The sequence below is a fragment of the Capra hircus genome, chromosome 8 (assembly GCF_001704415.2).
Source record: "Capra hircus breed San Clemente chromosome 8, ASM170441v1, whole genome shotgun sequence".
In the NCBI taxonomy this organism is placed as follows: domain Eukaryota; kingdom Metazoa; phylum Chordata; class Mammalia; order Artiodactyla; family Bovidae; genus Capra; species Capra hircus.
Window position 1 is genome coordinate 75011836 of NC_030815.1, and position 227559 is coordinate 75239394.

General features: G+C 39.3%; 2 protein-coding genes across 4 annotated transcripts; one reads left to right on the forward strand and one right to left on the reverse strand.

Annotated features, from left to right (window-relative positions):
- Positions 11327-111733, forward strand: UBE2R2 (ubiquitin conjugating enzyme E2 R2). The gene is made up of 5 exons (XM_018052369.1): positions 11327-12035; positions 85818-85904; positions 95880-95977; positions 105524-105658; positions 108532-111733. The coding sequence occupies exons 1-5, from the start codon at positions 11859-11861 to the stop codon at positions 108749-108751; spliced, it is 717 nt and encodes a 238-aa protein (XP_017907858.1). The 5' UTR covers positions 11327-11858; the 3' UTR covers positions 108752-111733.
- Positions 112937-227050, reverse strand: UBAP2 (ubiquitin associated protein 2). 3 transcript variants are annotated; one of them, XM_013966140.2, is made up of 28 exons: positions 226959-227050; positions 195533-195672; positions 178635-178712; positions 176250-176360; positions 171848-172001; positions 170259-170336; positions 162332-162386; positions 160417-160520; positions 152037-152089; positions 148580-148647; positions 144170-144359; positions 141096-141309; positions 133552-133832; positions 132787-132956; positions 130591-130804; positions 126392-126431; positions 124115-124298; positions 123162-123231; positions 118688-118883; positions 118075-118166; positions 117780-117827; positions 115383-115461; positions 114958-115163; positions 114596-114695; positions 114405-114512; positions 114182-114249; positions 113908-114099; positions 112937-113812 (listed from the first exon to the last, which is right to left on the reverse strand). In XM_013966140.2, the coding sequence occupies exons 2-28, from the start codon at positions 195629-195631 to the stop codon at positions 113717-113719; spliced, it is 3348 nt and encodes a 1115-aa protein (XP_013821594.2). In that variant the 5' UTR covers positions 195632-195672; positions 226959-227050; the 3' UTR covers positions 112937-113716. The 3 variants fall into 3 exon arrangements, with proteins under 3 accessions (XP_013821594.2, XP_017907859.1, XP_017907860.1); XM_018052370.1 differs by lacking the exons at positions 195533-195672; positions 226959-227050 and adding an exon at positions 179151-179268; XM_018052371.1 differs by lacking the exons at positions 124115-124298; positions 130591-130804; positions 132787-132956; ... (11 more) ...; positions 195533-195672; positions 226959-227050 and having other exon boundaries at positions 126392-126432.

Below are 227559 nucleotides of genomic sequence, written 5' to 3' on the forward strand. Positions count from 1 at the left end.
CCCCATCTTTTTTCTCAGCATTCTACCCCTTCATCACTGAGCTCCAGCAATATCCACCTTCTTTCAATTCTTTGGTTGTATCAAGTTCTCTCTTATCTCAGAGACTTGAGCCACGCTGTTTGCTCTGCCTGGAATGCTGCTCTGAAAATTTTTCCCTTTCATCCCCCCAGCTTTCAGTGTAAATAACATGTCTATAGTTAGGCCTTCACTGATCACCCAACCTGAAATATGTTTTCCCTTATCTCTTCACCCCACTGATTCCTTTTTTTAGCAGTTTTAAAAATGATTTTTTGTTGTTTATCAATTGTCTATCACTCCATCCTTGACTGTGAGTCTGTGAAAACAAGGATCAGGTGTACATGTCCAATACCCAGTACACTGTACATCCTCAGTAAGTGTTTACTGACTGAATGATGTGACCACTGTCAACCTTCCAACCTTGTCTGTCATCATTGTCTCCTTCAAATATTAAGGCCCAGCCATACTGAACTACTTGGGAGTTTCCCTACTCTATCTTGCTTTCTTGTCCTGGGATTTTGAGCTTACCACCTTCTTTGCTACCAATGTTTTGATATTTTTTTCACAGCCTTATTGAGATAAAATTGACATATAACTGTTTAAGTTGTACAACGTGATGACTTGTTGCACACATATTGCAAAATGGTTACCTCAGTAAGATTAGTTAACACATTTAACATATCCTTCACCTCACCTAATTACCATTTGTTGTTTTGATGAGAACATTTAAGATCTACTCTTAGAGCTATTTTCAAGTATTCAGTTCAGTTCAGTTGCTCAGTCATGTCCGACTCTTTGCAACCCCATGGACTGCAGCACGCCAGCCTTCCCTGTCCATCACCAACTCCCAAAGTTTACTCAAACTCATGTCCATTGAGTCAGTGATGCCATCCAACCATCTCATCCTCTGTCGTCCCCTTCTCCTCCCACCCTCAATCTTTCCCAGCATCAGGGTCTTTTCAAATGAGTCAGTTCTTTGCATCAGGTGGCCAAAGTATTGGAGTTTCAGCTTCAGCATCAGTCCTTCCAATGAATATTCAGGACTGACTTCCTTTAAGATGGACTGGTTGGATCTCCTTGCAGTTCAAGGGACTCTCAAGAGTCTTCTCTAACACCACAGTTCAAAAGCATCAGTGCTTCGGTGCTGAGCTTTCTTTATAGTCCAACTCTCACATCCATACATGACTACTAGAAAAACCACAGTTTTGACTAGATGGACCTTTGTTGGCAAAGTAATGTCTCTGCTTTTTAATATGCTGTCTACAATACAATATTTTAAACTATAGTCATCATGCTGTACACTAGATCCCTAGAACTTATTCCTCTATAACTGGAAGCTGGTACCCTTTAACCAATATCTCATTTCCCCTACCCCCCAGGGCCTGGCAAACACCAATCTACTTTCTGTTTCTGAGTCTGACTTTTCTGGATTCTGCATGTCAGTGAGATACTACAGTGTTTGTTTCTTTTTGACCAGGCCACACAGCTTACAGGATCTCAGTTCCCTGATCAGAGATTGAGCCCAGGCCATGGCAGTGAAAGTTTGGATCCTAACCGTTAAGCCATCAGGGACTACCAGACACTGCAGTATTTGTCTTTCTCTGATTTATTTCACTCAGCATAATTCCCTCAGTGTTCATCCATGTTGTCCCAAATGGCAACATTTCCTTCTTTATAGTTGAAGAGTATTTTGATTGTTAAGTAAGGTTTCCTGGAGGAGATGGGACTGGTGCTGAGTCCAGAAGTATGATTTGAGTTTGAACTGATCAAGGGAGGATATGCCATCCTGGAAGTCTGAGGAAGACCAAAAGGGCCAGAGATTAGTCAACTTTTCATTCCATAACATCAAGGCCTGTGCTATGTCAAGGATAAAGATAAATAAGACATAATGATCACAAGCCAGAAATCTGGAATAATGCTCTTGCCTTTACATTTCACAGGTTGATGATCCCTGTATTCATTTGAACATAACCTCAGAGAGGTTTCTTCTGACTCTGTCTCCATTTAAAATTGCATCCACCCTGGTGGTTTCAGTCTTGGCTGTCCACTTTAATCACCTTCATTAGTACTCACCAAAACTTGCAATAATCTTATTTGTCTACTAATTACTTGCTTTTTTCTGTTTCTGTCTCAACCACTAGAATATAAACTCCTTGAGGGCAGAACCCAGTCTTTTCTGTCTCATTCACTACTGTATCCTTGGCATTAAGCAGGGGCCTGCCATATAGCAGGCACTCAGTAAATATTTGTTGAATGAGTGAATGACTTTTTAAAAACATAAATACAAATTTTATTATTTGTTCAATGTGGGAAATATCTAAATCACAGAATTGAGGAAAATCAAATTTGTTTTACATCAAAGATCAACCAAAGTCATGTTTATAAAATGAGCAATTTTAAAGTAGAAGGCAATGTATAATGTTTGTCTTTCAGAGAAGCCCTGGATATATAATAATTTTTAGCTACTTATATTAACAATGTTTGGGCAAAATAATTTTATTTTTAATGCTATTTTTAAAGAAATGACAGAAGTAAGAAAATATCCTATACTCTTGAAAATATTGTTAGCATGGTCTTATTTAGTTGCTAAGTCATATCTGACTCTTTTGCAACCCCATGGCCTATATCCCACCAGGCTCCTCTGTCCATGGGATTTCCCAAAGCAAGAATACTGGAGTGGATTGCCATTTCCTCCTCCATGAATGTCTCTTTCCTAGAAGCACTTTGGAGGCTGAGAGAAAGAGGTAAACAAATAGTTGCAGTAGAGCATATATGTACAGATTGCTGTGGGCACATTAGACTAGGAAGAGCACGGTGCTTACAAGCAGTCACACCACGGTGGGATGGCCAGGGTTCAACTTTAGGTTCTACCAGTCACTCACTGGGTAACCTTTAAAACTGTTCACCTCACATTAGGCCTTGAACCCATGTACCAGAGCTCAAACATGGCCAGACCCCACAGTCTTCCTACCGATATCACACACCTGATTTCAGGACTTAATGAAGCTCATCGCAGAAAGAATTATGAGCGAAAAAGTGATAGGTAAGAAGTGGATTTATTTAGAGAGAGAAACATACTCTACAAACAGAGGGTAGACCATTTCAAAATGTGAGACTGGCCTCAAAATATGATGTGGTTAGCTTTTACAGGCTGGGTAATTTCATAGGCTAATGAGCAGGAGGATTGTCCCAACTATTTTAGGGAAGGGGCAAAGATTTCCAGGAATTGGTCCACCACACACTTTTTGGTCTTTAATGCTCGGCCTTAAAAGTTTCATGGCACCCATGGGAGTGTCATTTAGCTTGCAGATATGTTACAGTGAGTGTATACTGAGGCTCAATGTCTAGTGCAACTTGTCTCATCCACTATGTTGGACCCATTTTGTTCTAGTCAGTTTATATCATGTCCTTGGGCTACATCATTGTTTTAAAGTTTGTGCCTTGCCCCCCTCTCTCCTGTTTCATCTTGAGTAATTTTCTTAACCTCCCTGTGATGGTGATGGTGAAGTCACTCAGTCGTATCCGACTCTTTGCGACCCCATGGACTGTAGCCTACCAGGCTCCTCTGTGCATTAGTTGCTCCCTCAGTCAGATCTGACTCACTGTGATCCCACAGACGGTAGCCTGCCAGGCTCCTCTGTCCATGGGATTCTCCAGGCAAGAATACTGGAATGGGTTGCCATTCCCTTCTCCAGAGGATCTTCCCAACCCAGGAATCAAATCCAGGTCTCCTGCATTGCAGGAAGATTCTTTACTGTCTGAGCCACCAGGGAAACCCTAGATATTTCTAGTAATGATCATGTCATGGATTTTTGTCAGAATTAAGTGAGATTTACCACATGTGGAGAGGCTGTCACATACTGATGCATAGCAAATCTTAGCTGTTGTTTTTAAAGGAAGATTGTGCCTCCTTAGAAGCACCGTTTAAGACTTACATGTGTTAACATATGCAAAATGAAACCAAATAGTGGGCTTTTAAAAAAAGTCATTCTAGGGAATTCCTTGGTGGCCTAATTATTAAGATTCTGGGGTTTCACTGAATGGTCCAGGATCAATCCCTGACCAGGGAAACAATTTCCCAAAAGCCATGCAGTTCAGTTCAGTCACTCAGTCATGTCTGACTTTGCAACCCCATGGACTGCAGCAGGCCAGGCTTCCCTGTCCATCACCAACTCCCAGAGGTTACTCAAACTCATTTGTCTATAGCATCACCTAGTACTCTCTAGCCAGGATCCATTACCTTTCTTACAAAGAGAAAAGATGTGGAAATAAATGATAGGGAGGGTTTTTGCTTTAGAAAAGTTAATTCTGACTTTACAGAATAACTTTTTTTTTTTTTTTGCACACTGCATGGCACTGCAGCCATGAAAGTCAGTGATGCTGACTTTGAATCAGTGATGCCATCCAATCATCTCATCCTCTGTTGTCCCCTTCTCCTCCCACCCTCAATCTTTCCCAGCATCACAGTCTTTTCCAATGAGTCAGGTCTTCACATCAGGTGGCCAAAGTATTGGAGTTTCAGCTTCAGCATCAGCCCTTCTAATGAATATTCAGGACTGATATCCTTTAGGATTGACTGTTTTGATCTCCTTGCAGTCCAAGGGACTCTCAAGAGTCTTCTCTAACACCACAGTTCAAAAGCATCAATTCTTTGGCACTCAGCTTCTTTAGAGTACAACTCTCACATCCATACATGACTACTGGAAAAACCATAGCCTTGACTAGACGGACCTTTGTTGGCAAAGTAATGTTTCTGATTTTAAATATGCTACCTAAGTTGGTCATAGCTTTTCTTCCAAGGAGCAAGCATCTTTTAATTTCATGGCTGCAGTGCCATGCAGTGTGTAAAAAAAAAGTTATTCTGTAAAGTCAGAATTAACTTTTCTAAAGCAAAGACCCTCCCTCTCATTTATTTCCACATCTTTTCTCTTTGTAAGAAAGGTAATAGATTTTTTAGAGGAGCCCTGGCTAGAGCACTAGGTGATGCCATAGACACTAGGGATAAACGTCTTGTTTTCTTTGCCACCAGAGGGCACCGGTCAGTCAAGTCAATCTCTACCTGTCATGAAACTAAGAAAGCTCTAGGACGCTGTTTCTGCCATTCATTACTTGTGCTGTAAAGTAGCCAAACATTATAGTAGCTTGAATACAGTTATGTATAGCTGACAAAAGAAGAGAATCTAAAGACAAAGGAGAAAAGGAAAGATATACCCATTTGAATGCAGAGTTCCAAAGAATAGCAAGGAGAGATAAGAAAGCCTTCCTCAGTGATCTATGCAAAGAAATAGAGGAAAACAGTAGAATGGGAAAGACTAGAGATCTCTTCAAGAAAATTAGAATGTTTTATGCAAAGGTAACATAATGAAAAAAGGGAACATTTCATGCAAAGATGGGCACAATAAAGGATAGAAATGCTATAGACCTAACAGAAGCAGAAGATATTAAGAAGAGGTGGGAAGAATGCACAGAATAACTAAACAAAAGAAGATCTTCATGACCCAGATAACCATGATGGTGTGATCATTCATTTAGAGCCGGACATCCTGGAATACGAAGTCAAGTGGGCCTTAGGAAGCATCACTGTGAAGAAAGCTAGTGGAGGTGATGGAATTCCAATAGAGCTATTTCAAATCCTGAAAGATGATGCTGTTAAAGTGCTGCACTTAATATTCTAGCAAATTTGGAAAACTCAGCAGTGGCAACAGGACTGGAAAAGGCCAGTTTTCATTCCAATCCCAAAGAAAAGCAATGACAAAGAATGTTTAAACTACCGCACAATTGCACTCATCTCATACACTAGCTGAAGTGACTTAGCAGCAGCAGCAGCAGCATACGCTAGCAAAATAATGCTCAAAATTCTCCAAGCTAGGCTTCAACAGTATGTGAGCCGTGAACTTCCAGATGTTCAAGCTGGATTTGGAAAAGGCAGAGGAACCAGAGATCAAATTGCCAACATCCGTTGGATCATCGAAAAAACAAGAGGCTTTATTGACTATGCCAAAGCCTTTGACTGTGTGGATCACAACAAACTGTGGAAAATTCTTCAAGAGATGGGAATACCAGACCTCCTTACCTGACTCCTGGGAAATCTGTATGCAGGTCAATAAGCAACAGTTAGAACCGGACAAGGCACAACAGACTGGTTCCAAATTGGGAAAGGAGTACATCAAGGCTGTATATGTCACCCTACTTATTTGACTTCTATGCAGAGTACATCATGTGAAATGCTGGGCTGGATGAAGCACAAGGTGGAATCAAGGTTGCCAGGAGAAATATCAATAACCTCAGATACACAGATGACACCACTCTTATGGCAGAAAGCAAAGAAAAACTAAAGAACCTCTTGATGAAAGTGAAAGAGGAGAGTGGAAAAGCTGGCTTAAAACTCAACATTCAGAAAACTAAGATCACAGCATCTGGTCCCATCACTTCATGGTAAATAGATGGGGAAACAATGGGAACAGTGACACACTTTTATTTTCTTGGGCTCCAAAATCACTGCAGATGCTGACTGAAGTCATGAAATTAAAAGATGCTTGCTCCTTGGAAGAAAAATGATGGCAAACCTGAATAGCATATTAAAAAGCAGAGACATTGCTTTGCCAACAAAGGTCCGTCTAGTCAAAGCCATGGTTTTTCCAGTAGTCATGTATGGATGTGAGAGTTTGACAATAAAGAAGGCTGGGTGCCAAAAAAATTGATATTTTTGAACTGTGGTGTTGAAAAAGACTCTTAACAGTCCCTTGGACTGCAAGGAGATCAAAACAGTCAATCCTAAGGGAAATCACTACTTTAATTTAGGAAGGACTGATGCTGAAGCTGAAACTCCAATACTTTGGCCACGTGATAAGAACTGACTCATTGGAAAAGACCCTGATGCTGGGAAAGATTGAGGGTGGAAAGAGAAGGGATGACAGAGGATGAGATGGTTGGATGGCATCACTGACTCGATGAACATGAGTTTGAGCAAGCTCCGGGAGTTGGTAAGAGACAGGGAAGCCTGGCATGCTGCAGTCCATGGGGTTGCAAAGAGTCAGACACAACTGAGGGACTGAACTGATATGGATATGAGCAAGACCTGTTGTCCTTACAGAACAGGGCACCTACTATGTGTCTTTGAGACCCTATTAGACTACAGAGGTCGAGGGTGAGGCTTAATTTGTGATTCATTGTTGTTATTGTTGTTGTTACTGATTATCTTCCTGCCTTTGGCTGTGGGCCCTTGAGAACAACTACTTAGTATCTATTTTGTGTCAGAGAGTGTCCTAGTTGCTGAGGATCCAGGGATGAATAAGACACAGTTGTAACCTACTAATAAACAATGTCTCACCTGCTAAGATAAAAAGGCATGATAGAAGTCCTGTGGAATTTGACTTCCTCTGACCTAAGGATGGAGTCTTTAAACAGCTCATTAAGACACTAGGCTGTGAGCTTCCTTGATAGGTATATGTTTGTTAGTCACCCATCTTAGGGTCATGGCATTGTGAATACTTGGTATGGGTTTGAGAGTTGATTTGAGTCCAGGCAGTGGCATTTGGTCTGGGTGCCAGGTGTATATTTCAGTGACTTAAGACTAGGGATCTGCCATCTTCTGGGTAAGGGTGGGGCTGTGATGAGTTTATGTGGGTGAAATGCTTTGAAGATGAACTTTCTGCCTATTCGTCTACTCATAGCCTTGCTATTAAAAGTGTCAACATCATCACTTACCTTTCCAGGTCAGCAATCTTCTGGTCCTTAAATTGAATGGGGGGGAGGGTAGGAGAAGTCAGAATCAGTCATACTCCATCCTTTGGGAAGGAGGGGCTACACTGATTAAGATGTGCTCTAATGCCAGTGAAGTTTGGTCTCAAGATCAAGAGAATAGAGTTGGGAGCTAAGGAATGATTATTTAAAATATTGAGGCTTTGTGTCTGAGAAAAAAATTAATACCAACAACAAAATGAAGGGGCTCTTTCCATGTGGATAGTGCATAGTAACTTCCTTCTTAGGACAGAAACGAGGTAAAAAGAGTAACTTTACAGTGGAGACCAGACTTTACCAGACCACCTAACCTGCCTCTTGAGAAATCTGTATGCAGGTCAGGAAGCAACAGTTAGAACTGGACATGGAACAACAGACTGGTTCCAAACAGGAAAAGGAGTACATCAAGGCTGTATATTGTCACCCTGCTTATTTAACTTATATGCAGAGTACATCATGAGAAACGCTGGACTGGAAGAAACACAAGCTGGAATCAAGATTGCCGGGAGAAATATCAATAACCTCAGATATGCAGATGACACCACCCTTATGGCAGAAAGTGAAGAGGAACTAAAAAGCCTCTTGATGAAAGTGAAAGAGGAGAGTGAAAAAGTTGGCTTAAAGCGCAACATTCAGAAAACGAAGATCATGGCATCTGGTCCCATCACTTCACGGGAAATAGATGGGGAAACAGTGGAAACAGTGTCAGACTTTATTTTGGGGGGCTCCAAAATCACTGTAGATGGTGACTGCAGCCATGAAATTAAAAGACGCTTACTCCTTGGAAGAAAAGTTATGACCAACCTAGATAGCATATTTAAAAGCAGAGACATTACTTTGCCGACTAAGATCCGTCTAGTCAAGGCTATGGTTTTTCCAGTGGTCATGTATGGATGTGAGAGTTGGACTGTGAAGAAAGCTGAGCGCCGAAGAATTGATGCTTTTGAACTGTGGTGTTGGAGAAGACTCTCGAGGGTCCCTTGGACTGTAAGGAGATCCAACCAGTCCGTTCTGAAGGAGATCAACCCTGGGATTTCTTTGGAAGGAATGATGCTGAAGCTGAAGCTCCAGTACTTTGGACACCTCATGCGAAGAGTTGACTCATTGGAAGGGACTCTGATGCTGGGAGAGATTGGGGGCGGGAGGAGAAGGGGACGACCAAGGATGAGATGGCTGGATGGCATCACGGACTTGATGGACGTGAGTCTGAGTGAACTCCAGGAGATGGTGATGGACAGGGAGGCCTGGTGTGCTGCAATTCATGGGGTGGCAAAGAGTCGGACACGACTGAGTGACTGAACTGAACTTACAGTGGAGAAACCTGACACACTAGGTCAGCCAGGTGATTGAGGTCAATATCAGCATATCAATACATCATTGTTGATATTATGTGCTCTTGATATGATGTGATGAAAATATTTTTCTCCTGGGATCTCTTCCCCTGTGGGCATGCTCAGTTGCTCAGTCATGTCAGACTCTTTGCCATCCCACAGACTGTAGCCAGCTAAGCTCCTCTGTCTACAGAATTTTCCAGGCAAGAATACTGGGGTAGGCTGCCATTTCCTCCTCCAGGTGATCTTCCTGACCCGGGGATTGAACCAGCATCTGGTTCAATGCATTCACAGGCAGATTAGGATTCTTTACCACTGAGCCACCTGGGAAGCCCAAACTCCAGTTTAATCATGAGAAAAACATCACAAATTCTAGCTGAGGGATATTCTAAAGTATACTTGACCAGTACTGTTCAAAACTTCCAAAGTCATCAAAAACAAGGAAAGTCTGAGAAATTTTCATAGTTAAGAGGAGCCTTAATAAAATATGAAAACTAAATATAGAAAAAAAAAATATAGTATCTAGGATGGGATCCTGGAAGAGAATAGGAACATTAGGTAAAATCTAAGGAAATGTGAGTAACTAAAATTTTAGTTAATAATATATCAACATTGGTTCATTAATTGTAATAAATGTACTACACTAATGTAAGATGTTAATAAGGGGAAATTGGATGCCAAGTATATGGAAATTATCTGTACTATTTTCTCTGCTTTTTTAAGTCTATTAAAAAATGGAGGGGATGGTATCCAGAATATAACTATGCCTTAACATTTTTTTATTTTTTTAATTTTAATTTTATTTTACTTTACAATACTGTATTGGTTTTGCCATACATTGACATGAATCCACCACAGGTGTACATGAGTTCCCAACCCTGAATCCCCCTCCCATTTTTCTTAAAGTTCCTATTTATGGAGTGTTTACCATATGCTGGTCATTGTGCTAAACTCTGTACATGGATGATTTAATTTTTATAATTGTTTATATGTTAGGCATAATTAACCTCTTCTACAGAAGCTGATGAAAAAGGAAGTGGTAATATAATATAAATGGTGGAGCCAGGATTGGAACCAGGGATGTTTCTGATCCCAGAATTCTAAATGTGTGGAACTCACAGTATCCTGCCTTTTCTAGAAAATGTTCAGTTTTCATAGGACAGGCCTTCCAAAGAGAAACCGGGCCTAAATTATGGGATTGTAGACAATTTCCACATCTCACTTCACTCATGATTATTTTAAAAGAACCCCAGTTCTAAGATCTGCAGGGGGTCAAAGTTCAACCAAGTACCTCATTTTACAAATGGGTAAATGGAGGATAGCCACAGCATTTGTCCCAAATCACACAGAAAAGGGCCAAGAACCCAGGTTCAGTCTGTGTGATTATTTCTCTTTTTATTTCCCACAGCTTCCTCTTTGTAGTTAAGGGAAGTAGAAACTGACCTATCTGCTTTCCCCATTTCTCGGATGGGAAACTGCACTTCAACCCCCTAAGCTGGCAACACGCTGCTCTCCAAAGACACAATGGCATGAGGACTGGACCCGTAGAAATGTCAGGACGCTTGTTCCCAACGACAAAACCCGCACTGTCAGCACATCCTTGTCAAGCACCTACTGAGTGCTGGGACGACAGACCGTGTGTTACGGCGGGGTGGGGAGGGGACGTTAGGCCTGTAGAGGATCAGGGCTCTTAGGAAGACAACTGCGGGAGGCCTGAGGATACAAGTAGGGGGAGGAGGGCGATGACAGCTCTAGGACAGAGGTCCCTTCCCGGGCGCGCCTTTGGAAACGTAACGTCAAGCCGCACAACCGTCATTTTGGGGACAAGGGCACCCCCAGGGGCCACCCTCAAACCCCGGCCTCACCGTCACCCCCCACTGCCGCTTGGCCCTTTAAGGGTGGGGGACGCGCGCCGGCGTCACAAAGCGCCGCCACCTGGCGGGGTGGTGGAGAGGAGGCGGGGAAGTGGGAGGAGTAGGAGGGGGAGGAGGGAGAGGAGGGCGGCAGGGGCAGAGGAGGTGGGGAGGGAGAGAAGGGAGGGAGGGGCGCGCGCACGCGCGTCGCGTCGGGTCGCTCGCCGCCTAGAGCCGCTCTCGGCCAAGAGCCGCCCTCCCTCCCGACGCGCGCCCCTCCTCCCTCCCGACGCGCGCCCCTCCTCCCTCCCTTCTTCTTCTCAGCTTCGTCGCTCCCGCGGCGCGAGGCGCTCTCGCTCTTCTCCTCCTCCTCCTCCGTCGTCGCCCCTCCCCCCGCGCAGCCGCCGCCGCCGCCGCCGCAGCCGCGAGACCCCCGCGTGTCGCGCTTCCCCCGCCCTTCGGCCCCGCGCGCCCTTCGGCCCCGGCGGCCCCCGAGGAGAACAAGAGAGCGAGCGAGCGCGGCGCTCCCGGGCCATCCCGGCCCGGTCTCCTCACCGTCGCCGGCCTTTCGCCGCCTTCCTCCGCTTCCACCTCTTCTCCCCCCCCCACCGCCAACCAAGTTGAGGCCCCCTCCGGGGGGGGGAGGCCCGAGACCCGGAGCGAATTTCTTTAACTCTCTCCACCCCTCCCCCCACCCCGGCCCGAGTGTGAGGAGAAGGGCCCGGCCCGGCCCGCGTCGTGTGTGAGGAGGAACCGGGCCGGCCCACGGGCCGTGTGGGGCCTGGTCCGGGCCGCCGGGTGTGTGAAGACAGGGGCCCGGAGCGGCCCGGCAGAGGGCGAGCGGAGGGGAGGGGCCTGGTCCGGCCCGGCTGGTGCGTGAGGACTGGGGCCCCGGCCCGGCGCCGCCGCCGCCGCGATGGCCCAGCAGCAGATGACCAGTTCGCAGAAGGCCCTGATGCTCGAGCTGAAATCCCTGCAGGAGGAACCGGTGGAGGGCTTCCGGATCACCCTGGTGGATGAATCCGACCTCTACAACTGGGAGGTTGCCATCTTCGGACCCCCTAACACGCTCTACGAAGGCGGCTACTTCAAGGTACCCGCACCCCCGCTCAGGCTTCCCCGGGCGGAGGCCGCAGTTTTCGGCTGTTTTCCCGGCCGAGAGTGGGAGCGCGGGGGAGCGGAGGGGGCTCCTCACCTCGGCAGCCCCCTCCCCCCATCCGTGGAGGCAGGAAGGCCTCGCTTGCTCACCCGGTGCCTTTTCTTTGTCATGGGGGCGGGGGCGGGAGGCCAGCCTGCACCGGGAAATAGGAAAGCCTCTATGGCTAGGGTAGTGGCTACCGGAGGAGGAGGGGGGAGGTCTTTGTTTTGTTTCCCCCGCCGAGGGTGTACGGAAAGAAAGGGGTCCCCCACGGCCTCCCATCAGAACCATCTCTGCGCCGGCTGGAACTACCCCAGAGGGCAGAGTGACCTGCACTTACGGGATTGGACCTTTTTTTTGGGGGTGGGGGGGTGGGGTAGGAGCGTGGGGGAGGGGTATCGGCCTGTCATTCCAGAGGCTGCCTACTGACCTGACATTTTGGGGATTTGAGGGCTTCTTGCATATAGTGGTGGTTCCAACTTCGCATTCCAGTGGATGGTAATGGAGAATAGGACCCTAGGGGTGGTAAACAAGGGCGCCTGCGTTTTCTTGCCATCAGCCACTTGAGGGAACTCGAATTTAGCCCTCTTTCTGTCCTCATTTTCTATTTACTTCAATGCTGTTTCAAAATGCCCTTTGTCCTCACCCTGCCACCAACTTTACTGCACTCACCCCCGCCTTCCCCGGCCTCCCGTGTAGAAATATCCACTGAGGGTGGAACATGTTGTATAGGGAGATTGATGATTTCCCACTTCAGGGAGACAAAATTGAAACCTTTTACTTAGATGGCTAACTCTAGCAAACGGGGAGGGGGGGGTGGTCTCACAGGTGAAGAGTGACATCTGCGGTGGGATGGTTTCACAAAGTAGGACCGCTCCTTAGCGACGGTAGTTATACTTTCTATTGTTTTCCAAGATGTTAGAACAGTGGTTTTTATCATTCCTGAGTCCAGTAGTTTTTTCAGTTTCCAAATAGATAGTTGGAAATATTGAGGGTCTTTTGTTTTTGTTTTTATTTAACCATTTTTTAAGGGGAAAATCACAGATTGAAGGTCGAAGTTTTAAATGATGGGGGACAGAGAGGAAATGAGTACTTAAGAATTCTTTTAAGTTAATTTTTTTTTAATTTCCAAAATTAAGTGAAATAGGTCTGTGAGTCAGTCTTAGTTTGTTTTGAAGGGAGGGGCTATCTTGGCATAAGTTTTAAATGAGTATCTTAGTCATGTAGTTACGTGTATTTTTAAGGACTGCCCAGTCAGTTTAGTTTCTACTCTTCTAAAGGTAGAAGCCTCAGTTTCAGGCTTGAGATTGGGTCTGTTTTGTAGAAATGTGAAGAATTGATTGTGGAATGTTTACTATACATGTCTGTGATAGTCACTTAATAGCTGGTTAGAAGCATGCGTTTAGTATTTAGAATATTGTATATACCAACCATACACTGTACTCTTCAGAGGAAAATACTTGCAAAATCTACTGGCTAACTTTAGTGAAATGAAGTTTAATTTCTAAAAAGTATCATTATTTGGGACAATCACTTGTCAGGATAAATGGTTACTAGTTAGAATTATCTTACTCCTAGGCAATGCATTAAAAACAAATAACAAACAAAGGAAATAATGGGTTTAAAATGGTAATAGTTTTGCTTAGGTAATTGAGAATGGAGTGTGGTGAACCCTCTGTTTGGCATAGGTAATATGGAAGGAGGATTCCTTGAAGCATGCACTGATTTAAATTAACTGCTTTTTAAATTCAGTCTTATTTAAAAAGAATCTCGTTTTGTTGTATGTTTAGATGTATATTTTTTTACTTTTGTGACATGTAAAAAATGTATGAAAATTCTTAAACAGATTTAGTGTTTTAGTGTTATGTGAGAATTTTGTTCAATTTTGTTCTCGTCTTCATTTTTTTTTCTTTTTTAAATGGCTTTTTATTCCAAAGTCTTTCATTGGAAAAGGCAAATTTATGGTCATGAGCAGTTAACACTGGTGACAGGTTTAAAACCATTGTTTTTTATTTCAGTGCTTTTGTGAAACAAGGCTTTTAGTGTGTCTACTACAGCTGCAGTTAAAAGTTGGCACAAATCTTTCTCTACTATTATTCTCCCTGATCAAATGGTGGTTCTTGAACATTTAATGTAATTTATTTCCAAGTGAAACTATTTTCTTGATGGTGTATTATAGTTTCCAAAGGCAGTGGGCTGCCAGTCATTTTAAATTTTTCATAATTTAACTCCTTTACCTTTTACATATTAATAGACTTCTAACTGATCTTATTCACCATGAAATAGTTGACCCTAGTCTGTTTTAACTGTGGCATCTGTTGTAGTAGAGACTTGTGAGACCTGTATTTCAAAATTTGTTTTTTCAACTTATTTTTCAAATATCTTGAATCTGTATGATTCTTAGCTTGGGTTGGGGATCGAGAGGAATATAGATGTATGGTGGGCAAAAGTAGTTTCTTGTGTCTGACTTTCTGCATGTTATAAACTCTTCTTTGGCCTCATTATCTTTTTGTCCAGTTTCTTTAATTTAAAAATTTTTTATTTTTATTTATTTTTTTGGCTCCCCTGCGTGGCATGTAGGATCTTAGTTCTCCCACCAGGGATCAAACCCTGGTAACCCTGCTTTGGAATCCAGGAGCTTTAACCGCTGGACCTCCAGGGGAGTCGTTTGTCCAGTTTCTTGATCTCATTGATTCACAGAGTGAATTTCTTTGCTGCTTCAAATTTTTTCTCTGGGGTCAATCTTGTAGAACACAAAGTAGGAGATGACTTAGAATACCCAGAACACTTCTGATCTTAATTTTGCTAATGTGGAGCGAGTTGGAATTCTGTTATGTTACTGGCAGAGGAACTTGTTGATCACGTGAGCAGTAGTAATGACTTTTAACAAGTTTACCCCTATTCTTTTAGAAACAACTGTATTTTCAAATAACTCCTGATAGTGATCATAACTTAGTGTGGCTGCTTTTGTATAGAACCTCCTTGTAACTCCTGCATTATTTATATAATAGCAATGAGTCTGGAGATCAGAAAGAGTGACTCTTTCATGATAGGCATAACATTTAAGTGTTACAGAATGCTTAAAGTATTGCAGGTTTTGTAGTTGTGATTTTATTCAGTAATGTATGGGAATGAAATACAGGTGTGTTCCATTTTTGGATAACTCCCAACAGATAAAATTTAGGAAGTCTTTGTTATATTTTCAGAGTTTTCCTTAGTAGGATATTCTTTATCGAATGTAACACTTCATTTTATATTAAAGAAACTCTTCAATAGTAATTGTTTAAGATAAAGGACATACATTATTTTCATTTGTTCTGGAATCTATTCTTCACGTGCCACCCCTCCCTGCCCCATAAAAACTATTTTATGACTCTGAAATTTTTAATATATAGTTGAAACAATCTTTCTAAGTAGCTTTGTCTTTTTGGCGTAGGGATCCTTTTGAGAACTTTATAAATATTCTTCAGAAGACAATGAGAACACACAAACTAGCTTATATGTAGGAGGGTTAACTGAATCCTTGTTTTAAGGGATTTGGATCGTCAGCTTTAAAAACAAAATTAACCTCCTTTGACGTCGTAAAAAAAATACTGCTTTAAAAAAAACAATATATGATAAGTCTTTCAGTCAGTTAAAATTTTCTTAGTTTAAAATTTTTTCTCAGTCAGTTTAAGAACACCTCTTAGGACTTTTAGCTGTACCCTTTTCTTGAAGCTGAACTTGTCTTGAGTGCTGGGTAAACTAAAGAAACATTTTAGGTGGAAACATGGTTAATGTCCATTGATTTGGGACACTGAGTGTAATTTTAGTCCCCAGCCTGCATCCCTGGCAAATGCAGCATTCCAGTATTTCATAGATTATACTTTTACCATATTAAGTTGATTCTAAGATGCATATTTTTCTAGTTTCACATCTCAAATTTGGGATGAGTCCAGGAATTCTTAGAATTGGCATCAGCTAGGTGGCACTTGTGACCTAGCTGTGAGAGAGACCCTTGCATTGAAATCATCTGATAAAATTTTTTTAAATGCCAGCATCAGTGTCTTAAATTTGATCAATAAGAATTATTTCTTTTTGAATGATTTGTTTCCTTAGTACTTTTTTGCTGATGTTGATTCCTCTTTTTCAGAGATTTGTGTTAGTAAACAATAATTACTGAACACACACCAAAGGCAAAGCACTATAGGAAGTGTCACTGCCTTTCAGATAGTGAGGAAAAGTATTAGGACATTGATAACCTTAGAATTTTTATGAATAATCTTCATAAAAGTCTTTGTGCAGAAATGTGAGGGGTAGGTGTTACTGACAGAACTGTAATGGTAATTAAAATCAAAGTTTTAAGGCCAGTTAGTGCATTGGCCAACATAACCACAGTCTGTCGTGATTAAATATTCTGCTCCATTTTTAAAACAGTTTTAGTGGTCCTAGACTAAGTAAGGTTCCAGAAGAATCTGTCTGTTGGAGACAGGTGAAATAAAAGAAATTATCTAAGAAATTGGCCCACCTCTGCTAATATAGTTTGGGAAAACAAAGAGTTATAAATTCAGGATTTAAGACAATAGAACTCCTATCTTGCTGAAAGGTCATATTTAAACTTTTTAATTCTTTCATGTTCCTGAAATTCTTTTGGATGTTTCATCATATACAGCTACATATATATCTGAATAAGACTAAGCTGAACCTCTTTGAAAGTGTTTTGTCAGCACAGAATTAATTCATTTCAGCTTCGTTCAGTGAGAAATTACTATTGAGTTTATGCTTAAGTATCTTTAAATGAATTGATTCTGAAATTATGGGATGATAAATACTTAACTGAAGAGAAAATTTTAGTTTGGATTGCTAAGGTTTGATTTTACATAAATTTTCCTCCATATAGGAACTAGAATATTAGGGGGAAAAAAAAGAATTGGAATATTCAAATTTGGGGATATGTATTTAACATAGAAAGTGAATATCCACTTTAAGCACCTTTAGTTGATTTGTTTTAATAACAAATTAAATATGTTTTTGTTACAACACAGTAAATTACTGTTGTAAACTTGTTGGCAGGGTAATTGAAAACATGCAAAACTCTGAATGTCATGTCTAATTGCAAATACACGCTACCATCCTTATTACAGTAATGTAGATGTTAGTAGCTAATGTTTATTGAGTACTTACTATGTGCCATGTACTTTATATAGAATATTTCATACAATTCTCCTGTGAGGTGTGCTGCTATTACTCTCACGTTTATATAGAGAAACAATCACAGAACTTATTTAACTTGCCTGGGGTCCTCAGCTAGGAAGTTGTAATATCAAGATGGATTATCAGACTGCTTGGTTCTAAAGCCTGTGTATTCTCTTGGTGAGATCTTTTATCATTTTTGATGATGTTTGAAGGTACAGAAATGGAGCTTTAAGAAAATAAAATTTATGAATGGGACTTTTAGTGGTCCAGTGATTAAGACTCTACTTTCTCTGCAGGAGGTTGCGGATTTGATCCCAAGTTGGGGATCTAAGATCCTACATGCTACATGGTGTAGTCAAAAAGTAAATAAATAAATGAAATTTTTCGAACATTTGAAAAGGAACTTTTTATTTTAAATTGTACAAGTTTCAAGGTCACGAGGGTAATTTGTTCCTTCAAATTTCAGGGAGATTATTACGACTTCTGCTTATAAATCTTAAATTGACTGAAGAATTGGATTTTGATGTTGTTCTTGGACCACTTGGATTAGAGAGGGACAAGTCATATTACAGAAGGATTTTTTTTTTTTTTTTTTTAGCAAATTAACTCCTTTGATAGCAACTTTTTCATTATGGGAAGAGTGGGATGGTGCTAGAGCTAGAGTTCAGAAGTATAAATCTAAAAAGCTACTTTTGGGATTAAAGATGATAGTAAACATCTTTGAAGTCATACTGGATCATAGAGGAAGTTAAATTTCTTAATACAGTGTTGCTTTATGCTTTTAAAATAATGTCAATACTTTTCCAAGTATATTTAAACGTCATAAGAAACTTGAGCAGTGTAAAGTTGAGAATTTATTGTTTTTTTCAGTTGAGTTTTACCTTGTATTCCTTATCTCTATTACAGCATCTTTTTTTTAAAAATTATTGATATATGTAATAATTTGAATGAAGATTACACTGAGTGAAAAAGTCAATCTCAAAGGTTACATGGTCCCACTTGTTTAACATTCTTAAAATGTCAAAAGTATAAAGATTAAAACAAACCAGTGAGTGCAGAGGGGTGGGGGGGGGTGAGGGAGGAGGGTTTAGAGATGTTTGGGTTATGGGAATGAGGTGGATGTGACTATGAAGGAGGAGCATAAGATCTTTGTGGATGAAATAGTTTTATATCTTAATTGTGTTGGTAGTTACGCAGATCTACGCAGGCCATAAAATGATGCAGAACTGCACTTATATATTGTACCAGTGTCAAATTCCTAGTTCTAATATGGGACTGTAATTATGTAAGATGCAGCCTCTTGGGGGAAATTCAGTGAAAAATAGATTTCTGTGTACTATTCAAATATATGTTGTGAATCTTTTCAAATATATGTTGTGAATCTGTAACTATTCCAAAATAAGATGTTAAAAAATTAATCATCAGAGGAAGCCATATATTCATGCATTTTATAGCATCTTGAGATCATTGCCATAGTTTCAGTCTATGTGTATTTGGATTTTCAGATTTCACAAAGAAAGTGAAGGTGAAGTCCCTCAGTCCTGTCTGACTCTTTGAGACCCCATGGACTGTAGCCAACCAGTCTCCTCAGTCCAGGGGATTTTCCAGGCCAGAATACTGGAGTGGGTTGCCATTTCCTTCTCCAGAGGATCTTCTTGATCCAGGGGATTGAACCTGGGTCTCCTGCATTGTGGGCAGACGCTTTACCGTCTAAGCCACCAGGGAAGTCAGATTTCACAGTTATTTAGTTATCTGGTTTGCTATATTTGCTGCATGGACAGCTGATGGTTAATTTGAGGGATAAATCCCTTGAAATAATTTGGATTATGTGACTCACTTAGTAGCATACATAGTAATTCAGATTGTAAACATTGATGTTTATTATCTCATTGAAAATAACCATTTATAAGATACTATTGGCAAAGTCACAAAAAATTGGACAATATTTAATGATTCTTTATAGAAGAGTGATTTAAAGCTTAGAATACAGACTTTTAAGTTTACTGGAAATCATACTTCATACTATATGTGGTGAAACAAAAAAGTTTCGTTATTCAAAAAAATATCCTTCATATGATTTGAAACTTTTGAAATTGTTGGTAGAGGCACAGGTAAAATTTCTGTAATACTTCACATTCATATTTGATTTTTTAAAAAATTTATTTTATTTGTGACTGTACTGGCTCTTCATAGCTGTGTGGGCTTTTCTCTAGTTGTGGTGCACAAACTTCTCACTGTGGTGGTGTCTCTTGTTGAGCACATGCTCTAGGGCGCTCAGTCTTCAGGATTTGTGGTACATAGGCCCAGTAGTTGTGGATTCCACACCCTAGAGCGTAACACTCAACAGTTGTGGTACACAGGCTTAGTTGCCCTGTGGCATGCAGGATCTTCCTGGATTGGCTATCGACTGACCCCATGTGCTGCATTGGCAAGCAGATTTTTTACTACTGAGCAACGAGGGAAGCCACACATTTGTTTTTGGCTAAAATATAGTATTACTCAGATTATTTTCCTCCTTTACCAAGTTGAATCTGAATCACCTTTGGATATTAAAAACAAGGTCCACAAGAAGCAAAGGTTTGCCGCTAATAAGGACATTAAGAAGTTGTACAATAGATTCTGAGGGCAGTTCTCAAAAAAGAGTTTTGAACAGTGGCAGTCTAGCACTGTTGGAGTGGATATATAGCCAACCTTCTGAGGTGTTTGCTTTGAAGGGGACAAAGCTCATTTGAGTTCTGTGGTAGTTGAGTTTAAAACAAACAAAAAACCTTATTACCTAAGGCTCATCTTGGTTTTGTCACATAACTGCTCTTTCTCCCATTGGCTAAATAGGGAAAGGAACAATATAAGCTAATCCTTGTGGAAAACTTCCACAACTTCCCTAAAATTAAAAGAACGGAAAAAACCCCAAGAAGGTTCTACTGGATAATATAGGGAACTATTGAATGTACTGTAATAAGCCATAATGGAAAAGAATATGAAAAAATATATATGCATATAACTGAGTCACTTTGCTGTACAGCAGAAATTAATGCAACATTGTAAATCAACTGTACTTCAATAAAACTTAAAGGGAAAAAATATACAGTAACTGTCCTCAGGATTTTTACCCTGAGTTCTTTCACTTTGTTAATCATGTTTCAACATTTACTCTAAGAATGAAGGAAAAATAGCTAGACAAAAAAAAAAGACGTCTTAAACTGAAGATATGGAAATTCTGTAGAATTTAGATTGTATCTAAGGAATCTTATGTTAAAAGGGTTTTAAGGGGAGTGCACTTCCTGAGTTTGGATTTGATGAGTTACTATGTTTTTTATATAACCATTTTTTAAAAGTTTTTTTTTCAGTGATAAATTGTTGAATAAGTAATGTACAGAGAGTTTCTTTAAATAAAAATGATGTAAAACTGAAAGTGTAAGTGGTAAAACTGAAAAAGTTACTTGAGGTCATGTATTATACTAAGAAGATATTTTTAGCTTAAAATTTTTTTTTCTATTGTGTCCAAACCTAGTAGTGTGAGAGTCTACATAAATCATTAGATTATGGGCTTCTTAAGAAATGACTAGATCTTACTCCAGTCTTTGACATTCCCTAGCATCGGGCACAGGAGTTGAAAGAGTAATACAAGATCTCTTGGCGAGGCCACGTCTTTGAAGGATGACAGTTGTCCCCCTGCCCAGTTCTCTGGGCAGTTTCAAGAAATAACTGCTACCTGAGTTTCTTCATAGATCTTAGGTGATTAATCCCTTGTCTTGAATATAGTGGTAAGACTAGTGGCTCAGTATTTGGACTGCTTAGTTCCTCTAGTTGTGCTTTCCCCTTTTGGAGAACTTTGATTTTATTTGGATTTTTCCATCAATGACATTTTTCTGTAGTTGCTGGGTTGCCTCAGTTAAATCTAATTTTCTTAGTGACTGAAGGTTAGCTAAAAATTAATTAAGATTGAAATCTTGGTTATAGTAATATAGGAAATTAGGATCTTTGTAAAGGGCTCCTCTTATAATTTAAGTGTTAGAAAACTTATTTAGGAGAGGTTAAGAATTTTGGAGCGGTAATAACGAGAGGCATTGGGAAAACTGGCTAGAAATAGCAACTTTGACTTTTGTAGTCCCATGAAGATAAAGATTGCTTAACTTCATTTGGAAATCTACTGAATAAAACAAAATAATTAAATCCAGTTGTTTTAGCCTTTTTAAAGAATATCTGAAGACATAAGATCTTTTATTATTTTTTTGAATCATTAAAAAGTTTTATTTATTATTTACTTACTATTTTTTATATTTGGCTGTGCTGGGTCTTTGTTGCTTTGCATGGGCTTTCTGTAATAGCAGTATGATTGGGGACTACTCTTCATTGTGGTGCTTGGGCTTCTCATTGTGGAGCACAGGCTCTAGGCACTCGGGCTTCGTTAGCTGCAGGACATGGGCTCGGTAGCTGTGGCGCATGGGCTTAGTTGCCCCATGGCATGTGGAATTTTCCCAGACCAGGGGTTGAACCCATGTCCCCTGTATTGGCAGGCAGATAGATTCTCCACCAGGGAAGAATCTAGTCGCCACCAGGGAAGTTGGATAAGATCTGTTAAAAGCAGACTAGAAGTGCAGAATTTTTTATACAGTGGAGGATTTTTAAATATTGATTGTAAATGTTATGAATATTTTAAATGTTCTTGATACATTAAAGGAATCAGAATAATTAGAAAAGTACATTTTCATAGCTGTTCTTTGAAAATAATGCTGCATGTGTGCAATGTGTTAAAAGAATAATTTTGATGACTTTTAGCCAAATGCGTATATGTTCTTCTTTCTCCTATATCTGTATCTGTATAGTTCAGTTCAGTCACTCAGTCGTGTCTGACTCTTTGTGACCCCATGGACTGCAGCATGCCGGGCTTCCCTGTCTCTTACCAACTCCTGGAGCTTGCTCATCCATCAAGTCAGTGATGCCATCCAACCATCTCATCCTCTGTCGTCCTCTTCTCCTCCTGCCTTCAATATATAGTCTAAATATAAAATTAACACATCTTGATCATTCTGTTTACATAAACACTTTAAAATAATTAATTTTTAACAAGGTGGAGTAGGGAGTGTTGTTCAGTTGCCAAGTTATGTCTGACTCTTTGCGACCTTGTGAGCTGCAGCGTGCCAGGCCTCCTGTCCCTCACGATCTCTGGAGTTTGCCCAAATTAAATTTGCCCAGGTTAAATTTCTGTGTTGTGTCAGTTGTAACAAACAAGCTCTCCTTGGTTATTGTTCCAGCTACCAAATATGTCCTAAAGATTTTTATGTCTGTATTTTCTAATTAGCCTCTCTTGAGGTTTTGCCTGGCTATTAACACATTTCCACCAGTATGTCCTTTTACACTAAACACTAAGCTGAACTCTACCTTTTTTCTTAATCCTCTTCTATGTTCACTTTCCTGCATGTTGGACATTGTCTATCTAGTTGCACAAGCCTACATGCTAGAAATCAGTTCAGATGGTCTCTGCTTCCTCTTTCTGCATATGCAATTATTTTTAGTATCTCATGTCTGAGGTTTTAGCCTCTAATCTTTATTTCTGCTCCCACCGTATGAGTTCCCATTGAATTGTCACTCCCCTGGACTATGACAGTAGCCTCTTTACTCTGTTTTGTGCCCCTTCAATCTATAATGCCACCAGAGTAACCTGTCTAAACCTCTAATCTGACCTGTCCCCACCAAGGGCGGGGGGAGCAGTCCGTCTTGCATAAAATTAAATAAAAATTCCTTGTATGGCATATAAGACTCTTCATGATCTGGTTGTTCCTTACTTTTCTGTGTTTTCTGTTCTTGCCCCATAGGTGGTCTTTGACAGTGCCATTTCTTAAGCTGTTACCTGTCTTTTTCATTTCTTCTCATGCCCTCTTTAGTCCTTGAACTCTAATTTATATCTTTAAGACCCAATTCACTATGAATGACCTCTTGGGTTCTCTCCTGTTAATTCCTACTCTTTCCAATTAGATTATTTTAAAGTAAATTCCAGACATGTCCTTTCACCCCTAAATACTGGAGTCCCTAAAAGATAAGGAATCTTTTTTAAAAAATAATTATATTGTTCTTATACTTATTGAATAAATAATAATTCCTTAATGTTATCTGATATCCAGTGTTCATATTCTCCCAGTTGTGTCATAGATACACTTGTAAGTTCATTTGAATCAAGACCCCCTGTTGCTTTTGGTGATGTGCCTCTTAAGACTGTAATTGATTTCTCTTCTTACTTAAAAAAAAAAAACTTCATTGAGATATAACATATGCAATACAATTTACCCATTTAAATGTACAAAACCATTACCACAATTTTAGAACATTTTCACTCCAAAATGAAACCCCATACCCATCAGCAGTCACTTCTCATTTCACCCACACTCTAGGCAACTTGTCTACTTTCTGGGACTGTAAATTTGCCTCATCTCTAAATGTGTAGATTTGTATTTCATATAAATGTAATCATTTAATATATGGCCTTTCACTTACCATGTTTTCAAAGTTCATATATGTTGTGGCATGTATCAGTACTTCATTCCTTTTCATTATTAAATAATCTTCCATTGTATGGACCTTTTATTTATCCATTCATCTGTTGATGAGCATTTGGGTTGTTTTCCACTATTTGGCTATTATAAATAATGCTGATATGAACATTTGTGTACAAGTTTCACTGTGGACATATGTTTTCATTTCTCTTGAGTATTTACCTAGGAATAGAATTACTAGGTCATCTGATAACTCTGTGTGTAACTATTTGAGGAACTGCTAGACTGTTTTCCAAAATACATTCCCAGTAGTAGAAAGAAGATTCTAGTTTCTCTATATCTGCACAAACACTTGTTCTCTCTCCAAAAATTATTTGTTGGCAGTTGAATATATTTAACTGCTGAACTCCTGTCTTCAGTTTTAAGACTTTGAAACTGGACTGATGATTATATTTTATTCCAAACTAAAGATACTTTTATAGTACTAAAAGTAAAGGAAAGTTACTATGTTTCTAACTGGAGGTCACCATACATTTGTTATAAAGTAATTATGGTAAGCTCTGGCCCCAAATCTAGTTGTTGTTTAGTTGCTAAGTCCTGTTGGACTCCTTGTGACCACATGGATTGCAGCAGGCCAGGCTTCCCTGTCCTTCATTATCTCCTGGAGTTTGTTCAAACTCATGTCTGTGGATTCATGATACCATCCAACCAACTCATCCTCTGTTGCCCGCTTCTCCTGCTCTCAGTCTTTCTTAGTATCAGAGTCTTTTCCAATGAGTCAGCTCTTTGCATCAGGTGGCCAAAGTATTGGAGCTTCAGCTTGAGCATCGGTCCTTCCAATGGATATTCAGGATTGATTTCCTTTAGGATTGACTGACTGGATCTCCTTGCTGTCCAAGGGACTTTCAAGAGTCTTCTCCAGCACCAAATCCAGTTAGCTACCTAATTTTTCCACATTATTTCTTAACCTAGTTTAATTCATAAACCACCTCATGTAGGACCTTGTCATATCTCAGCTTCAACATGGAGCCACTTAAATTTAGTATAGTAGGTTTGCTAGGGGAAAATAATAAGTTCATAATGGATTAATCTATCATGTAGGTGTTATAGAGGAATATATATTTCCTAACATTAAAAGATGTAATGTGTTCGAGTTAGTTGTTCAGTTGTGTCTGACTGTTTGTGACCTCATGGACCGTAGTGCACCAGGTTCCTCTGTCCATGGGATATTCCGGGTAAGGATACTGGACTGGGTTGCCATTGCCTTCTCCAGGGAATCTTCCCAACCCAGGAATTGAACCAGGGTCTCCTGCATTGCAGGCAGATTGTTTACCAGCTGAACTACCAGGGAAGCCCAAAAGATGTAATGAGGGATATTACTGAGGGTGTTGATTTAATAATTTTTCTTAAAATCAGTCTAGAAAAACAAGCAGTAAGAAAGTCTTGCCCCTGAAAATTACTTAACTGTTTGAATGTAATCCTCCAGAAATATTCCATTTATCTACAGGCACATCTAAGCATTTTAAAACTATGAATGTAGTTAGACTACAAGTATTTTTCTGCATCTTTAAAAAAAAAACTTTATCTTGGAGATCTTTCCATTATTTATGAATTATCTTATAATTTGTAACTGCTGTACAATATTCCAGTTGTTAAGGAAGTACTTTTTTTATTCCCCTATTGATGAAAAATCAATTATTTTCAGCTTTTTACTCTTGATAAGTGAAGCTGAAAGGGGCATTTTTTCGTACGTCTACTTTTTTGAGTGCATTTGCTGAATTAAAGGGTTTGTGTATTTAAATTTTACATGATAGTCAAATTACCCTTCAAAAATATTAATTTATATTCTGTAGTGTAACATAGGGGTTGTCAAATATGAAGTTTACAGTCAAGATAAATCGGTCTTTATGATGGTTGTTTCTTTTAATCATGAGTGAAATCTAACTTACTTTCACATCACTGGCCATTTGTAATATTTATGCAAGTTACCTATATTTGTCCTTTGCCTATTTTTCTTTTTGTAATAGATAAAAGCTGTTTGTATAAAGGAAGTTAGTTACTGGTCAGATGTATTGTATGTTGCAAATATTTGTGTGTCATTTATTAATAATGTAATTAACATATTTAGAATTCTGTGCAAAGTTAAACATGGAGTCAAGCATAGAGAAAATTGTGTTGTAACTGTTGTGACAGCAGAGAAGAATTTATAGTTTAAACTCTCTTAACTTGTCATGTGGGTTATTCATACATTATGAACAAGCTTGATACTAATAATGTACAGGGTGATACAGAGGTGCTTGGATTTTTCTGTGTAAGTGGCAATAACCATTTTTTAAACTCAGTATTATCTCCAGTTATAAGTCAACATGTGTTCATGGTAGAAAGTTTTTAAAGTTCTTAAAACTGTGAAGAAAAAAGTCACTTATAATGATGCTATCCAAAAATACTTTAATATATATTTTTTCTGAAATATACTATATTTCATCTAAAAAGTTGGATACTGTGTATCCATTTTTTAAAAGCAACATGTTTTGACCATTTCCTCAGCTAGTTTTTATTTAACCTTTCCCCTTTTGTTGGAGCTGGAGATTTGGTTTCTAAACAAGACTATGATGAACACATTTTTATATCTATATTTGGGTTTTCCACATAAGTTTCCTAGTACTGGATATATTGGGTCGAAAGTTCTGGGTGCCTATATGTTATATTTTGAACTAGTTTTGACAAGATAAAAGGCAACAGTAAAAATTGCCAGTTTTCTAGGGGGCAGATAAACCATTTAAGAGGTAGCTATTATGGCTTTAGTTTTAAACAATTATGTATAGAAAGGTTAAAGGAACTAGAATAGCCAAAACAATTTTGAAAAAGAACTATATAGCCAAAACAGTTTTGAAAAAAGAATGAAATTGAAAGAGTCAGTGTCCAATTTTAAGATGTTATGTAAAGCTACACTTATCAAGACAGTGTGGTGTATTGACCAAAGGCACAGAATAGAGAGCCCAGAAATAGACTTACTTGGATATAGTCAAGTGATTTTTTGACAGAGGTGCAAACATATTTCCATGGAGAAAGGATAGTCTTTTCAAATAAATGATGTTGGAAAACTGAGTATCCATATGTATAGTGAGCCTCAATCTATCCAACATATCTTATACAAAAATTAACTCAAGATGGATCATAAACCTAAATGTAAAACATAAAGTAGTAAAACTCTTAGAAGAGAGCATTGGAAAGTCTTCTTGACCTTGGATTGGCAAGGAGCTCTTAGATACGGTACCAAAAGCATGATCCATGAAAGAAAAAATTGATGAAGTGAACTTCATCAAAATTTAAAACTTTTCTGTGAAGGACACTATGAACTGGGAGAATATATTTACAAACCACATGTCTGAGAAAGGACTTAACCATAATTTATGAAGAGCTTTCAAAACTCAACATAGTCGGGGAGAACCCCTAGAGAACCAGCATCCCAATTTTAAAAATGGATGAAAGATTTGAACAGATAGTTCAGAGATGTTTGGATGGCTTGTAAGCACATAAAGATGTTCATCTTAAGTTATTATGCCACAGTGAGGTACCATTTACATACCTTTAGTTCTTTGCTTTCTGCCATAGGAGTGGTGTCATCTGTGTATCTGAGGTTATTGATATTTCTCCCGGCAATCTTGATTCCAGCTTGTGCTTCATCCAGCCTGGCATTTCACATGATGTACTCTGCATAGAAGTTAAATAAGCAAGGTGAAAATATACGGCCTTGATGTACTCCTTTCCCAGTTTGGAACCAGTCTGTTGTTCCGTGTTCAGTTCTAACTGTTGCTTCTTGACCTGCATACAGATTTCTCAGGAGGCAGGTAAGGTAGTCTGGTATTCCTGTCTCTTGAAGAATTTTCTACAGTTTGTTGTGATCCACACAGTCAAAGGCTTTGGCCTAGTCAATAAAGCAGAAGTAGATGTTTTTTTGAATCTTGTTTTTTCAGTGATCCAACACATGTTGGCAATTTGATCTCTGGGAATCATGCATACCTTTTAGAATGGCTAAAATAATAGAAATATTATACTGACAATACTGAGTATTGCTGAGGATGAGGATTAACTGAAACTCTGGTGAGAATGCAAACTCTGGGTAAATCTGTCAGTTTGTTGCAAAGTATACAGTTAACATGGGTTTCAACAAGCCCACTTCTAGGGATAGGTCTTCAGTTCAGTTCAGTCTAGTCGCTCAGTCGTGTCCAACTCTTTGCGACCCCATGAATCGAAGCACTCCAGACCTCCCTGTCCATCACCAACTCCTGGAGTTCACTCAGACTCATGTCCATCAAGTCAGTGATGCCATCCAGCCATCTCATCCTCTGTCATCCCCTTCTCTTCCTGCCCCCAACCCGTAGGGCAATATAAACTTACTGTTTACACTAAAATATGTGTGTGTATGTTTGTAGCAGCACTATTCCTAATCACCCCAAACTGGAAACAACGTAAGTGTCCTTCAGTGGATAAATGGATAATGGATAAACAAACTGATACATCTATACTATGGAATGCTATTTAGCAATTAAAAGGGATCAACTGTTGACATACCAGTAATACAGATAAGTATCAATGGCATAATAGCAGTTCCATAAAATTATATTCTATATGGCCCTGTTTACATGATATTCTTAAAAAAACAAAGCTATAGGCATAGAGAACAGATCATTGGTTACCAGGGTTTAGGGATGGAGGTAAGAGGTTTAACTACAAAGAGGTAGAGGGAATTCTTTGTGAATATTGGAAGTGTTTTGTATTCTGTTTATGATGGTTTTTACAGGAATCTGTGTACATGCTAAAACTTATAATAGTGTGTGCTGAGAAAATGAATACTGCTAGATATAATTTAAAATATAAAAAATACATTTAATCATAATTTTATTTGCCTATTATACCTCAGTAAGGGTGAAAAAATAAGATACAGTAAAAATTTTAAAGAATTAAAAGTACCTTTGTTTAAAAAGGATGCAAAAATTACTTTGTTACAAATAAGAGTACCATATCTGAGTAGCTTATAAACAGCAGAAATATATTTCTCTCACTTCTGAAGGCTTGAACTCTGAGATCAGGTTGCCATCATGGTCAGGTTCTGGTGAGGTCTCTCTTCCAGGTTGTAGATTGACTGTATATGGTACAATAAGTATGGTAAGAAAAGGTCTAGAGAGCTCTCTGGGTTTCCTTATTTTAAGGGTGGTACCATTCACGAGGATTCTGCGCTCAAAGACCTTGCTTCCTAATATCACATTTAGGGTTAGGATTTCAGCATGGGTTTTGGGGCCAACATAAATTTAGTCCATTGCAACCAATATTCAGTTTTGGCACAAAATACTGTAAATACAGTTAGTTTAGTTGTATCTTTAGGATAAATTCCTAAGAATAGATTTTATGGATCAAATGTGTTCACATCTAAAGATATCTGTTACACATTTAATAGTCACAAAAATTAGTTTGATACAAGTTGCTGAAGTGTATTTAGATTGTAATTTTCTTTCCTGAGTGATAGCCAATGCCTGAGTAGTATTGGTAGTGAATACTAACAACTTTCACTTTAATAACCAATTACATAGAAACTGGAGGAGGAAAAAAAGTAAAGGGAGGCAGATGATATTTTACTGTAAGATTCCCCAAATTTAGTGCTTTCCATTAGAATTCAGTATTTGAGAAGGTAGTGAATTTTTTGTCTCTGGGGGTCGTCAAATGCATATTGGATGACTCTGAAGGACAGTGTTCTAAGAGGATGTTAATGATCTGGATGAATGATTAAGCTGCTTTAGAATCATGTTAGAAACTTTTAGAAATAAAGATGCCTGTCTCTATCCTCACACTGTTTGGTAGAATCAGAATCTTTTTTTATTTGGCTGTGTCTTCTGGCATGCAGAATCTCGACCAGAATTGAACCCATCCCCTGCGTGAAACCGTGGAATGTTAACCATTGAACCTTCAGGAAAGTCCCTAGAATCAGTCTTTTGAGAAGGGACCAGGGACGCTGGTGGGCATCTCCAGGTGATTCTAATGTAAAGCAAGGTTCCTGTCCTGTTCTGAGATTCAGTATGATTCTATGTTTTGCTTTAGTTTGTGGGTAGAATGCATTTCCAAAGGTACTGTATCTATAAACTCTTTATTAGCCAGAAAAAAAGAGAATACTTTAAAATTATTATTATGTGGCTTCTCTCTAATTGCCAAATACTATCTTCCCCTCCTACTGTGAAAGACACACCTGTGAAATTGTAAAGTTTTCTTAAGCTTTGGAATTACTGTTAATAGCTTGCATAATTTTATTCCAGTGATTCTTGTGTATGATTTTAAAAAATAGAAGTATAGTTAATTTACAATATTATGTATGTTTTTAATGAGTAGTTGACAGTTTTGATTTTTGTTCAGATACAGAAGTTGTTTCATAGCATATCTAATATATTTTTGAGTCAGTAATACATCTAGTTGGCTTAAAGCTCAACATTCAGAAAACTAAGATCATGGCATCTGGTCCCATCACTTCATGGGAAATAGATGAGGAAACAGTGGAAACAGTGTCAGACTATCTTTTGGGCTCCAAAATCACTGCAGATGGTGATTGCAGCCATGAAATTAAAAGATGCTTACTCCTTGGAAGGAAAGTTATGACCAACCTAGATAGCATATTCAAAAGCAGAGACATTACTTTGCCAACAAAGGTCTGTCTAGTCAAGGCTATGGTTTTTCCAGTGGTCGTGTATGGATGTGAGAGTTGGACTGTGAAGAAGGCTGAGCGCCGAAGAATTGATGCTTTTGAACTGTGGTGTTGGAGAAGACTCTTGACAGTCCCTTGGACTGCAAGGAGATCCAGCCAGTCCATTCTAAAGGAGATCAGTCCTGGGTGTTCTTTGGAAGAAATGATGCTAAAGCTGAAACTCCAGTACTTTGGCCACCTCATGCGAAGAGTTGACTCGTTGGAAAAGACGCTGATGCTGGGAGAGATTGGGGGCAGGAGGGAAAGGGGACGACCGAGGATGAGATGGCTGGATGGCCTCACTGACTTGATGGACATGAGTCTGAGTGAACTCTGGGAGTTGGTGATGGACAGGGAGGCCTGGCGTGCTGCAATTCATGGGGTTGCAAAGAGTTGGATACGACTGAGCGACTGAACTGAACTGAACTGAATACATCTCCTTAGTAAATGGGAACATGGGTAGAAAGTATTGCTAAACTGAATATTTTAGCTTCTTAGGTAATTCTTGATCACTTATGGAAGAATTTGGGGCCTAAGTAAACCGTCAATATGTTCTTTCTCATATATAATTAAAACTGTTAGTATTAGAAATATGGAGAACAGTTATTTTAAAGTTTGTTGTTTTTATTGGTAGTTTCATCATCAAAGATTTATTGAGCACTTACTCTGTGTCAGGCACTTTTGTTGATGCTGAGGATACAGTGAATCAAAACCAAAAATTTTCTACTTCATGGAGCATTCAATGGGAGAGACAGGCAATGAACAAAAAAAGTATGTGACATCTTAGAAGTGGTAAGTTCTCTAGTGAAAAAAAGGGTGAAGTGGCGAGGGAGAGTCTGAAGTTGGGAAGAGGTTATAAAAAAATCTTTGTGTGTCACATTTTAGACCTCTCTGAAGAAAGATGAAGGTGACTTGGAGTAAAATCATAAGGAAGGGATGGAGCTAACCATGAGGATCCATGGAAGAGCATCTTACTGGAGAGCTAAAGAGTGTTATTCTTTAGTGTATGTGTTCCTGGGGTTAATCAAGTAGAAGGCAGTGAGTAAAAGTTGATTTTTTTTTTTCTGTTGCAAAGGTTTGTGGTAAGATTTTTTAAAGTGCTGTTCATTGTAGCTAATTTGATGGTTGTTGTTTTTTTTTATGGGTTATGATTTTAGAGTCTGCAAGCAGCTTTAGTATAGCTTCAAGGTTGCCACTGGAAAAAAACTAATATTATTTCTCATTGGAGTAAAGAGAGTAGGCATTATGTATTTTAGTGATCCTTTGAGTTTTGTGCTAAATCTCATTCTTTTGTTTATTTAGGTTTGGTTTCCTTGGGTCTTTGTTGCTGTGGGAAGGCTTTCTCTAGTTGCAGCAGGCAGGGGCTACTCTTCCTTGTGGTGCTTCAGCTTCTTATCACGGTGGCTTCTCTTGTTGGGGAGCACAAGCTCTAGGCATATGGGCTTCAACAGTTGTGGTCCACAGGCTTAGTTGGTCCATGGCATATGGGATCTTCCCAGACCAGAGATTGAACCCGTTCCCTTGGCAGATGGATTCTTATCCACTGTACCACCAGGAAAGTCCTTAATCTCATTCTTAATGTTAAAGAACAGAGAGGCAGTATAGGATAGTGGTTAAAAATGTGAGCTCTGGAGTTGGAGAGCTAGGTTCCAGTTCAGGGTCTATGATTATGATATTGGGCAGATGATTTATCCTGTTTGTCTTTGTTTCATCTGTAAAATGGAGGAAAGTGTGGCATCTACTCTGTTAAGGATACTGTGAGAATTAAATGCTGTATGTTAGTACATGTAGAAGTACATAGAATGTGCCCACTGTATAAAAAGCACCCAGTGTTAGCTGCTACTAGTGTTAGCTACACTGTTTTGAATGTTACTTTTCACTTTATAAGTTAATATATGTGCAAGGTAAAAATATTATAATCTAGAGGTTTTTCTTTCTAATTTATTTTAAAAGTTGTGGTAAAGTATACATAACATGAAATTTTTCAGTTTTGACCATTTAACAAAAGTGTGTAGTTCATTGCTTAATACCATTGATTTTTGTGTTTTATTTATAAACACTATTTTTTGGCTGCATCACATGATTTATAGGATCTTAATTCATTGACCAGGGATCGACTTGGGCCCTTGGCAGTGAATATGTAGAGTCTTAACTGTTGTACCACCAGGGAATTGCCACTAGTTTTTGCTTTTTAAATTTTATTCATTATATATGATAGCTCCCCATGGAAGATAAGGATTTCATTATTTTCCCTCCACGTCCTTCTTTCTCCCTCCAGCATACATGTACATACTTTGACACATACATGCACATAGATATCTCCAGTCTCCCAGTAAAGTTATGTCATAATTATATGATTTTCAGTGCTTACAATCTTAAGGTATAATTATATATTTTTAATTTCTCATGTAATATTTTGTTTTCCATGTAGTTAATTTTTTTCTCCTTAGTTTTCTATCTACTTACTACTAAGAACTTTTAATAATAGCTTCATTGCAATATAATTCACATTATCATATAATTCACCAATTTGTATAATTTAGTGGTTTTAATATATTTAGACTTGTGTAGCCATTATTATCGGAGAAGGCAATGGCACCCCACTCCAGTACTCTTGCCTTGAAAATCCCATGGACGGAGGAGCCTGGTAGGCTGCAGTCCATGGGGTCGCGAAGAGTCAGGCACGACTGAGCAACTTCACTTTCACTTTTCACTTTCCTGCATTGGAGGAGGCAACCCACTGCAGTGTACTTGCCTGGAGAATCCCAGGGACGGGGGAGCCTGGTGGGCTGCCGTCTATGGGATTGCACAGAGTCGGACATGACTGAAGCGACTTAGCAGCAGCAGCCATTATTATAGTCATTTTTAAAATACATATTTTTATCTATATTCTAAAAATGATTATCCAAGAAAATCTTTTATCTATTAGCAGTCACATTCCATTTCCCCTCACCCTCTTCTAACTTAAGCAGTCATCAGTCTTCTTTCTGTTGGTATAGATATGTCTGTTCTGAACATTTCATGTAAATGGAATTATCCAGTATATAATATGTGATCTTTTGAGACTGACTGCTTTCACTTAACATAATTTTTCAAGGTTTATCCATGTTGTATCAGTATTTCATTCCTTTTTATTGCTGAATAATACTGCATTATATAGACATGGCATATTTTGTTTATCCATTCATATGTCGATGAACATTTGGATTGTTTCCACCTTTTGACTGTTATGAATAATGCTTCTGTGACTGTATACAAGTTTTGTGTGGACTTAAATTCATTTCTCTTGGATGTATACCTAGAAGTCAGATTACTAGATCATATGGTAACTATGTTTTACCTTTTGGAGCATTGCCAGACTGTCTTTCAAAGTGACTGCATCATTTTACCTTCCCTTGAGTCTCCTGGAGAACTCTGAACTTCATTCTGCACGGTTGCTTTTTCTATACCTAGTTCACAGCTGTTACCTGAGATCACCCCCTTGACAATTGTTCTAGGTACTTTATGGAGGCTCCTTCTACCTGTGTTGGTGTGGTTTCCTTTGTCTTCTGTCTTCTTTGGTTGATTCTCTTGTTTTGGTTTATCATATCCTTGAGTAGATTTTTGAGGAAATATGTATAGCAGGTAAATTTTTTTTGAACTCCTCTAACTTTACACTTATACTGCTTGACAGGGTAAAGAATTCTAGATTGAGAATCACATAGCTTTAGAATTTTGAAGCCATTATTTTCTTGGTTCTAGAAGTGCTGTTTGAAATTCAAAGCCATTCTAAGTCCTGTCTGTTGTATGTAAACTGTTTTCTTTGTGTTTCCAGTGTTCTGAAATTTCAGAATGTACTATAGGTACATTAAGTCTAGAAACTCATATTCTTCAGAGTTGGACATTTTTCTTGAATTATTTAAATGATATTTTCTACTATTAATTTTTGCTATTCTCTTTTGGAAGCACCAATTATCTGGATATTGGATTGCCTGGCTTACTTTTTTAATTTAAAAAGTCTTTTTCTCTGTTTTTTCAGTTTCTTTTTGTTTTTACTACTTTTTATCTCATCTTCATCTTTCATGCTTTCTATGGAACTTTTTATGTTTTGTCTGATATTTTTTTGAGTAAAATTTACATGCAGTAAAATGCGCCAATTTCAAGTGTGTGATTTGATTAGTTTTCAAAAACATATATATACGCCATTTAGCCACTAGGCGTCAGCAATACGTGAACCGTAAACTTCCAGATGTTCAAGCTGGCTTTAGAAAAGGCAGAGGAACCAGAGATCAAATTGCCAACATCCGCTGGATCATTGAAAAAGCAAGAGAGTTCCAGAAAAACATCTATTTCTGCTTTATTGACTATGCCAAAGCCTTTGACTGTGTGGATCACAATAAACTGTGGAAGATTCTGAAAGAGATGGGAATACCAGACCACCTGACCTGCCTCTTGAGAAACCTGTATGCAGCTCAGGAAGCAACAGTTAGAACTGGACATGGAACAACAGATTGGTTCCAATAGGAAAAGGAGTACGTCAAGGCTGCATATTGTCATCCTGCTTATTTAACTTTAACGCAGAGTACATCATGAGAAACACTCGGCTGGAAGAAGCACAAGCTGGAATCAAGATTGCTGGGGGAAAAAAAAAAAAGATTGCCGGGAGAAATATCAATAACCTCAGATATGCAGATGACACCACCCTTATGGCAGAAAGTGAAGAGGAACTAAAAACCCTCTTGATGAAGTGAAAGAGGAGAGTGAAAAAGTTGGCTTAAAGCTCAACATTCAGAAAACGAAGATCATGGCATCTGGTCCCATCACTTCATGGGAAATAGATGAGGAAACAGTGTCAGACTTTATGTTTTTGGGCTCCAAAATCACTGCAGATGGTGATTGCAGCCATGAAATTAAAAGATGCATACTCCTTGGAAAGTTATGACCAACCTAGATAGCATATTTAAAAGCAGAGACATTACTTTGCCAACAAAGGTCCGTCTAGCCAAGGCTATGGTTTTTCCAGTGGTCATGTATGGATGTGAGAGTTGGACTGTGAAGAAAGCTGAGCGCTAAAGAATTGATGCTTTTGAAGTGTGGTGTTGGAGAAGACTCTTGAGAGAGTCCCTTGGACTGCAAGGAGGTTCAACCAGTCCATCCTAAAGGAGATCAGTCCTGGGTGTTCATTGGAAGGACTGATGCTGAAGCTGAAACTCCAGTACTTTGGCCACCTCCTGCGAAGAGTTGACTCACTGGAAAAGACCCTGATGCTGGGAGGGATTGGGGGCAGGAGGAAAACGGGCCGGCAGAGATGGCTGGATGGCATCACTGACTTGATGGACATGGGTTTGGGTGGACTCCGGGAGTTGGTGATGGACAGGGAGGCCTGGTGTGCTGTGATTCATGTGATCGCAAAGAGCCGGACACAACTCAGCAACTGAACTGAACTAAACTGATAGTACACTTATAGAACGTTCCACTATTCCAGAAAGTTCCCTTTTCCAGTCATTTCTCCCAAGACATCCTAGACAACCACTGCTCTTTTCTGTCACCATTGCCCTTAATTTTTCCTGTTCCAGAGCTTTTTACAAATGAAATCATATGGTATGTATTCTTGGGTTTAGCTACTTTTTGCTCAACATAGTGTTTTTGAGATTAACATATGTACATGTATGTTCCTTTTGATGAGCGCTACTCCACTTTTATTACATCAATTTGTCCATTTCTCTTCTGGATACTTGAGTTGTTTGCAATTCTTGGCTGTTCTGAATAGAGCAGTTATTATGAACATTCATGTTAAGGTCTTTTAGTGAGCATTTATTTATTTCTCTTGGGTAAATGCCTAGGAGTAGTATTTGTTGTGTACATTTTAATTTCTAAGAGCTGTCTTGATATCTGATTTTTAAAAATAACATTATAAAATAAAAACATTCTGGTTTTGAGTTGAGTCATGGTTGCAGTGTCTCCTCGAACTCTCTGAGGACACTGTGTGTGTGTGTGTGTGTGTGTGTGTGTGTGTGTGTGGTGTGTGTGTAAAATGTAATGTATGGGCTTCCCAGGTAGTTCAGTGGTAAAAAATCTGCCTGACAATGTAGATCTTTTGGAGTAGGAAATGGCAAATCGGTCCAATATTCTTGCCTGGAATATTCCACGGACAGAGGAGCCTCAAAGGCTCCATTGGATTGCAAAGGCTCAACATGACTGAGCATGCACACAATGTAGTATATAATATGTATATTTTAAAAGTTTGCTTTCTCTTGTAGGCTGTTTTCTTCCAAGTTCTTATTTGTTTTTGATAGGTATATTTTGTGTTAAATACTTTGACCAAATGTCTTGTAATCTCTGGTTATCTGCTTAGTAGTTTTCAATTGAGACATAACATGTACAGTAAAAGGTATAATATATGTGTGTGTGTATGTATGTATATCTTAAGTGTACAGCTTAATGAACTTTCACTGTATACTCTCTCATATATTCACTGCCTAGAACAATAGAGAGAACATTTTTAGTTTCCCAGAAAGCATTGTTGTACCACTTTCAACTTAGTACCTTCATTCTCCTATAGCCAGTAATTGTTCTGATGATTTACATTACCGCGATTTAGCCTTGCCTGTTTTTCAACTTGATGTAAGTGAAATTGTTCTTTTTTTTTTTTTCCTTCTTTACTTGTTTGTTTAATTGTGCAGCTGGTAAAGAATCTGCTGCAGTGCGGGAGACCTGGGTACAGTCCCTGGGTTGGGAAGATCCCCTGGAAAAGGGAAAGGCTACCCACTGCAGTATTCTGGCCTGGAGAATTCCATGGACAGAGGAGTCTGGCAGGCTACAGTCCATGGGGTCGCAAAGAGTCGGACACAGCTGAGTGACTTTCACTTTCATTTTCAGTGGTTACCTTGGATCAGAAATTTTCATTCTTAGCATATTTGGGGCCAGGTGATTTTTTGTTTTGGGGTGGAGAGGGCTGTGCTGTGTATTATAGGGTGTTTAGCAGCATCCCTGGTCACAATCCACTAGCACAATCCACTAGCATCCCCCAATTTCCCAGTTTTGATGACCAAAAATGTCTTCAGATAGTACCAACTGTCCTCCTGGGGCCAAAAATACCCTCTAGTTAAGAACCATGGCCCTAGATATTTCAGTCTGCCTTGTTAATTTATTACAGTTTATAATGCTTTTCAAAGAATACAAGAAATCGTGTAACAATTTAACTCCATCCCACCCCCGCCTCTTGCCTTTTGTGCTATCAATGCTGTTGTATATTTTAGTTTCACATGTTTTATAAACCTCTAAGGCAATAGTGTTGTTGTTTTACATAGTTTATAATTTTAACCTTTGTATTGTAAAGTAAACAGAAAATCTCACTCACACACAAACTTATTTTAAAATAAATAAAGCAGACATCCTTGTAACCACACCACCTAGGTCAAGAAGTAGAACTTTTTGTAGATGGGAATAGAAATTGTCATACTGAGTGAAGTAGGTCAGACAGTTGAGGAGAATCATATGACATCCCTTATATGTGTGGAATCTAAAAGAAATGATACAGGACTTCTCCAGTGGTTAAGAATCTGCCTGCTGATGCAGGGAGACACAGGTTTGATCCTAGACCTGGAACAATTTCCACCTGCTGAGGGGCAGTTAAGCTCCGGTGCTGCAGTTACTGAGCCGGTGTGTTTAGAGCCTGTGCTCTGCAACAAGAGAAGCCACCTTGGTGAGAAGCCTGTACACCAGAACTAGAGAGTAGCCCTCACTTGCTTGCAACTAGAAAAAGCCTTCATGCAGCAACAAAAACCCAGCACAGACAAAAATAATTAATAAGATAGAAATGATATAAATGAATTTATTTACAAAACAGAAATAGACTCACAAACTTAGAGAAAAAACTTATGGTTGCCAGGGAAAGATAGGAGGAAGGGATAGTTAGGGAGTTTGGGATTGACGTATGTACACTGCTGTATTTAAAATGGATAACCAACAAGGGCCTATTGTATAGCACAGAGAACACTACTCAATGTTATGTGGTGGCCTGAATGGTAGGGGAGTTTGGGGAAGAATGAATACATGTATGTTATGGCTGAATCCTTTTGCTGTCCACCTGAAGCTGTTACCACATTGTTAATCAGCTATCAGTTCAGTTCAGTTGCTCAGTCATATCCGATTCTTTGTGACCTTGTGGACTGCAGCATGCCAGGCTTCCCTGTCCATCACTAATTCCTGGAGATTCCTCAAACTCATGTCCATCGAGTTGGTGATGCCATCCAACCATCTCATCCTCTGTCGTCCCCTTCTCCTCCTCCTTTCAGTCTTTGCCAGCATCAGGGTCTTTGACAGTGAGTCAGTTCTTTGCATCGGGTGGCCAAATTATTGGAGCTTCAGCTTTAGCATCAGTCCTACCAATGAATATTCAGGGTTGCTTTCCTTTGGGATTGATTAGTTGGATCTCCTTGCAGTCCAAGGGACTCTCAAGAGTCTTCTTCAACACCACAGTTCAAAAGCATCAATTCTTCAGCACTCAGCTTTATTTATAGTCCACCTCTCATATCCATACATGACTACTGGAAAAACCATAGCTTTTACTAGTTGGACCTTCGTCGACAGTGGGTCTCTGCTTTTTAATATGCTGTCTAGATTTGTCATAGCTTTTCTTCCAAGGAGCAAGCGTCTTTTAATTTCATGACTACAGTCACCATCTGCAGTAATTTTGGAGCACCCCGCCCCCCCCAAATAAAGTCTGTCGCTTTTGCCATTGTTTCCCCATCTATTTGCCATGAAGTGATGGGACTGGATGCCATGATCTTAGTTTTCTTAATGTTGAGTTTTAAGCCAACTTTTTCACTCTGCTCTTTCACTTTCATCAAGAGGCTCTTTAGTTCTTTGCTTTCTGTCATAAGGGTGGTGTCATCTGTGTATCTCAGGTTGTTGATACTTCTCCTGGCAATCTTGATTCCAGCTTATGCTTCATCTAGCCCGGCATTTCACATGATGTACTCTACATAGAAGTTAAATAAGCAAGGTGACAGTATACAGCCTTGATGTATACTCCCTTCCTGATTTGGCCTTGTCTGGTTCCAACTGTTGCTTCCTGACCTGCATACAGATTTCTCAAGAGGCAGGTAAGGTGGTCTGGCATTCACATCTCTTGAAGAATTTTCCACAGTTTGTTGTGATCCACACAGTCAAAGGCTTTGGCCTAGTCAATAAAGCAGAAGTAGATGTTTTTCTGGAACTCTTGCTTTTTCAATGATCCAACGGATGTTGGCAATTTGATCTCTGGTTCTTCTGCCTTTTCCAAATTCAGCTTGAACATCTGGAAGTTCATGGTTCACACACTGCTGAAGCCTGGCTTGGAGAATTTTGAGCATTACTTTGCTAGTGTGTGAGATGAGTGCAATTGTGCGGTAGTTTGAGCTTTCTTTGGCATTGCTCTTCTTTGGGATTGGAATTAAAACTGACCTTTTCCAGTCCTGTGGCCTCTGCTGAGTTTTCCAAATTCGCTAGCATATTGAGTGCAGCACTTTAACAGCATCGTCTTTTAGGATTTGAAATAGCTCTATTGGAATTCCATCACCTCCACTAGCTTTGTTCACAGTGATGCTTCTGAAGGTCCACTTGGCTTCGTATTCCAGGGTCTCTGGCTCTACGTGGGTGATTATACCATCGTGGTTATCTGGGTCACGAAGATCTTTTTTGTATAGTTCTTCTATGTATTCTTGCCACCTCTTAATATCTTCTGCTTCTGTTAGGTCCATAGCATTTCTGTCCTTTATCAAGCCCATCTTTGCATGAAATGTTCCCTTGGTATCTCTAATTTTCTTGAAGAGATCTCTAGTCTTTCCCATTCTGTTGTTTTCCTTTATTTCTTTGCACTGATCACTGAGGAAGGCTTTCTTCTCTCCTTGCTATTCTTTGGAACTCTGCATTCAAATGGGTATATCTTTCCTTTTTTCCGTTGCCTTTAGCTTCTCTTCTTTTTCAGCTATTTGTAATGCGCTATACTCGAATACAAAATAAAAAAGTTAACCCCTTTCAGTTATAACTCCCTCCCTCCCTGCTCCCATAGTAACGGTTCTAACTCTTACAGTAATTCATTTCCTTTTCTTTTTAAGTTTTATCACAAGTGTGCATTCCTAGACACTGTAATGTTACTCAGTTTTTAAAATTTGATTTCTTATAAATACCTTTTAGTGTACAATTTATCTCTCTGTCCCTTTCTTTTCCTTAGTTTTTTTGTTGAAGAACTCTTGCCAAAATTTGAATTTTACTGACTACTTATCTACTACAGTTGATCCTTATACAACATAGATTTGAACTGTGTGGGTTACTCATTTGTGGGTTTTTTCCAATAGATATGTACTAGAGTGTTACCCAATCCACTGTTTGAATTCATGGATGCAAAATGACATATGTGGAGAGCTAACTGTAAAGTTGTATGCAAATTTTCAGCCGCATGTAGAGTCGGTACCGTAACCTGAATGTTGTTCAACTGTATTTAGTTACTCTGAAGTAGAGGTTATATAGGAAAGGTAGGATAGATGCTTGATTCTTTGGTTTTATTACTTTTCAGGATAGCAAAATAGTTCTTATTAATTCTCCTCTAAGAGAAAGTTGTGGTGTTTTTGTTTTTTTTTTTTGCTGTGCCGTAGCTTGTGGAATCTTAGTTCCTCAACCAAGGATTGAATCTGGGCCCTTGGCAGTGGAAGTGTGAAGTCCTTAACCACTGGACCACTAGGGAATTCTTGAATTTTGTAAGCTATTTTTTTAAATATCAGTGTGAATTCAGGGATTTAGACATATTTGATGGTTTTTAATCAATGTCAGTTATTATTATTTATGCTAAAATTGTCATATCTTTGGTCAGTTGGAGCCTGAAGTTCGTTTCTAAATAACTTGATCCACTCAGGTAGTCTTTGTAGCATCCTTGTTATCTGTTATGACTAAGTGTTCTAGGCTTATCTTTTATATTTACAGCTCCAAAGTTGTAACCAGCTAGTTTCTCCAAGTCCTGGTTTTAGTGGGAAATGGTGTTTGAGGATGTAATCTGGGTATTGAGTATGCTCATTGCTGTGAGTTACTGTGTCTTGGACAGAGTTAAGGGTGATACAGGTACATCTGTATATCTGTATATACATACCTTCACTCATAAAAGATTTTAAAAATTTACTCTCTTCTATGCTACATCTATAGCTCTTTTTTTCCATAACAAAAATTCTGGTTCTCAAGGATATAAGGGATAATGAATTAGACTTTTAATCATTATTGATTAGTCACTTGTTTTATTCCACACTATACAATAGTCTCAGAATAGCAATACTAATGTTACCATTTCCAATATGATCACTGAGAACAGTTAAAAAAATATTTTGCACGTTATCCTCATTTCCTTCTCATTTTGTATCCGTACTATTATCAGATTATGTTGCCATTACATAGTATATGGTGGGTTTCCCTTGTGGCTCAGTTGATAAAGAATCTGCCTACAGTGCAGGAGACCTGGGTTTGATTGCTGGATTGGGTAGATCCCCTGGGGAAGGAGAGGCTACCCACTCCAGTGTTCTTGCCTGGAGAATCTGTGGACAGAGGAGCCTGACAGGCTACAGTCCATGGGGTCACAACAGTCAGACACGACTTAGCAACTAAACCACCACCGCCACCACTGTATAGTAGTCACCCCTTTTCTGTGAGGGATATGTTCTAAGACCTTTAGTGGATGCCTGAAAATGTGGATAGTACTGAACCCTATGTATGGTTGTTGTTCGGTTGTTCAGTCATGTCCAACTCTTTGTGACCCCGTGGACTGCAGCACGCCAGGCTTCCCTGTCCTTCACCATCTACCAGAGTTTGCTCAAACTCTTGTCCATTGAATTGGTGATGCCATCCAACCATCTCAACCTCTGTTGACCTCTTTTCCTGCTCTCAGTCTTTGCCAGCATCAGGGTCTTCTCCAGTGAGTGGCCTCATCATATACATAAAATAAAGTTTAATTTATAAATTAGGTACAGTAAGAGAACATCTGAATTGCCAGCATCATTACTCTTGTGCTTTGGGGCCATTGTTTAGTAAAGTAAGTATTACTTGAATACAAGCCCTGTGGTACTGTGACAGTTGATCCTCATAACCCAGACAGCTACTAAGTGACTAATAGGTGGGTAGCATGTACAGCTGGAAAAGGTGGTGGCACCCCACTCCAGTATTCTTGCCTGGAAAATCCCACTGACAGAGAAGCCTGGTAGGCTGCAGTCCATAGCATCGCTAAGAGTTGGATACAACTGAGCGATTTCACTTTCACTTTTCACTTTCATGCACTGGAGAAGGAAATGGCAACCCACTCCAGTGTTCTTGCCTGGAGAATCCCAGGGATTGGGGAGCCTGGTCGGCTTCCATTTATGGGGTCACCCACAGTCAGACACAACTGAAGTGACTTAGCAGCATGTACAGCATGGATACACTGGACAAAGAGATTATTCATATTTAAGGCAAGATGGAGAGGATGGTGTGAGATTTCATATACTACTCAGAACAACAATTGAATTGCTTATTTCTGGAATTTTCCTTGTAATGTGTTTGGACTCCTTGCCCTCAGGAAAGTAAATCTGTGGATAAGGGGCCACTACTGTACTCTTTTAACCTTCATTTATTTTTAGCAAGTAATTAATATATAGTTTAGGGGAACTAGCTAGTTCAGAGATTGACATACTTTTTCTGTAAAAAGTTAGAGCATATATTTTGGGCTTCGTGGGCCAAAAGGCAAACTCAAAGATACTGTTTAGTTATATAAAGAGAAATTTCTATAAATCTTTATTGAAAAGTTTTAAAATACAAGTAATTGAATATAGTTTTTTTTTTAAATACAGGTTTGCTAATGAGAAGAATGGAATTAATTTGGGAGGGTTAGATAATACTTCACTTAGTTTGGGTTCAGTTGTTACTCATTATCATTAAACTTGATTGTAAATGTTCATCTGTGTTGATCTCTAATGAGGTTTCCTCTTTGAAATGTCTTTTCAGAGATTGGTGCTACCAAAAACAGGTATCAGTCCACCAGAATATGATTTTAATTGGGATATTGATTACTAGGAAGTCATTTGTAAAATTCTGTTAGATTTCGCCTCTTGATATTTGTCTTTTAGCATGTTGTTACAATGCAGATTAATCACTTTCAATCGAAGGGTTTCACCTTCAATTGACGGTCCAATCACTTCAGATTGCACGGTTGAATGAATTTAAGAATATGTAAATTTCTCTTATACTTTGCTCAGAGTTTAGAAACACTACTGAAACTATCCTTTGAGCTCAGAAAATGTATGTGTTGCACATTTTTAGGAATGGTGACCTCACTTGTTTTAAACTTTGACTGTTTAGGAAGTGAATAAAGCATTATTCACTTAACATTAAAAACGTTCAACATTACAGGTGTTTCCAACTGGCTTTAGTTGTCATCAGAATATTTTAAGCTTTACTACTGTGTAAGTTTTGCATATAAGTGGTATTTTACCTTATAATTTTATTAAGATACATTATCATGTTTGTAAGCAAAAATTCCAAAGCCATTTTAGTGTTTTGTAATAATGATTGAGGCTAGCTCTTTTCCTTTAGAAAAAATTTGTGCTCATACCCGCATTATCAACATGATCTGTGTAGTGGCAAGTCAGGATATTTGGCTTCTGTTTTGGAACAGAAGATGGCTAAATCCATGAAAGCAAATGAAATATATATCTTTTGGCACTATTGGTAAATAAGACATGATTAATTCAAATATTTTCCACAAAGTACCTGCTGATGAACAACTATAAGCTTGCAAGACAACTATAAGCTTACATATTTTACATTTTCACAGGTTTTGTTAATTTGTCCAATAAGCCCTTTTCTGTTCTATACATATTTTTTGCCACCATCGTTTGTAATATTCTTCAGCAGATTCTGCTTCAGGTTATACTAACTTGGTGTTTTCTCAAGTTTGAAAATACTGTTCCCTGTTGTGGTTTGACATAGACCTTAGAGGCTAATTCTGTAGTCACTTCGAACTCTGTATTGACTGCTCAAACAACTGGGCAGCGATCAGTAACATCTTTGACTCCTCTAGAGTCAAGGAAACCCAGTGAAAACCATTTGTCTTGTTTTTTAATTGAATTTTTTTTAATTAAAAAAATTTTTTGGCCATACCAAGCAGCATGTGGGATCTAACTTGCACCAAGGATCAAATCTGCACCCCTTGCATTGGAAGTGGGGAGTCTTAACCACTGGATCACCAGGAACATTCCCTTTGTTGACTGTTGATGTTGTTTCCAATAATCTCAACTTGGTTGAACGACCATTCTCACCAAAAAGCTCAGTCTTTTTTTTTTTCCCCCGGTATTCATTTATTTGGCTATACAAGGTCTTAGTTGTGGCATGTAGGATCTAGTTCCTGACCAGGGATTGAATCCCGGCCCTCTACATTGGGAGCACCGAGTCCTAGCCAGTGGACTACCAGGGAAGTCCCAAAGCTAATAAACAAGTTTATTTTCTCTGGATGCATTTCTTTGACTACTGTGTAATCCAACACTTTGACTACTTTCTGTGTAATCAAGCACAATTTAATTAACTTAGGAATAGTAAATGGGGTTTTTTGCTAGGCTGACCAATGAGCCGCTCACTCACCTACTTTATTTGCAGTTGCATATTTTGTTTTATGAAAAAATTCCACTACAGTATAAATTTTCTTATTTTTCTGACTGTAGCTTTCCTGTCAGTTTGGGAGTTGTTGTGGTGAGTGCCATCTAGTAATATCTATGTATATTGTATTCTTTAGCATAGTATAGTGTTATTGCATAGTAAAGACAAGGCTATGCCATTTAATTTGATGACAAAACACACTCCACTGTGCCTTAATGTGTGGCATTTGAAGTGCACTTTTCTTATTTTGACATGATGGGTTAGGTACTCATAAATAAAATTGTCATGGTGCAGCAGCATTTGTGACAGTCAAAATGCTGTTGGATATATCTGTATCACTGCAGCTTCTAGTGTACCATGACGCAGCAGTATGAAGCAGTAAGGGCACTGCACATAGTTTCTGTTGCAACTGCTCATTTTACCATTAGAGCATTAAAGCAACCACAGACAAGTCATGAATGAACATGACTGTTCCAGTAAAATTTTATCTTACAGATACTGAAATTTGAACTTCATATATATCTATATATTGTTTATTTATTTATTTGGCTGTGTCAGGTCTTAGTTTCAGGTCTTGGTTGCTTGGCAGCATGTGGGATCTTAGTTCCCCAACCAGGGATCAAACTCTTGTCCCCCTGAATTGTAGGGCAGATTTTTAACCACTGGACCACCAGGGAAGTAACTGAATTTTATATATTTTTTCATGTGTCACGAATGTTCTTTTGTATTTATGTATTTCTCTTTCCAGTTTTTCATTTTTCATTCCTTCCTGCAGTGGTACTTTCGTCTAAGATATTTTCTTCAGTCTACAGAATCTTTAATAAATTTTGTGCAGCACCCTCTTTCAGATTTTGTTTGCCTGAAAGCATCTACTTTTTGAAAGTCTTTTTGGCTAGGTGTAGATTTCTAAATTGGCTTTTTTTTTTCATTGTGTCTTTCCTTTCTGCACCTCCAAGTTGTCATTCCACTGTTTTCTGACTTAATTTATTTTTTCTAGCATTATTGAGTTATAATGGACAGTTCAGTCGCTCAGTCGTGTCCGACTCTTTGCAACCCTATGAATCGCAGCACTCCAGGCCTCCCTGTCCATCACCAACTCCCGGAGTTCACTCAAACTCACATCCATCTAGTCGGTGATGCCATTCAGCCTTCTTATCCTCTGTCATCCCCTTCTCCTCCTGCCCCCAATCCCTCCCAGCATCAGAGTCTTCTCCAATGAGTCAACTCTTCACATGAGGTGGCCAAAGTACTGGAATTTCAGCTTTAGCATCATTCCTTCCAAAGAAATCCCGGGGCTGATCTCCTTCAGAAGGGACTGGTTGGATCTCCTTGCGCTCCAAGGGACTCTCAAGAGTCTTCAACACCACAGTTCAAAAGCATCAATTCTTCGGTGCTCAGCTTTCTTGACAGTCCAACTGTCACATCCATACATGACCCCTGGAAAAACCATAGCCTTGACTAGACGGACCTTTGGACATGTAACCTTGTGTAAATGTAAGGTATATGATATGATAATTTTGATATGTGTATTGTAAACTGATTATCATAATAAAGTTTGTTAACTCATCCTTCATCTCACATAATAACCATATTGTGGTAGTAAGATTTAAAATTTACTTTCTTAGTAATTTTCGAGTATACAATACATTGCTGTTAACTGTAATCACTGTGCTGTACATTAGGTCCCCGTTTGTATTCCTCTTGTAACTGGAAGTTCATACCCTTTGACTACATCTCTTCTTTTCTCCCATCCTGCTTCCCCTCACTGCCAGTCCCTGGCAACCACCAGTCTATGCGCTAGTTTCTGTGATGTTTAGATTCCGTATATAAGTGAGATCATACAGTATTTGTGGTTCTCTAACTTATTTCACTTAGCATTATGGTCTTAGGGTTCATCCATACTGTCCCAGGTGGCAGGATTCCCCCCCGCCCCTTTTTTTAAATGGCTGAGTTATATTCCACTGTGTGTACTTAAACACACACTCTCTCTTCCTTATTTTCTTTTGACCAGTCAGCCATCAGTACTGTTACTGCTTACTGTTCGGTTAGCTAATTTGTGTCCTGTTCTTTGTGACCCCATGGGCTGTAGCATACCAGGCTTCCCTGTCCTTCACCATCTCCCAGAGTTTGCTCAAACTTAAGTACATTGAGTGGTGATGCTATCCAAGTATCTAATCCTCTTTCATCCCCTTCTCCTCTTACCCTCAATCTTTGCCAGCATCAGAGTCTTTTCCAGTGAATCGACTCTTCACATCAGATGGCCAGGGTGTTGGAGCTTGGGCTTCAGCATCAGTCCTTCCAATGAATATTGAAGGTTGATTTCCTTTAGGATTGACTAGTTTGAGCTCCTTGCTGATAGTTAGGGACTTTGGGAATGTCATGTACACACTGCTGTATTTAAAATGGATAACCAGTGTTCATGTCTTCTTAGTGTCTTGATATCTTGTGCCTATTTATCACTTGATAATACTCCATTGCTGGATGTATCAAAATTTGCTCATCCATCACCTATTGAAAGATCTTGGTTGCTTCCAAGTTTTGGCAGTTATGAATAAGGTTGTTATATAAATATTCATGTATAGTTTTTTATGTGGACATAAGTTTTGAACTGATTTGGGTTTTAAATACCAAGGAGCACAATTGCTGGATTATATGGGAAGAGTACGTTTAATTTTGTAAGAGACTGCCAACTGTCTTTCAGAGTGGCTGTATCATTTTGCATTCCCACCAGCAATAAATAAGAGTTCTGTTTGCACTATATCCTCATCAGCATTTGGTATTTGTCCTTGTTTTTTATCTAATAGATATGTAGTGAAATCTCATTGTTTTAATTTGAAATTTCTGTGATGTGGAATGTTGAAAATATTTTCATATGCTTATTTGCCATCTGTATATGTTCCTTAGTTGAGATATCTGTTCCTTAGTGAGATGACTGTTCAGATATTTTGCCCATTTTTAAATTAAGGTTATTTTCTTTATATTTTTGATAAGTCTTTTATCATATGTATCTTACACAAATATTTTCTCTACTCTGTGGCTTGTCTTTTCATTTTCTTGGCAGTGTCTTCCATAGAAGATGTGTTTAATATTAACAGAGTCCACCTGATCAATTCTTTTGTGCTTTTGGCATTGTATCTGAAAAGTTATCAGCAAATCCAAGGTCATTTGAAATTTTTCCTACATTACATTCTAGGAGTTTTGTGATCTTATGTTTTATTTTAGATCTGTGATACATTTTGAGTTAGTTTTTGTGAAGGATATAAGGCCTGTGTCTAGATTCCTTTTTCTGCACAGTTAATTTGCAGCACCCTTTTTTACACTTAATGCATACTTTCCATATTGTTAAAGAGTATCCTCTTTTTTCCTTTAGTTATTAGTTTTTGCACATTTCAGTTTTATTGCTAAGTAATTTTTATTGTTATTTCAAACACAGGTGTACTTGCTTTTATTTTCTAAATAGATATTTGTATGTGGAGGTAATGTTTAATTTATTGCTGTTAATTTGTACCAGCACCTAACTGGATTCTGTTACCATTGAAATAATCTTCCAGTTGATTCTTTATAGATTTCCAAGTAAATCATATCACTGAAAATCCTGATAGTTTTCTGATTTTTGCACTTTTATTTCTCCTATTTTAATTATATTGACTGGTACATGCAGAATAATGTAAACAACTTTTAATAGTAAAGAATATCCTTTTTTCTAACTTTTGCTGAGAATGCTTGTGAGCACTTAGCAAAGATTGTTGGATTTTGGGTTAGACATAATATGCTTTACTATGGTATTGAAGTATCTTGTTTTTTAAAAAAAATAGTCAAGAATGAATGTTGAATTCTCTTGCATGCCTTTTCAGGATCTTTGAGGATGATCATCTGATTTTTTACTCCCAGTTCTGTAATCATTAAATGATTTGATAAATAAACCTGGTGGTGTATGGTTATTAACTAGAACCAGGTAAGGAAGGTGGAGAAGGGTCTACACTTGCCCACTTGTTTGAACTAAGACTGCCTGGAATTGAACCAACTTCACACATGTAGAAAATAGTCCAGTCTGATGGACTGGGCAATTTTCAGGCCAAGATGAGTCTAATCTGAGATGAGTATATTATCTTAACAGAGAATTACAAAGTTAATACTAGGCACTGTTTATTGAGTGATTGACATGTGCCCTGCTCTGTGCTAAGTGCAAGTAAAAATTATATACAGTACTATATACTAATATATATTAGTATCTCCACTCCACTAGTTACTAGATATGTGACTTGATGGAAATTTCTAAAATTCTTTTTATTTATCTTCCTCTTTGCAATAGAGGTTTGATAATAATACCTACCTTGTAGGTGGTTTTAATAATTAAATGAGTTAAGGGGATTCCCTGGCAGTCCAGTGATTAGTACTCCATGCTTTCACTGACTTGAGGCCCCAGGTGGAATTCCTAGTTGGGCAACTAAAATCCTGCAAAGTTGCACGGTGTGGCCAATAAATAAGATTAAATGAGTTAATAGATGTAGAAAATGTAGAACAGTGCCTGGCACATAATAAGCAGTCGGTAAGTGAGAGCTGCTGCTCCTGTCTTTATTCCTTACAGCACCCCCATGAGGTAAGTTTTACTGAGCCAGTTTCTCTCTCTCATTTTATGTATGTATGTATCAGTTCAGTCGCTTAGTTGTCTCTTTGCAACACCCTGGACTGCCCCACACCAGGCTTCCCTGTCCATCACCAACTCCCGGAACTTGCTCAAACTCATGTCCATTGAGTTGGTGGTGCCATCCAACCATCTCATCCTCTGTCATCCTCTTCTCCTGCCTTCAGTCTTTCCCATCATCAAGGTCTTTTCAGATGAGTCAGTTCTTCGCATCAGGTGGCCAGAATATTGGAGTTTCAGCTTTAGTGTCCCTCCTTCCAATGAATATTCAGGACTGACTTCCTTTAGGATTGACTAGTTGGATCTCCTTGCAGTCCAAGGGGCCCTCAGAGTCTTCTGCAACACCGCTGTTCAAAAGCATCAATTCTTCGACACTCAGCTTTGTTTATAGTCCATCTCTCATATCCATACATGACTGCTGGAAAAACCGTAGCTTTGACTAGACAGACCTTTGTCGGCCAAGTGATGTCTCTGCTTTTTAATATGCTGTCTAGGTTTATTGTAGATTTCTTCCAAGGAGCAAGTGTCTTTTAATTTCATGGCTGCGGTCACCATCTGCAGTGATGTTGGAGCCCAAGAAAATAAAGTCTGTCACTGTTGCCATTGTTTCCCCATCTGTTTGCCCATGAAGTGATGGGACTGGATGCCATGATCTAGTTTTTTGAATGTTGAGTTTTAAGCCAACTTTTTCACACTCCTCTTTCACTTTCATCAAGAGGCTCTTTAGTTCTTCTTTGCTTTCTGCCATCTGCATATCGGAGGTTATTATTTCTCCTGGCAATCTTGATTCCATATATATATATATATATATATATCTATATATATATATACACACACACACACACACACACACACACTTTTTTTTTACTATGCTATTGAAGTATCTGACTTTTAAAAAAAAATGGTCAAGAATGGATGTTGAATTCTGGTGTATGCCTGTGTGTGTGTGTGTGTGTGTATGCTGGTGTGTGGTGTGTGTGTGTGTGTGTGTGTGTGTGTGTGTGTAAACTAAGGCTTGCAGGGAGTTTGAGTCTAGGGTTATACAGATTCCTGGTTCTTTAGCTTATTAAGTCTGTCTGCCTTAATTTTGCCCTGGCTCCAAAGCAGGATACTTGAATGTTCAGAAAGAGAGGTTTTCCAGGAAGTTGTTTGGTTAGAGGACCAGATAGATCCCTGCTACTGGAGTTTGGACAGATACAGCCTTCAGTAAGATATTGGCCATAACAGAAACTGAATATACTTTTAGAACAAGAACTTCATCATTAGAGTTCGCATACTTTGGCATTTGGGCTGGATGAAATAGGTTGGAGTCTAGACCATTCAGGATTCAACTGAGTCTGAGGATTGAGGTCTTTAAATAGTAATCAAGTCAGAGTTGTCCCTGGGAGTTAAGGATGCCCAGATTCTCTGGGTGTTGAAAGTGGCAGTAGCCAGCTATAGGTACGATTAAAGCAGAAACTGGGAACAAGGCCATCATTAGTTACTTCATTTCTAAGTTACCAGTATTTACTTTCTTCTCATGATACCAGATTGGCTGTGCCCTGATATCAACTGGATTTGTGAGCTGCTGAACTCGTGGTTTAGATCCCCTTTGCAATAACAAGTTTAACCTGTGTCCTGATGGCTGGCAACTTAACTGACCTGCCAATCTGGATTCCTGACTTCTGGCTTACTCTTGATCCTTTAAATCCTAATTTAGATTCTTTACTACCTTCTCATTACTGATTTGACGCTTGCTCCTTTTTTTAATTTCTCATTTATAAAAATAACTCACATATATAGTTTTAAAAGTCAAACATGCTATAAAACTTATAAAGGGACATTAGTCCCTTACTGCTAGTCCCCCGCTACTCAAAAGCAGTGTCTTGTAGCTGTTTTAGAAATGGAGAGAAAGTGAGTCTTAGGTTACTTCCTGTGCTATTTCTAGCATAAAGCCACACATTAGGTGAGCCCTACCCCAAGACTGAATCACATATTTATTTAAACCATTTTTTTTGGTTACTGTTCCTAGGATTGAAGTAATCATACTTCTCAGTTCAAAGCTCTTTATATTATTTTGCCTATACTAGACCTTTCTTTTGATGGTTGATATGTATTTATGTATCCATTTCTTTTTATTCTCATTCCCATTTTTCTCCCTCTCATTATCCCGTGGGCAACCATTCTAGCAACTTTATGAATATCCTTTGGTAGGTACTTTTTTTTTAATGGTTAAAAAATTTTTTTCAATAGTTACAGACATATAGCTTTCTTTTTGAACCATTTGAGAGCAAGTTGCCAATCTCTGATGTCCCACCATTCCTCTGAATATTTTAGAATTTATTTCCTACAAACTGGAACCTTCTACATAATCATAATTGTCAACAGTAACAAAATTAAGATTGAGACACTACTGGCATCTAATCCTCAAGTTCCATTCTATTTTGTGAATTATCTTGATGTTATTCTTTGTAGTGGAAGGATCCAGTTCATAATCATGTGTTGCTTTTAGTAGTTGCCCATCTCTTATAATCTCTTGCAGACTGTAATCATTCCTTCTTAGTCTTTTCTGGACTTGCATGCCCTTTATAGGTTTGACAGTATTCTGTTTGTAGAATATCCTTCAGTTTGAGTTAGGAAAATTTCCTCATGTTCACTTAGGGTGGCACATGGTTTTGATTTGTCTCATTACTGATGATGTCCACTTTGGTCACTTAAGAGAGATCTGGTGACTTAGAAGGGTTCTATAAAGTTTTACCCTTCCCCTTTTAATGAATAAGTATTTTGTTGGAAGCTATTATGAAACTGCATACATTCTCACTTTCTGTTGTTATTCAGTTGCTAAGCCGTGTCCAACTCTTTGAGACCCTAGAATACACCAGGCTTCCTTGTTTCTCCCAGGGTTTGCTCAAACTCATGGTCCTTGAGTCAGTGATGCCATTAACCCCGTCATCTTCTGTCACCCCATTCTGCTGCTGCCCTCAGTCTTTCCCATCAGGGTCTTTTCCAAAGAGACAGCTCTTCACAGCAGGTGGCCGAAGTATTAGAGTTTCATCATCAGTCTGTCGAATGAATAGTCAGGGTTGATTTCCTTTAGGATTGATGGGTTTGATCTCCTTGCTGTCCAAGGAACTCTCAAGAGTCTTATACAGCACCACAATTCAAAAGCATCAGTTCTTTGGCACTCAGCCCTTCTTATGGTCCAACTCTCACATCCATACATGACTACTGGAAAAAACCATAGCTTTGACTATACAAGCCTTTGTCAACAAAGGAGTGTCTCTGCTTTTTAATATGCTGTCTAGGTTGGTCATATCTTTTCTTCCAAGGAGCAAGCATCTTTTAATTTCATAGATGCAGTCACTGTCTGCAGTGAGTTTGGACCCAAGAAAAAATCTGCCACTGTTTCCACTTTTCCCCTATTTGCCATGAAGTAATGCGACCCCAGATGTCATGATCTTAGTTTTTAGAATGTTGAGTTTTAAGCCACCTTTTTCACTCTACTTTTTCACTCTCATCAAGAGGCTCTTTAGTTCCTCTTTGCTTTCTGCCGTTAGAGTGGTATCATCTGCATATCTGTTGTTATTGATATTTTCCCCACCAGTCTTGATTCTAGCTTGTGATTCATCCAGCCTGGCATTTCACATGATGTACTTTTCATGTGAGTTAAATAATAAGCAGGGTGACAATATACAGCCTTGATTTATTCCTTCCCCAGTTTTGAACCAGTCTCAACTCCTACTCAACTTTGAATTTTTTAATATTTATGTCTGTATGGATTCATAGTTTTGTGTTTTATTCAGTGGGTAATGCTATGCATTCAGATAAAATATGCATTTATATGCATGCATATTACAATGGTGTAAATGATACTGTTTAATTTTATTTTAATATATAGCAGCATATTAATGGAGAAGACAATGGCACCCCACTCCAGTACTCTTGCCTGGAAAATCCCATGGATGGAGGAGCCTGGTAGGCTACAGTCCATGGGGTTGCTAGGAGTTGGACACGACTGAGTGACTTCACTTTCACTTTTCGCTTTCATGCATTGGAGAAGGAAATGGCAATCCACTCTAGTGTTCTTGCCTGGAGAATCCCAGGGACAGGGGAGCCTGGTGGGCTGCCGTCTCTGGGGTCGCACAGAGTTGGACACGACTGAAGCGACTTAGTAGCAGTAGCAGCAGCAGCATATTAAAGTATTAAAATGGGATGTGAATCCAGAAGGTCATATTCTAGAATATTCAGAATGATTATCTGGTTGGTAGTGAGTAGTAGAACTCCACCATAGATAGGTGGAGATGCAAAAATTTCATCATACAAAATACGAGCCTAGTGTTATTTCTAGCTGGCCTGTGAAAGTTGCTCAGTTGTGTCCAACTCTTTGCGACCCCATGGACTATACAGTCCATGAAATTGTCCAGGCCAGAATACTGGAGTGGGTAGCCTTTCCCTTCTCCAGGGGATCTTCCCAATCCAGGGATCAAACCCAGGTCTCCCACATTGCAAGTGGATTGTTTACTAGCTGAGCCCCAAGAGACGCCTCTAGCTGGCCTGGAGTTACAAAAAATCCAGCTGCTTGATGCTGATCTGATCAGATCATGACTGCAGTTTGGTGCCACCTGGTGGCATTTGTCCACTTCAGGATAAATATAAACAGACGATTTGGCTGGCTAGGACTTCTGGTGTCAGCCCCAGTTATAGGTGTGGATAGCTGTTGCCAGGTTGTTTGACAAAATCTTAGGAGATTGGGTCGGGCAAATACTGAGAATGAGAAGACTGTTTTCTGCCTCCTTGCTTTCTGAGACAGAGGGCCTGGTTTTCTCTTCCAGGCCTCACTGTTGTCTTTTTTAGGGCAGAGGTGAATGGTAGGTGAATATATTTACTGTAGTATCAGTGGTTTTAATTTTCTCTTTTAATATCTATACTTTCTGATAAGTTGACATGTATGAAATGAGGCAAGTGAGTAGGTAATTTATGTAGAAACTTTTCCAGCACTGCAAAAGATTCTTTCAGGTAGTATTTATATAAGGCCTACTCTCAGGACTTGTTCTGGCTATGTAAAAGAATTCTCTTTTCCAAAGCAAGTCATGGTGTCTTCAGCTTTTTTATTTTAATTCTATTATGTATTATTGCCACTCTTGAATTATTTTCAAATTTATGTTGATTATTCACGACAAACAATTTTCTTTTTGTATCTCTGATGCAGATTAATGGAGAATGAATCACAGTCCTTAGTTTATGGCCATTGTTGTCACGGTTTGTGCAAATTATACTTCTATTGCCATATCTTTCCTTTTATCCCCAAACTCCACTTTCATTTGGCAGCTGTTCTACTTAACTTAAAGTTCTTGTTCCTATAAAATGTGTTTTCATGTATATGTACTTTATGTATTCCTTTATGTTAATTTTTTTCCTCCTAAGTAGTTTGTTCTAATGATCCATCCATGCTGCATGCTCTGTCTATACCTAATTGCTTCAGTTAATATTGTAGTATGCTGCTGCTTCATGCTTCTCAGTTGTGTCAGACTCTTTGGTTCCCCATGGAGTGCAGCCCACCAGGCTCCTCTGTCCATGAACTTTTTCCAGGCAAGAATACTGGAGTGGGTTGCCATTTCCTCCTCCAGGGGATCTTCCTGATCCAGGGATCAGACTCTTGCATTGGCAGGCAGATTCTTTACCAATGAGCCATCTGAGAAGCCCAAATATATATTTATTTATCTGGCTGGGCCAGGTCTTAGCTGTGGCATGTGGGACTCTTAGTTGCAGCATGTGGAATCTAGTTCTCTGAACAGAGATTGAACATGGGTTCCCTGCATTGGCAGCATGGAGTCTTAGCCACTGTACCATCAGGGACATCCCCATTATAGTATGAGTCCATCATAATTTAGCTGTTCATTTTCAGTGATAATCATCCAGATTGACTTTCTACTTTGTGATCATTACTGCTATAGTGAACATCCAAATATGGGTCTTGTTACATACCTTTTTGAGAATTTCTTTGGAATATAAAACAAGGAGCAGAATTGCTGGATTATAAGGGATGCCAACTTAACTTTACTGAAGAGTGTAGGATTTTTCTCTAGCAAATAGAATAGGGAAGAAATGAATCTGCACTCTTAAGTAGCAGTACATGATGTTTGTTTTATCTTTGCCAACACTTAACAATATGCAGCTTTCTTGTTTTGGCCAATCTATAAATGTATATTCTTTTAGTCTCTTAAAGGCATTTTTTGGTCTTAAATTGCATTTTATCAGATTGCTTCTCAACTTTTAGCATGTTTTTTCTTAGTACATTATTCTACCCTTTTGTTTTTTCCAATATTTTTTAATCTTATAGATAACAAATTGTTGGATTTTGAAATAGATCGAGAATTTAAAATAAGCATGATAATTTTGGGGGGTATACAGTACTTTATTGATGGTATTCAAGAAGGTAGGGCTTCCTAAGCCCCTCCCCTTCCTCAGGGCATCTGGGATGGAAACTGTGTGGACTATCATAATATTTTTAAGGAAATAAAGGATTAAAATTGTATTGTTGCCTGGTTTTATCTGTCTCTTATAATAGTTGTATATATTTTTCAGGTGATTGTTTTGTTTCATGAGTAGCTTTTTTCTGAGGTTTTTAGCAACTGTGTTTGTTAGTTCTCAGCTATTAAAACTATTGTGGGGAATGGAAATAATCAAAGTCCAGGTCCAAGTCTGTGTACATTTCTAGAGAAAGAATGAGCCCTAGGCACCATAAAATCTGTGTTAGTCATTCCTGTTTGCTGCTATACGACAACATTGGGCAGGGTTTTACTTTGAGACTCACAGGAAAAAGTGGAAGGAAGCCTTAGATTATAGTCTATCTTTCCTGGGGATCTGGAGGAGGAAAGGGAGAAAGGCTTGGAAAAGTGAATGCTGAGGGTAAGGTAAGCTCTTTGTATGCATTTTTGTCAGTGCGTTACAGTAGCAAGGCTTTTGCACTGTCCTGACTTTACACTGAAGACACTTGTAAAGTGAGATTAAACTGTAGATTTATTTGGAGAAAGGGACTGGTGGTCATTATCCCAAAGTGTAAATAGGGGAGAACTAAGAATGAAAACGTAAAACCTCTCACCATCCTATTCTTTATCACTGCTTCTGTTAGGCAGTCTTTTTCTCCCAGGTAGCACTCAGGAAATGGCAACCCACTCCAGTGTTCTTGCCTGGAGAATCCCAGGGACGGGGGAGCCTGGTGGGCTGACGTCTATGGGATCAAACACAGTCGGACACGACTGAAGCGACTTAGCAGCAGCAGCACTCAGCAAAGCACTGTTTTCTAAAGTTTTGGGGTTTTTTTCCCCCACTCTTATCAAAGTGATGTGTATATATAGTTGTGGGTGGGTTTATTTGTGGTAACTTTATACACATTGAACATCAACTTCCCTATTTCCCCTCCCCCCCCATTCCCTGGCAGCCACCATTCTATTCTCTGCTTCTGGGAGTTTGGCATTTTAGATACCTCATATAGTGGAATCATGCAGTATTTGTCCTTCTGTGACTGACTGACTTCACTTAGTTCAGTGCCATCCATGTTGTCACAAATGGTGGGATTTCCTTCTTTTTTAAGGATGAATAATATTCTGTTGTATGTATATACCACATTTTCTTTTGTCCATTAGTCCGTTGATGGTTAAGTTATTGGGATATTTTGTCTGTTGCAAATAATTATGTACATAGTTAAAAAAAATGCCCCTAGATTTATGATAGCAGTTAAAGAAAGTGAAAGTTAAGTCTCTCAGTCGTGTTTGACTCTTTGTGACCCTGTGGACTGTAGCCCACCAGGCTCCTCCGTCCATCAGATTCTCCAGGCAAGAGTACTGGAATGGATTGCCATTTCCTTCTCCAGGGTATCTTCCTGACCCAGGGTTCGAACCCAGGTCTCCCACATTGCAGGCAGACGCTTTAACATCTGAGCCACCAGGGAAGCCCCATGATAGCAGTTAAATATAATATTGTTAAATAGCAGTACACTGCTTTACCTATCTCTCCCACATTTTCTTTCTTCAGTCTTGATTTCTTATATGGTTTTTTCCTCCAGATTTCTAAATGGTGTGCTAATACTATAAATGATTGTTAACTTTTAATATTTTCTTTTGAATTGCTGTTATGGAGAAGGAAATGGCAACCCACTCTAGGACTCTTATCACCATTACCCCTTCCTTTGTCTCTCCTAATATGTTTATAGCAATTTCTAGTTTATTTTTCATTTGATGCATACATATTCCTTATTTTTAATACAGCTGACCCTCTGCATCCATGGGCTCCACATCAGCAGATTGATCCAACCAAAGATTGAAAATATTCAGGAAAAAAACAATTCCAGAAAGTTCTAAAAAGCAAAACTTGAGTTTGCCATGTGCTGGCAATGGTTTACATTGTATTAGGCACTTTAAGTACTCTAGAGATGATTTAAAGTATATGGGAGGATGTGTGTGGGTTAATGCAAATACTACATCATTTTATATAAGGGACTTGAGCATTCTCAGAGTCTGGAATTCGTGGGGGTCCTGAAACCAGTCCCCACCATGGATACTGAGAGATGGCTCTACATGTAAGTATTATGTTGACTGTGTCCCCAGTGTGTAGTATGATTACATTTCCTTTCTTAGAAATTCTGTAATTTTTCCTGGACTTAATAGTTGTCTTGCTTTTCCATTTTACTTGGTTTTCTTTGTCACTCTTCATTTATGATTCCAAATTCTTTAATATTGTAGAACTGTAAAACCCCCTTGAATACTATTTTTTACATGGTCAAATAAATTATTCTTGGTTTCATTTTAAATCTTTTATAATGTATTATACTTACCTGGAATGGGTGAATTTATTCACCTGGAATGCGTGAATTTAACTCAGAAGACCATTATATCTACTACTGCGGGCAGGAATCCCTCAGAAGAAATGGAGTAGCCATCATGGTCAACAAAAGAGTCCAAAATGCAGTACTTGGATGCAATCTCAAAAATGACAGAATGATCTCTGTTCGTCTCCAAGGCAAACCATTCAATATCACAGTTATCCAAGTCTATGCCCCAACCAGTAACGCTGAAGAAGCTGAAGTTGAACGGTTTTATGAAGACCTACAAGACCTTTTAGAACTAACACCCCAAAAAGATGTCCTTTTCATTATAGGGGACTGGAATGCCAAAGTAGGAAGTCAAGAAACACCTGGAGTAACAGGCAAATTTGGCCTTGGAATGTGGAATGAAGCAGGGCAAAGACTAATAGAGTTTTGCCAAGAAAATGCACTGGTCATAGCAAACACCCTCTTCCAACAACACAAGAGAAGACTCTACACATGGACATCACCAGATGGTCAACACCAAAATCAGATTGATTATATTCTTTGCAGCCAGAGATGGAGAAGCTCTATACAGTCAACAAAAACAAGACCAGGAGCTGACTGTGGCTCAGATCATGAACTCTTTATTACCAAATTCAGACTCAAATTGAAGAAAGTAGGGAAAACCGCTAGACCATTCAGGTATGACCTAAATCAAATCCCTTATGATTATACAGTGGAAGTGAGAAATAGATTTAAGGGCCTAGATCTGATAGACAGAGTGCCTGATGAACTATGGAATGAGGTTCGTGACATTGTACAGGAGACAGGAATCAAGACCATCCCCATGGAAAAGAAATGCAAAAAAGCAAAATGTCTGTCTGGGGAGGCCTTACAAATAGCTGTGAAAAGAAGAGAGGCGAAAAGCAAAGGAGAAAAGGAAAGATATAAGCATCTGAATGCAGAGTTCCAGAGAATAGCAAGAAGAGATAAGAAAGCCTTCTTCAGCGATCAATGCAAAGAAATAGAGGAAAATAACAGAATGGGAAAGACTAGAGTTCTCTTCAAGAAAATTACAGATACCAAGGGAACATTTCATGCAAGATGGGCTCGATAAAGGACAGAGATGGTATGGACCTAACAGAAGCAGAAGACATTAAGAAGAGCTGGCAAGAATACACAGAAGAACTGTACAAAAAAGGTCTTCACGACCCAGATAATCATGATGGTGTGATCACTCACCTAGAGCCAGACATCCTGGAATGTGAAGTCAAGTGGGCCTTAGAAAGCATCACTACGAACAAATCTAGTGGAGGTGATGGAATTCCAGTTGAGCTGTTTCAAATCCTGAAAGATGATGCTGTGAAAGTGCTGCACTCAATATGCCAGCAAATTTGGAAAACTCAGCAGTGGGCACAGGACTGGAAAAGGTCAGTTTTCATTCCAATCCCAAAGAAAGGCAATGCCACAGAATGCTCAAACTACCACACAATTGCACTCATCTCACACGCTAGTAAAGTAATGCTCAAAATTCTCCAAGCCAGGCTTCAGCAATACGTGAACCATGAACTCCCTGATGTTCAAGCTGGTTTTAGAAAAGGCAGAGGAACCAGAGATCAAATTGCCAACATCTGCTGGATCATGGAAAAAGCAAGATAGTTCCAGAAAAACATCTATTTCTGCTTTATTGACTATGCCAAAGCCTTTGACTGTGTGGATCACAATAAACTGTGGAAAATTCTGAATGAGATAGGAATACCAGACCACCTGACCTGCCTCTTGAGAAATCTGTATGCAGGTCAGGAAGCAACAGTTAGAACTGGACGTGGAACAACAGACTGGTTCCAAATAGGAAAAGGAGTACATCAAGGCTGTATATTGTCACCCTGCTTATTTAACTTCTATGCAGAGTACATCATGAGAAACGCTGGGCTGGAGGAAGCCCAAGCTGGACTCAAGTTTGCTGGGGGAAATATCAATAACCTCAGATATGCAGATGACACCACCCTTATGGCAGAAAGTGAAGAGGAACTAAAGAGCCTCTTGATGAAAGTGAAAGAGGAGAGTGAAAAAGTTGGCTTAAAGCTCAACATTCAGAAAACGAAGATCATGGCATCTGGTCCCATCACTTCATGGGAAATAGATGGGGAAACAGTGGAAACAGTGTCAGACTTAATTTTTTGGGCTCCAAAATCACTGCAGATGGTGATTTCAGCCATGAAATTAAAAGACGCTTACTCCTTGGAAGAAAAGTTATGACCAACCTAGATAGTATATTCAAAAGCAGAAATATTACTTTGCCGACTAAGATCCGTCTAGTTAAGGCTATGGTTTTTCCAGTGGTCATACATGGATGTGAGAGTTGGACTGTGAAAAAGGCTGAGCACCGAAGAATTAATGCTTTTGAAGTGTGGTGTGGAGAAGACTCTTGAGAGTCCCTTGGACTGCAAGGAGGTCCAACCAGTCCGTTCTGAAGGAGATCAGCCCTGGGATTTCTTTGGAAGGAATGATGCTGAAGCTGAAACTCCAGTACTTTGGCCACCTCATGTGAAGAGTTGACTCATTGGAAAAGACTCTGATGCTGGGACGGATTGGGGGCAGGAGGAGAAGGGGACGACAGAGGATGAGATGGCTGGACGGCATCACTGACTCGATGGATGTGAGTTTGAGTGAACTCCGGGAGTTGGTGATGGACAGGGAGTCCTGGTGTGCTGCGATTCATGGGGTCGCAAAGAGTCGGACATGACTGAGCGACTGAACTGAACTGAACTGATACTTACCTTGGGGAAGATCCCTTGGAGGAAGGCACTGCAACCCATTCCAGTATTGTTGCCTGGAGAATCCCGTGGAAGAGGAGCCTGGCGGGTGGCAGTCCATAGGGTTGCACAGAGTGGGACAGGACTGAAGTGAGTTAGCATGCAAGAATGCACACCTCTAAGGTGTTTACCTTAGAGGCTTCTTTCTGTCTGAAAACTCTAGTCCTTTTTCCTGGGAAATTTTATTAACTTCTTTAATTCTCTTTCTGACATTTTCTTTGCTCTCTTTCTGAAACTCCTGTATTACTTGCCTGATGAGTTAGATTAATTCTTAAATTTTTATACTCTTATTTTCTACATTTTTGTCTGCTCAATGATTTTCTCAGCGTTAATCTTTACAGTTTTATGAATTGTTTTTTAAAGTTTTATCATTTAAAAAACTTTATTACTGAAACTGTAAACAAAAAAGTGGAGATAGAATCTTAAAACAGTGCTGCACCTATCATTCAGTTTAGTGACTAACTTTTTACCAATATTTCATTTCTCTGTAGTTTCTGAGAGCAGATTTAGATATCGTGCCATGTTACCCATAAATAACTGAATATGCTTCTCTAACTGTGATTGTCTTATTAACTGGGGGCTTGGTTTTTGCAAGTTTTCCCATTCATGTTACTGTTTTGGGAAACAAAAATTATCTGAAGATATTAATTACAGTGTTTTTCTTTTCATTTATCTGTCTTAGTTGCTTTTTACTTTTTGTTCTAATTTTGCCTCTCATTCTGGAGGTTTTCCTTAAATTTCTAGTTTTCTTTTGCTCTTGGTTTATATTTACAAGTGAGTCACTAAGAAGCTGCAAGTGGGAAACTGAGTGTACCTTTCTGATTTGTGGGGCTCAACAAATTTAGGTTAGAGCATCAACCTTTTTATGGGGAACCCACAAGCATCAATATCTGCAGGCCTCTTCTCTTAGTTTCTCTGGAGAAGAATTCTCTAATCTTCACCCGAGAGAGAGAGAAGACTAGTGTTTGGATTGGGTAGATGAATGAGAGAAGCCTGTGGTTTTAGTATTCAGTTACAGAATTTTACTTAGTCTCCGTGTTTTTCAATAAATCTTAATTCTGTTGTCAGCTAGAGGTTCTCTTGTTTAACCTTCCCATAGTACAAACCTTCTGCCTTATAAGGGTAGTCACCTGACTGAAGAGCTAGAGGAAGAGATATGTTTAACTGTGTTTTTTAAAACCTTTCATCCTTTTTTTTCAGCCCCATCTCACACCTTGACTTTCAGACTGTTTGGATCCTAAGCCTTTACAGGTTTATCTATACACAAGAGCTTTAGCGCCTCATTCTGTACCACTCCCCCACCCCTCCCACCACCTCCCCCCCACCCCACCGTTAGGTTTCAGCCTTTTACCAGTCTGCTAACTTCATCTTTTTCATATTGCAAAATTCTCTCAATATCTGGTCTGCTGTCCTCTTCCATTTTCTTTATCCTTTTGAGGTTATATGTATTTTTATTCTTCTTATGATCTTTTTGTTAGGGTTTTAGAATTTTAAGTTCTTTCGTGTTCAAACCACAATTAGTATTGACTTAAATTATTTTAGGTTACAAAGTGTTTCCTGTGATAATATACTTGAAAGTCACATTAGGTATTTTTTAATTTATAAGGTAATAATATTTAGCTTTGAGAAACAACTCAGCTAGCTGATTAGACTGATAAGATTGTTAGCCTTTTATGCTTTATGCAAAAGATTGGCTAATTGTTGAAAGGCATTCAAGCTATTTTGCTTGTAATACACAGTGACTTAAGGAATTGCTGGGAGTAGCTATTTTCATTTCTTACATGTAAGTTAGGAAGTCTTGGGTTGTATTCTGTTTTCTACTACTATAAGGCTAAGATACTTTTTAAGGCACTAATTATGCTCATTTGAATTTTTTTTGAACTCATGGAATAATTGTGTGTAATAAAAGCTAACCTATTTTTTCTTGAACTTCCATTTTTCTTGCACATAAAATATGCACTTTCACATACCTACCTAAGTACATTATTGAGTGATATAAATAATAGTTTCGATGTAGTTTCCTGAAGTTTCAGAATCCTCTCAGGAAGGCTAAATTAGATTTAGAAAGATGGCTTAGCATTATCATGAGATAGTGCTCTTTATTCTATAAAATGCCTTCTTACTGGTCTGTTACCAGGGGAACAGGTAAAGGCAATAATTATAGTTTGCTAAGCTTAGGTTTTTGGAAATTGATGATCTATAATAATACAGTATAAATGTTAAATTTCTAATTATAATCATTACTAAACAATTGCATTCCACTCTGGACTGTGCCATGTAATAGTCTGTTTTCTTTACATTTCAGTTTATGGAAGAGTTCATTTTATTGTCTTTTAGAAATACACTGTAAGTTATGATTTCTGTATTTGGGAGCAGAAATGCAAATACTTTGAAAACCATGTAGCCTTTGTAATTAGATTAATCAGATTAATATCTGTCCTAAGTTGACACACTTGGATCCTCATGAAAAGAGCAGAACCAGGAATGACAATTTATGTTTAAATTTGTTTAGGCTCATTGCCTAAGTTTAATTTAGAATTCCTGTCCTACCTGATAGTTTTACACCCTTGAGAATATCCTTGTTTTAACATGGAAGGTCATCATATTTTCAGAGTGCCCACAGAATGACTTGTGTAAATTATTAAAACAGACTGATAAAATCATAAGACTGGGATATATTTGTAGATACTGTTTTTCTTAGAACTAGGATTTTTTTCCCCTGTGCTTGTGTGTGACATAGGAGACCTTGTTTTTTTGTTTTGTTTCACAGGATGATTTTTGTAGTCAAGAAAACACAATTTGATTATTTAGAAATAAATTTAGTGTTTAGTATATAATCCTTGTGGTGGGAGTTCAAGCTATTTTATTTAATGGTGCATTTTAGGAACACACATTTTCCAAGTAATTTTGTGAAAGGAAATTCTTTTAATTGGGCATAACACTTCCTCACATGTCAAATATTGGTACCTAAGTCTCTTTTTCTCCTGACATCTTAGCCTTTGGTATAAGTGTGTATTTTATTGCATTCTGATTCCTAGTTGTTCAGTTGCTCAGTCATGTCCAACTTTTTGCAACCCCATGGACTACAGCACTCCAGGTTTCCCTGTCCTTCACTGTCACCGGAGTTTGCTCAAACTCATGTCCATTGAGTCGGTGATGATATCCAACCATCTCATCGTCTGTTGCCCCCTTCTCTTTTTGCCCTTAATCTTTCCCAGCATCAGGGTCTTTTACAGTGAGTCGTCTCTTCACATCAGATGACCAAATATTGGAGCTTCAGCATCAGTCTTAGTGGCTTCGCTCTAACCTTTTTCTATAATTAATTAGTTTGCAAACAATAAGTACCATTTTGAGAGCGTGAGGATGCAGCACCTTGTTATGTTGGCATGGCGTAACATTCCATCGCACTGTTCCAATCACTTTTTGTCAAAGTAAAATCTTTGCTGCCAATACCTTTTCTAATAAATGAGTTCCTCTTTTGTCATTTGTTCACTGTTGAGAAATCATGTGTGTTTGAAATCAGAGTTTCACAGATCCATGATTGTATACCCATTTTTTACTTGTTTGTCATGTCTGACACCTACTTTTCTTTTCCTTGGGGTGGTCTGGTAAACAATATGAGTTAACTCAATGTTAGGAAGTATTCTTCAGTAATTAATAATCCAAGATAAGATCTATGTTTCCTCCTCTGCAGTTTTAGTGAGGATCTATTTTCTTTCTTTTTTTATTTAAATAAATTTATTTATTTTAATTGGAAGCTAATTACTTTATAATATTGTAGTGGTTTTTGCCAAACATCAACATGAATCAGCCACGGGTGCACATGTGTTCCCCATCCAGAACCCCCCTCCCAGAAGATCTATTTTCTGTACCTGAGAAATTACTGATTTTGAAAAAAGATGACATAGTTATATTAAACTTTATTATTATTTGACAGTAAAATATGGATTAATGAAGAAAGGGTTTTAAATCTTTTCATTCTGTTGTTTCAAAGGAGGTATCCTTTGTTGATATGCTTTTATCTTTGGTAATAAAATGTTATGCTTGTCATTTGATAAGAGAAGCAGAGCCAAGAATTAGCAATTTGTTCCTTTTTCTCTTTTGTCATTGCCGCTATTAAAATTTAGATTTTTCCGCCCTCCTTTCTGGTGAGTTAATTTAACCCCCTTCAGCTGTCATGCATACCCTTATCAAATACCTCCTCTCTCCTGTTAGCCTCCTACTCAAGAAACTAGTATTTAGTTAGGTGGGAATGCAGAAGATAGTATATAAGCAGAATATTGTTAGATTCTTTTTCTTGTTTTGATAAAGTTGATTCTTGGCATGTATTTCTCTGCTTGGCTGAATTATATGTTGTATTATGTACTTTCATTTCCCACTAGTATACATAAAAAAATATCCTATATTTGTAAAAGTTGCTGACTCATTTTGCATATAGGAGTGGCTTTCTATCTCAATTTCTCAGTCTTGGAGAGTTCATGAAAAAGCTGCTAAGAATATATTTTTCTGTTCTGGCTTGTTCATTTCCTTTACCTGTTTTACTGTAGATAGTTTTATCTTTATGCTTTATGCATAAGTCTATATATTTTTGTCAGAAGAGTTATATATTTCTCCCCCAGTTTGTGCTTATGCTTTTATCCATATTTATGGTATATTTGCTGTGTTATATGGAATTAATTTTCACATTATAAAATTCATCAGGGTTTTTAACTTTTGGTGTCATGATGGAATTAAAGTTTTTCATGAAAATTTTAGAAAGAATATAATCAATCTTTTTGGTCGTGTAGCTTGGAATCTTCATTCCTCCAACCAAGGATTGAACCCTGGCCTTGCTAGTGAGAATGCCGAATCCAAACCATTGCACCGCCAGGGAATTTCCTATAACTGATCTTTATCTTACAGTACCATTTTAGGAATGTTTACGTAAATCAATTTTTATTTGTCTGAGGTATGCTCACCTAGTTCAGCATCAAAACTGGTTAGTAATTTTATTTGCCATTGTTCACATATTTAAATATATGAGGTGCTAAAAGATACCTTGTTAATAAAGGCAGAGAGAGCTGAGAGGAAAAATCCCTTAGCAGTAGAATGCCTTTTCTTGTGACTGAAAGCATTTTTTTGTTGTTGTTGTTTTGTTTTTAGCTTTGAGGTCATGTGTTCAGATCAGGAACTCAGGACTGTCTTATCCTGCCTGCCAGGAGTTCCATCATTCTTAAGTTAGCCATAACAAATCATTCATGGATAACCTGTAACACATAGTTATATAGTAGGAACTCTGTGAGAGGCCAGAATGCTACATGATTGGTAATAACAGTTAAATCTATTTTTTTTTAAGTTGTCAAATTGATACATGTAAGTAGTGTGAAGACTCTGATAATCCTACAAGAGCTTCACTGTCCATTTCCTATCCCTGAACACTTCTCCCCAAAGAAAGCTACTTTGAATCTTCTCAACCTTATCTGCTGGCATTTACCCCCATATTTCTAAATGCTTTTATTGCTGTTTAGTTACCAACAGCTTTCTAAATTGCTATATATTCACACAAGCACCGTGTGAGAGTTACTGTACTGCATCATTGCCTTGCCAGTCTCTTTCATTTGAGGTATTGTGTTTTAAGCTTGCATTTCTCTAATGACTAATGGGGTTGAGTATCTTTTTTTATTTTATCCTTGGCATTTGGATATTCTCTTTTATGATGTGCCTGTTTAAGTCTTTTGCCCATTTTTATTCTTTTTCCTTTTTCTTATTAATTTGCAGGAGTTATTTAATTTGGATACAAATCATTTGTGGAATATATGTATTGTGAATTTTCTTCTGCTTGTGCTTGTTTAGTCTTGATGTCTTTTGATGAACCAGAAGTTCTTAGTTTTAATGGAGTGAAATTTAACAGTATTTTCTTTTGTGGTTAGTGCTTTTTGTGTCTTATTTGAGAACTTTTATCTTCTCCTGTGTCATGAAGATATTCTGTGTGTGTGATAACATATATTTAAATTCACAGTTAAATGGCATTGTAAGTGCATTCATGTTGTTGAATAACCATCACCAACATCTATCTCCAGAATGTGACCGTCTTAAATTGAACCATGAAATAAAATAATAACTGTTCACCCCCACCCCTCTTTCTAGCTCCTGGCGACCACCGTTCTGCTTTCTGTCCCTGAATCATTAACTATTCTAGGGAACTTATGTAAGTAGAGTCATATAGTATGTGTCCTTCTATGACTGGCCTAACTTGGGATTCCCTGCTGGCTCAGACAGTAAAGAGTCTGCCTGCAATGCCGGAGACCCGGGTTTGATCCCTGGGTTGGGAAGATGCCTTGGAGAAGGAAATGGCAACCCATTCTGGTATTCTTGCCTGGAAAATCCCATGGATGGAGGAGCCTAACAGGCTATATAGTCCATGGGGTTGCAAAGAGTTAGACATGACTGAGCGACTTCACTTTAACTGAGCATAATGTCTTTAAGGGTTCTCCATGTTCATACATGTGTTAGAATTTTCTTCCTTTTAGAAACTAAATAAATATTTCATTCTGTGTATGTACCACATTTTGTTTATCCATTTGTTCATTGATGAATACTTGGGTTGCTTTTACTATATTTGGCTATTACAAATAAGCAGCTGTGAATGTAGGAGTGCAAATATCTGCTTGAGACTTTTTTTTTATTCTTTTGGGTATATACCTAGAAGTGAAATTGCTGACTCATATGGTAATTATATTTTTAATATTTTGAGGTACCATAATACTGTTTTCCATAGTGGTCACACCATTTTACATTTCAACTGGCATTGTATGGGAAGTGTTTTCCGGTTCCCCACATCCTCACCAACAATTTATTTTGTTGTTTTGTCTTGATTTGGCCATCCTAATGGTTATAAAGTGGTATCTCATTGTGATTTTGTGGTTTAGTTATTACATTTCCTTAATGAAGTGTTGCTGTTGAGCATCTGTTCATGTGATTATTGGCCATTTGTAAATATTCTTTGGAGAAATATCTACTTGTCTTTTGTCTGATTTTTAATCCTATTGTTGTATGTAGTTCACTATATATTCTGGATATTAATTCCTTATCAGATATATGATTTGAAGATAATTTCTCCTATTCTGTGGATTGCCTTTTCACTCTGTTGATAGTGTCATTTGATGGATAAATATTTTAAATTTTTATGTAGCCCAGTTTATATTTTTTTTCCTTCTGTTACTATACTTCTGTTGTCACCTACATGTCACCATGTAGAAATCATTACCAAAGCCAGTGTCATGAAGCTTTTCCTGTTTTCTACTTTTATAAATTTAGGTGTTATATTTAGGTCTTTGATCCATTTTGAGTTAATATTTGCATATGGTGTAAGGTAAGGGTCAGTTTCATTCTTTCCTATGTGTATGTCCAGTTTTTCTACCATTTGTTGAAAAGACTGTACCTTCCCCATTAACTATCTTGGCAAAAATTATTTTATTACATATGTGAGGGTTTATTTCTGGGCTTTCTAGAATTATATTCCATTAGTGTCTTTGCTTTATGCCTTTGTCATGTTGTTTGATTACTGTAGCTTTTTATTAAGTTTTGATATCAGGAAGTATCAGACCTCCAAACTTTGTTCTTGGAGAAGATGATTTTGGCTATTCGGAGTCCATTGAGATCCCGTTTGACTTTTAGAATGAAGAAAGTATAGAAGTATTTTTCTGTTTCCCCAAAAGTTATAGTTGGGATTTTGCTAAGGATTGCATTGAATCTGTAGATCACTTTGGGTAGTATTGAATATATTAACAACATTAAGTCTTCGAACCCATGAACGTGGGTTGTCGGGCCATTTGTTTGTGTCATCTTCAATTTCTTTGAGTCATGTTTTGTAGTTATCAGTGTGAAAATCTTTCACCTTTGGTTAAGTTTATGTCTATGTATTTTATTCTTTTTATTCTTTATATATATGTGTGTGTGTGTATGTATAATATATGTAAATACTTTATTATAGAGATACCTGTAAGGATAGAGCATCCTCTATCAATAAGGGGGCTTCCATGGTGGCTCAGCAGTAAATTAAAAAAAAAAGAGTATTTCATTTCTTCCTTTCTTTTTGTTTTGGCTGCGCCATGTGGCAGATGAGATCTTAGTTCCCTGACCAAGAGTCAAATAGTGCCTCTTGTGGTGGAAGTGTCAAGTCCTAACCACTGAACCACCAGAGAATTCCATATGCCTAAATATTTTATTCTTGCTGATATGGTTGTAAACAGAATTATTTTCTTAACTTTCCTCTTTGAATTCGTTGCCTTTTTTTTTTTTTTTTTTTTTCCTTTTAAGTTTTTTGGCCTTGCTGCAAGGCATGGGATCTTGGTTCTCTGACCAGGGATTGAACCTGAGTCCTCTGCGTTGGAAGTGCAGTCTTAACCACTGGATTGCTAGGGAAGTCCCAGTCTTATAATCTAGTAGTGTGTTTTGGGAATAATAAGGCTTTACTTTCTAAGCAGAGAGGAACATTTTTATATTACTCTGTTAAAAAAGATAAGACTATCAGCATTAATACTGAGAGTTACTTCTCCTTAACTGTCAGAGGTTTACTTTTAAGAGTCCAGGAAACCTCCTTGGCAGTCCAGAAGTTAGGACTGTATGCTTCCACTGCAGGGCACAGGTTTGATCCCTGGTCCAGGAACTAGGGTCCCACATGCCACACAGTGCAACCCCCAAAAAAGAGTCCAGTAAGAGCATCATGGGTTTACTGCTGTTTATTATTTCATCTTAACTTTAGAATAACTACATTAAGTATTATAGTAATTGTAAATTCACTTTTTATATTGAGATTTATAATCAGTAAAGGGGCTTCCATTGTGGCTCACCAGTAAAGAATCTGCCTACCAATGCAGGAGGTGTGGATTCAGTTCAATCCCTGAATTGAGAACATCCTCTGGAGAGGGAATGGCAACCCACTGTAGTTTTCTTGCCTGGGAAATCCAATGGACAAGGAGCCTGGTGGGCTGCAGTCCATGGGGTCACAAAGAATTGGACATGACTTAGCAACTTAAACAACAACAAATAAAGACATAATTTCTTGATTTTAAAAGTCTGTGGCATATATTAATAGCACCACTGGGTATATGTTTTTTGTATACTATTAATGGACAATTTAAGTTTGTACTGGTAATTGACAGATTTTTGAAACTTTCAGCAAGTTAATAAGAAAATATGTTTTGATTGCTTTTGGTGTCATGTTGGAAACATATCTTATAGCAGATGTGAGCTGATGACATAGCAGAAAAACTCAGCAGTGGGAGTGTCCTCATTTCACACTATCTTCAGGCACTAATCCAAAAGCAGCAGCAACTCTGCATTTGCAGTCAACTGACTTACTACCAAATATAGTTATGTTTAGAACTGGAAACTTTTTCCTCACTATTTAATAGTATGTTAATAACAAGGTAACAGGAATAATTAGAATATGTTTCACTCTTCATATTTGTTTTTTGTTATGTTATAGCTGAAATTCCCTTTGTATAGAAATAGGGGGTAACAAAATTAATGTTGCACATTGAAGTTAGCAAAATTTTGTCCCAAGCAGATGTGTACTTCATATAGTATTGTTATCTAAATTGTTTTTTGGTGTTGTGCATTGTAGGGTTTCTTTTTCTTTGCCCAGAAGTTTTTGGTTTTTGTGGTGTGTCACATTTGGGGTGAATAAAGAATCTGGGAAAAGTTATATGAGAGCACATCAAATTAAAAAGGAGACAAGGGGAGCTAAGGAGTGTGATAAAGAATGGGCAGAAAAGAGAGAGCATGAGGAGACAATGGAATTGGTGAAGCCCAGAAAATAGATGTGAAGAGCCTACTCATTGGATAAGTCCTAATGCTGGGAAAGATTGAGGGCAGAAGAAGAACGGGGCAATGGGATAAGAAGGTTGGATGGCATCACTGACTCAGTGGACCTGAGTTTGAGCAAACTCTGGGAGGTAGTGAAGGACAGGGAAGCCTGGCATGTCACAGTCCATGGGGTCACAGAGAGTCGGACACAACTTAGCGGCTGAATAACAACAGGAAATAGATCGTGAAACAAAATGATAAACATGGAGAGATGCTTCTTGGTAGTCAGAAATGTGGACTGGAAATAATATATAACTCAGTTAAAAGTCATCTGTGTTTGTGGGTGTATGTACATCTCACCTTTTGATTTTACAACTGAGTAATGAAATGATACATACGAAACATTTAGTTCAGTGACAGCCATTTAGTACATACTTTGTAATGATTATTTATTAGCAGTTCCAGCTATCATTGTTCACCCATTTCCTCAGTCCAGAAAACATCAAAAGAGTCATCCTCATCCTGTTTTTCCCTTTCTTTCAATCCCAGAATCAAATCAATTACTAGATCTCATTGATTATATTTCTAGATGCCTTGAAAGTCCTTGAGGACTTCCCTTGTGGACGAATGGTTTAAAATCTGCCGGCCAATGCGGGGGACTTGTGTTTGATCCGTGGTCTGGGACAATTCCACGTACTGCAGAGCAGCTAAGCCCGTGCACCACAACTGCTGAGCCTGTGCTCTGCAGCAAGAGAATCCACCACAGTGAGAAGCCCCACGCACCACAATCAGGGAGTAGCCCTTGCTCACAGCAGCTAGAGAAAGCTGGCATCCAGCAACAAAGACCCAGTGCAACCAAAAATAAATAAATAATGTTTTTTAAAAATAGAACTTCCCTGGTGGTCCCCAGGGTAAAACTGCAGGAGTGTGAGTTTGATCCCTGGGTGGGGAACCACAGCCAAAATATCTCTCTTAAGACACTTAAATTGTGATCATTTATTTGTGTGTCTGTGTTTTCAGTTAGTTCACAGCCATTCTGGGGTAGGGATATAGGCACATAGTTGTTTTTTGTTGTTATTATTGGCTGTGTTGTGTGGCATATGTAGCCCCATGGCATGCAGGATCTTAGGTCCCCAGTCAGGGGTGGAGCTCATGCCCCCTGCAGGTGTCTTAACCCCTGGACCATCAGGGAAGCCCCTAAATAAGTTATTATAATAAATACCTTTGTTTCTTACCTCCCATATTGGTATCTGGCAGCATGATTGATTTTCAACAGTGATGTATTGAATGATTGACTAAATGAAACTATTAACATAAATGCTCAATGTGTGAGTAACTAATCATAGATTAGTGAGTTCAGTGATTTCATTAAGGACAGAGTTAGCTTGGCATTTTAGAGAAGGCATATATTGTAATGGTACAGAAAATATTTTGGAGATACTTGACTTTATGAGTTTGCAAGTTAGCCAAGAAAAAATGAGGAGTTGCCTACAAAGAGAGAGTTTAAATTACTTGTAAAACAATTGTAGGTGTGATTTTTCACATTTATTTCTTGTATCTCTTGATATAGTTATATATGAAATTTAAAACTGTACTTCATGAATTAATTTGTTAAAGGTATAACAGATCTTAGTATTTAAACCCAGAACCACAAAGCTCAGTTTATTGCTTATTTAAGAAAAGAGACCTTTGCTAGTCAGTCATAATCTCTCCATGTAGAACAAACAGCTAATCTTATTATAGGGCATTTGAAAAGTGTGAAGTTTAGAGATTAGTGGATTTTTCATAGTTGTTGTGCAGTTGGCATTAGCTGTGGAAGCATGGGTACTTGGCTGAGAGCATTACTGATTGGTATTCAGAAGTGTGTTTGTTGACAGGAGTGTGTTCCCAGTTGGCTGGCTTTCAGAAGCAAGGGACTGTTACTGATAGGTTGGCTTGCAAAAACATACTCACTGATGAAAGTTGTTTAAAAGGGCTTAAAGTTGGTTCTTACTGCATGCCTGTAGAACTGTCAGGTATTATTTAGCAATTTAAAACCGATTCTAATTATACATAGGATGGATAAAAACAGAGTCCTACTGTATAAAGCACAAGGAGCTATATTCAGTATCCTGTGACAAACCATAATGGAAAAAAATATAAAAATGTGTGTAATCTCAGGGAAGCACTATAGCAGACTAGTCCCCTTGATTTTTAACTTCAGTTAAACTCTTTAGGATTGTAAATTTGATTGAAAGAGTTCTTATAAGAACTTTAGATAGCTATGTGGGGGTACACTACCCAATGTTAACCTTTTTCAGTTGTAATGTAAGCATAATTTAGGCTTAATATTTCCTTTTGGCTGTACCACTCGGCTTCCGTGATCTTCACTCCCTGACCAGGGATTGAACCCAGGCCACAGCAGTGAAAACACCAAGTCCTAACCACTGGACTGCCAGTGAACTCTCCAGCATGATACTTTTAAAAATCAATCAATAGTAGTTTAAACTTGACTTTAGCCTGGAGATGTTACTTTTAAAATTTTTGCAGAGAAAACTAGTGTTCAAGGTAGAGATTGTTTACAGATGAAAGCTCAAAAGAAATAACTCAAAATATTTGTTGATGTGTAGAGGAAATAGAGAAACCCAATTAAAATATTAAATAATTAATGTTTGTTAATTATATTTAAGTAAAAAGTAATCAGAATTGGTGAAGCTCTAAGAAACTGGTTCCATAAAGTTCAGGTTGGGAAGCATCTCTCCAGTTGACTTTTCTAAAACTGGTAGTGTTAGAATCAAAAGGCAAGTAAATGAAAGAGATAAAATAAAACAAAGTGAAAATGAGTAGTCTGTTAAAGACACTTTTAAAAAAAAAAAGATTTCATGACCATAACCCTTCACCGTTAAATTTGCAAACAAAACCCTTACATATCTCTTATTATATGTTAGTGAAAGTGAAAGTCACTTAGTCGTGTCAGACTCATTGTGACCGTAAAGACTGCTGCTGCTGCTGCTAAGTCATTTCAGTCGTGTCCAATTCTGTGCGACCCTATAGACGGCAGCCCACCAGGCTCCCCCGTCCTGGGATTCTCCAGGCAAAAACACTGGAGTGGGTTGCCATTTCCTTCTCCAGTGCATGAAAGTGAAAAGTGAAAGTGAAGTTGCTCAGTCGTGTCCGACTCTTAGTGACCCCATGGACTGCAGCCTATCAGGCTCCTCCATCCATGGGATTTTTCAGGCAAGAGTACTGGAGTGGGGTGCCATTGCCTTCTCCGGACCGCAAGGACTATATCAGTTCAATTCAGTTCAGTCGCTCAGTCATGTCCGACTCTTTGCAGCCCCAAGAATTGCAGCACGCCAGGTGTCCCTGTCCATTACCAACTCCCAGAGTTTACCTAAACTCATGTCCATCAAGTCAGTGATGCCATCCAGCCATCTTATCCTCTGTCGTCCCCTTCTCCTCCTGCCCCCTGTCCCTCCCAGCGTCAGAGTCTTTTCCAGTGAGTCAACTCTTCACATGAGGTGGCCAAAGTATTGGAGTTTCAGCTTCAACATCAGTCCTTCCAGTGAACACCCAGAACTGATCTCCTTTAGGATGGACTGGTTGGACCTCCTTGCAGTCCAAGGGACTTTCAAGAGTCTTTTCTAACACCACAGTCCAAAAGCATCAATTCTTCGGTGCTCAGCTTTCTTCACAGTCCAACTCTCACATCCATACATGACCACTGGAAACACCATAGCCTTGACTAGATGGACTTTTGTTATCAAAGTGATGTCTCTGCTTTTGAATATGCTGTCTAGGTTGGTCATAACTTTCCTTCCAAGGAGTGTCTTTTAATTTCATGGCTGCAATCACCATCTGCAGTGATTTTGGAGCCCAAAAACATAAAGTCTGACACTGTTTCCCCATCTATTTCCCGTGAAGTGATGGGTTTTCTGAATGTTGAGCTTTAAGCCAACTTTTTCACTCTCCTCTTTCGCTTTCATCAGGAGGCTCTTTAGTTCCTCTTCACTTTCTGCCACAAGGGTGGTGTCATCTGTATATCTGAGGTTATTGATATTTCTCCTGGCAGTCTTAATTCCAGCTTGTGCTTCTTCCAACCCAGCATTTCTTATGATGTACTCTGCATATAAGTTAAATAAACAGGGTGACAATATACAGCCTTGACGTACTCCTTTTCCTATTTGAGGTATGACCTAAATCAAATCCCTTATGACTACACAGTGGAAGTGAGAAGTAGATTTAAGGGACTAGATCTGATAGAGCGCCTGATGAACTATGGACGGAGGTTCGTGACATTGTACAGGGGACAGGGATCAAGACCATCCCCATGGAAAAGAAATGCAAAAAAGCAGAATGGCTGTCTGAGGAGGCCTTACAAATAGATGTGTAAAGGACTATATAGTCCAGGAAATTTTCCAGGCTAGAATACTGGAGTGGGTAGCCTTTCCCTTCTCCAGGGGATCTTCCCAACCTAGGGTTCGAACCCTGGTCTCCCGCATTGCAGGTGAATTGTTTACCAGCTGAGCCGCAAAGGGAAGCCCTATTATATGTTAAGCACTGTTCTAATGCATTTTACAAGCATTTACTCATTCCTTGTACCAAGCCATTTAATAAGTACTATAAACTTTATTTTACTGATGAGGAAATTGGAGACACAAATAACTTATTTCGAAAAAATCCTGATAAGTGGGAGAGCCAGGATTCAAACCCAGGTGCTCTAGCTTCTTGAACGGATGTTCTTTACTATTCTTTCATGCTGTTGCATTGGTGAATTTCATACATTCTTTATAAATTTTCATACTGCCATACTTAGTTACTCTGGAAGAATTTCTTTTATTATAGTAGTAGTCTAGGAAAACATTTTGGGAGACCTCAAGATTTTGACTAATGGTACTAAATTTTATAATTTTTAGAAAGGATAATCTAATTTCTCATAGAAATATGATGAGGCTACATTTTCAAGCACCAGAGTTCCAATCTTTTATGGAAATTTTTATAATCCTGTTTTATTCAAACATGCATTATATAACTGAGTGTGTGCTGTGTGCGCTTAGTTGCTCAGTCGTGTCTGACTCCTTGTGACCCCATGGACTACAGCGTGCCAGGCTCTTCTGTCCTTGGGGATTCTCCAGGCAGGAATACTGGGGTGGGTTGACATGCCTTCCTGCAGGGGATCTTTCCAACCCGGAAATTGAACCGACATCTCCCACATTGCAGGTGGATTCTTTACTGTCTGAGTCACCAGGGAAGCCCATATAACTATGTAATAAATACTAAAGCTTTCTAAAGTATATACAGATCCGGAAGATGAAACAGATAAAATGAAAAAGAAAAGAAACCACTTCTAACTTACATCTGTTTTTTTAAATCCCATTCAATTCATCTTTTACAGTACTGTCCTAGAGTCATTTTTCTAGAGTATACATCTGGCCTTTTCTGTCTGTATGTATGGTAACCCACTGCAGTATTCTTGCCTGGAAAATTCGATGGACAGAGAAGCCTGGCAGACTATGCCCTTAGGGTCGCATAGAGTTGGATATGACTGAGTTACTGAGCATGCATGTACAGCTTTCCCCTAAAACCCCTAAACATGGCCTCAGCCTGCCTCCATCCAGTCTTCTGTAGTTAACCCACCAAGCATCTCACTGCCGCACCTGCGGCTCCTCATTCTGTGCCTTCTTGCTCTAATCCACTCAGGGCGTTACTTAAGGCAACACCTAGCCATAGGACCAGTACATTGTAGGCTTTCAAAGTATACAGTGTATTGGATTTTTTTAAATTCACAAGGTCATACAGCCATCATCACCATCTAACTCCAGTTAATTTCATCAACTCCAAAAGAAATCTCATATCCATTAGCAGTCAGGCTCAATTCTACCCTACCACCTGTAATTGCCTTTTATTATTCCTGGATACACTTCAGAATACTGTATTGCATTTAGTCGTCATGTCTTCTTTATAGTTTCCTCCAGTATTTGATGATTTCTCCATCTTTCTTTGTTTTTCATGACAGTTTTGAAAAGAACTGGTCAGATATTTTGTAGGATGTTCCTCTATTTGGGTTTGTTTAATGTTTTTCTCATGATTAGAAGGGTTATGGGTTTTGGGGTAAGAGCATCACCAAGATGGGCTGCATTTCTCTTCACATCTTATCAGGAGGTCATGATTTCAATGACTTGACACCAGTGATGTTAATCTTATTCACTTGATTAAGGTGTTGTCTGCCAGGTTTCTCTACTGTAAAGTTAGTATTTCTTCCTTGCCCTACCCTATTCCTAGGAAGTGAGTCATTCAGCCCAGCCCACACTCCAGGGGGAGGGGAACTAAACTCCACCTCGTTAATGGGATATACCTATGTATATTATCTGGAGTGCTGCTGTAAGAAAGATTTGTCCCTTCCATAATATTTTTTCACTCAATAATTTATACCAATATGCACTCATTTATATTTACTCTTTACCTTGGTTTATCACCCAGTACTATAAATTGCTTTACATTTGGCCAGTAGGGGCTCTTTCAGGTTGGCCTCTGTGGTGTGTGTTTGTTTTTGCTTTTTGTTTTTGGCATGCTCCCATTGTAACATTTCCTTACTTTCAGGCACTGTAAGATGCTCCATGCTCATGCTGTATTTCACTCCCCCAGATCCAGTATCAAGTATTCCTCCAAATAGCCTTGATTCTTTTTATTAGAAAATGGTATTTTGAAACTAAGATCTGAGGAACTGAGTATTCTTGTTGCTATTAGGATGTGACTGCATTTGGACTCCAGGTTTATTTTTGGCTATGCTGGGCTTTCTCAACTTACGACGAGCAGGGACTATTCTCTAATTGAGGTGCACAGACTTCTTGTGGCAGTGGCTTCTCTCATTGCAGAGCACGGGCTCTAGTAGTTGTGGCACACGGTCTTATTTGGGGCTTCCCAGGTGGCACTAATGGTAAAGAATCTGCCTGCCAGTGTGGAGTTGTGGGTTCAGTCCCTGGGTCAGGAAGATGGCCTGGAGAAGGAAATGGCAACCCACTTCAGTATTCTTCCCAGGAGAATCCCATGGACAGAGGATCCTGGCAGGCTGCAGTCCATGGGGTCACAAAGAGTTGGGTACAACTGAGCACAGCACAGCACAGCACGGGCTTACTTGCCCTGCAGCATGTGGGATCTGCCTGGACTGGGGATTGAACCGGTGTCCCCTGCGTTACAAATAATGGCAGATTCTTAAACCACTGGACCACCAGGAAACCCTCCCCCACCTGCCCCTTTTTAAAAAATAAGCAGCTTTTTTTGTGATTTTAATGTACATATACTGTTCACCCATTTAAAGTACACAATTCATCTGTTTCTAGTATATTCATTAAATTTTGCGACCATAACCATAAACAGTTTTAGAGCATTTTCCTCATCCCAAAAGTTCATGCGTCTGTTTCCTCCCAGTTTACCCTGCTGCTGCTGCTCAGTCGCTTCAGTCGTCTCTGACTGTGCGACCCCATAGACGGCAGCCCACCAGGCTCCACCGTCCCTGGGATTCTCCAGGCAAGAACCGCTAATCTCTCGTTTTCATAAATATGTGGTCTTTTGTGACTGTCTTACTTCACATAGCTGATGTTTTTGTGGTTCATCTGCATTGTAGTATGTGTCAGTACTTCATTCCTCTTTTCCCCTACAGGGAAGCTCAGTCCTAACAACTGGATCACCAGGGAACTCCTGTACGTCATTCCTTTTAATTGTCATATAATATTCTAGTGTATGGATATATAATGCCTTTTGTACATTCGTTCCTCAGGTAATGGACATTTGGGGTTGTTCTACATTTTGTCTGTTATGCTGCTGTGTACATTTCTGTACAAGTTCTTATGTAGTTCATTTCTCTTGGTCATACCTGGTAGCGGACTTGGTCTGGCACAAGTTTATTCTTCCAAGGAACTGCTAGACTGTTTTTCAAAGTGACTACCATTTAGTATCCCCTTCAGCAATGTATAAGGCATTCTAATTTCATGACATCCTATAACATTTTTTTTTTAAATCGCTCTCTTCAACTATAGCCAGTAGGTGTATGTCAAATGATATCTCATTTTACTTTTAGAATGCACTTCCCTGATGGCTAATGATGCTGAGTATCTCTTCATATGCATATTAGCCATTTGTTTATATTCTTTGGAGAAATGTCTGTTCAGATACTGTGCCCATTTTTAAATTGAGTTATTTGTCTTTATTACTGAGTTATAAGCATTCTTTATGTTTTCTGGGTATGTGTCCTTTATCAGATTTGCAAGAATTTACCTCCATTCTGTAGGTTGGTTGTATTTTCATTTTCCTAATGATGGCTTTCATTCCTTCTGGTTTTCCTGTTACATGTATCTTATACTTTTTGCATTTCCCACAGTCCTTGGATAGTCTGTTCTGGTCCATCCTACCCCAGTTCTTTGTTCTCTTTGCTTTTCTGTTTTCAGGGATTCTATGCATAATATCCTGTAGTTCAGAGGGTTTTTTCCCTCAAACCATGTCCAGTGTTAGAAAGCAGCCCATCAAGGCATTCTTCAGTGTTTTTATCTCTAGCATTTGACTTTGGTTCTTTCTTAGGATTTCCATCTCTCTGCTTATGTTGCCTATCTGTTTTTGCATACTGTCTACTTTGTCCACTGGAATCCTTAGAATATTAATCATAGTTGTTTTAAATTCTGATAATGCCTATATCCCTGTCATATCTGGTTGTGATAATTTGCTCTGTTTCTTGTGTGATATATCCTTTTGTTATGCCTTGTAATTTTTTCTTGTTACTTAGCTGTGATATACTCTGTTAAAGGAATATGCTATAAGTATCTCAGTAATATAGTGGTGGGGTGTGAGGGGAAGGGAAAGAGTTGTGTACTTCTGTGATTATGTTTCAGCCTTTTAGCGAGGCTTTGCCTCTAGACTGTGAACTTTTCAAAAGAGTTTCTCAATTTTTCTTTGCCCCTGAGGTGGGATATTAGGGTTGGAGTTCTATATTTCTCTTCCCCTAGGTTAGTTATGCTTTGACAATAATCCTTCCAAGTTAGGTTCTAAGTAGTTTCTCCTGAGGGCATGCCTAGTTAAAAGCGGAATCCTCCGGTGTATTTAAAAGGATTTAACTTCACTCCTTTGCATGTGGAATCTAGTTGTCTCAGCATAATTTGTTGACAAGGCCTTTTCCCCATTGAATTGTCCTTATGTTAATACCAAACTGTCTTGATCACTGTAGATGTGTAGTATATTGGAATTGGGTAGTATGAGTTGTCTCACTTTGTTCTTTTTCAAGATTATGTTAGCTATTCTGGGTCCCCCAAGTACCAATTTTGCCATTTCTGTAAAGGAAGTAGTGAAAAAGTTGACTTAAAATTCAACATTGAAAAAACTAAGATCATGGCATCCAGTCCCATCACTTCATGGCAAATAGATAACAGGTGAGGAAACAATGGAAACAGTGACAGACGTTATTTTCTTGGGCTCCAGCATCACTGCAGATGGTGACTGTAGCCATGAAATTAAAAGATGTGCTTGCTCCTTGGAGGAGAGGCTATGACCAACCTGCTGCTGCTGCTGCTAAGTCGCTTCAGTCGTGTCCGACCCTGTGCAACCCCATAGATGGCAGACCACCAGGCTCCCCCGTCCCTGGGATTCTCCAGGCAAGAATACTGGAGTGGGTTGCCATTTCCTTCTCCACTGCATAAAAGTGAAAGTGAAGTTGCTCAGTTGTGTCAACTCTTAGCGACTCCATGGACTGCAGCCTACCAGGCTTCTCCGTCCATGGGATTTCCAGGCAAGAGTACTGGAGTGGGGTGCCATGACCAACCTAGATAGCATATAAAAAGCAGAGACATTACTTCGCTGACAAAGGTCCGTCTAGTCAAAGCTATGGTTTTTCCAGTAGTCATATATGGATGTGAGAGTTGGACTACAAAGAAAGCTGAATGCCAAAGAATTGATGCTTTTGCACTATGGTGTTGGAGAAGACTCTTGAGAGTCCCTTGGACTGCAAGAGATGAAACCAGTCAATCCCTAAAGGAAATCAACCCTGAATATTCACTGGAAGGACTGATTTTGAAGCTGAAACTCCAATACTTTGGCTACCTGATGTGAAGAACTGACTCACTGGAAAAGACTTCGATGCTGGGAAAAATTGAAGACAGGAGAAGAAGGGATGACAGAGGATAAGATGGTTGGATGGCCTCACTGACTCATTGGACATGAGTTTGAGCAAGCTCTGGGAGTTGGTGATGGACACGAAGCCTATTGTGCTGCAGTCCATGGGGTTGCAAATAGTCAGACACAGCTGAGCAACTGAACTGAAAGAAGGTAGCAGAGATTTCCATACAGTGATGTTGAATGTGTGGATCAACTTGGGGAGGATTACCATCTTAAGAATATTAATTCAGGATTGGGAACTCATGTACACCCGTGGCGGATTCATGTCAGTGTATGGCAAAACCAATACAGTATTGTAAAGTAAAATAAAGTAAAAAAAAAAAAAAGAATATTAAATCTTGCAGTCCATGAACATGTGTGTGTGTGTATTTGCTCAGGCGTCTCCAACCCTTTGTGACCCCATGGACTGTAGCCCTCCAAGTTCTTCTGTCCATGGAATTTTCCAGGCAAGAATACTGAAGTGGGTTGCCATTTTCTTCTCTAAGGGAGCTTCCCGACCCAGGCATCAAATCCATGTCTCCTGGGTTGCCTACATTGGCAGGCAGATTGTTTATCACTATGCCATCTGGGAAACTGCATGAACATGGATATTTAATATTTACTTAAGTCTTTAATTTCTTTTAAAAATGTTTTGTACTTTTTAGAGAGTGAGTTTTGCACATGTTTTTGTTAAGGATTTTTTCTTTTTTATGTGAACCATTTTTAAAGTCTTTATTCTGGGTTTTTTGTTTGTTTTTTGTTATAAAATATTTTGGTTTTTTTGGCCATGAGGCACATGGGATCTTCCCTCCTCCACCAGGGATTGAACCCACACCCCCTGCATTGGAGGGGGAAGTCTTAATCACTGGACTACCAGGGAAGTCCCAAGTTTGCACTTCTTGTTATTAAATTCATTCCTAAGTATTTATTATTTTTGTTGCCATTATAAATAGAATTTCCTTAATTTCATTTTGATTTTGTTCAGGGCTACTGTATAGAAATATAATTGATGCTGATATTATAAATTTTATCTTGCAACTTTACTGATTTGCTGTTCTAATATATTTAGTGGATTCTTTTGATTTTTTTGTATACAGGATTATATAATTTACAAATAGAAATAACTTTGCTTCTTACTTTCTAACCAAGATACCCTTTATTTCATTTGCTTGCCAATTGCCCTGGCTAGCATCTCCAATACAGTGTTGAATACACGTGATGAGAGTGGACATCCCTGTATAATTTCTGAAATTCCTTAACCATTAAGTATAATATTAGTTGCAGTTTTGTTTACTAGATGTCCTTTGTCAAAGCAAGGAATTTCCCTTGTATTTCTAGTTTGTTGGGTGTTTTCAGTCATGAAGGGGTGTTGAACTTGTGGAGTTATTTCTATAATCAACATCATATAACTATACAGTTCAATTATTTATTGGTATACAAATTACTTCTTTGTGTGCTTTGTGCTCTTTAGTAGATTTATAATTATTATGCTATGTAGTTTTTAAATTTAATTTATTTATTTTTGGCTGTGATGGCTCTTCACATCCAAATCACACTGGGATTTTCTCCAGTTGTGGGGAGTGGGGGCTACTCTCTAGTTGCTCTGTGCAGGCTCTTCACTGCAGGGTCTTCTCTTGTTGTGGAGCACAGGCTCTAGGGCATGTTGCTTTCAGTAGTTGTAGCCAGTGGGCTAAGTAGTTGTAGCTCCCAGGCTCTAGAGCACAGGCTCAATAGTTGTGGCATATGGACTTAATTTCTTCATGCTGTGTTTGATCACGTGATTTGATCATGCTTCTCAGATCAGGGATCAAACTCATGTCTCCTGCATTGGCAGGCAGATTCTTTACCACTGAGCCACCAAGGAAGCCCTGTTTTTCAAATTGGGAGGAAAAAGTTATAAACAAAAAGAACATTTATTATATCTTCTGTATCTATCCTGTACTTGTACTATATATTTATTTGTGCTCTTTCTTTGTTTCACATAGTAGTTAGTGTCCTTTCCTTTCAGCCTAAAAAACTCCCTTTAGTATTTCTTGCAGGTGAGGTCCGCTAGTCATCATCTGCTAGTTCTCAGTTTTTGTTTACCTAGGAATGTTTTAATTTGCCTATTTGAGTTTTGAGGAATAGTTTTGCTGGATATAGAATTTTCAATTGACAGATTTTGTTCTTTGTTCTTTGAATGTTATTCCACTGCTTTCTGGGTTCCTAGTTTCTGGTGAGACAGCCTCTGTTTGATGGATGGTTTCTTTCTTGCTGCTTTCACGATTCATTCTTTAGTTGTGAACAGTTTGATTATGATATATAGATAGATGTGTATCTCTGAGTTTTTCTCTTGGGAGTTTGTTGAGCTTTTGATTGTTAGAGTCATTGTTTTAATCAAATTTGGCAAATTTTTGGCCATTATTTCATCAGATGCTCTTTTTGCCCCTTTTGTTTCCTCTCCTGATACTCTTAATATGTATATATTGATAACCTGATGTCCCATAGGTCTCTGTTAGTTACTTTCTATTTCTCTTAACTCAGACTGGTTAATCTAAACAGAGCTTTCTTCAGTTTCACTGATTCTTTTTTTCTGTTTCATCAAATCTGCTATTCAGCCTATCTAGCAGATTTTTTAAATTTCAGTTACTGTATTTTGCAGCTTTGTGGTTTATATTTGGTTCTTTTCCTCCAAAGCTTTTTTTTGCTTATTTTTTACAATTTCTTCATGTTCATATGCTGAAAGATTTTCCATATACATTTCCTTATTTCTTTAGCCATGGTTTCTTTTAATCTTTGGAATATATTTAATACAGCTGATCTAAAGTCTTTTTCTAATAAATTAAATATCTAACCTTCCAGTTTCTGTTGGTTGCTGTTTTTACCCTTTGTATGTGCCATACTTTGTTTTCATGTTTTGTAATATTTTGTTGAAAACTGGATGCTTAAATAATATATTGTGGCAACAGGAATTTGGTTGTTCTTGTTTGTTGTAGTTGCTTCCTTACTTAATGACTTCTCTGACCTAATTCTGAAACGTCTGTGTTCTTGGTTGTGTGTGGCCAGTAAAGTCTTCACTTGGTTAGCTGAGTGGTCACCCAGTGATTGGGCAGAAGGTTACCTTATTAAATGAAATGCAATTGTTTTCCTGGAATCAACAAACCTCCTGGGCATTTTAGAGGAGCTCTGTGTGTCTTTGGGGGCATTTTAGAGGAGCTCTGTGTGCATTTGGGGGCATGCCTTTAACACTCAGCTAGGTAGTTGCAAATTCAGCCTAGCTCTCACTTCCTGCTTGTGCAGATCTCAGGTTCACCAGAGGTGCTAGTTGAAGGCCATCTAATGACCTCTTGTGACTTTTCTGAGCATGTTCATGGCTGGCCTGATCTTCTAGTTAGAAATTGGTCAGAGATTTTCAAAGCCATACAGACATTTCATATTCCACCCTTTCCTATTAAAATAGTTGTTTAGTCTGTTTGACCTGCTGAGTCCCTGGTGGCTCAGATGGTAAAGAATCCACCTGTGATGTAGGAGACCTGGGTTCGATCCCTGGATTGGGACGATCTCCTGGAGATCTTTTAACTAGAGCAAGTTAAAATACCACAGAGTTTACTATAAAAACCAGTTCAACTATTTTCCTTGAATAAATCCTCCCTGAATTGCTACAAGCCTCACGTGATTTTCTAAATTTTGAAGAAGTTAATTCTTACAATTTTTGCTATTTTTCTCATTGCTTTTATTGAAGACAGAATTTTTGAGGATCCTAACTCCCATTTTCACTACTACCCTCAGCTTTACTCTCAGCTTGTCCTTTCATTCCTGTCCTCATTCCCTTTTACTGGTACGGTTAGATGAGACTTTGTTTGGATTTATTCATATTTGAAGTGTGGGATTCTGCTGAGGACATTCACTGTAAATGTATTTACAATAGCAAAAGAGTGCAAAACCACCAATATGTTCCAAAATAAGGAAATAGATTTTTTTTTTTAATGGTTCATCTATGTATCCATTTGATGGAAACATTTTGCAAATACTGACAATCATACATACAAAGGAAAATGTTTATGATATAATACAGATGGAAAGGAACAGTATAAATACAGTAATTGAAAATAAGCTTTGTAAAGAGATAAGCATACTTGAGCATGAAAAACTCCGGTAGGAGCCTTATCAAAATGATAGCATTTGTTACTCCTTGGTGATAGTTAAATGGTGTTAAGTAAAACAAATTATCTTTGTTCTATATTATACCATAAGGTTGTATTAATTGTTATTAATATGAAATGCAGCCATTAATGTGACACACATATAAAACTTTTTCATTCATGTTTATTCAGGTAAAAATTATATAATTGTTGAACATTGGCAATTTAACATAAATTTTTATAAATAAATAAAGAGAGAGTTGTAAAAACATGCTAATAACCCTAGCATTGGGGCTAACAAAATACATATGAACTGTTTTAATCTCCAGAGTTTATGGTGTAGAAAAATATTCAGTTTCACTGGAGTATATTAGGGTGAATTGTTAGGCACATAAGTAACCTGTAGTCTTACTTATTAGCATTTCATTTTTTTTTTCTTTTTAGGCGCATATTAAATTTCCTATTGACTACCCATATTCACCACCTACCTTCAGATTCTTGACCAAAATGTGGCACCCCAACATTTATGAGGTAAGAGATATCTATCATGAATTTCTTTGAAGATTTGATTTTTTGACACTGTCCTTTAAAATAACCTCCATAGCTCAGTATACTGTGGTGACAAAGAACTATTTGTGGCTTTTATTATACCAGTGTATATTATGGTTGGGGCTTTCCAGGTGACTCAGTGGTAAAGAATCCTCCTGCCAGTACAGGGGACTCAGGAACCACAAGTTCGATCTCTGGGTTGGGAAGTTCCCCTGCAGTAGGAAATGGCAATCCACTCCAGTATTCTTGCCTGGAGAATTCCATGGACAGAGGAGCCTGCCGGTCTACTGTCCATGGGGTCGCAAAGAGTTGGACATGACTGAGCACACACTGTTCCATATTACGGTTAATTTAAGATTGAGACTTTAAAACTTTGCTGCTCATTGCTAAGATTATAATTCATATGTGTTAGCATTTACATTTTTAAAAATTTAATAAAGTTATACAAATTTATTTGTGTACCTGTTCCCTAGCTTCACAGACTCTAGCTTCACAATTTGGCACTTTAATCAGAGATTCAGCTTGTGGCGAAGGGAGTGGGAATCATTTGTACTGGTCTCCTTTAAGGAGTTGCTGCATACTGGCTGAGAGTCTCTTCTGAAATAAATTCAGGGTTAGGGTCTTCTGTTGGACAAGTGCACATGCCTGGGAAAACAATTTCTAGCTTTTTTGATGAAATGTACTTAGCTTTGTGCTAAGTTTTAAGGATCCTGAAATGATTCCTTATGTTTCTTGGGGTATATGTCAAGGCCCACTGATAAATCCTTTGAGTCTACTCCTTTACCATTCTGTAGTCTGTTTCATTACAGTAGGACTCTGAAGTTGTAACTGAGGCCCAAGCATTAAATTTGTTTTTCTAAATTTGCGACTTTAGTAGTATAATTTTTGGGTTTTTTTTTTTTTTTGGTCACCATGTATATTGGCAACCTCCTGTGCTCCAGAAATAGAGCTACAAGGCCTTTACTTATTCTATAGTGCTGAATAGATCTCAGTCTATATAAAGAACACCTTGGAGCAGCATTATTGTTTTTCACAATCTGCTTTTTTCTGTAAGTCATTATCTTCATTTTTCTTTCCTTAAAACGGGACAAAGAGTGCTCAAAAGGTGATACATTGTAACATTTCCAGAAATAAGCTCCCAGAATATTGTTTTCTTTAGTATCTTTAGTATTTGACATAACCATAATACAAACAACACTGAATGTGTTATACTGTTCTGTATAACAAAGTTATCCTGTTGTAGGAGAGAGACTATAGAAATATTTCACTGTTTCATAAGTTAAAACTGAGTCAGTTATTACCGAAATATTTTTGTGTCTGTCTCCATTTAATAATCACAAATTCTTGCCTTCAAAACTAGGTGGTATATATAGGTTTTAGATAATAAAAGAGAAGTGAAAACAACATTGAATGTGTTATACTGTTCTATGTAACAAATATATACCTTGTCTTGCCACTGAGAATGCATTTCACGTTAGAGCCACACACTTGCCTGTTTCCATCTCATTTATCTAATTCTCAAACTTTTGCCAAAAAAGAAGAAAAAGCATGATAAAGGAACCAAAGCTTTTTCAGAAGAAAATGTAGGTAGATACAGTCCCCTTTCCATTGCTTTTTCACCACTTAGGTAGGCAACCTAGTTCTGTCTCTTAAGATTTAGCATTGGATCATTATTTTTAGAAATATTTTTCATATTCATAAAAATTTTAGCAGTAGAATAATATATGCATATCTTACAGATATGCAGTTGTTTACCATGCCCTATAAGTTGTTTGTAAACAAGTGTTAAGTCATAGTTAAGCATTAAATTTGATGTAATCAAATGAGTCACAAGAGACTTTCCTTGTGACATTTGTTAGTTTACTTTGCTACATTCTGGAAATGGTATCAGAATTGAACTTGGGGGCCCAAGTATGTATTTGTGATTTTAGACATTAGGGCTTATGGTTCTTAGCCAAAAGGATGGGATATTCTTGGAAATTGCTCTCTACTCATCCATCTATGTTGTCACCTAGAAACACAACGGACCTCAGTGTCAAATTGTTCTAGTCACCAAATTGTTTACTACAGAATTATTTTTAATAGAACTGGGATTGAAATGGGGGAACAGTGACAACAATATCAACAGCAACAAAATAATACTAAAGCAAAAGCCTACTCAAATGCTAAAATATATGAATTGATGAGTTTTTTGTGTATTAACTTTGTGAGCATTAAAAATATTGTAAGGACTATTTTGGGTAGAAAATAGTTTATGAAGTTTTTAAAAACTAGAGCTTTGGTATAGTTGTGTTAAATACATTCACAGATATTACTGTAGCCCCCAAAGTTATAAATAAACTGCTGTTACCAATTTCAACATTTATCATTGCCATATTTGTGAAATTTATAAATACCAAGGGGAAACTTGGAGAACAAAAGAAATTTAATATGAACTTGTCATCAATGACCATGCTACACAGTTGACTCCTTTTTACTTTATATAATATGTTAAGTGATCTCAGTAACAGTTTGCCTGGTTACATGTGTTGTGTGTGTTCAGAAGCAGATAACCAGGGAAGCCCATTTGCTTCACAAATCATGTATTCAAATGAAGTTTTTGTACACAAACTCTTCAGTATGAACTTCACAGCTATGGCAACTCAAAAATCTCACTGCTCTTTGTATTTGTTTTCATTTTACATCTCAGAACTGCCTTTCTCAAAGCTTAGAACTTCTCCCTCCCCCCTCCTTTTTTTTTTTTCTAAGATTTATTTATTTTTGGCTATGGTGAGTCTTTGTTGTTGCACATGGGCTTTCTCTATTTGCAACAGGCAGTGGCTACTTTTTGTTGTGATGCGCAGGCTCCCCCTTGGAGTGGCTTCTCCTAGAGCTTCAGTAGTTGTTGCTTGCAGGCTCTAGTGCACTGGCTCCATAGTTTGTGGCTTATGGGCTTAGTTGCTTCACAGCATGTGGAATTTTCCTGGCCCGGGGATCAAACCCTTGTCACTTCCCTATAACCTGCAGATATTTCCTCTCGTACCTATCGATTGTTTTTTTCCCATTGTCTTTGATAATGTCCTTTGCACAAAAGTGCTGATTTGATGAGAGTCAGTTATCTGTTAGCATGTTTGTGCATACCTAAAAGCATGCTAAATCAAGTCAGATTTATTTTTATATATTTTTTTTTAGAGAATCTCTGTTTATGCAGCAGTTATGAGGATGACGGAAGTGCCATACCGCGACTGCTTACGCTTGTAGTGATGGAATCGCTAGTAGTGCAATATCTAGGCTTGATTCACTGTAAGTCTCGTTAACGCACATGCTGCCACATCTCGGCAAATGATCATGTCAGCGTTAATGGCTTCATGGATCTCTCGAGCTACGTCTGAGCCGCAGTTCGCTGTATGCGATCATGCTCATAGACATGTCCAGCGTCGAGTCTAGCCGGTAGGACTTGGAAGTCGTTTTCTTTGTCTACTCGCCATTTGCGTCTTGTCATCATGAGGATTTTAAACACACATACAGACAGACACAGACACACTGTTATAAAAAGACTTTATGATTTAGGCTCTTGGATCTTTGTTCCATTTTGAGTTAATTTTGTATATGGTGTGAGGTAGGAGTTCAACCTCATTCTTTTGGAAATCCAGTCCCAGCATCATTTGCTAAAGAGACTGTTCTTTCCCCATTGGATGAACTTACCATCTTATCAGAAACAATTGGCCATGTTGTATGAATCTGTGTAGACTCTCAGTTCTGTTGCCTTGATCTATATATCTGTCATGCCAGTCCTAAACTGTCTTATTCTCTGTAGCTCTGTAGTAAGTTTTGAAATCAGGAAGTATGAATCCTTCAACTTTATTATTTTCCAAGATTGTTTTGGCTTTTGTGAGTCCCTTAAATTTCCTTATAAATTTTATGGACGGTTTGTCAGTTTCTACAAAAAGGGAAGCTAGGGTTTTGATTGGGATTGGATTGAATCTGTTTTATTTATTTTTGCCATGCCACATGGCTTGTGAGATCTTAGTTCCCTTACCAGAGATTGAACCTAGGTCCTGGGCAGTGAAAGCACAGAGTTCTAACCTTTGTCCATGGGATTTTTCAGGCAAGAATACTGGAGTGGGTTGCCATGTCCTCCTCCAGAGATGCCTCCACTGGAATTTCAAAAATCCCAAAATGAACTGACTTGTTGATCTTATATCCTACAACTTTGTTGAATTGATTCTCTCTAGTAGTTTTCTTGTGAGTTCTTTGGAATTTTCTTTGACTTTTACAATAAAAATGGATTTACTTCTTCCTTTTCAATTTGTACACTTTCAGAATTTTTCTTAATTCCTCTGGCTACTACTTCCAGTACATTGTAAATAGCAATGGTAAAAGTGGGTACCCTTTGTCTTATTTCTGATCTCAGGAAAGTTTTCACCATTGAGGATGCTAGCTGTGGGTTGGTTTTTTGGTCTCAAATTTATTTATCTTCTTAATATAACTCCCATTTACACTTTTAAGATAGCTGGGAAGTATGGTTTTCTGAGTGTTTTTATTATGAGTAAGTGTTGGGTCTTGTCGAGTGCTTTGCCTGAATCAGTTGAGAGGCCCATCTTTTTTTTTTTTTTTTTTTAATGGAAACAAGGGCATTTTCTTTATTCTTAACCATGTTTTTATTCCAAGTTAAATCCAGCAGGTGAAACTGATTGCTCTCTTCCAGTGATCTGGGCTCAAAAGACAAATACAACTGCTGACGTCTTCATTGAATTCACTGATGATGAGACTTTTGCTGGAATTGTCCATCCTGCTGTTGCTCATTTAGGGTTGTTGTAAAATTGCTGCTGTTGTTTAGTCACTGAGTTGTGTCCGACTCTTGCAACCCCATGGACTGTAGCCCGCCAGGCTTCTCTGTCCATGAGATTTTTCAGGCAAGAATACTGGAGTGAGTTGCCATGCCCTCCTTCAGAGATGCCCATCTTTTGATATGTCATTTCTACATACATATCTGTTTACATCATTTCACTACTCAGAAACTTTACTTAACACACACACTAAACTGTGAACAAAGTAACATACTCCTCTGTTTGTTCTATTTTTCATTCAAACAGTGTTCTTCACTCCTGTGGTAGGTAGAATAATGCTTCCACAGAGATATCTGCATTGTAATCCCTGGAATCTGCGATATGTACCTTCACATGTTAAGAAGAATTAGGCTTGCTTATCAGGTGACCTTGAACTGAGATTATTCTGGACAATCTAGGTGGTCCCCATTAGAGTAGGGGGTCCCCAATCCCTAGGCCTTTTAGGAACCAGGCCACAGAGAATGAGGTGGGTGAGCAAGCCCCCATGTGATGGGCGAGCAAGCCAAACCTCATCTGTATTTACAGCTGCTCCCCATTGCTCACATTATTGCCTGAGCATTAGATTCTCATAGGAGTGCAAACCCTACTGTGCTTGAATCATTCCAAAATCACCCCTCACCCCCACCCCTTTGAAATTGAAGTCACTCAGTCATGTCCATCGGAGAAGGCAGTGGCACCCCACTCCAGTACCCTTGCCTGGAAAATCCCATGGACAGAGGAGCCGGGTGGGCTGCAGTCCATGGGGTCTCGAAGAGTCGGATACGACTGAGCGACTTCACTTTCACTTTTCACTTTCATGCATTGGAGAAGGAAATGGCAGCCCACTCCAGTGTTCTTGCCTGGAGAATCCCAGGGACGGAGGAGCCTGGTGGTCTGCCATCTATGGGGTCACACAGAGTCGGACACAACTGAAGCGACTTAGCAGCAGCAGCAGCAGCAGTCATGTCCAACTCTTTGCAACGCCATGGACTTTAGCCTGCCGGGATCCTCTGTCCATTGGATTTTCCAGGCAAGAATACTGGAGAGGGTTGCCATTTCCTTCTCCAGGATATCTTCCCAACCCAGGGATTGAACCCAGGTCTCTTGCATTGTAGGCAGATACTTTACCATCTGAGCCACTAGGGAAGTCTAAATATTTCTTTGAGCCCCTTTTTTGGTGGGGGGTGGGGATGGCAGCAAGAATATGGAGTGGGTTGCCATTCCCTTCTCTAGGAGATCTTTCCGACCCAGGGATTGAACCCTGGTCTCCCGCATTGTAGGCAGACACTTTACCGTCTGAACCACCAGGGAAGTTTTCCCCACCCCTGGTCGTGGAAAATTGTCTTCCGCCAAACCAGTCCCAGGCATCAAAAAAGTTGGGGACCACTGCCTTAAAGTGGAAGAGGTAGGGTAGGAAGAAAATCAGAGTGAGAAGGAGATGTGACTTTAGAAGAAAGGCTCCAAAAATGCAGCATTGCTTCCTTTGAGGATTAGAGGAAGAGGGCCAAGAACAAAAGAATGTGGGTGGCCTTTAGAAGCCAGAAAGGGCAAGGAAAGGGATTCTTTCCTGGAGCCTCCAGTAAGGAATGTGTTGCTACCCACACAGTTGACTTTAACCCTGTGGAGAGCAGTGTCAAACTTAGACCTACAAGACTGTAAAACAATAAATTTGTGTTGTTTTCAGCCAATTTTGTGGTAATTGGTATAATAGTACAAAATAAATATAACTACCCAAACATTTCTGATGTTGGTTTATTTTTTCAGGCAATCTCATGTCTAAATTTCCTTTAGGTTATTAAAATTGAAATCATTATTTAAGCTTCTTCAACCTTTAAGCCTTTCATTTTTCTTCCAAAGCACCTCCTAGGTGTCCTCTCCAAATATATCTGGTTTCTCTCTCCTCGTTTCCATAGTGTTTTTTTTTTTTACCTTTTTCATGTTATCTAACATTAATACAAAGTTTTGGAATATAGTGTTTTACATTGATGTTATTAAAATTGTATTTTCCTTTTTAAAATGTTCTTTTATCTGGGTGTGTATGTACATGTATTTAAATTTAGGTTTATATATAAGATTTATTCTACTTTATATGGTTATACCTCTCTTTTTAAACATTTGAATCTTTTATTTTAAACCAATAGGCTACTACATCTTTCTCAGTCTTTTCTGTTAACAGTCTCTATTGCATATGAGAGAGTCCATGTGTGTTTTAACTTAGCACTTGTGAATTAGATCCTATAATTTAAATTTATGAACCAGAATATTATACATAGTGGTGAGTTCTTCTATCCATATACCAAGGGAGTTATATATAATTGTTAGGAGGCATGTATCAGTTTATATAAACCATACTTATTGAAGCCAGTCATTGATATTAAAGGTGATTATAGCTTCTCTGTAGACAGGTTATAGGCAGATTTTCTTTTTAAAAAAATTGGGGTATATTTGCTTTACAACATTGTGTTAATTTCTGCTGTATAGTGAAGTGAATCAGCTATATATAAACATGTATTCCCTCCCTCTTGGACCTCCCTTCCTTTTACCACACCCTCTACCCCCATCCCACCCATCCAGGTCACCATGGAGCACCCAGCTAAGCTTCTTGCACTATACATCAGGTTCCCACTAGTGATCTATTTTACACATGGTAGGGTATCTATGTCAGTTCCAATGTCTCAATTCATTCCTCCCTTCCCCCACCCATGTTCACACATCCATTTTCTTCATCTGTCTCTGTTCCTGCCCTGCAAATATGTACAATTTTTCTACATTCCACATATATGCGTTAATATATGGTATTTTTCTCTGACTTCATTCTTTGTGACAGTCTCTAAATCCATCCACATCTCTACAAATGACCCAATTTCATTCTTTTTTATGACCAAATAATATTCCATTGTATATATATATATATATATATATATATATATATATATGTGGTGGTGGTGTTTAGTCACTAAGTTGTGTCTGACTCTCGCAACCTCATGGACCCACCAGACTCCTCTGTCTGTGGGGTTTTTCAGGCAAGAATACTGGAGTGGGTTGCCATTTCCCTTTCCCAACCCAGGGATCAAACCTGTGTTTCCTACATTGGCAGGTGGATTCTTTACCACTGAGCCTCTATATATATACACACCACATCTTTTTTAATCCATTTATCTGTTGATGGACATCTAGTTTGCTGGTATGTTGTGACTATTGTAAATAGTGTGCTGCAGTGAACATTGGGGTGCCTGTGTCTTTTTGAATTACGGTGTTCTCAGGGTATTTGCCCAGTAGCGGGGTTGCTGGGTCGAATGGTAGTTGTATTTTCAGTTTTTTTAAGGAACCTCCATACTGTTCTCTATAGCAGCTGTATCAATTTACATTCCCACCAATAGTGCAAAAGTGTTCCCTTTTTCTCCCCACCCTCTTTAGCATTTATTGTTTGTAGATTTTTTGATGATAGTTGTTCTGACTGGTGTGAAGTGATACCTCATTGCAGTTTTGATCTGCATTTCTCTAATAATTAGTGATGTTGAGCATCTTTCCATGTGCCTCTTGGCCATTTGTATGTCATTTTGAGAGAAATGTCTATTTAGGTCTTCTGCCCATTTTTTTGATTGGGTTGTTTAGGGTTTGTTTTTCTTTTAATATTGAGCTACGTGAGCTGTTTGTATGTTCTGGAGTAATCCCTTGTCAGTTGCTTTGTTTGCAAATATTTTCTCCCATTCTGAACCTTGTCTTTTCATCTTGTTTATGGTTTCCTTTGCTCTGTGAAAGCTTTTAAGTTTGATTAGATTTGTTTAATTTTTGTTTCATTATTCTAGGGAGTAGATACCAAAAAATCTTCCTGTGATTTGTATCAAAGAGTGTTCTTCCTATGTTTTCCTTTAAGAGTTTTATAGTGTACCATCTTACATTTAGGTCTATAATCCATTTTGAGTTTATTTTTGTGAATGGTGTTAGTGTTCTAATTACATTCTTTTACATGTAGCTATCCAGTTTTTCCAGCGGCATTTACCAAAAAGACTGTCTTTTCTCTGTTGTATATTTTTATCTCCTTTGTCATAGATTACATGACCGTGACCATAGGTACGTGGGTTTATCTCTGGGCTTTCTCTCCTGTTCATTGATCTATAGGTCTATTTTTGTGCCAGTACCATACTGTCTTGATTACTGTGACCTTGTAGTATAGTCTGAAATCAGGGAGCCTGATTCCTCCAACTTTGCTTTTCTTTCTCAAAATTGCTTTGGCTATTTGGGATCTATTTTGTTTCTATACAAATTATAAAGTTTTTGTTCTATTCTGTGACAAATGCATTGGTAATTTGATAGGGATTACATTGAGTTTGTAAATTGCTTTAGGGTAGTATAATCGTTTTCACAGGATTGATTCTTCCGATCCAAGAACATGGTATGTCTTTCCATTTGTTTGTGTTGTCTTTGATTTCTATCTTCAGTGTTTTCTTGTTTTCTGAGGACAGGTCTTTTGCCTCCTTGGGTAGGTTTATTTCTGCTTATTTTATTCTGTTTTGTTGCGATGGTAAATGGAGTTGTTTTCTCAATTTCTCTTTCTGGTCTTTCATTGTTAGTGTTATAGGAATGCAAGAGATTTCTGTGCATTAATTTTATATCCTGCAACTTTATCAGATTCATTGGTTAGCTCTAGTAGTTTTCTGGTGGCATCTTTAGGATTTTCTATATAGAGTATCATGTCATTTGCAAACAGTGACAGTTTTACTTCTTCTTTTCCAATTTGGATTCCTTTTATTTATTTATTTTTCTTTTCTAATTGCTGTGGCTAGGGCTTCCAAATTGAATAATAGTGGCAAAAGTGAACATTCTTGTCTTGTTTCTGATCTTAGAGGAAATGCTTTTAGTTCTTCACCAGTGAGATGGTGTTTGCTGTAGGTTTGTCATATATGCTGTCTCTAGGCAGATTTTAGGCAAAAGTAAGAAAAGTATTTTGGAGGTTGGTCAAAATGAATATTTATAATATAAAAATGCTTAATTCTTCTCTATCATTGGATCTAAACATGAAGAAAAAGCAGTTTACTCCCCAGCAGTAAGAAAACAAGTTTTCTAGGAATAAAAGAAATTTCAGCAGAATTTTTTTTATATATTATACTTTTGAGTATTTACTGAATGTGTTATTTGTGTCTTGTAGAATGGAGATGTATGCATTTCAATTCTTCATCCACCTGTAGATGACCCACAGAGTGGAGAACTGCCCTCTGAAAGGTGGAATCCTACTCAAAATGTCAGGTAAGGAATTACATAAGGAATAATCTGGTTTCTAGCTGGCTCTTAACATTGGATATAATCTTTTAACAAGTACAAAAGAATCCTTTCTATATATGATTGCTTTGTTTTATGCTAGAGCTTTATGTAGCATGCGTGCATCATTTTGAAGAGTTGTATTTATGGGCTAATAATGCATATGTTGCTCATTTCTGTGTTCACTTTGGAAGAATTATTCTACTCTTAGTTCTTCCTCTTGCATTATCTGAGTTCCACCCTGCTGCTTTAGATTTCATGACTTCTGTGTTTGAATTGGTTGCTTCTGTGTTCTAGGACTCTTACTACTTTTTGCTGAAAAGTCTTAGTGTTTACACTTTTTTTTAATCCATTCATCAGTTGATGGACATTTCAGTTGTTTCCACTCATTGGCTATTATGAATAATGCCGCTGTGAACATTGCATGCAAGTTTTTATGTGCATATATGTTTTCATTTCCTTGGACTTATTCCTGGAAATGGAATTGTGGGGTCATAACTCAATGTTTAACTTTTCAAGGAACTGCCATGTTTTCCAACATGCCTACACTAAATTTTTAGTGCATTCCCACCAGCAGTGTGAGAGAATTCAAATTTCTCCAGATCTTTGTTAGCACGTTATTTTCCATGTTTCTTATTATAACTATCCCAGAAGGTTGACTGGGTATTCTTACTTTAGTTTTGTCATCAGTGTGTTTCTTTTAAAATAACTTCAAAAAACTTATAATGATTTTAGATTATCAGAAAAATTATGAAGTACAGATAGTACCCATGTTCCCCACACCTGCCAGGTTCCTTTGTTACTAAAATCTAACATTAGTATGGTTCATGTATTACAATTAGTGAACTTGTATTAGTACATTATGATTGATCAAAGTCCATATTCTTTCACGTTTCCTTAATTTTTACCTAATGTCGTTTTTTCTGCTCTAAGATCCTACACATTATAGATAGCACGTTATATTTAATAGATGTTTCTTCTTAGACAACTGCAACAGTTTCTTCGACTTTTCCTTGGTTTTGATGACCTTGACAATTTTGAAGGGTGTTTTATAGAATGTCCCCCAACTGGGATTTTGTTTGATGCTTTTTTCTGCTTATTTTATTGGAGTTGTGAGTATTGGGAGAAATTAAGGTAAAGTACATTTTTATCATGTCATATCAAGGTTACATACTGTCAGCATGACTTATCACTCTTGTTGGTAACATTCGTCACCTGGCTGAGACTTGCTTTTAGGATTTCTCCACTGTAAAACTCCTCATTTCCTACTTTCTGTTCTGTATAAAGGAAGTTGTAGGTGCAGCCCACACTAAGGAGTGGGGAACTATATCCCCAGGAGGCTGGGATATCTTTCAGGTTCTTCTGTATAGGAAATTAATCTGCTCTCCCACTTGTTAATCTTTTTTAATGATCTGGAATCTAGTAATTCAGTTAGAATCTCTGTTTTTGTCAAAAGCAAAGAATTAGAAGCTTCCTGATGTATGCAAGCCTCTCTTACCTGTTTCTTCAAGTTATGTATTTGCTTCCCACTCTCTGTAATGAGTATACCTAAAAGACTGTTCAAGACAGATGAGATACTTTTGATTATGCTAGTTACTCAATTCTTTTTAGGTACTTTGTTCTATCCAGTATACAGGATTGGGAAAAATGGGTATATTTTGGACTTCACCACATCTTGCAAGTATATTTTCTTAATCAGAAAAAAATGACTTCCCTTTTTAATTCAACTAAATGTGTTGATACACCTCACCTTGACAAGCATCATGCCTATGAATAATTCTCAGATCAGGTGTTAAGACTTGCCATAAGTTTATAATGTCTATGAAATAAAGAATCATTACACATTTCCTATACTTTCTGCTTTGCTTTAATGGGATTCTCCCTTGGGTTTGAAGCATTTCTCAACAGTATTCAGAGATGGAATTACTGAGTTTGTTTTAGTGAAGATGTAATTCCAGCAGCCCGAATCTGTACATACCTGAGTTTATTATACTCCACCAATAGCAAAATAGTCTTTAAAAAAATCACTCTATGCTTTTAACAAAATTATTTACGAGGAAGGAAAAACATCTCTATATGTAAATTTCTCTTTGTTTTACACTTCTGACGTTTCATCCCCACTAAGCAAAGCACCATGAAAATACCTGGGATGTTTGGGAAATACGCATTTCTTGTGGGAAGGGAAAGGGAAGCTGGAAGGATCTGATGTGATATTTTATATTATCTCCAGGGTCACATGTATATTAGTTTCAAGACGATTGCTTTACACAGGATCTTTTAGGATCATTAGGAAAATTAGTATTTTTCTGCCTTATCCCCTCGTATCTAAGCATCATACCACTGTTAGCTGAGTATTTGTACCTTTAGCTCATATATACTTTATTACTTGAATTTTCAGCATCAAATAATACACTGACACTTGGATATAAAAGAAAAGGAAATCTTCTGCTTCCCCTTTCCCCCTCTAGCTTTTAAGTATTATTGTTTCTGCATTGTCAGGGTTATAAAACTTACGATCTGTACTATAATGTGACATAATCCCAGTTTTTAAAATTCTTATTCCTGTTGTTAGATCAAGTCACTATTTGCTGCTCATTATTTTACTTCCTTTGGTCTATTAATTGGCTGAAATTTGTTCATTAGTAATTTCTCAAGGGATTGCTCCTAGGAGCCGTATTTCATTCCCTGAATTCTAACACATGCAAAATATTATGTGCTGTGTATATGTGTTTATTAGTGTATACTAGTGTATTTGCCATTATATTTCAAATGACAGATTTTGACTAGAATGTAAGATTTCAGGATCATGCTTTCTTTCCTTGAGGATATTATTGGCATTACTCTATGGTTGCTGTGGAAAAGTTTGGCTACCCTGTTTCTCATCTCTTTCAAGAAAAGGATTTAAATATTGGGGAAGATTTGTTGAAAAATTGGACCAAAACTGCAGAGTTGTTCTTTAAGTGATTTTGGTGCTTGTTTTTCAGGGCTAGCATTAACCCTAGACTAGAAGGAGTTCTGAGGTGTTAGTGATTCTTGCTTTTGGAGGTTGAATGTTGAATCGGATGCTTCCCATACGACCCCACCCACTCTTTGAGAAAGCAAGCCTTCTCTCTTTCTCTTTTTTTTTGAGTGTGGCTTTAACAGTAGATATTTATTTTTTCACACTTTTGGACATGCACCACCCTTATGGCAGAAAGTGAAGAGGAACTAAAAAGCCTCTTGATGAAAGTGAAAGAGGAGAGTGAAAAAGTTGGCTTAAAGCTCAACATTCAGAAAACAAAGATCATGGCATCCGGTCCCATCACTTCATGGGAAAGAGATGGGGAAACAGTGTCAGACTTTATTTTGGGGGGCTCCAAAATCACTGCAGATGGTGATTGCAGCCATGAAATTAAAAGACACTTACTCCTTGGGAGGAAAGTTATGGCCAACCTAGATAGCATATTCAAAAGCAGAGACATTACTTTGCCAACAAAGGTCTGTCTAGTCAAGGCTATGGTTTTTCCAGTGGTCATGTATGGATGTGAGAGTTGGACTGTGAAGAAAGCTGAGCTCCGAAGAATTGATGCTTTTGAACTGTGGTGTTGGAGAAGACTCTTGAGAGTTCCTTGGAGCGCAAGGAAATCCAACCAGTCCATTCTGAAGGAGATCAGCCCTGGGTGTTCTTTGGAAGGATTGATGCTAAAGCTGAAACTCCAGTACTTTGGCCACCTCATGCGAAGAGTTGACTCATTGGAAAAGACTCTGATGCTGGGAGGGATTGTGGGCAGGAGGAGAAGGGGACGACAGAGGATGAGATGGCTGGATGGCATCACGGACTTGATGGACGTGAGTTTGAGTGAACTCGGGGAATTGGTGATGGACAGGGAGGCCTGGCGTGCTGCGATTCATGGGGTCGCAGAGTCATACACGACTGAAAGACTGAACTGAACTGAAGGTGTTGGCAAGGTTGGTTTCTTCTGAGGCCTCTGTCCTCAGTTTATCTCCACATGGTCATCCCTTTGTTCATATCTGTGTCCTCATTGCCCCTTCTTATAAGGACATTAGTCATATTGGATTAAGACCTGTTCTGAGGACCTTATTTTTACTTTATTACCTCTCTAGAGACTCTGCTCCATATATAGTTTGAAGTACTGGGGATTAAAACTACAGCATAGAATCTGAGCCTTCCCATTCTTCAGATGCAAAGCCCAAAACAAGATTTTTCTTTGTATTCATGTGCTGCCTAGATGGAAAACCTATTACCATTGCCCATAGCAATTCAATTTTTTTGCCTTTACTACTGTGCAAATATACAAAGACTGTATTTGCCTTGTCTCAGCTTAAAATATTATAATTTTTTTTTCCCCTCAAAAGAAAGGCCTGTTTGGGGAGTACCTGGTGGTCCACTGGTTAGGACTTAGCGCTTCACTGCCTTAGCAGGTTTCAGTCCCTGGTCAGGGAACTAAGATCCTGCAAACCACACAGAATGGCCTAAAGAAAGAAGAGAAAGGCCTGTTTCTCATTTAATCCAGTCCTTTGGGAGCAAGGAACTCCTTTCGTATTACTCTGCACTCTTAAACTACCTTAACTACTTTGGGTACCAGCATCAGTATTTTTTCTCTCTGGACCCTGAGGTAACCTGAGCCCCAGTTGAGAAGCACCTGGACTTCACATCAAGAGATTGCTTTCCTTGCCTTTATGCTTTCTTATTTAGAATCTTTACAGCCAGAACTTAAGTATCTTCAGATTGTCCCCTTGATCGTTACCCACTGCTCCAAAAGGTATTTGCATTGGAAGTCATTAGTGAACTTCTCGGACCTTTTTGTTTCTTCATTCCATGTAATTATTGGATGATTCTTCAATGTATTGATCTTGGAGTGGGCAAGTAATGGGAGAGTTTTGGTGTTTGTGTATTTCTAGAGAGGGCATGGTGTTTTGTATGACTTGTGGAACCTCATCTGGAACTCCTGGTGATGCCCAGAACTCTGAAAAGTCAGAAAAGCACTACCTAATGTGAAACACACCACATTTGTCAGTGTGTTATTTGTTTTAAGGTAGTAAATTGTATGTATTTCTCATAGGTTATTTATGGCACTGAAATATCAAGCGGCAAGATATGAGGTACCAAAGGTTATTGTTGATACCTGCTTGTTGCTAAATTATCTAGCACTTGTCTGCCTCAGGATTCTAAGCTCCATATCGAGTTTAAGGCAGTGGAAGCGGCAAAAGGTTCATTTCAGCCTGTTGTAGGGTCTTGACTGCTGAATGGCTCTGTTATCTGAAAGTGGTTCCATGTTCACATGTGTTTGGACTTCTTCATGACCACGTGCACTGGTCTTTGATTTAGCACCTCAGTGAACATACTCAGAAGATAAAGTTGTGCAAGCTTTTGTAACCTGAGGAAGAGGAAGGAATTCCAGTTACCTTTGCAAGCCTAAGTCGATTTATATCACAAGACCTGTTGAGTAGTGAGAGTTGGCTAAAGGGGGAAAATGCGCTGTGCTACACTTGTAGGGATCCAGAGCATCAGCCAACTAGTTTCCACAAAGAGCTCAGTAGTCTCCTCCTCTTAGAGGAAGCCGGCATACTTTCTGGAAGAAGAGATCCACAGCCCTGTCCTCAGATGTCCAGGATTAAGTTTAGAGGACGGGAGTTCCTTAGAGAATTGGGAAGTTTTGGAGAAGTAGGCATTAGTCAACAAAAAATGAAGTTGGGAGGGTTGGGACCCCTGATGCTGCCACGTGTTTGTGTTTAGGGGCCCATAGCACCATGCCTCCTCTTCTCAGTGGAAGAAACAAAATGTGCCTTAATTCATATTCTCTCAAGAACCAAATGAGAGCTTTCCATGGGTGGGTGGGGGTTCTCTTAGACTTTGCAGTAGGATTCACAAGTGCTTTCTCTGAGGAACCACCCTCAGAACTACCTGCCATATCTACTGCAGGCTCTTGGATAGGAAAGTGGTCTTTGTTAAGGATTTGCTTTCCTCCAAAGGATAGAAAAGTGTTTAATTTTCCATGGGACCAGATTTATGGATCCACTCCAGAGGACACACTGTCACATACAAGGGTCTCTCAGGAGTAGGCTAGGGTGTTCTCCTGTCTGGTCTTCTCTACAACCCACTGAAAGGGAAGGGAGCTAGTGGCACAAGTGCTGGACAGCTTAAACTGTGTGTATAATATACTCGCCAACCTTTTTGAGTCACAGTACATAGGAAAAATGAAATTATATTATTTGTAGATAACAGTGTATTAAACTGAAAATGCTCCTTTGGCCAGAAGTTACCATTCCAGAGGCTCAGGTTGTCCCAGGTCCTCCCCACCCATCTGCATAAGGGGAATCACAAACAACTTTTCTGTAACCCAGTCACAACATACTGGTTGGGAAGCTTTGAATAGGATATTGCAAATGGAATTGCTTCAGGATTCTTCATTAGTGTTGAGTCCTTTGCTAGCACTTGGTTGTATGTCTACTGCTGTGGTGGGTTGTTTTCATGAAGGTGTGGCATTGTTGTTTGAAGCTGTACCAGATGAAGAAGGTTAACCCCACCTGAACCAATGGCATGGATTCCATGTACCCCCCCCCAAAAAAAATGATTTCTGCTCTCCAGACAAAGGGAGGAAGTGAAAACATGCTGGATTAATAACTGTTATTAACAAATATTATCACAGTCTACTACAGTTAGTGCCTGATGCTTCTGAAAGCATTATGGATTTCAATTTGGGGAGTCTATGGTACTGGAAGTGATTTTCGTTTCATAGAGATGGATGATGTACCCTTTTTTTAAATTGTACTTTCCAATTTGGTGTTTCAATATGGTATTTACATTGCAACATATGAAAAATCTACTTGATGAACACTCCTGGGAAAAGTCTCCTAATTCTGTTAATATAATTTATCTGGACCTGTGTTGTCCAGTAGGCACTGTTATATTGGATAACACAGATTATATGTTTCCATCACAGAAAGTTGTGAAGATACAGTACTGATCAGGACCATTAATCTGTACCAGAGTTTGTCCTTATTCTGCTTATTTTTCAAACAGATGTTGTATGTTTTCTTCTGAAACAGTCCTTACAGAATTTTCTACCCATATTTTTCTTTTGCTTCTAGGATATTGTCAGTCCCATTTTTGGCAATGATGAGTTTCTTTGAATCTTCTTACTGTAACTACTGAAGAAATCCAGGATGGGTTTGGGAGTTACAACAAGGAGTTAACCTAATAGAAAGGGGGGCTGCATATATGTGATAAATGGATTTTAACTAGATGGGAAAGTTTTCTTTGAAAGTGCCTTTGTGGTAATCTTGTATAATCACGTAACAGAAACTCTTTACCCTTTTAAGGAGAAGGTTTCATCAAATCAAACATCTAATTGCCCGGTTCCCTCCCTTTATTTTTTGCTTGGAGTCAGGAGCAAAAGGCTATTTTGCAACAACACAATCTGTAACCTCGCACCAATGAGAAAAGGTAGAGAAATTTAATTTTTCGTCCCACGTTTCTTAACTTCATGCACATAGCTTTTAGGGAAGAAAAAAGCATGAGAACTATTTCAGACATTTTTGGATCTTACTGAGTTTATTTCATCTAACAGAAACTTCATTCCCTGTAATTAAGGTATCTAGTTTTATCTGTGGATGAAAATTTTTCACAGAATTTCTGAGCCCTAAGAGATCAGGGATGGCATCTAACTCTCTCACAGTTGTACATTCAGCATCTCACTTAGTGCCTCTGGTACAATAGTAAGTGCTTAGTAAGTATTCTTGAATAAGATTTCTATTATTAAGAAATTAGTTCTTCCATGTTAAGACTGTTGCTTTTTCTCCATTCTCCTGCTTAACTCTTACTTGCTTTAGAAGTATGGGAAAGAAATACATTTGTATGTAATACTGGTTTTCAGATCTTCTAAGCAGCCATGATACAAATTAGATATATGGAGTCTAGCATCATTTTTACCCTTTGCCATGAAAAGATTACCTTCAAGCTAAGTTTTTTTTGCTTCTGCTTTTTCCTTTTGCTCTTAACTAGAGTAATGGAAATAAAAACAAAAATAAACAAATGGGGCCTGATTAAACTTAAAAGCTCTTGCACAGCAAAGGAAACAGTAAACAAAATTAAAAGGCAACTTTCAGAATGGGAGAAAATATTGCAAATGAAATAACTAACAAAGGATTAATCTCCAGAATATATAAGCAGCTCATACAGCTCAACATTAGGAAAACAAACAGCCCAATCAAAAAATGGGCAGACCTAAACATTTCTCCAAAGAAGATATATAGATGGCCAATAAACACATGAAAAGATGTTCAGCATCACTAATTATTAGAGAAATGCAAATCAAAACTACAATGAGGTCTCACCTCATACCAGTCAGAATGGCCACCATCCAAAAATTTACAAACAATAAATGCTGGAGAGAATGTAGAGAAAAGGGAACCTCCTATACTGTTGGTGGGAATGTAAAATGATACAGCCATTATGGAGAACAGTTTGGAGATTCCTTAAAAAACTAGGAATAGATCTACCATATGACCCAGCAACCCCCCTGTTGGGTATATACTACCCCCTACTCCGGGAAAACCGTGACTGAAAAAGACACATGTACCCGAATGTTCATAGCAGCTCTGTTTACAGTAGCCAGGACACAGAAGCAACAGATGTCCATCGACAGATGAATGGATAATGAAGCTGTGGTACAGATACACAAAGGAATAGTATTCAGCCATAACAGAATGAATTTGAGTCAGTTCTAGTGAGGTATAACCTAGAGTCTGTTATACAGAGTGCAGTAAGTCAGAAAGAAAAAGAACAAATACAGCATTAACACATGGAATCTAGAAAAACAATGATGAACCTATTTGCAGGGAAGGAATGGAGACTCAGAGAATGGACTTGTAGACACAGTAGGGGAGGGAAAGAGTGAGACTAATGGAGAAATTAGCATCAACATATACACACTATCAGGCATAAGATGGATAGCTGGTGAGAAGTTGCTGTGTAGCACAAGAAGCCCAGTGTGGCCCTCTGTGATGACCTGGAAGGGGAAATGGTGGGAGGAGAGGGAGCTAGGGAGGGAAGGAATGTAGGTATAATTATGGCTGATTTGTGTTGTTGTATGGCAGAAACCAGCACATCATTGTAAAAATTTAAAAGTGTATATATATATATACACACCCATATAAAAACTGTATGGCATTTAAAAAATAAGATACTGCAATAAAAAAATTTTAACCTTAAAAAAGAAAACTTTTCATTTTTAAAATTTTATTTGAAAAGCTTCCAGACGTCCGATTTTTGTAGATTGGAACATGTTGCCAGTTAAGACAGTACCTTCTACAGAATTCATATTTTGGCCTGCAAACCAACCTTCATGCTAAACTCAGATTCCCTGTGCGTTGTCTCCCAGATAGCAACTTATTCCTAGTCTAACCAGTACTGGAAACAAAATTTTGATACTCCCCTAAAGCCTCAAATATTATAGTCTTAAATTTAAAACAAAAACTTGTGAATACTGTGAATGTAAATATTCATAGCTGACCCTTTTTTCTTGTTTCTAGGACTATCCTGTTAAGTGTAATCTCATTGCTTAATGAGCCCAACACCTTCTCCCCAGCCAATGTGGATGCTTCGGTTATGTTCAGGAAATGGAGGGACAGTAAAGGAAAAGACAAAGAATATGCTGAAATCATTAGGTAAGGTATTTTGTTTTGTCTCCTGTTTGCTTCAAGTCTTCATACAAAATCAAAGTATATCCTAGAACCAAGGGCTTAAATTGAACTTAAAGGTTGACTCTGTGTTTGCCAATTAGATTTATCGTTTGGGAAGAGATTTGTGCCTGAGCCTAATGATACTGGCTTTTGAGAGAGCAGCAGATCTGATTTCCAGAACTTCCATGTTCTTTTTTTTAACTTTACAATATTGTATTGGTTTTGCCATACATTGACTTGAATCCGCCATGGGTGTACATGTGAGAACGTCCATGTTCTGGCTAGTCAAGTTTGCAAACTCTTCCTTCTGATCAGTTTAGGGACACTGTTCTAGGCCTTCAACATGTCCTTTTAGTGTAGCAAACACCCAAGGTATTCCAGATGTCTATTCCAGATATTTTTGTTTTCAAATTTTTATTAATGAAATCCTATAAATTATTGATGTTTTTAACCACAGCAACTTCTTCTAAGAATCATCCTCGCCTTCTCTAACTCCCTTACCCTACAATTGTTACCAGCAGCTGTAGTACATGATTTAACAGAAAGGAGTAAGAATCATGCCATGCCTCATATGACCTTTTATAAGTTAACTTTATTTATTTATTTAACTACCCCAGGTCTTAGTTATGGCATGCGGGATCTTTAGTTGCAGCCTGTGGGATCTTAGTTCCCAAACCAGGGATCAAACCCACATCCCCTGCACTGAAAGTGTGAAGTCTTCGCTGCTAGACCACCAGGGAAGCCCCTATCAGTTAACTTTTGAGGGTCTTTAATTTTCCCATCTGGAGAAGGAAAAAAAAGGTAGATGGTACTAGGCTCAGCCATTCATTTCTAGTTATATCCTGCATAGAATAAAAGGTTTTCCTAACAGTACTTAAGGATTGGTAGAGCCCCAGGGACAATCCCAGCCCATTCTGTGTATAGGAATTTTAGTAAGCACTAGAATTTATTTTAAAAGTCCCTCTCTGTAAATCTAGTTGGCACAATATTATGTGATTTTTTTTTTTAATGCATGTCATCTGACAGCTGAATAAGTTATCTGTAAATCACCTTCAGACCCTCTCTCTAATTCACAGTCATTTAATGAAATTACAAGGATAGAATCTGGACATCTGTATTTTGTTTTTACCAGCCACTTCGGTGACTGGTTTATACCAAAGATTGAAGATAACTAGTGTAAGTAGTAAGAAGTTGAGTGTGGAAGTGGACTGAGGATTTGAAAATGGGAATTCTTCATAAAATTGTCAGACGGAAGTCTAATGTTCATGGGAAGGTTGGATGTCAGGCACAATCTTTTTCCTTAATGGAATTCATACTTCTGTTTGTAAACAAATGACTGTGTAATAGGATAAGTGCAACTACAGAACCATAAACAAGATACAGTGGAAGGAATATATAATATGTTCCTAGGAGAGAGAATACATCTTAACCAAGAATTTTTCAGAGAGGGAGAAACATGTTTACTAAAACACAGCATGATATGTCAAGAGAATCATAAATTCTAATTTGAGAATTGATGGGAAATTAAGAAAGGCATCAGGTCTTAAAAGACAGTGAAGTCAGAAGGAGGTGATAGAGTGTCACTTAAAGACTTTGTGTGAAAGGATAATCCTATTTGAGTTCCAAAGGAAAGTGATTGACCAGGAGACCAGCTGAGATCTGAGGAGGCTGAGATGAAGACGAAACTGATGAAGTGACAAACAAGGATGAGAAAACAGATTTGAAAATATTTAGGACTTTGAAGTAAGGAGCTGCGAGAAGAAAGATGGGAGAAACTGACCACAGAGGAGGATGGCAACAGACCAGACAGGTGAAGACTTGCTGCGTTAGGATTCCATCAGGACGGAGAAGGGTATAGCGCTCCGAAGAGAAGTCTAGGCTGGACCCTGATGATTCGAGTGCTGTCAGTATGAAGGGTTAGAACCATAGGAATGGATAATGTGGTCCCAGGAGAAGATTGTGAGAAGAGAGGTTCAAGCCTGAAAGTCTCAACACCAGCATGCAAGGCAGCAAGATCAACCAAGAGGAGTCTAATTAAAAGGAAGACGGGGAGAATAGTGGTTTGATGTTTTAAGTTCAGTTTCTCTAACCCCTTGAGGGATCAAATTTTCATTCTTGTTGAAGAAAACAACCTTCATGCATTCATACAGTCAGTATCTGTCGCACAGCTGTGTATGACAGACTGCACTCTAAGCAGCAGGGGAACAGAATTAACTAAGACAGACAAGGTCTTTGCTCACATTCAGGGGTGAGAATGACAGAAACGTGAACAAGTGAGGACTAGGGTAATATGAAGGAATGACAAGATGGCTTCTTTTCTGTCAGAACAAGCCTCCTCTCAGGTGACATATGTTCATAAGTTCATATGTGTAGGGCAGGACAACTGATCCACACAGAAAAACTAGGTGTGTTTGAAGGTACTAAAAAATACCCCAGAGGGGTCTGAATGTTTTGGAATTGGAGAAAGTGAAGTGGTAGGCAGGTGGATTATGCAAGACTTTGAATTTAACATGAGATATTTGGATTTTACTCTGAGTAGGAGGATTATTGAGTTGTTGGGGCCTGTATTCTAGGTTTAGTTTGAGACCAACTGGAAAAAAAAAAGTGAGATGATCTCCAGTTAACCAGTATTTGAGATCCATGGCTTCAAACACCCTTCAGAAGGGTCATTATTAAGTGTCCTTCAGACGGGTACCTGATGGGCTAGAACTTTTGGTGTAGTAGAGGGTATTTGTCGAAGATGCTTTTAAGTAGATAGGTTCTAAAGTTCAAAAACCCAAGTCACAAAGATTTTTGGATTATTTTGGCCAATTATAAATCCATGTTCCAGAGACTTACATAAATTATCCTCTCTTCAGGAAACAGGTGTCAGCCACTAAAGCCGAAGCAGAAAAGGATGGAGTGAAGGTCCCTACGACCCTGGCGGAATACTGCATCAAAACTAAAGTGCCTTCCAATGACAACAGCTCAGATTTGCTTTATGACGACTTGTACGACGATGACATTGATGATGAAGATGAGGAGGAGGAAGATGCCGACTGTTACGATGATGATGATTCTGGAAATGAGGAGTCGTGACGTGCTCCTTCAAGGCCCCTGTACTGCCCTGCCGTCTCAGGCCAAAGGGAGGGGAGCAAGTGGGGACCTAGCAGTGGCCCCTCGGCAAAAAGCTATTACGGGGGTGGGGAAAACAAACACGGCTCCTGCTGACTCCCCTTATGGATCTCAGTTTGCTCCTTTTTATGGACCTCTTAATGGAGAGAAAGTAATCCTCCACAGAATGTCTGAATTCTTGCATTCTTTACCCTTCCATCACTGTATTGATTCTTTTTTTTTCTTTTCCTTTCTTTAAATCCAAACTCTTGCCTCACTTCGTCTCTACAAAGCGTTCACAGCAAAACACGTTTGGTCTGTTTTTAGATTCTTGAAGAATTAGTCTTTCACCAAGACATTTAATGTGTTTAAAGCTGGGAACCCATTGGGAGTTCACAAGTGCTGCATATGCTGAGTAGCAAAAGAAAACCACCCCAAAACCCCCAGAAAACAAACTTTTTTTTTTTTAAGCAGATTTGCCAAGGTTTAGCTGCTCATTTATGTGTGTGTGCATTTGTTCAGCCCCATGATGGTGAGTTTTGTTTCTTAAGGCTGGGGTACAGTGGGCGTCAGGGACTTTGTTCTGAACCTGAGACATGTTCCTAAGGGCACAGAACTGTTCAGCCTCCAGGAAATCATCCTCACACAGAAGAGAGGAATCAGATTTTGTTTTTTGAAATTGGGATCTAAAGCCTGAAATAAATATTCATACTTTACATAGAACTGATTGCTATTTATTTTGAAGGCAGAGTTATTTTTGCCCCCCAGGGAGTGGGGAGTGGGGGGATTAGCGTGAGTGTGTGGAGACTTAGTGATGGGAACAAAGATTTTAAATCACTATGCCAGTTTTGGTTGATGCTGCTGGGGGAAAGTCAAACTGCTGGTGACCACTGTTGGGAGAGAAAACATCTGTTTCATATATGTAACATGGCCTTTCCCTGAAAGATACACTCTCACGAGCATTTTTTTTTAAGTAGCGAGGTTTTAATTACTCAGTATTAATACTAGGTGCATGTGTTTAAGATTTTGGTTTTCATTGAGCTGCTTATACTGATAGTGGTAACTGTGGATATATGTGAGACCTGAGTGACTGGTTCCTGCTTTCCTCACTGGATGTGACCCCGACTTTTGTCTCCTCTTGATGTACTCGGGCTGCGGAGTGCAAGCAGCAGCTGTGCATGGAGCTTTCCCCTGAGCTGCTTTGTCTCTTCTGGCAGGGCCAGGGGAGTTGGCTGCAGGCAGTGTCCAGGCAACGCTCGATCTTCCTGCCGCACAGTTGCTGCAGCTTTGACTCCCCTTGTGCCGATCGTGTTGTTACTTCAATCAATATCAAGTTCCATCAGCCTTCACCAACCAGGGACTTCTGTACGTGGCGATGATTTTTGTTTCTTGTGGGGGCGGGCCAGTGCATAAGAGGGCAGTGTTCTTATCAGTGGGAAAAATACCGCTATAAACTTACTTCAGATCCCTGTGCGCTAGCATCAACTCTTTTTCTTCAGATCCTACAGCTCAGAAAGAACAAAAGGGTTGATGAGGGACAGGGGTAGGATGGATCCTAGGACAGAGTAAGTGATGCTTAGGTCCTTAGTTCCTCCTTCCTTTCTGATCTCAGGGTTTTCATTCGCTCTTCAGACTCTCCAAACATTTGCTGACTAATTCCCAACAGCCCTCTTTGGAATCTTAGGTTTGGTCTAGTATTAAATCGGGAATGTTAAACGTGCTAAGGTTCATATGGGACAATGTTGAGCCTGGTCCCAGAATCTGTCCAAACTCCATGGGGCTACCTGCACCTCTGAATCAACAACTGTGGTCAGATTCAGAAAACAAAGCAGCTCTCCTGTGATGAAACAGTGATGTTGAAAGTACTTTTTACGCCCCACATGTACTCCCACCCTCCACTACTAGACACACACCCCCCCACACACACACGTTTACAGCCAGTAGCTTGGTCTTACTCTTGGAACCCTAAAACAGCCTTCCCCTTCCTGCTGAAGCATTTCTCTCCCAGCGCAGGCCAGACACTTTGGCATTGTGGGAGGTGCTGTCCCATTAGGCCCTGTGGCCTCTGTTGCACATTGACTCAGGGAGCCAGAGAGCCAGGTGGAGGTTGTACCTCTCAGCCCTTTGGGGTTTTACTTTTGAGGGTTAGGTTTGCCTCTGATGAGAGTACAATCAATTCTAGAAAAGACTGGGGTGTGTGTTGATTTGCTAGAATTGCTAGAAGGTGGACGTTCGGATAGCTCTGACTTGTAAACCCAGGTGCTGGTTCCAGAGCTCTGTAACACGGCACAGGAGACTTTGAGCACGTGCTTGCTTTTGGGAGTGGAGATCTTAGGCTCAGGCCACAACCTTGGGAGTATAGTTGTGCTGTTTGGTGTAACATGAATTCAGAAACCACCCTGCAGTTTGAGGTTCCTTCAGACTGTAGCGGAGGCCTCTGGATGCTCTTCAGGTCTGTGTTTGAGGCCGGGTGGACAAGTGTATCATCGTGATTTTGTCGTTGCTTCTCACAGTCTTCCCCACTTTCACATCATTCCAGAGTTCTTTTCTGTTAGCCAGACTTTTTTGTAGTCCCTTCTTCTTTCCTGGTAATTACTTGCTTCTTTATTTGCTGGTTTCCTTATGTTTGGAAAATACATAGTAAGTGATTGAAGGGGAAAATGTGTAGTTCTCCACTGAAAATTAACCCTCCACCCACCCCACCCCCATCCTGATTTTAAAAAAAAGGTTTACATTTACAAAGATTCAGATGCAATTTTCAACTCTTCTGAAACCAGCAGGACACACCTGACTTTAATAGTTTTCTTAGCTGAAATTGTAGATGTTTTTCTTCAGTTTAACTTATGAGAAAAGATCTGATGCATTTTGTGTTCAACTTCCCCTTTAGTGATTTATTTTTGTCTTTTTCTGCCCATCTGTCTACTAATAAAATGTGAAATAAAATATACCTGTATTGCTACTTCCCCATGGAATGACCCTTTTCTTTTTTGTGTGTTAAAAGGTGGTCTTAATACTTCCTATGTTCCCAGTTTATATACAGGACTCAGCTGAAAATTTTTTAAAAAACAAATCCTTACTAGTTTAAGAAAGGTTACTAAAGAAAGACAAAGCCATTTGTTAACCTTAATTCTGAAATAGGGCACAATCTGCTGGTACAAGTAGGTCGGTGGACTGATGGACAGGTGCTCCACTGCCCTCCTTAGGCAAGGTTTTTGTTTTTCTTGTCTTAACTTCCTGCTGTTAATCAGTGATTAGGAGGCAGTAGGTGCCGTGATAGTGGTAAGTTTCAATTGTGTACACTTAACCTTTTTTTAAGCCAGCCAGCAGTGCTCAACATATCTGACCTCTTAATTTTAGAGGTCAAAAGCAGCGAAAATGAGGACTGTGCCCCGGGCTGGTTCCGTCCAGCATGCTGACCTGAAACGAGATGCTATAATCTAATGCTCTGGGCAGCACCTCAGGGCCCTGAACTAGCTGCCAGGTTGCATTACATCTGTGCCTCGACAAGCATGGAGATTTGCCTCCTGGCAAGAGACGTGGATGTTTTATGGCCCCAGTTCCTTCTGCACTGGTGGCCTGAAATCAAGGAGGAGGAGCTTAAGGGAAGTCAGAATCCTGGCCTCAGGTGAATAGTTCCTTGGGACCTTCTAGAGCAATTTAGCTCAGGACCCACTTACCTACTTCACAGCACCTTGACTCACTTGTTACAGTTATCAGTCAAGATGGCATTTGGCTGATGAAAAGCAAAGGACAGAGTGTAACTATTCAAACTTAAACTCTCTCACAGGCCTAGAACTGTGTTCTCAGCTCTTACCTTTGGTTGGAAAAGAAATTACCCTGCTCGTCCCCTAGGTCTGTTACAGAGTTGCAAGAAAAGCAAAGGTAACGGGCAATGTCTGCTATGTCAGCGAGGTTAGCTACCAATGTCTGCTAGGTTAGCTACCTTGTCAGCTGTATCCTTTACCTTTGCCATCTCCCTGAATGCTGACTGGAGCAAGAGAAGGGCCCAGCAAAGCAGAGAATACCCAAATACCCACTGAAGCCCTGATGACCTATTACCAGAAGACGTGAGTTCTGCTTCAACCCTGTGAAGTCCAGGGTACCTGGCACTGTAATAAAGACACCTCTGCCCTGACCCCTTCCTTCAGTCACACCATACAAGAGACCAAGCATGCTCTCAGAACTTTATTAGGTGGAGTTTGGGCAAAAGAGAAAACCTCCAGAATAGTCACCCTCCTGGTTCAGGACAACTGGAATAGAGGAGCCTTTGCTGAAGATGTGCTCTCACCAAAATGAAAGCATATCTGATTTTTTTTTAAAGGGGGGAGCTGACTGGCTGAATATCTGAGCGCAAATTCAGAATTAAGAATGGTCAGCCACCCCTGCTCTCTATGGAGACAAATAGGTGCCACTTTCATGTTGGGTGGGGGGTATATCTCTGCTATTCCCAGATCAAGATTTGGATGGAGGGGAACATGACAAATGACAAAAGGACCAGTTTCTCAAAAAGTGAGGGAGAAAGTAATTACACAGGGACAAAAACTCAAATAATGGTTTACAAGGGAGCGATATAAATCGTGATTCTTCATTGGTGCCTGACCCTAGTACCCGAACTGCCCTAAGCCAGCCCCTCCAGACACTGCCCGTGCAGGGGGCTATGGAGGAGGCCTGAGGCAGAGGGGAGGGGGCGCTGCTTTTGCTACAGCAAGAAGGGGCTTCAGTGGGGAGAGTAGCAGCTGCTCCCCACTCCCCTAAGACTTGTATCACATTTACAAATACGTACATAAATACATTACATACAATAGCAAGTCTGGGAGGCAGGCTCCCCCAGAGAGGCTCGGCTGACACAGTTACATGTCTCAGGAATTCTAGGAAAGGGCACCGGGCTCCCAGAGAAATGGGCTCCATGTGTTTTCTCCTGCCCAGGGGAAGCCTGCCCCGCTTCAGGGTTCAGTTTGTCCAGTATGGAGAGTTGCCGTAGGCAGGTTTGGAGGCTTGTGACTTGGGCTGCAGTGAGCTAGGCTGGTTGCGCTGACCGGAGCCGCTCTGAGGAGGAGAGAAGGTGGTCAAGGCTGCAGCGGACCACCATCACCCCCACCTGGGTGCGCAGGGCCAGGTAGCCGCTGCCTCCGACAGCTCACCTGAGCATCCTGCGGGAGGTGGTGGTGCAGCAGCTGCGAGGGAGGCTGCTGGTGTGCGGGCAGGATGTGCAGGAACGGCGGGGGCGCGTACCCGGGCGCTGCTCCGGGGGCCAGGGGCCCGGTGGAGCCCAAGGCCGAGGGCAGGCTGAATGGGGGTGGAGTCCCTGCGTGAAATCCCTGCTTGTCAAATGTCTGCAGGGCAGAGAGACAACAGTGAGGGCCGGCCAGGCGGCACCTGCCCGAGCCTGGCCCCCCAGCGCCAGGCCCCGCTCACCTGAGTCTTGTTGTAGACAGACCCAGTCATATCAGGAAGGCCAGAGGTGCTCGAAGTCGCCGACACTCCTGGAAGGAAAAGCGGTGGGTGGTTCCCATGGCAGCAGGGCCCAGCTCCGGTCTCCCCCACCTCCAGAGGCCCTCTGGGGTGGCCTCGCCTGAGGAGTCAGGGTGGCAGACAACTGCTTTGGGCCTCAGTCCCGGATGGAAGGGAGTGATGCTACCTTTGCCAGGCCCAGAGCCTGCAGCCTTGTTCTGTGTCTGTGATGATCCACCATAGCCACCCTTGCTGTAGTCTCCGGCTGCAGTGCCGGGGGTCAGGTCGTCATAACCTAGCGTGGCAGGGACAAGAGGCGTGTGTGAGCTCGGTGAGCCAGTCCTGCCCGTGCCTCTCTAGGCTGGGAGCGCCCCTCACCTGTGCCGTAGCTGTGCTGGCCGTAACCGCTGGCCTGCTGGAAAGGGGTGCTGGGGGTGCTGAGGCTCACACCATGCTGCTTAGCTGAAGCCGGAGGGACCTGGGTGAGGGAAAAGCAGCAGAGGCATTAGTGGAGAACAGAGTGAGGGGAGCAGGTCGCCCAGCTCAGCCTCGGGCAGCAGGTGGCACAACCACCAGGAACGTGTCATTACTAGTGCCACACCCGCTAGGTCTCCAAGCAGATGAAACAGGAACCCCAGCCTTGACCCATTCTTCAAGGCCAGGTGAGCCCGAGTGGGGACCTGTCCCCCCTCCCTGCTTCTGCTCCCTGGAGCTGGAGGAACACCCCCACCGATACTCACAAACATGGTGGGCCCATACTGGAAGGCACTGGGCACGCCTGTGTAGTAGGGGAGGCCAGTGTAGCTGTAGCCAGGCGGCAGGGCGGGACTCAGAAAGGGCTGCTGAGCTGTGTGGTGGGCCTGGGACTGGCTCTGCTGTGGCTGAGCCAGGGTGGTGGGGGGTGCAGGGGACGCAGAGTCACCTCGGCCAAACTTGGTGACATCACCTAGGGGAACAGGGGCACTGATGCAGTCCCTACTCCTCATCCCAGCAGGAGGAAAAAGTCAGACAGGCCCCTGCAAATAGGAACAGGGCTGGCTGCTGGCTCAACAACAGGAAGCTGGCAGGTCTCTGCAGCCCTTCCATTTGTTTCCAGGCTCCTGGGATGGGCCATGGGCCAGTCCTTTGAGCAGCCCCTACTCCTAACCCCCTGAAGAAGACTAACCTGAATACGGGTTATTAGTGAGGCTCCCATCTCGATTGGCGAGGGCTGGGGGTGTAGCGAAAGGGATCCCATAGTAATCCTAGGAGAGACCAGAGGCTCGGTCAGCAGAATGGCCTCACCCATTCCTAGGACTGAGGGCCCTGCAGGCAGCTGGGTGCTCCAGGGAAGGCCACGTTCCTGAGTGGACCACCAGAGGGCAGCACTCGGGAAATAAAAACAAATGGTGCCCTTTAGAGTTGTGGCAGCCACACAGCACGCAGACTCACTGACCAGTCCCTCAGCCTTCCCCGGCAGAGCCACTGGATCCCAATCACACAATATGATCCTGGGCTGAAGATGCTGTGGATTTCCTGGGAGATTTCCTGGCAATAAAGCCAGTGGATCCAGAGGAGGGTGTGGGTGCTTTTCCGGGACACTGCTGCCCATGAGCAAAGCAGGAGGGCTTTCCCTCAGCTCAGAGGCCCCAGGTGCAGAATGTCGAGGACTGGCAAAGCCCTGGGTGTTAAGGGTCAGGGCAGGCCTCCCCTTCTCCACAGGGCTTCACTGTGTCTCACCTCTGCGCACACACTTCGAGCTCTCGTGCAGTGTCCGGGCTGTTACGGTAGAGGGCTGGTCTCTTCTAGCTCAGGACTGACGTGTGCCTGCCTGTAATTGCTGCCCGACCTGTTAAACCCTTGAGGCTCCTCCTCCCCCTCAGGTTTCTACTTGTCCAGGTAACTTTCCTAGCTGTCCATTAGAGTCCCTCTCACTGGAGAAGGCACTGAATTCATTTGGCCCATGACCCTCAGCAGCATCCACCTGTGACATAAAATGGCTGAGAGCAGGGGGTGCTAGGAAAGCACAGCTGGTACGGTTCAAGTGGGGACAGGCCTACAGGAAACCCAGGAGGCGGTGCTCTTTCACAGAAGAAAACCCGAAGATGGAAACGAGCAAAAACACACCAGAGCCTAGGAAACGACCAAGGGGAAAGAAAAATCTCTACCTCGAAAGACAGGCTTACAAGCGATTTCTTCTAAGGCACAAAAAGATGAACGGAGTATGAAGCAGGACGACGCCCGGGCCTGGAATCCCACCAAGCCACTCTGAGGGGCCCGACCCAGCACCACACACAGACTCGTCTTTCAGAACCAGCTCCCACGTTCCATCCCTGAGGCCCTGGGGCTGCGAGGTTTCCTGAGTGTCAGGAGGACCTGGGCCGCGTTTCCTGGTTTCCCTGCGAAGCCCTAGGGCTTAAGGCATCCCCAGAAACCCCAAGTTCTGTTTTACACCATAGAAATCTGCCAGGACGTCCTCAATACCTTTCTGGGCCCTCTGGGGATGTGGGCAGAAAGCCCCACAGGCCCTCAGGCAGTAGCATGGGTTTGCAGTGGCTGCTGGTTTGCACACTGGGGAAAAGCAGCCCAGCTCCAAGCCTCAGGAAATACTCCAGCAGATGAAAGAGTCTCCCAAGAGAAACAAGCTTCAGCCACTGGGCCCGGTGCCCACAGCTCCCTGAGCTCTCTGCGGTCAGCCCAGAGCAGGCAACACTACTTGTGGAGGCCACCTCACCCTGCACAGAGTGTCAGGGTTGGGGGGCAGGGGGCACTCCACTCCAGTCTTCAGTCTCACAAAGGACACCTCACCTTCACTTGGGGAAAAGGAAAGCCCATGCCCAACAGAGCTGACATCAGTGTCCAGATAGCATTACTCCCTGACAACGTGACAGATGCCCAGACCGCTGAGAATGAGCAGCAGTCTGCTCAGCAGCAGACCAAGAAGGGGGCGGCAGGACAGGAGCCTGCAGGCTGTCCAGACAGGGCGCATGCCTCCTCATATCCCGCTCCTGCGCTGCGTCCTGTTCATGCGGCCACATCCCAGAGAAGGCCCAGTGCCTCATCCTGGGAGCAAGGGCCGAGACAGACAGGCAACACTGACCTCAGAGTGAGGCTGCAGCAATCAGAGAGCTCCCAGGGCCAGCAATCTTACAAACAGATGGCAGGCTAAACCTGGAAGGGCCCTTTGCTCCAGCCACTCACTCCAAAGAACGACGCTGCCATCACCGATGGCCACTGCAGAAGCTAGACACTAGATAGCACTCTGAAGGACAGGACTTTATAAAAAGCCTAGGGACAGGCAAGTAACCCCATATCCTGGTCGGTTGTTTTGTTTTTAATGGGGGGAGGCTTAAGGGGAGAGAAGGACCCACATTTGCTAGAGGCACTGCCTACTGGGGCCCAGGTCCCAAAGAACTTCAAAGTGCCCAGACTATAGCTGCTCCAGGCACCACCATCACAGCAGCTTTCCCAGCTGCGGTGCTGAGGGAGTCCTCAGGCGGGACGTGTCCCGAGGGCCAGCCAGCAGGTGGGGTACGTGAGACTCAGAGCCTGAAGCCCCCAGCCTCCCCCAAACCCCACTCACCATTGGCAGCCGTGACTGCAGCATCTGGAGCTCGTCATAGCCGTAAATCTGCGTGGGGACACAAAAGCTGTAAGAGGCCACAGGCCACCCCATATGGGGCCAAAAACAAGGCTGGAGGTGGAGGACACATGCAGGAAGGAGACGGGGACGAGCTGCTGTGGGCAGATGCCCCACCTTGACTGAGTCCAGCTAGAGAAAGGCCCAGGGTCTGAGGGCAGAGCTGCCCTCAGGGGCAACGGGGGCAACTCAAGACCCCCCAAGGCCAGCTGGGCTGAGGGAAGCCGGGAGCGCTCACCGGGTAGGCAGGAAGCAGTCCTCCGGGGCCCACGAGGTACTGGTTGTGCAGCAGGGGAGGCACCCCCTGAGGCAGGTTAGGGGGCGCTTTGCCTACAGGGCAAAAATCAAATGGAGTAACGTGGCCCCCACACGAGTACAATTCCTCAGCTTCTGGGGCATAGCAGAACGCAGCAGACTGGGTAGCCCCAGGACAGGGACAGGCTGGGCTGCAGGGGGTGAGCTGCTGGCAAACCACTGTCGGCTGGGCCCACGCAGCCTGCCCAGGTCTGGCTGATGGGCAGTCACACAAAGTGACCAGGAGCAGCCCATGAGAGCTGCCCCCTCATCTCAGCTGCAGGGATGAGTGAGGACAGGAAAGAATGGACCGCTCCAAGCAGAAAGGCTGCCGGAAATCCTGTCCAGGGAGCATCTTCCCCCGCAAAACTGATTTCACCATCAACCAGGATCTGGCCCCCACCCCAATCCCAGCTCTGGAAGAACCAGGCCTCAGGAGGTCAGTGGGATAGAAAAGAACCCCACAGGGGCTGAGCCGGACACAGCTGTGCGCTTTCAATGCCTGTGAACCCCCATGGCTGCCCACCGGGGCCTCCTCCCAGGCCACGGGGACACACCTGAGGTCATCAAAGGCGCAGCCCTGGCGCTGCTGCTGGGGGCACTCCCAGGGGCACTGCCCAGGCACAGGCTGTTGACCGTGTTCATGCCGCTCGGCAAGCTGAGCCCTGAGGACACGGCGCTCGAGGCGGAAGTTGCTGCCGTTGAGAAGGTGGCCGAGGGCTGTAGGGAAGGGGCGCTGTCCACGCTGGCGTGCTGGCAAAACAGAAAAGCCAGGGCACATGGATCTAGGGGCAGAGCAGAGAATGCACGAGGACTGGCCTGGGCTGTGGGCCCATGGCCTCAGGCTGACCTGTGTGCTCGCCTTGGCCCCTCACTGAAGCCATGGGGACACAATTGGTCAGCTGAGTATCAAGACCACCACAACTGAGATTTATGACCAAAAATCGTCCTAAAAATCGCTCAAGTTGCTCATGCTCTGGTAACTGAAACAGGCACAGAAACCTCAAGTAAACCTTAGTTTATAGATGAACACAGAGAATCTCAATAGGAGGTGAAAACCCACCTCATAAAATATCAGGAGAATGGAGCCCGGGGCCACGACAGCCCAGCCCAAGGCAAGGCCTCCTGGGCACTCTGACTTGAAGCCGCAGGTGAGGATATTCTCTAGATATTCTCTAGGTCCTCAGGGTCTACACCAGGAAGGGCATGGCCCTGCCCTAGGCCTTCCTGAGAAGAGCCACCAAGGAAAGAAGGGCAAAGCCCAGCGAAAGCTTTGAAGAGCCTGAGCGCCAAGTACCAAGGTGGCAGGGAGGGTTTTGAGGGTTGAGAGGAAGCTGGACGAGGTATACCTGGTTAGGCAAAGTGAGGGCCGAAGACAGAAAAAAAGGCTCTGTAAGACTGAACGTGTGCACCACAAAGAAGCTGGGAAACTGACGCGAAGCTGAAGAACGGGAAAGACCAGGAGAAAGGACAGCGTGCACTGTCTTCCAGGGCCCAGATGACTGTGCAGGTCCCAGCCCCACAGGCTGCCCTGCCCGCCTAGGCAGTAACAACCAGATCCGGTTCAGCAAGTGCAGACTCCGAAAATTCTGGTCTCCCGGGGCTCCCCAGGACTCCTGCCCCTTCTACCGAGATGGAGAGACAGACCAGCGAGAGAAGGGCCCAGAGTGGGGCTGAGGTGCCCACTACCCACACTTCACAATCCCCTGCACAGAGCCCAGCTTCCATCCAAGGACACCAGCCAGAGTCAGAAACAGCTCTGACCACTGCACTGTGATGTCACTGGCCACCCAACCTTTCAACCACAGGATTAAAAAAAAAAAAAACTGGCAGTGTGGGGAGTAGGGGGAATCCATAGGCACTCAGGAGTCATCCAGAGAGCCTCTCCTGCCTTGAGTGGGCCCTGAAAGGGTCCCTGAATCTGCCCTTCCACCTCTCGAATCTGTGAAGAAGACAGGCTGCTGGCCCACTTAGTCCATGTGATGGGGCCGTCACTCAGCTCTCCAGATGGGCCCAGGAGAGCACAGCTGACCACACCTTCCCCAGACCACGAGGGGTAGGAGAAAAGACGAGATCCTTTACAAAGTGGGAGAGATCTGGCTCTGACAGATTATGATATACCTGACTATTTAAAAATCAAAACTGTTTCTAAAACAACAAACCTAGGAAAAATATTTGCACTTCCCATCACAAAGGGCTACTTACTAGTCTCCCAACTATGGAAATAAATACCAAGACTGGACATAAAAATGCAAACATCTCAGCCAAAAGGAAATTTAATGGTTTACCAATGTATAAAATAGATGGTTCAAGCTCTTTCAGTTAAACACTATACTGACAGGTCATTTTTCTATTAACATATTAGAAAAATACAAATATTTGGTAACATCATTTTGGGAGGCAGTGGGGAAAGAGGACACTTCACTGTTTGCCAATAAGAGGTAAGTGGGTTGAAATCACTATGCAGAGTAATATGATAAATGCCCAGCAATGCCACCTCGGAGTCTATCCTGCAGACACAGCATGTGCAGAAGGCTGTACACCACTGTCTGCACAGGTACATCTCATGTTCTTGTGCTTTGCAGGTACTGCGTTTCCTACAAAGTGAAGGTCCAAGGCAACTGGGGGGTCAAGCAAGTCTACTGGTGCCAATTTTCCAACAGCGCTGGCTTACTTTTCGTCTCTGTGTCACATTTTGGTAATTCTCACAGTATTTCAAAACTTTTCATAATATTTGTTATGATGATCAATGACCTGTGATGTTACAAATGCAAAAAGATTACAGCCTGCTCGAAGGCTCAGGTGATGGCCAGCGTTTTTAGCTAATGCATTTATTAACTAAGATATACATATTGGGGGACTTCCTTGGCAGTCTGCTGGTGAAAACCCCCATGCTTCCACTGCAGGGGTCATGGGTTGGATCCCTGGTTGGGGAATTAAGATCCTGCATGCCACAGGATCAGCAAGGGAAAAAGAAAAATATGTTGTATTTTTTAGACATAATGTTATTGCAGCAACGCAAAAAGAAAAAAAGATAAATATGTTATATTTTTTAGAGGCAAAAAGAAAAAAGATAAATATATTGTATTTTTTAGACATATCATTATTGCACACGTAATAGACTAGAGTGTGAACAAAACTTCCATGCACTAAAAAAATCAAAAGATTTCTGTGACCGACTCTCCCACATTATTCACTTTATAGCAGTGGTCTAAAACCAAACCTGCAGTATTTCTGGGATATCAAAACTGAAAATGGCCCTCAAGTTCCATCAGAGGAGGACTACTACATAATGCAATGCAGCAGAGCTGTGAAAAAAGAACAAAGAACTCTGATCCAACACAGAAACCTAAAGATACACTGTTGAGTGAGGGGAAAAGATACAGGAAACTGTATAGAACGTTCCCATTTACATTACAGGACAAGGCAAAGAGCAGAAAGGAAAATGACTGTGTATGCATTTGATAGGTTAAGAAAACAAACTCTAGAAGATCAAGAAAATAATAGGAAAAGGGGCAAAACCAAGTAGAAAAGACAAAAACTTTTCAGTGTGTGTCTTTTATGTCTTTTGTTATTGAGTCTTGTGACTCAGTGACCACCTTAGCAATTGCACAGCGAGTTCTGGTTGTGGCCACTGGGACCGTATGACACGGTTCCTGCTGAGACAGTGCAGCGGACCATGAGATGGGAGCCCAGGATGGGAGGTCAGTGCTCCAGGGCTCACAAAGGGGACATCTCAGGGCACCCACTGGCCAAATACAGGGTATAGGTGGTGGGCAGGTAGCTTACTCCAAGGACAGAGACAGTCACACCAACCTCTGCTAGGAAGACAGTGATCTGTGTGTTTCAAGCAAAGAATTATGTATAAACCAATTTCACTTAAGCTAGAATAGGAATGCCACAATGTTGGCCAGATACTGATGAAAGACAGGACTGAACCTTTTCCACCACTTCATTCTATAGCAAAAGATTTGACTTCTTCTTCAGAAGAAACTAATTTGCCAATTTCCCAACTCCCCCATTCACGTGGGCCCAAAACTTCCCTCCCTGCTTGAAGACCACCTACTCCTACCTTGTGGAAGCCTGCTGTCTCCTGGGAGGGGGCACTTGGTTCTTTCCTGGCACCTTTCCTTCCATGTTCCAGTCTCTTCCAGCTTTTGGAACTGTCTCCACCCCCTACGCTGCCTCATCCCACGGTCTAGACTGAGCCGAGACCATGCTCCCAGCTCCAAGCTTAGTTGCCAAGACTTCAGTAGCCATGATCCAGGGTCACCCTTCAGCACCTCAGGACCTCCCAGCCGGACCCCGCCTGCACTTCTGTTCTTGCCCCTCCACACATGTTTCTGCAACAGGACTTTCCCAAAGCCCCCACCCCTGAGCTGGAGAAGACGGCCTGGGCTGGCAGGAGTGAAGGCCCCATGACCACACACACTGGATGCGGTAACACTGGCTGGACCATCGGTCCATCTCAAAGACACACAGACTCTTCCTTTCCCTTCACACACTCTCCCTACAATGGACTTCACAAAGTACCAGAGTATTCCCCAGAAGCACTGCTCTCGATAAAACTGGACTTTCAGCACAGCCCGTCCGCAGGGTCACGGAGAGTCGGACATGACTGAGAACACACGCAACAGGTGCCAAGCAAAAGTTAGCAACAAGTCGACCTTCCTCTAATAAAGCTTGCAAAGACCCCAACATAAGAAGCCCCAGAAAATAAAACCAACCCTGCCAGGCAGAAAGGTCTCCTAGAATGAACAGTGAATTCTGGGGAACAAATCCACCACCTGACAGCCCTGCCCATCGCATCAGGTTTGGAGAGCCGATTTCACCACAGAGGCATGAACCACATGTCCTCCGTAGGGCCTAGGAAATTATCTGTTCAAACCACGAACCAAGATGAGACAGCACAGCCAAGTGATTAGAGTATCTGGATATTCAGATTCACAACTACAGCCTCCCCCAACCCTGCCCATGCCTAGGCCCCAAGCTGGCTAAGGAGGGAGTGGGTGGGGGAGCAGGAACACTTACTGTGTGGGATGTGCTGGCGGAGAGCGGCATGTGCGTGGAGGCGAGGCTGCTCTGGTGGCTGGAGAGGGAGCTGGAAAACAAGACGGCGCCATGTGTCCACCACGGCCCTCCATACCAGGGGCCACTTGGCCAGGCAAGCTACCCACGAGCTCGCCTTGTCTCCCCACGGGAAGGCCTGGCTGGACACCCTTCATTCCACATCACCTCGGACAGGTGTTCCGTGGTTAGAAATGACCTAAAGGCTTGCTCACTCGCCATGAGGATCCAAGACATCCTTCCCTGGGAACCTACAGAGCCCACTTCAGGCAGCTCTAACCATCTGCTCTGAGACTGTAAATGGTAAGAACAGGATTGTACTAAGAACAGTCAGCCTTGGAGACCTCCTTAAATCTGTGTGTGTGGGAAGAAAGTTCCTACGTCGGCCCCGAACACCAGAGCTTGAATGCCCATCAAATGCAGAATTCAAGAAGCCTGGCTTCTGCTCCAGACTGCATGAGGCAAGAGGAGAATTCTGCTCAGAAGGTAGGTGAAGACCCACCAGTCCGGTCCTCCCATGCCTGTGATCACACATCTTTGAACCCACAGCAAGTGCCACACAAGAGACCTGCTCAGAAATCCCCCAGCACTTTCACCCCACATCACAGTGATGGGGCCCAGAATGTGGGGCAGGGGCGAGGCACAGGGCCCTCTCCTGAGGGCTAAAGAGGAGCAGAAGCGACCCTTTGGCCCCACCCCATCCCCAAAGACCCAGGGCTGTGTGACAGCAGAGGCATTACAGGCCAGCAAGGCTTTCACACCCGGCGCCTGAGACCCCAGCCCTGCCACACAGCAGCACTGCAAACGGCCAGGACGACAGGCAGGGGCACGTGGGCTCTGTCCATGGACACAGCCATCCAGAAGCTCCAGGACTTGGCCTTGGTGCCTCGGACTCTGGGTCCCTGTTGTCCCCGTACCTGCTGAGCTGAGAGAGGGGACTGCTGGACAGGTCCCCAGGCTGGGAGAGGGAGGGCAGAGTGGCAGTGTGCTGGGATGCAGGGGGCAGAAGCGGAGCGCAGGAGGTGGTGCTGGGCAAGGAGGCCACAGATGGGAGGGCAGAAGGAGGGTCTGTTGTCTTTGGAGCTGGAACGGATGAAGTAGCTGTAAGAAACAGATCAGTTTAGCTCTAGAACCAACTGTGAGTATCGAAGAAATGCTCAATGTTTTGTGACAGGCTGGCTGGGTTGTGACACACACAGAGTGACACCCCAGGGGACAATGCATGAGTAGGCTGCAGGCAGGCCCTGCCCTGTCTGCTGTGATGGTGGGAAGGATGGTTGGAACACAGGCCCCAGGCGAGGAGGAAGATACATCTTTACCATCACACACAGCCTCGATGTGCAGGTCAAATCCTCCCGACTAAAGGAACCTGACCCTGAGCTGCACCCAGACATGGAAAGAGGCTCAGAGACTGACAAATACGGTCACAACATGAACACAACAAGGGACAGTGACCACGTGGTGGGGGACCCACCCAGGGGTTAGGTCTGCTTCTATCAAATGAGTATCACAGCAGGCTGACCTTGGGAAAGTTCATTGCCAGTAGAGGGGAGCAAGGGGCTGAGAGTCCTCTCCAGGGTACATAAAATGGAGAATCACATACACCTAAAAGCTGAGGAAGACACCCCTGCCCTCCACAGCTACTTCCAAAAGTGAGCATTTTCTTTGCACACACTTCAACAGAACAGACGTTAGAGCACATAAATGCACGCATTACGCTTTCAGAAGAATAAGAATGCAATCAATCCCAGCTGCAGAAAAGACTCAGTTTTCGTGCCTCTACACATACAACTCAGATATGTGCTTGGAAATAAAGCATCATTGTCTTCTGCAGTTAGGAGGGGGCAGCACCTTGCTTCGGGAGGCCCTGAGAGTCCAGGGGTTATGAGCTAGTCTCCGAAAGGGAGGACAGCTCGACAGCCAGCACGGGCAGTGACAGGGCAACACTGGGCATGCTCAGGTCTTAGAGTGTCCTCACACCCAAGGCTTGTCACTGGCAGGCCTTCCCAAATGGCACCTGTTCTTCCAGAAATCAGATAAAGACACCACAGATGTCCCTGGCCCAAAACTCACCTCCCTGGGTGCTGGATCACATCAATGACAGGTTCATAAAAAGTGTGTGGTGAATTGAGTGTGATGGGTGTGTGTGTGTGTGTGTCTGTGTGAGTGAGAGAGAGAGAGATGGCTGGAGAAGAGGACATGGCAGATAAAAACCTACCTAAAATGCACACTGTTTTATGGACATCTCACATCTCATTATCTCACTTGAAATCTCCAAATAAAATCTGTTAGTAAACCGCTGTGTGTTCTCGACCCCACACCTGGGCCAAAGAAACTTTCCACCACACTGTGATTAAGTAATTCACACTTCCTGTGACATCTAGTGTTCTTAGATGTACCGTTATCTGTTGCTCTGGCGGTCCCTCAACAGCAAATCCAACTCTGGGTAAATCAATGTGTCATTTCAATTCCAACTGAGGCCCATTCCTGGTCTGGCAAAATTCCACAGCCACACTCCCCCAAATTTCTAAATAAAAAGAGGGTCTTTCTGGCTTCCATACCCAATAGATATCCATTTGCTTCACTGAATGATCGATGAAAATCGGTTTCATTTTAGATTATGACCATAATCATTGATAAAGAAGCCAAGAACAAAGGGAACAACTAATGGGAATTCACCTACATTAACTCCAGTGATCCCTGAGCTATACTAGATTTGGTGGGCTCTCCCTCCATTTCTCCCAAGTATTTACAGTGAGCAACATTTTCTCTCTCTCCTGAACCAGCATGCCAATTTCTGCTTTAAACATCTTTCACATTACTGAAGTGAAAGCCCTCTGAAACTTCCTGGAATCTGGGCCTCTGAGAAAAGCATATTTTAAATCCAACCTACACACCACACTTGGGATGCAGTCTTAAGACAGCAGAATGATGCAAGACCCCCTTCTTCCTGTAGATATATTTCTAGTAATACCATCACCTACAGTCTGGTCACAGGGCCTCTTTAGCTCAACTCTAAACTGAAAGAAATGTTGCCAATGATGAGTCAGAGATAGCTATCAGGAAAGATGGAAAAGGACTACTTTTGTAGAATTAGCCACTGGCCAATCATTTTCCCCACCACATCAGCTATGCTCTTTTTCTGTCTGTGGTTTCCACCAACCACAACAAGAATAGTTAGCTCATATACTTACTGTCTACTGTCTGCTGACTTCGACTACCACCATGTCCATTCTATAAGAAAGAGAAAATAAAGTAAGTAAACCCTCCATCGAATGACAACCTAAGTTGGGATTTAACCACAAACATGAAGATTATGAATTTAGCAAAGAACTACGACCTGTTTTGTTTCTTAAGAAAAGGAGAGGCAATACAACAAATTCTTAATAAATCCCCAAACTGGTTATTTAAGGAAGTAATAAGAATAAAAAATAAGACCAAAAGCACAGGAAGCAATGAAACAGTCCTAAAAATTATTAAGCCATAGGCAGGACTTGGGAACTCTCACTACATTGAAATCACCACAAGCCTTTCTATCTAATGGACATTCTGTCTCCTGAGTACCCCACATACTAGAAAGTAAGTGTTTCCAAATTATAATGATAACTTTCATGCAAGGAATTATCATATTTTATATCATTCAATTGGTCTCAGTTAACCATGAAGCACTTCCCTAGAACTTTCAAACAGAAGGAGGCATCCTCACAAAGAAAACTTTACTTCCACAGATGGGATGTGGAGACCCGGCAGAGAGACTGAGGGCTTCGCTGGTGGCTCATTGGTAAAGGGCCACTCCTGCCAAGGCAGGAGATGCAGGGTTGAGTCGATCCAGGAAGACCCCACATGCAGTAGAGCAACTAGGCCCATGTGCCACATTTACTGAGCCAGTGCTCTAGAGCCTGGGAAGCAACTACTAAAGCTCGTGTGCCCAGAAGCCTGTGCTCAGAAACAAGAGAAGCCACGGCAATGAGAAGCCCGCGCGTCCCAACTAGAGAGAGGCCCCTGCTCACCAAAACTAGAGAAAAGCTTCTGCGGCAGTGAAGTCCCAGCACAGCCAATCAATTAAAAAATAAAGTTATTATTTAAAAAAAAAAAAACAGTAACTGACAGTGGAGCCTACAGGGCTCAGACAGGCTCTGGATGGGACAAGGAAGCTGAGGGGATGATCTTCTCAGAACAGAAATTCAGTACACTTTCTTTTCATAAAATCCTACATACATTTTATTCTTAAAACAATTTGAGATTATTTACAAGAAATGTAGACAATAAAACAGAACTGCTAGGGAAAAAAACAAAGCTCAACAAGAGCTCAAAGACTCAGAGAAGGGAACATCAGTACAAAGGGCACATGGAGAGCAGTCAAAGCTCCGTCATTCTGCCTTCCTCTCAACAATGGCTCACCGCTCGGTACGTATACACACATGACATCAAGCATATTCCTCCAAGACAGCACAAAACCGACATACAAAGTCTTCATAAAACTATACCAGGGCTTCCCTAGTGGCTCAGTGGTAGAGTATCCACCTATCAATGCAGGAAACATGGGTCCAATCCCTGATCTAGGAAGATCCCACACGCCTTGGAGCAACTAACCCCATACCCCAAAACTATTAATTAAGCCTGTGCTCTAGAGCCTGAGAGCCACAACTACTGAAGTCCCCATGCCTTAGAGCCTATGCCCTGCAACAAGACAAGCCACCATGAGAAAACGGTACACCACAACAAGATAAAGTCCTTGCAGCAAGGAAGACCCAGAGAGCTGAAAAATCTCACTAGACAGAGAGGAAAAGAAGAATGAAACAGCCGCCATCACATCTTGGGAACATTTCATCTAGAAAATCATTTTTAAAATACAAACCCTGGACCACATGTAAAAATCGCCACTGGGAATTTGTTGTATGACGCGGGAAGCTCAAACTGCTGCTCTGTGACAACCTAGAGGGGTGGGATGGGGTGGGAGGTGGGAGGGAGGTTCAAGAGGGAGGGGATATATGTGTATGTAAAAGTGAAAGTGTTAGTCCTTCAGTTGTGTCCAACTCTTTGCAACCCCATGGACTGTCCCCTCCAGGCTCCTCTGTCCATGGAATTCTCTAGCAAGAATACTAGAGTGGGTTGCCATTCCCTTCTCCAGACGATGTTCCCGACCCAGAGACTGAATGTGGGTCTCCTGCATTGCAGGCAGATTCCTTCCATGTGAGCCACCAGGGAAGCCCCAGGCTGACTCGTTGATGTATGGCAGAAACCAACACAAAATTATAAAGCAATTATACTCAAATTTTAAATAAATAAACCTTAAAAAAAATACAAACATTCGAATAGTAAGGTCCCACTGTGTATCACAGTGAACCATGTTCCATATCTTATAACCTACAATGGAAAGGAATCTGAAAAAGAATATATACATATAACTGAATCACTTTGCTGTACATGTGAAACTAACACAACATTGTAAATTAACTACAATTAATTTAAATTAACTAAATTAATTAAATAACTTCGAATTTAAAACTATTAAAAACAAACAAAAATTTCACAAGCAATGGACAAACTGATACAATAAAGAAGCCATGTTATTTGGGATGAAGGAAATTCTAGGCAGAAGTATGCTGGGAACAAAAATAACATCAAATGATCGAAAGAGATCAGAAATCTGGTTCAATTAGCTGAGAATGAAATGAGTTGAACAGTGATATGGACAACAAGAACAAGAGGTCAACTTAGAGTTGGAACTGAGATGTCGTGCAGATGACAGAGATTTAAAGAAATGGTCTGATTTATGTCTTACACACTAAAGACCAGCACTTTCCAAGGGAACAGAATATTCTGCAATAGTGGAAATACTGTCTGTCTGTACTTGGTCGTCTGCTATAGTGACTGACCAACCGTATCTAGACAGACAACATTTAAATCGTGGTGTGTCAGAGAAGCTGAACTTTTAATTGTATATTTAAACTACCACATGTGGCTACCATGCTGGAAGTCACAAAAATTAACTTCTTCTTACACAATATATATCGAAAACACATGGCTTTTTAAAAAAGTATCAATCCAGAAAGAGAAATACAGGTGGAAAATGAGAGCAACAAGATTTTATACAGTAGAAAGCAGATGCCAGATAGTAACTGACTTAGCTGACCTGGTAAAGCCAAATCCTAAGCAAGTAGTTGAGAAAACCAGAAAACCACTCAACTTATATCCAAGAACCATACCAAGCAACTCAGTACTAATATATATCACATAACTTTGGAACTGGGTGTCGAGGCAGGGCTAAATGTTAAGAGAATTTTTTAAACTCTGCACAGAAGGGTGAACGCCCCCTTCCACCTTCTCCCACAGGCTCTAAACTTCATCAATGAATATTTAACGGCAGCCTTCTCTTCACACTAGGCTTTTAAGACACTGACAGACAGGTATAGGTCCTACAGGGAAGAGACTGGAAGAAGAGTCCCTGAAGAATCCAAATAAACCCAACAGGAAAGGCCCATAGGGCTGATGAACGAGCTTCCACCCCTACAGAAATGGCCAACCACACTGTCCCTCACTGAAGCCGATGTCCAACAACCTACCCCTATAGACAGTTTTAGTGTTAAGTGGGCACAATAGACGGAGAAGGCAATGGCAACCCACTCCAGTACTCTCGCCTGGAAAATCCCATGGACAGAGGAGCCTGGTGGGCTGCAGTCCATGGGGTTGCTAAGAGTTGGGCACAACTGAGCGACTTCACTTTCATGGAGAAGGAAATGGCAACCCACTCCAGTGTTCTTGCCTGGAGAATCCCAGGAACAGAGAAGCCTAGTGGGCTGCCATCTATGGGGTCGCACAGAGTCAGACACGACTGAAGCGACTTAGCAGTAGCAGCAGGGCACAATAGATTCATCAGACATTTGAGGAAAACATCCAACATGAAAGATGGAAAAGAAAGGGAGGAAAAAACTCTTAAGTCAATACATGCAAATATTTCCTCATAATCTTAGAAGGAAACTTAAGAAAAAAAAATGTATCCAAATGTCTGCTACGCCAATTCAACTGTTTCTATTATTTCCATGTTCTCAGCACTCGAAAGTAGCTCTCAGTAGTAATGCCTGAATGTCTGCCTTACAGGACAGTGAAACATTAGACTAGAGTCCCTACCCACCCCACCGAAACCACTGCACAACTCAGAGTGTATCCTACACTATCAGTATACCAGGCGTCTGGGGCCATTCACACAATCCCTGTGTATGGGTGCGTGAAACACAGGTTTCAAACGAGATGGCCACAAACTATAAATATGGATTCTTCTCAAAAGGTTAGCCGATTTCTAAAATGAAATTTTCTAAAAGGAAATTTCCCAAACTACATATCAAGCTCCAACTGGAATTTCCTGTGAGAGTAAACCTGAGAGACCACTTGCCGTGATGGTTCCTGGAGCTGACTCCGACGGACTCACAGAGCTTTGGTATGCGATCCTGTTATGCACAGAACTCTGGTCGTAGGAGGAAGACGTGGTTACTGGACTAGTGGAGCTCAAAGAGGAGCTGGTCAGACTGGACGAGGTAATGACGGAAGTTGTGTAGGTGGAGTTCTGTACTGCACTGGTCATTGGTAGGGAGGTATTCAAAGAATCACTACAGAGAATAAGACATGAGACATAAATCTGTGTCACTTCACTGTTTTCATGAGGCAGAACGATGTCATCTCTTGTCATATTTTAAATTAAATAAACATCTCTGTAACTATAAAGTTTACACTGCTGCGCCATTCATATCAGGCAAATGAAGATTAAAAGAACAATTAACCCCTCCTCCCAAACTAGAGCAACCTAATTTGACAGTTCAAAACTGGGAAAAGAGTATGTCAAAAGACTGTATACTGTTACCCTGCTAATTTCACTTATATACAGAGTACATCACGCAAAACAACGGGTCAGACAAAGCTCAAGCTGCAATCAAGATTGCTGGGAGAGATATCAACAACCTCAGATATGCAGATAATATCACCCTAAGGGCAGAACATGAAGAGGAACTTAAGAGCCTCTTGATGAGTGAAAAATCAGGCATAAAACTCAACATTCGAAAAACTTTGAATGTTCAAAAAGATACAGCATCCAGTACCATCACTTCATGGCAAACAGAAAGGGGCAAAGTGGAAACAGTGGCAGATGTTCTTTTCCTGGGTTCTAAAATCACTGCGGACAGTGACTTCAGCCATGAAATTAAAAGATATATGCTTCTTGGAAGAAAAGCTATGAAAAACCTAGACAGCATATTAAAAGCAAAGATATCACTGCCAACAAAGGTCCATATAGTCAAAGCTATGGTTTTTCCAGTAGTCATGTATGGATGTGAGAGTTGGACCATAAGAGTAAGAGCTGGTGCTCAGCTGGACTGAGCACCGAAGAATTGATGCTTTTCAACTGTGGTGTTAAGACTATTATGAGTCCCTTGGACACCAAGGAGATCAACCATTCATTCAATCCTAAAGGAAATCAACTCTGAATATTCTATTGGATGGACTAATGTTGAAGCTCCAATACTTTGGCCACTCAATGCAAAAAGCTGACTCACTGGAAAAGACCCTGATGCTGGGAAAGACTGAAGGCCAAAGAAGGGAGCAGCAGAGGATGAGATGGTGAGATAGCATCACTGACTCAACGGACACGAATGTGAGCAAACTCTGAGAGACAGTAAAGGACAAAGAAGCCTCACATGCTGCAGTCCATGGGTTGTGGAGTCGGACACAACTTAGAGATTGAACAAGTTTAACTAATAGGCAGCATGACATTATTAAGAATTCTTAAGAAACTTTAAAGAATCTAAATGTTCTGAGTCTGTCCTTAGAAAGGGAACTCAAGCAAATATCAGATTTTGGCTCTAGAAGGTAAAAAATGTAGTAAAAGAAAATCTAAAATCTGAGATTCCTCTATTTATAAAATATTCCATTGAAAGAAAATAAGCGTTAGCGAAGATGTATACACACTGCACCACTCATAGATTACTGGTAGGAATGTAAGTATTTCAGCCACTAGGGCGAAAGTCTGATAGATCCTCAAATGGTTAAATTCAAGAGTTATCAAAGGATCCAGCAATTCCCAGGTACAGATCCAAAGCAAATGAAAGCACACAAAACTTAACTGAATTTTCACATTAGTATGATTCATTAACAGCCAAAAAGTGGATGTAACCCAAATATCTAGTGAGTGGATAAACAAAATGTGATGTACCTGCACAATGAAATACTATTTGGAAAACAAAATGCACACACTATAAAATGGATGAACCTTGAAAACACTATGCTAAATGAAAGAAGTCAGAGCCAAAAGGCCACTTACTGCGTTTCCCTAGTTATATGCAATCCCACATCAGGCAAATCAGGAGACAAATTAATGGTTTTCAAGGGATGGAGTGAGGGGAAAGCTGGGCAAGACTGCTAACAGGCACAGGCTTTCTTTTTAGGGGGATGGAAGACACATTCTAGAGCTAGCCACTGGTGACACAAACCCATCACTATAGGGTTTATTTTCTCCACCAGGTGATTTCTTAGGCTCTACTGTGTTTAACTTTGCAAAGGAGTTAATCAAAACTAGAAAGAGAAGTGGGAAACTGTATACCTTAAAGATTTTGAATACAAGCTAATGGGAATCTGGCTACTATTTTCACTGCTTGCAGCTGATCCAAATTCAGAGAGAGAAGGTTCTGATCCAAATTCCAAGGCGCCAAACTGGACATTTAATCCTGTGACATCTGTTGATCCAGGCATTTCCACTGCAGAAGCTGGGATCTGTAAAAGCAAAACCATGATGTTAGCAACGGAAGTGAGAGATTCCCAGCCCCAAAGGCCTGCAGAGCTAACAAGCACTGGGTTCCCAGGGCCCTGTGGGGAGGCCTGAGGAACAAGGAGTGAAAGGCAGGAAAAAGAAATAGGATTCTTTTTTCAAAGAGAAAGGAACAGAGCCAAGAAAAATTAAAAAGTTAACAGAATGGTCAGTTCCACCAAATGCTTCTTAGGATGGGGGGTGGGAGTTGGGGGGAAGGGGAGGGTGTGACACGGGATTGTGGTGATGGATGAGTGAGGAAGAGGGGCCTCTAATGAAAGCATCTCCTGGTCAAGGAACCACTCCTACCTCTACAGAACAGAGCTAAGTAAGTATAGAAGAACATCAGATTCTCTTAACTAAACGCACAAGATCATCAGGTTTCCTGAGCGAGACCTGTAATTTGAATGGACAGTCCTGTCTCTTAGCACAAACCCATTAGTCACTCAGAAATGACCGATTCCTCATAAATCAAGAGACTATGTACTTGAAAATACCCCATGAACTACGTGTTAAAATGCATCCACCTTTGGTACTATGACTTCCTGATAAAAGACCCACCTTAGAAGCTGGAGGTATTCGCCGAGACTTAGGGAGTTTGATGTGTTTGGGCTGTGGTTGGTGGGCAGACACAGCGATGTTTTCGACAGTCATGCTGGGAAGCTGCAAAAGTTTGTTCACAGTGGAGGTACTGCTGTCTCTGGGTGCTGTCTCTCGGAGCTTCACCTGGGAAGGAAAGGACTCCAAGCCAGGAGGAGGAACAGTGACGGCCTGAGTCTGGTGCTGCTGTCGTTGGCTCAATTGGCTAAGAACAGGGGATGGTTCAGGCTGAGATTTGAAGTCTAAGAAGCAGGGTGGGGGTGGGGGAAGGCAACAATCAATCATTTAGGCACATGAGCTCACAGCTCCCTCTTCCGCCATCCCTGACGGTGGAGGGCTGCTGGCACCACTGCTTCCTCCCAACCATTTTCTACCTCAGTCCCAAACATGGTGTGTGCGTGTGTCTATAATATTTTAACAACTGGCCTGTGACAAATGGAAAAGGACACCTGAATGAGTTTGTAGCTAATGTCTTATGCAGAGAGGAGATTCAGTGTATGCTAAAGCATCTGGGGTGGAGAACGGGTATTCATATTTTATATTAACTTTTGAAAATTACTATTTCAATAACATATGTGATACTACAAAATCCAAAACATACAAAAATATATATGATGAATAAAAATCACCCTTCCACCCTGTTCCCAGAAGCAGACATTTGTACTCAGTTTCTTGAATAAAAATATTAAAGGTATTTAGTTTTCAGAAACTGTGCCACATTAATGCACAAAGAACTGCTCCATTTTTATAATTACAAAGTCAGATATTATACACAAGTTCTGATTTTTAAAACCAGTATTATGTTAATAAACTTTGAAGTTTTCCAATTTCTTGATACGAAAAGCAATACTGCAAATAAATATATTTTTATGTAAGACATTTTAGTCAAGTGCAAGCACAGCTGCAGGACCAACTGCTAGAACAGACTTGCTGGTTCAAAGAGTGACTTGATATTTTTTATATTAAGGAACTTCACCCTTTGCCTATAACATGATTTTTTTTTCATAGTTTGTCTCCTTTTTCATTTGGTTATGATATTTCCTATTATATCCAGACAAGTAGGGTCTACCTCACACAGCGTACATAAAAATCTTCCTATGTTTTTCTGTTATTGTTATTCATTATCTATGCTGAAGTATTTTCACCCATTTGGCACTTTGCTGAACAGTAGGAGTTAGGGATCCAACTTCATTTTCCAGCTAGATACCCAAGAGAAATAAACCATCTTTCCACCATGGATTTGCAGTGCTACCTCTATCATACAGAGAATCTTTTTCTGCAAAGAACCAGACAGTAAATATTTTAGGCCCTGAAGGTCATCTCTTAGCAACTATTCAACTCTGCCTTTGCAGACTGAAAGCAGTTACAGATAAAATGTAAATAAATGGCTGTGTTCCAATAAAACTGTGCTTCCACAAATAGGTGGCAAATCCAGTCAAAGGTCTTTGTCTATTTCCATCATAGTTGAATCTATTTTCATCTTGATATTAGAGCAAAGTACAAAGAGGACAGACTTTCAAAGAATATGGGAATAGCATGCTCAGATCTAAAAGCTCATACCACTCAGTAGTTAAATGCACAGAAAAAGTTAACATACACAGGAGGCCTGTATCAGAAACATCAGCTTCTGTCAAGAAACACGAAATTTTTGTATGTTCCAAAGGATGCCAATGCTCTAACTGATAAAAGGGACTTTCTTTACCTCGATTATTTATACAATTTGGTTTATGTTGAATGTTCTCTCTCCTTCTGGGATTCTACAATTTTGGTTTATACTAGGTAGAGAGTGCCCATGTGACCAGTCCCCCAATAAAAACATCCCCCCTTGGATGTTGAGTCTTTAATGAATGCTTTGGTAGAAAAGACGAAGACTTCAAACCAAGAGTCGTCTCAGGTACCCCTGTAACAGTAAACCATTTCATTCAGCAGAAAAATGTATTTCCACGTCTCTCAGTATACCCTAAACATAAACCAGACAGCCAACCCTATGGTTAAAGTACACCTCTGCTATTGTGGCATGTGTATTGGAGGGAAATAGAGAGTTAATGTTACAAAGTCTATGGGTGTACAGCTTGGAAAACATCTAACTTAGAAAATATTTATAATACAAACCACAGACATTAAGGCTAGACAAAATCATGGCAGATACACACATGTGCTAGAATCAGAACACAACAGAGAATATGACTTAAAGTATTGTCCACATTCCACCTTCTTATTCTAATAAAACTCAAAAAAAAAAAATCTGTCTAGGTATTTATTCAACGTGTTGTTTCCTTATATCTGCTTGACTACTATCATGCTTTTGCACATCTGTTCAAGGTATGGACTACTACTACTATTAATATTAACAAACAAATATAGGTATTTATACAATGCCAAGCTGAAGGATTTAATTCAGAAACTGCAGAAGTTCTACTAAAAAGAAATATGCCTAGTCAAGACAGAACCCATAAACACTAACAATTGACATTCACCTCAAAGTCGCCCCTGGTGACTCAGATGGTAAAGCGTCTACCCACAATGTGGGAGACCCAGGTTCGATCCCTGAGTCAGGAAAATCCTCTGGAGAAGGAAATGGCAATCCATTCCAGGACTCTTGCCTGGAAAATCCCATGGACGGAGGAGTGTGGTAGGCTATAATCCATGGGGTCGCAAAGAGTCATACGCAACTGAGCGACTTCACTTCACTTTCACAAAGTCTCCCGCTTGTGAATTGGCTGGCGGGGTAAAGTGGCTAAGAGTGCTGGGTGGCTGTGGTTTGGGGTGGTGGGTGGTCAGGACCAGAGGGGTAGTCTCTGGCTGACTTATCAAGGTGGACCAAAGGTGGAGGGATTTTATCTTGGCATTTGCTGGTGGTAATAACTTCTTCCCAGTTTCTGCTAAGTCAGAGATCTCTGTTGTGTTCTTGTGCACTGGCTTTTGGAACTCAAGTAAAGGCCCTTTCGTTTCAGATGAAATTCCTCTTGGTAGATTGAACCTAGCCTGGTCTTTGGAGAGATTAAGCCCTGAGCCTTTGGAGTGGGAGCACTGACTCCAAGAGCCTAGACAATCAGAGAACTAACCCTCAGTTCACTTCAGTCGCTCAGTTGTGTCTGACTCTTTGCGACCCCATGAATCGCAGCATGCCAGGCCCCCCTGTCCATCACCAACTCCCGGAGTTCACCCAAACTCATGTCCATAGAGTCGGTGATGCCATCCAGCCATCTCATCCTCTGTCGTCCCCTTCTCCTCCTGCCCTCAATCTCTCCCAGCATCAGAGTCTTTTCCAATGAGTCAACTCTTCGCATGAGGTGGTCAAAGTATTGGACTTCAGCTTCAGCATCAGTCTTTCCAATGAATACCCAGGACTGACCCCCTTTAGAATGGACTGGTCGGATCTCCTTACAGTCCAAGGGACTCTCAAGAGTCTTCTCCAACACCACAGTTCAGAAGCATCGATTCTTTGGCACTCAGCTTTCTTCACAGTCCAACTCTCACATCCATACATGACTACTGGAAAAACCATAGCCTTGGCTAGACAGACCTTTGTTGGCAAAGTAATGTCTCTGCTTTTCAATATGCTATCAAGGTTGGTCATAACTTTCCTTCCAAGGAGTAAGCGTCTTAATTTCATGGCTGCAATCACCATCTGCAGTGATCTTGGAGCCCCCCAAAATTAAAGTCTGACAATGTTTCTACTGTTTCCCCATCTATTTCCCATGAAGTGATGGGACCAGATGCCATGATCTTCGTTTTCTGAATGTTGAGCTTTAAGCCAGCTTTTTCACTCGCCTCTTTCACTTTCATCAAGAGGCTCTTTAGCTCCTCTTCACTTTCTGCCATAAGGGTGGTGTCATCTGCATATCTGAGGTTATTGATATTTCTCCTGGCAATCTTGATTTCAGCTTGTGCTTCTTCCAGTCCAGCGTTTCTCATGATGTACTCTACATATAAGTTAAATAAGCAGGGTGACAATATACAGCCTTGACGTACTCCTTTTCCTATTTGGAACCAGTCTGTTGTTCCATGTCCAGTTTTAACTGTTGCTTCCTGACCTGCATACAGGTGAAGACCTTTCTCAAGAGGCAGGTCAGGTGGTCTGGTATTCCCATCTCTTTCAGAATTTTCCACAGTTTATATCAAATAGTGAAAATTCACACAAAGGAAACCACTTGAATACAAGACCTGGCATCACCCAACCACCAGGAGCACCCTGTGCAGGATGCCTCTTCTAAACAACAAACAAAAGAAAAATATTAACCCAGTCATCAGCAGACAGGATTACCACCTCACGCATCTTACCCATCAGAGGAAAAACAAACAAACAAAAACTCAGCACAAATCTCACCCTATACAAAGCTTACACAAACCACTGGATCACCCTTAGAAGGGCAGAAACCAAAAGGAAGAAAGAATTCAACATTGAAGCCTGGGAAAAGGAGACCTCAAATACAGTTAAGTTTAAAAAATAATAATGAAAAGGCAGAGAAATATTACACAAATGAAGGAACAAACTAGAAACATAGAAGTCCAAATAAATGAAGAAGAAATAGGCAAACTACCTGAAAAAGAATTCAGAATAATGATAGTAAAAATGATCAAAACCCTAGAAAACAAAATGGAGAAAAATGCAAGAACCAATTAACAAAGATCTAGAAGAATTAAAGAATAAACATACAAACAAACAACACAATTACTGAAATTAAAAATACTCTAGAAGGAATCAACAGCAGAATATCTGAAGCAGAAGAATGAATCAGTGAGGTGGAAGATAAAATGGTGGAAATAACTTCTGAAGCGCAGAATAAAGTAAAAAGAATGAAAAGAATTTAGGATAGTTTCTTTTCATCACATCACATCAAAAAGCTCATACATCAAAGTCGGGTTTATTCCAAGAATGCAAAGATTCTTCAATATATGCAAATTAAACAATGTGATACACTGTATTAACAAACTGAAAGTTAAAAACCATATGCTAATCTCTATACATGCAGAAAAAGCCTTTGACAAAATCCAGCACCCCATTTATGATTAAAACTCTCAAAATAAAGGGCATAGAAGGAACCTACCTCAACAAGTAAAGGCCAGATATGATAAACCTACAGGAAACATTATTCTCAATGATGAAAAACTGAAAGCATTCCCCCTAAGATCAGGAACAAGACAAGGTTGTTCACTTTCACCACTATTATTAAACAGTTCTGGAAGCCCTAGCTACAGCAATCAGAGAAGAAAAAGAAATAAAATGAACCCAGATCAGAAAAGAAGTACAATGGACTAAAGACCTAAATGTTAAGACCAGAAACTATACAACTCTTAGAGGAAAACATAGGCAGAACACTCACTATTTGCAGATGACATGATACTGTACATAGAAAACCCTAAAGATAGTATCAGAAAATTACTAATCAGTGAATTTAGCAAAGTTGCAGGACACAAAATCAATACACAGAAATCACTTGCATTTCTATATACTAACAGTGAAAACTCAGAAAGAGAAATTAAAGAGTCAATCCCATTCACCATTGCAACAAAAATAAATAAATATCTAGAAATAAACTTACCTAAGGAGACCAAAGAACTGTACACAGAAAATCATAAGACACTACTGAAAGAAATCAAAGATGACATAAACAGATGGATAGATATTCCATGTTCCTGGGTAGAACGAATCAGTATTATGAAAATGACTATACTACCAAATGTAATCTACAGATTCAATGTGACCCCTATCTAATTACCAATGGCATTTTGCACAGAACTAGAACAAAATATTTCACAATTTATATGGAAACACAAAAGCCCCTGAATAGCCAAAGCAGTCTTGACAAAGAAGAATGAAGCTAGAGGAATCAACCCTCGTGACTTCAGGTTATACTACAAAGCTACAGTCATCAAGACAGTATGGTACTTGCAGAAAAACAGAAATATAGACCAAGGAAACAAGAAAAGCCCAGAAATAAACCCATGCACCTATGGGTACCTTATTTTTAACAAAGGATGCAAGAATATACAATGGGGCAAAGACAGCCTCTTCAATAAATGGCGCTGGGATAAATGGACAGCTACATGTACAAGAATGAAATCAGAATACCTCTTAACACCATACACAAAGATAAACTCAAAATGGATTAAAGACCTAAATGTAAGACCAGAAACTATAAAACTCTTAGAGGAAGACATACGCAGAACACTTGATGACATAAATCAGAGCAAGATCCTCTATGACCCATCTTTTAGAGTAACGGACATAAAAACAAAAGTAAACAAGTGGGACCTGATCAAACTTAAAAGCTTTTGCACAGCAAAGGAAACTATAAACAAGGTGAAAAGACAACCCTAAGAATGGGAGAAAATAATAGCAAATGAAACAACAGACAAAAGATTAATTTCTAAAATATACAAGCAGCTCATATAACTCAATGCCAGAGAAACAAACAACCCAATCAAAAAAGGGGAAAAAAGACTTAGACATTTCTCCAAAGACGACATACAGATGGCTAACAGACACATGAAAAGATGCTCAACATCGCTCATTATGAGAGAAATGCAAATCAAAACCACAATGAGATATCACCTCACACCAGTCAGAATGGCCATCATCAAAATGTCTACAAACAATAAATGCTGAAGAGGATATGGAGAAAAGGGAAAGCTCTTGCACTGTTGGTGGGAACGTAAATGGATACAGCCACTATGGAAGACTTAGAGAGACTCCTTAAAAAACTAGGAATAAAACTACCATATGACCCAGCAATCCCACTCCTAGGCATATACCCTGAGGAAACCAAAACTGAAAAAGACACATGTATCCCACTGTTCATTGCAGCACTATTTACAATAGCTAGGAAATAGAAGCAACCTAGATATCCATTGACAGATGAATTGACAAAGTAGTTGTGGTACATATACACAATGGAATATTACTCAGCCATAAAAAGGAACATATATGAGTCGGTTCTGTTGAGGTGGATGAACCTAGAATCTATACAGAGTGAAATGAGTCAGAAAAAGAAAGATAAATATCATATTCTAACACATATATACGGAATCTAGGAAAATGGTACTGAAGAATTTATTTTCAGGGCAGCAATGGAGAAACAGACAGAGAATAGACTTATGGACATGGCGAGAGGGAAGGAGAGGGTGAGATGTATGGAAAGAGTAACATGGAAACTTACATTACCATATGTAAAACAGATAGCCAATGGGAATTTGCTGTATGGCTCAGGAAACTCAAACAGGTGCTCTGTATCAATCTAGAGGGGTGGGATGGGGTAGCAGATTGGAGGGAGGTTCAAGATGGAGGGGATATTTGTATACCTATGGCTGATTCATGTTGAGGTTTGACAGAAAATAACAAAATTCTGTAAAGCAATTATCCTTCAATAAAAAAATTAATTAAAAAGAAAGAAAGAAATATGCCTGGTCAAATCCACATTAGTGTCGAAAAGTCAACCTACTCTGCCAGTGTTTGGCATGTCCTCACTAGGGGCAAACCACCGTAGAAAATGCACACTTACCAAAATGACTAAGGACTGAGGACTGGGAGGCTGGAGGCTTGAGGTCCCAAGAAGAAGTGGTTGTGGGAGAACTCGTACTATTTTGCTGTGAACTTGAGGTGGTGGTAAACTGGCCCAAACTCGGAGCTTTCAAATGGTCCAAAATCTGGGAGCTGGTGATGTTCGTCATTTTTGAAGGGGCAAGCTCTCCAAATCCTGAACCAAGGACTGATGACTTTAAAGGGAAAGAAAAACAAAAATCCTCAGCAATACAGAATTTCTACATGCCACTGTATTTTCACAAGGATTTTAAAAATTATAGCCTAGAACATTCTGAATTAGTAAGACTCATCTGAATAAATACTACACCAAAATATTACCAAGTAACAAGATCTGACTAAATAAACCTAACAATCCTTCCTGCTTCTGATACGAGAGCTTTGAGGGAAGAGGAATTTCCCTAGATTTTAAGTTTCCTACATTTTAAGAAATTTATTTTTATTCAAAAAGTGGTATCATTTAAGCTTAGAAACACATTATTTTTTTTAAGTAGAGAGAAATATCATTAATAAATGACAAAGACAAGGTTGAAAAAAAATACAATATTTTCTTAAGTGTGGAACGGTAATCATCTTTAACTTTGCAAAGTTTTTACTAGGGTTAGTCACAAGAGAGATGAGCCATCAGATCATCCTATAAGGTTAAAGGCACATCACAGTACTTAACGGTTTGTATTCCAGAATCAAACACTAAATTACAAGGATATATGTGTGTACTGAGCAGATGCCCTGAACACTGCTGTGTTTATTTCAAGATGTTCTGATGACCAAGTACACCAAATAGACTTCCAGAGCAAATGACCAGCCAACCTAAGAGTGGCAGGTCAAGTGCATTTTTACTTATCAATATCATTAAATTACTGAAAAGATTAAGTCAAAATATAAATCCACAACCACCATAAATGTTAAAAATAGAAATGATCTACATTCCATCAAGAGGCCTGATCTAGAAAGCTGAATCAATTATTTCTGGTATCAATTTCCAAAGCCATGGACTATCTATCCCAGTTCTTTTTAAAGATATCCAAATTCTCCAATGTGAGCAAAAAACTTCAGGCTGTGGGCAATTACTCCACTTCAAACACAGAATCTGCTCTATTAAAACAGCTGTGATAACATTACTTACCACTGCTCCTGACTCTGTGCTCATGCCACCCACTACACCACTCTTATGTCGCTTATAAATGCATCAAAACCTAGCTCAAGCCTACTTGCTCAAAAAAAGGCATCTTCTTCTTTTCTTCCCCAATCTCTACCCTGCATCAGCTAATTTAATTGTAGCACACTTTCTGTGTGTTTCACAACAGGATGACATCACTGCATCAATGACTAAAGCCTTGCTTCAGGTAATACCTATTAGCACAGGGCTTCAATTCCACCTCTACATTTCAATCAATGGGGACAGTTTACAAATGTGCCTACGGGTACACTTGTGCACATGCATTCACATAAACACATACAAATGCTCAACTCCCAGTGCCAAAGATCCTGACCGGTCTTGTGTAGAATCTGGCTTAATCTTATAATCACTAAATATGCCAGATAGTAATAACTGAAGTTTCCCAATGATAGTAAAAGCATAGTATCACTGAGAATCACTGCTCTCATATGCAAAACAAACAATTTGTACTCTGGTTTCTCAAGATGTTGTTCACGACAAAAAACAACATACCTGAAGGATGCTGTTAAAATAAAAACCCTAATGTCCTATCTACATTTTCAAGTAGCCTATGATTCCAGCAAGTCAGCAAGGACATCACATCAGTGTACCATTGGCAGATTGGGGAAAAGGAAGTGGATAGTTCAATCAAACTCAGGGGTATTAATGGGCCCTCTCAAAGCAGAGTCTGCCTTGGGTCTGTCCGTCTTCAAGCAGTGACACCCTCTCAAACGCTATCAACAATGACGCTAAAAATGCCAAGTTCCCAAGCTAGTTACACTTGGCATGACATGACTATGCAGAGAAGATGACAATGAGAAGTTCTCATATTCAAGCCTCCAGTTTTTAGGGAAAAGCAAAAATTCTGAATCAAGGAAGGGGGGTGGGGTGTGTGTGTGTGTGTGTGATTATCATAGATCATATTAATAAGAAATGCCATTTTTCAACTGTAGATTTCAGATTAAACACAACAAAGAATGAATCAAAGTTTTATCACTAGTGAAAGCTATGGATTTGTGTCTATAGTCCTTTCAACCTTGAGTCTTGCAACTTAGAACAGCCCACACTTGGACGGAGACCTGAGTTTACCATTCTGCAGCTACATTCTTTCACGCTCTAAGCTTTTTACTCCCATCAGTTATCTTCATTTGCTTCACTAACAGTTCCTGAGCTTTTCTCTGACAGAAGTTAGTTCTCTTTTTTGGTCTATGCTACAAACTATGAGGTATCTTAGTTCCCTGAACCCTCACCCCTGCAGTGGAAGCACAGAGCCTTAACCACTGGATCACTAGTGAAGACCCGGGAGCTGAACTGTTACAAAAGCCAAAGTCATATATGCAGCAGCAGATGGCACTGTTCCAATAAAAGCATATTCAATTTTTAAGGGCCTCTACTATACAACTGTTTGGAATAACAAAACGAAAATGCTAAAAATTTAAGAACCTAGGCAGATCTAGAAATAACTGCTTTTGCAGATTAGCAAATCAATACTGACAAACATTAGTATCTAAGTAAACTGTAAAACAAATGAAAATTTAACATCTTAAGTATAGAGACAGACTCTGAAACAAACCCAAGGAAAAAAATCATCCTTGTTACTAGAAGGATCCCTAAGTTGATTATGACTGAACTAATTCATCATTCAACTAATCATAAAGAAGTACTTTTTATCTTCATCCAGAAAACTCAGTGGTTGAATTCTACACAGAACTGTCAGATATGTGCTTGGAAATTATGACATCATTGTTTTCTGGACTGAGATCTAGTGTAGAGATTTTTATATGCAAAAAAATAGTGATAAGGCAAGTGCCATTCAAGAATACATTTATTCATGGGACCATTCCTTAAAATCCCATACTAAGAGAAAAGTGAGTTACCAAACTCTGAGGCGGATAGGAGTTGACAGCATCAGAGCTGCCAGTCCCTGGTGCCATCTGATTGTTGTGCTGAGAGTTCGTGAAGACAAGGGCTTGGCCAAAGCTCTGTTGTTGAGAAATTTCAAAGGAGTTGACTTCTGGGGCTTGACTGGGAGGAACAGGCTTCTGGAGCAAGGCTACCAGATCAACACTAAGCAGACAAAAAGCAAATGAAAGAATGAGTCAGAGGCAAATCTTACCAAAAAATAAACTTGAGAAATGAATCACTATAAATAAGTTCATGCTAAAAATAATCCCAGGGAGGAAAATCTTTGGAAACTGGAGTTTAAGAGCAGCAAAAGGAAATTCTCAATCATCCCCCCACATGCCTACCCTACCAAGAAGGCACACCAAGCCACCGAGACCCAAATAGGGCTTTGCAGAGAAGAGAAAAGAAAGGTGCACTGAGATGTTTCCACAGAAATGGCACAATGACAACTGATTAGAAAACCTGGAGCAACAGAGTACACCTCAACAGTTTTCTTGGCTTGTTTCCTTTAGAATATTTGGCCCTCTTCATTACTTAAAACCAATCTCTCTTAAACTTTCCCAAAGGAAAGTAAACCCATATTTTTGAGAAATGAGGACCAAAGCTGTGCTAGACCATTCAAGCAGTTTTGATATTTACCATAAATATTCCTGTAAGTTTTGTGTTCTATCCCATGATATATTTAGGTTAATATAAATCTCATAATTTCACTCTTAAATATTTAGGGGGGAAATGCACAACATATTAACAAATACTCTGTTAATTAGACTTCCTATAACGTCCCTAGGAAGACTGAGATTCCAAGTTCGGAATCATGGCCTTAAAACCTGAGAGCATGAGGAAGAAATGATCTTTCAGATAATATATTTCTTGACATGAGAATGAACTACTAATTTCTCCACAGAATGACCTAACATGGTAATCTGCTCCATTAAATCCTTTTAAAGGGCAGTTCCCCAGCAGTTCTCCTAAGGGAAACTCACCATGCCAATGAGGCAGATTCTGGAAGGTCAAATAATTGAAAACTCACTCGTGATATACAGCCAAGTTCCTAGGCTTGAGTTCTTCTCCTTACACACTACCCACTCTCATGTCCCCGTAACTGAGAAACAGTTATGGGATCCAGTATTATGGACCCTAAGGAATGTTCTAGCTTATGATAACCTAATTCCAGGGATACAAATTCATGGTAGTTATATTACATATGACCCATCTCAAAAGTTCCATAACTACAAAAACCAGAAGTTCTATTCCAAACAACTGATGAAATATATATATGAAGAACACTGCAGCACTACTGTCGAAAAAATAAGCCTTAAAAGGTCCACTTATTTTTTTCATTTTTCTTTTTACTTTATTTTACTTTGTAATACTGTATTGGTTTTGCCATACACAGACATGAATCCACCACGGGTGTACATGCGTTCCCAAACATGAACCCCCTCCCACCTCCCTCCCCATAACATCTCTCTGGGTCATCACCGTGCACCAGCCCCAAGCATGCTGTATCTTGCATCGGACATAGACTGGCGATTCGATTCTTACATGATAGTATACATGTTTCAATGCCATTCTCCCAAATCATCCCACCCTCTCCCTCTCCCTGAGTCCAAAAGTCCACTATACACATCTGTGTCTTTTTTGCTGTCTTGCATACAGGGTCGTCATTGCCATCTTCCTAAATTCCATATATATGTGTTAGTATACTGTATTGGTGTTTTTCTTTCTGGCTTACTTCACTCTGTATAATCGGCTCCAGTTTCATCCATCTCATCAGAACTGATTCAAATGTATTCTTTTTAACGGCTGAGTAATACTCCATTGTGTATATGTACCACAGCTTTCTTATCCATTCATCTGCTGATGGACATCTAGGTTGTTTCCATGTCCTGGCTATTATAAACAGTGCTGTGATGAACATTGGGGTACATGTGTCTCTTTCAATTCTCATTTCTTCGGTGTATATGCCCAGCACTGGGATTGCTGGGTCATAAGGCAGTTCTATTTGCAATTTTTTAAGGAATCTCCACACTGTTCTCCATAGTGGCTGTACTAGTTTGCATTCCCACCAACAGTGTAGGAGGGTTCCCTTTTCTCCACACCCTCTCCAGCATTTATTGCTTGCAGATTTTTGGATCGCAGACATTCTGACTGGTGTGAAGTGGTACCTCATTGCGGTTTTGATTTGCATTTCTCTAATAATGAGTGATGTTGAGCATCTTTTCATGTGTTTGTTAGCCATCCATATGTCTTCTTTGGAGAAATGTCTATTTAGTTCTTTGGCCCATTTTTTGATTGGGTCGTTTATTTTTCTGGAATTGAGCTGCATAAGTTGCTTGTATATTTTTGAGATTAGTTGTTTGTCAGTTGCTTCATTTGCTATTATTTTCTCCCATTCAGAAGGCTGTCTTTTCACCTTGCTTATATTTTCCTTTGTTGTGCAGAAGCTTTTAATTTTAATTAGATCCCATTTGTTAATTTTTGCTTTTATTTCCAGAATTCTGGGAGGTGGATCATAGAGGATCCTGCTGTGATTTATGTCTGGAGAGTGTTTTGCCTATGTTCTCCTCTAGGAGTTTTATAGTTTCTGGTCTTACATTTAGATCTTTAATCCATTTTAAGTTTATTTTTGTGTGCGGTGTTAGAAAGTGATCTAGTTTCATTCTTTTACAAGTGGGTGACCAGTTTTCCCAGCACCACTTGTTAAAGAGATTGTCTTTACTCCATTGTATATTCTTGCCTCCTTTGTCAAAGATAAGGTGTCCATATGTGTGTGGATTTATCTCTGGGCTTTCTATTTTATTCCATTGATCTATATGTCTGTCTTTGTGCCAGTACCCTACTGTCTTGATGACTGTGGCTTTGTAGTAGAGCCTGAAGTCAGGCAAGTTGATTCCTCCAGTTCCATTCTTCTTTCTCAAGATTGCTTTGGCTATTCGAGGCTTTTTGTATTTCCATGCAAATCTTGAAATTATTTGTTCTAGTTCTGTGAAAAATATCGCTGGTAGCTTGATAGGGATTGCACTGAATTTGTAGGTTGCTTTGAGTAGTATACTCATTTTCACTATACTGATTCTTCCGATCCATGAACATAGTATATTTCTCCATCTATTAGTTTCTCTGATTTCTTTCATCAGTGTTTTATAGTTTTCTATATATAGGTCTTTAGTTTCTTTAGGTAGACATATTCCTAAGTATTTTATTCTTTTCGTTGCAATGGTGAATGGAATTGTTTCCTTAATTTCTTTTTCTATTTCTCATTATTAGTGTATAGGAATGCAAGGGATTTATGTGTTGATTTTATATCCTGCAACTTTACTATATTCATTGATTAGCTCTAGTAATTTTCTGGTGGAGTCTAAAAGGTCCACTTATTTTTTAAATGAAAATGATGCTATGCAATTCATCAAATACTAAATACAATGAAGAAGATACATCCATTTAAGGAAAAATTCTGAGCAAGTCACAAAATAATATATTGTAAGACATAACCTTTGATTTTTATTTCCCTGTAATGAAGTCTTATCACCACCTCATTTAGCAAGAGATTGAGCATGTTAGGTTCAAAATTGCCTTCAATGCTCAGGTATCATATATATCAACGCTCTCATCCTTCTAGATCACTACTTTTTGAAACCATAATCAAAGGTTTTTAGAGTTATTGTAAATCCAAGAATGTAAATAAATACTCTTCAATAATTCAATTCTGCACACATTCTAACAATGTTTCTATCATCCCAAAAGCTCCTTCTTGTCTGTAATCTATGAAAGTAGTAGATTAAAACTATTAGAACCCATATAAAATGACAACTTTGTACTATCCTAAGATCTAAATAAACGGCATTATATGAAGAAACCAAAAGAGATTTCTATTACGTTTATCTGTCAAAAAAATGTTTACGAAAGTAAAAACAAATTGTTAGATTTAACGTTATCGCTGCCGTGTGTGACCACGTACTCAGTCACGTTGACTCTCTGCAACCCCCCTCGACTGTAGCCCACTAGGCTCCCCTGTCCATGGAATTTTCCAGGCAAGAATACTGGAGTGAGTTGCCACCTCCTAATTCAGGGGATCTTCCCAACCCAGGGGTCAAACTCACATCTCCTGCAGTGGCAGGCAATTCTTTATCGTCTGAGCCACCTGGGAAGCCCATAACTGCTATTTTAATTTATCAGCAGACACAACAAATTAGGAAATGATGGAGGCTCTGTCAGCTTACCAGATAAGGGATAAAACAGAAGTCTTAGATAGAAAAGAGAAAAACAGAAAGAGGTTCAAGAAAAGGGTAAAAAATAGAGAGATCTAAAGAAGAAAACCACTCTCCTACCGCAAGAAATTTTAATTCTGCTCTGAATTTAAAAAGGTGGGGAAAAGCATTTACCTTTGCCCAGGTGTGACATGATTCTCTGCTGGAACAGATGAGGAAGTGAAGACCTTTGTTTCAGAAAGCTGTAACAAGAGGATTAAAAACATTTTAATCTTATTTTATATAATATAAAACCAAACAATGTAACAAATTCCTGATAATTTTTAGTCATCAGTACTCTTCTTCTAGTTCACCCAAAAGGCAGTCTAAAGGAAAAGAAATAAACAAGTGATCATGGCCATGTAATTTTCTTAAGGTGAAGATAATTTTAGATGGATAATTCCACAATAAGGATTCCACGTCAGGGCAACAAGAAAGTGAAGTCAAGTCAGATAATAGTTTAAGTCCCAGTCTCACTATTCTACTTCACATTATACTAAATGAGAACTCCTATAAAAACTACCACTAATGTTACTATAAACACCAAAAAGGAGTAGGAAAAGTTTGAAAAGGTAAATTACTGACATTCTCTTTTCCTAAAGACAGGTGGCTTTAGTATTTTCTTCATTAGTAATAGATTTACTAGTCATGGATTTCCTTACTGCTTTTATCAAAATATTATTGAGGTGTAACACAAATAATAAACTGGATATTCAAACTGAATAACTGAATAAGGTGTGTCATATATATACTCCATCACAAAATCAAGACAATATCTATTACCCCAAAAGTTCGCTCCTATCCCTGTGTAATCAATTCCTTGAGTACTCACTTTTGTCCCTAGACAACCATAGGCGTGTCTTCTGTCATTATAGCTTAAGCTGTATTTTCCAGAATTTTAAGTGGAATTTTTAAACATATAATCTTTTTTGTGATTTTTTTTCACTGAACATAATCATTTTGAGTTTCATGCATATTGTTTTAAGGCACACAGGATACAATTTCTTGAAACCTCAACTGACACTGCTGAAAGGCAGACTTATATTTTTAAAATGGGGCACAGTCTTGTAAACGTTAATACTGTTGATCTAATGACAATGTTGAAAACTAATGAAAATGCTATTCTTAACAATGCTAAGTGCCTCAGACTTAAAATCAGACTTCCTCAGACATTAATATTAAGGCAGGAGCAGAGGAGGCAGTTAGGTGTTCACTTTCCATAAAAACAAAAAGTGCTAAACTCATTACACTGTTTCAACAAGAAAGGCTTATACTATGCACTGCACTCTATTTCAAGATAGTATCTTAAGAATTCCACGGAATCTATTTTTGCTAAAGAATCTTATGAGTTAAATTAAGAGAAAGAAGCAATTAAGGAGTAATTCTATTAAAAGTAGTAACAGAAGATCTAAAGCCTTAAAATATAAAGTTCAAGGTAAATAAGAACTATTATACATTTATCACTGAAATCCTATCTTATCCGCTAGAGAACAGAAAACTTGCACTGTTTTCTCCTCCTAAGCTCTAGAAGGAACTCAGGATCTGCATTTTAGATAACTCACCATTCAATCACTATTACTTTGTAAATGTCAGAAACTTTTAAGTAATTTTGGTATTTCCTGGAAAAGAAGATGTCCACTATTGTATAGCACATGGAACTCTCATCAATGATACGTCCTAGCCTGGATGGGAAGGGGGTTTCGGAGAGAATGGATATATGTATATGTATGGCCAAGTCTCTTCACTGTTCACCTGAAACCACAATACTGTTAATTGGCTATATACCCCAATAGAAAATAAAAAGTTTAAAGTTTTCGGGAAAATTTTTTTAAAAGATTTCTAAATTCCCTACTGTAATTCTTTCCAGTAATTCTATTGTGATACAACACAGCCTACACAGCAGAGTATTACTACCTATATGTGTGTGCATTTGAACTGCTTATTAGGCGACTTACATCTTAAGACCTCACCTGAAGCACAGAAAAACCCCATCAGTTAGGCAGGATGGTTATTATGATAATCATTTTAGGGATGAAAAATAGGAGGCTAAGAAAGGTAAGTAAAGATGCCTCATCTAAGGTCAACAGGTCAACCCAGCTAGAATATGAATATAAGTCATCCACCCTCTGATAGCTGGCTGGCTTTCTATCCTGCCTGCTGCCCCAGACAAAGCTTTTAGCTCTAGAAGCCTTTTGTTCCTCCCAACAAACTCTTAGCAAAAATTCTAGTAACATAATACATGTAAAACTAGGACAGATCTGTTTGAAATAAGGTACTGGTGCCCACAGGTTACTCACTCTGACTTCCTCTTATCACTGGTACCATCCTTCCACTGACTCTATTACCCACCCATCTTGTCCACTCTCCTCAGATTACAGGTTACAGAAAATCTGGTGACATCATACCCCAAGGTCTTATGGTTAGTATGTGAGATAAGTAAATAAAAAAACCTAAGTCTCTGAAGTTCCAAAGCAGTATATCCTTCTCCTTTCTTACACCCTATCCAGCTTACTCCCTAATAAGTCAGATAAAATAGTGATAAAAGAAAGCTCAAGTGCAGTTTTGTATCTTTTTTCAAAAAATTTAAGTACAAATGCAGGGAGGGAGGATAATCTCAAAAAGAAAAATAAAATCCCAAACTCTGGGTCATTTTATGCAATTTTGAAGGTCAGTACTTGTAAACCTTTTATTCTCTCCCACCCAGAGTCAGCTGTAACTCTCTAACATGTACATACTTCTGTTCTGGACCTTAAGAGTGAAACAGAAAAATAGTTAAGAGTATCTTATGGAGAAGGCAATGGCACCCCACTCCAGTACTCTTGCCTGGAAAATCCCATGGACGGAGGAGCCTGGTAGGCTGCAGTCCATGGGGTCGCTGAGAGTTGGACACAACTCAGTGACTTCACTTTCACTTTTCACTTTCATGCACTGAAGAAGGAAATGGCAACCCACTCCAGTGTTCTTGCCTGCAGAATCCCAGGGATGGGGGAGCCTGGTGGGCTGCCGTCTATGGGGCTGCACAGAGTCGGACATGACTGAAGCGACTTAGCAGCAGCAGCAGCATGCTGAACACAGAACTTAAAGATGAATACTACTAATACCAAGAAGCTAGTACAGTATACTCAAAAATGTCTGTGGAATAAATGAATACACAAAGAGCCAGTCTAGTTGAAAGGGGAATTGCTTGGCTCTAGAACCAGAATGATTTATTGAGGTTAACTTCAACTGTAAACCTAAAACATAGACTCTCTCCTTCAATAAAAAGGTTATAAAGAGTAAATAATCATTCACAGGCCAGGGTAATAGCATCAGCTGGTTATTGGGCCAAATAAAACAAAGATAGTGAAAAAATGATGCCGCTCCTATTTAACGTCTGGTCATCTTTAAATAGATGCTTTAAAACCAAGTTTCTCAAAAATCTGGAAACACCAACATCTTTCTGAGAATCATCTGCTTAAAAAAAAAATTTAACCATAGAAGTCTGAAAGGGAGCTTAGAATAGTCATAAGATATCTCAAGCTTTCCTCAAAAGTACATGTGTTCCCGCCAGAATCCAAAAGAAAGATAGTCACATCCGATGCTAAACACTTACATCTTCCGTCCAGTCTTCCGCTGTCCACTCTTCCACAGAATTCTTCCAGGCCCCTGTTGACAATCACAGTTTATACCACAAAGTCAAATAAGGTCTGATTCCAAATGATTCTCCATTGTGTACAGCACAAGATATATCACGTATCTCATTAGCAATATAGTTTACAATCCAAGAAATATGATGTTCTTAACCTATCTCAAGAAAATCAGTCATGTTTTCAAATGCAGCTTGGCTAAGTACTAAACACACACACACAAACCATGTCTCCAATTGCTTTTGGATAATATCCACTGCCTTAAGAAAGTAAGGCACAGCAAAATAAATATATTTAACAAGGAGATCCTTATGATACATTATTTAAAAAAGAATACAATTCAATATAAGGCAGCTCTGCTTTGGGCCCTCATTTCAGGCAGATTATCAGATTTAGAGAAGTGTTTATTAGCTCCACTGTATCATTTCCTAACAGTTCTCCAGCAAAGCTGAGCATTAGTCCTGTTCATATAAAGTCTGTTGCTATACCCGATAAGTAGGTGCAGAAAATGTGTTCACACAGTTCTTACAGAATAATCTTCTATATAGAAAACAATTAAGTACTTTGAAGAAAAGTATATGAATTCAGATATGCGGATATTAGTGCTTAGTGATCCTGTGTCCATTCCCATTATTTTAAAACATATGTACAAACACATATCCAGATAAAAGTTTTAAAAGGAAACACACCAAGATATTGACTATAACCACCATCACGAAGCAGGAGTGTGAATGTTTTCAGTTCCTTCAATAGGAAGAAATAATTGAGCATCTGACCTGCAGTGAGGTTTGTGTGTGGGAAGAGGAAGGGCACACCCCTGGAAAAAAAGGGCAGATGAACAGATCTAACTACCTTGGAATCATGTCAGTAATCTATTAACTAAACTGATGCTGTAAACCTAAGAAAAGAGGCCTTCTCTGTGGAAGGCTTTCAACAGCATGTCCCTAATTCAAGACTGATTATGGCAAACAAAAGTAGAATCTATGGATTTATGGAACATGACTTCTTATAAAATACCCCCAAAATGCTATATTTGTGGCTATAAAAAGGGAGATGTTTCAAACATGAACACATTCCCTGGTGTGAGAGAAACCCACACACGTCACACCAATACTGTAGATCATGGGGCACGTGTGTTACAGGAAAGCACTCCCTACTCTTCTGTCCCTCTCGATTGTATGCACCCTTATAATAACAGTAAAACTTGATAGAGGAATGTTTTAATATTTGAAACGATAATCTGATCCACTGCTTTGGCTAATTTATTCTATCTTTAAATGGTTTCCATAATTTCTTCAGAAATGTCACAAAGCAAGTATCAATTTCTGTCCCTAAAACATCTCTTTGAATTAAAATATTTTCATAAACAAAAGCAGAAAGATGTAATAGCTTAAGTTAAAAAACACAAGGTACAATTAGTCCTAAGTGGAAATCAGTACCAGAACTTACATCTCTAGAGCATGCTTTACATGAAGTTAAAGGGATCCAAGGCAAGCTATCCACCTACACTTCACTATCATCATGGTTTCTTAAGTACTAACTAGTGCCTTTCTTAAGTACTAACACATGTATCTCCAACCTTCTAATGTACTTCCTGCCAGACTTTTGTCTCAGTACATGTATATTTTAAAAGTTCACTGGGATGACCTAGAGGGATGGTATGGGGAGGGAGATGGGAGGGGGATTCAGAATGGGGAACACATGTTCACCTGTGGCAGACTCATATCAATGTATGGCAAAACCAATACAATATTATAAAGTAATTAGCCTCCAATTAAAATAAATAAATTTATATTTTTTTAAAAAAGTTCACAAAGTGGGCTAGTTTTGAAGCTGGTCAGTACATAATATTCTCCGTGCCACCTCCATCCCACCTACCCCAAATTCATGTTGTCACATTCATCACAGGAGACAACACTCCAAAGACTGCAAACTCTACAAAAAACTGAGGCTCAATCTAAGGAGATTTAGGAACACTCTGCCTCAAAAATCATTCCTAAAACTTTCACCTTCAAAGCAATTAAAATTATAATAGGAAACAATGTATGATGGAATTGTTCTTAGGATCTCCTTCATCAACCAAATAATACTGGGTTAAAAGCCTACACATAAAGCATTGATGCTAGATATCAAATATCTCACTGAAAAGACCATTAAAAATTTAGTGAGTGACGTGAATGATAAATTACATGAATTACATGATTAATACACTGGAAATCTGCAGGACACAAAAGTTAAGGAAAGCTAGAATGCTAACCGAAAGTTTATGGGGAAGATGAATCACAGCAAAAATCCTGAAGGCTGAATAACCAGAAATATAATGAAAGGATATTCCAGGAGAGAGAAACAGTGATGAGAAATTACAAAGAACTAAAATATATTAAAATTAACCTTAAGTTCAGAATATGCCTTTTTTCCCCAAAAAAAACAATATAAGTTGTAGCAAGATGTTTTAAGTGTACAATTCAGTAATTAATAATTTAAAATACACATTCTTATATATGATATGTAAAGAGACTGGCCTACCATTTTAGAAGTATTCTGAAAATTATTAAAACACAAACTAAGCCATGCAAAAGAGGATGAGAAGCCGAGTATATTCAAAAGCAGGCAGAAGACAATGAATGAATTTGTAGGCAGACATCCTACATAGTAAGGCATTACGTCCGGCCACAGAGAGGAATGCCCGTATCAGCAGCCAGGGCCAAACTGTTGCAGTGATCCACCCTAGATACATGGACTGTAAAAACTACATGACATTAGACAGAGAAGACTACAGAGTCAGGTCCTAATCTTACTATGGAATATTAAAATTTTTACAGGAAGACCTTATCCCCCATTGTATACCTACAGAGCTTCACCTCAAACTATGAGAAAAATTCAATGACATTCATTTATTTTCAGCTTAAAACAATAATCTGAAATGTATGCTTTGTGTTCAGTTTAACTTGATGTTAGTCCTCTATCAAAAACACAAATAAGGCAGACTTACAGGAAAAGGAGCAACAATGATCCAAACTCTGCACTGCCCAAAAGGCCAGTGTGAAAAACACTTCCATTATCAAAACCTGATAATTATTTTATCAAGGAATTGTAGAAATAGTTTACAAACATTCACCTGATGAATTTTTATTAGCTAGCCTTGATAAAAAGGGAAGTTATTTAAAAGAATTGTATAAGAATATTAACTAAGGAATTTTTTTTAAAATCCATACCTTTGATTCCAAAAGAATTTTTGTTTGGTAGATTCTGAGCTACATTTTGAGCATCTGATGCCAGTTCTATGGATCAATGTAAAATGTAAGGTTTCAACTATCATCAGAAGACAGAAGGAGTTCATCAGAAGAGAAATTAGTAAGTAAATTAAACAATGAAGGGACAGCCTCACAGCTAAGTATATGCTGTGTGTCCAAGGAAAAAGACAACTTCTGCTCTCCATGCTATGACAGACTGTTGTGGCCCAACTATGCATCTTACCAGCCAGATAGATCTCAAACATTCAATTTGCATCTATTATGCTTGTTCTCATTCCCATGTTCACCAAGTTCCCTTCCCATTTGTCAAAGAAAACATTACAATCAGTTTAAATGGTATGTTTTTAGTATATTTATAAATTTGCATTTTGACTATCCTTCAGTCTTTCTGTTTTGGTCAATCTTGAGTCTGACCGTAAGGATGGATTTGATTATCATCCTTTCAAGTCAGGCTTCTGAGCCTATGAAGCTGTGGGCTAGACTCAGAACACTGTGTTATTAATAAGACAATACCAGTCTGTGAGGCTTCTAGAGAAATAGCCAGAATCCCATCAGACGACATCATCTTTAACTGTATTTTGCATCAAACATATTTTGCTTATCTAAATGTTTTCCAGGAAGGAATCTTCTACTCTAAATGAAAACTAGAGGGATGAGAGGGAAGAAATAAAGACAAAAGGAAAAGGAAGAAAAGGAGGAGGAATAAGAAAACAGAAAAGTAGCAGTTAATGGATTAATTCAACATTGTTTCAAACATCCAATTTAAAACTCAGTGGAGGTTCTAAGTAAAGCCACTATAAACATCACAGGCAGGTCTTAGTATGGACGTGCTTTCATTTCTTTTCAGTAAAAACCCAGGGTTGAGATTTTAAGACTGTATAGCATCTCTATGTGTGCTTTCACACCAGGAATAAGTTTGAATTACACCATCACCTTCACTAACACCTGGAACTGTCAGTTTCAAAGCTGTTTTAGTGGATGAATGGAGGTAGCCTACTTACTATGCACGCACTCACTGTACATTTATATTTCCCCAATGACCAATGATGATGAGCACATTTTTGTTTGCTTATTGCCATCCATGTTTCTTCCCTTATGAAGCATCTGTTCAAATCTTTTGCTCATTTTTTATTATTTTGAAATAATTACAAATTCACAAGAAGTTATCTTTGCCTCAGTCTCCACGATGATTACACCTCACATAATTCCAGTATAATTTAATACCAGGACAACTGCCATAGATAAAAAATGTGTATACCATTCTATGTCAGTTTTTTACTGTGGTAAAATAGTGTGCATGTGGTAAATAGTATTTACCATGCTCATCTTTTTTAGGGTTACCATGCTAACGCTGAAGGACAGGGAAGCCTGGAGTGCTGCAGTCCATGGGGTTACAAAGAGTTGAACACAACTGAGCAACTGAACAACAAACCTTTTTCAAGTTACAATTCACTGCCACTGAGTAATCACAATGTGGTATAGCCACCATCACCATCCATTTCCACAACTTTTTCATTTTCTGTTGTTTTAATTGCTATATTCATTGGGTTACTTGTTTTCTTCTTAATGACTTCTGAGAATTCTTTATATATTCTGTATACAAGTCCTTTTTCAAGTAGAGGTTTTAAATAAATATTTCCTCCTAAATTATGCCTTGGTCTTCCATTCTGCTTTCTTCTGAAGAACCATGTTTTTCTTTTAGATCATGCTTATTATGTCCTATGTAAGAAATTTTTCCTTAATCCAAGGTGGCTAAGATTTACACTAGTATTTTCTTTTGAAGTTGTGGTTTCAGCTTTCACATCTATAGCTATTATCCACTTTTGGCTATTTTTTTAATATACAGTATAATGTACGCTGTATTGAATTGTCTTGGAACATCTGTCCAAAACCAATTGTATCTGTGTGTTTATTTCTAGATTTGGTATTATGTAATTGATTTATCTGCAATTCCACAGTCTTGATTACTGTAACTTTAGGGTAATTTCTTGAAATCATGGAGTGTGAGTCTTTGAATGCTATTAGTTTTCAAAACCATTTGGACTATGTTCACACCTACACTTTACTATAAAAATTTCACAATCAAGTTTAGAATCAACTGACACCAAAAAATCCTGCTAGGATTTTGAACAAACTTGCATGTTCAAACCTATATATCAATTTGGGGAGAAATGCCATATCAATAACAATATCAATGATATATTAATAACATATCAATAACATTTATGAGTCTTCCAACTCATAAATACCTCTGAGTATCTTACCTCCTTTATCGATCATCTTTGATATTTATCTTCATGTTGCATAATTTTTGACATACAAATCTTACACATATTTTGTCAGATTTAGACATAGGGGTTTCATGCTTTTGTATTACTATAAATGGTAGTTCTGCTCATTAATGTTTCTTCAGACACTAAATTTTTACATTGTACTGTAAGATTTCATATTTTGTATTTCAATAGATAGAAGTCTTATTTTGCATATCATTAGACTTCACAGGCATCTGACATTTTTTGAAGCTACGTTTTTTCCCCATTTTCTCTGATTACAGAAATATTACCTGTTAAGTGAACTAGCTACATCATTTAAAGCTTTCTAGCTAATTTCATTAATTTATCTATAGATTATTTTATATCATTGCCAGAGATGACAGGTTTTTTTCCTCCCTTTCCAATCCTTTTCTTTTTCATTATTTCAATGGTTCAGAAATAATGAGGGCAATCCTCCTGTTTCTCTTCAGTTTTGACTAAATCTTTTGCCTTTATTCAAAAGAAAGAAAAAGTAAGCCCCCTGAATTTGCTGTATGACTCAGGGAACTCAAATTGGGACCCTGTAACAACCTAAAGGGCTGGGATGGAGAGAGAGGTTGAAGGGAGGGAATATATGTATACCGATGGCTGATTCATGTTGACGTTTGGCAGAAACCAACACAATACTATGAAACAATTATCCTTCAATTAAAAATAAATATTTATTAAAAAGGTAAGGTCCTTTATCTTGTTACAAAAAGATATTCTATACATGACTAATTATTGTGAAGTTTGCTGTGACTTTTGAATCCACCCTTTTAGGGCACAGGACTGACTAGTTTTCAGTCTATTCACAAGGTGTACAACAATCACAATACCTATTCCAGAATACTTTCATCACTCCAAAAAAACTCTAGAACCCATTTGTAGCCACTCCCCATTTCTCCCAACATTCCCAGCCCTCAGCAGCTACCAATCTACCTCTGCTTCTATCTGACTAATCTGGATAATTTTTCTTTCTCACTCATCCATTGAAGAACACATAGCTTTTATGTGAACCTGTATCTTCCATTCTCTCTGGTATATATCTAGGAGTAGTTTGATTTTTTAAATGTTAAAATATCAAGTTTAAACTTAACATGGCCACGATATATCCTTTTTCTAGTTTACTGAATTGTTTTCCAATATTGTGATTTAAAATTTTTACATTGGTGCTGAAGAATGAGATTAATCTATAATTTCAAATGTTAGAAAGAAATTTATCAACAAAATATCTTGTGACAATTTTTAATAGCTATGATATTAATTATAATAGATTATAATATCAATATTCCTTTTCTCATTCCTATAGCCAATTATGTTTCTTCTGCTTTCCTTGATCAGTCTCATGATAAACTTACCAATTTTACTAGTGTTTTCAAACTACTGAGAGGGTAACAGGCAGGAAGGCTAGCGGGTCTCCAAAAAAGAGGAAATAGGCTGCAAGTGTCAGATGTTTTTCTCTCTCCCTTAAGCGGCAAGAGACAACAAACAACAAGTCTCAGAATTTTTTTTTTCTCTTAAAATTCTGTGTTGCCATGATGACACCTGGTTCCACCTGAACTTAACTTTTCTCAAACCTTGAGCTAACCAATCCATTTTTTTATGGAAATGTTTTTCTTAAGCTATGTTAATGAAACTATGTATTTGCTCTGGAATTTGCCTTTCTTCAAAATGGTTCCACCTAAGACTAAGTTTTGGCTGATATAGATTAACAAACCAGTATTCATATCAATTGTTTTATGGCTGGGGGATGACACACCTCATGCCATCCTATCTCAAAAATGCATGTTGTGGGAGAGGGGCCTGATGAAACTCCATCAGCCTTGAGGTGTCTCTATTATCTGATTAGTAACTTTCTAACAGACATAAAACACCCGGCCAAAGACTAGCAGGGGGGCACTCTTTTTGCCCCCTTCTGATGTCTATGTCAGAAGCTTTCTGTATCTCGTTTGTATTTTAATAAAACTTTATTACACAAAAGCTCTGAGCGATCAAGCCTTGTCATTGGCCCCAGATTGAATTCCTCTCCTCTGGAGGCCAAGAATCCCGGCGTCTTTCACAGCTCAACAACAATCTTTCATTTCCATTTTTATAACTTTTGTTGGTCCTCTCCATGGTATATTTGATTCCTAGTTTTCTCTGCTTCTGTGATGGTGCCACTGTCTTTTTTAGGTAATTACTGAGCTATGATTTTATCTTTGGGATTATAATTCATGAAGTATCTAAGTATGTTTTTACAAATACAGTCACAGCAGTTAATACATATTATCAAAATATATTATCAGAAACAAATATTCAAAAGAGTTCTATTAAATAAATAAGCCAATTAACAAGTATTTATCTATGAACTTCAGTAAACAAATAACCCCAAAGTTGTATGATACAAAAAAACCTGCAAAAGCAACTATTACCCTGAACTCACCTATCATCATCAATCTCTTAATCTGGCCATATTTGTGTTTACCACTGTGAACAGTGAATACTTTGTTTGAAGTCTGCCACTAAGAAATTATTCTCTGAATCTCTGACACCAAGATTTGAGTGTGGGTTTGTACTGCTTTACACAGGTTTGTTACAGCATCTTCTTCAGAGTGCAAAAGAGGAAAAAAACCACATACCTTATTATCAATAAGCTTAGTAAATGAGAAACTTTGGAGCTAAGGACCAGCTAAGAGTAGCCTTAGAGGAAGAAGAGCTACCTGTTTTTCATTTTTCTCCATCAGCACACTTCGATGTTATCCTTGACTGTTAAGAGCTCAAACAATTAAAATACATCTCTGGTGAGGACAGACACTTACCAGTTCCCTCATCTGCACCATTCTGAGCAGCTTCCCAAACTACTGGTTTTGTCCCACACCCATCTATAGATGGAGAATCTGAATAGTCCGCAGGATTAAATGTCCTTGGGTTTGAAATAAAAAATAAAGGCAAATGAAATAATCACAAAATTAACTGTATATCATCTTCCCTGAAATGAGCCCTGTCCCTCTCAAGAACCACTGTAGGAGACTTCATCCTCCTTCTCCTATTTAACCATAAGCCAATTCTTCTGGCCATCAGAATCTAGAGCTTCCAAAAAGCAGAGGCTGACTAGGGACTTCCATACACTCTTGTATGATGCTTCTACTTGCCTAAACTGTCGTCCTCTGCATCTTAAAGTAGGCGTGGAGACCTATAATAGTTCTAGGCAGGGTAAAGGCTCTAACAAAAAACCCACCTACCCCATGCCAACTAACCCTAGACCTAAATAGGCAACAGGTCTTTTCTTCCCAAGTCAGAATCCAAATTGGCTTTGAACCTCTTACAATAAATGATCCATTTTGTTTAGATGGATACAAATAAAAAGAAAACATTTTGCTCAGTGCTTCTTTTTAAATTAAAACCATAAATACCCATGATTCAGATGCCCATGCTGTGCTTAGTTGCTCATGTCCAACTCTATGCGACTCCATGGACTATAGCCTGCCAGGCTCCTCTGTCCATGGGGATTCTCCAGGCAAGAATACTGGAGTGGGTTGCCACGCACTCCTCCAGGGGATCTTCCCAACCCAGGGATCAAACCCAGGTCTCTCACACTGCAGACAGATTCTTTACCATGTGAGCCACGAGGGAAGCCCAAGAAAACTGGAGTGGGTAGCCTATCCCTTCTCTAGGGGATCTTTCCAAGCAAGAATTGAACCATGGTGTCCTGCATGAGATGCCTAACTAGAATCAAATTAAATAACATCACCAAAATTTTCACAACTTATAAAAAAATATTTTAGCATTATTGGGGTGTCACTGACAAAAAGAATCACAACAGCATTTTTTTTTTGAAGTGGAGGACAAAATCTACAAAATCCTTCAGAGCTACAAGGCTGGGAATATATGTGCAAATGTTCCATCCAATTTGCTTCCTGTGTTTTCATCCTTCTTTTGTCCACAGGGAGCTTAGGCAGAAAAGAGATGGCAAGAGTCACCATCTCTAGGCAGTGACCCAAAACAGTACTGCCGGGAAGCTATGGACACACAAAGGACTTTTCCTTCCTTGACTATCATCTACCTACAGCCTCTATAAGATGTTTAAATACTTTTTATAATGGGGGGTGGCGGCTAATGCTTTAGATAACAGCAAAAAGTGAAAGAATAATCAGAAATAATGAGTAAATAACTGACTATACCATCTATTTAAAAATAATATACTCATCTTTCAGTATTACAATTCAAGATAAAAATGATTGTTCTTCATAAAAAAAAAAAAAAAAAACATTGCATTTACTTACCATTCAAAGACAACTGCTGGATTTACCAACATAATTCTTAAGCAATGGTTTTCAACTGGGGTGGTTGTGCACCTCCCTCCCAGGGAACATTTGGCGATGTCTGGAGAAATTTTTGACTGTCACAACTTGAGGAGGGGTGCTACTGGGATCTAGTAGGGAGAGGCCAGGGATGTTGCTAAACATCCTACAATGTAAAGGGAATCCCACCACCTCAATAAACCACTGTCCAATCCAAAACGTCAATAAAGCCAGGACTAAAAAATTGCTCTAAGGCTTACTGCAATACAATGTCATTTGTTCTATTTCATTTCTTTAGTATTTTCTCTTTTTAAATATAAAAAACATCTGACTCACCAGAATGGTTAATCAGGTACAGGATAGAGGAAGGAAAGCCTTAGAGATAACAAAAAGAGAAGGTATCAAATTCAAAAACAGGATAGCTAAGACTTACCCCATGCCTTGGGTTGAGAATCTTCCTGCCCCTCTCCCTCTGCCACGCCCAAATCCTTTAAAAACAAAAAAGTATAAAAATAATATTTATGTTCCACACAACTATAACCTACTAACTTCATCCCTTACACACCCGCCCAAACATTACTGACATTGCTCCTAACAGCACCAACATTCCCAACCAGTACACCCAATCTGCAGGTCCCCAATGACACAAATACCTATTGAGCTCAAAGGAGAGAAAAGAATTTAATTCTGCTTGTACAACATTTAACATACACTTCAGCTTAACATAGGCAGGTTATACTTTTAAAAATTCTGAATCTTTTTAAACACATCTAGTGTAAACACCATGACATCATAAGCCTCTACTATAAAATGAAATGAGAAACAAAAAGAGGAATCTACTAAGGAAGCTGAAGGTACTATTACATACCATTTTTAATAGTAAGATTTTTGATAAATGACCAAGAGGGCAGCAAACAAGACAGCAAGCAAGCAAAAGAAATAGTTTTATTCAGTGACTCTTTGGTTTTTCTTAACTGAATCCTAAATTGGGTATTAATGAACTAAACCTGAGTTAAAACTATACAACCCTTAGAAGAAAATATAGAGTGAAAGCTTATTACAGTGAATTTTGTAATAATTTCTTAGATATGACCCCCAGAATGAAAGGCAAGAGAGGAAAGAATTAGATTTTACACAGGTGAATCAAAAGACATGAACGGAGTAAACAGGCAACCCAAAGAATATCTGCACATTATACATTCGTTAAAGAAGTAACATCGTGAATACTAACAAAATTCTACTACTAACAAATAACCAGATTAACAAATGCACAAGGGGTCTCTTCCCTGGTGGTTCAGAGGTAAAGAATCTGCCTGCCAATGCAGGAGACAAATGTCTGATACCTGATCTGGGAGGATTCCACATGTCACGGAGCAACTAAGCCTGTGTGCCACAACTTTTGAGCCCAAGTGCCGCAACTACTCAAGCTTACATGCCCTAGAGCCTGCGCTCTGCAACAAGAGAAGCCATCGCAATTAGAAGACCGTGCAGGGCAACCAGAGGAGTAGCTTTCACTTGCCGCAACCAGAGAAAAGCACTCTCAGCAACGAAGATCCAGAACAGTCAAAAATAAACAAAATTCTTAAAAAAAAAAAAAAAAAAAAAAAGGCGTGGTGGGCAGGGAATGGACTTGAATAGATATTTCTCCAGAGATGATGTAAAAATGGTCAATAAGCACATGAAAATATTGTCACCATCACTAATCATTATGTAAACCCGGCACCAATTACAATGGCTGAAGCGGGGGTGTGAGTGTGTGGAGGAGACAGAAAATAACAAGTGATGGCAAGAACAGAGAGAAATTGAAGCCTCTGTACACTGTTTGATGGGAATGTACAATAGTGTAGCCACTGTGGAAAACAATATGTTTGGCAATTCCCCTCAAAATTAAAAATAGAACTCTATGATCCTTATAGCATAGGGAACTCTCCTCAATATTCTGTAATAATCTAAACGGGAGGAAAATTGGAAAAAGAATAGATATATGTATAACTCAATCACTTTGCTGTATGCCTGAAACTAACACAGCATTGTAAATCAACTGTTGTTGTTGTTTAAGTCGTTAAGTGGTATCAGACTCTTTGTGACCTCATGGACTATAGATCACCAGGCTTCTCTGTCCATGGGATTTCCCAGGCAAGAAGACTGGAGTGAGTTACCATTTTCTTCTCCAGGGGATCATCCTGACCCAGGGATGGAACCTGTGTCCCCTGCATTGGCAGGCAGGTTCTTTACCACTGAGCCACCAGGAAAGCCCAAATCAACTGTGGTCCAATGTAGAATTTTAAAAAAAAATTTTAAGGGGAAAAAAAAATTATATGATCCTGTAATTCTGCTTCTGGGTGTGTGTGTGTGTGTGTGTGTGTGTGTATCTCCAAGAGAATTTCAAAGTAGAGTGTTTTTGTACACCCACGGTCACATTGCAGGAAGCACAAGTTCCATCCCTGGTCCAGGGGGATCCCACATACTGTGGAGTAACTAAGTTCGTGCGCCACAACTATTGAGCCTGTGCTCTAGAGCCCGGGAGGCTGCAACTACTGAAGCCCACAGCTTAGAGCCCAGAGGCCCATACACCGCAACTACAGAGTACCCCCGGCTTGCCGCAACTAGACAAAGCCCTCGCAGCAACAAAGACCTAGACTAGCCAAAAGTTAAGTAATTCTTTTTCAAAAAAGGAAAGAAATCTTGATAAATGCTACAATATGACTGAAACTTGTGGATATTTTGCTATGTGAAAACAGGCCAGTCACAAAAAGACAAATATTTCATGATTCCATTTAGTACTTAAGAGTACTCAAATTCAGAGAAAAGTTGTTGTCAAGGGATATACTCACCATACTAATACAATTAAATGTACATTTAATCATGTACAGTTAACTTATCCAGTAGTCCAAGGTAAACTATTAAAACATATGATCTTGACAAAAATCTACAAGAGACAGGGGAACAGAGGGAAATGTCCTAAAGAGTAGAATTCTAATAATACCTATTATTAGAAACGTCTATTTTAACATCATCAAAAGGCAAAGGTAAGACTTCACACAGCATATCACAGTCTAAAAGAAGGTCAGAAACCAGAGTTAAAAAAAAAAGAAAGCTTTCAATGTACAAGTTTGGGCAAGATTACAACCCAAAATTTAGGAATAAGATAATTTATCCTTAAAGTTAAGGACGATAAGATGGGAGGAGGAGAGTCACCATACAAGCTTTTTTTAAAAAAAGGCAAATCTCAGTATATAATAAAATGGAATATTATTTGGCTATAAAAAGAAATGAAGTAGTTATACATGCTACAAAATTGTGCTGATATGAAGTAGAACATCAATGAACCTTTAAAACATTAGGTCAAAGAAGCCAGTCAGAAAGGGCACATACTACTAGATTCCATTTACATTGTATGTCCAGAACAGACAAATCTATAAACACAGAAAGCAGATCACCAGTTGTTTATTGCTGGAATTGGGGTGGTGAGGAAGAGGAAGGAATTGGCAATCAATAGTTTTGATTATGCATAATTGTATTATTGTTTTTGTTCAGTCACTAAGTCCTGTCCAACTCTTTGCGACTCCATGAACTGCAGCATGCCAGGCTTCCTTCCTGTCCTTCACTATCTCCCGGAGTTTGCGTAGACTCATATCTGTTGAGTTGCTAAGGTGATCCAATCATTCCATTCTCTGTCACCCCTGCTTCTCCTGCCCTCAATCTTTCCCAACATCAGGGTCTTTTCCAATGAGTAGCCTCTTTGCATCAGGTGGCCAAAATATTGGAGCTTCAGCATCAGTCATTCCAATGAATAATCAGGGTGATTTCCTTTAGGATTGACTGATTTGGTTTCCTTGATGTCCACGGGACTCTCAAGAGTGTTTTCCAGCACAATTTAAAACCATCAGTTCTTTGGCGCTCAGCCCTCTTTTGCTCCAACTCTTACATCCATACAAGAATGTAGAAAAACCACAGCTTTGACTATAGTTGACCTCTGTCAGCAAAGTGACGTCTCTGCTTTTTAATACACTGTCTAGATTTGTATAGCTTTTCTTCCAAGGAGCGTCTTTTTATTTCATGGCTGCAGTCACAGTCCACAGTGATTTTGGAGCCCAAGAAAATAAAATCTGCCTCTAGCATAATTCTATAAATATACTAAAATCCACTGAATTATGTAATTTAAACGGGTGAATTGTATAGTATGTAAAACATTTTAGGCTACAATAAACACTGTTACCAGTGAAGAAATCTAAACAATACAACTGCTCTTGATAAGTGCACCCATTCAATGGCATACTGTATGACAAAAGGCACCAACAAGTGGTTAAATATTAATAGTGGTAAATTTTTAAAAAATGATTCTGCTAAGACATCATTAAATAATATCTAATCCTTGAGCCAGAAAGCAATATGTACATGAAAGAAAAGAAAGAAATTTATTAAAAAAAAACCATAATCTAAGGACCAAAACTCAAGAAATCCTGCGAGTTTCCTGGAAAAAGTCAGTACCAACTACATATCTCCATGTCTCCAGACAGCAGCAACCACACCCAACTACAGAACAGGAACAACCCAAATATCTTCAGCAGATTTTCAAAAATCAAATCCAGGACCTCCCCAGTGGTTCAGAGGCTAAGACACCATACTTCCAATTCAGGGGACCTGGGTTGCATCCCTGGTCAGGGAACTAGAGCCCACATGCTGCAGCTAAAGATCTGCATGCTGCAACTAAAAGCACCTGCATGCCACAATGAAGACGTAAGGTCCCATATGCTGCAAAGGCCTAGTGCAGCCAAACTAAATAGAAACATATTCAAAAAATAAAAATAAAACCCATATTCATGTACATTTTAACAAGCTAACAAAACTGTTCTTTCCTTTTCACCTGGCCAGTAATGCTACCAGCAATATTGTTTTTGATATGTATACATTTCCCTTTATCATGACCTGGTACAAATACCTGTTCTCATCTAATACCTCAGAAGACAGACCTGGGTTCATAAAATACAGAAAAACAAGATTAAAGTAGATAATCATAAAGAATAAATCAATGTTATGATAAATGCTAAAACTTTACTCATATAGGTCTCTCTAGGGACTCTGTACTACATCTATGTTGAATAACTGCTCAAGTTTTTAATTGTTTAATATTATGTATTACACTGAGAACCAGAGTAGAAAAGTCGCTCACTTTCCTTGAAAAAAGCGAAAACACAGAGGACACCTAATCATCTTTACTAGAAGAGGCAAATCCAAATAACAGATACTCCCCCAGGACCAAACATGTGCAACCTAAAGAAAAATAGAAAACAATCCCTCTCTCATCCCCAGGAGACTGTAAGCAGGGCTTTGATAACAGCCAAATCTGCCAGAAACTGTGGGCACTTGAATTTATCACTGCACACTCCAGGTCATGATCTTTAAGATCCTGAAGATTTTAAAGTTTAGTTAAAGTTAGTTTTAAAGTTTTTTGTACTGGCAAAAGTTTCCAGATTTTCGGAGCTGGTTCAATGATAAAGATGGCTGCTGTGTTGACGATGAGCTGCTCACCTGCCCAGAGACCAGTTCAGCCCAACAAGGCATCTCTGGGGATTGTTTCACTCAGAGACTTAGGACTCAGGCAAGTTGTCCCTGGTTCATGCTTCATCTACAGAAAGATAGGAATACATCTTCCCCAACTGTAAAGTAGCATAAATGAGTCAAATGACAACAGCAAATGCCCCAGGAATTCAAAGAGGAAGAAAGCATAGAGTCTATCGTCATGTCTCATATATTAGCTTTGCTTTAGCAAAAAAGTCCGATTATAAATGTGCCACAATAATTATTTCATGAAAAAATTAATGAATTCTAATACCAGTCCTTAGAAGAAAAGTTATGACCAACCTAGATAGCATATTCAAAAGCAGAGACATTACTTTGCCAACTAAGGTCCGCCTAAGGCTATGGTTTTTCCAGTGGTCATGTATGGATGTGAGAGTTGGACTGTGAAGAAGGCTGAGCGCCGAAGAATTGATGCTTTTGAAGTGTGGTGTTGGAGAAGACTCCTGAGAGTCCCTTGGACTGCAAGGAGATCCAATCAGTCCATTTTGAAGGAGATCAGCCCTGGGTGTTCTTTGGAAGGAATGTTGCTAAAGCTGAAGCTCCAGTACTTTGGCCACCTCATGCGAACAGTTGACTCACTGGAAAAAGACTTTGATGCTGGGAGGGATTGGGGGCAGGAGGAGAAAGGGCCGGCAGAGGATGAGATGGCTGGATGGCATCACTGACTCGATGAACGTGAATCTGAGTGAACTCCGGGAGTTGGTGATGGACAGGGAGGCCTGGCGTGCTGCGATTCATGGGGTTGCAAAGAGTCAGACAGGACTGAGCGACTGAACTGAACTGAACTGAAGGACGTTAGCAGGACAGCTGGAAAGTTTTGAATAAGGCCAACAGATTGTAACAACAGTAATTTCTTGATTTTATAATTTTAAGGTAGTTCTGTAAGCAGTATCTTTTTTCTTAGGAGTTTACAAACTGAAATATTTAGGGGTAAAATGGCATTACGTTTGAAATGCACACACAATGGTTTCAAGAAAAAAAAATATGTACATATAGAGAGAAAATGGCAATGCAAATGTAGCAAAATACTACAAAGTTTGGGAACTCTGGGTAAACACTCTACAAAACTCTGCTGTTTTTTTTATTTTAAAATAAAATGTTAAAACCATACCCTGAGCACTTCTGTGTATATTGTGTAATCCAGTAAATATTAGGTTGGTGGAAAAGTAATTGTGGTTTCAGACCATGAATTTTAAATCACTGTAACTAGGCTCAAACACATCTTTATTAATCAAAATAGGAACTATTACAGTCAACATGTTTTTGCCATGAGAAATAAGTTTATTACTGTAGCGTAAAAATCCATGTTTCAGAATTTGATGAACTCTTGGGAATCATTTTCTGCCTTGTGTTGACTGTGGAAGCATTTTCCCTGCAAAAAGTTGTCGAGGTGCTTGAAGAAGTGGTAGTCAATTGCTGAGAGGTCAGGTGAGTATGGAGCATGAGACAAAACTTCAGAGCCCAATTTTTTCAACTTTTGAAGCACTGGTTGTGCAACATGTGGTCAGGCAGCTAAACCGCATTATGTTAACTGAGCACTCTGGAGTCAGTGCACCACAACTAGAGAGGGAAGCCCACGCACTGCAAAGAAAGATCCCCCTTGCTCTCAAGTAAGACCTGATACTGCCAAATAAAACAAAATTTTTAAGAAAAAGAAAGCAATTACAAAGGCATTTTTTAAATAATCAGGAAACTATATGTATAGATTATTAAATATTTTTAAGTGTGAAAACAGCATTATGGTTACATACAAAATCACATACGTTTTTTAGAGGTGCTTACCACAGTAATATATGATAAAATATCCACAAAAATCTACTTTAAATATTTCTGCAGATATAGAGCTAAAATCCTTAAACATTACTGACTAAACATGAAGGGACTCGGGGTTCATTTATTCTCTCCATTTTTCTCTGTGCTTGAAATTAATAAGAAAAAATCTAGAAAAGGAAATTACAATTGAAATCTGTTTTTAAAGCACAACCTTCTTTTCACTGTGCCCAACAAATTAGTATATAATTCTGCCCTTTTCTGATCTCTGAAAATTATTTACTTTTGGCCCACATAGTAGAAATTTAGTAATGATAACTGGATGAATAGCCAAGGGAATTGATAGCATATGCAGTATACCTACATTAATTTCTATCCCTAATATTTCTGATCAAAAGAAATTCTGCCACTGTAAAATGCTCATTTGGAGAACAGTCACAACTGAGTGGAACAATGGATCAAACAAAATGTCGGTCAATTCAGGTAGCTTTACTGAACCAAAATAAGATATTCCTACTACATTATGTATCTTGATTTTTAGAACCCTAAGAAAATTCAGTTACAACTCTAAATATGTGGAACTATATTCTTGAAGTGGCTTAATGACATCCTGAATTAATAAATGCAAAGAAATGATCACTAACAGAAAACACTGTTGTATTTTCTGGATGGGGGTAACCAATGGGCAAATAATTTCAAAACTATTATCATATGGGTAAAACGCATCTGTTAAAGTCCAACACAGGAGAACTTAGTAACTTTTTGCTCAGAGCTTCAAATTTTAAATTATTCACACAAAGGGCCTTTCTCAGCTCATCTGAAAACCACCAATATGGTTCCTCAAAATTATATAATTCAAATATTTCACTTATAGGCATCAGTAAATGAATCAAAACATTTCAGATCAACCGTTCTTTCCGAGTACACTGCCCTTAGTGAACTGAGTATATGAACAGCCTGCCTCCTTCTCCCCATCACAAGTACCTCCTTCCTCCTCATTCTCTTACCTCTACCACGAGTTCGCTTGCCTCGATCGGAAGGCTTGTCCCCTTGATTGCAATCAATTCCGTTCTCTTCACCTCTAACTAAAGTGGAAAAGAGCAAACAGCTACTAAAGACAAGGACAAAAAGACTCCTGCCCCTCAACAACAACAAAAATGTGTTTTAAGAAAGGTTAAAATTTAACCAAAGGGTTTAGAAAATACGATAAAACCAAGCCAGAGTGGCTCAAAAAAGTGACAGAAGAACTTGCTTAATTTGTAGGTAAAAATTCAAAAAGAAATCAAAATGACATACTACTTTTTTTTGTTGTTTGGACTTACCCTCCCATAAAGTTAAGTTTACTTCCAAAAAACTACCTTTGTTATGCAACGATATACAACAAAATTTGCTCATTGGTTAAGTTCAAAAGCTGGAAAGGCAAAGACTAGCCAACTGCAATACCAAGGAAATACTGAGTTCTTGGGGAAGTTAACTGTTAACACAGTCTTTTCTTCTCCTCATTCCTATATTGGCATTAGTGACTCTATATAATATAGAATATTTATAAACAATACTGGCACAGCTTGCTCCCCTCTTTCAGGGCTTAACTCTGCGAGTTGCCAGTGAGGCCTTCCATGGGCACTCTCTTTAAATTTGTGAAACCCCTATTTGTAATTCCCATCTCTCTGCCTTTGTTTTTCCCCAGAACATTATTTCTACATAATGCCATTAAAATACTATAATATTAATATGAAATGTTACTCTTCTTTTTTATTATTACATCTCACACTACTTCCCTTAAAGTCTTAGAAGGGCAGGGGCTTTCCTGTAGTCCCATGGCTAAGATTCTGTGCTCCCAGGTCTGCAGGGGCCCCAGGTTCAATCCCTGGTCAGGGAACTAGATCCCACATGCCTGCAACTAAAGATCTGGCATGCCACAACTAAGACCCAGCACAGCCAAATAAATACATAAATAAAAGTATATAAGTTTTTTAAAAGTCTTAGAAGGGCAAAGATTTCTGTATTCTTCATTGCTGTATGCCTTTAAGAATTTCTTCTACATTGTAGATACTCGATAAACATCTGTGGAATAAACTAGCCAAAGTTTGTAAGGGGAAATGTTAAATATTTATATTCTATTCATCCATAATTTAGCTACTTTGGTATGCCTGCACAGAAGGTAGTGTCATTCTGGGTGAATGATGCCAAAACCTGAGTTGAATGGAAAGTACTGAGAAAAATCTTCCCTATTCAACAACTTTCCTCTTAATCTAAACCCTGCAAATACCATGAATATCCGTAAGTAGGGAAGAATAAAGAGCTTTATCTATCTGCCAACAAAAAAACCCCTTCTTTAAAATTAGAAGATGCACTAGATTAGAGAAGGCAGTCTTAAGACACAACAGAACTACCTGCAGCCCAGGTCAGTGCTAATATGAAACCGCATCAGCTGGGTTTCTAACAAACTACTCAGTTGTAGCTAAGTGTTACTTGTATTAACAAATATTGCATTAAGGAAGTGGATTTATGGACATTCATTGAATCATTCTGATAGCTTTTTAGTATGCATGAAAATTTTTATAAAGCAAAGCTGAGGCTAAAGGTCTGTACTTACACTCTCTCCCACGATTGCCACCTCTTACTTTCCGGTTGTTGTTTCCACGTCCACGGCTCACTTCTCTCTCACTTCTCTTCTCTCTATTCTCTTTGTTTTCTGAACTTTCCTTTCCAAAATTCTTCTTCTTCCCTCCTACAGTCTCCCATGAAGTCTACCGAAAATAAGAGCATTTATTCAGAGCTGTCATTTAAAGCGTGTACAATCATCAAGGGTGTATGCATTTATCTTTTGAAACTAATTACCCCTACCTTACACCTTGCATGCCTTCCATTCTAATTCTTCTTCATAACTATACTGTACTTTCTGATGACAAAGACAGCAAATCTCTTGCTAGGTTCCTACTGCTATGGAAAGCACAAAAGATTACAGCACTAGCCTAACTGACAACATACTGTATGTTGTCCCACGACAGAGCCTTTTTCTATACTGATAAGAATAAAGCAAATGTTATTTCCCCAAGCTCCCACTCTATACCATCCCCACCTACCTCAGTAGTTGGCCAAACACCTATAATATACAGAACTAGTTCAAAGACTGTAAGATTTTACCCTAAAATCTCAAGAATACAATTTTCGCTATTCAGTTGTCTAAGATAACCATCTTAAAGAATTTAGTGGTTGACAAATTTGAGGTTAGTTTTTAAATACAGAAAATTTCAGCCCCCGAAGACCTGTTCTAATGAGAAGTTAAATGATTTATACAACCTCCTTTCTCCCACAAATCAAATCATACGCAGAAAAATCATGGAGAAAAGAATGAAACACTATGTTCTTACAGATATGAGTATTAGGATATCCATCAGGATGTTGCTGGGAGATCCCCAAACTGACCCATTCGTTTCTATTTACTTTTCCATAATTTTCCAAATCCACAGGGATTTGAAGTGATTCAATTTCAAACTAAGCAATAACTATTTTAAACTTAAAAAAAATCGTTATCCAAATAAATGTACGTGCATAAAATGATTGGATGTGAAAAAAAATACATATTAAAGCAAGTTATTTTCCACCTCTAAGCTTTAATTTTTAAAAAAATCAACAGCCAATAGTCATGGTAGAATAATCAGGTATTTTCAGTTGTGATGAACATCCATCCATTCTAACCTTCCAGGAAGTCTACCTGGCAATAGTGTCCAAATTTTATATTGGTTCAAAACTTCTGGCCCAGTAATTCTACTTTTTGGTTTTTATTCAGAGGAAATAATCTGATAATTGTACAAACATTTATATGCAGACAACGAACAACAGAACAAAAGAATGGAAAATTTCCCAAATATTTAGCTTAACAGACTACCTACTCTAGAACATTCATAAAGTGAGAAATATATAGCCAGTTAAAGAGTAATCCACGTGTTCACAGAAAGAGAGCCATAATATATAAGTGACGCAAGTTATCGGCAAACTGTATAAAATAGGATTACATTTTTAAGCTCAAATAGGAGCTTGTGTATTGCTGGAAAAAGTAGTAGTTATCTAAGTGAGGGCCTTTTAAGATCATTTACCTTTTTTATTGTTCTGCATTGTTTTTTAATTGCCAAAAACAATAAAGCTTATTTATTCCAGAAAAGAAATCCCACAGCATATAAACTCTATTATGTTTGCTGATATGAATAAACATGACAAATATGTAAGACTTCTATATAACACATTTGAGAGACAGTAACATCTTACCCTATTTTCATTCAGCAAAGGATACCCTTACTAAGCAAGTCTTGGCTTGTGATCAAAAACTAACCGGAACTTATATGGAGAGGAAAGCAGGGCCAGGAACCTTTAAGGGGCAAATAGACTAACACCACAGTGAATGCTAAAGGGAATACAACCACACATTTTGAAAAACAAGTCTACATGCATGCACACAGGCTTTCAAAGAAAACCAGATAATTACAAAAGATTTTCAACAGAACTTCTGGCAACCTTTGTCATCTATATTTTGCTACCTGTATAAGAGGTTTGAAGAAATGTTAACAGAAACCGTCTTCCAAGATAGCATATTTAGCAATCAAAAAAAGAGCTGTCTAGGCCAGTTTAGTCAAAATCACTCTCCTACCCCTTTGTATTTGCCAAGAACTAAACAATACAAACAGGTTTCCCAAGTGGCTCAATGGAAAGAATCCACCTGCCAATGCAGGCAACACAAGAGATCCAGGTTCGATCCCCAGGTCGGAAACTTCCCCTTGAGGAGGAGATGGCAACCCAATCCAGTATTCTTGCCTGGAAAATCCCATGGACAGAAAAGCCTGGCAGGCTACAGCCCACAGGATCACAAAGTGCTGGACACAACTGAGCATGCACCATACATACATACATATAAGAAATACAAACATACATATTTATAGTTAAGCACACTAACGCAAGTGACTTAAACTTCAAAACTATTTTATCACACAAACAGAACAGCACTATAATGAAATGAAAAGTTCAGTACTTAAGATTCTGTTCAGTGGTTTCCTTTGACAACTACTCTATTAGATAGACATATGCACCCCTACAAATAGTGAGGACAATTCCACTATTTTTTCAAAGTAACCATTTTCTTTCAGAAGGCCTTGCTACAGAACAAGATTAGCCAATTTGTTTGCTCTCATAGTTTACTTTGAACAGTTCCTGCTCCTAGCAATCAAGCCTACCATGCTCACATTCTCCAGCTGCCCACTCCAAATCATCTACCGCACGCAGGGGAAGATATTCCTTACAGCTGCTTACCCATGGCCGCTGCAGACAACAAAGAACAAGGCAAACAGGATGAAAGATGGACCACAGAATGATCCTAACAAACCAGGGTTTCAAAAGGACTTTCCCTCTGCCTCTCCATTTGCCCTATAGCCCTCTCACCTCCAAACAGGCAAAGGTCTTTTGTGTCTGTGTTCAGGCCCTAATTTGCAAGTTTCCAATCTTTTAGAAAACAACATGGCAGATCTACCCCCCAACTGTGTGATTTCTAGGTTCTAGAGGTAATCAAAGAGACTCTTCTAACTTTCAGCCCAGAAGCACCTCCTTCGAGTTCAGCTCCAAATGAGAAAAGGAAAGTTGAAACTCTTTATTGAGATAGAACTGGATGTTCATTTAAGACTTAAAAGATTAACCCAGCCACCACAGAAAATGAATGATGAATCTGTGGGAGCTAAAGGAAAGGCAAGAGAAAACAGCATCCAGGCCTATCTCTACCATATAAAAGAAAACAGGCCCCTCAATTAATAATCTGGAAATATTTCATTTATTTAGTGCTTCTTTTGAAAAAAGTAAGGCCAATTCAGTCCTTCAGTTCATTTTAAAAAATAAGTGAGACCCATTCTACACTGCATTCATTAGCAATGGGCCGAACACTCCCCATATGTTATAAAATCCAGCAAATACATGCCTAAGTGTCAGCAAACAAGAACTCTTCAAAATTTGATTTCCTCACTTAACAACATGCATTTTCCTGACAAACTGACATATTTGATAGTTTTATCATGTTGGACCAGTGTTATCTTGTACAGAATTTTAGCCACAGATACTGCTATACTCAAATAATGAAGTATTTTCCCAATTATCTGATGTTTATAATTATAAATTTCTTTCCACTTGCTTTCTTATTAAATAAAAAGATACTCATTTCAGTTTTGAGCTTGCCACAATAGTTCATTTTAATACAACCTATACCTAACAAAGTCTATCTGTAAAAATGAGAACCCAATTAAACCTAAACAATGATAAGGAAGGCACTTTTTGATGTGCTCATCTTTATATCCCATTTAGGTGAATAACTATTTTCATCTGCTCTGAAATTTATTTCCTCAATGAAAAAATACAAATTAAATATTGTGTAATTTCTATTTAGAAATCAAAAGACCAGAACTGACACCTGCCTCTGGTGTGGCTTTAGCAGCACCCTTTCTAAACTACAAAGGGAGGAGCTTTCGTGTGCCATGTGCATTCCTCAAACTTTACAAAGCTTAAAAAAATTTTTTTCTAATTTTATATAGCTGTCAGACTGTCATGAAAATGTGTCTGACACATAAGCAAACAGATATAACAGCAAATCCTGATTTTCTGTTAACCTAGAGATATAAGGAGTAGTGAGCAGTGATGGTTGAGATGAAGGAACATGAGCAGTGGAGCCAGTTAAGTTTTTCAGGTAGTGAAATGTCCACAGGCCCAGAGAATTTTGGCAACTGTGTAAGGCTGGACTAGATGACCAAGTTCTCTTCAGAGTCTTCAGATTCTACAACGTCATGAAGAAACCATACGTATATAACAAAACAGACATTTCTCGTTAGTGTTCTTTCTGGTTCTAAAATATATATGGAATGGCACCCATAATCCCCTCTACCTCTACCAAGTAAGAGATAAAGCTGAAAATGCAATATGAAGCTGGAGACAACGTTCAGCAACACAAATCAATTAATAATACTTACAGTGTCTGAATTCCCCTCCAGCAATACGTTGATAGCTTTGTTGACATCTCCATTACAGTCATGGAGAGCCACTATGCATTCATCCTGATTTTTTCCTGTCACCTCCATAAGCTGTTGAAATTATAAGAAAATGATTAGGGGAATCCAAAAAATTGGCACTTGATATTAATTTTAAGATTCTACTATATAAAGACAAAGATTATGCAATCCTTCCATATGAAGATGGCCTCTTCCAGACTGTGCGTGTACAATCTAAGATCAGGTTTACCTGCCTTTTTGGTGACTCCATGTCTTTTCACCAAAACTGGCAAAGTCAAGCTACAAATCAACCTTCCTCCAAGCTGACCAAGCATCAGATTCTTAATCAGCAGCATATACATACATACATACATACATACATACCAACATTCTCAGAACATTCAGGATTAGTTTTATGACTGCTCAAACTAGTTCATAGGCCTGGGATTCCCAAGTTTCTAAACTGCTCAAATGTTAAGTGGGACTATATATATTTCAAAAAATACTGGAGTGGGTTGCTGTTTCCTTCTCCAGGGGATCTTCCTGACCCAGGGATCAAACCTGGGTTTCCCACACTGCAGGCAGAATCTTTACAGTCTAAGCCACCAGAGAAGCCCTCCCAAAGACCAAGAATGAGTATATGGCCACAACTGCCAAACATCCAGTCTAACTGCTTGCATTGTACAAGTCTAGCAGTCTCTGACAACATTCCCTACCTGGGCTATTACTGCTTGGTTTAGAACATTCCACATACAAAATAACCTATAACACTTTAGTGAACGTCACTCAGTCGTATCTGACTCTTCACAACCCCCTGGACTAAGTCTGCCAGGCTCCTCTGTCCATGGAATTCTCCAGGCAAGACTACTGGAGTGTGTTGCCATGCCCTTCTCCAGGGGATCTTCCCAACCCAGGGATCGAACCCAGGTCTCCTGCACTGCAGGTGGATTCTTTACTATCTGGCCACCAAAGAAGCCCTATAACACTCTAAGGTCTCACAATTACAATTTGGCAGCTATCACAAAACTCACTCGTGGACATACTATTTTCTCAAGTGGCCTCAACAGGGTACTACTGTTTGAAATTAAAGAAATCTCCTTGGTGGGCTCCCTACAAGAAATATTAAGCTATTTAATATGTTCAACACAAGGAACAACCACAGATTAAGCACAATATAGGTTTCTCAATTATTAGTGAGCAAATATATGATCTAAATATCTGTTTAACTACATTTAACTATTTCAATATGCACCAATATCAGCTGCATTTCAAAATACTTTGGCCCCAACATCTGAAATGATTTCTCGGTGGTCATAAAACAATTAGCCTATCAAAAAGGCAGGTCTCCTGATCTCGTAAATACAGCTCTTTACACCACCCTATTCCATCTGATTTCCTTCCTGTGTTACCCAGCAAGACTATATACACTCTATAGCTTTCCAGTGCTGCAGTATTTGGATGTCTACTATCGAGGTTAGATTTTTATCAAGAATCTGTAGTGGCCCAACACCCATCACATGCAGTGATTAAGATGTACAGTTACTGTCAAAATTCCCCCAGTGACTGGATTAGTAAAAGGGAGAACCATCGTTAAAACTTAAAGCTCTGAAGTGTACCAGTGCTCTTGTTTGTGTGTCTGCCATACTCTTCAGATAAATATGTAGAAGTATGTCTCAAATAATTCATAAACCTCACTCCAGTGAATGAGTTCTATGACTTTTTAAGAAATCCTTTCTATGGCTTTCCAAAAATATCACTAAGTCTGATGACAGCAACTTAGGTAAGAACAGAGTTTACCACAGTAAAGTGCTAAAAGGTTCACCAAGGGACTTTCATTACAAGGAATTACTGGGAGACGTCTACCAAGGTAAGGTAAGGATTATAGCTTGGTTTCTAGAATCTTGAATGGAAAGAAACTCTTATCAAAAAAGAATAGCATGAAATTATGTTATCTCACCAAAATTCTAAATGAAGACATCACCCTAAAATTTAATAACTTTTCCAATCTATGTTTAGAATCATCACAATATGTTTAAATGCAATTCAGCTCTTCCTTAACATCAAACAAAATTTTCTGAGAATTTGTCAAATACTAAATATACTACCTATGCACAAGTATATACAATGTCAGCCTGCTTTCACAAATGCTCATTGTTCACATGTAACACTAATAATTCAGAAAGGTTCTACTGCTAAAATTGCTTCATTCTAGCCACCAATACAGGTATTTAATCACCAGTTCAAAAATCCAATTATTTGCAACTAAGTAAAAAACGTAATTTAAAATAAGAATCTCTAGTGAAATTACCTTTTAAAGCACAGTAAAATAGATTACAAAAATAACAGTATCCTTTGCCAGAAACATACCTGTTTAACTTTAGCTTCAAACTCTGAATCATTTTTATCAAAGATCACTTGAGCAAGACGCATCTGTTCAGCTGTTGCCTATAAAATCAAATACAACTGTTAAAAGATTTAATGCCAAAACCTGGTGCAAACAGAAAAAAGTTCTCAATCACTATGGTTACAAAAATACTGATTAACTAAAAAAACAAAAGGACTCTTCATTTAGACCTCTTAAGTGTATATAATGTGTTCCCATAAAGTAAATAAGTACCCAATTAAATAGCATAAAGGTCCCATTCCTTTGGCTAAATGACCTAAATGAAGTCCTGTTCATTTTCATTAGCCATGTGACTCATTTACATTTTCTTTTTTGAATTTTCTTTCCCTTGAGGAGATGAAGTTACAGCGTAACAGAAAGTAGAAGAACAGGAACAGTGCAAACTTCAGAATACAGGCTTAGACCCAGCCTTGCGGTCAAAAAGCAAAAGAGCTTTCCTATCAACTCAAGACCAGTTCTGAAGAGAAGGCTGTACTTACCTAAAGGAAAACTTTTAAGTTACATTTTTAGCCACAGTTTTTTTTAACGATTTTCATTTAACAGAATTTTAAAAGAACCAACTTTCAAACACTAAAATTAGCCAGCTACAGAGAAAATTCTTTTCCAGCTGCTTTTTTCACTCAAAACCATTTTTCTAAAAAAAAAAAAAAAAGACCAAGTTACTGAATTTTTGAGGTTTACTTTTGTAGTATTTCTGCCAATTAAAAATTTAGAAAGGCATTAAAAAAAAAAAAGTAATTCTTGGGAATTCCCTGACAGCCCAATAGTCAAAATTGCACTTTACTACTGAGGGCATGGGTTCAATTCCTGGTCAAGAAACTAAGATCCCACAAGCTTCATGACACAACAAAAATAAATAAATAAACAAAAATTATAAGATTTTTTAAAAAACTTCAAAGAAAATCTGAAAAGGTAACAGCAACATACCCAAAGGTACCATAATTTTGACAATAAAACCAGATGAGGGATACACAGGAAATCTCTGGTCTCTCGGCAACATTCTAATAAATCTAAAATTACTTCAGGGCTTCCTTGGGGGCTCAGTTGTGAAGAATCTGCCTGCCAATGCAGGAGATACAAGTCTGATTCCTGGTCCAGGAAGATTCCACATGCAGCAGGGCAACCACAACTACTGAGCCTGTGCTTTAGAGCCTGGAAGCCACGACGACCGAGTCCACAGACGCTAGAGCCCGGGATTCTCAACTGGAGAGTAGCCCCCACAGCTAGGAAAAAGCCCATGCAGCAACAAAGACCCAGCACAGACAAAATAAATAATAAACTCTTTTGGAGTAATTTTGTTTAAGTAAAGTTACTACTGCTAGCTAAAATCTATACTAACTCCTAACATAAACATTTTTAAAGTTAAATCATATAAATTAATGAATGAGCTTGGGGTGGGGGATTCACTAAATGCTAATAATAAACAGCTTTTCATCTTTGCTTTTAATATGAAAAGAAAAGTGAAGTCGCTCAGTCATGTCCGACTCTTTGTAACCCCATGGACTGTAGCCCACTAGGCTCCTCTGTCCATGGGATTTCTCCACATTGCAGGCAGATGCTTTAACCTCTGAGCCACCAGGGAGGCCTGCTTTTAATATAGATTCATAATAATCTTGATGGTGGCGGTGAGGAGGTTGTTAGTATTTCTTACAATGTAAAAACACTTTTCATAAGACCTTTCCAGTTCATGTGTGTGGCTGATTATTCAAGCTCCAGATAGCTTTGGCCAGTTCCCTCCAACCAAATGGCCAATCCTTTGATCCCAACCTATGCCTGCTGTGATCTCAGCTGAAGTGCTAGTATATTACAGAAAGATGTTGACATTACAGAAACACTGTCTACACATATGGCCAACTTTACCTCAATCCTCATCAGTATACATAAGGGGCTTCTTTACATACACCCTCAAATGAGAAGTCCCAGTGCTGCAGCCTAAAGAACCAAGGTATGAAATAAGTGAATGAGGTAAAAGGGAAAACCAAAGGGAAAAATGAGTTCTGGAAAGATGGCACTTCCACATTATATATCTGAGTTTTGGGAAGTGGCAACCACTTATGAGTCAAAGTAAACCACTGGGACAGGCTTCCCTGGTGGTCCAATGGTTAAGAATCTGCCTCACAATGCAGGGGACACAGGTTCAATCCTTGGTATGGGAAGATCTCACATGCCACGGAGCAACTAAGCCCATGCACCACAACCACTGAGCCTCCACCCTAGAGCCCTCAAGCCACAACTACTGAGCCCATGTGACGTGCAGCTAGAACCCATGCTCAACAAGAGAAGCTTCTGCAACAAGAAGCCCACACCCCACAACCAGAGAATAGCCCCCACTCGCTATAACTAGAGAAAAGCCTGAGCACAGCAACAAAGACCCAGTGCAGTCAAAAATAAAAATAAACAATTTCTAAAAACCCACTGGGATAAAAAAGAATATATATACTATATATATATACATGAATCATTTTGCTGTAGAGCAGCAATTAACACACGATAAATCAACTATACTTCTATAAAAATAAATAATAAAATTAAAAATACATTTTAAAAAAAAAAGTAAACCATTGGAGCTCTTCGTGCTAAAATCCCACATGATTAATTTCTGTCCATTTTCCCTAATACCAATCCCTCCTACTCTCTGAGCTTCAAGTCTAAAAATCGTGCCTCACTCATATTCACTCAGCCTTGCTCCAATCCAAGCATATGAATGCTCATTGCTTAACATAAATTTCCTTAAATAACAAAACTTACACACAGCCCACAAGAAAATCACAGTGACTCATAATGTGACTACCTAATACCAAAAACTACTTACTTGGCACTTACATAATTTTCTCTGATATCAAAAGCAAAATACTAACCATTACTACTTTGTAGGGTCACATTATCGATTGTAAACACCTGTATTATATTTATTGGCTGCATAAAAATCTACTAGATAGGTCTTGCATTTTACTCTATAAACTTTCATTACAATCTAAACACTACAGGAGTCATTATTACACTTAATCTTTTATATATTTTTATATATATATATATTTATATATATATGTATCTCCAGGATAGCTTTCTTAGAATACATACAAAGATGGGTCAAAGAAGTGTCTAGAAAAACGTTAAAAGAAGTTTCATACATCTGCTCAAAAATGCTCCTCACAAAGGCTGCAAAAATTTATAATTAACAGTGTAAAAGGGTCTGCTTTCTCAAAATTCAGTTTTTAAAAAATGCAAATTTAACCAATTGAAAATAAAGATGGTCTCTATTTGGTTTCATTTTACTTCGTAGATCATTAGTAACAGTAATCTTTTAAAAAATAAACTTACTAATATACTCATGATAAAAAAAGACTATGAGAGAAGAGCGTAGGAGAGCTGAAACATCTTCATTTTGCAACCACCACAGGAAAAATTAATTCAAATAAGAATCATCAATGAATGCTCATTCTAAAGGGGAAAGTTCAATGAGGAAGAGGTTATTTACACCGGGTCTCAAAGTGTCTCCACAAAGACTATTTTTTAGTTGTTGGCCAAGACATCATAACAGTAAGGGAAATGGGCAAAACCTTGACAGTGATCAAAATTAACATCCTCAGTGAGGCAGAAACATCATGTGATGTTACACGTGGGACTCAGAAATACTCCATGTCAGTTAAACAGCATTCCAAATAGACATCTATAACCTGAATCTAATCATAAGGAAACATCAAACAAATTCAAACTAAACATTTTTTATATTAACTGGTATTCCTTCAAAATTGCTATTATTTCAGAAGACCAAGAAAGGCTGAGAACGGTTCCAAATTAATGAAGACTAAAAAAGCTTGTCAAGCAAATAGGATATAATGATTTTGTACTGGAAAGAAACATGATATAAAAGACATTATTGGAGTAAATGACTATATTGGAATAAATGAAAGTTCCACATTGACAAAACTGGAACATTAACTGTAGAGAACACTGCAGCAATGATAAATTTATGAAATTTGATAGTGAAAGTGTGTTGGCACAAAGAAACATCTTAGTTCTAACTTTATGGCAAAACTAAAATTCCAGGGACAGGACTTCTCTGGTGGTCCAGTGGCTAAGACTCTGTGCTCTCAATGCAGGGCACCCAGGCTCGATCCCTGGTCAGGGACCTAGATCTCAAATGCCACAACTAATAATTTGTATGCCACAACTAAAAGATCCCTTGTGTCTCAACTAAGCCCCAGTACACCCAAATAAATAAATAAATATACATATATTTTAAAATCCCAGGGACAACAACAACATAAAACTAGGTGTCAAGGTATCTCTTACAAACCTCAAAATACAAACATGACAAGAAAAAAACAACAGTTACAACACCTGCGTGGACTTAACTGTGACAGAGGCCAGCACTGGGGTGTCTGACTAGTCGAAGAACAGGAAACCCCATGTAGCCAAGTGGCATTTACTTGAAAGTAAGGTTGGGCAATTTGTGAACAGCATCTGGTACTAAAGGGTTTTTGACAACTCCAATAGCAAACTAAGTTACAGGATTGCAGAAAGGTTGAAATAGGCAGGAGGAATACCATCAAAAACTACTGAAACTGACCAGCAGCCATGAAATTAAAAGACGCTTATACTCCTTGGAAGGAAAGTTACGACCAACCTAGACAACACATTAAAAAGCAGAGACATTACTTTGCCAACAAAGGTCCATCTAGTCAAACCTATGGTTTTTCCAGTAGTCATGTATGGATGTGACAGTTGGATTATAAAGAAAGCTGAGCACCAAGGAATTGATGCTTTTGAACTGTGGTGTTGGAGAAGACTCTTGAGAATCCCTTGGACTGCAAGGACATCCAACCAGTCCATCCTAAAGGAGATCAGTCCTGGGTGTTCACTGGAAGGATTGATGTTGAAGCTGAAACACCAATACTTTGGCCACTTAATGCGAACAGCTGACTCATTTGAAAAGACCCTGATGCTGGGAAAGATTGAGGGCAGGAGAAGAAGGGGACGACAGAGGATGAGATGGTTGGATGGTATCACCGACTCAATGGACATGAGTTTGGGTAGGCGCCAGGAGTTGGTGATGGACAGGGAGGCCTGACGTGCTGCAGTTCATGAGGTCTCAAAGAGTCGGACAAGACTGAGCAACTGAACTGAACTGAACTGACCAGCTAAAGTTCCCATCAAGAGAAAATACTGGAAGTAGAATCAAAATTGGGCCACATATACAGAAAATTCCAAAAAAAGTCCACACTGGGGGAACAGAACAAAGCCAGGAAATCTCAGAAAGCAAGCCAACATAATTACATAGGTAAAGAGGAAACACTGAAATGAGAAAAGCCACTCTGAACCATGTTGCCATGTAAAAGTTCAAGACTCAGTTCACATAAAAATGAGCAATCTAAAACTAAAGGTCAAACCCAATACAAAGTTAGTATAAGAGAAAAAGAATAAGCAAGGTAATACCCCCCATAACCAATGACAGTAGACCAAAAAAGGTGCCTAGGGAAAAAAGTAAAACTGCTATCTTCTGTTTCAATATGTACTAAAAGACTAAGCATGAAGAAAAAGATAAAAACATAAAAGAATAACATTTTATGTCTACATTTTTCTAACTTAGAAATGAAAGTGAAAACTAAACTGAAAAGAACACAAAAATAAACTTAACAATTAATGCTATAAGAGAAATAAAAGGCAAAAGAGGAAAAATACTTAAAAGTAAAAACGAAATTTAAAAAAGGAAATTTAATAAAGGAATGGGAGAAAAGAAAGTGTCAAATGTTGAATGTAGGCAAAAGACAACCCAACCTCAATCTATGGAGAATACAAGTCTCTGAAGATGACAAGGACAGAAAGGGAACAATACAAAGATTTAAAACTAAAATTCAAGAAAAATGTCTGGAAAGCAAATAGAATAATGTTTAAATTTTTGAACAAAAACACCATACTTAAGAACATCAATGCATAACAATCCACACTAGGATATTTTTTAGTAAAATAGCTGGACTTTAAAACAAAAATATCCATGTGTATGTAGGCAGAAATAACAAGACTTCTGAGGGAAAGAAATCAGAGTTATCAATAAACTTGTCAAGAGCAATGCTTTAATGCAAAAAGAAAATAAACATTTTAAGATATTCAAGTAGAGGAAGTAAGAGCCAAACATGTATAGCCAAAAAAAATGACTTTAAAGTCAAATACAAAGGGCATAACTCATTACCAGCACCACAGAACACTGGGATGATTATTCCCATGAGCCTTTCCTGAGGAATCAACAACAGCATTGGCTTCAGGTAAATAATCTAAATGACTAGAGATACTGACCTAAGTACATGCTTAACAGTCACAATATCTATTGTAGACGTAAAACTAAATGATGTCTCAAATGGAGAAAGTACAGTATACAACTAACTGGCACACGAACAGGGCATGTAGGTATAGGATACTATTTAAAGAGGGATAGAAGGGCACTCCCACAAGTTCCAGATGGAGCTTATCGGCTGATTCAGGTGCCATGAATACCAAAGGCTATACCCTGGAACAGTGAGTGTACCAATCTGTCCTTTGTGCTGGCATTACCAGTCACATCATTTCTTTCACTTGAGGGCTACCTCTATCAAGTAAAATATGCTTTCAAGGTTATTAATAAGGCTGTCATAGCAAAAAACCATGTAGTGACCCTCATAAAAGAGAGCAGATGACAAATCACTAAAGTCTAGCAGAGTGACTATTCAAGATAACCAGAAACGCTGGCTGTGTCAAGAAACAATAGAATGGCAGCTGACAATGGTTCCACGTTATGAGTCACATTATGAGACAGCAAATGGCCAAAACAAGTGTGGCTATGAGACCCCAGTTGTATTCAAGAACTGGAGACACTTACTTCCCAGGTCTATACACAGAGTGCCTGTTGGTTGTTGAATAATTTTCACCAATACTAATAAAAACTGAGGCACTCAGATGTACAAGTGTGATTATCCTGCAAATTAATGCTGTTAGTTTAAAAGCTGCTACAGAAGGAGCTAAAGCAAATAAGCTAAGCAGTTTCATTGAAATTTCACATCTGAAGAAACTATTCAACTAGGCATTTCTTCTATCAACTGATTTCAAGGTAAAGCTGAAAATTCTAAATTCAAAAAAAAAATTTTTTTTACAGAATCAGAACTAATACACACATCGTTGCTCCAGCAAAGAATGTAAACATTTATATTCAGTATGTTGAAACCTGATGCCAATGACCAAGATATTACATAAAAACAAGGTAACGTTTATGGAGGCCCCTGGAATGAAAAAGGTCAAGTTCCCTAAGTTGAAAACTGTGTATAAATAAAAATAGCACTGGGCACAGGAGAGGTGGTGTAAAAATGGGGAAGATATGGTAATAGTTTTAGCACTGTTATTTTAAAGGCTGTATATACACATAATGTGAGATAAAGCAAATGAGTAATTTGGGGATATTCTAATTACGCCAACCCCTGGGTTCTGAAGAAACTAGGATTCTCAGTGTAGAAATAATGAAAATGTAATATAAAAAACGAAAATGAAAATTCTGTAGTCCTGAATTTGAACTACCAGCATTATTAACTCATGAGGCATTTTTACTTTTCAGTCTGTCCACTGGAGAGACCTATAAACAATGACAAACCCAAATCCGTTACCAGATGGAGGTCTCTAAGTGCCATTTCCCACTAAAAGATGCCAGGATACCCTAGCACAATGTCTGATCAAGGTATGCAGCAGAAATTATACAAGAGAAGTCTGGAGTAATTTATAATGCCAGCTTATGAAGAAACTATCAAAGATCACTAAAAACAAGTCCAAAAGTCCTCAGGATCCAATTTCAAGAGACCTGGCTAAAGATGGGATAATTTCAACTTTAAAGAAAAAAAAACAACTAGGAATAATTAAAACCCTTTAAATGGTAAAACTTGTAAGTTCATAATATTTTTAATATTAAGTATTCATTTTTGGAGGATAGGTAACCAAGTAATTATTTTTAAAATATATCAATATACTCTTCAAATGTGTAAGTGGTCATGAAAAACTGCTGCAGATCAGAAGAGACTAAGGAGACATGACAACAAATTGGATCGGATCCTGGAACAGAAAAGAGACCTTAGTGGAAAAACTAGAGAAGTCCAAATAAAGTCTGTATTTATTTAATAATATTGTGCCAATGTTATCTTCCTCTTGACAAATAATCACATAGGACAGAAGTCAGTAAACTACAGTCTAAGATCTGATTTTGTACGGTGTGCCAGCTAAGAAAGGTTTTTAGCATTTAAAAATGTTGTAATACAACAAAAACAAAGAAAGAACATGCAACAGAGACTGTGTGTGGCCTGCAGGCCAGAAAGTATTTGTCATCTGGCCCTTTCTGGAAAAACTTTACCAATATTTAATATAAAATGCTAGGATTAAGGGAAGCTGGATAAATGTTGTAGAGACCTCTATCATTTTCCAAATTTTTTTTCTAAATCTTAAAATTATAAACCTCTTAGCTAGAACAACCAAGACAAAAGACATTAAGTCTCAAGTTATTAAAATTAGGAATGAAATGAGAAACATCACTACAAACTTCAGAAGAATTAAAAGGATTGTAAGAAAATAACCATGTACAAGTTTATGCCATCTAGCTGAATAACCTAGACAGAAGTCAACAATTCTTTCTAAAAGGCAAATTCCTAAAAAGATGCAAACTCCTGAAACTGACTCAAGAAAGACTGAAAATCTGTAACAGTGATTGAATTAGTCAAAAAGAAGCTCCCACAGAGAAACTCAGGCCCAGATGACTTCACTGGTAAATCCTATCAAACAATGAAAGAACACCAATCATCAATTTTTCACAAACTTTTCCAAAACACAGAGAAGGGAACCATCCTAATGCATTCTATAAGGCCAGTATTACCCTGATACCAAAAGCAAAGACATCACAAGAAAACACAACTACATAAAAATATTCCCCCCACAAAATCCCAGCAAACCCTAGCATACCAGCTACACACAAAAAAAGAATATATACTGTGACCAAGTTAAGTTTATCTCAAGAATGCAAGGTTGTTTAACATCTTAACATAATATATCATATTAAGAGAATAACAGACAAAGCATGATTATTTCAGTAGACACAGAAAAAGAATTTAATAAGATCCAGTACCCCTTCAGGCTTAAAGCTCAACATTCAGAAAACTAACATCATCGCAACAGGTCCTATCACTTCATGGCAAATAGATGGGGAAACAGTGGCTGACTTTATTTTTATGGGCTCCAAAGATCACTGCAGATACTGCAGCCATGAAATTAAAAGACACTCACTCCTTGGAAGGAAAGTTATGACCAACCTAGACAGCACATTAAAAAGCAGAGACATTACTTTGCCAACAAAGGTCCATCTAGTCAAAGCTTTGGTTTTTCCAGTAGTCATGTATGGATGTGAGAGTTGGACTATAAAGAAAGCTGAGCACCAAGGAATTGATGCTTTTGAACTGCGGTGTTGGAGAAGACTCTTGAGAATCCCATAGACTGCAAGGACATCCAACCAGTCCATCTTAAAGGAGATCAGTCCTGGGTGTTCATTGGAAGCACGGATGCTGAAGCTGAAACTTCAATACTTTGGCCACCTCATGTGAAGAGCAGACTCATTTGAAAAGATCCTGATGCTGGGAAAGATTGAGGGCAGGAGGAGAAGGCGATGACAGAAGATGAGATGGCTGGACGGCATCACCGACTCAATGGACACAAGTTTGGGCAGTGTCCAAACTCTGGCAGTTGGTGATGGACAGGGAGGCCTGGCGTGCTGCAGTTCACGGGGTCGCAAAGAGTCGGACACAACTGAGCGACTGAACTGAACTCCTTTAGGATAAACAAACTCCAACAAATTAGAAATAGAAGGGAACTTCCTCAACTTAATAACAACTTTAACTTAAACCAACAACTTTAACAATCTACTTACTGGTGAAAGACAACTGAAAGCTTTCCTCCTAACATCAAGAACAAAATAAGGATGTTTGTTCCAGCCATTTGTGCTGGAGAGTCTAAACAAAGTCTTTCAACAATTAAGTGAGGAAAGTAGAATATATTCATGAACTAAATTCTTATGGCTAAAATGCCAACACACACATACACACACACTCACTCACTCAATCTCTCTCTCTCAGGAAAACACCCAAACTTGAAAAACATAGTACAAGTATTATACAGTATAGGGCCAACAGTAATTTGGTAAATAACCATCATGAAACTGTTCATCAATGAAGAATTATCTTCCTATAAGATCCAAAAGTTCCTATTATAAAAATTATTAAATCACAAAGAACAGCTTCTGTTTTATGGCTAGGAAGATCTCAGAGGTAGTAATCCAGTTCAACTGCATACTGCACCCCTATGTAATTTACTCATGCTTTATGCTAAGTGTTACTGGCACAGGCCTCCTAACTACCAGAGGTGTGGGGTATCCAGTGTTAACAATCATGCTGCCTCCCAACTAGGGAAGAAGCTATTTGAACAGTCTTTAAGAAAGCAGTCATGAGAGTCCAGGCTAGTGTGGCCAAGAGAAGGAAGGGATGTAAAAGGAGATGTTTCTTTTATCACTTTATACTTGCAGATTGAGAAAAGTGACCACAACAAGTGCAAGATCTGGGAGAACTCTGCCTACATTCGTCATAAGAAACCTGTGAGAATCCAATGAAAACAGGCACAAAGAATGAGAGAAACGAGAATGGGCGGCAAAGTGGAAAGCAGTCAAGAGTACGTAAAATCACCAGGACCCTAAAGCAGGTGTCTATACCAAGAAAATAAAATGAGCACAACTTTCTGGGATGAAGGTGATGTCCTGTATCTTGATAGGAGACTGGGTTACTCAAAATGTATACAAAAAATATATATTTTAAAATATATTTAAGTGATCTGATACATTAAAATGCACCTGTATGTAAATTTCACCAAAAAAAAAAAAAAAAGAGAGAAACCTAGACAAATATTAAGCTCTAGTTAATGACATATAAGCAAGAGTGTCCAGGGGTATATCATATAGATGTATTTGAAATGCATAAAAAATTGAGATGGCATGATGGATAGCTAGTCTAATGTGATAAAAACAAATAGAGCAAAAAGGTAATTGTGAGGGGGCTGTCCTGGTGGTGTGTGGTTAGGAATCCACCTGCCAATGCAGGGAACACCGGTTTGATTCCTGATCCAGGAAGATTCCCACATGTTGCAAGGCAACTAAACCCACGCACCACAACTATGGAGCCTGTGTTCCCCAGAGCCTGTGCTGTGCAACGAGAAGCCACCACAATGAGGAGCCTGCACACCACAACTAGAGAGTAGCTCCCAGCTCGCTCTAACTAGAAAAAGCCCGTGAACACCGACGAAGACCCAGGGTAGACAAATAAATACATAAACAATTTTTTAAAGGTAACTGTGAACTTGTGGGTGTTCGCTGTACAAGTCTTTCACCTTCTCTTTATATTTGAACATTTTCATAATAAAATATTAGGGGGGAATTTCAGCAGACCAGAAAAGAAGGCCGGGAAGAAGGTAAAAAATAAAGGACCAAGGAAAAGAAGGGGGAAAAACAGATGTTAAACAGGAGCTAAAATTAAAAATATAAATAAAATCAGACAGAGAAAGACAAGTACTATTCGATATCACTTATATATGAAATCTAATAAATAATACCAATGAACCTACATACAAAACAGAAACAAGACCCACAGACGTAGAAAACAAAACTGACAGTTAAAAGGGGGAAAGGATGTGGAGGTGAGATAGATTAGGAGTATGGGATTAATGATACAAACTACTATACAAAATATAGTTAAGGTACAAGGAATTACTAAATAACACAGGGATCTGTATTCAGTACCTTTTAATAACTATAATGGTAAATAATCTGAAATATATACATATAACTGAGTCACTCTGCTGTACACTTGAAACTAACAATGTTGTAAATCAACTAGACTTCAATTAAATACACACACACACACACACACACAATAAATGGGGGAAAATATCCAAGAAAGTGAACCATAGACCAGTTGGAAAAATTCACTCACTGTATGATGTTTATTAGCGGAATATGCCTAGTTCAAGACATTTCACAGAGAAAATACGGCATACAACAATTTTACAGAGTATATGATACACCAAGGACAGGGACTCTGGCTATAATATCTTCCTAAAAAGGGATGCGGGATCAATTAAAAGTAATAGGGCAGGGAGGGAAATAGCCACAATAATACCTCTAAAGGCAGCAATATTTAAACTTAAAAATTGCTAAAGAATTGTCTGTGCTTCCTAAATATACACAAGTTACAGAAACAAAGAACACTCCTCTAACTCTATTAAAATATCTTATAAAATATTAGTAATAAAAACACTCAAGTTGACGAACTTTCACTAAAGACTATAAGCAGAAAAGTTACTGCCAACAGCATTTTGCTGCAGGCAATAGTCTAGGGCTTCTATATATTTCCTTATTTTCATTTTGATATTTTTCCATCCACACATTTCTACCCATAAAATCATTCTTCAGTACCATATGTAAGGTAAATACTAATCACTAATTTATTCCGACTCAGCTTTTTCAGCTTAAATACTATGACTGAAATATTCTTTGTATTTCTCTTCAGTGGTATCATCATTTTATTCCTACGATTATAGACCATCTAGACACAACACAGCTGATGCACTTAACAGGAGTCCAGTATTGCAGCACTAGCATATTGATGAAATATAAAGCATTTTAAATCAGAACCTTAAATATTCTTTTCCTTTGCTCACTACCCTAGTCAAGAGAAAATTACTTTAAACATGCAATAACCAAAGCACCAAATTAAGAGTATGATAGGAAAGTTGCCAGGCTGAGCTCTAGAATGTGACAGAGATCAGTTCAGCTTCTGAAATCAGAGGAAAAAAAGCAGAATCAAGGGGTAAGTTAACAAGGTTACACACCCTCCCCTACAACAAACATTAGTGACATCACCATACAACTGTTGAGTGGAAAAATAAGAGTCTTGCCAAGAAAAACAGCATTACTAACTCTCTTCCTCTGGATCTCTCTTCCATTCACTTGGCTCATAATGAGCTAAAGCTACTTTCACAATGAACAATGTGTTCAAAGCTTTTCTAGTGCAGCCAAAAGTTTTGGGCTGGATCTGTCACCTAGTAGATTTGGAAAATACAATGAAGTCAGATTTTGTTTTCTAAATCACCCTTATGCCCACCATCTAAAGATAAGTATTGTTAGTTATAATTAATTACTTAGAAGATGTTTGCTTCTTGGAAGGAAAGCTATGACTAACCTAGACAGTGTAAAGCAAAAATATCACTTTGCCAACAAGGTCTGTATATTCAAAGCTATGGTCTTTCCAGTAGTCATGTACAGATGTGAGAGTTGGACCATAAAGAAGGCTGAGCACCAAAGAATTAACACTTTCAAACTGTGGTACTGGAGAAGACTCTTGAGAATCCCTTGGACAGCAAGATAAAACCAGTCAATCCTAAAGGAAGTCAACCCTGAATATTGGAAGGACTGATGCTGAAGCTCCAATACTCTGGCCACCTAATGCAAACAGCTGATTCATTGGAAAAGACCCTGATACTGGGAAAGACTGAAGGCAAAAGGATAAGAGGGCAACAGAGGATGAGAAGGTTGGATGGCATCACCGATTCAATGAACATGAACTTGCGCAAACTCTGGGAGATAGTGAGGGACAAGGAGGCCTGGTGTGCTGCAGTCCACGGGGTCTAAACAGTCGGGCATGACTTAGCGACTGAACAACAATTAAGAACTATTCTTTTTCCTTAAATGTTTTAATAGTTGCATTATAAGCAAAACATTGGGTTCTTTCAGTAACCAGGCCTTTTTCATTAAAATTTCAAATATTATTATAATCACTTCATAACATATGCAGAATATACAATAAGAGTAAAAGCTACCACTTCCTGAATAGGGCTTAAATAATTTCTAATTCCTTCCAAGCATGCTGTAAAGTAAATATTGTGAAATTAATGAAGGGAAAATTCACTAAAATGGAATCAGGAGACCAGAAGGGGAAACTCTCAGGCAGTACCACTAGAGGTCTATTACAGGAAAAACTAACATTGCAGGTAGGCCCCAATGGGAAAAGATGTACATTGCATCCCTACAAGAAATCAACTATTTCAGCAACTCAGTTAATGAGAAACCCTTATTACCCTGTACCTCACTTTTCTCTAATGGACTTTTGTTCAAAACAACCCCTCCCAACTTCCTCATTTTTCTCTATAAAATAAGGTTCCTCTGTTTCTGAGACTTGCCTATGGTTTCTGCAATGGCTTGCTTATTCTGAATTGCAATTCTCTACTATTCCCAAATAAGCCCATTTTTCCTCATAAAATAACTTTTTAAGTTTAACATTATCACACTCCATTTTAATTTTTTAAAACTAGAGTGTTTTAAAACATCATCCTCACATGATACTAGATAATCAAGTGACAAAATTACCAGTTTATAAGACAAACCTATGTTCTATACATCATATATGATGCATTAAGTACAGATCATCATTTCTGTGGCACTTCTACCAAAAATGCATAAACTTCCTCTAATCATGAAAAAGTATCAGACAAACTAAAACTGGGAGATATTCTATAAAATAAATGGCATATATTCTTCAAATACATCAGTGTCATGAAACAGAGCAAGTCCTACATTAAAAGATACTAAAGAGGGACTTCCCTAGTGGTCCAGTGGCTAAGACTCAGTGCTCCCAGTGCAAGTGGCTGGGTCTACGCCCTGGTCGGGGAACTAGATCTTATGTGCCACAACTAAGACCCACAGCAGCCAAATAAATAAATGATATTTCAAAAAAGAAAGACTAAGAAAAAAAAAGAAAGAAAGACTAAATAAAGAGAACTGACACCTAAATACAATGTATAATCAAGGACTTAATTAGCTAAAAAGGACATTATTGGGACAATTGGGGAAATATGAATACAATGTACAGGTTACATTAGATGAGCTGATTTTCTGATTTCTGATAATTGTTTTGTGACTACATAAAATAAGATCCTTGTTTCCCTGGTGGCTCAGATGGTAGTGTCTGCCTGCAACGCGGGAGACCCAGGTTCAATCCCTCGGTCAGGAAGATTCCTGGAGAAGGAAATGGCAAACCACTCCAGTACTCTTGCCTGGAAAATTCCATGGATGGAGGAGCCTGTGGGCTACAGTCCATGGGGTTGCAGAGTCAGACAAGACTGAGTGACTTCACTTCACTTTTTTTAAAATTATATACTGCAATATTTAGGGGTAGAGACGCACCATATCTGCAATTTATTCTCAAAAAGTTTGAAGGAAAAGTTGTGTGTAGTTTCTCCTTTGTAGAAGGAGAGAGAACAGGATAAATTAGCAAACATGGCAAAAATGTTAAAATCTGGGGGGAATCTAGAAGAAAGATATTCAGAAATTTTATGTACTACTCTCAAAATGTTTCTCTAACTCTCCAAGCAATTTTTCTTTTATACTGAGGTTCAAAGAGACTTAAATAATTAACATCTCAATGGTAAAGTGGCAAACTTAGGTCCCAAACCCAGGTTTACTCAGATTCAAAAGAGCTCATGGTCTTCTTACACCCTGCTGCCTCGATAAGAGTGTCTCAGGACACCTCTACCATCAGACATTTAGATTGGGCAGGAAGTATCTTCTGGAATGAGGGACACACATTCTACCCCCAATTTCAGGTTGTTCCCTTAAGAAACACTTTCAGAATAGGGTTAAGGATTTTACTGCTTTGAGAAATTCTAACCAAACGTTTTTTTACAAGGAAAGTCAGAAATCTAAGTGTCTAGGAATCCTTCTCACAGTTCAGCGGGCAGTTTTTTTCTTCTATAAAATGAGCCACCCCTAAAGGGCCAATGGAAAAGCTAGTAGAGACAATACTTGGCAGTCCTCCTTCCTCCATTCTGTAGACTTTGATTCTCTGGAAATCAAAAATCTAAGGGTCTAGAAATCCTTCTCAAAGCTCAATGGACGGCTTTCCAAAAATTTTATTTGGGTGGGAGATGAAGATAGTTTCCATTCCCAACAACTCACTTTTTTTTTTTTTTTTTTTTTTTGCCACATCGCACGTCATGAGGGATCTCAGCTCCCCAACCAGGTATCATACTCATGCCTGTGCAGTGGAAGCATGGAGTCCCAACTCCTAAACCCCCCGGGAAGTCCCAGAAAAGACAGCATTTTAAAAATCTCTTGTAATCAGATTTCTCTCTACTTCAGAGTATTGTTTTCCACAGTGTTTTCCACTTGAGATTTTCATATTACATTCCAGGGACACACCTGGATTAATGACAAAAAGGAGATGACCTAGGTGCTAATAAGTAGTAGGAAAAAGTTCAGGATTAAACAGTTAAGGAACAAGTTCACCTGAATCTGTACTTCCTCTTTCCTATTATAGACTATTTATTTGTTTAAAAAATTCAATATATCCTTTTCTTTAAAAAAAAAAAAAACTATTTTTGGCTGCACTCCATCTTGGTTGTTGTGTAAAGGTTTTCTCTAGTTGTGGCAAGTGGGGGCTACTGCCTAATTGTGGTGGGCAGGCTTTTCACTGTGGTGATTTCTCTTCTTGTGGAGCCTCTAAGGTGTGTGGGCTTTAGTGCTTGTGGCATACAGGGTTAGTTGCTCCATGGCTCGTAGAACCTTCCCAGACGAGGGACTGAACCTGTGCTGCCTGCTTTGGCAGTGGATTCTTAACCCCTGGACCACCAGAGAAATCCCTAAACTATCTTTTTAAAAACAAGTTTCAAAATCCTGGGTTTCCTACAAAGGAGAACATTAACGCATATATGCCCCTTAATTTCTGTAATTTTAAACAAAGAAAACAAGGGTTCCACAAAAACTTACCTGTACCACTTGTTTCTGTAGTTGTGTTGCCTGTGTTGCTGAAATCTGTGGTTTTTCCCGAGCGCCTCTGGACCGGTCACTGCTCACCGAAGTCATCATATACAGTATATACAAAATAACGTATGTACAAAATAGAAAATCTGCAAGAAATCAGACATGGTAAGCAAAACTTCCAGATTACAAAAAAACAGCAAGGATAAAATTCAGGGATATGGAAGAAATATGAGATAAAACAAAGATTCTCTAGAAAGGAAATTCTCAAGAAACTACCCACTAAGGATTTTAGATTCCCCTGGTAGCTTTTAAGCCAATTTTACTAAGTAAGGCAGTCTAAATGTCTATGGTTTACGATTATAGCAATTTTTAAAATTAATTTTTAATTGGGTGATAATTGATTTACAATATTGTGTTGGTGTCTGCCATACATCAACATGAATCAACCATAGGTATATGTATGTGCCCTCCCTCTTGAAACTCCCTCCCACCTCCTATCCAATCTCACCCTTCTAGGTTGTTATAAAATACTGGTTTGAGTTCCCTGAGTCATACAGCAAATTCCTACTGGCTATCTATTTTACATATGATAGTGTATATGTTTCTATGCCACCCTCTCCATTCATCCCATCGTCTCCTTTCTCTCCTCCCCTCCCTCACCTCCGTATCTGTAAGTCCATTCTCTATGTCTGCATCTCCACTGCTGCCCTGCAAATGGGAGCACCAGTATCACCTTTCTAGATTCCATATATATGCATTAATATACATATATGTTTTTCTTTCTGACTTACTTCACTCTATGTAATAGGCTCCAGGTTCATCTCATTAGACAAATTCTTAGAATAATATAATCTTTCAAAACTGAACCAGGAAGAAATAGAAAATATGAATAAACCAATCACAAGCATGGAAATCAAAACTGTAATCAAAAGTCTTCCAACAAACAAAAGCCCAGGGCCAATGGCTTCACAGGAGAATTCTATCAAAAGTTTAGAGAACAGCTAACACCTATCCTGCTCAAATTCTTCCAGAGAATTGCAGGAGGAAAACTCCCAAACCCATTCTATGAAGCCACCATCACTCTGATACTAAAACCCAGACAAAGATGCCACAAAAAAGAAAATTACAGGACAGTATCACTGATAAACATAGATGCAAAAATCCTCAACAAAATTCTAGCAAACAGAATACAACACATTAAAAAGGTCACACATCATGATCAAGTGGGTTTTATCCCAGGGATGCAAGGATTCTTCAACATAACAAATCAATGTGATACACCATATTAGCAAATTGAAAGATAAAAGCTATATGATCATCTCCATAGATTCAGAGAAAGCTTTTGACAAAATGCAACATTTGTTTAAGATAAAAGCTCCCTAGAAAGTAGACGCAGAAGGAACATACTTCAACATAGTAAAGGCCATATACAACAAACCCACAGCAAACACTATTCTCAATGGTGATTATAGCAATTCTAAACAAAAATATAAAATATCTCAATTTTAACCAGCAATTAGTTTACCACTATAAAGTTAGCCCTCTGCATCCGGAGATTCAACCAACCACAAACAGAAAATATTAGAAAAACATTTTTTTCAGGAAGATCCAAAAAGCAAAACTTCAAGTTTGCCACACTATGGCAACTATTTACATAGCATTTACATGTACTAGGTATTATAAGTAATCCAGAGATGACTTAAAGCATAAAGCAGGATGCGTGTAGGTTATATTCAAGAAATAGTATTTGCCTTTTTTTTTGTTTTTTGGCATAGGGGATCTTAGTTCCCTGACCAGGGATCAAACCCACGTCCTCTGCAGTGAAAGCACACAGTCAAACACTAGACCACCAGAGAAGTCCCAATTATGCGATTTCTGTAAGGGAGACAAGCATGCACAAAATTCTGTTATCTGAGGGAGGTCCTAGAACCAACCCTGCGCAAGATGCCCAGGGACAAGTGTATATAGTTACTCCTATTAACATATTAACATATGTAGTTTTAACTGCCTCTTTCCATTTGCAGTTGGTATCTGAACCCAAAGGCAATATTATGTCCAGCGGAGACTTTACTGCCAATAATCCAATTCAAAATGTGATGTCTAGGACAAGCTATACCTTAAGGCAAAAACCACTTATAAATGACAAATCTTCCAGTGAGACAAAAACAACTGTAATTTTCCTTTATTTACTCAACACTTAATAGCAAGTGCCAGGCACATAATTCAATATGCCATCAAAACACAAACAACAACAAAACACCACTTCACACTGAATAGCATGGCTACTATGATAAAAAAAATATATTTAAACAGAATATAAGTTTTAGAGAAGATGCAGAAAAATTAGAATCCTGAATACGACTGTTAAGAATATAAAATGGTGCAGCCGCTATGGAAAACAGTATCATGTTCCTATAAAACCATCCCATTCAGTAATTCCACTTCTGAGTATAAACCAAAGAAATTAAAAGCAGGGTCTCAAAGAGATATTCATACACCCATGTCCATAGCTAACAACAGCTCAGAAGTGGAAGCAACCCAGGTTTCTAACTACAGATAAAATATTAAGTACACAAGGAATATAAACATAAAATGGAATATTATTCGGCCTTAAAAAGGGAGGAATTTCTGACACATGCAACAAACATGAATGAACCTTGAAGACATTATGCTAAGCAAAATTAGTCAGCCACAAAAGGACAAATATCCTATGGCTCTACTTATATGAGTTACTTGGAGTAGTCCAATTCATAGGCAAAGTTGAATAATAGTTACCAGAGGTTGGGAGCTTGGGGAAATGGGGAACTACTGTTTAATGGGTATGGAATTTTTGTTGAGGAAGAAACGTAAAAAGTTGTGAAGATGGACGGCCACAATACCATGTGAATGTACTTAACATAAAGTGTACAAAATGTACACTTAAAAAATGGTTAAAATGGTAAATTCTGTATACTTTACCCCAATTTAAAAAACAGTGCAACAATGCCTTAAGAGCACAATTTCTAATCTAGAATCCTATACTCAGCAAAGATTCCAATCAATGTGAAGACAGAAACAGGTTGTGGACCTCATACTCAGGAAGCTCCTGGAACAAACAAAACCTCTGAAACAGCATTCTAAGAAAAGGCCATTTGCAACTGACACCATGAATTACGTACCGAAATCCCTTTACAACGTATTTTTTCTCTCGCAGTCCTCTTGCAAAGAGGGTGAAAAGCTAAATATTCAATTTTTCAGCCTCCCTTGTAACTCGGGATGGCTACAGGCCACTTTTCTCAAAAATAATCTGAAAAGTCGCCGTCCCCCAAATTGGAAATATGCCAAATGTACTTCAAAGAGTGAGTATGTGTAGCATATCCATACAGCTATTAATTAGCAATAAAAAGGAACCAACTGTTGAACATGAATGAATCTCAAACACATTATACTAAATAAAAGCAGCCAGATTTAAAAAGCTGCATACTGTATGATTCCATTTTTATGACATTTTAAAAAAGACAAAATTAGAGAAAGTAGATCAGTGATTGCCAAAAACTAGGGGATAAGAAGGAGGTCTAACACAGGAAACAGGAGAGGTGGCTCCCTCAGACGACAGTGAAAAATTATCAAGATGACATCTTGACTACAGGAGGCCTACAGAGCAATCAGATCTAATCAGAGCAGGAATATAGAGGGATACCAAAGAGATGCCTCCAAGAAAATGTTTTTGACCATCTTAAGAAGTGAATTTGTATATATGATTAAGTATCATCAGTGGTGGGTACACAGAAACATAAACAACAGTGAGGGGAAAAAAACCAATTACTGTTCCCCATAAAAGGTAATATGGCTCAACTGTAATGTTTATATAGTGACAGCAACTTTTTATTTAAATTTATTACATGCTGAACAACAAGCTAAATATTTTATTTAAATTACTCACTGTAATCCTCAACACTATAGAATTTGGCATAATCCCCATTTTAAGAATCAGAAATAAAACTTGAAAAGGTTCTACAGACCAATGAGATGCAACACAGTGAGCTCCAATTGCTTATTTCCTAGGGTACAGAGCATACAAATCAAACCAGTAACTCTTGCCTTCATAACCTATACTAGCAAAACAGTAGCCCAACATCAAGGATGGAGGTGACAGAACTCTTATTTATGTAAACAAGCTACACAACACCCAACTGTAGACACTGCAGTCTCCAACAAACAAGACCTGTGGCTAGAGACACTGTAATTTGCAGCCCACCTTAGCACCATCTCCCTAACTTTTCCTGACAGTCATATACACTCAGAAAAATAGCAAACAACATGAACATTTAAAATAACAAAGTAAACCCTTTAATATTTTCAAGAATTTTAAAAATCACTGCGTGAATCGAAGGTCCACTGGAACTCTGCAACTAGGAGGCCACTAGTGACCACTGCCAACAGAGCTTAGAAACCCTGGAGTGGAAAAAGCCAAGATGAACGAGGGAGAGGGGCAGTAAACTAATCATACTTGCAAGAAGCAGTAACCAGAAGGAGATACAGAACAAAGTAGAATTTTGTAAGGATGAGGTACACTGAGCAATTCTAATACACTGTAAGCACCATGAGGACAGTGATTACATCCATCCTGTCACTTTTATTCTTCCAAATACATATTAACTGAATAAAAGAGGCCTATCTATAAGCCAAAGAGGGAGTAACTGAGAGGCATTAAACTGAAATAGCAATAAAGGGAAAAGACTCCCTTGGACAAGAAGAGGGTGCCCTCTCCGCAGGCCAACAGAATGAATAAAAGGGCAGGAGCAACAGATTAGAAGATTAGGAAGATTCAAAGATTCGAAGATTAGGAAGAAGGTTCAAAGATTCAAAGATTAGGAAGAAGATTTGAAGATTAGGAAAGACAGTCAACAGAGTTGGTTTTATCAATCTTTACTTTTTTAGTAAAAGAGACAAAACACCTGCAGAGAATACATACTAGATGAGTGGGGGGTGGAGGAACAAAAGAAAATGGCAAAGGTTTTAACCACTACGAATAGGAGAGGAAGCCTAAAGAAGTCATAAAAAAGAATTTAAAAATGATACTGATGATCCACGTTACCATGAAAGTAATTAGAATGTCACACCTCAACTCAGTAATTAAAGCAGAAGTGAGTTAAGGTGAATAGATCCTTTGCTGAAACATCCCACAAAATAAAAAGAACTTGAATTTTAAACAAGAGTCCACTTAAGTCATACATGATGTCACTAGGTGAAGAGCTGCTAACTCTGGTGCTTTTCTCATATACTTTAAGCCTCAATACATATTTGAAAACATCCTAAAGAATGTTCTCTCTCCAGTTTATTACAATCTCAGATGCCAGATTCACAACCTCATTAAAGGTAAAAATAACACTTTCATGTCTGTCATTAAACATGTGTTTCACTCTAATACAATATGGTGACTCAATCTTTTGGGTCATTAAGCACTTAGACAAACTGATAAAAATTATGGCCCCTCCCCTCAGAAAAAGGCATATCCACAGAAATTTCTGCCTGAAATGTCAAGAGAATTACATCTCATCTTCGCTCCCTCTCCCGTCAAAACCCATCCAGGAACAACCCACTCCACCTGTTCAATGCTGATGGATGTCCAGGCGAAAAACTCTGCTCTAAGAATTTAGTAGAGCTCTAAAATGTATTTAAAGCTTAAGGGTATTCCTTTCCAGGAAAAATGCAGACTATAACTGCTAATTCAGTCATTAAACAAAATCCTATAATTCACACGCTGTTTTAACAGGCTCTATGCTTCCTTAAGAACAAAAGGTACCTGCTTGTTCCCAAAGAAACTATTAGGAGAAAATGCTGACCCTCAATAAACTTACACATGGTATTTAATCAATATACTACCTATGTTCTTTCTGAAGAAAATTATTGTTTTCAAGATCTGCTGACATGGTATAAACTCAATCAACTAATTGTAGTGTTAAAATAGTCTGCTGCAGGACTTCCCTGATGGTCCAATGGCTGGTTGGATCCCTGGTCCAGGAGGATCCCACATGCTTTAAGGTAACTAAGCGCCACAACCAATTGCGCCTGCCAAGGCTCAACTACTGAAGCCCAAGCTCCTAGAGCTCATGATCTGCAAGAGAAGCCACTGCAACAAGAAGCCCATGCTCTACAACTGTAGAGTAGACCTTGCTTGCTGCAACTAGCGAAAGCCCAAGCATAGCAACGAAGACCCAGCATGGCCAAAAATAAATAAAGATTCTATATTAAAATTAAAATATTTTTTACAAGTCTGCTGTTTTAGGTGAATATAATTAACTGGAAAACACATGCATCTTCCCCTCTGAACCACACTTAAGGAGCATGAACCGGAAACAGACTAATCATCTATGGCCTACAAATATCTGCTTGACTCAACTGGCCTAAATGCAGCACATAGAAAATTATGTGCTTCAATGGAACATTACTCAGCCATGAAAAAGAATAAAATATTGCCCCTTGTAGTAACACAGAGATCATACTGAGTGAAGTAGGCCAAAGACAAAGACAACATCATCTATCTGTAGAATCTAAAAAAAGAAAAAAAAAATGAACTTCTTTACAAAACAGAAACAGACACAGAAACATACAGTTACCAAGTGGGAAGCTGGGAGAAGATAAACTAGGAATCTGGAATTAACAGATACTCATTACTGTAATTAAAACAGCTAAGTAACAAGGATTTACTGTATAGCAGGAAACTATATTCAGTATCTTATAGTAACCTGTAATGGAATATCACCAGGAAAAATTTATATATAACTGAATCACTTTGCCGTACACCTGAAACACAGGATTTTAAATCAACTAGTCTTCAATTTTAAAAAATAAAAATAAAACACTCCCTGGAGAAGTACAAAATAATAATAATAACGTACTTGATTTAAATTTTTAATGTTTAAGCCTACTAGATTGAAAATGTAAACTGAGATTTAACTGTCTGCCACTTAAAAGATGATTCAATGACTGAGATGTCCAAGCAAAAGAATACTACAATGCCCTAACTGATCCAAGCTATTTCCTGATCCAACCTATCTCGTTTAGACTGAATCATATCCATCTGCTCACGGAAGTCTAGAAACTCATTATCAGCCTTCTCAAGGTCCTCTTTTTAAAAACCCAACTCACAGAGTTCTCTCTCTGCTGCCCCGGTTTGATCCCTGGTCCGGGAAGATTCCATTTGCTGCAGGGCAACTAAGCCCTTGCACTGCAATTAGAGTCTGTGCGCCATAACGAAAGATCCCACGTACCACAAGTAAGATCCAGCCAGCCGAATAAGTAAATAAATATTAAAAAGAGAGAAAACAGCAAAACAAATCCAATTCCAATAACTACACATAAAAAGCTTTATCAAATTAAATAAAAAGCTGAAAATGGAGAGTGGCAATATATATGGCAAAATAATGTAGAATGGTCATATTATTTCATGCTTAGGGAACACGTTAAAAGTTTTTAAGAATCCATTTTAGTGACAAAGCATTTCTACAAAAAGGTAGCAGTAAAACAAGAATATCCAGTTGGAAACCATTTCCTTAGTATTCTTTTGGTCAAGAACTTCCCCGGAGATTCAATAGTGAACACGAGTTCAATCACTCGTCCAGTTACATCCCACGTGCCATGCAGCAACTAGGCCTGTATACCGCAACTACTGAGGCCGGAGCTCTGGAGCCCAGGAGCCACAACTATTGAGTACATTCACCCTAGAGCCCTTGTTCCACAAGAGAGAAACCCATGCAGAGCAACTAGAAAGTAGTCCCCACTCGCCAGAACTAGAGAAAACCCACGTGCAGCAATGATGACCCAGCACAGCCAAAAATAAATTTAAAAAATAAAAAAAACCACAGTTCCCAAAGAAAAGTGTAAACACCTGAAACACTGTGAACCAACTATACTTTAATAAAAAATATAAAGAATCTTCAGATACATTATTATAATTAGTAAGTTCAGGAAAATTTTAGATACAAAATAAAAATAAACGTACAAGGGTTACACCTAAATATCAGCTAACAAAAAAAATTTCCACATAAGTTGTCTATGGCTGCTTTTTCACTACAATGGCAGTATTGAATAGTTAAGTTATAACACAGGCAAAGCAGAAAATGTTTACTATCTGGTCTTTGGAAAAAAGTGCTCTAACTCCTATTTTAAAAGGTTCACTCAGTAAAAGTGATCATTCTTCCTCAACTAGATTCAACTGAATTTCCAACAAAAGTCTAACAAGGGTTTTGTTCTCAAACCTGACAAGGTGATTCTAAAATGACACAGGGAATAGTCAACAGCTAAGATGCTTCTTAAAACAACAAGGCACAAGACTGACCATCTAGGTATCAAGGATTATAAGCTACAGTATTTATCACAGTACACAACTGGTACAGGGACAGACAATCCATGCAATGGATCAGAAGAGAAAGCCCAGAAATATGATTTCCAACAAGATGCATGTGGTCAGGAAAAGATGGACTTTCAAAGAGGCTGAAAGAACTGGTTGAGTATAGGTTTTAAAATGTCTTTTCCTAAACCATACATTATAAAAGTTACTTTACAGGTACTCTAAGAACACACAGAGAGCAAAACTATTGATTTCAGAAGAAAATAAGGCTAATTTTTTTAACCCCAAGAAAGGAATTTTTATCTCATGAGAGTAATTATTTTCTTAAGAGTCAAAAGGTGTTAAAATTGCAACGATTAATAACTTTTTTTTTTGGCCTCACCATGTGGCATACAGGATCTCAGTTCCCCAGCCAGGGATCAAACCCATGCCCTGTGCAGTGGAAACGTGGAGTCCTAACCACTGTACCACCAGAGAAGTCCCAAAGATTAATAACTAAAATTAAAAACTTCTGTTCAGAAAAAGGCAGCTGGCCCTGTAAAAATATAAGCCATAAACTGGGAAATTTTTTTATCAACATACATCTGACTAGTAGTATTTGGATTTTATTAAATACTAAGATGGATAAACAACAAGGTCCTACTGTACAGCACAGGGAACTATATTCAATATCCTGTAATAAACCATAATGGAGAAAATATTAAGAATGTAATAAGTAAAACTGAATCACTTCACTGTACACCAGAAACTAACATTGTAAATCAACTATATTTCAATTAAAGAGAAAGGAGGGAAGGAAGAAACACTATGAGAAATGCCCTACCAGTCCCATGGTTAGGACTCAGCTTTCACTGCTGAGGGCCTACGTTCAATCCCTGGTAGGGGAATTAAGATACCACAAACCACTCAGTACAGCCAAGAAAAAAGAAAGAAATACTATGAAACAAGAAACAATAGAAAACCATCCAACAGGAAAACCGGCAAGAGTTGACCAGAAGCTGACAGCAGATAACCTAAACTGCCCTTGAGTTTCTATCTAAAATATTCCAAAACAGCCTACAGAATACTAGGATTTTATTTCCTAATGCCTTTTATCTACCGACTTTCCTCTGAATTCTAAAGTATATACATGCAATTCATATTTCAGCTTATAAATTCTCTATTTCTCCTATATTTAACTTGCCTTCCCAGACTTAAATCATAAACAAGACCAGAAACTCATTTTGTTTTGCTCCCTTTACTACTCTGTAGGTGTCAACAGAAGAGACACTTGACAAATGTGTTGAAATGACATGTGATAGAAGCTGGTATCTTTTTTTATTGGTGAATAATTGCTTTACAATGTTGTATTTGTTTATACTGTACAACAATGTGAGTCACTATATGTACACGTATATTCCAACTGTAAAAATTAAGAATAACCTAAGACAGACCAAATCATAAGAGTCAATGATTCCAAAAAAGAACAATAAATAAATTGTTTTCTAAAACAATCAGTTATGGAGACCCCAAAGCAAACACTCCCATGATGTGAAACAATGTACCCTTATTTATAAATCTTACACATCTCAGGCTAATGAAATGACATTAAACAAGCATTTCTAGTTATCTTTTGGACCTGAGTATCTTAAATTTAAAGAGAGGAGACATCATAACTCAGGATACCATTTCAGGCATCACAAGGAAAATTATGTCCCTGAAAATGATTTTAGCTAAAAAAGGTTTCACAAGCTTTGTACTGAACTAGGTGTCCTAACATCATTTATTTTCTTAATATGTTCTCTGTCAACTGGAATGCTTAAGCTACAGGCATGTTACTGCACTCTAATAGCAAACAACCAATTAATGAGAACATATGTGTGTCTATTATGGTTTAAAACTTTTTTCTCTATTTGAATCTCTCACTGTCAGTACGAATAACACACTCTGCATCCTTTTTTGAGATAAACAGTTTGAAGATTTTGTTGGTTTGGGTTTATTCTTTTGGTTGTATTATATAAACAAGGTTGTTATGTCATGATTATCTTAAAAGCTTTCTTTGAGTTTAGTATTCTCAGCTTTGAAAACATACATACAAATACTTTAACTATCAGGCATCATACAAATGTGAAACATGCTAGTATTTCTGAAGTAAAGAGATTACTTATTTCTAAAATCACTTTCAGCATTAATACCCTGTAATTCTTCACTCCATAATTCTATGCTAAATATCTAAAGTTAAGCATCCAACCAAAATCCGCCTGAGTGGGTATTCCAAGGGTAAAACCTTTTTTAAAAATCTTTTGTTTATCCACAGATTTCAGAACAGTTATTCTTTTAATTGAATAATGTGATCCTTTTCTCACTTATCTTTAACTATTTATCCCTCAGTGCCCTCCATGAAAATAAACTAGGTACATTAAAAATAACAAAATGAAACTTTTTTCTTACAGCAGTGCCATCTGGTGATGAAAATCTGCAAGTACAGAAATAGGCTAAATTGAATGGATTAAGACTGAGTTTTTTTTGATTTACAAAGACTTTTAGTCTTAATAGCCTTGCTATTAACAACAACCAAACATTTTGATGTAATATATCCAAATTCTCAGTTGTCAATCAGATTAACCATAAGCTCCTTATGTTTCAAACTATAAAAAATTTACTAATTCACTGTCTCAAAACATAAACATTAAGACTTTCTATCTCCGTGTGTGTGTGCTAAGTCGCTTCAGTCGTGTCTGACTCTTTGTGACCCTATGGACTGTAGCTTGCTGCCTCCTCTGACCAGGGGATTCTCCAGGCAAGAATACTGGAGTGGACTGCATGCCCTCCTCCAGGGGATCTTCCCTACCCAGGAATCAAATCCACGGTCTCTTATATCTTCTTCATAGGCAGAAGAGTTCTTCACCACTAACACCATCTTCTATCTCCATTCCAATCATCAATTCTTAATCCACATTCAACAATGAGTAGGTGATTAGGCTTCTGCTCCATAGCTAAACCAAAATAACTGCTTTGTAAAACATGAAAAGTACACTGCTTACCTTATGTTTAAATATTGTTGTTTGGAAATAACCATTTGCAATATTTATGCCAAAGGTCTTTGGTAGCAATAGTTTATGAATAACCTGGAGCAGTAAATCTTAATTAAAAGAGAAAAATGGTTATTTCCAAACAACAATATTTAAATATAATGGAATCCTCTGGGAAAAGAAAACAGAGCTCAGAAAATGCCAAGTTAACAGGATATATGATTCAACAGACAAATTTTCTTGTATTTTACATAAAGGTTCTGGAGTCAGTGCATTCTTAAAGCAACGTAAAAAGCTTAAGTTACCAAAATCACTACCAACATCCTTAAAAATTACCACCAATGAATTATGAAAATGAATAAGGCATGGAAATTAGATGTAAAAATCAACACCTTCAGCATACTCTCACATGGGGAAATTCTGTTTCCTTTTCTGGAAAAAGAGCTCTGTGTAGTAAACGACAGTACTTCTCCAATAAGCACCCAGTTGCCAGACCACAGGAATTCAGTTTACACTTGTGTTCCATCCCCTCTATCACTCTCTACCCCCAAGGACTACTACCATGCAACAGGTTCCAAGAGAATTCTTAGAATAGAAACAGACAAGAGCAAGAGATTCTAAAAATAATGCAGTAGAAACTCAAACATACATATCTCAGGTTCTCAAGTGGCAGGGAGCACCAAGTTATTTCAATCCATACAACTAAATTTTAAAAAGCCATATTTACTTCACCTCATTCAAAGTGAATTAAAGATGTGAGAGATTTTAACAGGGATAAGAAATGCTACTACATCTGTAAAACAAAAACAAAACCAGCAAATACCACATAAAACAAAATCAGCAAAATACCACATAAAGCTCCTAGATTATCTAAAGTCCAAGAATGGTCTAAAATTACTTCCAATATAAAGAAAGTAAAACAGAATAAACCAACTTGATTAAAGTACAAAGATTTTCTCTGTAATGGGTCATTTTTAGAAAATGGTTTATTAACTGTTATTTTCAAGAACCTTTTGTAGATAAGGTATCTCAGCAGCATTTTCAAGTATTCCAGAATTTCAGAATGAACTCAAAATGGTTAACAGCCACCTGTACTTCTATTAAAGTTTACATGAGCAATAGCACAAATTCACCATAAGAAGATGGTAACTATAATTAGACATAAAAAAGACATTTTAAAAAATAGTTGGGTAAAAATTTATCTAAAAACCATATAAACCCTAAAAGAAAAACAAGGGTACATTTGGTCATCCTGAGGAGTTACAGAACACTTGCTGATAATATGCCGAGAACTGTGAAGATGTTGGTGAAAGACCAAGGGCTTGAAGACAGTATCACAAAGTGTCAGCACTGGAAGATACCTCTGAAACCAGGAGGTTCCCAGAGTATTTCATCTACTGACTGCATCAAGAAAAAATTATATTCCAGAAACAGCAAAATGAATGTCTTTTTTCCCCCCAAATAGAAGATAATACACCCACACAACATGAATTATGTAATCAGCCAAGGGCTCAACTACTAAGAACAGAAGCAAGCCTCCATCAAGAATGCTCACAAAGGAACTTCCCTGGCAGTCCAGTGGTTAAGACTGTGCTTCCACTGCGGTGGGGCGATGGGGCGGCGGAGGGGCCGACGAGTGCAGGTCTGATCCCTGGTCAGGGAACTAAGATCCCACAGGCCATGCGTTAATATGCATCAATTATAGATAAACAACACATTCCAAGTCAGCTTCCTTGTCTTGAAGACAGCGTTACTACTGTCAGTGCAACCTTAATAACTCACCTCTGATGCAAAAGATCTGGTTCTGGGTCCAAATCTCACCTAACTTCCCAGCCTTTCAGATACCCAGAGAGGCTCCCTTAGCTCTCTATTGTAATGTTTTGCTAATTGGATCTGTTTTATTATTTTTACTTAACCTCCAATATGTGTTCTTGCTTTTTCTAGCGAGAAAATATCCATTATTCTCAACCTTTTCCTGCAGAGAAAATTCATCTTTTCATTTCTGCAGAGAATAACACTGATTTATATTAAGGACCTCAACAAATTTGGAAGGCCCAAACAGCCAGCAAGGGGAAGTCTACAACCTCAACTCAGGGAAGAGTAAGGCAGCTACAGTGCCAAGGAACTCCAACGTGAGACCCAATTCCACACAGCTAAACTGCTTGTGCCGTGCGTGCCAGGAGCTGACCAAGCTGGTACTTTTTTATTCTCCGCAGCTGCTGAGGGCAGGGTCAGGCCTCGAGCAGTTGGTGGACAAGGTTAACTCCCTTACACCAAGGCGTCACACACAGTGTTATCTGCTATTCTGTACACATAATCAGCCCACAGAAAAGATGAGTGCTGGTGAAACCCTGAACATTATGGGACATCAAGAAGTATTTGGCATAGTCATATTTCTCTTTGTAGTTATCTAAGGTCAGTCAAGAAAAAGTATTTAATTGCCTAATAGCTGCTTCCACACATCTGTCCCACTGCTCCATTGCTAACTTCTCGGCTCTAAACCCTGGCTTTTAACTAAGATCTTAGTTCAGCAGCCACCTCATGATGATTTGCCCTCCTATCCCTTGAAAAGCTCCTAGGTATTCATTAGCAGTCTTAACCCTTTCAGGTCTTTTCTCTAAGAGGAAAAAAAAAAAGGGCAGGGGAGAGGGTTTCAGACTTTGCGCTGACGGTACAGTGGTTGAGACTGCATTTCCATCCCTGGTCGGGGAACTAAAATCCCACACACCTCACAGCATGGGGAAAAAAAAAAACTCTTAAAAATAAAAATATTTTTTTAAAAAGAGGAGGTGTTGGAGGAGGTCCCTATACTACACAGCATTTTAATAGATCTACAAGTTATAGTACTGTACTTTTTATTTACATTGTATTCAAACAAGCACTCCCCAAATAATATCAGGATGTTACCTTCAGTAGAGAGTTACTACACCACAGACAAGGACTAGACTGGAACTAGATTAAAATAGAATTTCTATAAATCATCCACTTATCAGAATATTAACAGCTTTCTCATAAACCCATAATAATCCTTGCTAAACAGACACTCGCGTTTTTTTTCTTGCTCACCTTATAGCGGATTCTGCTCCTCTTCCTATGTTATATACTCTGGTCTTGCTCTCCCAGAATCAGCGCCCACCCACATAAACAGTGACACATCTAGAGTCTGCTTTCTACCCACATTCTAAACCTTCTAACCACCTCACAGGCCGTGGCTACAAGGAATTACTATCTACCCATAATCTTATCTACCCATTATCTTCTAACGACCTATAATGAAATATAATCTGAAAAGATACTGAATCACTATGTTGAAATTAACACAACGTTGTAAAGCTACTATACTTCAAAATTTTAAAACAATTACTAGATAACGATGCCATTATCTCCTGCCCTGTTCTGATCCTGTGGTTGCACAATGGGCCTAAGGAGCCAACAGAATGGTAAAACAAGTAAAGCAGGAGCCCAGAAAAACTCCATTCTGCAAAAACGCTACAAAGTCAACCCAGGTTTGTCAGCTTACTCATGACCTAATGTGGCTTTCCAACCATGTCTAAATCTCCACTCTTAAGTGGTGATACTTCCAGAAGCAACAGGAATTTCCCATCATCAAATAAACAAAGTTTAAGACTCTGGAATAGTGAGTGGATCACCATCCATCACCACCCCTAGTTGCGTAGTACAATCACTTGAGCAATTTCTAAAAAATGAAACCAGGTCCTATTACATCAGGCTCAAAATAGTTAAGACAGCAATACTGTGTTTTAAAAGTTCTCCAAGCAGTTCTTAAAAACTTAAACAAAGAGTTACCATATGACCAAGCAATTCCAATCCTAGGTACATACTCAGGAGATCTGAAAACATATATTTACTCAAAAATTCACACATGGAATGTCCGTAAGGAGCATCAGTTATAATAGCCAAAAAGTAGAAACAATCCAATGATGAATGGATAAACAAAATGTGATATAACCATGCATTGATTAGTCAAGTACTGAAAGGAACAAATTTCTGATAAAAACTACAACATGGATGAACATTGAAACCGAAAAGTGAAAGAAGCCAGTCACAAAAGACCAGATATGTATACTGTATTACTCCATTTACATGTAATGTCCAGAAAAGGCAAATCCATAGAGACAGAAAGTATATTAGTGGATGGGATCAGGAAAGAATGGGCAAACTGCTCATGAGAATGGGGGGGGACTTCTTTTTGGGGTGATGAAAATGTTCTAGAAATACTGATACTCGCATAATTTTATGAATATTCTAAAAATACTGAACTGCGTACTTTAAAACAATGAATTTTATGATATATAAATCATACATCAATTTTTTTAAAAAAAAACAAGCTCTGCAGATTTCTAATGTGCACCCAGGATATCACACCAACTACTCTGGAGCAGTGGTTCTCACAAAGTGTGGTATCCAGACCGGCAGCATCAGCACTACCTAAGAACTTGTCACAAATGCACATTCTAAAGGTCACCCTAGACCTGATGCATCAGAAACGTTTAAACAAGACTTGATGCACAATGAAGTTTGAGAATTGCTGCCCTCAAAGAACCTTAGATGAAAACGTTGATCCTGTTGGTTCCAATTGAAAGGTGAGAAAACTACAAAAAACATAATTTCACTTTATTATTTTACCCATAATAGTCATTCAGTCATACAAAATTTCAAAAAAAAAAAAAAAACAATGAAAAGTGGAAAAAAATAAAACCACCACCTACACTTCCACGACCCCAAAATAACTACTGTTAACAGTTTAGTGAATAGCCTTCCACTGTTTTTATTTGTTTTACATCATTGTAATGCATGAGAAATGACTACATCATGCTTTTTATCACAGAACATTAAAATATAAACTATTATGTAAGAGCAAGGTGGCAATATAATTACTGCACCTCAATTACCCTAGTCAGTTGAGAAATCAGGTATATTACAAGAATATGAAAGAAAATTCTTTAGGTGCCAACATGTTTCTGGCTCCAAGCCTTTTTGATATAATTGCCTCCTAAAATGAATGCAGTATTTCTCTTCCTTGGCAAATACAGTACAATAAACATGATTTAACTTTTTCTGATTCTACATCAGTTATTCTAACCATGTGATGGGTAAATGTGAGGAATTAGTTTGAATCTATTCTAAATCCGGGGCATGCCCAGGAATTTGCTTTCCTAAATAAATTCATCATATTATCTTTCCTGTCTTGGCCTCTTTCTCAAAGTGGCAGCATTTACACATCTGCATGATTTCTGGGCAGCACAGTATGACCACGTTCCAAAAATATTTCTGAACCCAAGGACAATAGGATCTTTCAGGCTGTTTCCTTGTTCGTTTTAGAATCATCTGCATTGTTTCACTGTCTTGAGGGGGAAAGAAGGTAAGACAACCACTTTCCACCTTAAACATTCTTGTGAGAAGCCATTAAGTGTTTCCTCGCTTTCTGCAGGTCATTCTATGGTAGCCTGAAAGATTAAGAGACAACCTTACCTACCTGTAAGCATCCACTGAGCCACTGATATCAACATACATCAGGCACCAAAAAAAAAAAAAAAAACCCACAGAAAAAGAAAAAATAAGGTCTATTTCCTGGATATTAGAAGTCATAATAAATTGCCGGCTGGATGGTCCCATCTCAAATTCGCCTATCCACCTCCTAGTTTGACTTGGCTCTTCCCCAACCACATTCAGCTGCATTTATTCCCACCTACCCTCTCAAGAGAATCTAGTGAAGTCTCAGAGCCATTGGAACACAACAGACATGCCAACAGTAGTCTTAGTCTGTGATGAAGACTGAGACATATTTCTGTAAAGTTTTTGCCTTCACACCCTCACTTCCATTTTGCCACCACCCTCCACTGGAGAAAGATGAACTTCTCACTAGTTGCTCATTCCCAAGGCCTTTCTAGCGAAGAGGATAAGCAAGGAAAAGTCACCTTCTTCCTTTGGGTTATTTTCTCTTCCTGAGACCCACTGAGAAAGGGTAGGCTAACCTACCTCACCATTCTTGGGGATACAAGTTCGATACACCAAATCTTTGTTTTAGTCAAGCCATATTGACCAGAACCAGTTACAAAGATAACGCTAGGCCAAAACATTGTCTTAAACTGTAATTCCAGTTTAATTCTTGCCTCTTATTTTCAAGAACAGAAAAGCCATAACAATACCCAACAGAGGAAAATCTCCAAACTCCTCAAGATGTGAAAAAAACTTCAGGAAATATCCCTATTCAACAGCACTCAAAATATTACCCAGTTTAACCCATAATCACTTAAAAAGTTTTAATCTATTCAGTTCAGTTGCTCAGTTGTGTTGACTCTTTGTGACCCCATGAATCGTAGTACACCAGGCCTCCCTGTCCATCACCAGCTCCCGGAGTTTACCCAAACTCATGTCCATTGAGTCAGTGATGCCATCCAGCCATCTCATCCTCTGTCGTCCCCTTCTCCTCCTGCCTCCAATCCCTCCCAGCATCAGTCTTTTCCAATGAGTCAACTCTTTGCATGAGGTGGCCAAAGTACTGGAGTTTCAGCTTCAGCATCACCTTCCAATGAACACTCAGGATTGATCTCCTTTAGGATGAACTTTAACCCATTATCTCACATTAATTTATTGTTTTGGTTTTTGGCAAAGCGGCATCTCTGCTAACCACTCTCATACAGTAAACTGGATATTACTGCTCAAAGTGATTAAATCCCTACTATACTTCCTCAACAGAGAAGGCAATGGCACCCCACTCCAGTACTCTTGCCTAGCAAATCCCAAGGATGGAGGAGCCTGGAAGGCTGCAGTCCATGGGGTCGCTGAGGGTCAGACACAACTGAGCGACTTCCCTTTCACTTTTCACTTTCATGCATTGGAGAAGGAAATGGCAACCCACTCCAGTGTTCTTGCCTGGAGAATCCCAGGGACGAGGGAGCCTGGTGGGGTGCCGTCTATGGGGTCGCACAGAGTCTGACACAACTCAAGTGACTTAGCAGCAGCAGCAGCATACTTCCTCAACAGACAAAACTTTACAAATCTTCAGTTCTTTCTATTTTGTAATTGAATTTTAGTTGATTTACAATATTATATTACAAATCTATATTAATTACAAACTTCAATTCTTACTGAAAACAGATAACAAAATATTTCAAGTTACTCTCGTTTTTCACAAATCATTTAAACATTTGGCACTCAATTGTTACAAATACATAAGCATTTTACAATTGATTTAAAAGGTTCAGTATATTCATTGTTAAGTTATTTAAAAACAGCTCTACCATAAGCCAAAAATATAAACACTAATTTTTTAAGTACTTTGTACCCACAGCTTTTCCTCACAGTTTTTCAACTTTCCTCATATACCTCAGGATACATAGTCTTGAATTGCTTGACTTTTTTTCTTTTCTTTAAAGTATATTTGTTTTATTCTACCGCCATGTTTATTACTGTTTTGCTCATGCCAAAAGCAACTTTTTAAAAAATCCCAGTTACCTGGAGAATGTACCTACCAAAACAGTCATGCAATCCATGTAAATGTTAACACACCTGTCACTTATGTACCATGCTCAGTTTTCATTCAAACCAAACAGAAAACTCCTTAGCGAGGAAATCTCAAACAGCTACACTGAGAAAATATTCCATATTCTTTTAGTTCTCACAAGAATGTGCACAAAAACCTGTTCAACTGTTCTCTACATCCAGATTTCCAAAAACAATGGCTTAGAAAAATTACCTTCTCAGTCCTCTTAGAAACGACATGTTCTATCTTGCAAGCAGTCACTACATAAGCTGCTTTTCTCAAAAAGAATACACTCACTGCCTCCATTTCCTCACCAAACATCTCCTTGACTTTCAGTCTTGTCTCCATCACCTTAACACTCCAACAAAAGGAAAGATACCATTCCCCCAAGTCATCACTGACCCCGGCTGCTGCTAAGTTGCTTCAGTCATGTCCGACTCTGTGCGACCCCATAGGTGGCAGCCTACCAGGCTCCCCTGTCCCTGGGATTCTCCAGGCAAGAGCAGTGGAGGGGGCTGCCATTTCCTTCTCCAATGTACAAAAGTGAAAAGTGAAAGTGAAGTCGCTCAGTCATGTCCGACTCTTAGCGACCCCATGGACTGCAGCCCACCAGGGTCCTCCGTCCATGGGACTTTCCAGGCAAGAGTACTGGAGTGGGGTGCCATCACTGACTCCTAGTAACTGTCAAATTTCTCTTGTTCTCCTCATTTTTTCACCTATCTCTGGCATGTGACACATTGTATAACTTTTTCTCTTGGTTTCTAAGATACCACACCATCTTAGTTCTCTCTTGTCCTCAAATACTCAGCGGCATCACATCTTTCTCCCACCTCTGAAAGAATATTGTTCAATTTGTAAGCACGTTCTCCCTTCCCACAGAAGTGTTATGCCCTACCGGCATCAATTATTACCTTCAACTTCAAAGCAAAAGCTAAAGACTATGTCTCTCCAGAGATTCAGCCTCCAAGTAACTGCCCATTAGATAGTTACACCTATAATGGAGTTCATCCAAAACAATCTTACTTGAAGATTTCCGAAATTTTCCAAGTAGCCAACAGCATTTTTCAAGTGTTCCAGAGCTCAAAACCTTTAAGCCATTCTTTTAATGAACTCCTTCCTATACCCATTTAAGGATTTAAGGCCTGAAATCTATGCCTTCCTTTACATTCTCTGCCATCAACTTCCAACAGGTACCTGATTAACGGTTACTGTTTATACTTAAAAGTCTCTAAGGTTCTAAGCAGTTCTAAGGCATCTTTATCAACTAGTATATCAGTAATTGCCTCTTCTCTACTTCACTGAAATGACATACCCCTATTTACCTGTCTGAACTATCTTAATTATGAAACTAATGCCAAACTGGATCAAAATGTTTAATCTTTCAGAATACTGCTAAACTCTATCAAACAACAGTATCACCTGGGTTTCCCTGGTGTCTCAGCAGTAAACAATCCACCTGCCCAGAGGAAGAACCCGTAGAGAAGGAAATGGCAAAGCACTCTACTATTCTCGCCAGGGAAATCCCATGGACAGAGGAGCATGGCTGGCTACAGTCCATGGGGTCACAAAGCACAGGACACAACTGAGCAACTAAACGACAACAAACTTCATTAACTTCTGCTCACAGACCATCAATCATCACAAATACAAGGCCTTTATTCCACTCTGATCCCTACACTTTGATCAGATCGGTCTTGTCATTCTTCCAAACGGCACCTGGGTTGGTTTTGTTTTGGCTGCACTGGATCTTAGATGCAGCACGTGGGATCCAGTTCCCTGACCAGGGATCGAACCCAGGCCCCCTGAATTGGGAGCATGGAGTCTTAGCCACTGGACCACTACGGAAGTTCCTATTTTGCTCTTTGCATCAACCCTCCATAAGACATATTTTCTCAACAGCATACTGAACATATCTCCATTTTCTCATTTTCTGTCCGTCAATGTAAACAGCGATTAGTCCTTACTTGATGTCCGTAATAACTATGATTATTTTACTGTTTCTTAACAATATACTAAACACCCCTACTTAACAGCAGCTTGAGTTCTTAAGCGTAATTTTTACAGCCTTCAGTTATTCTTCGTAGGATGTGCTAGTGTGCTATCAACGGCAGCTTCTCAGCGCTGTGCCTCACCTTCCTCAAAGGATGCACCTAAACTGGCAGAGCTTACAGACCAGCTCATCATGCTGATGAGAACAGCTAGTAAAATCAGAATGGAAAACTCAAGCAAAGACAAGTGTGTTGCTTTGTTTTTAAACCACAGAAACCAAGTCCAACCAAACCAGTGACTAAATCCTAACACATAAAGCAGATAGTGAAATGGGTCTAGAGGAACTAGGCATAAGAGTTCAAGGGCCCCACCTGCATATATCCTGTCCTCATTCCCCGTCCATTACAAAACCCCAGCCTTACGTACCACAAATGTGGACACTGTTTGACTTATCAGCTAACACTTGGCTGTATTCCTGACAGAAGTATTTCAGATAGATAAAGTAGTACAGTATTATGATTAGGAGTACAGGCTTGGAAGTCGCACAAATTACTAGATTAAGTAACCTTGAGCATTTTACTCTTTCTCAAGTCTGTAAGGAACACCACACAAGATAATGTACCTCACTCAAATGGTTAAACTAGATCATAACTGGTAGCAACTATAGAATTAAGGTACACTGACCACTTTCTTTGTTAAGTCTGTTTCAAAATATTGTCGATTTATTCAAACAATTTAAATAACTTCACTGAGGTACACCCTTCTTAAGTGTAAAACTCAGTGATTTTTAGTATTTATGAAGCTGTACAACTATCACTACAGGCCAAAAGTCACTGCAACAAAATCCTTTGTGACCCTGGTCATTTCTTTGTCCCACAGATATCTAGACCAGAGTATATAAATTGGTTCAGGGTATGCCAGCTACATCCCATTACAGCTGGGATCTTTCTGTAAAGTGAGATAAGCACTGCTGCTGCTGCTGCTGCTGCTGCTAAGTCGCTTCAGTCGTGTCCGATTCTGTGCGACCCCACAGACGGCAGCCCACCAGGCTCCCCTGTCTCTGGGATTCTCCAGGCAAGAACACTGGAATGGGTTGCCACTTTCTTCTCCAATGCATCAAAGTGAAGTGAAAGTGAAGTCAATGAGTCGTCTCCAACTCTCAGCGACCCCATGGACTGCAGCCCACCAAGCTCCTCCATCCATGGGATTCTCCAGGCACTAGAACAATTAAACAGCTCAAACTGCCTTTAAAAAAAATTAAAGTTGAAAGTTCTTTGATTAAAATAGTAAATGGCCTCCTCCAGCTAGCAAGAATTTTATTCCTGTTACCACTACCTGGAATGTTCTGTACAGGGGTATTTTTTCCACCATTACCTTAGCACTCCCAATCACAAGAAATTAAAAGGGTACTAAATAAGGTGAAGTACCTAAGCTAAGAATTTTTTTAAGAGGTCATCTGATCTTCAACAATTCAAACAAGCATTTCACCAAGTAACTGATATTACAGGAAATTTCTCATCAAAATAAAATGAGATCTTCATTGGAGGAGAAATGTTGAAACATCCAATAAGTTCCAATAAAACACTTACCCAAAAAAATGTTGAAAGCTACTAACTTACATTAAGAATAACTTTCTCTTACATTAAGAATAACTAACTTACATTAAGAATAACTAACTCTTAAGAGAAACTACCAAGTCAAGGCCAAACAAAAGATACAATAATACGGTAACCCAAATAACACCAAATTCCAATAAAACTTCGTTATGATGAATTTCAAAATGTTTTAACAAAAGAAACAAAGGTAACTTCAGGAATTTGGGAAGAACCCAGGAGAAGTAAGGCTCAAACTCCTAATACTTCAAGGAAGTATGGCCAATACCTGGAATCAGCTGACAGTGTGTTTCTCTGTCACTCCCAACAGCATCCTGATTCCTAACTGCACTGTCTTCCCACTGGAATTAAACACCAAAAAAACAGGGACAGTGCATTATTCACCTATATCCCTAGCATCTAACAACTGCCAACAAGTAGCAGCAGTACACGTTTGTTCAACTGAACACCTGTACAGTAGCATATACCAGTAACATCAAAAAACTGTTATTCAGACCTAATCTGGATTAACCTACATTCTGAACATTCCAGAGAATTGTCATGAGACTATACTATCTAAAAGTTTTTATAAATATAATAGTTTGGCTTTATTTTCACACACTAAAAAGGGAACTTTTAATCAGTGTTTCAAAACTTGGGGTGGGCAAAGGAGTAACAGGATATACTCTGACACTTCCGAGAGTCCAAGAAAGTGAAATTTATTTAACATTTACAAGAATTATCTTAACTAAGTTAACAGTGTCAAAGATACGGTTTTTCCAATAGTCATGTATGGACATGAAAGTTAAACCATAAAGAAGGCTGAGCACCAAAGAATCGATGCTTTCGAACTGTGGTGCTGGAGAAGACACTTCAGAGTCCCTTGGGCTGCAAGATCAAACCAGTCAGTCCTAAAGGAAATCAACCCTGAATGAATATTCACTGAAAGGACTGATGCTGAAGCTGAAGCTCCAATACTTTAGCCACCTGATGCAAAGAGCTGACTCACTAGAAAAGATCCTGATGCTGGGAAAAATTGACAACAAAAGGAAAAGGGGGCACCAGAGGATAAGATGGTTGGATTAAGGTATCAATGACTCAATGGACACGAGTTTGAGCAAACTCAGGGACATAGTGAAGGACAGAGAATCCTGGCGTGCTGCAGTCCATAGGGTCACAAAGAGTCAGACAGGACTTCGTGACTGAACAAGTAACAGCAATAGTTAACTCTCGCTTATCAGATGACTTTCTGACTGGCAGTTACATCTGATAAATAATTGAGAAAATAATCACTTGAGAAATGGATTATTATTCAGTAGTATACTTCAGTGACAATAACTAAATAGGGTAAAAAGAAACAGAAACCCTGATTGAATAGGGAGATTATAAAAGATATTTTGTGAACAGTTGGGAAAATCTGAATGTGGATGTCAAATTTTATTGACATTATACATTATATTTTAAATAAGCATTCCCTTTCCTAGGTGTAAAGCTGTTATTGCAGCTATTTATGAGAAGTTTTTATTGTGAAGAAACACTTGCTAAGGAAACATTTAGGCATAATTGTCAAGATATTTGCATTTTACTTTCAAATCATTTAGACTCAAAAGATAACACATGGAGTATATACAGAAAAAAGTCAATGTGAATATTAAGTAGTAACTAGTTCAAAGGTATACAGTATACTCTTTCAGCTTTTATAAATTTGAAAAATGTCTTTAAATTGGAGGAAGCCAAACAAAAAAAAAAGAATTAAAACTGCAAAAAGGACAGAAAAACAATAAAGACAAGTATAGGACGATATGGCAGAAATGTACCTGAAACATCCATAATTACCATAAACATGAATGGTCTCCATGCTCCAGTTTTTAAAAGAGAAGTTGGCAGGTTGCAATAACAAAGCAAAATCCAGCTGTGTGTTGTTCATAAAAGATCTATCTAAAACATCCCACTAGAATTGGCTAAAACAAAAAATTAAAGCAATACCAAACGTTAGCAAGAATGTGGTGCTCTCACCAATTCAGTCTTTAAGAATTAAGCTCCAGTGTCAAACATATCCACTGTATGTACGAATTATATTTTCCTATAGGTATCTAGAATGAGACCAGCTATGTAACATCCTCAAGAGAACTGAGGAAATAGTAACTTTCTATGTTCTGTGGTTCAAATGGTGGCTCAGATGGTAAAGAATCCACCTGGAATGCAGGAGACCTGGGTTCAACCCCTGGGTTGGGAAGATCCCCTGGAGGAGGGTATGGCAACCCACTCCAGTATTCCTGTCTGGAGAATCCCATGGACAGAGGAGTCTGGTGGGCTACAGTCCATGGAGTCGCAAAGAGCTGGACTGAATAACTAAGCCCAGCACACAGTGGTTCAAATGAGGAGCCTAGTTAAGAATGACTGTATAACACTATGGGCTTCCCAGGTGGCTCAGTGGTAAAGAGATGCAGGAGACACAGGTTTGATCCCTGATCCAGGAAGAGTCCACACGCCCTGGAGCAACTAGGCCCATGTGCCACAACTACTGGAGCCTGTGTTCCAGAGCCCAGTAACTGCAACTGCTTAGCCCAAGTGCCACTAAAACCCAAAAGCCCTAGAGCCTATGCTCCACAAGAGAAGCCACTGCAATGAAAAGCCCACGCGCCACAACCAGAGAAAGCTCATGCACAGCAACAAAGACCAAGCACAGTCAAAATGAACAAATAAAAAAATTTTTTTAATTTCCCCTTAAAAAAAAAAAGATCCACCTGCAATGTAGGAGATTCGATCCCCGGATTAGAAAGACCCCTGGATAAGGAAATGGTAACTCACTCCTGCATTCCTACCTGGCAAATCCCAAGGACAGAGGCGCCTGGGGGGGCCACAGTCCATGGGGTCACAAAGGGCCAGGCTTAGTGACCAAAACAACGCTAATAATTTGGGATTACCTGGTAAAGTTACACATATCCTACACACAACCCCAAAATTCCACTCTCAGTCATACAATCTCAGCAAACTAGTTTACTCGTTTTGAGGTGGGGTGCAAATGTTCACAAGGAGAATAATTTGTAATAAGAAAAAAAAACCTGGAAATGAGACAAACATTCATCACAATAGAATAAGATGCGTCATATCCTTACAATGGAGTAACATACTACTGAAAATGATGGAGGAGAATCAAATGGATGAATCTAAAACATGTAAAGTATCTGGAGAATCACACAATCCCATTTAGATCAAGACTGAAAATGGGCACTACTAAACTATATATAATTTATGGATACATATCAAGTAAAAATTATTCTTAAAAATAGTAAGACCAAAATAATAGGGTAATGGTAACCCCCCAGGGAAAAATTAACTTAGGAGATGGAATACACAAGGGAGTTTAAGGTGGCATTAATGTTCCATTTCTTGATTGGTCATTTTATTTTTGGTTTTGAAAACTCCACATTTTTTCCTACTTCATATACCTCCTTCGGCATGTAGTTTAAATTTTTCAATTAAAAAAAAAGTATGCAAGGTGTGAGCTCATTCTTTTCAAAGTGTACACTTTATCTAGGGAAAAAAGAAAAAAGATTTATACTAAAATGTTAAACAATGATAAACTACTTTTTTTTTTAATTTTCTAAAATGCATTTTCTTACATAAAACAATCCCAGCCAGCCTGACCCAAAAACCAATCTTAAAATGGAAATTTGTAAATTAACTTGAAAAAAGAGGGGAAGAACTGGTTTGGTCTAGGAGACAAGTTAGGCTTGTCAATAAATCCTAAAGACAGTTACTTTTTCCCTAGACCTTATTTCAGTTAAATTTGTATTTTTTAAGCCCACTTATTCTCTTGTTTATGATCTGACAACAAACATTATTATCAAATGAAAAATCCCACCTTCCAAACAGCACACATTCCAGATGAGTAGACACGTACAATACAGACAGCACTATACACCTTCCCCAAGCCCGTGAGACTGCAAAGATATTTCAAGTTTTCATCTGCTTGCTTAGGAAGCAGCAATGTTATGGTGGCAAACAGAGTCAGAAGGACTACAACCTCCTCAGTTGAGACTTGCGTGTTGAGTATTTTTGTATGTGGCTGAAGGAACAGAAGGCAACAAAAAAAAGAGAAAACAAGGGAAAGAGAGAAAGAAGAGGAAAACAGGACAGGAATGGAAAGAATTCAAGAAGACAAAGAGGGAGAAAGACATTAATAGCAAGAAGGAACGCTGAGCTTCTAAAAGTCTCCACAGGTATACCTAGAACTGATTTGATGAGAGGATTGAGACATGGCAACCCACTCCAGTATTCTTGTCTGGAAAATCCCATGAACAGAGGGGCCTGGTCAGCTACAGTCCATGGGTTCGCAAAGAGTCGGATACAAGTGGGCAACTTCTCTTTCTTTCCTTTCTTTTTTTCGTGACATGTAAAAAATTCTGAGTAAAGAGCAAAGCATTAAAATACTGGGGGAACTCCCTGGCAGTCCAGTGGTTAGGACTCCACAATTTCACTGCAAAAGGCATGGGTTTGGTCCCTGGTCAGGGAACTAACATCCCAGATATCATGACGTGGATATATAAATAAAGTATTAGTGGATTATGTATGTATAGTATAACTTTAAATGAGTAAGCTACTATGAGACAACTTAGGTAAAAAGTTAATAACAAAAGAAATGAAGGTATAGCAACAAGTCTAAATCCAAATAAAATTCTCTCCTCTACAAATCCTTGAAAATAATGTTTAATCTAATCAAATATACGTTCTATTATTTTTAGAGTTCCAAATGAAAAAAAAACAAGCAACACATTGCTGCTGCTGCTGCTAAGTCACTTCAGTCGTGTCCGACTCTGTGCGACCCCATAGACAGCAACCCACCAAGCTGCCCCGTCCCTGGGATTCTCCAGGCAAGAACACTGGAGTAGGTTGCCATTTCCTTCTCCAATGCATGAAAGCGAAAAGTGAAAGTGAAGTCGCTCAGTCGTGTCTGACTCTTCGCGACCTCATGGACTGCAGCCCACCAGGCTCCTCTGTCCATGGGATTTTCCAGGCAAGAGTACTGGAGTGGGGTGCCAATGCCACTGCTAACACCCTTTAAAAGTAGAGCACTGCCTAGTCTTAAATGAAACACCTACTCCTTGGTCCAAGCCTCGTTTCAAAAATTAATTCCAAACAGTGAACTGGGTTTCAATTTAATTGAGCTCATAACTCCAGTATGAAAATGAGTTTTCTGAAAACTGAAACACACTATAATACACATGCTATGTCAGCCAGAATTTCACAAGCCTGCTCTTCAAAACCTAGGCCAAGAAATTTCAAAACTAAAATAACTTTCTTTAAAAAGTACAGAACAAGCATCTTTGAGAGAAACACTGTCAAGAGTAGGAGAGGGACTTCCCTGACAGTCCAATGATTAAGACTCTGCACTTCCACTCTAGCGGGCATGGGTTCAATCCCTGGTGGAGAAACTTAAGATCCCACGCGCCACTCAACAGGGCCAAAAAAATAAAATTTTTAAAAGTAGGAAATTTCAGCATACATAGTTGACATTGTAATTGTCAAAACAAAACAAACTAATTTGATTCTTCGACTTAAAAAAAGGAGTCCACTTGTTCAGTTTAGTTTAGTTGCTCAGTCATTTCTGACTCTGTGACCCCACGGACTGCAGCATGCCAGGCTTCCCTGTCCATCAGCAAGCTTGCTCAAACTCACGTCCCTTGAGTTAGTGATGCCATCCAGCCATCTCATCCTCTGTTGTCCCCTTCTCCTCCCTCCTTCAATCTTTCCCAGCATCAGGGGCTTTTCCAATGAGTCAGTCCTTCGCATCAGGCAGCCAAAGTATTGGAGTTTGAGTTTCAGCATCAGTCCTTCCAATGAATATTCAGGACTGATTTACTTTAAAATTGAAGGGCTGGATCTCCCTGCAGCCCAAGGGATTCTCAATAATTGGATCAAAAATATTTCAAAACCTACCACAGGCTTCTAAGGTGATATTCCCTCTCTTCACCTTACTTCAAGTTATATTCCCACTCTTTTGGGGAAAAGAAAAATGAGAAAACAACGGTTTCTAAGCTCTATCAGAGATCCACCTTCTCACTAGTCAAACACCACCTGCGTCATACTACTTGGCTTTTAAAGGACACTGCATATACTCAAGTTAACAACTAAGAGCTAACTGATCATTGCTGACTTATAGCTCCCTCACAAGAAGAAATAAAAGACAGGTTTTTTTAAAATCAAAGGACTTCCCTATTGGTCAGTGGTTACGAATCTGACTGTCAATGCAGGGGACACAAGTGTGATCCTGGATCAGGTTTGATCCTGCATGCCACAGGGCAACTAAGCCCGAGTGCCAGTACTATCAAAGCCTGTGCACCCTAGAGCCTGTGCTCCACAACAAGAGAAGCCACCGCTCACCCCAACTAGAGAAAGCTCTCACGCAGCAATAAAGACCCATCAAAACCAAATAAATAGAATAAATTTTAAAAAATAATAAAAGCAAAGGAACTTCACAACCGGTGAATTCGTGCAGACCACCTCTGAGCAGACATTAATCCTTTATAATGCACTTACACACACCCCCCCACAAAAAGTTTCTTACGACAACAAAACCTTAACAGTAGTAAGTTTTCACTTTTAAAGAGGACTGGGGAATCAACACTTCAAAAGTACAGGCTTCACCTCAGACCAGTTCAAACCTTCAGGACTGGTTTATACTCTCTATATGCAGTTTATACTCATGGGAACAGAGATGGCAACCAGTTTCTGTCAAAACACAAATCCTGAAATAAACCCATCCTCCTCCTGGTTCTCCTACCATTTCTCACCAAACAATAAAAGTCACTCAGGTTAATACCAAGAGACACCACTGGTGAGCACTGCACAGGCTGACCAGTTATCAGGAAAGGGAAGCAGAGGTGTTACCGCTATTCTAGCCCAGTTCTAAAGGCAGCTCTCTCTGAGAGCTGGTCCACCCCACATATAGAGAGAGAAGCCAGAGGAAACCAGAGCAGCAGGAAATAGGCAGGAGGGGCAATTACCACGAGCCTTTCCCATGGCCTCATTCCCATGCCACCACTTCCAGTCATATTTCAATCATAACAAAAACCTCCCTTCTTTCAATCGCTTTCTTAATTACTGGAGATCAGAAACAAGGAAGCAGACGGAGGAAATCAGAGCTGTGGGAAACAAGGACAGGAGTGGAGGAAAAAAAATCTCACCACACATGTGAACTAGCCTTAAGGAGACAAACTCAGGAGGAACATACTGAAAGCAAGGAGAAAAGTACTGTAGGAGAAACTAATCACTTCTGCCTGGATAAGCCACCGCAATGAGAGGGCAGTTCTAGCCAAGGGCTCTGCAAGTAAGAGATGCTGGGGTACAGGAAGACCCTTCATCTCCAGCGAGTGAATTTATTCCCTTTCCTGAGACAGACAGCTCCCACCCCCAGAGTCGCCCAGTCCTTAGGATTACATTCACCTTCCTTTCACTTTTATTAGACAAACTAAACTACAACTAAAAATTATGTGTACAACTCACAGTGGAAAAGTGAGGAACACACTAATTACTGAGACACTTTTGATTTTAAAAATACTATCATAATCAAAGAGAAAATATAAAGCAATTGGGCTCACTCAAAAAGTAAATTATATGCCCTTCAAATAAAACATGATCTTTAGGTACCCTGTGGAGACCTTTAAAAGTTCTCAATTGATAGAACAGACTTTTGGACTCTGTGGGAGAGGGAGAGGGTGGGATGATTTGGGAGAATGGCATTGAAACATGTATAATATCATGTAAGAAACGAATCGCCTGTCTAGGTCCGATGCAGGATACAGGATGCTTGGGCCTGGTGCCCTGGGATGACCCAGAGAGATGGTATGGGGAGGGAGGTGGGAGGGGGGTTCAGGATTGGGAACTCATGTACACCCGGTGGCAGATTCATGTTGATGTATGGCAAAACCAATACAGTATTGTAAAGTAAAATAAAGCGAATTGATAAGGGCCATCAAAAAATAAAAAATAAAATGTTGAAGACCACAAAAAAGAAAAAAGTTCTCAACTGTTACAGCACACAAGGGTAGAACAAGCCTAAATACTGGCGGAGACACCTTGAATACACGCAGAAACAATATCCAACAGAGGTGGAAGTAAACTACAGGTTAGGTCAAATAGGAAATAAAAGGAATGATGATGGAATCAGCTAACTCCTAGAAAAAGGAAGAGACCAGAGTGGTGAGAACAGTGATGGTACCTGAGATACTTGGATAACTAATTAGATTGAAAAGCCAGGGGAAAAGGTGGGAATGCCGAGTGGGAAAAGTGATTCAGCGGCAAAGAAAACTGAGATGCAATGCACCAATTAAAAGAATAACATTTGGAATAAAATAAAAGAGCGCGTTTTAGTTTAGAAACCCCTCTCAAACCTACACTGAAGAACAACCGTGACACAGCCAGCCTGCAGGAGCTAGGACCGAAGAGGAAAACTGAATCCCAAGAGTCTGGCACCAAAGCCTTCCAGAATGAGGAGGAGAAGTAGAACTGAACTACGCCTCCGGGCTGCCGGGAAAGCCTAGAGAGTGCAGAAGTTGGGCTCTTGAGATGTCCAGTTCCAGGACTAGCGACAGGCGTGAACGCGGAAAGGTGGTCATTGACAGCGTGGCGCGGGAGCTCGAGCGGACAGGCAGGAAGGGACAACGGTGGGAGAGAAAAACCACACCCTCCAGGACAGAAACCCTAAGGGGGGAGGGGTAGGCGCCCCCTGGGGCTGGGTGGGGCTGGGCTGACGAGGAAGGGGTAGGCAGAAACGAGCGCAGGACAACCTGCGGTGGAGAGGGAGGACAGCACCCAGGCCTGGGCAAACTGAGGACGCACGAAACCGGCAAGGGAAGCTCGGCCCGACCTCAGGGTGGACGCTGGGGCAGTAGGAAGGGCTCTAAAGGAAAGAAGACCTGAACCCTGGTCTACTAAGCACAGGCTGTAGCCCTTAAGGAGCTGGAACGGGGAAGGAGAGAGAGAAGGTGCCAATTACCGCTGCTGCTCTCGCTGGACTCGGGACCCACCACCACCACCACCACCGCCACCGCCGCCGCCGCCGCCGCCGCCGCCGCTCGTTACCTGCCAATGTGCCTCTTACAAAGCGGCGGCGGCGGCAGAGGCGGTCCGGCCCGTCACGTGACTGCGCGTCACGGCCGAAGGAGGAGCCAACACACGTAGCTCGCCGCGCGGCTCATCAGCCCGCCTACACAACGCGCTGTTTCCTGCAGCCACCCCCCAACTCCCACCCCGAGAGGCCAACAGCTGCGGGTCAGGGGAAGGCACGCAGATGGAGCCAACGAGGGAGACTTTATGGAGTTTCTCGAACTCGGAGTTCTCAGAGACGTACTACCCACCGCTTCGAGGATGCCCAAGAACAGCTCGTCGTCGCTGTGTGATGACCTCACAAGGCACCACAGGTCGCTCCCCTGCCTACGGCCGCCTTTCCGTCATCACGTGATGTGGTCCGACCACTCAAGACAAACCCAGCCTCCCAAACCTTGTGCGAGGGGACTACGACTCCCAAACTGCTGTACAGCAAAGGCACCCACCACCACATCCTTTCCCTCCTGGATTCGTTAGATGGTGCGCCTGTG

Coding starts and splice junctions, on each gene's coding strand:
- UBAP2 (XM_013966140.2), bottom strand. CDS start 195,631: ATGATGACTTCGGTGAGCAGTGACCGGTCCAGAGGCGCTCGGGAAAAA. Junction 176,361..178,634: donor TTGAAGCTAAAGTTAAACAG/GTATGTTTCTGG, acceptor TAATTTCAACAG/CTTATGGAGGTGACAGGAAA. Junction 148,648..152,036: donor CGGAAGACTGGACGGAAGAT/GTAAGTGTTTAG, acceptor CTCTTGTTACAG/CTTTCTGAAACAAAGGTCTT.
- UBE2R2 (XM_018052369.1), top strand. CDS start 11,859: ATGGCCCAGCAGCAGATGACCAGTTCGCAGAAGGCCCTGATGCTCGAG. Junction 12,036..85,817: donor ACGAAGGCGGCTACTTCAAG/GTACCCGCACCC, acceptor TTTTCTTTTTAG/GCGCATATTAAATTTCCTAT. Junction 95,978..105,523: donor AATCCTACTCAAAATGTCAG/GTAAGGAATTAC, acceptor TCTTGTTTCTAG/GACTATCCTGTTAAGTGTAA.